Consider the following 288358-nt stretch of genomic DNA (forward strand, 5'->3'; position numbering starts at 1 on the left):
TGTGTTGCTATGAAGTTTGAACTGCATAATGTTTTTGTTTCCCAAGTCTACGTTTTGGTAATAGCGATTCATGTGATAGAGAGAGGGAGTGGATATTTGACTTTTGTTACTGAGTGTTGCTTTTATTTTATACACATAGAAGTACATTTCGAAAAATTTTCTTGCTTGCTTCGCTCGCAAGCACAATATCTGCTATGCTTATAGTCCAAGTTCAGAGCCACAGCCATACCCCTGTGAGCCAAAATGATCTAAATGAAAAAAAAATGTTAAAGAGAATGACATGACGCCCCGTGAAATTATTTGCACCCTATTAAATCAATATTGTTTTCAGTTTGCAAATATTTGGATCTAAAGATTTTCCTGCTCGCTTCGATCCCAATATGATTCTTTTGTGTAATACTTTCTAAATTGCCCGAGAGAGAGGTAAGGCCAGATATGTACTTCAGATTGTTGCTGATGAAATGCATGAACAATTCTTTTGAGGAAAAGGAGCATGCACATTTGAGAGACAATTTGGTAGATGAATTGATCATGTAATGTATTTAAATAATATATATATTAAAGAAACTTTGAATAAGTACACAATATTCTTGATGCAGATGCGACTTACTCATGTAGTATAAATTATCGGTACAATACAAAAAGAAAAATCTTTTATAAAATACCTAAAAGTACTTATGTTGGTGAGTATATGATTTCCGTGAAACGACGTTTCGGGATGTAACTACTCTCTTCATCAGGTTGAAAAGCTATTCCAATTTAATTATGACATTGACTGCGTCGAATAAGACTTGGATTAAGAGATATGGTAAAAATGGATAAAAAAGTTAAAAGGTGATTTAAGGCATCTAAACGTGTGTAGGTGCCTTATTCCTACCATTGCGTTAAAATCCTGGTGTAAGCGTCTATAAAACCACTAAAACAATTGCACTCAAAACACTTTAAAAACCTCTTTTTCAGACGTGGCTTGGTGTACCTTGTACAGCTGTCTAAGGAGGCCTCTCATGGAATGCCGGAAGTTGTGCGGTACATTTCCCTCTTACTCCCCTTCCTTCCCCCCTACATCCGTTGGGTTACATCACATCTAGCTCGAAAGTAAACCCTGGCTTCGTAGTGTGTTATGTAACTATCCCACCATGGAGGTCGGCTATTGAAAGATGTAGGACAGCTTACCGGCTCAAATTATTATCAAACACGATGAAAATGTGACAGTGTTTCACATTTATTATTTCAGTTGGAAAGCGATAACATTTGTAGTTTGATACGGGTTACACTAAGCATCTTATGGTGTAAATATCAATTTCAAATCTTATGAATCATTTCTCTATGCAAACGCATCGAATGTGATAAGCAACATAGGTGTGTGTTATGATTAGACCTCGGACTTTAGGTTTTTAACCCATTTTTTCCTTTACAGGTATGTAAGAAATAGTAAGTTATGTCAGCATTTCGTTAAAAAAATGCAACAACTGTTGGTTTTATAGTGCCTAAAAACCCTATTTTGCTTAATAGAACCTATTTTAGGTTTATGTGCCTAAATGAAGCCTATTTTTAGGTTTTCATATATTTTTAAAGGTTTTACAGGATTTTTATGTCACACAGAGGCATTTGCTTTGTTTTGTAATGAAAACATTTAATGACGAACATGTTTGAAACATACTCTCTGTCGATTTCCCTTCCTCCAAGTCCATGGTGATTTTTCAAAGCTCTAAACAAAGCAAAATGTCTGGTGCCACTGTTACCTGTACAATCCAAAGTGGTCTGATCTGTGTGGTCTTGCTCACTTTTGCATCACTTTGGTGTTTTGTGGCATTCACGCCTTGCAAACTAACATTTCGGAATTAAAGTTTGCACCACTGACTATGTTTTTGTTGAAAGATTATTTTCAGCATTTAAGATGATACTCACAGACAAATTGTGGAGTTTGACTGTGGATAACATGAAAAGAGATTGTTTCCTATAACTATACGGCGAAGAGTGAATGTTAATAGCAAATTTCCAATGGTAAGTTCTGCCATCGCCGTAGGGTTAGGCAACACACAAAAAGTTATGCAAGATAGTGTGTATTTCAGGATATAGGTGTCCCATTTTCATTGCCGGTGACTATACCTAGTCAGCATTTTTCAGGAATTTTGAACTATTTTAAGTTTTTTTGAACTTACTTCAGGATTTTTAGGACCTATTTTAGGATTTTTAGAGCCTATTTTAGGAACTTAAAAGCACACTTTTTAGAACCTAAAAATCCGAGGTCTGGTTATGATATCCATTTTATAAAGGAAAAGTTAAGTTTTAACTCTGACTGTTTGCATGATATTGTTTCCGTAGCATGTTATAAGAACTTATATTGCTCTCAGAATTTTAAACGGCAGTAAATATAAATGACATTTGCAATTGCGAAGCTATCAATGGGATTGCATACATTAAGGACAGAAGATGCCATATTTCGATTGCTTGTAACATCGAAAGAATAATTAGATGAGCAAATAGTGACTGAGAAAAGTTGCTTGCCTTGATGTCCTGTACACACTGTGAAAGTTGTCGGTGTTATCAGGTGGCACCGTATGAATATAGGTTCAAGAAAATGACAACTAGAAAAAAGCTGCAGTGAAATAAATACAATTGGAAATATCTCAAATTATATTCTATTTATTTTCTTATATTTATAATATTACATTGTGTCTGTAGCAGATGTCTGTTAAAGTACCTCAGGCACAACCTAATTTTTTGACAAATAATTATGTCAACTCTTCTGCTATGGAGTGGATTCTCCTAATTTTATTCATATATCTTAAGCCATTCGCTGACTGGTAGAAATCAGTAACAGCATAAAAAACCCTGATATTTGGGGTTTGTACGCTTCTGCTCAAAAAGTGGTGGTGATAAGCGGCCCAGAGACCTCGTGTCGCGGAAATGGGGTAAGGCAAAGGAGGCCCCTTATATCGTTCGGTTTCGTACAATAGTCATTAAGGAAGGTATTTTTCATAATGTAAAGAGGATACAACATTTTCCTCTATAAAACTTGATATGAAAAATTAATGACGACACTGTAATCCAAGAAGTCATTGATCAATCAAGGGATTCCTATTAGTTTGTCGGGTGTCAAGCACATGTATTTCAACAACACAATATTTTGCAAAATGGTTAACGTAACCAGTAGGCAAAAATTGTCTGTTCTATTAACATTATTGACCTGTAAATATAAAGTAGATGCAGTCCCGATTAGCCTATTTCTGTTAAACTTTATCTTTGTATTGTTTGGTAGTCCGAAAGGTCATTATCGAAATATTGTTACTTGATGTTGCTCGTACGTTTTTTGTTTGTTGGAGTTTCAAGATATCATCCCTTTCCTGTTACTTATCACTTTTGGAGAAGGGAGGGAAGGCAAGTGCCCCTCTGCACCCTGCTACATCTATCTGCCAATGCAACACAATATATTAAAAAATTGCCCCCTCTAGGATTGACTTCGCCCCCCCCCCCCTTTACTAAGAATTCTTGGCTAAGGGCCTGTGGAGTAGGTGCTGGCTTTGGTGTATAGCTTCCCAAGGGGAGTGCTTTGAAGGTGACCACAGTGCTATTCAGCAATAAGTTATATAGCACATTTTCCTAGGATAAGTTCGTGAACTTAATTGTCAGACCTTGTATGCACAACATTCATGAGTACACAAATCTGTATTCAGAGTTTGTTAGTTGTAGTGTAGATGGTTAAATTGATTGACTGATTGATTTGCTTTACTTTACTTCGCTTCTTGTGCCACTATTGGCTAATTTGCAAAGATGGGGATGAGTGATGATATGATTAAAGTGATGAATGGACACTCACAAACATCCATGCCCAGGCTAGTATTTGAACCCGGGACCCCTAGGTAGATGGTTAAAGTTGGTTGTATGTCTGTAAAATAAATGATAAATATAGATTTTATATTATTGAACTGCATATGAATGAAAACTGTGTTTTTTTATGTATGTTTATTGCATGCAAGGAAGATAATAAAGAAAAACTTACTAGAAAAATTTTCAATTTTGATGTCATCCAACAAGTTTGTTGGAATTGTTCTGTCTCTGAGTGTGTGTAATATATATTGATTGTTTGAGGGTTTTTTTAAGTCCACTTTACGCGTAGATAGCAATTGGACTGGACCTACAGTTAAAGTGGGATCCAAACCAGCTACCGAACCCAAGACCCTTTGATTACAAGGTGACAAAATTACTACACCATCAAGAAGGCCTATATATTGTAGGTATGGTGACAGATAAGAGGACAATTTTGCAAGGAACGTACCGTTTTCATTATCTCTACATCACTAGCTTCAGGTGGTGGTTCTCCGTAAGAAAATATTTCCCACAGCGTTGTTCCAAAGGCCCAAACATCTGCAGGAATGGACTTTTTCACTAGATTGAAGTCAATGAAGCATTCTACAGGTATCCAATGTATTCTGTGAGAGAGAAAAAAAAGTGTCATTATGTGATGCCCATGTCAATCTGCCTGTATCACCTGTCGCTGAATTAGAAACTGGGACAGCTACAAAGAAAACATTCGATAGATTACAATATGCATCTGATGACTAGAAGCTTTATTGTTATTCCCAAGATTACTGTCAAGCATGCAGATTTTGTAGAATTAACTAATCAAGCCAACGGTTACAACATATACTTTCTTATGGTTATCCACATCAATGCCAATCTGATAACCAAAAGAAGGTTTGTGTTGTACCTTATTTATCTTTGTTAATTTTACAATGTTGATGGCATGTGACATAAAGTATATGACCGAGACGATATTGTTGCTGATGTATAGGTATCGGCTGATGCCAGTGGTATTAGTATCAGAAAGTATTGGCTGGATTTTACTTGTCGATAACAGCCAATACTTTCCTGGCATTTGGATCATTCATGGGATCTGCGAAAATGCAATGAGACACTTTTGTGGAGTCTAATTATCCTGGAAGATATGCAAAATCCAAAGCTTCCCTTTCCTATTTCATATACATTATGCATTTCACTGAGGCTCTTGAAGACATTTTTGCATGTACTTACTCATATGGGGAATAAACATGCAGCCCTGGATCAGACAGCTGAACCCTGAACGTGCTATCATTGTGAGCTGCGACTAGTAGCTTCCTGCATCGTATGTTCCCATGGTTAACACCCTGCTCCTCCTATAATGAGAGTTAATAATAGAAATTAATTCATTAAACTTTTATAGGCTGGCTATTTTATTCTTCTTACAGGTATATAGTGTATATAGCATTATTATAACTAGTTTTACAAGCACAAACATAATAATTTTGGTGTTATGTTTCAAGAGTGATGTCTCAAAAGATAACAAAAAAGAAATCTATTTTTGTTATTGTAAAAGCTATTATATTAGTGTATATAATGGAAACTGTTAGGTGGGGATGTCTGCTTGAGCCTTAGTGATGTCTGGAGGGATGCTTTGCATAAATTTTTCTACCTGGGAAGAGGACATCGCTCCCTATCCCTACATCCCTCCATTTTGAGCACTGCTTATAGTACCACTTTGTTGAGAGCTACAGGGCATGTTGCCACTGTAACTGCTGGACTTTAGTAGTTGCAGTAACAGAATCCAAATATGGTCCATTGTCAATGTTTAATTCATCTGGAAAGTTCACTGTGCTTGTTTGATTTCATGCCAATCAGGACACAAGCTGCTTGGTGGATAATTATTTTTAATTTCTTTTTCTTCTTGCATCTAGTGTATTTAACCACAACTTTCAGGGCTCACTCATCTTTGACACACCCAAATCCTTCTTGCAAATGAAGATATAATAAAACTTAAATGTTTTTTTACTGCTTTGATATTTGTGACTAACTTACCAGGTACCACAATGCAGTGGCGAGATATGTACTAGCTTCAACAAGATCCACTTGCTTAATATCCTGCTTGTGTTCCCGTAAGTAAGCATCCAGAGGCCCATACTTGAGGTATTCCATGACCATTGCTATTGGGCTGGACAAAGTCACCCCGTACAGTCTCACAACAGCATGTGACTGCAGAAACACCCATTTGCTTGCCAAGTTGAGAAATTCCTATGGACAGACAAAAATGTGTGATTATAACACAAACCATGTAACATGTGGTACAGCTTAGAATATTGTACTATAGTTTCATTATTTTGTGTCACTTGTCTACCTCTCTAGATTAATCACAATGATGAGGATGAATGATGATTAAATAGATGAGGGAAAAAACAGCACAAGGATTACTGAGGACTAGGACCTCTGACTTTGTCACATGCTATGCTAACCAAGAGAGCCTGGCTCAAGAAATCCAGGTCAATGATGAAATGCATACTTCTTGGAAAATAATTTTAGGGGTGAGCTGATACTGTGGTTTCAGTTTTTGTTTGAATAAAATCACCGGTATTTCTCTGGAGTAGGGGATCTTGTGGAATCCATAAATATGTCCAGTGCTCGAAAAATTTACTCCAAAGCTAGGCACCAACTTTGAAAATAAGGTGCCAGGGAACCACCTACTAGCAATTGTGCATACTACAGATTGTTTCAAAAGTCACGCAACCCAAACTTTGAAAATGTATATCATGAAAACGTAACTGATCATGTAGGCTATCACTGGGTTAATAAATTTATTTTAGCATTTATCCAAATAAAAGCAATTACATTATTTGAAAAAACATTGTTAATTTGAAGAGAACATCTGAGAATTGATTTTCAACAATAAATACCAACTCTTAACATTTTGTGGGATCATTTGTTGGTGTTTGATTTGTCGTAAAACAGTTGCTTTGTGAGGTACAGCAGAAGCAGGGTATTTTTCTTTGAAAACTTCTTGCACATGAGTGTAAAAATTAGTAGTAAAATAGTCTTCAGCAAAGCACACACGCTGCTCCAATGTATACACCAAGCTGAATCAATTAAAAAAACAGGCACAGTAGCGGCGAAAGTGAGCGAAGAGAATTCAGGATAACTAGGGCCAGTCTAGAATTCTCTAGAGTTCAATTTCGGCACAAAATCTTGATTTATGATTTTTCATGTAAATGTATGGCCAATACTTATGCACATGTTGCATGCGTGTTTTGACAATATTTCGACCTGCTTGTGTTGCCATCTACAGAGATATGTCCCAAAAATGTCACTTTTTCACTCAAACCATAAAATTGTCAGTCAAAAATCCATCAAATATTGCTCATGACCAATACTGGTCGTAAATGATAGATTGACATGGTATCAGTCATCAGACATCTAATTATGACCCTTTGATAATTTTGTAGATATTTTTCTCTCTCAAAATTTTAACCCTGCCTTCTGCCAGTTATTAATTTATCTATTTTTTTGTATGACGTAAACTGATAATTTTATGCAATGAAAAATATCTCAATGGATGAGGCTTCATAATGCAGAAAACCCGGTGTAAATATCTCTTACAGTTTCATGATATACATTTTCAAAGTTTGGGTTGTGCAACTTTTGAAACATTCTGTATAAGAAGCTGAGCATCACGGTATTCAAAACATCACTAAATCATTTGAGAAAGCAGGAAATGTGGGACAAAGAGTAAGAAATTGTTACTGAGTCTATGGAATGTTCACAACGTTGATAAAAAAAAATATTGCTAACTTACGCTGTACTGCAATTTGAACTTAGAATCTTCAAAATTTCGTACATATTACAGCAAAATATCACAGTCGCCAGGCTGAAATTTTTAGTCACCATGGCGACTGGGATTTTTCGAGCCCTGAACATGTCATGACTTTTCTGGAGTCTAAATTTCCTGACAATTATGCAAATTGAATAATTTTCATTACTTTAAATACACATAAGTGAATTACTAACTTTATCCATGTCTTTTATTTCCTAAACATGAATTTCATTATTTTTGTGACAGTTCGTCTTTGTTTAAATGATCTGATAATGAATGCATAACAGTCAAAATATTGCAAAGAAATAACAAAAATGTGCCAGGAGCATAAATAGGACACACCAGAGATCATCAAACTTCCCTAGCGGTAGAGCTACTTCCCAGAGATGCAAATACATGGTGATTTGAAACAAGTGGATTCAGTTTTTCAATTAAAAAAAATATAATGCCATGTTCAACTTTTATTTGCAAGATCATTAACTTTCGTTCTTCATATTTACTAGTCTCATAGATATCAACAATTAACTTTAGATTAATTGGGTACAGCTCAACCAAGATGACAGAAACTCTGACAAACTCCCAAACTAAAGTAGTGTTTTCTCCTGTCACTTCACCTTTCATTTGTGCCAAGTACATCCATGTTGCCACCGTCCTGGCTGAAAATGTTGTATGTCCATCTGCACTCACTTTTCAGAAGAGTCGATTGAAGTTTGATGTATGTGTATTTTAAATACATTACAAGATTTGTGCAAAGATTTTATTATTATTGACATACAGAATGTGATGCATTAACATGTATGGAACACGATAATGTCATCAACTCATTCCCGACAAAAAGTGGAGATACAACAAAGCAGTATTCAGCCGGTGATAACTTCTCTCCCTGGTTTCTTTGTCAAAAACCTCAACAACATTAACAATTCAATTTTTACTTTCACTGTTTATGATTTTCCCCTTCATGATGACACAAACATTTGGCACTGAACAGAGGCGTTGAAGAACATCTCACATCTTGGCAATGCAAGGGAATGATTACATAGTAAACAGCTGATTACATCAACCATGCTCCCTTATGGTAGAAAATTACATGACAGCGCCAGAGGGTTTTTCTCTTCTTGGTCAAGCTGTATGGCATCAGCTAATTTATATGTTTTCCTCACGTCTTAATTAAAGGGAGAGGAAGAAAGAAAGAATAAATAATGCTGTAATTCTATACATACATGCAGGTAGTCTTTACAGTATTCTTGTTTCAGAACTTTCATAGCAACTTCCGTTCTTTTGCCTTTTGCAAGTTTCCACATGCTCTTGTATACCACATACTTTCCAGTCTTCTTCTCCATTTTCTGACCTGAAACAAAAACTCATGATTACACAAACAAATGTTCTACCCCTCTGTATAAAAAATAATGACAAGATACACAAAAAGTATTAGAATTGGCCTTTAATCCCTATTCCAAGAAGTGAAAGATATGGTTTGGAAGATAAGGCCCCACACATAGTTGCAAGGCTGCAGGAAAGAAATCACCTTATGTCTTGTGATGAAAAACATTCAACATTGTTCTTTGCAAGCTGTAATATAACTTACCCATTCCTTAATTTCAGTCATAAACTCTCATGATATGAGATGTTTGTGGAACTTTGCCATATATAGTGTGCTTTGTGTACTGTTTTCAATAATAATAATAATAATAATAATAATAATAATAGTAGTAGTAGTAGTTCCTTTTTATAATTTTTATAATGTTATGCACAGCCCAAAGTGGCCAAAAAACAGCACATCATTTGCATATCAAACTCATTTACAACTGTTGCTACTTCTTGACAATGTTGCCATTGATAAAAACCCAAGTGTGTAAAGTTACTTACTTTTATCTCATTTTACATCGCTTATCTACCTCTTTCCATTAATCACGACAATGAGGATGAACAATGATGAAGATAAATTGATGAAAGGAAAACTCGTGCCCTTACATGCAAAGTAAGATATAATGTAACTTAATTATGTTATGGACCTGAAATAATAATAATAATAATAATAATAATAATAATAAATTGTAACGATAATTAAGACAATAATAATAATAACAATTAATTTTTCTCCGATGTGTTTATTCCAAATAATGACAGAAACGTTCTGTATTAGATCTGCTCTTCGATGACTGTCTTAAAGTTGTGCTTATTAAATTTGTTACCATATGATAAGTCTGAAGTATGACATTAAATGTAGAAATGGCTCGATTTGCTAAAAAAAAATTAAAAACAAAAACTCTCTTTCAAAGAGCAAAAAATGTTTCTCCTAAGTATCCTCTCACAAGGATAGTTGTATAAAATGTTATTGATTTTATGAGTTCTAAAGTACTGTAAAATGAAGTCCTTAAGAGGTTTAATTCTAATACATACCTCGATACACCTGTAATGCACGGCAGTCAATACACTGCGGTGTTCCACCAAAAAATCCAGCCGTGAGACTACCACCTGTTATTTCTTCAATTTCTTCTGACTCAGATCGGCATAGCAACAATGGAGATTTATCTGCAATAAGTTAGTCTCAGAAGCTTGTCCTTGTACAATTTGAAGAGAAATGTTCTTATTTGAGTTATAATAATATAAATAAATAATAATAAACAAACTACAGTATGTAATATAGTGTTTTTCTTTGTATTTCATTGGTTCTAATGATGCAAACAAGAAGTTTGTGTAACAACCAATTATAAAGTAATTAATGTGCTACATTTATTAAAGCATAGCTCGTGCCAACATTATTAAGAATCAGTAATATGTGTAGACATTAGTTTTCACTTATCCAACATTACATTAATCATCCTTGTTTTCACCTGAAGAAGATTGTTGAAACAGTGGAAATACTGAGTTTAAAAAACAATAACATGCGAAAACCAATATTAAAAGTAACTGAACACTTATTTTACTTATTCTTAATTAGTGTGCTGTTTGTAAATATATGGTGAACAAATATGTAAATAATAACAGTATATTTATACAGTGTTCTATGCACAGCCAAAGTAATCAGAATGCAGTACAAACTTGCTTATGTAAATTATCCATTCAGGCTCTTCTTCAAGGATCACTTGCAATTTTATCTTAGATTGGTAGAATGTGGGTTAACAGTAACTAAATTTTTTACTGGTCCATCCCTATGAAAGACATTACAAAACAGATGACCTGGAAAAATCATGTCTACTTCATATTTCCACATCCTGTTTTTAAGATGGATCGTGAAACACTGGAAACATAGTGTTTCAATTTCTGTATTGGGTATATTATGGTTACATTGGTGCAAGTTGTCCCAGGTTTGATTGCTGGTGGGAGCTCCAAAATTTCAGTGTAGATTCAGCATCAAGATAACAATTGGAGAGCGACTTGAAAGCAACAGTAGCAGAATCTGGTCTTGAAAGGCAGGAAACCGCAGTGATGGAGCTTGATGCACTGACTACACATTACCCATTACCCAATAAAATTGCCAGACTTGGCCCTCATGGGGCAATGAGTTTTAATGTTACTTACAGCATACAGTATTACAGTGTATTTGAGAATATGAATTTATCATGTCCTGAAACATTAACAAAGGCTTAATTGTTATGAAAATAAGAACACATCTAGTACCAAAAGTTTAAGTGACACAGTCTTCTTCTCCTTCTGGCAGCACAACTTCATATTGATAATTACGGATATTGTTATTATTATTTTTCTCTGGTGGTGACTAAAAGCATTTTTAGAGAGACAAATTGGGACTTACGTTTCAAATTTCAATTCCTAGCATAAATCTACAACATATTTACTCACTTTTACAGTTATTACATTTTTCTGTTACACCTTGATGGAAGACAGACCCTTACAAAATATATAACAATCCTTTTCTTACCATATTCAGATGGAGGCAGGCACTCAACCAAATTTATGGCCCCCTTTTGTGATCTATAAGTGAAAATAAGCTCAGAAATGGATGGATATTCTTCACAGTCTGCACTGAACAAGAAACTTTGTTCATCTTTTTGGTCAATCTTGTAAGTCTTGGGTTTTGTACTGCAGTAAAAAAAATATAATAATTAAAATATGTCGAAGTTTTCTTGGCAACAATTGGTGAAGAGATATTCTCAGGCCCTCAACCTGGTGTGTTCTGATAAGGCTTCCAAGCATTGGTGAGCTCGGGTGTCGATTCAGAACACACCGTCAACATCTCGAGAAAATATTTCCATCAATATATTAATCATTTGAATGAATATAACAATATTTTATGAAGGGAGGGGGCAAGTGAACACTTAAAACTTAACAGTTGTTCATGTGAAAGTAAGCATGTGTCCACAATTTGATACAAATGAGAAAGTACAAGTGCTTAAGGTTGAAGTTGTTTAAAGTCCACTTTATGCACAGATAGGCTAATCAGGATCAGAGTTTAGGTGGACATATTAAGTCAGGACAAAAGCTTTCCTCCTGTTAATAAGAGACTTTAACCACAACTTTTGAGACTGATAGCATAGGTGTACCCTACAAAATTGGCTATTTGATCCAATTTCTGAACTGAAATCATCTCTAGCTCCTGCTAAATATATTTTTTTATAATCTCGGGTTTAACACACACACACAAAAATGAATAAGTAGCAGAATTTGAAACTTGTGTTCTCAGCATCCACTGCTGGGTGCACACCAAGTAGCATACAGTTCTGGACAAAACTGACACTTTGCTCATGCTATTGCATGAAACATTGTAATATATATGTATATATGCATCTCACTGTACAAGTAAATGAAACAAGTGGTAACAGAATTAATGATGAAATTGTCAATCAGTTCCTGCTTACATTAATATTTCAAATACTCACATTCATGCTGATTGATTGATTGCTTTGCTTTATTTTACTTTGCTTTTTGTGCCACTTTTGACTAAGTTGCGAAGATGGGAATGAGTGATGATATGATGAAATTGATGAATGGACACTCACAAATATCCATGCCCAGGCCAGGATTCGAACCTGGGTCCCCTAGCGTCGAAGCACGATGTGCTAACCACTCTGCCACGGGGCCCAGCTCACATTCATACAATTGACACTTTTACAGACAGAACTCATTTTTCCAAATACTACATAAAGTAAACTAAACTCTGCATGCAAATATGCATACATACACAATAAAAATAAAAATGCTGATAACTCAAATTAATAACTTATAAAACTAATTATGAAAAATTGTAAGGGCCCATGCTTGTCAAACAACAACAAAGTAAATACACAAAAATGCTGCTTCCACAAAAGATACCCTACAATTTTTATGGATAGAAGAAAGTTGCCAATCAAACTACTAGTTTATTTCACATTGCAGATATAATTCTTTTTTACCCACAATAGCAGTGCTCAAATAAATATATTCATTAATTTAATTTTACAGTGAAGCTGCACAGAAGGACTAATTTCTTAAAACGTGGCAGAGAAGTTGGCTGAACTGGTTGAGCCAAAATTTTCACACAACTTTTTCAACAAGTTACTTATACTTTTAAAGTAACTGCAACATACCTTTTTTCAACACACACATCCAGAAAGTAAGTCCCATATTTCATTTCACTTTCCCTTAAAATAAAACAACCAGGCTTGTTACTCCTCTTTTCTTGAAGTTTAGCATACGAGAATTCCCCACTGAAAATATATAAATAAATATTGTAAATACTTGCAGCAGTTACATTTTCATTAAAAAAGGATAGAGACAATTTTAAAATCAGGATCAATAGACAATAAAAGTTGGACATCATATGAAATGTTTATTTTCTTGAGGGAACGTAGTAGCTAACATAATGTGGTACAGTGTGATCCATGAGTATTACCATGCAAATTGTCCATCACCATGTTCGTGCACTTCATTTGACCCCATAAGAGCTTCAAGAATTAAAATAAAACTCAAAACAAGCTGTTGACAACTTCTGCACCAGCATACATAAACATCCAACGCTTAAAAACACATAGGATGTAAGAGAAAAATTAATGAAAATAGTCATGGACAATTTGTAAGGTAATACTCATGGATCCCACTGTACAAAGTCAGGGATCTTTGGTTTCATTTGCACGTAAAACTTGAATGATTCTTTTGGCATACTGCATTACTTCATTCATCTTCACCATAAGTCATCCAGCATCATAACGAGCTACAAAGCCAGGGTAAGGCATTGTCCCTGTTTATCACTTTTCATCATTGTTGTGATTAATCCAAGAGGTAGAAAAGCAAAGAAAAATACAAAATAGGAAGAAAAAGAAATGATCACCATAACAATTAACCTGTAGTGGTACAAAATTAACAAAAGTGTGATCGTAATTAGAATTTATATTTTGGTTACATAGCACCACTTTTCTGCCACTTCTGGTTAGTCTCAGTGATGAAAATGAACAATGCCTAGGCTGGGGCTTGAATCCAGAACCTTTGGTGGTGAGACTGTGAGTCGGCCATGCAACATATTTGGCCAATAGTACTAATTTGGTGCGTAGGGCTTCTCGATGGCATATTGGTAACATTGTCACCTTCTAATCAAGGGGACCCAGGTTTTATAGCTGGTGGAGGCACATAGTGTTTCAGATCCCACTTTAAACTGTACATCCAATCCTAATTAGCCTTTCTGTGCATAAAGTGGACTTAAAATAAAAACTCAAACTAATTTAGTGTGACATTGTATAATGGCTAACACATCCTCGTGGAATTAAAGGCATTAAAACATTAAAAGTGATTAAACTTGAAAAGAAGACTACTTGGAACTTAAGCCAGCACACTGCCAGCAGGACCTCATACTATGGTCAGATAACTTTTATATTCAGCACATTCCTGGTATTGCTTTTTCTCTAACCTTCCTTGTTTAACCACTTGTAATGTAAGTACAGGTCAGCCACTTGCAAGCACAAAAGTTTTATTTACATTATTTAATAAAAGTATTTTTGAAGTTTTAAAATCCCTACTTTTATCTTCATTGCAGCATTTTATTTTCTTTCTTTCCTTTACTTTCATATCTTTGACTTTCCATCACTAGAGGCTTACATTAGTTCCATTTAGAGAATATTGAATAAAGTTTCCTTTCCTTTACTAATGCAAGTGTTGCTTCCTCACACAATCTTCCCAACAAAGGTTTTGCATTTCAGTTCTGGCTCAGGCATTGGTGTTATGTTGTGTACATCTCTTCATCAGTTTCATCTATATCATTCATTCTCATTGTTTATTTAGAAAATTAACAAAATATACAGAACGTGTGAATATGCAAATTTTCATTTATCCACATGATGTAAAGTTGACCTTGAATGAACATCAGGAAACCCAAACTTTTTGGCTCCACTTGTGGGAATTTCAAGGGGGGGGGAGAAGTGGTATTGCTACATGCCTGATTTTCATCCAGTCATTCATCAAACCTTTCGCTGTCAACAAAAAGCCTTCACTCGCATTTCAGGGAGAGGCAGGGAATAGGAGACCCATCTGCTTGCTACACCAGGAAAACTATTAGGCTTCAACGTGCTTGACCTTCTTGAGGGTGCCACCTGATTCGAAAACGACTCAAAATGAAAAATTTGGCAACACAGAATAACATGAGAATTTCCCCTCACCACGGCAACTAGACAAAGTCGATTGGTTCAGCGGTTCATGTGAACCTCCCTGGCTTTTGATGGAAAAGACAAAAATAGAATTTTGAAGTCTGTTCTTTCGCTGAACAGGCTTAGTATTTAGTTACAAATGAAATGTGTTGCAATTAGTGACAAGCATATTCCATTTTTGACAGGAAACACGAAATGTGTAATAACACATTGTAATGTTCGTTTTTCATGTTTTTGAAAGGTGTGTGGTATGTTTCCCTACCACACTTTGTAACAAAATGATGCAAAATGAGAAATAAACTATTAAACATGAAATTTGGTGTTTTCTTACCAACTCAACACTTTTTGAAGTTGAATTATCCTGTGCATTATGCAAATCATGGAAAATTTATTAATTCTGCTGTAAATATTTGATTAGCATTCCTTTACATGGGAATAAATTTAATACTCTGATAACTATATAAACATGCTATCAAAAGGGAAATATTTATTTTGTGTAACAAGTGTAATTTTTATATCAAATTTACAGTTATATTCAGCATTTCAACACCAAAATGCCATTTTATATACCACTTTTGATGTTGAAAAGTGCAGTTTTTGTACTGAAACTTTGATATTTCATTCACCATAAATATACGGCCATAGTATAATGCACAAATTAAAAACACTGTCATATTATCATGATATTCAAATGACCTAGAATGTAGGTACAACTGTCCAGATAAGTAAAAATGCCACTATAATGCAAAATTCATGTTCCCAGTATATCAGCCATTATATTCAATGACTCAATTCTGTACATAGGTGTCAAACTGAAACTAGTAAACACATAGAACTTACCCTACTGGTCCATGACACTTAAATGACATTAACTTCTGCAAGGAGGGAGTGTGAACATCACTACACAGATTAAATGTCCATTTCACCATTAATCTGTAATATCCATCCAACAGACTAACAAAGGAGTACATCTTTGAGAGATTTTCGAACTTAAAATAGATGGGTATACCATTTTTTCTTGAGATTTCCACTGTCCCATCATTTCTAACTGATATATAGCAAAGTTCGTCTATTCCACAGATATGTTGCCACTGGAAAAATTCAAACAGAAATAATTGATTATGCTAGATCCAAAATAATGATGTGACACTCTTTAAAAATTTGCACAGTTCAATATGAAAATAGGTGCAGGCTGTTCCCAAAACTGCCACATTTTCATTTATTATTGCTGGAAAATGTGTGCACTTACGAGTTTTAAAACACATGTGTTCGTTTCCAGGAAGTAGTCAGTTTCAAGCCAGGTAACAGAAGAAATGGCAACCCTAATAGCTGTTGCACTATTTGGTCTTGTACAAGAATAAGTGTACACTATTGAAGTGCAGTGTTGAATTTTTGCAATAACACCTTTAAAATGTCATCCAATCATCATCCCAAATATACTGCTGAGTACCTGATTTGAAACCTGAACAAGTTTTTAAAAAATCAACAAGTGATTGCAAACACTTGTAGGAACTTAAAGTAATTGTTATGCTCAAATTATTTTCCATTGTTTTTAGTTAGTTGGTCAGTTTGAATTCTTTCACTCCTTTGAAATATTTGTAATAAACAGTGGTGGCAATTAGGGTTGGGGGCTAGTAGCTCCCCCCATTTTTTCCACTTCTTGCCCCTGCATTATGACCTCTTATTGCTAAGCCTTATCTACCGAGAAAAGTAAACAAGCTTTGCCCCCCCCCCCACTTTTTGCACCGAAACACCACTACTGGTAATAAATATTTGTAAACTGAGCAAATATGAACAATATATTACAAATTGTATTAGTTGTACTTTATGTGGTCACTGCTCTAACAATTAGGGAGTTTTCAGACCAAAGTAACAAGCTACAAGTGACATGACACAGGAGTTTCACAATGAAGTGACAAGTGACATGGGCCCCTTCAGTCTGTAAAAAATCATTAACTATGGATGTGAGACCACCAGACCAATGCGACACGATGCACACTACTGATAAAATGGCCCAGTCTGAGTGATACAAAAGCAACAAGTGACATTTAAGAAAATTGCATTCTTTTCTGAATGTTTATTTCCAAATGACACTTGCCATTTGTGGTTTGTCTGAAAGCCCTCTTAGGATAACTTGTTGCCAAATGAAGATACCCTAATTCTTATCCCAGTATGATATTCTGCTGTGATCATCCTAGATAAATTTAAAAGTGGAATAAAAACAACAATGCACAATTTCTATAAATGTGACATTTCACTCTCCCTACATATTACATTTAGTATCTACAGTTTTGTTATGGAAGTTGGGCCTACAATGCAGAGGTCCCAGTTTTGAATTCTGGTCACCAGTTTATCACCATCGTCATCGCAATTACGCAAGAGGTAGAAAGTGATGAGAAATAACCAAAACAGAAATAGTTGTGGAAGTTCATGATCAAGCTTTCAAATTTGCAACCAAGTGCAATGCACAATGTGCAGATTACACCTGTGCTTTTAAGATAGTGTACTGACTAATGCTTTTGCCTTGTGATAGTGAAGTTCTGGGCCCCATTTTTGGTGGAGGCACCTTTCACGGTGGTTTGAATCCCATTGAAACTTTTGGCTTAGTCCAGTTTAACCTAACTGAGCATAAAATCAAACTGCATCGAAATGTCAGAGTTCAGTTCATATGTTTTTCTCTTGCTGATATATAGCAGTTTTTCCACAAACTGGAGCATGAAAGCTTTACGCATACAAAGGAGGAATTTCAGAATTTGGCATTATGATGCTGGTGCGATTGGTATGGAGTCTGACTGCTTATGAAGGAGATCTGGGTTAGGTGATTTCATGTGGGAATCAGTGTACGACCGTGTCCACATCAGTTTTAGCATTGCAAAGATTGAGAATGTGTGGATCCCTACTTCCATGCACCTTATTACACTGTCATGGTATGCTACAGTTTAATTTCAAACAGAAAATAAGCATAATGTTGATTAATTACAAAAATGTTAACTTACTTCATTCTCAGATCATACATATTTGCTTGTACAGAGTGGGGTAGAAACAATTTGACGATTTAAATTTGGTGCCATATCGACATCTTTGTAGGTGGCCTGGTGAAACACACATCCCTGAATGGTGTGGTTTAAACCCTTCAGTTGTCATGCAGCGTTGGTCGGAAGAGCATTGAGCGTTTGCTGTGGAAACACTGAGGACTCCACTGAAATGCTTCTGGCACTCGGCACACATTCTCGGTGTTCATATAGTTCCGCGACCAGGAGGCCTCTTGCTGACAATGGATGCAGTAGTCTTGAACTGTGTAACCCAATTCGAGACTGTTTGGCATTTCTGAACCTTTCCATTCCTTCCGATGTCAAAATGTCATCGAAAAACATGATGTGTTACACTGCATGACGACTGGAGGCTTTAAACCACTCTACTCAGGGATGTGTGTTTCACCATGCCACCTGCAAAGACGTCAGTATGCACCAAATTTAAATTGTCTAATTGTTTCTGCCCCACCCAGTATTTATTTTACAATGCAATGCAAGTTTAAACCCCATGTGTGCTACAATAAGCAATGAATTGCAACAGTGTAAGAAAATGAGTATCAAATCATTCTTTTTTTGTTTCAGCAGTTCAATTTGTGCAAGAGTTCTTTTGATTACCAGGATGAAACACACACAGAATGAAATCTATGCACTACTGCTACTCCTATCAAATTGAAACAACAAAAGAGTTTCTACCTCTTTTCTTCCATTAAACTGAATCTTCAACCCAGGTTCAGTTTTGTCAAATGGATTAATATTTATCGACACTGATCGATAATTTTCACCATCATCAGTTAGAGCTTTGTATTCTTCTATTAAATAGTTTGGAGCCATCTGTTCAAACTGATTTAAATACTCCCCTTTCACATAAGCTACATTGTGACTTCCTCCCTTTTTTATCTTTCCTAAGCTGTCCCGAATTGGTTTCTTGATAAAAAACAAATGATGCTTTATCACTTCCTTGGGAATGTATTTCTTGTAATCACTTTCCACTGTATCACTTTGGACACCAGTTTCCAACATAACTCTATACATATCCGCAACACCCAGACCAACTAACTCTGACTTATATTTTTCATAACTTATGTCTGCAATTTTACTCTCTAGAATGTCACATCTTGCTTGGTGAAAGTAATAGTCAAAGGCATTCATGTCCACCGCCTTCAATCGATTCAGAGAAGGTACTTTGAATCGAAGTCTGAAATCATATTCAATATGCTTGCTGGCCTCAATTAATAGTCGATTGGAATTCACCCATGTTGTGTTGTTATGGATACGTAAAGCAAATAAATGTCTCGCAACAGGCCCTATCCCCGCCGACTTTGACAATTCCATACACACATCCTCTGCTGTTGTTTTCTGGTTAATTTCAATCTTACGAGTTTCACTATCTTTGCACAAGTGAACCACAATAGTAGACCATTCTTCCATGGTGTCTCAAATTCAACGACCTTTCAGGAGTATTATGTGAGCCTGAAATTAGAAAAAATATATATTATTAATTACTCATGTCATAAAGAAAATTATTTTTTCACAAACAAGGTGCATCTATTTTCCACAAGGTTCACAACACATCCTCTGGAGGAAAAGAAATACAATTGTGCTCTAAAGGGAATGATTATTATCACAAATTATAATGGCTGCATCAAAACTGAGACTATTTACATGCTTCTTATAATGTTGGGACATAAGTCACTTATGCAAACAGAAGAAATCATTTAACTTTTAGTAGAAGAGGCCTTTTATATGCTGTATGCCCTTCCTCGATAGGAGGTTTTCCACATGCAATGTTAACTAGACACTATCCATTATCAGTGCTTTTACTACTTATAACTATTTTAACACTACGTCTCGAGAGAGTGCCTTGTCTTCAGGTGAAAATTACTTTTTACCAGTGGTGGAGAAGAACCTATGACAGACCTGTGATTTTACTACAATGCAACTACTACACACAAGTCTATATTGCTTTTTGCTCCATTTAAGTTACTATTCCTATTTTCCGAGAAGGGAAGACCATATTTCCTTGAATTCTACACTGGGATGGCTTATAGGATTTTGGGTCATTGTCACAAAGGTGGCTTGTTTGATCTTTCGGTTTCCTATTTGTTTCTTTCTGTAGTACTGTGATGTTGTTCCATTGAATTCTCTGCAATTATGTTTCATGCATGTTTGGCTATTTCTGACCTTTCTAATTTTTCCGTTGCTTGTGTGATGATTGTGTTCATCTATCCTCTTCTCTAAAGGGTGTCTGTGCCTCCCTGATGGCATAGTGGTAACGTTGTCGCCTTGTAATAAAGGTGTCCTGGATTTGATACCTGGTGGTAAGGACCCCACTTTAAACTGTGGGTTGAGACCCAATTAACCTATCTGTTCACAAAGTGAACTTTCAGAAAACACCCAAAAACTGTAGAGGGCATCCAGTTTCTTGTATGTAAGCTTGTCTGCATTCACATGGTATGTTGCATATGCAGTGTTTACTGGTTTGTATGGGATTTTCTGACTTAACATTCAATAGTGTGCTTCTTAGAATTTTCCTACTCTGAATGTTGTCCTAAGGTGGGCTTTTGAACCAATTCTGCTAATCTGTTATGATAACCCAGGCAGGTATGGTAAGCATACTGTCTACTGTAGGTTTTTCTACCTTGCTGTTCATCTCCTTGGCTGTGGATGTCTCCTGGTTGGCAGATACCTATTGAGTTCCATTGTTGTTGTCTGTGTGTGACCACATTTGAACAGATTCTTCTGGCCATTGAGCTTACATGGTGGATTATGGCATTCCTTATATTCTTGGGGTGGTTTGATTGAAGTACACATACCTCCCAGTCTGTTAGTCTTTGATACAAAGCTGTTGATATTTGATTTCCAGAGCTATCCACTAGGATATCTAGGAATGGCAGGCAATTGTTTTGTTCATTCTAGTTTTTTTTTTAACTTTTAACCACTGTTATTTAAAAGAGATTTACTAACGTTTCGGAGGCTGCATCTGCCTCCGTCTTCAGGGTAGCGTGTCTAAATGGTTGCCTTGGAGGATTCTTCTAGGTGGCCTCGGCTCCACCGCGTCCGTCGGTCACAAGGACCTCCAGTATATACAAAGTTGCCAGGTAGGATTATCAGTGGCCAGGCTCCACTTCTTAAAATGACCACGTCAAGGTCACGATCAAGGCTTTGTGTGGCACCGTTAGGTTTCCACCTTGATCCCGGGTACTGGACAACCCCGGATTGCATGTTGTTAAAAGTAAAAAAAAAAAAAAAATAGAATGAATAAATCACCACTGATTAGCTACAAAAAAGAATTGTTTTGTTCCTTTTACATATTGACCATGATTGGTGGATGAATACTACTCAGATGCTGGGGGAAATTTAGCAGTATGTGGTCTCCATGGAGCCATATTATGAATGCGTAATTTACATATCTAACCCATGTTTTACACTTTCCGGTGCTTTTCGTGAGGACTGTCTGCACAAAGTGTACCATGCATGTATTTCTGAGTAGTGGAGATAGTGGTGAACCCATGCCATACACTCTTGTTGTTGGCAAAAGCCAGTGTCTATTTGGAAGTATTAGCCTTGGAAATCATATTTTCTCACACAAAATTCATTGAAACTTACAATAAATGAGTTTTATACTCTAAAGGGGTGTCCACTACTGAATCTTCACCGTTGGAATTAAATAATTCATCACAATCAGAATCCGATTAATTTGTAGTCACTAATTCTTTCATTTCTGCTTCTGTCAGGTAGTATGGTTAATGAAACCTACTGGTAGACACCATCTGTTCCATCCCTGGGATTACTGTAGATATGTGATTGGCGAGGTTCAACGGCAGGGATAGCTTGCACCATTTCACATTTATTCTTCTCTAGATGCCACGCAAGGATAGGAACCAGTGCAAAATTAGTTCAGTTCAGTTTCTGAATGAGTCTACATGCCTGCAAAGTTTGAATATTCTAAGTTAATATTTTCAATAAGAAAAAATCGATTCATTAGGGACGCTAAATGAAATTCATGCATCTATGGATGGCATGGCAGACATACATTTTACCAAAAACTCAATATGCTGACCAAGGCAGTATTTATTTTATTTTCAAACATAAACTTTTACGTTTTTTTGTATTAGGTACAGAGTCTGAAGAAGACCTTGCTAGAAGGTTGAAACGTAATACTTAGTTTATGTCTTAAAATAAAATAAATTCTGCCTTGGTCAGCATATTGAGTTTTCGGTTGTCATGGAAACAAGGCTTAATGGTGTTATACATTTTACAGAACATATTATAATGGTTTCAACAGTGAAAGGGCAAATGCAGGAATAGTAACTCTATCATGCTATTCGGTAAGAAATATATCAATGAAATGATGAATAGTACAATATACGAACCTCTAGGAGATTTAAAGCTTCTGGAGGGTCTTGAAAATTTCACATGCTGACTTATGGAGTGCTACAACAGCCACACAATTTTCGTAATTGCCCATTTCATTATGAAAGCTAAGCATTAACATTATATCACTTCTGTAGCTTAACTAGCAATAACCCATGTGTTTATTCTCGCCAGGGGAAGTTAGTGACTTTGAACATCAGGTGTAGAGCCACCTTCAAAAGGTGGGACATTTATGGTAAGACTGGGTAGCATGTGTATGGCAAGTGCATGTGTTGGGAAGCCTATGGAACTAAGTATCAGACAAAGGGGTGTTACTTAATTGTGTATTTTTGGTCATGCATGTAGACATGGTGGTTTACTGTAGTGTGGTATTAGAGTCTTTCTTGTTGAGTCTGGACTAGCTGATGGGGTACTATTATAGTATAAGGGAAACACCTATAAATCATATTTTTACATTGCTAACGTACTATTTTGGAATGCGGAACATTTCCTAAGGTGAAATAATGCATTTCTAACTAAGATAATGTCTATTTCTTACATTTACAAGTACTTACTGTTACTTGTTATTTCGATTCTGTAACACATTATGGCAGGTGATAGCATACTGGTTCAGGGCACGTTGTGCAATTGTTTTGTCGATTTATGCAGTGTTGCAACCTCGTTCACCGGAAAACACCTACTTTCATGCACGGATTTGAAATTATGCTAATACGTCGCAAACCATTGACGTTAGCCCCACAAACCATTGACGTTAGCCCCAAAAACCATTGACGTTAGCCTCAAAAACCATTTTCCGTAAGGTTAGGTTAGGTTAAGTTAGGTTAGGCAAGCATAAAAAATAAAATTAAAAATACTCGACACGTCATGTTCTAGTGAAAACACGGCGAGGCTGAAACACTGACTATGGGGTTGCGTCATCTTAACACACGGAACATTGTACTCTCATGCAGAAATCAAATGGCGGCAGCACAAACAGCGTGTCGGACAGAGATTTTCGCAGAAAAGGACATGTTTTCGCATTAAAATGGATCAAAACTAGATTCACAAACTTCCACAACGCTACAGAAAATTATTTCCGTAAGTACTTTCTCCTGTAAATTTGAAGAAATCCGTTTCCCTTATACTATAATGTTATCAGCTGATGGTACAAACAACTTTTTCTTCAATGTTGGGTGTGGGATCCTTGCTTGATTGTCAACAGTTATCAGAATCTGCAAGCATTATTAGCTTTTGATTGTATTCAGCCACATCCATTATTACGCTTGCATTTCCTTTATCTGCCAGGGGGATCTTTATAAATCCTCCCTCTGGCTTGCTTAGGTTTGATTTTGGGTGTTTGGTAGCTGCACAAACTCGCCATCTGTACATTTCCCCTTGTGCTTGTATTGTTGAATCAACTGCCACCATGATATCTATGTTGGTTATGTTTGTTGGAGCCATCCCTTAGCTCAGACCTTAACTTAGGACTTTGTGTTTGTGTACAACTTCACAAGTTGATATCAAATGTTATAAAAGTAATGCTATTTAGGGAAAAAGTTAACTAAAAGTGATTCTTAGAATTACTTATTTTCAAGAGAAACTAAGTTGCAGTTGACATTTCTTAAAAAGTAAGTAACTTACTGAAGTAACAATAACTCAGTTACTTTTAATGAGTAAATTTCCAAACACTGCTGACAAGGAATACGGAGGAAGTGTGTGCATGCATATTGAACCATGTTCCCCTGGAGGTATTTTGTGGGACAGAAAGTTACTTATTTTATCTCCCTTAGTTGGCACCCATGCGAGCGATAATGGCCTTCTACATCATCTCTATTTGCATGTTTAAAAATGCCTATGACAAAAAGGGTTCCATTAGTCAGTGCAGGGTCAGAGGGGAAGGACAACAGGCGAATGTTCGCCAGTCAGTCGTTCTGCTCTTTATGACAGAGAATTATAACTTATTAATTAAACTATTTTTGCGTGCAAACATTTCAGTTATATACATATGACAGCCCACTATACCATATTCTGGCTTCTTTGATTTTTACCTCTCCTAGGACGTAAACAAGGACGTCAACATCAAAGCGCGCGTGTGTGTGTGTGTGCGGTTTCTTTTCTTTTCATTTTTTACTATACATAAAGAAAGATTTTTGTGATCATTGTGCGACAGGGAAGATAATAGAATTTGTGAAAAACCTGTATCTTTAATTTCAGGGACATTTACGATAGGGTTTGATGTTTCCAATATGATGGATAACAGTTTCTTGTACAAATTTTACCTAAATAATTTGTAATTCGCTGTCGAACTGTTGTTACATTCAGTAACATGTTAGATATTAAGAACACTTAAGTTTTTAACTCACCTCATTCCAATGTTTACATCCCCAAATGATAATGAACGACAGTGTTATTTTTATTTTTGTGAAACGGGAATTGAGCTTCATTTGTTTTATATATGTATTTAAAAAATGAAGAATAGTATCCGTCGGGCATTTATGGTGAAGAATATTAAATATTTGTTTGGCTTCAACCTACAAAGTTTTGAAAATTAGGTTGTACAAATTATTTGCCGTAAAGTCAGCCTTCTTGGTTGCAATCGTACATACATCGTAAACTTTTCAACATCGGACACTGCGATACGAACAGTTGACTGACCATTTGCGGAAACATGTTCGTACTTCGTTGATGCATTTCGTTTTTGCGTGTGAGTAAAATGAAATTGTTAAATTTTTAACCCCTTCGATTATAACTTTTACATGTCACAGAAATTTTTTTTTTTATATTTATGCTCAGAATTAAAGAAAATATTTATAGGGCCCAGCAAATCTTATCACGTAATATAAATACAATATAGAATGTATATAACCTGTGAAATAAGGGTAAGAATCTACGTCCTTTTCCCAAGGAGTACGTGTCATATATCGTTGGAAAGGTTATTGTATAAGGAATTCAACAACGTAAATCCCAAAGCGAGGAAAAATTACCTGTAGGAGGAAATCGATAAAAACGATGTTGTCCGGATATGCGTAATTGAACGTACTGAGGAAACTCGATGATGAAGCACATATTTAGGGGTGAAATGAGTGCTAATGGAACCTAACCTCGTAGGCATACCTCGTCTCCGTGAATGGTTCGTGGGGCTACACGTGCATGGTTTTTGGAGCTAACGTGAATGGTTTGTGGGGCTACCCTTGCATGGCTTTTGGGGCTAACGTGAATGGTTTGTGGGGCTACCCGTGAATTATTAGTGGGGCTATCGTGAACACAAATTGTAGAAAGAAAAGGGAAAATGGTACTTACCCGAATAGATGCCGGTTGTCTGCAAGCACGGTTTTGAACGATGCACTAAATTATTACGGGGGATAAACGTATATTACACTATCTACAAGTGTTTGGAACCTGTTCTTCATTTTAGGTGTGATTTATTTAATACCTACAAAATGATAGGGTGCTACTTTACTATACCAGAGACACCTATCAATGATTTATTTTGCAATTTTTTACATTGCTAACACACTATTCTGCATTGCGGAACATTTCTTTAGGTGAAATAATTAATTTCTAACGAAAATAATGTTTATTTCTTACATTAACGAGTACTTACTGTTGTTAACGTACTATTCTGCATTGCGGAACATTTCTTTAGGTGAAATAATGAATTTCTAACGGATATAATGTATATTTCTTACATTAACGAGTACGTACTGTTGTTCGTTATTTCCCACAAACCATCCACGGGTAGAACAATAACCATTGACGTTAGCCCAAAAATTCACGATAGCCCCACGAACCATCACGGGGACGAGGTATGCCTACTAGGTTAGGTTAGGCCAGTTAGGTTAGGTTCCATTAGCACTCCTTTCGTTCAGTTTAGCATATACGGACAACATCGGCTGTTAGCAGCAGCAGTAGCGCGTATTGTGCTCTCCTGCAGAAAGCAAATTCCGGCAGCAGCAATAGCATGTCGGAAATAGATTTTCGTAGAAAACCACATGCATTCGGATTAAAATGGATCAAAACTACATTCCCGAACATCAACAACGCTACAGAAAATGATTTGCGTAAGTACTTTCTCTTGTAAATTTGAAGAAATCCGTCTCTGGTATAGTAAAGTGTTACCGAAAGACTAATTATCGTAGAATTTTAGCAATCATTGGGCCCGTTCCGAAAGTCGCACGAGTTTAATGCGTTAAACAAGATGGATATACCTTGACCGTTCTTAGAATGTGATTAAAATGAGTAACAGTGTCCACAGTAGAGTTTATTTTTGCCATAAGGACATTCCTTCCGCTGACGCCATGCGGAAACTTTTCTAAACAAAATGCTGCGCTTTCGCCTAGAGTGTCCCATAACTCTGTAAAATAACTGCCTTCACCAGATTCACGAGCCCAGTTATTTTCGTTGAATGCGTTCGTTTCGTTAAGACTTTCGGAATGCAACCTTTGTCACTCGAAATTTGAACCTTTGGTAACAGTTCGTTATATCGGAGACACATTAAAATCGGATATTTTTTGTTTCTCATGGTTCGTACTTACGAATTGTGTATTGCGGAACATAGTTCAAGGTGCCATTATGCTTTTTACACGAAAACAAACATAATTTTTCACATTGTGAGTGCTTTTTTTTATGCCTTTCTTCGCTTCCAGAACACACAATATTGTGGGCACATCTTGACTCACATTGTGGCTATGCAGTGTTTCAACCTTCTTCACCGAAAAATACCTACTATCGTGTTCGTCACTAGTGGAAATTATACATTATGCACATGTAGCTGACGGATAGCCTGGATAGCTGACGGATAGCCCTACGAACCATTGACGGATAGCCCCACGAACCATTCACAGATAGCCCCATGAACCATTCACGGATAGCACTACGGACCATTCAAGTATAGCTCCACGAACCATTTCCATAAGTTTAGGTTAGGTTGGGTTAGGCAAGCATAGTAAAAAAAAAAAGGAGTTTAAAACACTGACAGTGGGTTACGTCATCGAACATGCGGAGCGGTGCGGAGCATGCAGTTCACGTAGTGAAAGCAATGGCAATTGTGCGTTGGTGAGTTATTTCTCTTGAAAAATACATGATTTCCTGGTCAAACAGATTCCAAATGAAAGAAAATACCTCGACGAACGTTAGAAACCTTAGAGAAACTCATTTCCATAAGTAGTTTCTTGTGTAAAAATGAAGAAATGTGTCTCAGATATAACGAACTGTTACCGAACCTTCTTTAAAGTAATAAGCACTATTTGGATTTCGAAAAAAAGTTATTTATGTTGGAAAAGGGTAAAAGTTTGGTATATCGGAGACCCATTAACATCGGATATTTTGTGTTTCGCATTGTTCATACTTACCAATTGTATATTGCAGAACATAGTTCAAGGTGCCATTATGCTTTTTACACGAAAACAAAGACAATTTTTCATATACAGAGTGATTTTTTTTATTCCTTTCTATAGCCCCATGAACCATTTCCGATAAGGTTAGGTTTGGTTAGGCAAGCATAGTGAAAAAAAGGGGTTGGAAACACTGACAGGGGTTTACGTCATCAAACGAAGGCAACATGCAGTTCACGTAGCGAAAGCAATGGCAATTGTGCATCGGTGAGTTATTTCTCTTGAAAAATAGATGATTTCCCGGTCAAATATATTCCACAATGAAAGAAAATACCTTGACGAATGTTGGAAAGCTTGTAGAAACTCATTTCCATAAGTATTTTCTTGTGTAAAAGTGAAGAAATGTGTCTCCGATATACCGACCTTCTACCTAGAAAAGAAACTTAAAAATTACCTTGCGCAAGCATGCACACTCCCCTTGGACAAGGCATTCTCTGTTGATAGAAGCGTCAGTTAGTATCGTTGACTAGTGGGAATGAATGTAGAAGTAATTTAGAACCTTTTCTTAGAAAACACTTAGGCATATTATTTTAATGGTAAGAGAACTAAACCTGACCTGCCTAACCTAACCTCGAAAGCATTCATTCGTAACCAAGAAAATAGTAAACAAATGGCTGTTGCAAATACATAATGGTAAAATTTTAGTACTCGTGAAACATATTTCAATTTTACAGGAGAAAGTACTTACCAAAATGAGTTTCTGTATACTTTACGAAGGTTTCGGAAGTGTTTTTTCCACCTCGCTGAATTTATTTTCCCGGTAAATCATGTATTTTTCAACTTTAATGTCTCTCCGATGCACGAAAGCTGTTCCCTTGATGTCCTTCTACTACGTGAACCAAATGTTGCATGCATTTGATGATGTAACAACTGGTCAGTGTTTCCAACCACACGGTTTTCCAATGTGTAACAGTTAAATAACAATTTTAACTATGTTTGCCTTACCTAACCTAACCTTACCATGCATGGTTCGTGGGGCTATCCGTGCATGGTTCGTGGGGTTTTCAAACCCGGAAAAAATACAAAATCTGTAACACGAAAGTAGATATTTTTCGGTGAAGAAGGTTGCAACACTGCATAACCACTGATGATTGACAATTCTAGTCAAGATTTCTCTGCCATATTGCGTGTAATGCAAACGAAAACAAACAAATAAGAATTACTCGATATGTCGAAAATTGAGATTATTTGCGTGAGAAAAACGAAATGCCACCTTCAAGAATCCTTAGCAATGCAGAATATGTAAGTACCAATGTGAAAAAGAAGAAAATAAAGGAATTTCAGATGTTTCGCGGATACTAAAATTTTAATTACGTAATTATATAGAAGTGTGTGGAACTGAAAGCCAGTGTCAAGGAAACACGCAGTAAGTAATCGTTAAAGCTCCCCAGTATGTTTCAACAGACCTAAATCGAAATCGAACCATGTAAAAATTGCATACATGATGAAATCACAATAATACTTGTGCCTTAAATTGCTATTTGATTTTGAAATATAGCCTGCTTATTACATTATGCAGCAGTAACTTCAATTAATTTTTGTCTACACAAATCCAACTTTTCAAAACAAATAGCCATGCCCATATAATCAGATATGAGGTTTTAGTGCTACTCAGGGGGAATTCCGTAGTTTATTGTTCCCGAGGATGAGGTGACAGACAGTTGCCTGGATCACTTGGCCCTTAAGGCACCCCTGAGGAAGGTTGTGACTGATTTGCTGAGCAATTATTAGTAGGAAGTATTGACTCACCGGTCATACATTCCTGACATGAATCCATGAGATGTTGAAAGAACAACATTTTCCTCCCTGGAAGAGTTTTCTGCAGCAGCACTCGGGTCAGCTGTGGACTGAACAACAGTGGTACCACAGCAAATCTTCCGAGACGTTGGAATACAGTTATTGAGAAGCAGGGGAACTACACTGAAGGACTGTAAGGAGATATTGCGTATAACGCAATGAACATGTAAGAAAAAATAGTATGCATTATTTATGAAATGACCCTCGGACTCTGGTTGACAAAGTAATTGTCTAAATATGCAGTTTGCTTTTCTGTGGTCGAACCCATTACAACCTCCTTTTGTTTTATTGTGATTTCATCGTGCTACGAATGGGATTTTACCATGATTTGATTTCGATTTACTTCTGTTAACACATACTGTGGAGTTTTAGCGATTACTTGAGATTTTGTTTAATATATTCTTTCGTAGTTAGGTTAGGCAGGTCAGGTTTGGTTCTCTTAGCATTAAAATAGAGTTCCTAAATGCATTCTACTGAGGTTCCGATTTACTTAATTTCCACTGGTCTGCGATACTTACAGTTGCTAGTCAACGGAAAATACATTGTCCATGGGAAGGGTGCATGCTTGCGTTACAAAATGTTTAAGTTTCTTTCAACATAAATAACGTTTTTTTTTTTCAAAATCCAAACAGTGCTCATTACTTTAAAGTAGGTTCAAATTTCAGTGACAATGATTGCCAACATTCTACGATCATCTTCCTGCTAGAAGAATTTGAAAAAAAAAAAATCATAAAACAATCGGAGTTACCGTCTTGTCAGTACGGCATCTGACTGCCACGCTAGAGACCCTGGTTCGATTCCCAGGGTGGTTGATCTAAGGTTGGAATTTTTACGGCCTTGTCCCCACATAAGCAGATCTGGGGCTTGCCGAGCCTCAAATCAATGGGTACCTGGAGGGAGGGGGTTAAAGACAAATGGACAGCATGGTGCTGATCACATCACCTCCAAAATGATTAAATTCGAGAATGTGTGGGATCCTGTTCCTACATCCCCATAATGTGCCTTCATGGTATGGTGCTATATACACGGGAAACTTTACCTTTTTACTATACAACTTTCTTTGAGTACCATGTAGAGTTGGGGAAAGGGGTTGGGAAAGTAAGTTTATTTGTTTTCAGTCCTTTTTATGCTCAGGTAGACTAGTTGGAACTGAACCTACAGTTTATACTATTAAGCCATTGGGGAAGCTTTCTTATTTTCCAAATATTAAAACTTCTAATCAAACAACTCTTTCATTTATAAGAAGCTTTGAACTCTGAAGGATCAGTAAATCTTAATCTCTTGTAGTAGCACACTTATGTAATAGTGTTGTGAGTAGTAAGGATTGTAATTGCTCTGATATATATAATAGTTTGATATTAACATTTGTTTCATATTGTACCTACGACATCAACAGTTTAATTTGACACAGACCACATTAAGACCACATTACCTCTATGCCTTTGGGTAGACATACACAAATACACACACCTAAGACAAAACAAATTAGTGACTAGAAACGATGGTCAATGTCTGTCTCTTGGCTGCTACACCATGTAAAGTTATTTAACTAGTTGTAGAATATTGCATTGCAAACCTCTTAACTTACAACTCAAACATTTAAAAAAGCTTTTTTGAAATCTTTTTGCCATTCATTTGAATATCTGAAATAAATCAAATTGAATATACTAATTAGTAGTCACATTACCTGACAAGTAAAACTTCAAAATTTTCTTTCCAGTTCCATTTTGAAATGGTCGCCAACAGAACATTAGGACAAATTGCTGTTTATGGCGGTGTGTTTGCTGTCAGCAGTGGCTTCTATTTCAAGTGGAAGATTCAGGAAAGGCTTACACAGTGTGAACATTACAAGAAAGCTTTACAAATTTTGAGAGAGTGTAAACCTGCTGCAGAGATACTTGGGATTCCAATCAGGGATGGCAGGGTCAACCTTGCTGATACCAGCAGAAACTTTTGTGATGCAGAGTGTGCTCAGTTTGAAGTGCCAGTAAGAGGACCCAAAGAAAGAGGAACACTGTATTATTGGGCTTCACGAACAGACTTGAAAAATGGGTGGAATGTTGATAGGCTTGAACTTGGTCTTGAAAGTGATACTTCTAGAAGATTACAAATTAAGAAAAAGAAGGAATGAAATTGTTGTCTTCTAATTGTAAATATGCAGTTGTTACATAGTTTATGTGTATATTTGTGAAAATAAATAACAAAAAAGAAATATTATTTCGTTATTTTATTCCCCTCAACTGTGCACTAACAACTGAAAATAGAAGAGAAATCTAAGCTTTCCTGACAATAGAACTGGACCAGATGTTCTAGAATGATCAGCCAAGTTAGATTGAAACTTACACCTAACATTTTGAGAACTGACATTACTATTGATTCGTCAACCAGGGTGAGAATTCCTCCTTATAGCTTTTATCAAATATATTTCCCATTTTATAAAAATAAACTGAATATTAAGAGTTGACTACCTTTTAGTCTAGTTTTGTATTTCTTTTTTTTTATTTTGCCTAATTACTCAGAAAAATATTAAAAAGAGAGGGGTCAATGTTACACAACATTGGGGTAATTTTGATTCCCTCCTCCCGTATTCTTTCTGGCATATAAATCAGTTCATAGTACTACTATGGACTATGTTGATGTTTATTGTGGTAATTATGATCCCTATATTTTTTTTCAAAATGAAGGTGGTGTGGGATTGGGCCCAAATATAATGGTCATTTGCTTCAGCAAATTTGTTTGGATCAACAATTAGGCAACATGTTCAGCCTGGTGAACAGTGATAATTTTCATGTTGCTTATGATATAGCATTTTAACACCATCATGTACATCTGGAAGAAACCACTTTATTTAGCAGATATAACCAGCAGAGTCAGAACAAAAGATCTGAGACTTGTTTAAGGCGAGGAGATACAATTACGCACCAATTGTGCATTTATTTCAGTATCGCCCTATGACAATAAAAATATTACATTGTCATAACAACATTTGAAAATGGCTAAGTTCAAAGTTCCACATTTGTGCAATATTTATAATAAGTTAGTCATAACAGTTATTTTTGACTGGCAATATGAAAAACAAATATCTTCAATCATATGTGTTCTTTCAGACAACAAAGATATGATATATTCAAATTTATAATTAAATTTATTCAAATTGTGTACATTTGCATTGGCTTCAAGGTTTATATACAAAGGTCAACTCTTTAAAATTGTTCAATGTATATTGTGATGTCATACTTGGTATTTTGTATCAACATTCAAAAAATGGTAATTGTGATCAATAGATAAGTATATTGTAATATACATAGTAAAATAGCTGTAACAGAGCAAATATGTACATTTACAACACAAACATTCAAGCTGTTAAGCACTTATGGACAAAAATATAAAACAAAAACAATTGAAGATTGCACATACTAAAAAATGTGGCTTGAACTAGTTGCTCTGAGACTAGTTGTCTGTGACTTGGTGAGAGGCTCAACATGGAACAAAGATAAGTACAGATTTAGCAATATGGAATGGGGATATATTTGTACAATAATTGTTGCTTTTAAAGCATTAAACTTGGCAATGTGATAATAACTTGGATGTTTAAGTTATATAGAAGCCTTTTATGACTTGAATGAACTTTGATCATGATATAATCTTATAAAGATTCGAAAGTTATGGAATGACACTGATATGTATAAAAGATGCCATGTTGATTTTGAAGCAGTGAATGGGTATCTGTTTCCATCTTGCTTAACGAGCATGCTTGTAAATGTTACAGTTCCTCAAATGAGTGCTTGGAGAAAGGTTGCATAGAGTGACACTTATATGTTCTACGTTTGGATGTGGTTTGGTCAGATGATGAATCTGGAAAACTGAAGCTCAGAATTGTGAATACAAAGACTTGCTTTATCCCGGAAGGAGATAACAAAGAGATATTTTCTTCTAAAGTATAGCATTGATATGTTATAAATGCTCTTGTAATTTTTGTTGTTTCTAGTTTTCTTTTATCAATTTTATAATTATAAAGGTATTTATTATTGTTTGAACATAAACACTATTCATCAGTATATGCAAATTTAAATTTCCTTTTCAATATAGCACCATAGCTACCTATTGTGCTGATACTGAGTTTGAATTAAACTGACATAAATAGTTAAACTTAGATTATGAGGACTCAAATGGTACAATTATTGGATAGGAAAGAATAAGTTATTGAGTTGTGAATATTCTTGTTTCTCATATTAGTTTCAATACCTAACATTATGGAGAAGGAGATCACATTGGCTGACATTGTGATGATGCTCAAATCGCAGCAGGCAGAAATGAAAGAAGGTATCTCTGCAGTGCAAGGTGAAATGAAAGAAGGTATCTCTGCGGTGCAAAGTGAAATGAAAGAAGGTATCTGTGCTGTGCAGAGTCAGATGAAAGAAAGTATTGAAGCCAGTAAAGCTCAAAGTAAGGAACTTAGAGAAATTAAGGTAGATATTTCACAGTTCCGTAAGGAATGCTTAGATAGAACAGAAAAGTTAGAAAAGAAAGTTCAATTACTGGATCAAAGGATGAATGATGAGCTAGTTTATCTTGCTGCGGATATGGATAAAAAATTAGACGATACAGTTAGTAATTTATCCAAACAGTTTACTTCTCAACTGGATCAATGTCTTGAGGTTTGTGCTCAGTGTAGTGTATCACTTGGTACATTAAGTAATGATCTAATTAAGTTACGAAGTGAAACCAAGTATGCTCATTCAACTGAACCACAGGTTGATGTCAAATCTATTGGCATACAACATGATGAGGTTGATAAAGAAGTTATGTCTAGCAGTGCAAGGCATATTATTATCACTCGCGTTCCAGAGAATGATGCAATTAGGAGTGATGTTGATAGTGATAAGTCGGTGGATATTAGTACAAGGCATAAGTATTATAGAGATGATGAATTGCATAAGTTGCATGATGTAAATAATAAAGGCAATATCAACTCTTCTTTGGAATTAGGTGTTAAGAATGCACTTCTACAAATAGAAACCAATATCATGAGTGTAGTTAATAATGCATTAACACCATTATCAACTCATGATATAATAGTAGTTAAAAATACAGCTAAAGCACAGAGTGACTTTACACCTCGAATGAGTTCTCACACTGTAAATCAGAGACAACATACAGTTGGGAATAAAGATGAAGTTTGTCATGGTTCACCAAAAAGTAGTCTTGTTAGACATAATATAGGAGTGAATACTGAATCTGAGATGTATAATAGTACAGATTCAGATCATGATAGAGTAAGTATGCTTAGTGGTCCATACCGAAATACAAGATTAGCATCTAAGCGTCGAAAATTGAGGAAGAACAAATCAGTTGCTAATAATAATGTTGATGACAAAATTTCATATGCACAACATGATGGTGGTCATATGACTAATGTTAGTCATTCAGTAGATGTTCCATTGACTAATTGTAATAAGAGTCAAATTAAAGTTCTCATTAAACCACAGGACTTGAGGCATTTCCCTCATTTTGATGGGATATCTTTAGAGTTTGCACCATCGGAATTCTTAGAAAAAGTAGAGGAAAATCTAGATATTTATGACATCAAAGAAAGTCAATTCTTGAAGTACATACCAAAACTTCTAACTGATTGTGCTAGAACTTGGTACTTAGAAGTAAAGAATCAGTTTACCACTTATTCTGAATTTAAAAAGGCTTTTTTGGCACATTATCAGAATGACCGCTGGAAATCAGTAAAGTTGACTCAAACTTTGAATTCTCCTTTTACAAAAGAGAGTAATGTAAGCCTGTTACAATATGCGAATAAGAACTACAAAATTTTGAAGTCTACTCAGCCTCATGCTGAAAAACCTCATTTGATAGCACAATTAGCCTCATTATTACCACACAGGATTAGTGAACACATGGTGATTAATAACGTACGTACATTGCACCAAACGTTGCAAGTAATTGAAAATTTTCAATCTTTAAGAAATAATCCTGCACGGTTCAATGACATGAACAGAAATAATTATAATCCAAAGAATAAGTCTAGAGTAGCAAATGTTTCATGTGCTAATGATCAAAATAGAAATAAGGATAGGTATTCTAGTAAATCCTATAGAAATTCTAGGAGTTTTAATAAAAATAATAACAAACAATCATCTTCTGATGTTGGTAATAGAGTTCAACAGCAGTGTGATAAACAATCATGTGATACAAGGGTGCATAACACAGTACAACAGGAAAACTGTTGATTGCTCATGATGTAGGAGGTACCATGGGCATAAATCAGGTACGAAATCCTCCATCCAGATATGCTGATAATAATAAGTCAAGCCAATATAAGGTTAATAAAAACAACAATAATAAGTCTAGTGTTAATATTCCTAGATTAGATGATGTACAATTGTTGGGAGACAGTATGTTAGTTAGGTTTGCTCTAAACATATTAGGATATAGATGGGAGAAAAATTCCTCTGGTGCTAGATGCATTGGCTTGTGTGTCTCAGGACAAACAATAGATGACCTGAGACAACGCATTGAAAATGTATCTGGAATTTCAGATAAGGTATTTTTAATGATTGGCACTAATGACTTGATGCGGAAAAGGTCCATTGAGCAAATGAAGTCATCCTTTACACAACTAATGAGTCTGTTAAAAAACAAGTGTTTTAAAATTTCAATATTATGCTTACCACCTCTCCCAAGATACATGTCATCTTCTAATGAACCTATTTGGCAGACCTGGAACAGTTTTAATTTATATCTAATGTCCTTACATAATGATTATAATGTAAGAGTATATAATGTTTCACCTTTGTTTTTCTTGGAAAGTGGTCACATTGACGAATCCTTATATCAGAAATATTTTGGTCATCCATCCAGAAATAATATAGATATGGTACAGTGGAATAAAGCTGGCATGGATAAAGTTAGACAGTTTTTGTCTAGTATGGGTGTGTGTAGCTTGCAACAAACCCAAGTTGATAGGACATCTCCTGATTTAAGTGTACAAGCTACAGTGCATAATATCAGTAATATAAGTGCAAGTAAGGATTTAAATCCAGATATTATAGAATATTGTCCTACTGACAATAGTGATTCTTTTTGGAGAAAAAACTAGATAAATGGATAAATTCCCAATGGAAAACTTAGTTGGATCATAGGTAACTTACTCTACATATAGAAAATTATAATTAATATATTTTTGGCTAAATAAAGATTAATACAGAAATTATGCTCTCAGATTAAGAATGAAGTTCTGAATGGTGCTTCATTGGTTGATAATAAATAAAAATGTTATGTAGCTACATTGTTTTATGTAAAAATGGTTCATATAGAACTTCACTAGATAATAATTGTTGGTATGTAGAACTTGATTTTTTTTATTTGTTTTGCAACATTATTATGTACTAAAAACTCATTATGTGTAGTTGCACTGTATTGGTTCATGATGAACAAGTTCTTGTTGTATTGTTGGAAAACAAATATTCAGTTATACTCAGATGGTTATAATGGTAAACATGAAAACAGTTTGTAAATATAGAGGCATTATATTAATTGTTATATGTTAAAATTCTCAGTAGTGTTCAGATCTGTTGTTGTGGGTTCGTCCCTTGTTGAGCGCCAGTATGACAATAAAAATATTACATTGTCATAACAACATTTGAAAATGGCTAAGTTCAAAGTTCCACATTTGTGCAATATTTATAATAAGTTAGTCATAACAGTTATTTTTGACTGGCAATATGAAAAACAAATATCTTCAATCATATGTGTTCTTTCAGACAACAAAGATATGATATATTCAAATTTATAATTAAATTTATTCAAATTGTGTACATTTGCATTGGCTTCAAGGTTTATATACAAAGGTCAACTCTTTAAAATTGTTCAATGTATATTGTGATGTCATACTTGGTATTTTGTATCAACATTCAAAAAATGGTAATTGTGATCAATAGATAAGTATATTGTAATATACATAGTAAAATAGCTGTAACAGAGCAAATATGTACATTTACAACACAAACATTCAAGCTGTTAAGCACTTATGGACAAAAATATAAAACAAAAACAATTGAAGATTGCACATACTAAAAAATGTGGCTTGAACTAGTTGCTCTGAGACTAGTTGTCTGTGACTTGGTGAGAGGCTCAACATGGAACAAAGATAAGTACAGATTTAGCAATATGGAATGGGGATATATTTGTACAATAATTGTTGCTTTTAAAGCATTAAACTTGGCAATGTGATAATAACTTGGATGTTTAAGTTATATAGAAGCCTTTTATGACTTGAATGAACTTTGATCATGATATAATCTTATAAAGATTCGAAAGTTATGGAATGACACTGATATGTATAAAAGATGCCATGTTGATTTTGAAGCAGTGAATAGGTATCTGTTTCCATCTTGCTTAACGAGCATGCTTGTAAATGTTACAGTTCCTCAAATGAGTGCTTGGAGAAAGGTTGCATAGAGTGACACTTATATGTTCTACGTTTGGATGTGGTTTGGTCAGATGATGAATCTGGAAAACTGAAGCTCAGAATTGTGAATACAAAGACTTGCTTTATCCCGGAAGGAGATAACAAAGAGATATTTTCTTCTAAAGTATAGCATTGATATGTTATAAATGCTCTTGTAATTTTTGTTGTTTCTAGTTTTCTTTTATCAATTTTATAATTATAAAGGTATTTATTATTGTTTGAACATAAACACTATTCATCAGTATATGCAAATTTAAATTTCCTTTTCAATATAGCACCATAGCTACCTATTGTGCTGATACTGAGTTTGAATTAAACTGACATAAATAGTTAAAGCCCGAATGGGCACTGCTACTAAAAAAAAACTGAGCGTATCCAAGAGTAGGAATTTCTCTCCATGTTGCAAGTGCAATCATTTTGTTATGTTGATTATTAAGCTGGACACGATGTTTGAAAATATAATGAATAATAATTTTCGGAATCCCATGTATTCCATATGGGGAATCAACTTCAACATCAAGTTACGTCTAATCAAATGGAAGTTTCGGAAGTTCGGTGAAATTCATCTTGAAACTCCCCTCTTCCCATTGACATCTCTTTCTATTCCATCGGAAGTTTTATATTCACAAGAGAATGAATCAAATCATACTCCCATATGATCAATGCTTTTTTCCTTGCCTCCTGGCAGTGTTGTCAAACCTGATGGGCATAAAAGAACTAAATTTCACCTTAAATGGAGTTAAAACTGACTCTCATGGAGCTAGATTTACGATGGCTGGATAAAGTGCCTTCTAGGGTAATGTTAGTTGTCAAAGGGGTGGGGCACTGCTATTATCGTTAACTCTAAATTGATGACAATTTATTCTTAGTTTTCAACATATAGATCCGGCGGCATCGCCCATCTCAATAATCCACGGATGGTGGTATGAAATCGAATGTAAAGAATTCCCTGACGACAATATTATGTCAATTTCACGTCTAGCATTGCACTATAAAGAAGGAGTGGGGCGACGCAGCCAATATAACAATATCACGTCACATGCAAAATGTATAATTATGACGAAAGATGGTCTATGTGGGTCGGAACCAGAGATGGCATGGTCCGGCTAGAGTGCATGAAAGAGCCAGATCTGGCTACAAGAGAGCTAAGTTGGCACACTGCCATGGACGGAAGGGCTTGGGAAGACTTCCGTGGAAATTGTATCGCATGCCCTTAACAATAATGAAGCAAATCTTCAGGTAAAGAAATATCAGCTGGAAGAAATATAAAATCATCATATAATCTAATGCCAGTGCCATTCATTTAGTGGTAACTTTCAACTAGGGATGTGCCGAAGCCGATTACAGATGTATGAAAATCGGCCGAAATTGACACATCGGTATCGGAATCGGCAAAAATCCGATATTTAAACCGCTACAGATTATACTAGAGTTTTTACCTTCTAATAAGTTTTATATTCTAGTTTTGTAAGATTTATTGAAAATTTGGTTATGATTCATCATTATTGTAGAGTTTTTGTAATAAAATTATTGCAAAATCATTCAGAGGATCAACCTAACTATAAATCGGAAATAAAACAGTACATTGCTGAACAAGGATCTGCTGTTGTATTGGAAAATCAAAAATGAATATTCAAACCTGAAGCAAGTCCTGAGAAAATACTTGGGCATACGTGCTGCATCAGTATTCAGTGATTGAGTGTTCAGTGTTGCTGAACAGATTTGCGATAAGAAAAGAAGTAGGTTACTTCCTGAAGTGCTTCCAAATCTCGTATTTCTGAAGTTGGATCTGGCAGAACAGGAATTCATTTTGCATTTCAAAGAACTGCTTGTGTACTAATGTTTAATCTCTTGAGAATCCATGTTCTTCTTAAAGGTTCACATAACATTTTGTAGATGCAAATGTACATTCGCATCTCTTGAGAATATATCTGTATATACGTATGATATGCAATAGAAATGTACATAGCAAATTAATTTTTGTCATGCTGAAAATAACATCCCATTTCTGTTTAACACGTTCACTGCTGAAAGCGCCGATCGGCGTCTGGGTGATTTCTCCCGATATGCGTTGGACGCCGATTGGCGCTTCGCGTTCGCTTCGTGCAGAGTTGATTTTGGCGGGAGATCAGCCCGCCAGTTTTACTGCATCCATTGTCGTACCGAATGTGGCGGTAGATGAAGTTTAGATTTAGTTCATTGTTGCATTCGTTGCGAAGTACTGCACAAAATGAATCGTGAAAGATGCGGGGAAATGAATCGGCCTCTTACTTCATCAAGGGCTAAAAATATTGATATCGAGAGCATGACGATTAGTGAACTGGATAATATATCTGTAGGTTCGAGTGATTTATTTGAACATTCTAGTGATGAAAGTGAAATGACTGAAAATGATGGTGTTTTGTGTGTTGATAGTGAGCATGGCTCATCAGAAAGTGAATCTGCAACTGAAGTTGCCAGTGATGCCTAATCAAACGAAGCAGACACGACCATTTGGACTGATGATCCTTCACGTCTAAGGCTAATTCATTTTACTAAAGGTAATATGCTTCTAGTTCCTCTGCCTGGTAACAATAGCCCGTGTGATTATTTCAAATTATTGCTTGATGATTTGTTTCTTGAGGAAATTGTCAGATATACAAACAACTACGCTGAAGAGATATTTCTTTCAGAAGGTACGAAGGTTAATTCACGTATTTCAATGTGGAGGGACTTGACTGTGGAAGAACTAAAAGTATTTTTAGGTCTTCTTCTACATACTGGGACAGTTGCTATGCCTCGTTTACAGGACTATTGGAAAGTTGATACCTTATTCTTGAGTTGTTTTCCTCAATTTATGAGCAGAGACAGATTTTTGATCATACTGCGCTGTTTACATTTCTGCAGAAATCCTCGTTCTGATGAGCCTAAACCTGATGATCGTTTATACAAAATAAGATCAGTGTTAGACCATTTTAACAATAAGATGCACTCCGTATACTATCCAGGAAAGGAGCTCAGCTTAGATGAAGCAATGCTTCTGTGGCGTGGTAGGCTTTTCTTTAGGCAGTACATAAAAGGTAAAAGACATAAATATGGTATTAAAATATATGTACTAACAGAACCTGATGGCCTTGTACTAAAGACTTTTGTATACAGTGGTGCATATGATGAACTAGGTGGAAAGGGTCACTCCAGTAAAGTAGTCCTGCATCTCATGGAGGGAAAATTATACAATGGACATTCCCTCTACATGGACAACTTCTACAACAGTCATGAACTATCCCAGGTCCTCCTTGAGAAAAAAACTTATTCCACAGGTACCCTTAGGACTAACAGAAAAAACAACCCACAGACAGTCACACGAGCGAAACTCAAAAAGGGGGAAAGCACAGGGAAATACTCTGATGGAGGCATCATGATCGGCAAGTGGCGCGATAAAAGAGAAGTGCTTTATATATCTACAGAATTTCCAAATGAATTAGTTGAGATCATAAATAAAAGAAATGAAAAACACATGAAACCACTTCCGATTGTACAGTACAATTGCTACATGTCGGGAGTAGACAGACAGGACCAAATGATGGCTTACTACCCAAGTGATCGCAAGACAATAAGGTGGTATAAAAAACTGTTTGTCCACTACGTACAGCTTATGGTTCTAAACGCTTTCCACCTCCACAACAAATACACTGTAAACAAAACAATGAACCTATATGATTTCAGATTGGTTATAATTAGACACTTGCTGTCCTTCAAATCAGCCAGACCGGAAGTTCTTCCAACTCCTTCAAGAAAATCAGATCATCTACCAACAAAGTGTCAGCAAGGACCAAAGGGAAGAACACTGCGGAAGAAATGTCGGGAATGCAAGAAAAATGGAAAGAGAACCGACACTATTTACAACTGTGTAATCTGTCCTGGTACTCCTGGACTGTGTTTGCATCCATGTTTTTATAATTATCACAAACAAGTAAAGTAATGATTTGAAAATAATGTCTGTATGTCATGTAAAGAATACGTAGAAGTTTTGATGTACAAATATTTTGTTTGCTGTATGTACAAGTAATAAGTATGTAAAATTTTTATCTCTAAAAACGAAAGCAATTATTTGTATAACATAATAAATAATAATTTTTAACAACTCCCTCAGAATTGAATGTTGTGAATGTAGATAAAAGCAAAAGAATCAGAGGGCGCCTTTCGGCGTCTTCAGCACAGAGCAAGGAAATTTGATGCTGTGTGCTAATGGCGCCGAAAGGCGTCCACCGCCATATTTGTTTATGATAACTTCCATAACAGAAAAAACGTGTTTTATGTTGTCTAGTAACTACAAGGAACCATAAAAGTACATAATGTGGAAAACAAAAAATTCAGCACCTGGGGTGAGTATTCAAATTTAGATCAGCAGTGAACGTGTTAATAATCTTATGTATCGGAATCGGTTAAATATCGGCATCGGTATCGGTTCCAAAAATTATCGGTGAGTACATCGGCATCGGTAAATTTTCAGCTTCGTCACATCCCTACTTTCAACCCTGTCACCAAAGTTCTCATTCAAATCCCATCCTGGGCATATACACCGTGTTCCAAAATGAATATCGGGGTTTTAATTAAGTGTATATTCTATTACATGTACATTACAGAAATGAAACATACCTTAAAAGGAAGGGTAACTCAAACAGTTTTTTGTCACAAGTTACAAGTGTTCAATGTGGGATCCCCTTGTGACACGGCACGCATCTAGTCTGAAGGCAATTTCTTCCCACACTGAAGCTAGCATGTCTGTTGTAACAGACTCCACAGCTGCATCAATCCCGCGTTGCAATTCAGGGAGGTCGGCAGGTAGCGGTGGCACTTATACACTATCCTTTACATACCCCCACAAAAATAAATCGCAGGGGGTGAGGTCGGGAGATCTTGGGGGCCATTGCAGAAGAGCCACGGCATCCTCACAATGACGACAGATCTATCGTTGGGGAAAAACAGCATTCAACCAATTCCGTACTTCACGATGAAAGTGTGGGGGCGGATGCCAGATGATGTTTCTTTTTTGCTGACGATCCAGTTGAGGGTAGAACCATTGCTGCAGCATGTCCAAATACGCAGTACCAGTGATAGTGTTTTCCACATAAAAGAAAGGTCCATACACTTGTTCTTTGGATAGAGCACAAAAGACGTTCACTTTTGGCGAATCCCTCATGTGCTGCACTGTTTGGTGTGGATTTTCGTATTCACTCGTCCACTAAGATGAAATGAGGCTTCATCACTAAAGATCACACTTGTAAGAAAATCATGTTCCATGTCCAGTACATTTTCGCAGAAGTTGGCACGGGTCACATTATCTTCAGGTTTTAGGGCCTGTAACAGATGTAGACGGTACGGCCTCATGTGCAATCTCTTTCGTAACACCCTCCAAACAGTGGTGGATGGCATTGACAGTTCTCGACTCGCCCGCTTTACAGATTTCCTGGGACTCCGACCGAAACTTGCTCTGACCTGTTTCACTTGCTCATCTGGTAGACGTGGTCTTCCGGAGCTCTTCCCTTTGCACAGGCATCCCGTATTCTTAAATTGGTTGTACCATCTTCGGATGTTGTTATCCGGTGGGGGATCACATCCATATTCCCGCCGAAAAGTACGTTGCGCTCCAATTGCTGAGTTACACCTTGCGAATTCCAAGAGACAAAGACTTTACGCTCAGGAGTCATCTCCATCTTTACTACTAGCGCCGTGCTGCGGCGGAGTTACGAAACATCACCTGCGAAGTAGAAACAAAAACTGTTTGAGTTACCTTTCCTTTTAAGGTATGTTTCATTTCTGTAATGTATATGTAATAGAAGATACACTTCCTTGAAACCCCGATATTCATTTTGGAACACCCTGTATATTTTTTGAGAGTCATTTCATAAACTTCATACAATCATCACTGGTTCACAGCGTCACGATTAGCCAAAAGTGGCAGAAAAGAAACGTTAAAAGTAACAAACTAATGTTTCTGACAAATTAGAAAATTAATATCATTATATCAATGCTCACATCATCATCATCATCATCCTTTGCCATTTCCTGCCTCTGGCTGGGTTGGCATATAAGCTAAGCCTCTCCATTTTTTTATAGTCTTCCACCATTCCTCTCTTTCCATCAGTGATGTGCGGTGACGTTGACACTTGGGGTAGCAATCAGTTGCGTGCCAATGGGGGTTGGTGTGGGTCATAACCCCTCCCCCCTTTAGAACCCAGTATTCCTAAAACGAGAACGTCAAAGACAGAAAAAGATTGCAAAATGAGGAATAACTACTAAAAAAAAAGTGCACATAACTCCCACCCCCTTTCGAAAATAAAATAAAAAAAACTTTTTGATTTCACTACTAAGCCTGAGATCCCAGGTTCGAATCTCGGTTTGGTCATGGGTGTTCTTTTGTGTCTGCTCCTTCATCAATTTCATCTTCGCGATTAGCCAAAAGTGGTGGAAAAGCGAAGTAAAATAAACCAAATCAAACAATCAATCAATGATTGGATTTGATTTTTGTTACTTCATTTGGTTAATCGCGAAGATGTACGATAAAATTAATGAAGGGACAACACAAAGAATACCCATGCCCAGGTTGGGGTTTGAATCCAAAACTCCTGGTGTCGTAGTGCACTGTGATAACCACTCCCGCCACGGTTGGTTGCATTGTTGGTTTGTTGGTTTGATTTGGTGTTTTAAGTACACTTTATGCACAGTAAGGCTAAACAGGACTGGACCTACAGTTTAAAATGGGATGTGAACCATTATGTCTCTCCACTGGGTACTGATCCAGGACCACATGCACTACCCCACAGAGGTCAGCCGACGACAAAGACGAGAGGAAAGTGCTAACCATCCGGATATGTGTAACCATCAGTAAAACAAAATGCATTTTTCCTCAGTGGAAATTTTCAATTGGATTTTTGAAACACCATCTTTGTATATGATTAACATTTTTTTTTAAATTTTGATTTCCCTAATTTCTCCATCTCATGATCTCGTTACTGAAAGATCTGGGTTCGAGCCCTGTCCTGTGCATGAGTGTTACTTTGTATCCACCCTTCACCCATTTAATTTAATCAACGTTCATCGTCATGGCAGACGTTAGGTACAGTGATGGAAGAGCAACACTATAAAAAAAATACAAATAATATCCTTGCAGTGCATCTGCAGGTCACTGTGAAATCAGGAAGGAGTCCAGAGTTCTCTGTTGACAGGTACCTCTCTACGAGCGTTACTTTCAAGTCATTTGTTAGGAGGACTCTCCTATAGGAATGCCGCCTTATTATGTTTACATGTTCAGGATGTTCCTATATAACAGCCTCTTTCCCATCTCAACATTTTGTGAAGATCATTATGAACGCATATAAATTATATTTTGATAAGTAATTAACGCTGCAAATATTAATAGAAATTATAAGTTAAAAGGATTGCTAAAAATTAAAGAATAATGGTGATATCTTACTTGTAAATTATAAATAGCCAGAAAGGCAAAAAGCTAAATTATCTCCTTAGCAACCTCAGACAGATGAAAGACACTTCGCAACGAAATCAACAAACTTCTGCTATAAAAGCGAGAAATGTTGATAGAAATAGGGAGACATATAGGGTCTTAACCCTTGTGTACTCTGCTCCCAAAGTCCCGTCAATAGGTTCTTAACCTGTTGGATGACGACTTAGCTGTCTGAGGATCACTTTGGAAACCTGGAAGTTGGAGAGGTCTTAACCTAAGCCCAACCAGGACCTTTCGACTGATAATCACCAGCATAGTCAGTAATAAGGTGACCCAGGGTCTTAACCCAGGTACCTTTTCCTCACCGCTAACAAGATTTTTGGTATTTTCACAGGAATCAGCAGCATCTAAGAAATTTACGCAAAGCTACATTCTTGGAATAGCAGTATCACATAAAAGCTGGTGGTATCAATATACCAAATTGTGATCAGAAAAAGCTGTGACATTATCGTGAAAAATTATCCGATAAAGAATACAATCTGTTGAAGGGAAAAAAAGCACGTACTTCCAAAATAAATAATGGGTTGTGACGGATTGTTCCAAACAACATCGAAATTGAGCAAGACGTCACAATCTATATGGTAGCAGGCACGGCCACGTTTCCCGAGGTGCTTTCGCTCCAGTGTTGGACTTCCGCCTTTGACCAACTGCGTTTAGTTCTGTTAAACAGGTTTGCAGTGAAATTTTTTTGGGGAATTGAATTTATTTGTGATTTGTTGCTAACCTAATGTATTGCCTTGCCGAATTGCAGAATTTTCCTACACCCACTATCTTTGATTATTAATAGAAATTTTTTCAGGGTTTTAAATTGTTTAAATTTCAGTTCAGATTCCCATTATTTACTTAAAGTTTGACCTTCGGTGATTTTCTCATTATGTCACAGCTTCGAGGCAATGTCCAATCGGACCCGTCCACTACACCCAAGCGGGTGGATTATGTCAAGGTGCCTAAGGTCTTGTTTGTTAGCCCCGACGGCGGGGGAGAACCTACAACGGACAGCAAAACGGAGCAATCTGTTTCTCAACCTTCTTCTTCATCAGATAAAGTAACCTTACGTAACCTTGATGCAGAAATTGATGAATTGCCTTTATGTGATGGCGAAAATGTTGATTTTTTGTTTGACTTTGTTTTACGTTTGCAATTACTGTTTAGTTTCAATATATATTCTGACCAACTTGTTCTCCGTAATGTTATTAGGAAAACTACGGGACTTTTGAAGACGCTTTGGCGTGAGGCACTTGCCGCCTCCGCCTCTTGGTTTGCTCTAAAATGTCACATATGGTCAACCCTGGTTCCATCAAACACTGTAGCGTTACTTATTAATTCTCATGTTTGCAGAGTACAACACGCTACAGAATCATTATCTGCTTACGTTTCTTCAGTCATTGATTGCGCCAATGCCTTGAATTTGGTTTGGGAAGAAACACTTTTGATTGATGAAATTTTTTCAAAATTTGCACCCGAATACACGGGGTTTTCTTTTGTTTCAAACCAAGTCGAGGAATTTAGCTGAATTGCTCAAATTGGCACGGGATATTTCTCCCATGGAGCAAAAATTTTATAGCGCTCCGCCATCGGATGAAAGGAATATGAATACAAATACACATAGGTTAATGGCGACGACTTCAAATAATCAATTGGGTTCAGGCACCAATTTTAGAGGTGGTAATTATAATGTAAATGGTACATCTAGGCGTAATGTTCAGTGCCGTCGCTGTTCGAAATGGGGACATGTACAGGCTACTTGTAGAGTTCGCATGCCTAATGAAACCCCCCAAAATGTTCGACGATAAGAGCAGTTTTGTTAACTTGTATGTCTTGCTCTGTAGAATCTTGTTATTTCTACCTGTTCAATATTGTTTTCCAACCTGTATCTCTGGCAATGGACTAGGTGTTACCGTAACCTTAAGAAAAAGTCCGAAACAAAAGGTGACGATACCTGTGGTGTCCAAAGGAGCCAGACACGGGTACATGACACTGTTTATGATAGTCCTTCATGACTTCCATAAGCTCATTAGCTATGTATCGTGATTAAATCTATACAGCTAGAAAAAGTTATGGGAGGTGGCAAAAATTCAATGTATTAAAGGGGATAAACATGTAACAAAACACTTTTTTGTAGTTTCTTAAATAATATTCATTTGGCTTTTTGAGTTCTGGGATAAATTTTTCATTCCAAATTATTTCATTTTTCACTGCAGAATACAACACATAGAAACAAGAATGCGCACTTGTCACCGGTTCGAATCCCAGCCTGAATTGTTCTTTGTGAGGTAGGTCCCTTTATCAATTTCATCATAGCCCTATCATCACTCATCCTAATTTTCGTGATAACCATATTGTGCGTGTAAAAAGAACATAAGTACTGCAGAAAATTTTCCCCTGAGTTCTTTAGAGGATTTTCAAAGGAATTGAAGGGAAACCAATCTCCTACCTGTTTCTATAGGAGATAGACTGGAGGGCCTGAAAGCACGGGCTTTCAACCATTGCAGCGAGGATCAAGGGGACAAGGGAGGTAGAGGCAGAAATCTTCCCTTTCTCTTCTGGCGACCGTTTCTAACTGGAACTGGTGAGGCTGAGGAAAAGCCAGCTAGAGTAGATCCTTCCAGCCTTGCCCACTGTGGAAAGAAAGTGTTGCATATGAACTGTGGCTTCAACAAGACAGTAAATATTGTGATTTGAAAATAATTAGAGATGTAAGATTGATTGATCTATCTCTGCTAGACTAGCTACTCCTCAGTGCACGTCATTGCTTTCCACGATGTTCCAATCTTGTCCTCTTCTCCTAACACTTTCCACTATCTGCTCCTTTCACCAACATCTTGGTCTCCCCCTTGGGCTTATTCCTGCTCCTTGTGCATTATAACCTCTTACTGGTAGTCTTTCTGCATCCATTCTCTTTCATGTGTCCAAACCATCTCATCTGTGCCTGATCTATTCTGTCCTCGAGCCCCACCACCCCCACTGTCTGTCGGATCTCCTCATTCCTTATTCTATCCCTTCTAGTCTTCCCTAATATACTCCTTAAAAATTTCATCTCCACTGCCTGCATCTTTCTTCTGTCTCTCTCTGTTATTAAGTCTCTGCTTCACACATGATTATTGGTACATAGTATGTATTATATATTACCTTCTTGCATTTCATAGGTACATCCTTGTTCCATACTAATCCATGAACGCTTTGATATAGATCTACCACAAGGAAAAAAACCATGGGACTAAAAGTCCCCGCGCAGCTTTCCCTTCTTCCCTACACCTCGGTATATAAGGAAGCGTGGTCAACTCTCCCCCTCCCCTTCTCGCGGGGTACGGTGCACAGGAGTCGCGGGTCTGCGCAGGTTGTTTTGCTCGTGGTTCCGCTATAGAATCCACCTCCCATTTTCCTCTTCTATTTACTTCTTCATTTATTCTTCCACTTCTCTCAATTATGCTTCCTAGATATTTGAAACTCTCCACTACCCTCAACTCTTCAGTGTCCATCTTTATTCTTGGTACATTTCTGGCTCTGTTTCTTGTTGTTATTAGTACCTCACTCTTTTCTGTGTTAAATTTCATTCCTGCTCTTCTGATTTCCTCATTCCAACTATCAAGCTGTCTCTGTACTTCTTCTTCACTGTTTCCCCATATTACTAGGTCATCAGCGAACAACAAGGCCTTCATCTCTTCCTCTCCTATTTTCTTCTTCACCTCTTTGTTAATTACATCCATTGTAATTGTGAAGAGCACTTTCCTGTTTTAGTCCATTACGTATACTGAACCACTCTGTTCTTCCCACTGGCTTCTTCACACAGCTCTGGTTTGCCTTGTATGTGCTTTACACTCTACACACTATCTCTTCCTCTACGCCTTTCTCTCTCAGAGCCTTCCAAATCTTTGTTCTGTTCATGCTATCATGTGCCTTTTCTATATCTAGGAATGTCATAATCAAATCATTTCCATACTCGTAATGCCTTTCCTGTAATTGCCTTAAGGTGAATATCAGATCTACTGTTGATCTGCCTCTTCTAAATCCACTCTGTTCCTCTCATGTTCATCTCTGTTACTTCCCTTATTCTTTTCTGTAACATTTTCTCATATACCTTTGCTGAGTGGCACATTAGTGTTATTCCTCTATAGTTTTTACATTCCTTCCTGTCCCCCTTCTTGAGTACGGGAACTATTTGTCCCTTCGTCCAATATGTTGGCACTTCCCTCTCTTGCCACACTGTTTTCACTACTCTGTACAGCCACTGTACACCAATCACGCCTGCTTTTAGTATCATTTCCACTGACACTTAATCTATTCCAGGTTCTCTACCTCTCTTCATTCTCTTCAGTGCTTCCTTCACTTCTTTCCATGTAAGATTAATTTTCCTTTCCTGTTTTCTTTTCCTGTACTTCTTCATGTTCCTTTCCTTTTTTCACGTTCAGCAATTTCTCGAAATGATTTCTCCACATTCTCCTTATTTCTTCATGTGGAGGAGGAATGGTTGAGGGTTTCTGATCTTTATCAGGCAAAATGTTTCTTTACTGATATCATCATTGACAGTCATCAAATGTCCATCAAATCTACAGAGCAGAGTAAAAAGCAGGAGAGGTTTCTCAGTGTGAAGTTGATATATTTCAAAGTCATATTTCTTTACTTCAGTCTGCAAGTGTAAACAAAGCCGAGTTGAAAGACGATGGGCAAACATAGAGATCCAACCCCAATGGTGTGCATAAACCTGAAAGAAATGACAGATGACATCTTCATTCATCCTGGCACAGGAAGAGGAACACACAATAGAATTCTTTGTTTGGCCGACTTGTTCTCATGTCACAGAGCCATTTGATAAAACTTAGTGCTATCTTTAGTGCAAAACAATTTGTGCCATTTTGGGCAGGCATAGCGTCAATGAAGCACAAGTGGAAGATAAGATATTAAAAGCTCAAAAAGAAAGGGTGGGAGGGTTCTTTAGCCAGTTTACAACTTCAGCTGAATACAGGTCCATCTGTGTATAATATCCTGAAAGTAGTATATTTTAGCTGACATATATTACTATATGTTCCTTAAAGATATATTTAGGGAAGATGCAGCTCTCTATATCCTCCTACTCTTTATAGTCTTTGTGTGCTTTTCAAATGTGAACATTTGTGCAGTGATGTACAAAAAAAGTCATGGAAAAATATCCACTTACCATGGAGAGTTGAAGTTGTTTTGCTTTGCTTTTTTTTTTTCAAGGAGAAATCAGGTTATTGTAGAAAGTAAAATATTTTTTATCTCCCCTTCCAACAATCTTAGAAGAAGGAAAATAATTTGAAATTTTACCCAAATGTAACCATTTGGCAATTCATTATGGTCCAACCAAATCTAATTGTTTTTGTACGAAGGTGGGACTTAAAAAATTTTACTTATGAAAGTTCTTTACTGCTTCACGCAGCAAACATCAACCCTTTATAACAAATAGTTTTTATTAGGTGATGTTTCTTGTATATACCATCATACATCATATTTAAAAAGCCCTTGGCTTTAAATTCAAATCAATTTCTAAAAAAATAAAAGCTTTTGACAACCCTATGATACTTGCATTGCATTGAAATTGAAGTATGCCATGTATACACAAGCAAAAACAGAAAACAGAAATGTAATATAAAGAGTTGTTCCAGAGAAGTGATGTGAAACTTGGAAGTCGCATACCCATGTCCGGCTCCTTGGACAGCACAGGTATTGTTACCTTCTAGACTCTTTCTTAAGGCTGAGGTAACACCTAGTCCGTTGCCAGAGATACAGGTCGGAATTTATCTGTTCTATCCTTGAACAGATTGTGTTTTTATTATCGGATTATTTATTACGATAATTTTGTATTGCATTGCTGTCTCTTTTAATCAATTCTAGACATCATCATCTTATGTAATACCCATGGACGTCCACAGGATTTTTTCCAGGGAGGGGCAAGGAAGGTATTTTTTTCCAGGGGGCCAAACGAAGGTAAATTTTCCCCAAAAATAGTGTTGTTCCCTAAAAAACATTGCTTAAATTTGAATTTATGGTGTTCATGCAATAATTAACACATATTATTGTGGCTAAAATGAAATTATATGTGTGAAATACATATTTTTTGGTTGACTTTCATTTTCATTTTCACTTGCCCCCCCTTCCGGACATCCATGGTAATACGGCTATTCCAAGAACGTGGCTTGCGTAAATCTCCCTGGTGCTGCTTATTCCTGTGGAAAAACTATAAATCTTGTTAGCGGTGAGAACTAGGTACCCCTGGGTTGCCTTATTGCTAACTCTGCTGATGATTATCAAACGAAAGGTCCTGGTTGGGTTTAGTGAAGACCTCTCCCCCTTCCAGATTTCCGAAATGATCCTCAGACAGCTAAGCCTTCATCTAATGGGTAAAGACCCAGTTGATGGGACTGTTGGGTGGAGTACACATGGGGTAAAGACCCTATATGTCTCCAACTAGCTGTCGAATTTTCTCGCTTTTATACCAGAAGCTTGTTAATTTGGTTACTAAGTGGCTTTCAACTGTCTGAGGTTGCTAAGGTGATAATTTAGTTTTCTGCCTTTCTGGCTTTTCATAATTTGTAATCACTATTATTCTTTAATTTTTAGCATTCTTCTGAGATCATAATTTCCTTTAATATTAGCAGTGTTAATTATTTAACAAAATATAATTTATATGCATTTCCAAGGAAGTCGATAAAATGTCTAGATGGGAAGGAGGCTGTTGTATAGGAGCATCCTGGATCCTTGTAAACTATAAAGTGACGTTCCTATAGGTGAGTCCTTGCTTGTCGATGACAGGAAAGTCATGCTTGTAGAGAGGTACCTGTCAAACTCGCCAGTGTGTGAGACTTGCAGGTATTGATCCCAAGTGGGACCAGTTGACATTTCAAAGTTAATATAAACTACTCGTATTAATACTAGATTTCTGCTTTTGTGCAAGAAATTAAAATATAATTTACTTGACACTGCAGAGCTTTCATTCAGTTTCCCAAATTGCTAATTTTAAATCTGCATATTGTGAGAGTTTAGTGGTTTGGTTTGCAACATCCCCCGGTTGTACACCAGTCATCACAAAGTTAGTCCGCTACTCCTTTAGTCGGGAACATGAGAATCTGCAAATCATCAGGGCTTGTTGGGTAGAAAAGAAACACAACACTGTTTTCAAAGTTAAATCGCAGTTTTATAATCGCGTATATTTCATAATCACTTACCAGTAAAACACTAGAACATTCAATACTAACGTTTGGCAATTCCCTCACATATAGCGAAAGTCAAAGTACATAATTAATTGCTTACTTTCAACTTATCGGCAAGAAGAAAACTCGGAAACCCAAAATCTATACTTGAATTCCCTCCGTTTCCAAGTTCTTATTGATTCTTCACCTTCACCTGTTTTTCAATCTCAGTCTGTCGTCAGGTGAGAAACATTCAGGTTGGTTCACTTCCTCTGCTGAGATGAGAAAGTGAAGTCAACACGAACAGATTTTGACGTATTTATAAACATATATAAAAGTTCCAACTACAACTGTATCAATCTAACTATAATTGTCTGTGACAACTTGCACATTATTTGAAGTAACAAACATTTTAAAAATCTTAACTTCTTACAAATATAAAACCTTAAACTCACAGGTTCGTTACAATTGCCCCTCGTCAGGGGAAAAATTTTGAATAAATTGTAATTTACAAGTTCTGAAAAAATTTTGAGTACACAATGAAACTTTAAATACAGAAATTATCTTGACACTAAGTCAACTTCTCCAACCAATGTTTGTCTGTGTTCTTGAGAACAATTAAAGATCCTAAGATTGTCAAAATTTACTTGATCGATCGGGTTCTTGGACTTGGGAAACAGTAGGGTAGTATTGCTTCGAATATCTGTTGCAATGTAGGGACCAATATATACCTCAAACAACTTAGCGATGGTTTTATTTTTCCTAGAACTTAGTTTGTGATTTCTTACGAGCACCAAATCTCCTTCCTTTAGCTGAAGAGCATTGCACTTGACTTTGAATTTTCTCCTATCACTTTTCGAGCGTTCCCTTTTCTTCGCCATAAACATCTTTCTATCCCAGTTAGTTAAATGAGGATCATCGTCGTTATCAGGCCAATAAAAGTGGTCCAATATTTCATTGGGCACAGCGCGATTGAAAAATAGTTCTGAAGGAGCATACCCAGTAGTGTCCGAGACAGAATTGTTCAGTAACCAGGCAATTTCTGATAAATATTTCGACCAACTTTGATGTTCATGGTGGCAAAATAACCGGAGCAGTCGAACAATCTCCTGATTCATACGTTCTATAGTATTACTACTAGGGTGATAGGCCGTAGTGAATAAATACTTAACACCTTTTTTGTCCAGATATTCTTTCCACAGTTCAGAAGTGAATTGTGTACCTCGATCCGATAAGATTGCCTTAACTTTAGGAAAATGGGTGAAGTACCCTTTCTCCATTACAGTGATTATTTCTCTGGCGGTGCCATGCCTCAGTGGGTAAACGGAGACAAACTTTGTTCCTAAATCTACCAAGGATAAAATGTATTGGAATCCTTGGGACATGGGCAATTTACCGATCAGGTCTATTGATAGTAGTTCGTGAGGACTCTTTTGATTAATATGTAACTTGTCTTTGATGATTCCTAACTTGTCCATTTTAGTCTTGGCACATACGAGGCAATCCCTAGTGTGCTTAGCAACATCCTGTTTCATCTTTGGCCAAAAGTATCTACTTTTTATTCTCTTTAGGGTTTTTGCTACCCCGAAATGTCCTAGTTCGTCGTGATTTTCCCGAAGCACTTTTTCTTTGAACTTTATAGGGACACACAATTTCCAAGTAAATTCTTCACCGGAGGTTTTTCGGAATAAGAGACTTCCATAAACCTGATACACGTTTTTCACCTTAGTTTCAGTCGGAGAGTCTTCAGATTCTGGCTGATTCAAAAGCTTTATTATGCTCTGGCAAAAAACATCATCTTCTTGTGCTTCAGCCCAATTTGTTATGTCTTCTATTTCTCCTCTTTCTTGCCATATATAATTTACATGGAAATAGTTAGCTTCTTCCTTCCCTTTGCCTTCATCGATGGGATAGCGACTCAGAATATCCGGTATCACATTATCCTTTCCTTGGATGTATTTAATTTCAAAAGAGTAAAACTGCAATTTTAGAGACCACCTTGTAAGCCTGCAATTCCAATTTTTAGAATTTTGAACCCACATTAATCCACGATGATCTGTGTATATTTTAAAATGCCTTCCTCTCAAATATATTTCAAATTTGTTGATACCAAAAAGAATACCCAAACATTCTAATTCGTGAATCGAATAGTGTCTCTCATTTTCTTTTAATTTTCTGCTAGCGTACTGCACGACAGTTTTCTCGTCGCCTTGTTCTTGAAATAAGATGCAACCTAGACCTTTGGTAGAGGCGTCACATTGGATACAAAATTCTCTGTTTAGATCAGGCTGAGCTAGGGCTGGAGTATTTGTTAACTCAATTTTCAGCTGGTTAAAAACAGTTTCTTGATCCTGGCCCCAGTTCCATTTAGCAGACTTTGAGAGCAATCTTAATAAAGTCTTCGTTTTGATAATAATAATAATAATAATAATAAATTTCTTTAATAATAATAAATTTTCTTTATTCAGCGGGCGAGGATGTCTTTTATAAACTTCCGCCTCCAATTTGCTAAACCTAAAAATTTTCGAACATCCTTCTTACACTTAGGTTGTGGGAATTTTAAAATTGCTTCATTCTTTTTTGGATCAACTCTAACATGGTCTCCAGAAATCAAGTGTCCTAGATACACTAGTTCTCCCTTAACAAAATTACACTTCCTAAGTTTCACTTTAAGACCTACGTCTTTCAGTCTTTGCAGTACTTCTTGTATGTGCTGAATGTGAGTGTTAAAATCCGCATCGAAAATCAACAGGTCGTCGATATAAACTGTTAAGAAATGTTCTGTTTCTGGCCCAAACACTCGATGCATTATGTATACAAAAGTGGACACAGCATTTGACAAACCAAAAGGCATTTTCAAAAATTCATACTGTCTGCCTTTATATGAGAACGCCGTGTATTTGCGGCAGTTTGGTTTTAAAGGAATCTGTAAATAACCAGAGGCCAGATCCAGACTTGTAAAATACCAGGATCTTCTGAAGAGACTCATCAATTGGCGGAACCGAACTTTTAGGTATTATCATGATGGAGTTTAGCAGTCGGAAATCTATGCATGGTCTGACACTCCCATCTGGCTTGTCTACAACCAATAGAGGATTTAAGTAAGGAGATACTGATGGTTGAATGATATTCCAGGCCTTCCATAAGTCTAGTTCCTTTTCCCGGGCAGCCCTTTTTGAAAGTGGCACGGGGGGTATGGTGGGCGATGGACTGGTTCGGTGCTTGTTAAGAGTATTTCACACTCAGCGCTCTCCATTGTTCCGGGCTTTTCAGAGAATACCTTTAAATAACGAGTCAGCACGTTTATTAGCTCCTGCTTCTGGGAATCATTTAAAATATTAATAGTTTCAACCTTCTCTCTGAGGTCCGCGGTTTTATACATCCACTTCTCATCCTCATCCTGGACCTTTTGGATGTACCGCACTATTTCTATATCTACAGGATTCCCCTCTTCTTGATCAGGAGTTCTACCGAACAACAAAGTAACTGAATTCTTCCTGAAACTTATTTCTGCTTCGTGCTGTCTTAGAAAAGGCATACCTAGAAGAAGATCCATACGAAAACCTTTTAAGATGAATACTTTTGTGCTAAAATTCATGCCACCAATTTCCAGTTCTACCCGTCTACTTCCGAACACTCTCTTCTTATGACTTCCGGAAAAATCTACAAGTCTTATTTCAGAAACTTTTTGCATTTGAATGCCTGGTATCAGATTAATTAATTGGTCCAGATCTCGTAACTTAATATTCGACATTCACTTCCAGTATCAATAATGCAAGTCACCGGGATGTCCATTAATTTTGCAGGAACTGCAGGAGATTTGTACTTAGTTTTTGATGTTCGAGCTGATTTTAATTGGCTTTGTAAATTAATTTCTTCTATTTCTGTTAACTGAAAATTTACATGTAATTCTTGTATGGGACGCTCCTCAGAGGCTCCTTGCCTAAACGGAAGCGAAACACCCAGACAAGGTCCTAGTGTGTTTGACATGATTGGGATCGCTGGTTTTGCAGAAACTCTCTGGTAGTCTCCACTGCTTCTTCCTGCTCTGAGGCAACGTCATGTCTTGCTGAGAAGGAACCACAATTGTCACCTCTACGTGGTGGAGAGTACCGTCTTGGCGAAGTAGGATTATGTCGTTCTTGGTAACGCCATCTGTCTGGAGAACTTTGCCTTTGTTCTGGACGAGGCCTGTAGGAGTTTCTCTGTCTTTCGTTCTGATCTCGGTTGAAACCTCTCCTGCCTAATCCTCTGTTGAATCTTCGAGGTCGTGAGAAATTTCCTCCTCGACTCTCTGAATCCGTCTGGATATTCTGGATCTTAAAACTTTTATTGCCTGCAGCATCTTTATTCTTGGAGTCTTCTTTATTCTTCCAGGCATCAGAGTCATCATAAATATCAAAGTCCTTTAAGAAATGTGTCAATTCATCCACACTTCATGGAGCGTGCGCCAGACAAAGATTCCGAATGTGGTACGGCAACTGTCCAATGATCAAATTAAGAACTTCACTCTCATTAAAATTGTCAGCTAGGTTTCTGTATGCTGTGTAGACACTCCAGGCAAAACTCTCTAAGTTGTCGTGGACCAGGCGAGAATACCTTTGGTTCCTCACAGCCGCTAGTTGTCTTTGTTTTGCCTTTTCTGATGCAAATTCATCCTTAAAGCATGCGCAGAAATCAGCATAATTCACAAAGTTGTCCATATTACCAGCTAACCAATGCTCAGCCTTGCCGGTGAAAACCCGAGGTAATAATTCCAATCTATAATGTTCAGGCACTTGCATTAAGAGGGCCTCCCACATGGCGCAGTGGTAGCGTCATTGCCTTGTAATCGAGGGGTTCCGGGTTCGATACCCGGTGGAGGCACAAGTGGTTCGGATCCCACTTTAAACTGTAGGTCCAGTCCCGATTAGCCTTACTGTGCATAAAGTGGACTTAAAACACCAAATCGCAAATCACAATCACACTTGCATTAAGTCGAAACTGACATTTAATTCACACAGATATCTTTCGGCAGATTGAGCTTCGATATCGCCTTTAAACTTCGGAATGTTCGCAATATCAGCCATTCTGGACATCTTAAACTCTGTTCTGCGTCGAGGAGAAAACCCGTCATTACTATCCTTTTCTTTAGGCCTCTTGCATCTATCAGAAGTTGTGGTATTACCGGGGAAGAATGGGTTTGGAAGTACAACAGGAGGTTCATAGGCAGTAGCTTCTGGATTCAGTCCTCGGATTGGATCAGGCAGTATATCGGAAGAGGTTACTGGTCGAATCTGTAAATTATGGATATTTTCCTGCAGTTCACTGACCCTACTTATAATTGTACCTGTCTGTTCCTGAATTTCTTGGCAAAGAGACACTTCCATCTTTTTAGCCTTCTCATGGAGAAAATTAACCTTTTCTCCAGCTGCCTTTATTTCGACTTTCTGTTCATGCACTATATTTTCCATGAGTTCTGTTCGTTCACCAAAGGTTTTTGAGGCTACATTAATAGACTCTACAGAACTCTTTAATTCTTGAACTCCATGTGAAGGGTCACATTCAGATTCTCTTCCAGGCTGGACAATTTCGAGACAGGTTTCCATATTCTTCTTCAATTGCTCCTGTTCCTTCTCTACCCACCCTTGTCGAACTGTTAAGAACTCTAGCTGTTCTTCCACAATTTCCTTTACCCTTTCGTCCACCTTTTCAGTGACTTTAATACTAAGCTTTTCTATCTCTCCTCTGATGCTCTCTACCTGTTCAAGTTTGTGTTGAGAGAATAGAGCCTGTAACTCTGACCTTAGTTTTATATCTTCCTGTATCCTCCTTTCTTCCTGGTTTTCAATCAATGCACAGAAAATATCTTAGTCTTCTTTTCTCTTTCTCTCTTCCTCCTCTTTCTTTCTCTTTTCTTCTTCCTCTTCTTTTTCCTCCTTTCCCCTTTCCTCTTCCTCCTCTTTCTCTTTCCTTCTCTTTTCTTCTTCCTCTTCTTTCTCCTTTCCTCTTCCTCCTCTTTCTCTTTCCTTCTATTTTCTTCTTCTTCCTCTTTTTCCTTCTTTCTCCTTTCCTCTTCCACCTCTTTCTCTTTCCTTCTTCTTCCTCTTTCTCTTTCCTTCTCCTTCCTCTTTTTCCTTCTTTCTCCTTTCCTCTTCCACCTCTTTCTCTTTCCTTCTTCTTCCTCTTTCTCTTTCCTTCTCTTTTCTTCTTCTTCCTCTTTCTCTTTCCGTCTCTTTTCTTCTATAGACTCAACTTAGAGTTTAAACTCCATCATCTCCTGTTTTCGAACTTTCTCTATCTGAGCCATCTCTTTCTTACGCTGTTTCTCCTCCTCTTTTTCTTTCTCGTTTCGTTCTGCTTTATCTTTCATCAACCAATCAAGTAGCCAGTGATCTGATGAGGGTTTGGTAGGAACACTCGTTTCTGGTTCTGTTTCTGGTGCTGACAAGCATGATGTGCATCGCATCTCTTTATTTGATACCGATGTTACTTCCTGCCCATCACAACTACTATGAAACCTCTGCAAACATTGGCAACACTGGAAGAATTCCCTGTCATTGCAAAGATCATCACAGCATCCAAACTTGGTTTCTGCATCCATTGTCATTCTGCCTCTGCTTCGCAGATTCCTTCCTGTCGCGTCTTTCTCCATTCTACAACACCGTCTATGGTTCTTCCCACTTAGTACCTTCACTTCACTATCACACTTTTACCTTCGTGAATTCCAAGGACTATCACCTTCGTGAATTCTATGGACGAACACTTTCAGTATGCACTAAATCAGGCATCATGTTTAAATTGCTAAAATAATTTGCACTCGAGCTCCCACGATTGTACCAAAATAACTGTGCACTCGGGCCCCACGTTGGTGTGCCAAAATAACTATGCAACGTCCCCCGGTTGTACACCAGTCATCACAAAGTTAGTCTGCTACTCCTTTAGTCGGGAACATGAGAATCTGCAAATCATCAGGGCTTGTTGGGTAGAAAAGAAACACAACACTGTTTTCAAAGTTAAAACGCAGTTTTATAATCGCGTATATTTCATAATCACTTACCAGTAAAACACTAGAACATTCAATACTAACGTTTGGCAATTCCCTCACATATAGCGAAAGTCAAAGTACATAATTAATTGCTTACTTTCAACTTATCGGCAAGAAGAAAACTCGGAAACCCAAAATCTATACTTGAATTCCCTCCGTTTCCAAGTTCTTATTGATTCTTCACCTTCACCTGTTTTTCAATCTCAGTCTGTCGTCAGGTGAGAAACATTCAGGTTGGTTCACTTCCTCTGCTGAGATGAGAAAGTGAAGTCAACACGAACAGATTTTGACGTATTTATAAACATATATAAAAGTTCCAACTACAACTGTATCAATCTAACTATAATTGTCTGTGACAACTTGCACATTATTTGAAGTAACAAACATTTTAAAAATCTTAACTTTTTACAAATATAAAACCTTAAACTCTCAGGTTCCTTACAGGTTTAATATGTATCATTACCTTAATTTTAAACTTCATTGTATAAATGTGAAATGCACACAAATATCTGCCTATAACATTTGAAATGAAATTTGGGTCTTAGATAAATTTGACAGTTGCTCTATGGGCTCTTATTACTTTTAAATGACCAATAAAGGCTTATTCCGTGCCTAACTGTAAAAGCAAATTAAATTATGACTAAGAGGTTTGCAGTAGAAAATGATTTATTTTTTTTACGTGCTCATATCTGCCTACCTACATTATTGTGGAGGACAAAGTTATTACATTCCTTCATAATAGTCTCCAGCCAAATGTAGTACATGTCAAATTTCCGCCAATTTTCTCATGTCGACAGCGGAATCATTTTTTTGTATATTACTAAGAGACCACCATATGGCTTACACTATGTTATGGATGATCGTGAAGTGTCGTGCCTCAGGTTTGTGTCCAACCAGTGTGTAAGGGATGACCCTTTCTGAAGAAACCTGCCAACCTCTCTTCCACATAATACACCCTTGACTGCATTTTGCTGACTAACAAGGCTCTGGCGTCTGAATCCACAGCCAGTATAGTCCTCTGTGGTGCTCGTGTTGTGTCCTGTCCATGTATGTTTATGACTGTCCTTTCACCAATTTCATCATATCACCTTTCATTTTCATCTTTGCAATTAACCAAAAGTGGCAGAAAAGCTAACTAAAATAAAGCTATCAATCAGTCAATTATATTGTCAATGTAGATTGATTGATTCATTGATTGAGTTGCTGTTTTAAGTTCACTTTATGCACAGTAAGGCTAATCGGGACTGGACCTACAGTTTAAAGTGCTGAATCACTATGTGCCTCCACTGGGTATCGAACCTGGGATCCTTTGATTACAAGGCGACGACGCTACCACTGCTCCATCGGGGAGGCCCTCGGTCAATGAATGTAGAAACCAACAGCATGAGTGAAATGTAATACTTCCTAATGAAATTATACCCCCCCCCTCAAATATCAAAATGTTTTCCTGCAATCCTGCAGATAAATGAAAATGAAAATATATTCAATTTGCTATCAAATAGAAAGAAGCCATAATATGTATTACATTTACACATAACAAATAATTCTCAGAACTGTGTAGCAATTTTTTATTTGTACTTGGAAGTTTCATTTACAATTTACATAACATTACAATAATCACATATAGTTAAGTCACATACAGTTAGAAAAAATGTGAGAAGGAAAATTTAGATTCAAGTACAACTACACAATGAAAGATAAGAAAGTGATAACTTTTCAAGTGAGTAAAAATATCCTAGTATGTTCAATCTGTACAAGAAAAATGTAACAAACATATGGTAATGTTTGAAGCAAAAAGTTATTAATCTGTGCACTTTGGCATTAATAAATAGGCTATAAAAATTGTTTTAAGTTATTTTATATTTTATTTTGAAAATTCCTATTTTTTTTTTACTTTGTCTTCAGCCTAGAGATGCACGATGAACTGCTCTCCACCCATACACATAGCAAGTAATTGCATCACATATTGTAACTTCAATTCAAAAACCATTGTTTCGGTTACTGGGTACGTACTCTACTGGGAGCAAAATTGCATAAAGTTCTTGACTTCAGGGATATTTACACCTGTAAAGATAATGCAAACAAAGATACATCTTCCTCCATGTAACAAAAAAAAATGGAAACAAATTTCCTGCAAACATTGTGTAAATATTCCTGAATGAAATAAAATTCCCATCAAAATTAATCAGTATCACATTTGAAATTGCTTCTTTTTCAATGATGGACTCCAAGGATATTCATCTGAAGCTTTGATGAGTCATCTTCTCCTTTTCGTTACGTATGATGACACCAAATAGTTTGTTATTCTTTTTTGTGTGTACAATAAACAAATTTCCTCTTTCTCACTGAGTTAACTTCTCAGGGACAGTTTTCACTGGAAATGTTCAAATAACTGTGTCTTTGATAGATACTTCTGGATTCCAGAATCACAAGATTCCTAACATGTCAAGGACATCAACCAACAACTCGAAGAGCGACGAACGTTGATGCAAACACTGCTGGTGTCGCCTTTAATAAAATTCCTCCATTGTCATCGTCATCATCATCATCGTCGTCGTCGTCGTCATCATCATCATCATCGTCATCATCATCGTCGTCATCATCATCATCATCATCATCGTCGTCGTCATCGTCATCATCATCATCTAGTATGAAAAGAAACAATTGTTAAAATATTTCCCTTTATAAGAACTTACTTAATGCCAACTAACATAAGAGTGAGAAATTTGGAATGAAGAGTATATTTTTTACCCAGTGCAATTTTGTCTTAGATTTGCTTTTTTATTATATACAAATGAATGCACAGAGTAGAAGAATTGCCTTGATTCTGTCTAGATTCAGATTTATCCTAATTCCATTTTCTTTTAATATCTCTTTGTAGAACATATTTCATTGTTTTCTTACATGAAATCGAGGTTCCATGTATTCATGACTGAAGCAAAATGGCAGATTTAATGGATTAGCTGCCATACCCTAAGCCATAACCCCTACAATACAGGGCACCCTGAGGTTCTGGAGCCCCAGCATATTGTCTATGTGCTGTGGAAATTATGTATAATCACTCAATAAAATATAGTAGAATTTGTGATGAAGGATGAAATTTCAGCAGGTAACAGATGTCTCCATCTCTTTGATGATACATTTCAGAACAGACCATTATCGAAAGCTTTGAAGTTAGAGTGTAGTTATGTAAATTAAGTTTTTGCTTTTGGGGGAGGGGATGCAATCCATTGGCTGGTTCAGAGTAATCTGGATGCACTAAATCCATCATTTAGAGAACCACAAGGGGATTTGGAAATCTGTGAACTCAACTCTGGTGACACAGGTAAAGTTTAAACAGTAAACATAATAATAATCCAATGTATTTTTTCCTCCGAAAAACTGGGGCAATTGAGTGATATAATCTAAATCTCCCCTCCCCTCCTTCCGAAATATCAATAATATGCAGTATGCGTTGTATTAAAATATTGTTTGCCTTCTTTTGGAGCCATACCTCGCAACTGAATAATTCAATATTTATTGAATGGATAATGATCACAGATGGAACACAAGCACTACTTTGCACATATGTCTATTAGCACGATGTGTTCACTGCTTCCAACATCTATTTCTTTGGCAGTCTGCTTAATTTGTTCACCTCTATGGACTACAATGGTAACATCATAAAGAGGCAGGGGAAGGAAACGATGCCTCTCAGAAAAGTGACCAAGTCCCTCCCGTGCTCCCAGTTTTTTTTTTTTTTTTTGACTCAATATGTAATGGTATTATTCATTGTCATCCATATACAATATTCTGTGTTAAATTTCGAACTTCTGAGAGTTTTGGTGTACTGTCCATATGACCTCTCCCCTCTTCTAGTTTTTGCTGGAGTCGATATTAATGAGAAAGCTGTTAGAATAATGGATATGAATGGGGAAGCAAGTTTAAAACGTGGAGAAACTAATCCACACCTTTTAGAATCAAGCAATTTGTAAGAAATTATGTCGTGAAAGTACATTGCCTTCATTTGGACATTGTGCCGCATTGGACTGTGTAGCAGCCGGAAGCACACACTGCCTGCTGGCGAACCTGGTTGTGTGTAACCGTTCAACACAGAGCACAGCTTTATTTTAATTAAAATATTTCACTATTATAAGTAATCATGTACTGTTGTCACAGAAAATGTTGGCAATGTTCTCCTTATGTGCCCAATCACAAAAGAAATGGTAGGTGAATTGTCCATCACCATTTTCATTCAGTCTGTTTTTCACAATGTGATGATAGTGAATTGAATTAAAAACTCAATGAGTAGAGGACAACGTCTTGCTTGGAATCAACAGAATTCTGTTCCTTAAAATGACACAGGATGTGGAATGTACAAGTATCTTTGCCATTGGCTGTACTGCCACACATTTTTCACATCATTTGAGAAAGTTTACTTAAACATCTCCTCCTCACACTTCTGCATGAGTTTGTTTTCACATAAGAATTGTACATAATAATTATTTGCTATAAAGTTTACTTATGATTGATTAATTTGATGTTTTAAGTCCACTTTATGCACAGCAAGGCTAATCGTGACTGGACCTACAGTTTAAAGTGGGATCCGAACCACTATGTGCCCCCACCGGGTATCAAACCCTAACCCCGTGATTACAAGGTGACGAGGCTACCACTGCGCCATCGGGGAGGCCCTAAAGTTTACATATTTTGTGACATTATAACAACACTTATCACCAGAACTTGAAATGGGAATGTTCACGAAACACGTGACTTTCGTTAACATACTTTGTCTGTTCTTTATCGCCGATTACAACAGTGACGAGACGAAATGGGAAGGTTCCAGATATTTACAAACTGGAATGCCACTCAGGTCCATTTCAACCCCTGCTTATCACAATAGCAAACTACACAGAATCGACACATTCATCCGGTTGAAAGCAAATACTGACGTTCACAGCAGACAGAGGGAGAATTCACATCAAAGCAACAAGCGATACATGTCGCTTGAGTATTTCACCAATCCAGTAGCGTAAGCAGGATTTCATCAGAGGGGGGGAGGGTTATTTCTAAAGCTTTCTCCAAATTCACATTACCATTGTTTTATTATACTTTAATTAAATAACAATAATCATAATTAATTAATAATACTTATAATTTATTAATTAGTTGAATTACTACTAATACTAATGCTAATACCACTACTAATATTAAGTAGTAGAGATCTACATAAATATAGTATTTATGAAAGGAATAGAACGAAATTACTTTCTAGTCATTTGATTTTGACAAATTCTAGGAGCATTTTTTTGTTCCTTTGATACGAAATAATTGTCTAGTCAACGAGGTGAGAAATTTTAAGTGTGAAGAAAATCCATAAAAACAAGAAAATATATTAAAATAAATTGGTTGGAATTTTTCAGCTCTTGTCCCCGATAATTCACATCTGGAATGTCTCGCTGTTCTTACCAACAAAACATTTTACAATAGTTAATGTTATTGGCTTTTGAATTCAGAAATTTAAACCTGCTAGTGTAAACAATGGGAAGGTGGACTGGTGATTGTGTATTCTTGTCTGCCTAGCTATACATTACCCGCTTACAACGAACCAAGAACTTTCTTTAGTTAATGCTCATTGTTCACACACACACATAAAAATACATGTTCATTGAGCATTCATTGATGCAACTGAGATACAAAACAACTTTTTTTCTCTTTTAAATCAAAGTTGCCCTCATATTTTATTTTCAAGGCATTCACTCTGAAAGACACGTGTGTTTGGAATGCTGTGCTTTTCTCCATGCTGCATGGGAGTAACAATTCAAATTATTATTATTATTATTAGTTGTAGTATTGTCGCAGACCTTTGACTGTGATAAATTGGCCATTTTTAATTTTCATCACAGCATTTTTCATAATATTCAAAAGCTCAAGGGGGTTTAAACCTCGTAACCCCCCCCCCCTTGCGTACGTCACTGCACCAATCGAACACAGGCTTCTGCGGCCTAATACCCAAATGAAGGCACATGTTGCTCAAGTGACTGCGCTCGTCAGTCGTTGCTGTCTGAGTCGTTTTTTTTTTCTGACGTGAGAATACTTGTATTTTCCTTATTTTTACTTGACTTTTCGGTTACTTTTAGCTAATTGCGACGATGAGGATAAATGATGATGGGATACTTGCAAAGGAGCACCCATACACCTAGATCTGGAGTCGAACTCGCACCTATCGATGACGAGTTTGTAATTTGACCACTCAATGCGTTCGAGCACCGAGGCCGAGTGGAAATTCTAAGTCAGTCAAACCTATAACAGTATCGCTGTATGAGCGTATTTATGATACTAATAGCATCAAACCTAGCTTGTTTAATCGTAGAAATTTAAGTTAAAAAATGTAGGCTCGACGAGGACACGAACCCGAATGTCTGGCATACCACCATGCCATTTCTCTACCATCTAAGCTTCCGAGCATGAACCGAGGGGGGCGTCGGTCCTTAGATCGATTCCTCCTGGAAATTGGTATTATTAATTTCAATTGCGAAAAAGCAATAACTTATTATGTTGATAGACAATGACAGAAACAAAGTTAAGTTAATTTCCATTCCAGCAGCATATCCAAAATAAGAAAATCATTTAGCTCAAGAATTGAGTGTAAAATGCGGGAGCCAGGTCAAAACTCTCGCATCCTACTATTTAATCCAAAGAATAAATGGTCCTGTGAGTTTTTAAATTTACAGAAAGGAGAATTTTATGTGTGAGGTCACAGTATAAACTTAAAGACTAGAATTTCCCCCTAACTTCCACAGCTTTTACTTGAACGAAGTATGTAAGAGTTAAGCAGCATAAACATGCATTTCAGTATAGTAACGGTGTGAAGTGATAAAAAAACGAATAGAAAGAGTTAGCTCACTGGATATTCACTAATTTGGTGTCGATTATAAGTCTCTCACCGAGGTTATAATAATAATAACATTAATAATAGTTCGGCAAAATATGTATTGTATAGTTATTAGTTCATTATTAATTTTTAGTGATAGTAATATTCAACTAAATATCAACGGTCTGACCTATCCCACAAAAGTTTCTGGCAACGCCCAATTTACCAAGTAAGCTCAGTTTTCATCTAATTTTCAGTGATATTCAATGGATCTTATTGCCCTAGCGGAGCATTAGTTCTACAGTCAAAACTTGAGCTACTCAATACGCACACAAAAAAGAAAATTCTCTGCATCAAAGGGGGTGACGACTAACCTGGAAAATTAATGTCAGTAATTTATGTTAATTATTAGAAGGCGCCGTTGCGGGAATATCATAACTTCAAACTGAAGGAGTGTTTTTTGAGGGGATATAACTATTATAGGGGAAAATGTGTCTCGCTTGCTCCATCTGGAAAAAGATTATGTTGCTCTCCTCTCCCTGGAAAAAATCGTGTGGACATCCATGGTTCTCTGCATTGACAATGAAATGCCTTTCAGTTGATAAAATATTGTTTTTATAGCCCTGGGCAAGTGCACTACTACTACTAATACTAATACTGATTTGTTTCGGTTAAGGTAAATAAAAAAAAATAATTAAAATCAAGTGGTTGAAGAAATAAAAACAGTGGATGTGTGAGCGTGCATATTATGAACGCTAATTAAGTGTACTACGGAACCCTCATTCCACTTGTCAGGCGACAGACCAGTCACAAGGCTATTGTCCAGCGAAGTCTCTTCTTAAATATAGCCGCTTCTTCTGGCTAAAGATAGACCAACTAACGACCTGGTCACCCTGCCAGGTTTCAAACGGCAAGCCCACAAGAAACAGGGGTAGAAAAGAATACATATTTGATTACATAATAGGTGTATTAAAACATTTTTGGCAAAGAACTCCACGCACTAGCGGCGCCTTTTAATATTGTTTTAACTCGTAATGAACCTAGAGGTCCCATGTTCAAACCCTGGTTATGGCATGGTACTATCATTGTGTATGTCCCATCACCCATTCATCATCTTGGGCTTTGCATAAGAGTTTGTCGAGAATTCATTTTCACTCCTTCCGTACATTGAAGGCGGCAGTTTTCGTCGTATGAATGGCCAGATCGGTCAGACAACTATTTAAACATTGGGACGAAAACGAGACTAGATCCTTCCGGATTTGTCGAGATAAGACCGAGAACGAGACAGACGCCTGTTTCATCGAGACACGGCCGAGATTTACTGTTCAAGTGTTTGGTTTTTGATATAAATTTTAGAGGAGGGAGAGGGGAATATGGAAGGCGGAACCCCCTTGACATATATTTTTTTCGCTCCATTCCTATTCATAATTACACTCAAAATGCTTTTTCCGGCAGCTCAGTGAGATATTGCTTTACTATTTGACTAATTCAGTCAAAAGGACATTTATCTGATTATGGACAAGTTCAGTCCTCGGTGTGGAGGAGGAGGGGGGCTATGATAAATTACGGAAGGCATCCCCTAGCTGCCCCATTGTCCCCAAAACATAGGAGCGTCTCTCCAGCTAGCCCCAAAACTCAAGCAAACACCCCCCCCCCCCTCCATATGGAAATTTCCACTTCGAACACTGATCGTAATTGCGAAATGAAACGGAAAACTGATTTGTTTCTAGACTAGAACGAGAGCAGGATTTAGAAATCGAGAGAAGAACGAGACAGACATAAGCTTTGACGAGACTGCATTCTGTACCATTTCCGATTGTGGTCCAACAACCAGCAATTTCTCCAAACACCGCCCAGCATCTCCCAGATTTCTTCAACACCCCCTGCAATTTTCCAAAAAGGTTTATGGTAATTTTAGCTCTAAATTTAGTCTTACTCTCCCTAAATACGAACTCACCTCTCCCCCCACATACACAGATGGAAAATTTTTGGTCAACCCTGCCATGAACCTCATCCCATTTCGAGAAAAACAAGCCCTAGGAAATGCCTCAGTAAGACAGTTAAGTGTGGGGCGTTGCGAGATTTTTCTTCAACTAGCACCACGAAGAAATTTGGGAAAATATACTTATAAGTAGCGGCGAACTCTTCCTTCGAAAGAGGGATGGTGGGAGCTACAAAACACCCACCCACCCCTTCATATTTCAAGTATGTATGTATGTATGTATGCATATGTATGACACTATTTTACACTATGCTGACAAAAATGTTGAATACCAGCTGACCATTCATACCTTAGGCAGGATAACGCGTGCTGCACCCGAGTATTTGAAGTGTTCGCCGCTGCCCATAAGTAAAGGCCTCCGATGTTTGGAAAACGGGGAGGAACTAGATGAAAAACGAAAAAGGACTGTCTGATTAGTCAACAATAACTTCAGCAGTACATTCAGGAGGATCCTAATTACAATTTACATCAGTGCGAAGAGGGGAGTAATGAACGAGGACGTATTTAGATTGGGGTCAGGGAGTCGGGACCCTACCGAAAGACTGAGTTCAATATTAAATAAGCAAAATACTAGTTTACTGTCGTAAAATATTAACTTGATCCATATCCGTAGTACTTACATAACGATAAAGATTAGATTGTGATTATACAGCTTTGCATCGACAGTGCCTGCGAAAATTTATGCGCACTCCACTACTACTAATAATACGCATAAAAAATAAAGATCAGGTGCTTTACCTTTCGTCAGCTGTAGTTAACAACAACATTTTTGTCATTCAATAAATAATTCATATTTAAATTTTTTTAACATTAATATCTTCTGCAGGACAGCTGTTTTAGTGATCTTCACTAGACATAAGATATATTGAATACATGTTGTTTTATATCTATTCTTATATCATCTTTTTTTGCCTTTTCATGTAATAATAATATTTATTTTTATTGTTATTATTATTAATAGACATATTAATATTATTAACCAATTATTTATAAACGTTATTATTATTATTATTATTATTATTACTATCAGTATTTCATATGAGATACTTCGTTCGGACCCCTTCCCTTTATATAAATACAAAAAAAGAACAATTAATTATATAGCTACTTAAGAAACTTGAGGAAGCACGTACGTTTCCAGCAACATTAACAATACATACTGTAGATTGCTATGGATGCTTGTTTCCTGGTGTAAACTACATCCGCTCCGTCTCCTGGAATGCAGAGGAGGATTCCACAGGAAACGGAGCTGACAAAGGTTGGTGATTGGTGTAACTGGCGACTCTATACGCTAATGGTGCCACGAGACATCTCGCCCTTTAAGGATATAGCAAGTCCAGGGCAGTAGGAATTATTAATCAATCTATTAATCTACTCTATTCTATCTTGAATTCACTCTCATGTGGATTTTTTTTTTCAAATCATATACAACGGACTTTCAAGCCAAACCCGGACTTTAGGTTCATAGGCATAGAAAGGAATGTAATTGCACAAAGGTACCCATGGTGGTGACTAGTGTCTTCTATCACCGCTAGACGGCGTGCATGTCTCGAATCAATCGCGAGTCGGTTATTAAAAGTAACGAACAACAGAATCAACTCTTGTATGGGGCAGCGTCTCGTGTTGAAGTTTCTTGTGAAAGAAGACGTAACCCGGTAGGTATTTTAAGAATACATCAAACCCAGTGCGTTGATGAATAAACCATAAATAGGCCGCGGATGACAATCTCAGCTGTTGTGGATGCAAACCCACAAGAGTCTTTCATATGAACATTCAACATGTAAAATGCCTCGCCCTGAATAACCGATGGATAGCATTGATTGATTGATTTGGTTTGTTTTACTTTGCTTTTCTGCTACTTTTGGCTAATCAAGAAGATGAGTATGAATGGTGATACCATTAAATGAAAGCACAAATACACATGGACAGCACACCCAACACAATTCCCACACAGGATTATATTGGCTGTGCATTTAGGCGTCAGAGCCTCGTTGGCTGGCAAGACTGCAGTTACCGGTGTAGAGAGATTGACATTTGGGTGCCTTTGGGTGTCACCCCTTACACCCCGATGGATAGCATGTCGTCATGGCCGTAGGCAGGAAAAATTTTCGGGGGGTTCACTCATAATTTTTCCCATATGCGTCGCAAGAAATTTGAATAATAGAAATAATAACAATAATAATTATTAAATAATAATAATAAAAAATCCCTATTAATAAATTATTTTTTCCAAATGTATTATTATTATTATTATTATTATTATTATTATTGCTGTCCTTATATCCTTGAGGAGACTTTTCTACTATATCCATCACAAGTGCAAATATGCAGCACAACTGTTGTTTTTTTTGTACGTTTCATGGAGTGTGTACTGAAATGCAGTTATTATATTTTGTTATTAAAGTTTAGATACCTTCAGGAAAAAGCTTTACAAGTAAGACAAACTTTAGTCATAAAGTTTATGTTGTTTGACCATTCACAAAACTTAACTTTTGGAATCTTGAAAACTGTGGAACCAGTTATTCTTTGGATTAAATGGTAAAACGTAACCTGGTGACTGTATTGTAACTTCAATTTTTCGATCTAACGCTGTTTTATTTGGTTATTCAGTTCGAACACTAACTAACTGGACTTTATTTCCGTTATTGACAATAAGACGAACAAACTTTCTGCTATTTTGTAACTTGCAATAAACTATGTCAATTCGGGGAGAGGGGGTTCTATGGACCATTTCGATCACACTTTCCGACGCTCATATTGTTCCTATGCTTACCAAACAGCATTATATATAACCACTATGCACTATACAAGTATGTGTTTTATAGGACCGCATATAGGTTAAATATAAGTACTATATCGACCGCAGGGTGAAGAATAGTGAATGTAACGTGCTACGAAGCTGGATATCCTAGGTTTGAACTCCTATCAAGGGGGATTTAAACCCATATCGAACAGCCAATTAAAAAGTTAGAATGAGAATTTTGGTAAAAAATAAAACATTTAAATGCTGACCAAGGCAAATTTATTGTATAAAAAATATACACTAAAAACGTAACGTTGCCACCCATTGACAAGGTGTTCTTTACACAAAAATTCACAATAAATTGAAAAAGATCTTCGTCTGAAGAATACCCTGTTAGAGGGTGGAAACGTTACGTTTTTAGTTTATATTTTTTTATACAATAAATTTGCTTTAGTCAGCATTTGAATGTTTTATCAACATGGAAACAAGGGTTAACAGTGTTACCATTGGGAATTTTGGAACAATCACAAGAGAATTTTCAGTCTGATCCAGGACACAGTACTGGAAAGAGGACAGCAGAAGTGAAAATGAAGGGGTTGCAGGTGAGCTGCAAGAATTAAACCCGTTTCCCTCAAATTTCAGAATTCAAAATGTTTGAAAATTCTAGCTCGATCATTTCAGCATTGTCTCCCTGTTGAATTTTTGTAAAACTGAGAATACATTTTTGAAAATGTGTTACTAATTTTGGTATCTGAACTTCCATTAATCCAACATACCTGAAGTTTCGGGGGGGGGGGGGGGCGGGTTGAACCCTAACCACCCCCCATCTAAATACGGCCATGCATGTCGTTATATTGCAGCTTGCTGCAGAATCGACCCGATTGATCACCAACAGCGTCATTCTTCTACAGGATAATGCACGACCTCCTGGATATTACAGGAACGTGGTTGGAAGATATTACTTTGCTACCCATTAGAAACCGAACCATTATCCAATTGATTTCCATCATTTTTTAATTTTTTTTTTGGACACTTCAAGGTTCAAGAACTAAAATTTTAACAGTTGTGACAAATTGAAGCAGGGTGTCCGATTCATCCTTTGGAGAACTGACAAATCTTCCACTCCAGGCACTATGCACCTCGCCATATACGATATGTGCCTATTTTAAATTCCGAGAGCTTTCCCAAAACTTTTTTCTTAAATTCAAGCAAGGAAAGCAAAAATCTTGTTTCGTAATTCTCTGTGTCTCTTTAATGTAGTGGTTACTGTGTCCGCCAGAGCGGCCTCCTTCTCGCAGCACTGTAACCACTACAAAATGGTAGACGAACGTCCCCTTCCGTTTACAGGAAAGCTTGGTAATTAAAATAAAATATACATGCCCTATGTGATATTCAGGGATGAATGTGTTTGACAATCGCTGACCCCTTCCCCTATTCAAGTTATCGACTACATTACCGAGTGGTTATCGTAACCAGTGATCAGAGGCGGCGATTTGGTTCCAAAGCTGGGAGGGGGGGGGGGCAAGATACCAAAACTGGGGGAGCAAGGACATTTAACTTTCCCTTGGTAGATAAGGTTTAGCATAGTGCAGGGGCAAAAGTGGGGGAGGGGCCGCCACTGCCCCTAATCGCCGTCACTGCCAGTGATTGAAGTGGAAATTCCTATGAGAATTCTTTATGAGAATTTTCTTAACTTCGAGCACTGATCATAACTTAAGATTATGATGGCATGGGCTCGAATCCTGTACAAGGCATGAATGTTGTTACATTATTTTATATTTTATCTATTAATCATTCGTCCACATCATTGCAACTAATCAGATGTAGAAAATATGCATAGAGAGTAAATAAACTACAATGGACATTGTAGCGATCTCGCTGTAGTAGAAATGCGAAACCGATATGAAACAAAATGAGCCGGTGGTAAATTAAAAATACTTGCCATCTTCACCGGTGTCATCGCCGTTCTTGTCATCATGATCATCACTGTCATCGTCGGCGTCATTGTTGTCCTTCTTTCCCTTGGCAGGAGAGCCCATGGTTCCTGTGACCACGAGCAGGCCGAGGAGTAGCACGAACCACAGCCGCATGGTGACTCTGCAAGAGAGAACGACTTTGGAGAATACATATGATTCCGAATGCGAACCAAACTTCTTATTTACGTATAAGCATTAAATACATACACCACACATATTTTGAATTATAACAATTGTCTTTATATCTGATATTTAATAATTTAAATCATATATGATATGTACAGTGTGTCTCATTAGTGATCGTACTCTATTGTGTAAAAGCACATGTCTTTAATGAGTGCAATACAAAGTAAGAACATTCTATTATTAGTAATACCATCATTACACACAACCACGCACCTAAACTAAGTGTGCGAATTAACGGCGGCTGCCGTAGATTCCCCCACAAAGAATGATATCATATCCCCGGCAAAAGAAATGTATTTTTATCCCTACCAGTGATGTCTTTATCCCCCTTAGTTTATTTTACTGGCTGGTCACATAATACAAATTTGCATACACCCAAAAAATCTACCTCCGAAGGCCACTGAGTGGCATCCCCCCCAAAGCAAGATGCTCAATTCGTACAGTGCCTAAACTTAAACTACTGCACAAATAGAACTACCAACTATTTTGTGATGTGGGATGAATGGACTTATGGGACACCCTGTATGTGAAAATTAAAATAATAAATTTGGCAGTCATATTTTACGAATGTGAAATATGTAACACATTAAGAAATGTGAGAATTCGTACACAGTGCAGTGTATTAATTGCTTAAAAGTAGTTTTGTTCCTTTTCTCTTATCTGGGGGTTGTAGATGAAAGGATATTCAAAAGTTACATTAATACAGTACTACTGGAAGAACACAAGTTGCTGTATATCAACAACGTCGCTTTTTTTTCCGATTTTTGCTAATTGCGACGATGAGAATGAGTGATAAATTGATCAACTCGAACCTGTAACCCGTATTAGGATAGCGGAAATTCGCTTTGTAGTTTAAATCTAGTTGAATATGTAGTGCGCAATTTTAGTTTAAGTTATGCTACTCCAAATTCTCTAAATCTCAGCAAAGTTCTTTACGATTACAAAATTAATACAATGGAGACTCTTTGGGGTGATTACGAGAGAACATACGGTGTTACGAGCCATTTGTGAATTTAACTAAGACACAGGAAGAGGGTATCATGCCAGATAAAAAGTAGACACAAGGAAATGTCGCCCAGAATATCAGATGATTTTGACAAATGAAGTCTATGGGGAGGAAACACCGGAACCGACGCTTCTAGGTCAATTAAGTCTCCCACACCAACGATTCTTGCTCGCCGTTCGTCAGCTCAAAGGCGTGGCACTGGGAAATGTATTAACTCAGTAGCATATCTCATGTGACAGTGGCGCCTTTAGCGTTGTAATTACACGTACAAGCTTTCGGTGGTCTATAGTCTGTCGGTCTTCGTGGTAGCGTGGTCAGTGCAGGACGCTAGAGGTCGTGAGTTCGAATCCCGGCTAGGATATGGATGTTTGTTTCTGTCCTAAATGGGAAAATAGAGAATTTAGTAAAAATTGATATTCGTGAAAACTTAGGAAAAAGCGAATAACAGTGGATACTACCGCTTAAGGGTATTCCTTTTATTAAATAATAATAAAATAAAGTCGGTATGTTGGTAGAGCGTCTGAGGTTCCGGGTTGGATTGTCGAAGTGGGTGATCTAAGGCTGAAATTTTTCCGGCATTGTCCCCGCATAAAGCGGCTCTGAGTCTCACCCAGCCTCAAATCAATTGATACCTGGGAGCAACCCGGGGGGCGTAAAGGCGGCCGGAGTGTGGTTCTGATCACATCACCTCTAAAATGGCAGAGATCGAGAATGTGTGGGGCTCTACCCCCACATCACATAAATGTGCCTTCATGGAACGGTGCCATATGCACTGGGAACTTTGCCTTTACCTTACATATTTTAACAGATAGAATTTTACATTGAGAGATCTTGTAAAGTATTTATTATACTATCAAATTCAATCAATTTCAATAGTTTTGTTACTTTTAACATTTGTTTCTTAATCCACTGTTTTGTACCTTTGGTGCTTTGGTGGTACAGTATTGGTTACTGTTCAGATTTAAATAATACAGAAAAAGTAAACTTCGACTTCTCTCTGCATATATGCAACCGTAAAACACAGCGACTTAGCTCATTTGCCTAAGTTCAGTGAGAAGAGGCTCGGTCCAAGAAACTCCACTGGTCCGCTGTAGATATATTCCCGATGGCACTCTTTCAGTCCCAGCAACCTTTCTCAGTGCACGGATATTATAGTGGACCAATACTTTTTGCAATGTTTTACGCCAGAAAATACATAACACTTACATTTAGTAGTGAACTTAACTTACGTATTTTGTCCTTTTTTTGTATTTTGTATTATATTACGCCACTTTTTAATCTCTAGGTTAATCACGACCACGATAATGAATTTGATAAAGTAGATGGAGGAACAAAAGTCCTTGCATTAACGAGGATTCGAACCTACGACTGACTCCTGGCTTCACAGCACGTTACGTTCAGTGGCGTGCCCAGGATTTTCGGAAGGGAGGGGTTACGTACATCTTTTTTAGTAGTCAGCCCTCATTTTGCCATCTTTTCCTGCTTTTGACATTCTTTCTTTAAGAATACTGGGCAAATGGGGGTGGTTATGACCCCCACCAACCTCCCTTGGGCACGCCACTGATTACGTTAACCATTCCACCACGATGGTTGATTGATTGATTGGTTTGCTTTATTTTACTTCGCTTTTTGTGCCACTTTTGACTAATTTGCGAAAACGGGGATGAGTGAGGACATGATGAAATTGATGAATGGACACTCACAAACATCCATGCCCAGGCCGGGATTTATACCCGGGACCCTTGGCGTCGTAGCGAGATGTGCTAACCACTCCGCCACGGGGGGAGGGGCGGCACCCGATGGTTGTCAGAAAAAAAAGCAAAGTGAAATAAACATGCAGACTGAATTCCTGCAATATACATAAAATTGTTCAATTTTAAATTCAATGTTTCTTAATGTCTGGATATTTTGTTCAAGTTAACTATTTGTTACTTCGAAATAAGTTGAATTTAGAGTACGGGCCATACAAAAATTAGTTTCCTTTTCAAGATATGTGTTTATATCATATAAAAGAGAAATAAATTTTGTCATCGCTGGAGGAGAAATCACGATGACGAATGCTTGCGTTGCTAACAGAGACAGTCACGAGCTTTAAGATAAGCAATGGCGTGCCCAAGGGGTTGTTAGTGGTAGTCATAAATACACATGGCCCGTCGATGCTCTCTACTTTTTTCCAGAGAAATATTTCTTCCCATTTCAAATTCAACAAACTAACTGTTGTGTGGGATGGAGCAAGATCAAAGAAAGGTGTTCGAGTGAGTCTCTTAAACAGCTGCTCATTCACTTTTGGCGCACTTCTAAAGAAATTTAATGAATCAGTGCACAAAAGTGCCAACTTTCGAATTGCTTTGTTGCATGTAACACTGACAGAAATTTACGAAGAGGCGAGCGGTGAGAGTTCGACAATTCTTGCCAGTTGACTTTGCACCTTATTCACGTATTTTGAAGTTTTTGTAGTGCCCTCGTATACATCTAATTAGAAGGGGCAGAATGAAGGTGGCCCCCGTCATTCTGCTCCTTCTGACTAAAATTTGGGAGGTGTTAGGCAGGTGTTGAGGATGTGTGAACGAAATACAAGAATAAATCACTATAACATTCTTTTCATTATATTTGTTGGGCAAGAAAAAGCACAGCATTGGCAATTTGACATGTAATACCAAGGGCACCCGTAGGATTTTTTTCAGAGGGGGAAGCAGTGCTTAAAGTGAGGGAAATGTGACTGATGCTTTTCCCCAGTTAAGATAATTCTCATAAAGCATCCTAAGCGATAGGATAATTTGCATAGGCACTTAATGTGCCGTCTTTCACGTCCATGTTTTCAAGCTGCAATTTCAAAATTTGAATTATATTTAGCCTTTTCAGATATCTCAAGAGGGCAAGTGCCCCTCCTTGCCCTTATTTGTGGGCTCCCTTGTGTAATATCAAAAATGATTAGCTCATATGCGGAGAAACATGAGGTGAAATTACATGAGTGAAACAAAATAAATACGCCCGCCATCAGAACAACGAAACGTACTAAATCGAGGGTTGATATAAATTTAGAAATCAACAAATCAAATAAATCCGACCTCATCTCAAGTGCCAAGGAATTTTTATTAACAAATATTTTGTAGTGGAAATATTCTTCGGGTAGTGAAAATGCATTCGAGAGACCAGAGAAGCTTCATTGTATGTACTTGAAATTTAGGCTTACAAACATATTATCACAATATTTAAATTAATTATTCCTTCATATAATATTTGAGATTCATTCTGGTTAATCAGTAAACACAGTATGGGCCACTGTTCTGTACCTGAACTAAACTTTATGTCAGTGACAAATTAGGAAATTATAAGAACTGATTATAAGGACTAAAATAGTAACATTATCTATTAAGCTCCATCTCTATTCTTTCAATCTCTATCTAAAAAATAATAATTTCTTATTTTTATGACACTTAATTGGACAACAAATCATGTAACATTTAGAGCCTTGTCGTCGTGTCGATATGTTCTGTGCAGGTGACCCTACGTAGAGGAATTTCCCCCTCGCCAGCGGTCAGTTTCCTTCCTCGACCCCCACCCCCTCCAAGACATAAGAAAAAGCTGATACTTAATTTGTTTTGTATTTTTTACTTGTTTTTTTAAATTCATACATGGAAGAATGACGAAGAGATTCATTATATAAAACATTTAAAATTTCGGGGTCGATGGTGTGCTAAGGAATGGGGGTTATAATACCTTATTTGGCCAGGCTTTCCAAAACCTGGTATCCAAACCTAAACCCCTTGATTGCAAATCTATGAAAGCGTCAGTCATAGTGTGTTGTTTATAGAAAATTTACGTATGGTGTACTGCGGAAGACACATTCTTCTGGCAGAAATAAACTCAATTGCAGACACACATGCTAATTTTTGTCACATTTTAAGGACAGTTAAGGCACACTCATCTTGTTCATGTTGCATCATACCGTTCTTTGTTCAAATTACATTGTATTTTCCGAACTAGTGCAGCAATAATACACTTAAAAAACCAGCGTTGCAGCTCGTGCGTTTTGTGGGAGGACGAACTCGACGGATCACGCGGAAAGAGACTTAAGAAAGGTCACAACGAACTTCACAGTCTTCACGCCAAGACTTAAGAAACGACCAATGGCCATAACTTGTTCAACGCGTTAAACTCGTGCGACTTCCTGCACACGCCCATTGCAGTTTTATTAGCATACATTCTAGAGGTACAGATTCAGCTTGGCTAGAGTTAGTTGCTACGTATATAAGTCGTATTAGAGAATCTTCCACGACGTCCGAGCGTGTTGGCAATGGTTAGTGACTCACTTTCAAACGAACTGCAGATATTTTAGCATGGTGCGATAACGAACGAGGGCGCATTGTGTAGGCAAACGCAATGGAGGGGAATCGTGAGCTAATTTAGAAGAGACGCCTCTGGGTACATTCTGGCAAATATTCAGGCAGAATTTGGTTTGTTAACAACAAAAACCTGGCCACAAGCTCCTGTCCAGGGCTGTTGGTAAATATAGCACCTGGGTTACTCTGACGTCGCCCTTCGTGACCTTTGCAGGGAGATTTCGCCTCACCTCTCACAAGGTGGAAAAAATTATACTTATTATTGTTCTGGCTGGTTTTGCTTATTATCGTCTATTAATACCTTTCCCATTCAGTCTGTTGTAGTATTTTAGGGCGGAAATCGGTAAAGTGAAGAAAATAATCACTCCTTTCTTTTATATCTAAAGACCTACTACAGCTGAAAATATGACAATTTGCTGGTTTCGAAAAACCGCTGACATTCCAAATTCTGAAAAATTACATCTGCTTGGATTTCCACCTAGAGCATCCACGTGAATCTATGTTCGGTTTGCTTTCGCTGTTTTCTAGATATTCACAATAGATCTAGATAGATCATAGTGGATGTGATGCGATCGGTACCACGCCCCTGTTGTCTAAATTAATGAGTCCCAGAACCGTTAATGAAGGGTCAATAAAGGTAAAAATGAACCACCTGACCTGATATCACCTTCCCCGAGAGCGTTTTCAACGTATCAGTCACGGGTTTACTCCCGTTTCACCGAATGCCCCAGGGACAAATATCTCACCCAAGCAAAGTTTTCGGCATAGGGGAATTCCCGTCTTGTCGAATCCTCTTTCGCCAAATGTTTTGAAGGAAGTAAATTTTCCTTCCTCCGGGAAATTTCAGGAACTGAAGTAAAAGATAATTTCAACGAAGTCAGAAACTCATTGTACTACTACTACTACATGTACCCGTACATGTTCATTGGCTGATGTGAATCTTTCTTAAGTAGTATTTTATTAAGCAGTTTCTTCTTAGTCAATTGCCAAACCAAGGTCTTTACTTCTTCATGAACACTTGCAGCATTGTTCTTCTATCTGCAACTCCATCCAACATCCTTTTATTTCTTACTTCCTCTATCCATTTCACACGCTTTATTCGTTGCCATAGTTACATTTCTAAAGCTTCTAGTAGCTCTTCCTAATTTCTTTACAGTGCTCAGGTTTCTGCACCTTACAACGCTACACTCCACACACCAAAATATATCATTAGTCGTTTTCTTAGTTCTATGTCCAAAGGTCCATACTTCTTTTTTATTATTATTAAGGGCTTATTTTGCCACTGCTTTTCTCAATTTTACTTCCGGACTGCAGCTTATGTTATTGTTTATGATGATACTAAACTTTTTCTTTACTTCGGCCTGGAATTCTCACATTAATTTTCCTTGGTTTCTTTCCTCCCTTTTGTTTACATTTATTTTCATCCAGGATGGTCACAGTGGGCATTCAAGTATTCAACGTCCTCTCGTGTTCTGCTAGTAAATCCATGTCAAAAAATATTATATTAGGCTATATATATATATATATATATATATATATATATATATATATATATATATATATATATATATTGTTCTTTAACTTCCTATTATTACACCCCTCCCCCTCAGCCTCAGAGTATTCTTGGAAAGTTTTTTTTACCATTTCTTCTAAGTAGATGTTGAATACTGTAGTTGATCCGCAGATTCTTTGTTCTCCAATTTCACTTCCCTCCGTCATTACTTCTCCTACTCTCAGTTTAACTATTTGGTTCATGTACAGGTTGAGTTATGAGTCTCGCCTCTTTCCAATCCTTTCATTATCTCGGTAAGTTAATTCCAATTCACTCTATCCAATGCTTTCTCCAGATCAACAAAAACTATAAACACGTCTTCTTATGGATATCTTTCACCATCGCTGTGTGGTTTTAACGCACACAGCTGCAAAATGGAAAAGTTTGGATATTTGTATGTAAATGCTCTTGCCTAGGTTACCTTTTGCCTGGTAACCGGGGAAGCCGATGGTTGCTTTTCCTCAACGGCTTTCCTGTTTGAAAGGTAACAATGGGACCTTGCCCCGGTGACTGGTGGCTCTGAGAGCAGGCGTAGGACATGCTTTCTATCAAAATTGGGAAAGGAGCTTTTGGCAAATGCAGCAATGCATAGAGAACATGACTGAATCTAGTACCAGACTTGCAGGCAGCGAGAACACCAAGATTCCAGGATGGAAGGCAGCAGACGAGTTGTCTCCAACGGACCGACATCCCAAACAACGACTTCCTCCTCCTTTCACGCAGACGTCTTTGGCGGTAAATTTCGATGCGGCTCTTTTCGGCCAGACTTCAAAATTATTTTTTCATAGATTTATCAAACATGGTTGTAAGTCGGAATGCGTAGGTCCTACTAACATACAGATTTGCAGATAGCCTTCGGGCTCTACCTACCTGCCTCAAAATCCCGATTCCATCCTCCCCCGTAAGTATAGGCACCAACAGGGGGTGTATTTTACCCCCCCCTTCATTTTTTTTTTTTTTTTTGCACACCAGAATCTAGCTGAAGCGAATGTATTCAAGACACAGCCGAGGTTTTGTCTGCTTGCAAAATGTTATCCTCGGGAGGTTCCCTTCTTTTTCTCTTTCTTGTTTTCTGTATTTTTTTCCGTCTATCTAATTTTTGACCTTTCCATAAGATTGAAACCAGGTAAATTAAAACCCGATGTCCTACGTAGGTAGAGTTGGCTGCATGGAAAATGGAGGCTTCCCCAAGGAGAATCACGCCTAGGTAAAAGACCAGACATGGGGCTATAATGTATTTGGGAGTGCATTAGTGTCTCAGGTGAAGTCTGCGCCTTTTGGTGTGGGGTGTTCTTTTTTTTCTCCTCCTCCTCCTCCGAGCTCACTCATATCTCAGAATCCGAGGCTATCAGATACGCTGGAAGTTGCCGGCTCTCAGATACTCCGATACAAGGCCCGATGGATTGAGGCGGTTTTTATGGATGCATAGAGAGACACAGAGAGTGAGCGCCGCGTGTTTAGGGACCTCTGCGTGATAAACAGCGGTGTGTGTAGGGGGGGGGGGGGTAGCGCTATACTAAATAGTGCGCTCGTAGCGCAAATAAGATGTACTGCACTGATGAGAGGACGGCGTAGGGGACCCTTGCGTGATAAACTACGAGAGCGGGATAGCGCTATGCTAAATAGCGCGCTCGTAGAGTGAAGTTCTTAGAAGTGTATTTCTCTCTGTGATGGGGCAAGAGGCAACTTAGAGCATTTGCGATTGGATCTGTAATGAAAATATGTATATTCGGCGAAGAAAGAATTTCCCTTTAGCCGAAAATTTTACTTAGATGAGAAATCTGATATAATGCGCCTCTGGGTCGTTCGGCAAGACGGGAAGACACGGCAGTCACGCGCCCTATCGGTTGGACCACCTCGGCTTACAATTGCCAGTGGGACAACCAAAAGTTTAGTGTATACCGTGCAACTGAAGTCAATTGGCGAAGTCATTGAAAAGAAGTAGGGAAGTCTGGTATGCCGGGAAACAGCGGCAATGATTTGTTTTACGTTACTTCTCTTTTCAGCCACTTTTTGGCTAATTGCGAAGTTGAGGATGAGTGATGATATGATGAAATTGATGAAGGTGCACTCGCAAAGAACACCCATGCCCAGACCAGGATTCGAATCCGTGACCCCTGGCGCCGCAGCGCACTGTGCTAACTATTCCGCCACAGAGGTCGGCACAGCGACAATGGAAGTCGATGTGCTGACAACGCGTTTAGTAGGCCATGGCCTTCACGTCATGGAATGTGGTTTTTATTTTACTTTTTGTAGAAATATAGTGGTCTGTTCGGTGGCCGAGTACGTTAAGTGGTCTACTCACAATGTCACCACCGAGGATTCCAGGTTCGAGTCCCAGCGTTCTTTGTGTCTTTTAATCAATTTAATCTAACCATCATTCATCCTCGCCCGAATGTCAACCTTCTTGCAGACTAAGTAGGCTCTGGCGCCTGAATCCACGACCAGTGTAATCAACCATTATTTTTTGTTTGTCATGTGTCCTGTTCATGGTTGTTTGTGATTTTATCTTCATCCATTTCATCATATCACCATTCACCCTCACCTTCGCGATCAGTCAAAAATGGAAGAAAAGCGAAGCGAAATCAAACAAATAAATCATCATTCATCCTCGGAGTGTAAGGGGTAACCTTTTGTAAAGGCAGCCCGCTGTCCCGTAGTATACCCTGGACTGCATATTGCAGACTAGCGAAGCTCTGGCGTGTGGACTCACTGCCAGTATAATCCTCTGTGGCGCTTGTGCTGTGTTGTCCATATATGTTTGAGATTGTCCCTTCATCTCTTCATCATTCATCTTCATCATCGCAATTGACCTAAAGAATCACAAAGCGACATTAAATAAGACAAATCAATGGATATATCATTGTATTTGTCTCATCATTCATTTCGCTAGTTCATCACCGTATCTTGATCGTCGCGATTGGTAGAAAACCGTCGTAAAATAACCGAAGCAGGAAGAAAAAAAAGACAAAAACTCACACGTTTTTACAAAAAAAAGAGAGAAAAACAGGCCATGAAGTCAGCTGAGGAAACCGCCACCCGCGACACGAGATCTCCTCCCCCTCCCTTCCACAAGAGTTATGGAGGTCGTCATTTCCTCCTAATCGCCGCCTCAATTATACGTTTCCTTCGCCCCGGCGATTTCTCTCTCCTCCGCAAGAGCTCCTGATTTATTCCAATTGGGCCGGGAAGCAGCAGCAAATGAAAACGCTCTTTGCAGCGTGAATTGTACGAAGGTCGAAAGGAAGGCGAAATACGTATATCTCGACGCTGGGACAATTGTGCGTCTAATTCATGAAAAAAAAAGAAGCACTGCAGTGCAGAAGTCACTTGCTGACTCTGACTCCCACTCGAGAATGTGCATTCTCAATTCGTAGCCTGCTCAGTCCAGTGGCTTAATTTTTTGATATGTGTGTTTACAGAGCCCATTCTCTCTGTCGGTTCGCAAAGTACTCCGTAACGACGTCTTAATTAATAAGTGAGAATAACTACTACAAACATTTTATTTTAACAAAATAAAGTGTATGCGTGTTTTTGTGTGCGTGTGTGTGTGTGCTACATGGATGCACAATCATTTATGAACATACCACAATATTTAGAGTTGTTCTTATGATGCACGTAATAACAAATAATAATAACAACAAACCAACTTAAGGAGTACCGAAACATTTCTTCCAAGAAAAAAAAAGCACCATATACATACATACATACACACATATACACACACTCTCTCTCTCTCGATTTCTCTCTATTTAAAATACAAATTCTTACCCAAGAGTGAATATTGTGCTATCGGTACACTCAGTCCTCTTGAGGTACTTGGGGATAAAGAATATCTTATCCCCCCCCCTCCACTCTTATGTCTCAATGTGATCTAGTTTTATCCAGACATGGGGAACTTGTGGCAAAAAATATGTATATGCAGAAAACAGGATATAGAGCAGTATAACAAACGCGCTAGCAGGATTTTTTTCTCAAGGGAGGCAGAGTAAGATTTCGTATCTTGCCATCCAGTCATAGAAACTTATATTTTACATTTTATTATTATTGTTGTTGTTATTATTATTATTATTTTACAAATCATAAAATTGAAATTGAATTCAAAATAGCATGGCACTGTTGTCAATTTCAATTTCATCTTGCTTCCTTTCCATAAGCATCAATTGATGATGAACAATTCTTTGTCTTTGTCTTTACTTTTTCACGATACAGAGAAAGCTATCTGCTATCCTTCATTGCACCTCTGATCCACGTTTTTAAGCGCCGAAGGGCACCTACTGCAACTGCACCAAAGAATAATTCAAAATGACTACATGTGAATTGCCAAGATCAGATCCTGGCTTCGGGAAATGATTTCCCAACTTTTCGCGATGTGGCACATTGGAGAACTTCCAAAGAATTATATCAAAAGTGGTTAATACTTGATATTTGCTGCACTATAAGTGTCTGAAATTTCTTAAAATTTAGTTTTTATTCCAGAAGTGCAAAAACAACCACTTGAGAGAGAAACAGTGTGTAGAATTCGAGATTTTCACCACGTTGGGAAATTCCAAAAGTTTCATGTCCCGAAAATTTCCCGACCTGGAAATGGCGATTTTTTCAGTTCCGAGAGTCGGGATTATAAAAATTTTCCTTCCCAAGCCCGTCCCGCACACTCCTAGTTACGGCAGTCAACATGATTCTAATTCCTCTGGTGGAAACGTTCTCTCTTTTATATTTTGGACATGGTAGCAATTGCTATAACTTACAGCAACTTACAGAAAATTTACAATAAAATATTGCTACAATTTCACCATTCGAATTACATGAACTTTTCCCATATATATCTTGGGGGGAGGGGGCAACTGCCACCTGGATCCTTTTCGAGAGCCCTTGATAACATTAACTGCAGCTACTTGTCGTTAATACGTGACCATAGCCGTGCGCAGACCCTTTGATTGGGGGGGGGGGGCAAAAGCCTTGATGAAAGTTCAATCGGGGAAAGAAAAAACCTCATTTAATCTCGCTGTTTTCTTTATTGATTGATGGATATGGAACAGGGGCATATATAGAGTGTGTATTAGAATAATTTCAACTTCCTTAAATTTCCTCTCTGTGGTTCATATAAACAAGGTTTCATACAGCAGATGCAAAACAACTACACATAATTGAAGACTAAAATTGGTAAACTCTGTAAGTGCCACAATAATTCAAACACCGTTTTCCACGTCAAACTGTGAAATGTGCCGTGCTTTATAATGTGGTAAACGTGAAATGTGGCTGGTAGCCCTCTTAAGTAGTTCAAAGGGCGTGTAACCAAGACCATCTTGAGAAGGTGATGGTGTAACGAGATCACTAGTGTGCACGTTCTTACCGGGCGATGTGCGGAACGATGCGATTTACCAACACTTTCGCTTTTGGCACTTACGTTTACCACTTTTAGTCCTCAATTTATTAATTTACAACAGTGATGGCGATTAGGAGGATACATTTTTTCCCACTTCTTGCCCCCGCACTATTGGCTCTTAATACTAAGCCTTGTCTACAAAGAAAAGTAAACTGCTTAACCCACTCCCCACTTTTGTCATCAAATAGTCGATATTGATTTCCAATGTATGGGCAATTTATTTTGTAATAAAGTGTGTGCGCGTCTTAATAACAATAAATTTGCTAGAGAACGAAGTTGGAGAGTTCAATTTCATAGGATATAATGCAACTTCCTCCCCCTCCGTAATTGCTTGGAATTTTTGCCATCTTGAAAATATCTAATTTTTTAAAAAGGATAATATATTTTAATGACGGTGATTATATTTCTATACACTAAATTTCCAAGTGAGAGTATTAGGGGCAGCCAACTACCCCCTCTTGGACTACTGTGCGCACGCCTATGTCCGCGACTATACTTTTTATTATAATACAGTGCAGTCGGTTGTTTAATAACTCGAAACTCCATCTGTAGACAAGAAATGGAGAGCTTTGCTATTTTTAAATATTGATATGAAGAAGTGAAGAAAGATAGCTATTTTTAATACTTCATTTTTAGTAGAACTATTTGTAGATATTTCAAAGGTAACCCCCAAAAAACTAATATCCCTTAACGCACTTCACAAAATGAGAATTTTCAATCCAATAGCTGATGATCGTAATTTTATATTATTCGAGAATACATAAGAGCCTCCCCGATGGCGCAGTGGTAGCGTCCTCGCCTTGTAATCAAGGGGTCCCGGGTTTCATACCCGGTGGAGGCACGTAGTTGTTCGGATTCCACTTTAAACTGTAGGTCCGGTCCCGATAAGCCTTACTGTGCATAAAGTGGACTTAAAACACTAAATCAATCAATCAATCAATCGAGAATACATAAGGTGATAAGAGGCTCAATTTACAATCTTCTATTTGTGTCTGAAATTTGAGATCTATCACTCTCCCCACCCCATCTTTCCAAAATGCTGAAACTTCCTTCACTTTGTAATGTGAAATTTTGTTTTGAGGGGAAATATTTTTTTTGTTGTGTGGGTATTTTCTGTTAAGTCAGTAGTAACCTTCGTGCATTGCACCGTGGCATGAAGTCACAGGGGGATATGGGAACAGGGTTGGCGTAAATTTGTGGTTAGGAGGAGAATCTAAATGATTTCCATTCCATTCAGGACTATTTTGTTAAATAACTGTTACATATGAAAAATATTAAAAAATACTCTTTTTTAATTTGCCCCTCGGGTCCAGGAGGTTAACAAAAATACCCTTAACTTGCAAATTTTAATAAACCTACAAAATTGTGGGAGGTGCCCCTAATTGCCTCCCCAGGCTACGCCTATGACGCTCTCGTCCATACTGGAGATGGCATGATTAATACCACACTCCGGTCCCTTTTACTCCTTGGGGTTATTCCCGGTACCCATCGACTAGAGGCTGAGTTAATCCTAGAGCCGCTTCATGCACGGACATTACTTGAAAAATTCTCACCAGAAATAACGCACCCTGGGAACAGAACCTGGGTCTCTCGCGTGGCAGTCGGACGCTCTACCGACTGGACCACCGCAGTTTCATGTACGTATGTATGTATAAAATCATCTACAAGTCTCATGGAAATGTCTACATCAAATTCAATTCAACTTCAAATTTTCTTAATTGAAGGGCGAGGTTCAGCCTGTGACTGTTCTCCCACCTAACCCTATTTGTAGATTAAGGTACCATGCTCAAGGTCCCGGGTTCGATCCCCGGCCGGTTCAAATCCGGGAAATTTTCTAACGGTGAAAGCGGCCCCGGCGCCTACCCAGCGTCGAATAACATGGGTACCTGGGGGAAACCCTGGGGGGTAAAGGCGGTCAGGGGCGTGATGCTGATCACATCACCCCCACTCACGACCGGATCAAGAAAGTGTGGGGCGTTACCCCCACACCCCCTATACGCCTTCATGGCGTGGTGCTATGCACAGGGGAACACTTCTTTTTTTCTTTTCATTTATCAATTTTTTTCTTGTCTACTTGGGGGGGGGGGGTGTTCTCCAACGACACTGTATTTCGGCTTCATTCTTCACAGGTTGCATTGTTTATTGCCACTCTCTGCGACTGAAACTCAAGGGCGCCGACTTTCCGAAATTTCTGTGGGTGCATATCAATGGCGGTTAGATCTGTAATTATCAAGTATTGTATACTTTAAACAACTTACATGCGCAATGATTCCAAGAGGCAATGATATTATCAACACGTTACTAAAAGAAAATACCACATTCATACAAATTAAAATGAAAAAATCTTCATAAATACAAACAAGTTTAATTGTATTGCAGAAAGAACTATGCAAGGATTTTGTTGTGAACAGAAACTACAAAATGACTAACTTTTTGTACCAAATAATAATAATAATAATCATGACATGTTAACTTTCAATATAAAATACATTCCTTCTTACGTCATTTGCAGTTCTGAATTTGTTTGCAATTTTTGTAATGTCAATATTTTTAGTCATTTCTTTATGAACATGCAAAATTGCCAAATCATTCAATATTTTTTGGGTCATTGTTGACCGCAAAATCGTTTTCAATCGTCTAAGTGCTGAAAATGACCGCTCAGAGGTACAAGAAATAACAGGTATAGTTAAAATCACCCGTACAAACTTCACAAATTCTGTGAGCATTTCACGCATGGGACCACTGTTTTGTCTACTTAAAATATTTGTAATGTCTGACAAGTTGGCCAATTTTTCTTTGTTCGTTTTGCACACATCTAGAAACATGTCCCTGTGCAATGTTAGCTTGTCTTTATCAAAGTCTGTCCCATCTCAATGTTTTAATTGCTTATTATTTTTTGATAATGGCAAGTGAGAAATATTTATTTTATTTTGTTTTTATCAAACTAAAAATCTTGTGGGTGCGGCGCACCCGCAAGATTATTTATGTGGGTGCTCGAGCCCCGGAGCACCCACGTAGTCGGCGCGCATGCTGAAACTGATTCAGCCTCCCTCACAATCATCTTCGTTAGTGAAAGTTGCGGAAGCCTGCTCGTTATTCAATCGTCTACAGAAGGTTCCACTGTTGTCTACTTCCTTATTACTGCTAGGGTGTGCCTGTGAGAAGGAAGACGGGACATCATTGGTTGTTACAGGTTAACCGACTTTTTACGCTGATAGCTTTGTAGTCGACCCAAAACGTTTTGGAGTCTCTATTCAGGGATTTATCAAACTTTTGTATTGTTAGAGTTTCGAAGGGTGTAATTTTGGAGATGAAGTGACATTAAATTGGGCATTTATGAAAAATGTTAGCGGGGTGTTAATAAAATTGATGGGGGTTGTTGGGGATGTGTAGATAAATCAGAGCCTCTGGTACAATACGTTTCTTGCGAGTACCAACCTAGCTTGTCATGTTACACCCATTGACTCATCAAATAAACCAATTTTGGTTGTCATCGTAGAAAAATGAAGAGTCGTATCGGTGGTATCGGTATCGGAAAGTATCGGTTGGAATTCATCTACCGATACCAGCCGATAATTTTCCGCTATATTGGTCTTTCAAAGGGTCTGCAAAAATGGGGCGCGACACTTTCGCGGAGTCTAATTATCCTGGAAATTATGCAAAGTTCAAACATGATTTATATATTGCAACAATTTTGCACTAAAATATATATTTTGTGATTACATAATATCTATTTTAATATTCTGATGCAATTCTTGAACATTCTAAAGCAAATTTCTTGGTAAATTGATGCATATAATTGGAGAAGAATATTTACACACCAATATTGATCAATATTTTGAACAAATTTTAATTATTGCAAATTTCAAGTATCCTTTTTCACTTTTACTGATTAGCACCAAAACAATGGAACTCCTGGATATGTGCTCCCTCAGAAAATTTTGCGGGTAGTAAGATTGTATATGTCTGTGTTGAAGTCTACTTTATGTATAGATAGGTTAACCTATATTGGACCACCAGTTTCAATAGAAGATAATCCGATGCACTGAAAATCCAATAATCCGATCTGATGCATAGCTGCGTTCTAGGGGGTTGGCGAGAAACACTGTAAAATTTTTCTTAATTCCCATTTTAACTTCGTTTTAAAGTTTTTTAAGGACAAATATAGTAATCAGGGGTTATTTTAAGGTGGGGGTTCTTTCAACCACTTGGGTTTTCCCGAGTTCCTAACTGTTCTCATTTGAAAATTTTGATTATCTCAAAATTCCTGGAGAAGCTGTAGTCCAATATACTCCCCCCTGGGTACGTCAGTGCCTGCTGAATATTCATTTTGATATAATTCCAAATGTTGTGTTCAGTTTTAACAGTTGTCGCTACGTGGAGACCGAACAAGATGTTTGTGCTTTTAAACTCTCCCCCACATTCACGTTGTTCTCGGGTATTGCAGGGGGTCACCTCCTGCAAGCTAGACCAACGCTGCTGTCGTGTTCTTATGTGAGGAAGAGAGGGGGCGCTAAAAGAATTTAAGGAAAGTTGAATAAAATGCCACAGCAATTTTTCAGAGTAACTCTTTACTTTAAACTGCGCTAAAGGTAAGGGAGCTTATGCATCGAAGTCCTACATGTTTCATGGAATGCTTCTTCATTCTTCATGTTGTCTTCGGTTCATTGCTTCAAATTTGACGCTATTCAGATGTATTTTTAGGTTCTAATTTCGTATTCTGCATGTATGAATTTATCATAAATATAATTGGAAGTTAGGATCTGACAAAAAAACTGAAATTGAAGTTCGTAATGGTATTGATAATTTGATGTTAATTAAATATTCTCTTTCTTCATCGTATTTTGGACAGTGACGAAATATTAATCAGTGTCTTCTCGTTGTGCTCCACGTAGTCACAAACTCTTCCGCATTAGAACTATTTTTTTGGGATCCCCACCCCTAACTCCTGTATACAGCTACAATTGCCCCGTATATTTCATTAACAATGAAAATTGCGGAATTTGAATTATATTGACTTATTATTCCCACCAAATATTCCGATGAAGACGAGTTCGGCAAACCAGACATCTTCAAGTCGACTGCAAGATCATTGCACAAGAAGATAAAAACTACAGTAAAACCTGCCTATCCCGGAACATGATGGTTCCGAGCAAAATTTTCCGTCTTAACAGGTTTCCTTCTTATACAGGGTTAACTTTAAATACAGTATAGAGCGCTGCAGGAAATAATGGAAAGACAGATTTACATTTCGCATTACTTATAATTTAGAGTACTAATGCATGTACGTACATGATTAAAAATGAGATACAGTCGCAATAAGCATAGCAGAGATTACAATTAAGTAACTACACAACATTTTTTACAGTATTGTAAGAACGTACAGTATGTACTTATGTATCTTTTCGAACCCGGGACCCCTGGCGTCGTAGCGCGATGTGCATAGAGGGAAAGAGAAAGATTGAAAGATGGTATAAGAGAGGTGAAGAAAGATTGAGGTAAAGGTGAAGAAAAAAGAAACAAAGAGAGATAACAAGAAAAATAGAAACGTGACGAAAGAACAGAGGAGAAATAGACAAAGAAAGGTGGAGAAAGAGGGTAAGAGATGAACGAAAGAAACGGAATCGTAACAGCTATAAGTATTGTAGCGCATTATTTCATCTTTCATATCGACAATGTTACCGATAAGCGAGTGGCAACAGAGGCGTGTTCCACTTACAGTACTGCATTGTTTTCTTGCGAGCGAAAAAAATAAAGGAAGAAATTTCCGTCTTACTGAGAATAAAAACATCTCGTTGGTCTTTAAATGGTGTTCCGTTTCCGCGTTAAGGAGGTTTCCGCCTTAAGCAGGTCATTTTCAGGTATAAAATCGGTCCGTTCTGGGGACTTTTTTCCCCCATATTTACAGGTTTCCTTCTTATAGAGGTTCCGGGATATGCAGTTTTTACTGTATTTAGTTCTGTAGCATAAGTAGACAAATACATATAGTTAGGACTAAGAAACATGAACATTTGTAAATTTTTATTCTGTATTGTGTGTATATTTCTACAACGTAAATCAATTGTTTTCTTTAATATTATCAAATTCCATGAACATTTGCTGAAGTCACGACGTACCGCTAAAAATGTGCAAAATTTGTCGCGACATCTTAAATTCATGGCCGAACTATTCAACTATTTTTATTATATGTAAACGAAAATTTGTTCTCAAATGACCTGATATTATTCCTATAACATTTACTGTTGTTTCGCGGAATATTTCAGTCTTTATACCAAATTTTATAATTATTATCTGAATTGTGCACGTTAATAATTTTAAAACACATGAAAACAAATGAAGGTATTTACACTGAAGGAAAAATATTGTTAATAAATACTAGATCAACTTCTAGCGCTGATTGTTCTTAATACTCTGAACCTCTTCTTGAACGTAAAAACAGAAATACCTTAATAAAAATTTGGACATCTCATTCGTTGTTGGGGATTAAAAATACAGTTGCTCGAATGTAGAAAGGGGCTGTTCTGGACGACGCAGTCGTGTATTCCGTATACAATGAAAAGCAACATATATGTAACGGAAATAATTGGTCAATGTAATTCTGTTGTAAGGTGAGAAACTAATTGTAAGGCACATGATTAGTAAATATGGTGAAGTTTGAATTGATAGGGACTGATGGTTCGAGCGGAAATAAACTTTCGTGTTTAGGAATGCCAGAGAGTTAGCGTGGCAATCAAAAAATAACTTTTTTTTGTTTGCGTAATGTATGAAATAAACTGAATCTGTATCTTTCTTCGTCAATTTATTGATGTAATAAATAACACATAACCTTGTTTCCAGTCTCTTCCAAATAATTATTCCGATTTTCGTTAATTTAAATATTAAAGACGGTTTTTCACTTGAAACGATTTATTTTGAAGTGGATATTTAACTTTAACGGGCCCAGCGTCAAGGGAACATTATTTACTCAACATGGTTTCCATTTCTTTTGTGGAGACGAGTCTACTTTACTTTACACAAAGTAATCTTGATTGTTCAAGCTTGAAGACGATTTCTGCCAAGAGTAAAAGAGAAACATTTGATCTCTGTAGTGGACATAGCTGGCAGCCTTCAAAGTGGCTCAAGTGTTTATTTTCCTGTGTTATCTTCGTCAATTACAATGGGGAAGCAAAAAGCTGAAAGCTCAAGGTTCCATCCCGTCATTCGTCTAGTCTGGGGTGACTGAGAAACAACAAACAGGTCTTCTCGGCTCTAAGATTGATTACACATGATCTCTTTCATGTTCCTTTTGCAGTTTGCGAGTGCGTGAATCATATTCCTCTTGTTTTGTAAAACCCACAAGCAGAAGTGGGTTGTACAAAAAGACTGGTTTAAAGAAGATTGTTGTTAAGTTACTGCATGCACAGATTTAGGCCTAGCTTTTAAGGCGTGATCCGAACCATGTAGGTCTGTCCCACTGGGAATTAGGGATTTAACCGAGACGAGACCGAGATAGTCTTTTTAAACATCGAGACGAGAACGAGACAAACTTCTGTAAAATCGAGACAAACCGAGACCTATTGACCAAGAGTCTCGAACTAATTCGAGACTTTGTGTGGTAAATTGCATATATAAACTCTGAGAAAATACAGGAAGTGCGCAAGGGATGGGAAAGAAGAGTTACTTTTACTTGTGGCTGGCAGCCGGTAGGAACATTCCATGTGTCTTTCGGAGAGGGCCGCTAGGAACAGCCGTGCGTTCGGAGGATTTGCATTTGCCTTCCGTTTCCATCTCCAATAAATGCCGAAACGACACGAAAGACGGCATTTGGACGCGCAATAAATTGGAAAATTTATTCTCTCTAAATCTCTGGTCTTCTCGCGTGGAAATACCACATGTCGCTTCTTCAGGTATATTTTAATTTTTGTTGAACTTACTTTCATATTTTTTGCATGTGAATAATGAAGACGAGCGATGGGTTGATGAAATTGATGAAGATACATTCACAAAGGAATGCCCAGGCCATAACTCGAACTTGCAACCTTGAAGGCAAATAGTGGTTCGGATCCCACTTTAAACTGTAGGTTCAGTCCCGATTAGCCTTACTGTGCATAAAGTGGACTTAAAACACCAACTCAATCAATTAACTCAATCAAAATCGAACTTGGAACCGGGGTGTCAGGAGTGACCCTTTCTCTAGACACCAAATTGTCAATCTCACTTCCACGTGAGTGCATCCTGGACTGAATTTTGCAGACTAACGACGCTCTGGCGTCTGGACCCATGGCCAGCTATAATCCTCTATGGTACTTGTGTTGTGTTCTGTTCATGTGTGTTTTTGATTTCCCCTTCATCTATTTCATCTTATCACCATTCATCCTCATCTTCGCAATTTGAGACAAGTGGCAGAAACGCAAAGTAAAATAAATCAATTCATTTATTCATTCATTCATTCGAACGCGGAACCTTCAATAGCGTGATCTTGCGTCGGCCAGTAAACGTGCTCAGTCACGTGGGCCGTTATGATTTGATTTAATTCGATTTTGGTTATTTAGCGTCGCTTTTCTGTCAATTTTAGCTAATCGTGACGATGAGAATGAGTGATAATATGGTGAAATTGGTGAAGTGACACTCACAAAGAACGCCCATGCTCAAGCCTGGATTCGAACCCGGGACCCCTGGCGTCCTAGCGCGTTTTGCTAAAACCCCTCTATGACTACTATTGAATGTTTCATTGCATTCTTTCTTCCACCCCCACACATTTTATCACCGCCTCAAAAACGTTTAATATTATTTCAGTCCACTTAAATACTGAAACGAAACATGGAAGATAAAATTATAATTTTCATCGGCATTAGCAAAATAAACCCCTGACCTTATGCAACGTGTCGATTTTTTGTTGTGTATTGTGGGTTGCATACCTACAAGGTTTGGAAAATCTGTCCAAATTATTCTGTATTGTTTTGCGTCAACAGAGAACAGATCTTGTTCTAATCCCCGCTACATTGCAATGTGTACTATAATAAACTTACTTTCATATTAGTTTCGTCATTATTACTATAGGGGAACCAGCTCTAACTGACGAATTGTGGGCTGCAAGAACAAAATACATTGTTGCAGCATTTCCTGTCGATAGTTTCGGACCAATCAACGACAAACGCACGTAGTACCTCTTCCTTAAACGAATTTGCAGCAGCACCGCACATAGCTAGCACCAATTCTTAACACGATTGTCTTTATCCCGAATGAAGCCCTAGGCGAATAATGAAGGGTTGGAAATAGACATCCGAACACAGCACTTTCAAGCTTCTTCAAGGCTTTTCTCAACTCCTCATTTTTAAGTCTAAACCTTAACCATAATTGCACGGTAGTGTAAACACCGCCTAAGGCAGCGTGTGGTTAGCATCGAATCTCCTTATTGCTAAGATCTACCATAGCGTATCAATCTCCTCTAAATAGAGAATTGTAGCAAGTCAGAATTCATAACCTCTATCAACGGCCGTTGCTCTCTCAGGCATTCAAAGAATGTCATGTCAGTATAACAAATCTTCCCGGTTTATTGAGTCAATGTGCTGATTAACTGGTATTGGAGGGCAATATCCAGGGAGTCGAAAGAAGGAATAAGTTAGAGAGCAACGTTTTTTTTTTGTTTGTTTTTTTAATCCTGGAACGAGAAGCAACTGGGGAGATTGAGCGAGCCAGTACGGATTGATTCTAAGAGCTTTCTGCAGTGAACTTCATCATCGGAGATAGACAGTTATTATCCTATTCCAACCATGTTGATCTAGACTTTAAGGTATAAATCCAAAGGCCAGTGTTTTGCCATTTCTAAGTATGTAAAGTAATCTCTCGCCCATTACCATCAAGTTATCTGCCAGGGGCGAGTGCTCACCAATGAGGATGAATGATTAAGTGAGCTACATCACCTACCAGAATGGTTAAGGTTCTTGGGTTGATCCCACGTTCCTAGTAGAGCATTACGTGGTGGAGATGCTGGGTAACGATCCCAGTACCCTCACAAGCCAAGCGAGCGGAGATTAGAACAATCCCAGTACGCTCTCACAAGCCCTGCAGAAAGCTCTTAAAATCAATCCGTACTGGCTCGCTCAATCTCCCCAGTTGCTTCTCGTTCCAAGACTCAAGACCAAAGACCCCACATTGAATGAGAACAATTCTAGTTCGATTCTATTTTAGTCATGCCTGTTTTCAATATATGTACGTTAATCGCGAATATGAAGATAAATTATGAACTGATAACATAGATGCCTTTCTAGGATTTAAACCTGGAACTCCTGCAGTCATAGCGATGCGATAACCACTCCTACATAGAGGTTGTAATATTGGTTCGATGCAACGTAAATGACCTCAGTGGGGCGAGGGGGGGGTCTTCCTTATTTTCAGAAAACTGCGTAACTTGACCTCATCACCGCACATTATCCTATGAAGCGAGGGAGAAGGTTCAGTTATTCACTGTCGCGATGCCACCCTTCGGGGGTACCCCAAAAATATCAAATGGAAAGTGTATACACTGACACCTCATTCAATGGATCTGTTGATCTGAAGTAACTTCTAAAGAAAACGTTACTTGGTATGGCCAGCGTTTTCAAATTCTCATCCAAAATTAAAAAAATCCTTTTCTGTTTCAACGTGTTTTCAGCACCGAAAAAGGCTGGTGTAGGCATGCCGTGTAAATTATAAAAACTCAACTGCTCAATAATCCGATAAAATCTCTTCATTTTCTTATTTGGCAAATGAATCTCACGTTTTCTTTCTCAATATACCCCGTAGATTAATTCATGATGCCTGATGTATTTGATAAGTGTTCACGAAAGTGCTGCTTGAAAGACATTAGCGTATTCCTCTGTTTATTAACAATGGGTGGGGGTCTCAAAAATCCCCCCTATGGAACTCTCAATTCGCCACTGCCACTATTAGTGTCATCAGAGTTAAAACCATTAAATAGAAATATTAGATTCCATTTTCTGTTTAGGCACAAATGTGTCTCAACTCTTATAAGAAACTGGATTTTTATTCCCTCAAGACCAAGAATATTATGAACAATGTGTGTGTGTATTTATAAACTGCATTCTTATTGTGTATTGACCTGCGCTGCACATACCCGGAGGTTAGCCAACATGAAATAATGAAATAAATAAAGATGATTTTACCTCAATTAGTTAGAATCACAATGATTTCCTCACTTCTTTCCGAATCTCAACAGAAAAACCAGTTGCACATATATTAAGCTCGAGCCCCATGTCATCAGACGGTTCCAGAAGCGAAAAAATCTGCTGGTTCTCGCATTGTCACAGAAAAGTATAAAGTTGTTTATTTGAAGTAGCTGTCGCTATTTTTAGCACCAAGTGGGATCACCTCCTCAGTTTTGTCTCTGCCAAACTGAAGGTCTGGTTTGTGGGGGAACATTTCCAGATCTTTTCATGCAGCATTGCATCTGCTAGCTCAGAACATGAAGATAATCTTCGACCTTCTCTTTCTCAAGATATTGTTATTGGACAGTTGACTGAAATCAATTTAACCCTCTAGTTCAAACGTTTGGAAGATCAACTGGGATCTTCCTTCGCGAAGAATTTTCTTCGAGCATTGTCGGAATCTGGGGCCACCTGGTTGCAGTCCTATCCCGGGAGATCTTCAGATGTTTTCTTCGATTACCTTGTCCTAATGGATCCCAGGACCTCCTGGCAAGGCTCCCGGCGACAGGAATTGGGCTTCCATATTGGATTGGTGCTCGGACTTGATATCTCACGTATCTCGTGAATCTAGGTTAATGTTTTTCTGTTGTTTTTCCCACCTTCTTCACGGGATTGTCAACGAAGAATTCGCACACTTCGAACACTACTGTTCGAATGCCACTTGAACACTTGGAACAGGTAACAACACGAAGGTATCTAGAAACACATTTATGGATAATTCGTTGCAAACTCGCCAGGTTTATAACAGTTATAATAATAATAAATAGCAATTTCATTATGTTGTAATAAAAAAGTTTCTTAAACTTTGAAACACACCCAAATAATTTGAATGCAGTTCGTAAAACACACAGCTTCGATGAAAAGTAAGTGAAAGCTAATTCGATTTAACACATCAAGTGACGGGGAAAATGTCATCACACGTTGCAAGTTTTTATATATCACTACAGGCGTACGGGATCCCGACATTTTGGTGCTGGGATCGGGTACAAATTCTCCACGTCACAATTGGTATTTTTGGAAATCATTTTAATCTTCTCGATTCTAAGACGTCGATTTCCAACAGTTCTGTATTAAAAGTGCTTAAGTGTCCAAATTTTACATGGAAATGTCAGCCTTTCATTCTAGAGATACGAAAACAATACACTTGGGAAGAAAACGAGTGTAGAATTCGAGATTTCTATATGATTATGCATATATGTATGCTGGTAATTGTCAGTGCTAAAATAATAATTATATATATGAAAATTATGACTATGTCAAAATCCTTCTCTATTTTTATGGTCACGCACCTGGATTGAATCAGAACAATTGTTGATAAGAAGGGAAAATGACAGAGCAAGGACACAATTGCTGGGTGCGCCTGTGACAAATGACGCACCTCAATATTTCAACAAATGAATTCTATTATTTTAAGTGAGAGAAAAGATACGACAAATATTTAACATAAAATTACATAAGACGAGCGTTCTCAAAATGAAAGTACCCTATTCATTAGTTGAAGAAACGTGCATCAGTTTTAAGAAACATTTTCGGTCTGTTTTAGGGGTAAGGTAATTTGATGAATGTTTTGTTCGTATTTTGAGGTCACAATTTCATCATCCAATACACATACATATTTCTAATTGTTTTCAGCTTTCTTCGCTCAGTGTAACAACTATCGACTACGTCCCGATTATCTCCTTTGTATAACATTTAAATTGAGTACATATGCAATACACATCTTTGATTTTTTCATCTTTACCATTTTCTCCCTAGTTTCTATAAGCTAACCTTAGACTGATAAAATGCTAAAATGCACAAGAAATAAATGAATAGAATGAACGTAGGAGGAGAAAGAGTTAGTCGAGCATGAAGAGCCACTGTCAGAAAACATGCGGGATTTTTGGATCTTTTATGCTTTCATCGACCCATTCAGTGTGACATTTGTGTAAATGCTCCAAGAATACTCTAAAATGAAGGAAAAGATGCTATATCGCTTTGCTCAGATAACAGTGTTCGACCACCACATACTTAATAATTTCGCCTTTAGTTCAAGAGTTCGATTACTGGTGAGAACCATCTTTTCGCTGCTGACCAGTGTTGAGAGTTCAATTGTGGCGCTCGGATAACAGCAGCGACGGGACTCGTTGGGTTGGTCAAGCACCTAACGAGACTGCTTTACGTTTAGTATGGAGCACGTGAGTTTCAAAGGCCATTTGGCTAGACATGTGACATGTAAGTAGCTGATGTACGCTAGATCAATTAAAAACGGTATCCCTCCTCTCTTAAATGAATACTTAGTGCTGAAGTTATCCCTTCACCTATCTTCCAAACGAACCTCTGTCGATATTTATCACAAAATAAGCAGTTACAGCATAACGATCGATTGATTTGGTTTATATTACTTCGCTTTTCAGCCACTTTTGGCTAATCGCAAAGAGAAGGATGAGTGATGATATGATGAAGAGACACTCACAAAGAACACCCATGCGCAGGTCGATTCGAAACCGGGAGCCATGGTGTTGTGGCGCGATGTGATAACCACTCCGCCACGGAGGCCGGCACAGCATAAATACAATAGCTCTATCTAAAACGATAAAATATCATGCAAATGTTGGGGTAGAGCAGACTAAGTAGCTTCCTACGAGCTACACTGCCTGGATGGACGCGATATGCTACTCGCCGGCCCCCGGAGTGGTTAGTACATCGCGCTACGACGCCAGGGGTCCCGGGTTCGAATCCTGGCCTGAGCATGGGTGTTTGTGAGTGTCCATTCATCAATTTCACCATATCATCACTCATCCCCATCTTCGCAAATTAGCCAAAAGAGGCACAAAAAGCGAAGTAAAATAATGCAAATCAATCAATCAATCGACATGCTACTCAATTTAAAATTTGTCCAAATAGTCACACTGGCCGGGTGAATTCCGTTCTACAAGTATACTTAAAATCTCTCTCATTTTCTTCCGCAGTTTTTAAAATGTAGTGTCCTTACAGGCATCACGTAATTAACAGCATGTTGCATCGGTATTAACTCTGGATAACACTTATCCCTAACGACTTGCCCAATAGCCTAGTGGAAGCAAGCCAATAGGAATCTGAGATACTAGTGCCTAAGGCCCTGCGTGCAAACTAAAAATCTACGAAACAAATAACCGATTGTTATTTCATCCTTAGCACTTTTAAAAGTATCTCCGGTGAACCACTACGGTCAACGCTGGTTAGTGTCCTGCCACGGGCACACTTTTCTGTTTGCGATCCCACTTTATACTGTAGGCCCACTCCCGATTAGTTTCGCTGAGCATCAAGCGATTTTAATACAAACTTTTCCAATTTTTTTTTACAAGATCCGAGAGGAAAAATGTATCGGTGTTCTTCAATCATGCAATAACATGTCTCACATGCAAGTTTCTAAGGGGGGTAAAAAATACTAAAATTGCTTTCAGTTCAAATAGATAAAAGTGCCGAATGGCTTTCCCCTTACCTAGTGTAGCTAAAATAAACTTGCGAATAAACAGGCGAACCTTCACACTAGGACGTAGACGAGCTACTGAAATGACACTGCGGGATCCCAAACAACGCGACGGGTGACGGAGAGGAGGGAGTGGGGAATCCTCACACGCAGAGACACCCCCCCCCCCCGCCCCTCAGAAAGACACCAGCATGCATTTTTCGTCTGCTAGGGATTGCGTACACGTACGCATGCGCTCGAAAGCATTAAGAACCAAGGCAAGCAAAACGCAACGAAGATGAGACGAAGGCAGGGTTCGCAAAAAGAAAAACAAAAAAAGTTTCTTCTATTTCTCGTTTCATCTCTCTGGCGTTTTTGTCAGCAGAAATATTCCTCGTCAACGTACAGGTTCGCTTTATTTATAATGGTCGTCCCCCTGCTTGAATGCTGAGACCAACGCGTACCGAATTAACACGCAAAGGAAAAAAAAGAGCTTGTGGAAGTGCCAGCCAAAAAACAACGTGGCGCATTCAGCCTCTTGGATTGTCTGGGGTGCAGCCGAATATAAGCGGAGCAAGTGCGCGTTGCCAAACGCGGGAGCGGCCAAAACAAGCTCCTGCGAAAGGTGTTAACTCTGGAGTAGGCCAACCTCAACACGGCCGCGTATTTCTGTTTGTATCCCTGAATTCCCCGCTATTAGGTGTCCACAGTGGACACGAAACATTTCGGCGGGGTAAACGACAATCGCTGAGAAACTAGGACGCTTTTTATCTCTTGTTTTGTGAGCAAGTGAAGATTGATGTTCAGAACTAAAATTTATAATTTTATTGTCTAATACCTGTGCTCGAATAAAAAATAATTTCCCTCTCTTTTCTAGATATTTCTTTTTCAAGGTCTTCATTTCTAAATTGATTCCGGTGACGATGTTAGGCGAAGCAGGGAGCGAATGCCATTGGTCGACCAGTACACCTCCCTCATTGCACCCAGAAACAAGTAAAACTACGTAAATGTATGTTCTTTTATCCCAAAATACTAATTTTGGTAATTAGTAAATTTAATGTAAGGGCCCTCAGAAAATATCTCCCCTCCCCTGCTTCTCCACTCATTTTCTCGCATTTCCTTAATATATATGCAACCACGCAACACTGGCCTTACAGCACTTTTATGTAACATAATTGAAACATTGCAACATTCCCAGAAATATAAATGGGACATTGTGTGCTGAATGGATGATTTGCAATTGCCCCAAATCTACTGACTTTGCAATTACTATAGACACTAAACAACTATAAAACATACCTGTAAATAATCATATCCTCTTGGTATCCATGATTAGTAAAAAATATTGCACCAAACGTCGAGGCTCACTACAGCACACAGTCTTCTTTCAGATGCGGAATACTGTTTATGGCACAGATTGTAATATTTCAGAGAGAATTAATACTCGATAGTACGGTTATTAACACGAAATAATATATTTTTATCGTGAGGTACTGTACTTTAATTTCTTTGTGCTTTGCCAAAATCGACCATGGAAATAAATTTGTGTGTAAGGGAAGATATGTGTGGACGAATATACATAATAAGCCGCCTGGGTGGCCATGCACGTTGAGCGGTCGACTCACAGTCTCACCACGGAAGGTCCCAGGTTTTACTCTCGGCTTGACCATGGACGTTACTTTTGTGAGTGCCCATTTATCAGTTTCATCTAATCATCCTCATCGTCGCGAATAACCCGAAGTGGCAGAAAGGCGACGCTAAATAAGTAGAACACACAAGCACATACAGAGTAATCTTCATTTTCTGCTGTGATTTTTATGAATTTATTGGCCTTCAAACAAGGCTCTCCTCCTTCCTCTGGGAGGTCAGTTCTAGTAATGGACCTTTACACGATTCGAACCTGGGAATCCTGGCTTTGTAGCGGAAACATTTACAGTGTGAGAGGAAGGAAACAACACAGTGCAAAAGAAAGAAGACAATAGCATTTATTAATTAAGACTTATGTAGAAACATATTGAACTGAAAAACTCAATATGCTGACCAAGGCAGAAATTTATTTTATTATAAAACATAAACTAAAACGTAACGTTTCAACCTTCTAGCAAGGTTCAGACTCTGTACCATGTACAAATGAAACAAGGTACAAAACTGGACTATATATATAAACAAAAATTACTACCCTCCAGACACAAGACTATTAGAAATTTGTTGTCCTGGAACATTCCAGCGGGTGGCCTTCCCTTGTCAAACTGTACTTTCACCTGACAGACGATTTAGCTAAACATTTCCTTTTATTTGGAAGGTGGTTGGACTCTTTATATCACGCTCTTTTTCCTTTCTTCATTCTTCTTCCTTCTTCTCTCCTCTTCCTCTCTTGTCCTTTCCACTCTTTCTAACACCTTCTTCCATTCTTTGTTTATCTTCAGTCCCCCATTCCAGTTCATTGTGTCTTCTTCACCTTTCTTATCTATTTCATTGACCTCCTTCCATTTTCTCACTAGTATTATCTTCTCTCTTCCTATCTGCTTAGCCTCATCCCACTCTATGTCATGTCCTGTTTCTCTCGTGTGTTTAAATATCGCATTTCTATCTCTCTTATGTCGTACACCATCCCTATGTTGTTTCAACCTGTCTTTCAGCCTATTTTTCGTTTCTCCTATGTACACACTCTGACATTCTGTGTTACTAACACTTAATGAAGTGATGTGGTGATAGAGCAGGCAGATAAAGGAGGAGCCATTATGGTGATGGAAAGAGAATGGTACGAGGGGAAGTGTGAAGACCTAAAAGAGAACGGATATGAGGAGATTTGTGGAACAGAAGAAGAACAAACTATAAGAGAAAGGGTCATACAGGACTGTAGGAGGAGAGGATTCAAGAAATGCATAAAGGAGACAGGAAGACTTCCAAGATTGAAAGGCTTTCCAAAGATACACGAAGAGGAGATAAAGTTGGGAACAGTAATGGACTGCAGAGACAATATTTTGGAACCCTTGGAAAAGAAATTAAAGCAAGTTATTGAAGTGTTAGTAACACAGTAAGAAAGCAGAGTAGTGAAGAACAGTGAACAAGTGGTGGACCTCATAAAAGGATTTAAGTTGAATTAGATGAAGACGACAATGTTTAGCTTAGACCAGTGTTCCGCAACCTTTTTTTACTCACGGCACACCCCAGACGGGCCTAGACTCAACACGGCACACCAAAATGTCTTTCCCCTCAAAATCATATGAATCTTAATATAATTACGAAATATTACGTCGTTATGTAATCAATTATTATTATCATCATCATTGTTGTTGTTCTTATTATTATTATAAAACATGAATAGACATGCATTTATTAAAAATTTATTAACTTTAATTCAGTGTAGAAAATACACATTTCTAATACGAATTTTAAAGTAAATAATTCTACTCATACCTTCAATGTGATACTTGAGCCTGCTTAGCTGCACACAGACCGCTGATTCGTGGCGGAATCATTGACAAAGCAAGCCTCATTTCTTCATCGATGGATTTGAGTCTCTCTTTGATGTTTTAATTGCAGTCAACGTCGAGAAGCTCAGTTCACAAAAATAAGTAATTGAAAATGGTAATAACACATTAACTACCATCTCGGAGATAGCGGGGTATTCACTGCTTATTGACAACCAAAATGTATCCAAAGGCACTTCGAAAAATTTGAATTTCAATGTTCTGTCTGCTTTCAAATCTGCCAGTTCCTCTTGTAAGCGTAAATTTTCCGGAAGATATTTCAAATCCATACTGAATGGATCACGAACCCAGTCAAAATCTTCAACGCTCTCTCCAAAATATTTTTTGAAAGTCTGCTGCAAGAGTACTAAATGTTCTTTAATTAAGTCCATCAACACCTTGTTATCGTCAGCAAGGGGCCATACAGTTTGGAACATCTCACACGATCCATTTTCAATTGTCTGTATCCACAAGTTCAACTTATTAATAAATCCTTGAATCTTATCCATACTAGTCAGAATATTTTCGTTTCTACCTTGCATTTTTCTGTTTAGTTTAAGAAGCGCCGACAAACAGGCACAAAACAGCCTGCCGTATACAAAAGATGCAGTGTTACAAACAAAGAACTCGCTTGAACAGCTCTATTGTATGATTGATGCGGCCCGCTAAAAGGCTTGCTAAAAGTCTTACCTGGCTTTCTTTGCGGTGAATACAAAGCTTGCCGCCTGCAACCCATCAAACCGGCCCAATATTACAGGCGAGAATACATATAAGATGAGCAAACTATAACAATATTGAGTAAATAAATTACATTTAATTTCTATGAAAATATAACAGTTATCAGCAAGAATAAACAAGCACCTCCTTACTTAAAATCGACAATTAATTTATTGCAATATTGTAATACTAGGTAAAAGTTCGCGTCACACCTTTCACCTTGTGACGGCACACTAGTGTGCCGCGGCACACCGGTTGCGGAACACTGGCTTAGACGTTAAAAGTATGTTCCAAAGTATGTTAAAAAGAGAGTGGGACAAGAAATTATGGAGAATGGGATAGTGAAAGGGTAGTGAAGACGCTGGAAACCATTTGGAATAACTGTTACAGTAAAATGGGGGATAAAATAATGTTAATGAGTGAAGGACTGAATACAGGTTCTAGCCTAAGCCCAGGATTGGCTGAATTGGTTATGAATGAATGGGAAAAGAAAGTGGTAGAAAATGGCGGTGATAAAATAATTCTGTTTTGTAGATATGTGGACGATTATTTTGACATATGGAAGGGAACGAAGAGGCAGCTCGATATATTTGCCAAAGAAATCCAAGATGAAGAAAGAGGGATATTGTTGGAACTCGAAATAGAAGAAGAAGACAAGATAAGCTACCTAGATATATTGATGAAAAGGAAGAGAGGACAAGAAATTGAAACCGCTTGGCATCAGAAGAAGTGTGCAGCAGCGGTATTCTGCCACAAAAGAAGTGATGTAGGTGAGGTGACAATATGGAGGACAGAATCAAGAAAATATGCACGAAAGAATGTGAAAAAGAAGGCAAAATAAATAGCCTACGGAAACAGCTGGAAATGAATGGCTACGAGACGGAGGATAGACTGGACATAAACAGAAGAAGGAAGTAAAGTGGCAGGGAAGAAGAGGAAGAGGAAGAGAAAAAAAGAGAGGTGGTTTGGAATAAGGAGTATGGGCAAGACCACAGAAAAGATATGAAAAGTGCTTAGGAAAGCGGGCATTAAAACTTACAGGAAGGGAGGGCAGAGCATCTTAAGAATAGCGAAGAATGCAAACAAGAAAAAATAAAACAGAAAAGAGGAAGAGGAAGGGATTATCTACGAAGTGAAATGTAAAGAATGTCAGAGTGTGTACATAGGAGAAACAAAAAAGAGGCTGAAAGACAGGTTGAAACATCATAGGGATGGTGTACGACTTAAGAGAGATAGAAATGCGATATTTAAACACACGAGAGAAACAGGACGTAGAGTGGGATGAGGTTAAACAGATAGGAAGGGAGAAGAGAATACTAGTGGGAAAATGGAAGGAGGCCAAGGAAATAGATAAGAAAGGTGAAGAAGACACAATGAACTGGAATGGGGGACTAAACAAAGAATGGAAGAAGGTGTTAGAAGGAGTGGAAAGGACAAGAGAGAAAGAGGAGAGAAGAAGGAAGAAGAATGAAGGAAATAGAGCGTGAGATATAGAGTCCAACCACATTCTCTTTCAGGTGAAAGTACAGTTGACAAGGGAGAGCCACCTGCTAGATTGTTCCAGAACTACTTTCTAATAGTCTGGAGGGGAGTATTTTTGTGTATATATATCGTCCTGTTGTGTACCTTGTTACATTTGTACATGGTACAGAGTCTGAAGAAGACCATGCTAGAAGGTTGAAACGTTACGTTTTAGTTTATGTTTTATAATAAAATAAATTTCTGCCTTGTTCAGCATATTGAGTTTTTCATATCATGGAAACAAGGCTTAATGGTGTTATAATATTGAATTGATATGTCAAATGTTCTCCCAAGATACGAATCGGACTGGGACACTAGCGTACGTGGATTTTTTTTTCGGGGAGGGCTGGAATTGTAAAGGTGGATGTTGTAGCTGCGTTCTACGAGGGAAAGGGGACAGGATACACTATGAAATATTTTGTAACCACAATTTTAACCTTCGTTGTAAAAGTTGTTCAGGGAACAAAAATGATAATTTTAATGGGAGTTTGCATTTATAACTTTCTTTTTTTTTAAGAAAAAAAGTTATTTGCTGCTTTCTTTTGAAAATTTTGATTTTTTTCACAATTTCGAGAGGGGCTGTAGGCCCATCAGCTCCTCCCCTGCGCACGCCAGTGGACTGGGGCATTCCTCGGAACAACAAAACAAGATCCGTTTCAGTCGTCCTCTCAGGCAGCGGGCCAAGGAAGGATCTAGCGTCCCTTGAGGTCACGTGGAAATTGGTTCGCAAATTTCTATGTATAACAGTTCGACGATCAGTGGCGTGTCCAGGTTAAAAGGGGGCTGGTGAGGGTTTGATTCACCTTTCCTTAATAAAATCAGATTCATGAAAAGACGGTGAAATATTACACTGGCCAACAGGCTCGTACACAGGATTTTTGACGGAGGGAGGGCAGATCCGAAAATGTGGAAAAAAGAAAAGAACCTAAATGCTGTTAGATTCGTTGAGTAGGTTATTTTATTGCTTTTCTGCTACTTTAGGCTAATCGCGACGATAGGGATGAGTGATAACATGATGAAATTTATGAATGAACACTCACGAACACCCTGATTAGAACCCGGGACTCATTGTGGCTGGAGTATTACATGTGACCACCAATGTTATGGTAGTACTGCAGCTAGAGCTAAGCTTACGTACATTGTAGATTTGCAATGTTATGATCCAAAGTAAAGGAAAAATTAAACTCTCCTACAGACCTCCCCCTTGAAACCCCTAACAAGCAGCAACACAGTCGCTTATAGACAAGGGTTGTCACACGGCGCACATCTTGGTGCTTATTGTTTTCTCAGAAGCATTCGAATAGTACTGTGTTCCCTAAATTTAAAATGTTTTCAAATTTCCATTGAACAGTCATTATAATTATATATTTAGAAAATAATATATTTATAAATAAAATAATACGTATTAGTAATGATCATTAAAATTAAGAACATGTGAGTTAACAAAAAAAACGAGACATTTTCACAACAAGACTGAAGTTCGAAAAAAGTCGCAAACAGGGATAAAAAAGAATGGCAGCCGGAGCGTGGTGCTGATTACATCACCTCCAAAATGGCCGAGATCGAGAATATATGGGGCCCTACCCCCACGTCCCCTAAATGTGTCTTCGTGGCACGGTGCTATTTGCACGGGTAACTTTACCTTTACCTAATTCTCTGAAAACACAAACCGACAATAACATTAATTGAGTAGGTTGCAAATATTTTCACTGGAAGCCTCCGAGCTTTAATATTTTGTTGTGTTTCATTTTCCTCGTTGCACCCCACCCCCGGTTCACTTGAAGAACAGGTTCTCTCTCAAAACGTAGTGTTAGGATAAGAAGTATAGCAGTAGACAATTGATAATGTCCAATTAACATTGCATGCTAATCTTCATCTCGTATCTCTCTTTGACATCAATAAACCTACATACATGAATACGATTACATGGTATACAAACAGCAGAACTGCGATGTTAGTTGGGTTGTCTATGCACAAGGCGCTTGGTGATCGGACATCGAGGGCTTACTTCAGTAGGGTCGTTACAACCCAGAAGTGTCAGAGACTGTACCCAATTAGAAATCTTACAAATGTAGCTTAAGCAAAATCTATTTCGCTCCACATATCGTTATCTTTGAAACCATGGTCCGTGGAAGCGTGTTTTTATCTGTTTGAGAAGGTCCCTTCTAAATGGTCATTCTGCCAACCCTCGCCGGCGGTAAATTGTGACGTCGCACAGTGGGCCACAATTCTGAAAATTGGGACAAAAATCTGATTTGGTAAATAGAGATACTTTACGATGTCAGTATTTCTAATAACAGAATATAATACATGAAAAGCATAGTATTATTGGAATTCTGTCCTTCTTCACATTATTATAATTGCAAAATAATAAAAGTAATGCTGCTCATGTTCTGAGAGAAACTACAGTTTACAATGTTACACAAAATCAGTTTATACCAGTGCTTGTTGACATGGAAACCCTACCAAATGGAGCCGCAGTGGTCCAGTCGGTAGAGCGTCTGACTGCCAAGCGTAGTCTAGGGTTCGATTCTCGAGGTGGATGATTTAAGGTCGGATTTTTTCCCCGGCTTTGTTCCTGCATAAAAGCAGCTGTGGCGTTTGAGCAACATGTAATAAATGGGAAGCAACAGGGGGGGGGGGGGGGGCAGCGAGATGGTGCTGATCGCATTGTCTCCACAAATGGCCGAGATTGTGAATGTGTGGAGCATCCACACTCCATCAAATTCTTTCCTTCATGCCACGATGCAGTGTTCACAGTGCCTTACACTACGAAATAAATTTTAAAGTACACTGTACACTGTGTTCACATACTGGCCGAGATTAACCTTAACCTTCAATTTCACTGTTAATAGTGAATTGATTTCTATTGGTTAGGCAGATTGTTGGGGTTTATCTGACACCCCATGCTGTCGAACAAGTGAGTAACGTCTTTTGATAGCGTACATGATTTCGTAGCAGGCAAAAGGCGAAGACTTCATATTATGGGATTAGTCAGACGAGATAAGCAGTTGATACATACGATCTTCGTTGATAGAAATTCGGGAGCTCTCTTGGGGAAGTCACTCTGTTAATGTTCTTGACTCTTGCTTCTTGAGCCTCCTCAGAGAGCTGTCGGCTTGAAGAACAGCTGCTGTTCTGGCATCTGAACCGCGCATTTTCTAACGCATAATGATGAACCTTTGAACGTTAATACGGTGATTTGACGATAGAGTTTACAAAATAGCCTGCATGGTTTGATTATCACCTCGCAGATTACCTTGACGATATGTTGAATATGCGCAAGAGAATTCCATACAGATCACGTTTTGATAATCCAACACCAGTCTTATTGGGTGAAGCTGTGCGCGAGACGTATGTGAAATGGCATTTGGCAAATGTATGCGCTTTGACCAACTTAAATCCTCATTTATGTTAACACCTGGATGGAACTATTTGCTTTTTGAGGCAGCCCCATCATTGTTCTGCTTTCAAGTAGGAATTTCGATTTGTGTCCTCATCATCAGAATTCTGTTCCACTGTGCGTCGTTGTGGAAGCGCCTTCTGTGATAGTAGTGTTTACACGAAAGTGCATAGAAGACTCTCGTCAATAAATATAGAGACCTACATGCAAACTCGTATTTACACGTTATGTACTTGCACATGTAGGCTCGTTCCGTGTTCCACAGATAAAATTAATGTTATAATGAGTCAAATGTTGAGATCCGTTTTAACTATTCGCAAGTAGAATGCTCACATCGCTACAGCTATGATTGATTTCGTTTTTCTTAAAACATTAAAATGCTGGCCAATGCAAAATTTATTGTATAAAATTATACACCAAAAACGTAACGTTTCCAATCTCTAACAGGGTCTTCTTCAGAAAGGTTACGTTTTTAGTGTATATTTTGCATTGGTCAGCACTTTAAGGTCTTATTAACATGGAAACAAGGCTTAAGTGTTACCATTCGCTTTTCTGCAAATTTTGGCTAACGCGAAGATGAGGATGAATAGTAATAGGATGAAAGAGATAAAGGAACAATCACAAACACCCATGGACAACATCAGGGCCGTATGAATGTTTGTGGAGGCCCCTGGGCAAAATGTTTTGTGCCCCCCCCCCATTTTTTTTTTACTAGGAGCTTTATTAGCTCAATATGTTAACCACCAATTTTCAGCAGTTTAAATGGTAGACCTGATTTTAGAATCAGTAGTCATTCACAATCGAACATATCGCAGATAGGTTAGCAGGGAGAATAGCGCAGTAAAATTCTACGTCTAAATGTCTACAGTATATTATGAAGAGTGAACACCGTAACTACAATATACAGGGTGTCCATAAAGTCTCCCCCCACCCTGGGTATTGTGAGAACGGCTGTAAATAAGAACAAATGGCGAAACACGTATTCCATGATGTTCAGGGGGAAACGTTTTGAGGCCAACCATTCCCTACCCGGGCCCCCCACAAGGGGGTAGGCTGCGGTCGACTCAATTTTTTTCAAATAGCAAGGGGGGGGGGGGGTCGAAGAATATGTGGTTTGAAAGGTCTTATCATAACAACAATAATACAGCAAATCCGGGGTCTCTACGTAGCTCCAATTGAGAATGGCGTGAAATCAAATGTGGAACATGACCAGCATTGGACAGGACTCCAACTCCTACAGTAGTAATCCTAGACAACAGTGGGAGCTGGAAAAATGTTTCTACACTGTAGCATGATTCGGAGATATCGTAGCAGTGTCTACAAATACGTACCCCCCCCCCCCCCAAGATATGGCAAACGTCCGTACACAAAACCGCATATCATCGCGCCCCCTGAGATTGCTACCAGGAGGACAATTTTGTGTACGGACGCTTGCCATCTTTTGCGGGGGGGGGGGGGTACGTATTTATAAACACACTGCTACGATATCTCCGAATCATGCTAAAACTGACAACCAATGTACTAATTAATATTTGTTCACTTAAGCGAGGAAATTTAACATTTTCAAATCTAAAAGGCCTAAAACTAAGTGTTTCTAGGTTGTTTTTTTTTTTTTAATTTCTGAATGGGCCTCCGAACCCATTATAAAGTAGGGGATATTCAACAACACTCGGGTACATCATATGCTTCTCCCAGAGTCTGGCCCCCACAAAGCAAAAGCTCAAACTCCACCAATGATTGTATACTATTGTCCTATATGGTATATGTATCTCCGTTTTAAAGTTTTTGGTTGCTTAGCACTCAAATACAGTGGAATCCCGACATTTTCCTGCATTATAATTCAATCTTCAGAGCAAAATGCTATAAAATTTTCTTCAATTTTACATTTTCTCGCATTTTAAGCTTGTTTCCCTGAAAAATGTAAAATCGAGGTTCCACTGTATTTATCATGTGTTTTCAGTAGCTTATACAGCAGGGTAGTAGAAAACAGATAATTCACTGCACGAGATTAGCAAGTCTACAAGATCAGTGGGTTTGCTAGTCCAAAATATATAACATCAAGCAGTTTCAAATTCCGTCACTTGCTTAGGTTGTCATTGTCAAATGTATAAAGGTTGTGAGTGGAAGGCAGAGAGCTCAGTTGGCTCTCAAAAGTTAAATGGCAAACATTTAAGGTAACCAGACCTAGAAATCAGAAGCAGCAGCCATGCAGTAACTATCCTACCTGGTTCACCTGCTTCAGCCAGACAAGTACAAGCAGGCCATTACATGAATCTGGCTAATGCCAGGGTACACCCATACCTTCTCTAACCCACCGTCCCTGCGCAGGATAGCACTGATTCTCTGTTATCAGTTCTTGGCTAATGCAGGGGCATGGTGAGCTCCTCAACCCTTGCCACAGGCCTGCGATTAATTACCAGTCAATAATTGATCCTACATTAGATTAAGTCTCCTTACTCCAAAGATACCTCACTGCAAGGGAAAATGAATGGTCTCTGCTCTCCCTTGCTGTTGAGACCGACATGGTGATACTCATGAGATAGCTACAGCACTTGTGTGTAAGTGTGCGGAACGTATGGTGTACAAACTTACATAAGCAAATCTTTACATACAGGGGATGGACAAAAATATGGAAACACCTGGTATAAAACAGGTAGCCATTTCAAACACGATTTGCGTCTGAATGGTAGGTGGCGCTCTGGTCACTTCCTCCGAGGTATACACCCTGGCCAACCTGACAGATGAGCCAGTTACAGTTCAGTGACCGGTCCATGCAGGTTATCGTGAATCATGTCTGAGCTGACAGAGTTTCAAAGAGGGCAAATTGTGGGTGCGCGTATGGTGGGAGCTTCCGTGACGAAAGTAGCGGAAATGTTTGGTGTATCAAGAGGCACAGTCTTGAAGATCATGACTTCCGGAAAAACCGCATCAGCGAAGCACCAGCGTGGACGCAATTGTGTGTTGTGTGACAGAGACAGATGCACATTGGGTAGGATTGTGACCAAGCAGATCACCACGGCTCCAAAAGTCACTGCTGAGCTGAATACAGTGCTTACAAACCCTGTTAGCGTCAATACAGTCAGAAGAGAACTCCACAAGCAGGGTATTCATAGCAGATCTGCAATTCCCAAACCACTCATGACTGTTGACCATGCTGCTAGACGGAGACAGTGGTGCAATGCCCATGAAAACTGGACAATGGAGCAGTGGAAGACTGTAATCTGGTCGGATAAGTCATCCTTTACATTGTTTCCAACTGCTGACTGAGTGTACATGTGGAGAACGCCAGCACAAGCGTACAATACAGACTGTCTGTTACCGAGAGTGAAGCATGGCGGTGGTTCAGTGATGATTTGGGCAGCCATCTCCTGGTATTCTGCCGGACCCATCATCACCCTGCATGGACATGTCACTGCAAGGGACTACATAACCAATTTGAGTGACCAGCTGCATCCCATGGTGCAAACTTTGTTCCCAGATGGTGATGCCGTGTTTCAAGATGACAGAGCCCCTGTTCATACAGCTCACATCGTCCAGGACTGGTTTGATGAGCACGAAGATGAAGTGTCACATCTGCCATGGCCTCCACAATCGCCATACCTCAATATTATTGAGCCCCTGTGGTCGGTTTTGGAGACAAAGGTGTGAGCCCGCTACCCACTACCATCGTCTCTACAACTTGCAGCTGCTTTGGAGGAAGAATGGTACAACATCCCTTTGACAACCATACACGACCTGTATTTGTCCATTCCACGTCGACTACAGGCCGTTCTGCATGCCAAAGGTGGTCCTACTCGATATCAATAAAGGTAATGTGCATTTCTGCAGGTGTTTCCATATTTTTGTTCATCCCCTGTATAACCTCATCATTACCCAGCAAGCTCTGAAGCAAAAGTTCCTCATGGATATAGCAGTGCCATGAAGGCACATCTTTTAGGGGATGTGGGGATAGAGCCCAACACATTCTCCATCTTGATCATTTTGGAGGTGAAGTGATCAGCACCATTCTCTGGCCTCCTTTACCCCCCAGCTACCCATTTATTTGAGGCTGGGTGAGTCCCAGAGCCACTTTATGTGGGGACAAGGCTGGAAAAATTCCATTAGATCATCCACCCTGGGAATCGAACCTGGGTCTCTCATGTGGCAGTCAGATGCCCTGCCGACTAGATCACCATGGTTCATAAGCCTCTGAAGTAGTAAATAGTTTCGTGCCTACCACTGGTTAGGTTGACATACGGGTTAATTTTTGGTATGTACCTTTTTTGTAGTGTCTGTCTGATGTGAAAAATTTGATCTGTTCTACATTAGTTCCACCAGCATATATAAAATATTACATGATCATTTAGCTGTGAGAAAGGTAGGTTCTCGTTGGATCTCACACAATTTGACAAAAACTAAAAAAGACGCTCGCGTCAATTGGTGCAAACAAATGCTCAATAAATACAATTGTGGTGCTTCAAAAGACGTATATAAGATTGTAACAGGTGACGAATCATGGATATATGCATATGAGCCGGAACGTAAACAGCAGTCGACTGTATGGGTGTTTCATGATGAACCCAATCCAACAAAAGTTGTTCGTGCTCGAAGCACATCGAAACAAATGGTCGCCTGTTTTTTCGGGAAAACTGGTCATGTGGCAACTGTGCCTTTAGAGGAACGTAGAACGGTCAACTCTGAATGGTACACAACAATTTGTTTGCCAGAGGTCTTCGGTCAAATACGGAAAACAAACAAACGCCGTCGGATCATTCTTCATCAAGACAATGCCAGCTGTCACACATCTCATCTAACAACCGACTTTATGAACAGTCAAAAAATCGAATTGATGGGTCATCCGCTGTACAGTCCTGATTTGGCACACAATGACTTCTTCTTGTTCCCGAATGTCAAGAATAAATTGCGTGGACAACGATTTTCGTCGGCGGAAGATGCCGTTGATGCGTTCAAAAACTATATTATGGAGGTGTCTCAAGAAGATTGGAAAAACTGCTTTGACAAATGGTTCGAACGAATGCAAAAGTGTATTGACCATAAAGGAGAATACTTCGAAAAACAATAAAGCAGTTTTCAATGCCAAATTCCTGTTTTTTCATTGTTAGGCTCAAAATATAAATAGTGACCCTCGTATGTAATTAATTACATAAAAATCTGGACTTAGATATAACAGTTTCACTAGTATAATTAACAAAGATGCAATGTTTGAGTGGTGCAGTTCTTCTAAGGGGAATGTGTGTATTGTAGGGAGAAAGATGGAAATAAATATATTCAATTTTTTTTTCTATTCATGACAAGTCTCAGGATTTTTCCCATGGAGGGCAAACAAGGCATTTCATTCCAAAACTGCCCTGCCCAGTATTTGTGCAATGCAATGCTTTGCCATTGAAATGAAATTACATGCACGAAACATGTAATTTTTGCCTTTTAGGGGTATGTACCTCCCCTGCCCCCAGATTCTCATGCTTATATTGTGCCTACTTTCCATGTTCTTTATTTCTTTCATGTTACTCTTCTCATGCAGAGTACTACAGTTATTTATCAGCCTTATGAAGAATTAGAGAAATGAATACCTTTTTAGCTTTCTACTAGTTCATGACATTGTCTTCTGTGCCTACTTTCAATATACCAAAGCTTAATGTAAATTAACATACCACTTCTTTGTTTACTGAACAATATAAAGAAAAATATATGTGTAAGAAAAAGTATTTTTAATAAAAAATATTTATGCAATTATCCATGTTAAATAACAATTCAGTCCTAGGACATCTCTCTGTCTTGTGTATTTTTAGTGGGGGGAACAGATGTACCTATTTTCCACATTTTGCACCCTTTGTGTAACTAACGAGTGATGCTGGAAAAGTTTCGGCAAACTACCACCAACAGTGGCACTAGTGTTCCGCTATTATAAAAATCGGAAGAGACCTTTTTATGTTTAAAGTGGAACTAATGTAGAACAGATCAAATTTTTCACATCAGACAGACACTTGAAAAAAAGTGGGAATATAATCAAAATGTCCATCAGCTATTCATTGATTTCAAAAAAGCATATGATTCGGTCAAAAGAGATAAATTATATAATATATTAGTAGATTTTGGAATACCTAAGAAGCTTGTTAGTATGATAAAAATATGCACCAGTGAAACAGAAAGTAAAATTTGTGTGGGTATTAATATGTCTGACAAATTTACAATTCATGATGGGTTAAAACAAGGAGATGTATTATCTCCATTGCTCTTTAATTTTGCCTTAGAATATGCTGTAAGGAAGGTAAAAGAAACTAAAGGAGGACTAAAATTAAATGGTGTGACTCAGTTGTTAGCATATGCAGATGATGTAAGACTTATTGGGGGATGATGTGAATACAATTAAGAATAATGCTAAAATATTTTTTAAAACTGCTAAAGAGATAGGTTTGGAAGTTAACAAAGAGAAAACTAAATATATGCTTACAGGCCGAAACCAGGTGTTAGGTAATAATCAAAATCTAATTATTGATAACAACTCGTTTGAACCAGTTTCCAAATTCAAATACTTAGGAGTAATATTAACAAATGAAAATTATATTAAAGAGGAAATAAAAAGTAGGCTTAATTCAGGAAATGCATGTTACTTCTCTCTTCATAAACTTTTGTCTTCTCGTTTAATATCTAAGAAACTAAAAGTTAAAATATACAAAACAGTAATTTTGCCTGTAGTATTATATGGATGTGAAACTTGGGACCTTACATTGAAAGAGGAACATAAATTGAGAGTATTTGAAAATAAGATCCTTCGGAAAATCTTTGGACCTAAAAGGGATGAGGAGACAGGTGAGTGGAGAAGGTTACATAATTTAGAACTACATAATTTGTATTCATGTCCAGATATTATTAGAATAATTAAATCAAGAAGACTTAGGTGGGCAGGCCATGTGGCACGAATGGGAGAGGAAAGAGGAGTTTACAGGATTCTTGTTGGGAAACCTGATGGTAAGAGACCTGTAGGAAGGCCAAGACGAAGATGGAGGGACAACGTTGAGATGGACCTAAGGGAAATCGGTAGGGATGGAAAAGAGTATATAGAACTTGCTCAAGATAGGGAAAGATGGAAGGCCTGTGTTGCTGCAGCCATGAACCTTCGGATTTAAGAAGGCTAGGGAGTTAGTTAGTTTTGGTGGAACTAATGCCTATGGTTGCCTCAATCTCACAGTATGTCACATGACGATCTTGCAGTATTAGGTTTTGCACAGCATCAATGTATTCTTGAACAACAACTGATTTTGGACGACCTTCGTGAATCTCGTCGGTGAGCGAATGGCGACCACGATTAAATTTGTTATACCAGCGTTTCACAGTGGCAAAGGATGGGGCTTCATCGCCAAATGTGGAAGTAAGTTGATCGATGCACTCTTGTCTTGATAATCCACGTCGAAAATCGTAAAAAATCATCGCACAAAAATGTTCACGAGTTAATTCCATTTTATTGTTGTTGCGCAATCTCCAAGGCAACATAAACAACACAAATGAAGCTATTGACAAAACATTTGAAGTACGTTATGGTCAATAATGCCAGACGATTCCGTGCAAACGTCAAATCGCGCCTAACTTCAATCACTGTTGCCAAGGCTCAAAATGTAAATAGTGACCCTCGTATTCTATTCAAGCATATTTAGCCATATAACAACCTAATGACAAATTGCACAAATAGGACATTTATTTTATATTTTTTATTTGACATTTTTTACATGCTTCATCCTTAATACATATTTTTATGTATTTCAATCATTTGTAGTGGTTTTACATCAAAATACATATATTGGAGTTTTCAAAGTTAAGTTTAGTATTTCTGCTATTACATAAATTAGATAAGTCAAAGTATTATATAGTGTAGAAATTATTAGTATAGTGCCAGCAAAGTGTGTCAAAACATTAAAAAATGCAAAAATGTGAGAAACAGAATGAAACTTTCATGCCATATGAGCAATGAATAGATATTTGTAAATATAAAATAATTTAATGTTTTCAATTTCAAAGTCCCATTTAAATTAATAGCAACCTCAGTGGCCGAGTACATTGAGTGGTAAACACACAATTTTCGTTACCATGGGTTGCAGGCATGGGTGCTTCTATGTGAGTGTCTCATCATCAATTTAATCCTCTGCATCATTAGTAGCAGAAAGAGACATAAAATAAGACAAATATCAAATATTAAATAATTTATATTATAAGTGGCAATGTTCAGTGAACATACTTTTATAATATTACATAATTCTGGCATGTTACATGAGTAACTACTTATTTCACAATATTTTGCCTCATATTTTATAAGTTAACGCTAGGGCTGAGCTGATGCCAATGCCGATGTATTGGTATCGGAAAGTATCGGTTGAAATGTATTTATCGATACTGGCCGATACTTTTCCGGCAGTTTGGTCTTTCAATTTTGAATAATCTTTAATTATTACAATTTTCAAGCATCGGTATCAGCTCAGCCCTAGTTAATACTATATAAAAGTACAGGCTCCAGTTATATCCACTGCATTTGTGCAATCATTAAACAACCAACACATTAAAAACCTTTGCCACAACTGACTACATACCATCATATTTAAGCCATACAAAGTTGATGTTGATACAGTTATATTTTCTTCCATAATCGATTTGATTAACATAAAAAGGAAAATTACCGTATCATTTGGCACACACAGGAGATGCACTACATAGAAATTCAACAGGAAAATGCAGGCTTTACCAGGACTCGAATGCCATATCATTGCTCTACCGACGAGCTACAAATCAGCCCTGGTTCCATCTGATCTTTCTGTGAATTTTTTTTTTTTTGCATCTCCTCTATGTGGGTGCCCAATCATAATGTAATATACAGCCCCATGCTGTGGGAGACTAGGCACTGTCAACATCAGCGATTCAAAGACAAGAGATCCAATTGTGGTAACACTGACAAACTCGCAACAACGGAAGCAAATAATCGGACAAAACCAGGGCTGGTATCCCATTTGGTAGAGAAATGGCATGGTATACCAGAGATCCAGGTTTAAGTCTCAGTTCAGCCTGCACTTTTCGCTTGAATTTCAATGACAACTATCCATACAGTTCTTCTCTTCAAGGAAAATGTTTGATACAGCAATCCCATAGCTTTCAATTAACAATTGGTATATGCCCAGTTATACATACAATGCTTTCTTTCCTGGGAAGGAATGTGTTGGTTTGTTATTGTGTTCATCACAAGTAGGGATTGCTAAGATAAAATTTTATCTGGATATCGGATAATTTTCTATCTGGATTTTAGGTATTGGATATCTAAATGTGTGCATTATTCAGACAGTTTTATTGTTTATCTGTTTTAGGAATATTCACATATTCCATATTTCACTGTACGTATTTTCCACAAATCCTGCATCAAATCTGTATTATCCAGATTATCAGAATGTCCAAATTTTCTGGCTATTTGGATTACCTGGATATCCAGATTACCCGTTGCATCTAAAACAGATATTGGATAATTTGAAATCCGGATTTTGTGAACATCCCTAGAACTGCTCAAAATGTTGTCGCATGTTTATAAATGATCAAGTATCCATGTAGTCACATCCACACATTTGGCCTCCCCGATGGTGCAGTGGAAGTGTTGGTGCCTTGTAATCAAGGGATCTCGGGTTCAATACCTGATGGAGGCACATAGTGGTTTGGATCCCACTTTAAACTGTAGGTCCAGTCCTGATTGGCCTTACTGTGCATAAAGTGGACTTAAAACAAATGGAAACAAACAAACCAAAATCAATCAATCAATCATGAGCAATAAGCATCTTGCCATAAGATTCATATTCCTATTCCAAGTTCACATTCTCAAGCAAAGGTTCCTGTTATAGTATTTCAACTATGAAAATCAATACTAAAAGTAAAACAAGGGCACCATCACTCCAATATATAAATATTTTCTCGCAAATTTCAGATAATGTGTCACAAAGTTCATCACTTTGAAACTGATACTAATGTATATAAACATTCATAATTTTTAAGTTATCGTGTGAAGTAAAAACAAAACTATGGAGTTTTCATGGAAAAATAAATCACAAACTTAAAAATTTGTATATACAAATATCTAATATTGACAGTTTATCAAAATAATAGAAGAAAGTGAAATGAAAAGCTTTGAAGAATCATTAAAAAAATCAGCAGCATATGGAAAAATAATATACATAATTCAACTATATATATAAAATTCATATTCAATATCTAAAATCCTATGTCATTTTTAGTTACAATATTCACAATTTAAAAAAAAGAAAACAAAATATACATATATACTATGGAAAAGTAACAATTATAGGATATATTATGAAGGAAATTGTATTATGCTTTACTTCCTCAAAGTAATATGCACTTCAAATGGATAATCACTATCACTGGCATTCGTTTTGCATCTAAATAACTGAGCATGCTGCCATGCTACATCCCCAACACCACCACTTAATTCTGCACTTAGGATAACCTCTTTTGATCCACCAAATTCCTTGCTTTCAAATGGAGTGCTCCCTGAAAACAATAAAATGCAAGTTAAAACTTTTGTGATTAAGAAATTTCTTAAAAATCAATGCTGTAAATGTCAGTATCACTTGACGGACATATTGAAAATATAGCAAATTTGAATGTGGAGAGAGGGAAGGGTTAGAATAAGAAAAATTCTATCAAAATAAAATTGAGCTAAAAATTAGGAATGGTAGAATGAATATGGCCCCTGTTTATTGATAAAAGTAAAAATTTACACATTTCCAATCCTTTAAAGTACATGTCTGGCTCCGAAGATTTACTATGTATAACATTTTATGCTGATGCTGTTTAAAAGACATACAGCTCTGTTACTTTATGGTTGCGCAATATTGATTTGTTGATAATGAATTATGATATTTTTTGAATATGAAGTCAATATATTGAGTACCAAAAATATCGGCATCATTATTGATATAACTGAATATATTTCAGTCCAATGCTTGAATTGAAATTTAACTAGGAAAAAGAGAGAAAATAATTTTCTTTGGATAATCAAAAACAGAAGCCCCAAAACACTTGGGAGTCATTTGCTCTGTAGTCAGTAATTCTCACCCTGATCTCCCCATTTATCAATGAACTAAAAGTGAGTGAGAATGAATGGTGCTGTTGCAGTCTGGATGTACAAGTAAAGCATAGGGTCAAAGGAGTCTCATCGTTAAACTCAATAACATTGGTACTGTTGGTATTGATAATATCAGTGTCTTGATGTTGATAATATTGACACTGATGTTGATATTATCAAGGTCAATATTTTTATGATATAAATGCAATGATATTTTATTATATTGATGTAACAATATTTTTTAAATTTTGACTTGTTATTGATAGTAGTAGTCAAAATATGCCTTTGACTGCAATTCTGATTTCTTGACCAAACGATCGCCAAAAGCTCAAAAACTCACTTTCTCTCCCTGTTTCGCGCCTCATTTATTACGCTGACGATGTTTTACGGCGCAGAAAAGCCGTGATGAGCGAAAGATGAGCTCTCATCCTCTCATCCTTCGAGGATGAATGCACCTTATCGTAATTTTCCAAGTCCCTGGGGGGGACCAAATGTTTATATATCGTGAGCTTTGTAAACCTCTCTCGGGGGAACACGATGTGCCACACACGCGCGCGCGCTGGTGCTTTTTATTATTTTCGTATTGTGACGCAAGCAAAACAAATATTTATTTTTTATTTTTTTAAGATTCCTGGCCCCTAACCTCGCCAGGGTGCGTGGGTGCTCAACACCAGTTCTAACGGTCATAGCTATCAAAAGCCCAATGCCTCTGTAGAGTTTTGTGAGTTATTATTTTTTTTAATTTGCGCATCGAACTAACTTATATTGGATTTTGATCGTAGTGTGCAGTGTTAATTTGATCAGAGGTGCCTTATCGGCTGGATTGTTGTTATTCTGCAGCACCGTCGAGGTGAAATCCAAATCGTACATGTGCTTGTCGAAATGCTTTTGTATGCGTGGAAGAGTGTGCTTGGACCAGTAGGGAAATTTATTTTTCGCACCGAGGTCTGTCGCGAAAGTCTTCGTGCTTGAATTGTGCGAGGGGGTTGTCGTTGAAGATTCGTCCAATAGGAGTTGGCAACACTGACTAGTTGCTTCACAAATTTTTTGTTTTTTAAATATATGATATTTCACAGGCGAGGCTAAACTACAAGTTACAAGTTGACGGCGTAATCTTCTATAAGATGATAAGTATGCAATAAGATGAAGAAGATGCTAACTGGCAATAGCGGTGTTAATGTTTCCAGCTTTCTACCCCCTCTCACCGGGCTTCCTCCCTCTTATGGCGCAGTGGTATTTAAGGATTCGATACTCGCACAAGTGGTTTTTGAAACTGTAGGTCCACCCCTGATTAGTCTTACTTACAGGGGACTCTTGTAAACACTACGGGAGCGAAAAAACATGCATACTTCTGTTTTTCCACATGTATGTATGTATGTAATGCGATTTGTGTGGGGGCCAAAATTTTGAATTTACGGCTTAATTAATCTGCATGAATGCTTAATGTTTGATTTTTTTTTTATTTCTAGTTTGATATGAGATACATACAATTTTATTTTTTGAAGTACAGTTAATATTACCTAGTTCGGGTTAAGCTGTAACATACAACTAGCGATCGACACGACCACCTGACACACAGACAGAGAGAGTGTGAGTAAATTCAAAGTGTGATCTATCGTGAACTAAACTAACCTCACTCACCCACCCACATATAGTCTTACAGGTAACTCAAAAAGCAGAAAGTAGTATATAGCATGACAGGTCGATCTATTGTAAACTAAACTAACCTCACTCGCCCACCCACATATAGCCTTACAGGTGACTCAAAGGCAGAAAGGCAGCTATATCACTTGTAAGGGCCAACACACAAGATCTATTGCAAACTAAATTAACCTACGACATAAGCCATGGACACATCTTCCAGATAGGGTATAAGCAACTTACCTCTTGCAATTGTATAACGGGGAAAATTAACCTACAGCTGGCAACACTGTTTGAGTTGCTTTCGACGAGCCAAACTTACATTTTGCAAATAGGCTCTACAGCTAGAAGCTTGAAACATATATCTTCGCAGAGTATGCCAACTTACCTTATGTAAAAATATTACCTAGTACAGTTAAGCTGTGACATACAACTAACGATCGACACGACTACCTGACACACATACGGAGAGAGTGAGACAGCTTATACGCAATATATTCCTACACATGTACTGGGTTTAAAAAGTAACTTGCAACAACTATTTCACTCACTCCCTATCAAAATCTTCTAACCACATGTTTTTGATACTTGCTGCCAGAACATGGTGGTTTTAGACTGTAAATTCAACCCGATTATTCTATTTGTGCATGATGCCTGCATTTGGAATATTTAATTTTTGGCATACGGTATTTTGCGTGCTCCAGTAACCTTGCGCTCGATTCACGGAAGCTATGACGTGTATTTCCTGTTTCGCGAACATGCGAGAATCTTTCACAATAGATAATATATTGCAAGAGCGAGTTGTTTGTGTATATAAATCTAGCTTTGGAAATGGACATGAATATAATGTCAAAAATTATTGCATAACTTAAAAATATTGATATTTATTGCACTAGCAAAGGTAAATGTGGAATGCCCCGGCCCCTCAGCTGTTAGGTTAAACAGCATAAATATTTTATTACTGATAGCAAGCATTGTCATATGGACAAAACAGATCTAGTAATGAGCTGTCTTGCAAGTCTCTCGAGTGAAGGAATATGATGCCACTATAAACTGTAAACAAGATATACAACCTCTGGCATGAGATGCACGAGACTTATGAACCTCGACCTATAGAGTTGTACAATGGATGTTTTTTTTTTGTTAAGCATAGCGGTGTGTTTTTGTTTATTTCAATGTCATCAAGCGTGCATGTAAAGAAGGGGAGAGAAAAAAAAAGAGGGGGGGGGTTATAACGGATAATTCATGTTTTGATTTCAATATTTTAGCTAGTCACGATTCACCTGCTATCTAGAAGGACACTGGACGATGGCTAAAAGCGAGGGAAGGAGAGAAATATTATTTTTTATTTTTTTGATGGTGTGTGATGAAATAGTTTTAGATAATAATAGTAGGCTAATAGAATTGTAGAAAACGGCTGTATCGTGATGCGAGGCTGAAAGCAATTTCGAAAGCAGTCTCGGGCATCTTCGCGTTCAGCCAACAAGAAAAAATGCACATGGAGGGCGCAACGGTATTGTCCATGGATGGTTTTTCTGAATAAACATACATATCAGTTTTTGCAGTCTCCAGATGGGACCGGAGCTTTTTGTTTTGGTTGGACAAGAGGGTTCAGATAAATACATGGACATCAAAATAAAAGAAAAAAAATTTACTCCACTGCTCACATGTATTGAGTCTTCCAATAACACACCTTGCGGGGCGTACCTACATGTATGCAAAATATAGTTAATGTCTTATTTCTCGAACCTGTGGTCTGTAGATTTGCTTTTGTTGGCAACAGAAACAGAAAAATGGCACCATGTTATTGTATACTGATAAGGGTGTACTGTAATCATAACAATTTTCTAGTTAAAAATCTATGTCGAAAAGCAATGTTGGGTGACTTGTCTGTGTTGGGTATTATTAACAACTTCACAGCTGTACCTGCACAACTCATCGACTACAAGTCAACAATGTTAGGAAATGTGTGCGTGGCTCCGAGAATACAATTTAAAATCACTAATGTGGCATGAACCCCCTCCACTTGTGTGTATTTGAATATGCGAAAATTAGACATTTTGAATAATCGATGAGAACAATCACAAAAAAACAGGTTGCACCTGTATGACGTGTTCAAACTTCAGACGATTTTTGTTAATCTACAAAAGCCAAGTGTGAACGGAGATTACTACGAAAATTGGGAAAAGAAAAGAAGCGAGGCTATTTTGGCTAATGGCAACGATGAGGATGAATAATGGTTGTTTTGATAAAATTGACGAAGTCAATATGCCTAGCCTAAAATAAAATTCAACAATTAATGTTAAACATTTGCCACTCTGAAATGGCGACGGCTATCATCATAATATCACTTGTTTCTAACCTGTTCATATTGGCCCTCTCTCTACCCCTCCATAAATTCGATTCGAAAGGCACAATCATTCCAGTTCTTGAATAAGACTCGCATATGCCCTCAGAAAAAACAAGAGAAGAAATAAATAAATCAAGTCATGTATATTCTTCATCCCCGAATTTTCTTCCACAACATCGCACGAAGCCTCGAGTTTCGGATATTGTTGTTGTGCGACCGTTGAAACGTTTCGGTAAACGTTCTTATACGTTCTTAAACGTTTCAACGTTTATATAAGAACGATAAAAAACGTACTGTGATACTCATCTTCACGATTAGTCAAACGTAGTATTCATTCGCTGTACATATTTTCCGTCCTTAAATTCTAATAGTAACAAAAACCTTCCATCTCTCATTTTATATTTAATTCTGTGCAAATCACATGCCTGGAAGCTTGCGTGTATCACCCTCACTGTTTATTCAGATTTTGACCTTAACTATTGATCATGCATTTTTTTATTGCATATTTCCCATGTCAAAACAAAATATATATTTTCTCTTGGATTAATTTTAACAATAATGATGAAAATTAGAGAAAAAGTAGAGAGAGAGAGTTCTCCTCCGTAGCTGAGCGAGTTACGGCGTTCGCTCGTCTTGAGATTGTTCGCTGCGAGACAGCATAGGTTCGAATCCGGCTCTGGTCGGAATTTATTCGGCCTACGTATAGGGCCGGTAGCAACCCACTATCGTGAGAAAATTGGGGGGGGAGCTATGAGTGACTAGTGTAAGCTGGTTTCAGATATCTTCTATAACAGCTGAGGGTTCGTCGTGCTGACCAAGATCACCTCGTTGCCAGTTAAAAATAACTCTAGGTAGGATTCCCCATCCAAATTTTTGTTTCGTGTTCATGGCGATAGTGGTGCCCAATGCTACAACTTTTTCTCCCAAAAAAGCGTCTCTGCTCATGACCCTCCTGAAAGCGGCATGCTCCAATTTCTTGTCTGCTTCGTGACGTGCATCCAAATTCGTGTGCGTGTTGTAAGCAATATCGTGATCTTTGCATGTCGCGTCCAACAGATTCACACCCTTGTCTCCTCTCTCCAATCTTTTCTCGAGTTTGGTACCTGGTCCGCAGTACTGGTAGCCAGGTAAATGCATCTCGAAAAATAACTTGTTGATAATGTCGTTCACGAGTCCCTTTCCTTCGGCAACGTTCCAGAATCTCGGAGGCAGCGTGTTGATAATTTTGATGAGGTAACCTATGCCCTTGTCGTCGTTCACGATGAAGTTGGAAAGTTTGCCAACATTGTAATTGGAGAGTGATGTTACCCCTACAGATTTTACTTCACAATAGAGGTTGTTGACACTCATCGAGACACACGCCCCAGAAGACAACTGGTGGATGGATAGTTGTGTATGCCAGCCACCAGTTGGGCCTGCGATCAGTTTAGTTGTTTTAAATTGTGTGTGTGTGTGTGTGAATTGAAACACTACAATTTCATACCAAGTGGTAATATATCGACGTCTTGTAATCAGTGTGTCCTATTCCGAGTTCCAGTCAGATCGCATAATCAATATTTCAAATTCTATTTTAAACGTATCCCGAGTCGTGATTAGCCTATGTGTGCAAAAAGTGATGTTAAAACAAACTCTTGACCACAATAATACAAGTTGTGTATTTTCTTTCAGCTGTGGTTCCCTCTTTTTTTTTCGCGAGAAAATAACAAATTAACCTAATCATTAACTCAACAAATAAAAAATGCATCTCTAAATTAATTAATAAAAACTGTTATTACACCCAAACCTCTATTTTATCGTAAATATAAATAAAATATCATCTCACATAGTGAAAACAATGTGAAAATTGTTCTAGTAAGTGATATATGATTGTCAAACACATACATAAATACATTATGTTACAGATTCCACCGATGTAGTTTCCGGTGAAATAATTATGATGAAATTACTTTCCGGTTCTCGTCGGTAAAACCTTTGATCGCACACCGGACACGTTTCAATGTTATTGTGAGATTGAAGTTCATCGCTGGATAATAGGAGCATTTGGTTTCGATTCGCGTAAGAGGCTGCCAATAGTCTCAACCTCTTCAACTATCTTTTCAAAAAAAATATTTGATTACGTCTGGTCCTCGGTAAACATACGGTTCATCTATCCTATCCTGTCGCACAACAACAATATCCGAAACTCGAGGCTTCGTGCGGTGTTGTGGAAGAAAATTCGGGGATGAAGAATATACATGACTTGATTTATTTATTTCTTCTCTTGTTTTTTCTGAGGGCATATGCGAGTCTTATTCAAGAACTGGAATGATTGTGCCTTTCGAATCGAATTTATGGAGGGGTAGAGAGAGGGCCAATATGAACAGGTTAGAAACAAGTGATATTATGATGATAGCCGTCGCCATTTCAGAGTGGCAAATGTTTAACATTAATTGTTGAATTTTATTTTAGGCTAGGCATATTGACTTCGTCAATTTTATCAAAACAACCATTATTCATCCTCATCGTTGCCATTAGCCAAAATAGCCTCGCTTCTTTTCTTTTCCCAATTTTCGTAGTAATCTCCGTTCACACTTGGCTTTTGTAGATTAACAAAAATCGTCTGAAGTTTGAACACGTCATACAGGTGCAACCTGTTTTTTTGTGATTGTTCTCATCGATTATTCAAAATGTCTAATTTTCGCATATTCAAATACACACACGTGGAGGGGGTTCATGCCACATTAGTGATTTTAAATTGTATTCTCGGAGCCACGCACACATTTCCTAACATTGTTGACTTGTAGTCGATGAGTTGTGCAGGTACAGCTGTGAAGTTGTTAATAAGACCCAACACAGACAAGTCACCCAACATTGCTTTTCGACATAGATTTTTAACTAGAAAAATTGTTATGATTACAGTACACCCATATCAGTATTCAATAACATGGTGCCATTTTTTCTGTTTCTGTTGCCAACAAAAACAAATCTACAGACCACAGGTTCGAGAAATAAGACATTAACTATATTTTGCATACATGTAGGTACGCCCCGCGAGGTGTGTTATTGGAAGACTCAATACATGTGAGCAGTGGAGTAAATTTTTTTTCTTTTATTTTGATGTCCATGCATTTATCTGAACCCCCTTGTCCAACCAAAACAAAAGCTCCGGTCCCATCTGGAGACTGCAAAAACTGATATGTATGTTTATTTAGAAAAACCATCCATAGACAATACCGTTGCACCCTCCATGTGCATTTTCCTTGTTGGCTGAACGCGAAGATGCCCGAGACTGCTTTTGAAATTGCTTTCAGCCTCGCATCACGATACAGCCGTTTTCTACAATTCTATTAGCCTACTATTATTATCTAAAACTATTTCATCACACACAATCAAAAAAATAAAAAAATAACATTTCTCTCCTTCACTCGCTTTTAGCCATCGTCCAGTGTCCTTCTAGATAGCAGGTGAATCGTGACTAGCAAAAATATTGAAATCGAAATATGAATTATCCGTTATAACCCCTCCTCCTTTTTTTTCTCTCCCCTTCTTTACATGCCCGCTCGATGACATTGAAATAAGCGAAAACACACCGCTATGCTTAAAAAAAAAAAACATCCATTGTACAACTCTATAGGTCGAGGTTCATAAGCCTCGTACATCTCATGCCAGAGGTTGTATATCTTGTTTACAGTTTATAGTGGCATCATATTCCTTCACTCGAGAGACTTGCAAGACAGCTCATTACTAGATCTGTTTTGTCCATATGACAATGCTTGCTATCAGTAATAAAATATTTATGCTGTTTAACCTAACAGCTGAGGGGCCGGGGCATTCCACATTTACCTTTGCTAGTGCAATAAATATCAATATTTTTAAGTTATGCAATAATTTTTGACATTATATTCATGTCCATTTCCAAAGCTAGATTTATATACACAAACAACTCGCTCTTGCAATATATTATCTATTGTGAAAGATTCTCGCATGTTCGCGAAACAGGAAATACACGTCATAGCTTCCGTGAATCGAGCGCAAGGTTACTGGAGCACGCAAAATACCGTATACCAAAAATTAAATATTCCAAATGCAGGCATCATGCACAAATAGAATAATCGGGTTGAATTTACAGTCTAAAACCACCATGTTCTAGCAGCAAGTATCAAAAACATGTGGTTAGAAGATTTTGATAGGGAGTGAGTGAAATAGTTGTTGCAAGTTACTTTTTAAACCCAGTACATGTGTAGGAATATATTGCGTATAAGCTGTCTCACTCTCTCCGTATGTGTGTCAGGTAGTCGTGTCGATCGTTAGTTGTATGTCACAGCTTAACTGTACTAGGTAATATTTTTACATAAGGTAAGTTGGCATACTCTGCGAAGATATATGTTTCAAGCTTCTAGCTGTAGAGCCTATTTGCAAAATGTAAGTTTGGCTCGTCGAAAGCGACTCAAACAGTGTTGCCAGCTGTAGGTTAATTTTCCCCGTTATACAATTGCAAGAGGTAAGTTGCTTATACCCTATCTGGAAGATGTGTCCATGGCTTATGTCGTAGGTTAATTTAGTTTGCAATAGATCTTGTGTGTTGGCCCTTACAAGTGATATAGCTGCCTTTCTGCCTTTGAGTCACCTGTAAGGCTATATGTGGGTGGGCGAGTGAGGTTAGTTTAGTTTACAATAGATCGACCTGTCATGCTATATACTACTTTCTGCTTTTTGAGTTACCTGTAAGACTATATGTGGGTGGGTGAGTGAGGTTAGTTTAGTTCACGATAGATCACACTTTGAATTTGCTCACACTCTCTCTGTCTGTGTGTCAGGTGGTCGTGTCGATCGCTAGTTGTATGTTACAGCTTAACCCAAACTAGGTAATATTAACTGTACTTCAAAAAATAAAATTGTATGTATCTCATATCAAACTAGAAATAAAAAAATCAAACATTAAGCATTCATGCAGATTAATTAAGCCGTAAATTCAAAATTTTGACCCCCACACAAATCGCATTACATACATACATACATGTGGAAAAACAAAAGTATGCTTTTTTTCGTCCCCGTAGTGTTTACAAGAGTCCCCTGTAAGTAAGACTAATCAGGGGTGGACCTACAGTTTCAAAAACCACTTGTGCGAGTATCGAATCCTTAAATACCACTGCGCCATAAGAGGGAGGAAGCCCGGTGAGAGGGGGTAGAAAGCTGGAAACATTAACACCGCTATTGCCAGTTAGCATCTTCTTCATCTTATTGCATACTTATCATCTTATAGAAGATTACGCCGTCAACTTGTAACTTGTAGGTTAGCCTCGCCTGTGAAATATCATATATTTAAAAAACAAAAAATTTGTGAAGCAACTAGTCAGTGTTGCCAACTCCTATTGGACGAATCTTCAACGACAACCCCCTCGCACAATTCAAGCACGAAGACTTTCGCGACAGACCTCGGTGCGAAAAATAAATTTCCCTACTGGTCCAAGCACACTCTTCCACGCATACAAAAGCATTTCGACAAGCACATGTACGATTTGGATTTCACCTCGACGGTGCTGCAGAATAACAACAATCCAGCCGATAAGGCACCTCTGATCAAATTAACACTGCACACTACGATCAAAATCCAATATAAGTTAGTTCGATGCGCAAATTAAAGAAAATAATAACTCACAAAACTCTACAGAGGCATTGGGCTTTTGATAGCTATGACCGTTAGAACTGGTGTTGAGCACCCACGCACCCTGGCGAGGTTATAGGGGCCAGGAATCTTAAAAAAATAAAAAATAAATATTTGTTTTGCTTGCGTCACAATACGAAAATAATAAAAAGCACCAGCGCGCGTGCGTGTGTGGCACATCGTGTTCCCCCGAGAGAGGTTTACAAAGCTCACGATATATAAACATTTGGTCCCCCCCCAGGGACTTGGAAAATTACGATAAGGTGCATTCATCCTCGAAGGATGAGAGGATGAGAGCTCATCTTTCGCTCATCACGGCTTTTCTGCGCCGTAAAACATCGTCAGCGTAATAAATGAGGCGCGGAACAGGGAGAGAAAGTGAGTTTTTGAGCTTTTGGCGATCGTTTGGTCAAGAAATCAGAATTGCAGTCAAAGGCATATTTTGACTACTACTATTGATATACTAAAATTTTGAATACTTTCTTCTAAAACTGACATGGAATGGTGAAAATTATTCGGATTAAAATCAAACTTGATACATTTAAAATAACATTTTATATGACAATAGAATTATAAACTGTATTACCCTCACCTGTTGGCACTCTTACACAACAGTCATCACAGCAGAGCAGCCATGTCACTTTCCCTGTCTCAAATACTGATGAGTGACAGACAAGTTTTATGTGATCAATCACCAGTCCGGATGAACGGAAATCAAACCTCCACTTAATGATGCCCTTTTCACCGTTTTCTGCAAAATTAACAACAATTGAATAGATTGTATTTGCATGTTTCTTACTTTACATCATTTTTCTACAACTTTTAGCTAATCGTAACAGTGAGAATGGATGATCAATAGAGAAAACTGATGAAGGGAAACTCACAAACAAATACTGATACCTAGACCAGGACTCGAACTTACGATCTTCAGAGGCGAGACCAAAAGTCTGCCACTTAATGCACTTACATACACACTAGGCTTACAATGTTATATTAATAACAATAATAAAGAAGCCCAATAAATAAATCTTTGCAGACTGCTTGTGTGGTCATATTCATTGCACTTGTAAGGAGAATTTTTTCAATTCTCTCAATGTTTTGATACACTTCACATGTTTTCCTCGAAAGCCAGAAACAAAATTAATAATAATTCCAGTTATAAATAATAACAAGTGAATAAACAATGAAGTAGGTTACTAAACAGTTATTTTTCTTAGTTATGTAATTACAATTATTGGAAACTCTTGGAACACAATTCTGGCTGCATTTTGGACCCAAAAGGGATGAGGAGACAGGTGAGTGGAGAAGGTTACATAATTTGTATTCATATCAAGATATTATTAAAAAAATTAAATCAAGACGACTTAGGTGGCAAAGGCCATGTGGCACGAATGGGAGAGGAAAGAAGAGTTTACAGGACTCTTGTTTGGAAACCTGATGGAAAGAGTACAGTAGGAAAGACAAGACAAAGATGGAGGGATAACGTTGAGATGGACCTAAAGGAAATCGGTAAGGATGGAAAAGATTGGATTGATCTTGCCCAGGATAGGGGATAGATGTAAGGCTTGTGTTGCTGCAGACATAAACCTTCGGATTTAAGAAGGCTAGAGTTAAGTTAGTTAGGCAATTAAAAACAACCATGACTGCACAGACCCAGAAATATGAAGAGTACAGTTGAAATTATCTGGAAGAAAATTGATTTGTAGGTGCTTTTTGTAATCATAATTCAATAGAACAAAGGAACAAAATTATTATTTAACCTGATTAACATTGTCACTATGGTGATGTTTTAATGGAAAGTACACTAACAGTTGCTTCCCTACTGCTGATTCTTAGTTCTGTACAAAAGCCAACCTTGTCTGAACTGGAACCAAAACCTTATAGTACGTCTTTGAAGAAGAGTGGTACAGTTCAAAATTGTGAACATCACTTCAATGTTAATCATAATGTATTGACACACTGCATCTCAAGCATGGATTGAATGTGAGTTTTTAAAATTTCTGTCAATGCTCTGAGCTACAAATTCAACTTTCTCAACTTAAATATAGCATACTCATAAGGATGATATTTTTTAAGCCATTTTCAAAAATAACCTCCCTCAAACTTCAAATAATTTAGTGATGTCCACTCAAGTTCCTTCTTTCTCTCTCAAAGGTGCACTGCAAGGATATGGTTCACATGAATTTCAGCTTTGACATTGCAAGGGTCTGTGTGTCTGTATTCAGACTAATAAGTCATAAATTTGTAAAGAAATCATCTGTTCTTTTGTGCTTACCTGTTCTCGCCAAGTATACCATTTTCCAGTCCTTCTCCTCTTTTCTAAACACCGATTCTCCATGGTACACACCACTTGTCCAATTGGAGATCTCAACATTTTCATCCGACACTCGAACGTATTTATCCGAAACTGGTGTGTATACGATGTGCAGTTCCCTCCTCTGTCTCTCTCGCTCCGTGGGGGTCCAGGTATAAGGAACGATGCTGGCAGAGGATCCGATTTCTCCCCTTGCCATCCTCCAAGCCAACGAGCCTGAGTGCCTCCCCTGGTGCTCATTTTCTCGAGGATTCCTTGGCGTCAAAAATTCCACCAGTTCGACAATGAGGCGCTTGTTTAGATAATCCTTCTTTGCCTTTGAGAAATCTACCTGCCTTTCTTGCCTTAACTTCAAAATCGTGAAAAGCAACCATTCCTCAGAGCATTTTCTTCTACGTCGTAAAACTTCTTTGTGCTTGGAGGAATATCTCCATGTCACATCTTGAATTTCATCCTTGGAATATGCAATCACGTAAGACAGCTTTTTGCCCCACCCAGATTCATACATTAGGGGACTGTCGCAGACATTTTCACAAGGATCACAATGCAGCCATCTCTTTTGAGATATTGAGTACACTTCAGTCCAAACATGGTCTGTAACATCTACTACGTATCGTGCATCATACTTCATTGCACGACATATAAGCGTAAAGCAATTGGCCCATTCCCCACAACGCCCTTGTCGGGTATCCAGTAACCGTCCTGGATCACTAATCCGAGGGAAAAGTTCTTTGCCATTGCAACTGTCACAAAGGAACACCTCCACACGATCTGTACCTGCGGTTTCTTCAGGATCTGAACTGGCACCAACGAACCTTGTTGATCCCTTACATTGCTTGCACTGAGGAGAGTCAACCCACTGGAAAAATGAATTCTTGAACCAATACAGCAACTCCACTAAGAGTATATCTCTTATATCAGCTTCACCCTCTGCTTCTGCGGCTGAATCAGACTTCTGAATCTTCCTCATCTTCCTCTCTGCTGCCTTCTCCAAGTCACTAACAGGAATGCAATCTAATGCTTTAATTTGCAATGCTGGATTCTCATACAGCAATACATGTTTGAAGTTTCTTCTCAAGGTAAGTTCTAAGGAATGCATATCTTGTTCCACCTGAAAGAAAGTAGAAGCTGTGAAATATCCATGAATAGCAAAAAAGCTTTTGTTAGGTAGTGTGGATGTAGTATTGTTCCTTGCTGTGCATGCAAGAAATGAAGGATACAATATTCACTTTGAATTGGGACTTCACATCTTGCGTTTTACTTACAAAAATATGGCAATAGCTTTCTAAAAGTATAAATACAAAGAATATTGTGGCAAGAGCCATCTACAGAGTATTTTTAAAGTCACGTAACCATATATTTGATTGCTTACAACATGACAACTGAAAGGTATACCAGGTGTATAAGCTTAAATCTGCTGTTTTGTAGTCAGAAAAGCACATGGTTTGTTCATAGAAAGCAACAAGAAATTTATTCAAAGTACTTGCCCTCGCGATGTACACATTTTGCCCACCTCTCGGACAATTTGTGGATACCATGCCAAAAAAAAGTCCTTCTCTTTCGAGGCAAACCACTCATCAAGCCATTTTCGGACATCTGCATACGAATCGAAGTGCTGCTCAGCGAGAGTGTGGCCCATCGATGAAAACAGATGGTAGTTGGAAGGGGCCAGGTCTGGTGAATAGGCAGGATGGGATAGCACCTCCTAGCGTGTCTGCAAGTAGTTTTGGGCCAGTCTTGATGTGTGCGATGGGGCGTTGTCATGTAGGAAAATCAGCTTGTCAGGTCTTTGTTGATAATCCGGCTTTTTGTCACACAGAGCACGGTGCAATTTGATCAGTTGTTGGTGGTAGTGGTGGGCAGTGACAGTTTCACCAGGTTTCAACAGCTCAAAGTAGACAATACCGTGTTGATCCCACCAAACACACAGCATCGTCTTCCGGTCAAAGCGATTTGGTCTCGAGGAAGATGTTGATGGTTGGCCGGGATCAACCCACGATTTCTTGCGTTTAGGATTCTCGAAATATATCCACTTTTCATCGCCAGCCACAATCCGATGCAGGAAAGACTTTCTTTTTTGTCTGGCAAGCAAGATTTCACATGTGTTTTGGCGTCTCTCCAGCTGCCGATCGGTCAATTCATGCAGCACCTATTTTCCGATATTTTGAACCTATCCCATGGCACGTAGACGCATGGAAATGGCTGCTTGAGTAACACCCAATTGCTCGGCAAGCATCTTTTGCATTTGGGTATCGTCCTCGTACAAAAGAGCCTGCAATTGATGGTCCTCAACCTTCCTGGGCCGATTTTCACGCTTCTTGTCGCTCAGGTCAAAATTGCCATCTTTGAACAGACAAAACCAATCCCTGCACGTTGTTTCCGATACAGCACTGTCACCATAGGCCTCCACAAGCATTCGATGTGATTCGGCAGCCGATTTCTTCAAATGGAAGCAGAAAATCAGAGCTTCTCACATATGCTCTTTTTCTGGCACAAAACTAGACATGCTTACCACAGGAACACTGTCTGTTGTTGTGTGCACATGCTGACAATGTGCACTGATTCGTATTTGCAGATGTCGAACTCATACAAACACCAGGTATGACGTGCCCATGGTAGCTTCATACGCTCACTAATGCCATCTATGAGCAAACAGCAGATTTAAGCTTATACACCCGGTATACACTGAGTTTTCTGCATTATCAAGCCTTGTCTACTGACATGTTTTCACATTATTACATGCATAAAATTCTAGAAAATAATCCATGGCTCATGCCAGAGTATTTCCCCCCCTACAATGGCAATTTGGGGGGGGGGGAGAAAAGGAGAACAAGACATTATTGTAGGGGCATTACTCCCAACTTTGTGACTGGTTCCATGTTATTCTGTTATTTGCAACCAAAAGGGGTTTAGAAATATAGATATTATGGGAAAATTGTAAAAGTGACATTTTAATGATCCTATAATCTTGGTTAGCAATACTAACAGTACAAAATGTTGACAGATGCATGGACGTGTGAATATCTCTTCCAGTTTTCATATTATAAAGAATCAAAGTTAGAGTTTTGCAACATCTGAAATACTCTACACTGACTACCACCTGGCAGTTACTGACAGACAGGTTAATTATGGACTCAAGGTCTTCAGCTTGCAATGATTGGATTGATCATTACTGGTTTTGTGGTATTGTATTAATTAATTAATTGCTGGCCAGTTACAAGGTAAAGAGTTAATTAATATGCTTCCATGTGTGTACTTTTATATGTTATTGCATGTAAGTATATGTGCTTGTTTGATTATGCTTTTGCTGGACATTAGACTCCCTTTTTTTAGCTTCCCAGTTGGGGGAGTTGTCCTTCAAAAAGACAGTTGCTGTGGGAATTTCCAGTGCTACGGGGCGAACGTCCACAGACTCCCACCCCATATATAAAAAGGGCCAGTTGGGCTCAACAAAAAAACAGTCTTTTACAACTTTCACAACGATGAGGAACTTTTCCTCTAGAGTTTAGTCCACTTATGGTGGCTAGACTGAATGATTGAGAACTAAATGTACTTTGCAATGGAACTTCTTAAAGAGTTTAGTCAACTTACGGTGGCTAGACTTATGACAAGAGAAATTAATGCAACATTTAACTAAAGAACCTTCTTCGAAAGTTTAGTCCACTTAGGGTGGCTAGACTGATAATGGAAAATATATGTAGCAATTAGTACAGCCAACCCCTGTTTGAAATCCCAAGTTTCCCAATTAGTAAAGATTTGCATTGTAAGATATTGTCGAGTCGCATCATAATGCCTAGCGGGCTGAAGAAGGATGCTGCGTAAGGAAACACAAAACTGGTCGGAATATCAATTAAGTCAAGGGTAGGCCACAGAGATAGTTAGGCTAACTCTGTGTTGGTAAAAGTACCAATTTTGTTGAATTAAGGAAATTAGTTGATATGTTCAATGCACATATGGAAACGCTATGTAAGTGTGTATATAAAAACAGTATATAATAAACCCATGTAATCCTACAAGATAATGTTCTGATTTGACGAATTAACTCCAATAACTATAGTACTGATATTTTACCAGATGTTTATTCACTTCCTGTACTTGTTAAAGAACCTAGGCACTAAAAATATAAATGTTATGTGCAACTCCCCTTTAGTAATTCCGGCGTTACTATAATTTGCTCACGAGACACCTAGGGAAAGGTGTCGAAGGAGAGAGATTGGAAAGGATTAAAGAAGGAAGTAATCTAGAGGACTGAATCTAAAGAAGGGAACGGGGGCCGCTTACACAAGCTATATCATAACTCATTCGTACTTTTATGGCTTTACACAAATAATTTCAGTACTGGGTAAGTCATAAAAAGAGTTTAAAACTATATGCTCATCAAAATACTTGTACTTCTAGGTGTGCACAAACTTTTACAAAATTTGCAAAAGTATAAGTATTCAAGCGATGGAAATATAACTAGTTCAACCATTCCTCTGAACCACCAAGCCATACCAAAGTAATGAGAAGATGCAGAATAACTAGAATGGACATAGACACGTAGATACAAAACTAAGTTCTGAAAATTCTTGGTAGGTTAGTGGTGGAGAACTGCCATGATATATCAAAAACCCAGGTTCTTGGTTGAATCACAATTTTCCATATGTAACTCTTCTTTACATGGTATATCTTGTACATTGGATGGGTATTACCTAGTAAGGAAAATTAATGGATTTATTTCCATCGACAGGCTTCATGTGAACTTAACACATCTAAACAAAGCTTCTTAACTTTGTAGAACTACAGATTGGTCACACTGATAAAATTCCTGAACAGAACATGTGAAGCTCTCAGTTAATACCTTCTCATGCGTTCTATTTGCTCAGAATGTGCCAAATTTATTATGTTAGCTCTATAGCAGTGGCATAGCATGACTTTTTCAAAAGTGTTACTGGCCATCAGTAAGGCAATTATGCCTGCTAGCCATTATCATCTCCAATAAACACAAAAAACATGCCTTCAATCTACATTTTTCTTCTTCTTTTCTCCAAATTTGATCAGTGATTTAGCCACAAACACTTGTAGGAAGAACTACCACTCATGAGAGAGTTACCACGAAAATCCAATGAACATTGGTCGAGCCTTGTCAATTCTTCATCTCTGTTTCTTTGCAATTGAGGTGGAAAGGGGAAGAACAAGAACCACACAATTCTCGGGTCAGTTTGTGGAAGAGAAGTCCAGCTGTACGTACTACTGTTGCCACCTTAGTTCTTTGGTGTAAGGTTTGTCCAAATCACGAACCGCACCAAGGAAATATCTTGTCGTCTATTACCTAACCGGTTTCAGTTGTAGTTAAATTCAGCCTTGGCTTTACAGTCTAGCTCTAGTTGCTTCATTGAAATAGTATCCCCATTTTAGGTGGGATTTAACTATTTTCTGCCAATCTAATGTGACAACACTAGCCTGTACTGGCAGGCCTGACTGCTAAATTGGCCCCTTAACAGGCATATGAATAACCCTGTAGCACACTGTCCCAAAGTCTTCCCCCACTCTTCCCTTGCATTGGCAACTCCTCCTCTGAACCGGCCTCCCTTTTCGCTTCTGTCGGCTGCAGAAAAAATGTCCTCTGCAATATATACTCAAGACGGCAACGCTGTTGGTTAACATGTTTAACAATGTTGTTACTTCATTTAAATAACTTTTTAATTCTTCAAACTTTGCTGTTAACTGCAGTAACGCTGGTTACATGCACGCCATGCCTCTGCTCTATAGAATTCTGTACTTGAGGTGACAACATAGAACAGAAAAACATTCATATTAAACTCAATTTTCATAAAAAAAATGAAAGAAAATTCACTTTCTTGTGGGTGTATAGAGGGCTAACCAATAACTACTTATCATTAGCAGGTAGACTACTTACAAAACTAACAAGAAAAAGCACTACCTTAATCTCTTGCTGCTTGGGCTCCATTCTCCTGCCAACTGTGGATTCTCTGCTATTTGCAACTATCATTCCTGGATTTGCAACTGTCGTTCCTAGATTTGCAACTGTCGTTCCTGGATCTCTGCTGCAAGCCTCCTGTCTTTCCTTTGAGGTACTTAGAGCTTTGAGGTACTGTTCCCTTCTAGACAATATCTCATCTCTTACAGAAATTAACTTTTCAAGAGCAATGTGTTCTGGTAATACTAAGCTATCATCACCCTGCATGGGAAAGAAAAATTCAATTACATGACTGAAATCCAGGATAAAATTGAATGTAGAGGTCACTATTAAAATACAGAGTATTAAATGTATTGCGTCACTACTTACGTAGAGACTTGTTTTCGTTTGCCTGCTCCAGAGATAGATGGGACAGTGTATAGGTCCACTGGAAGAGGAGCTCATTTTATCTCCCTTGTTTTGATGCTCTGCTTCCTCAAACAAAGGTATTTTCTACCCTGCATGCATGAAACAATGCAGAGCTGAATCATAGTTGCCACTGACATTTATTTTGCCAGAATACTTACTAAAAATGATAGTACAGTATAGATACAATATTATGCCAAAAGGGCGAAGTTGCAGAATTTTACTCCTCCTCCTGAAATCAGAAATATATCAGCAGATATGCTTATGTTACATTTCCAACAACTGTTCCCTCTTTCCATTTTCCCTGTGTGAATTAATAACAGAGTTGCCTATGAGATTGTACTTTTGGCAGAAAATATTTCAGCTCTGATACTGGTTCTCTTTTTTAGTTATAGCTCTTTGAAAATGTTAGTTTTCATATTTTTTTTTCAAAATTAGAGCTACAAAATAATTTCATATTTATACCATAAAGAATAAGTACTCTGTGAGGGGTACCTGCAAAAATATTGGGAACAACTTAAGATGACTGGACCCCTCTCAGATTTTCTTCATATTTGGCATACTCACTAATTGAAGCCTCCTAATCACGAATCTGAAGTTAAAAGTTGTTGGAAACGTATAGAAATTGCAAAATAAGCAAAAATTAGGCGTTAGTTTTCGGAATGGAAACAGTCGATTTTCGCAAATTTTTTTTGTTTCACAAGCAAATATATATATTCCTGTTACTACCATGACACCAAATTTTAACTATGTTTGCCTAACCTAACCACACGTCAATGGTTCGCAATTATTTTGCAATTTCTAGATCCTGATACTACCACAACACGAAATTTTTTAACTGTATGACTAACCTAACCGAAACTAACCTAACCACACGTCAATGGTTCGTGGGGCTAGCGTCAATGGTTCGCAATTATTTTGCAATTTCTAGACGTTTCTGACAAATTTTAGCTTCAGATTCATCATTAGCAGGACTCAATTAGTAAGTATGCCAAATATGAAGAAAATTGAAGAGGGGTCCAGTCATACCAAAAATTGATATTCTATGGATAACAAAGTTAGTCAAAAACAGGCAAAATTACATTTTAAGTTACAAATAATTATGGTCATGACTACTTTCACCAGATGGTGAAAATAGCAGAAAGTGCTGAATACCAGAAATAACTGATCAGTTGTAGGAAGTATTTACAGAAGAAATTTTTAAAGGTAATAGCCCAAAATTTGACTTGCCTAATCTAACAACAAAAGCATTTCAGAATGTAATACCCTTCATACCTAATAACATGGCACGTTAGCAGTAGCAGCAGTCCATATTGAAACAGCTTGGAGTATTTTTTCAATTCTGTGTTGTGCAGAAAAAGAAAGTATTTGTAGGCATGAAAATAAATGCACAACAATGAACACTTGATACATGCCAACAACTAAAGAATGCACACATCCATGTACGAGGCCAGGCAAGGTTGTAGATCATGTGGATGTGCAGGTTAAACAATAGCTCAAAAGTTACTTTTTAAATGAACCAACATGTAATTAGAATTATTGTCTGTATTAATTCCATCATGGGAGTGGCATAGTGTGTATGAAAGCTGCTCAAAACTAAAAAGTATACACCAGCTTCACTATATATATGTACTAAAAGTATAAAACCTGATCGGCACAACCTAGGGCCATAAGCATAGCAGGAACAAGATGGAAAAATCGTTCTGCAGAAAAGATGCAGTAACTATAGAAAAATTATGCAGTATATGCTTACAGGTATGCAAAGAATTCGATTCGTGTAGAAAATGTGAATGTAAAATTAAAAATCGCACTTCATCAAGAATGACAGAAAACAGCATGATGGGATCTATGTGCAATGAAATACCCACTCGGTAGGCCCTGGCCATCAAGATCAATTACACTACAGTGCTTAATAGTAATGTGGTTATATTTGTATAAAATTATTTACAGTATTGAAAACCTGGAGATTAGTACTTTTATGAGTTAGTGGCCTATGAGATCATAAATATACACGTATTATTGATGAACACTACAAAAATAACAACACGTATGTGAAATATGCAAAGAAAAATTAATATGCGCACATTAATTAGTTCCGTGTAGAAGATAGATTATTTCAGTTTCAATGCCACAAGCATTAATGGATAATTATGATTACCTCTTGAAATCCCATTTCAAATAGGCACTCCATCGCTCCTATAGCTGGAATTAATTTGGCAGCAACTGTGGGATTTCCAAGACGAATACATCTATACTTTGGATTTGAAGGATTCTTTAGCACGTTATCTACTAGCTTCAACAAAACTGTTGTTGTTTCAAGGTACACTTCAGCAGAGTTTTCTTCCAGCGTCTGTACGCACTCTTTATGTGCCATGATGAAATGCAAAACATGAAAGTTGGATAGATCTCTCTGTAATCAGCTGACGAGCATCACACGTATGTAGCACAGTGAAGTTGTCATACTTTTTGATACATACTAATGTAGGACACAACTTTTCCCTTGCAGTTAGTCTGTGTTCATTTAGATTAATCTGAGAAGACGGAGGTCAATGTTTTACTATCACCTCCAGGTAGTTACTTCGGTGTTTTCTCTTTCTTTTTAAACATGTTGTGCTTTGTAGAAAATGTTATATTTAATTGTTCTTGGCAGATTAAATGTAGTTTAATCATGGTATCTTAATAATTAATTACAAAGTAAGATAAAAGTAAAACCAACATTTTCGCTTCTGCTGCTACAGGATAGCCGCCTGGAAAACACGGGGGGTATCACTTATTGCACAAAACTCTAGCAACATTGTGTTCTGACGTCACGGGATAAATCTTTTTAATTTTAGGCTAGATGCATACGTTGTTAGGTTAGGCTAGCTAGATTTAGTTCTCTTAGCCTAAATAATAACCTAACTTCGTAGATATTTCTCGTCTGACGTCAGAACACGAGGTAGCAAACTGTTGTGTGACAAGGAAGACCCCTGGCAACACTTCGCAAGTTCAATATTCTGTGGTGTGTTGTAGTTGTATCCGGTAAAGCACTTGGAAGTTTTGTATTTTCAGAAATTATTTGTTAGTGTATTTCAGGAATCATTTTTGAGCAAAATGGTATGTAAATATTTATTGAATATCAATTAAAACGTCTAGAGTACAGACTTGAATGTAGCTGTAAATAAGATAATGACGTCTTGTGGATAAGAAAATAAGCATGCAATTCGCTTGTCATTCTGTCTCCTAACTTTGTGATGGAAATACACTACATCGAATTATTTCAAACTACATTTGTTTATTAAGCCATGTGATTGTAGTACCAATGTTAATGTTTTTTTTTACATACAGACGGAGACTTTTTTTAAAAAAAGTTGAAGTTTCATGGCTTGTATGGTTAACTTTTATTTATGTGTCAAATTCTGAAGCAACATGACAAGTTTTATATAATTGTAATATACTGACACAGGATTAATTGTGATCTGCCCACTGGATATTGAAAATTAATTTTATGTTTCAGAATTTACAATAATATCGAAAACCTTGACCCTCTGTACCCCCTAGAGAAAGTGCAATATTTGAAGCAAATACAGAATACCGGAAGTATCTTCAATTGCTTTCAAATTCGGTATACTCACTAATTTTGACCTCGTATAATCAGGAATCTGCGGTCACGTATAGAAATTGCGGTCACGTATAGAAATTGTGAAATACGTCGAAAAACGTTGGTCCGTGAACGGACTGAACACCATTGATTTATGAAGAAATCAACTATTTTTTGCAATGATTAGCATTTCAAAACTATGTTTATGATCACCCTTAATTTGGTACCAGTTCCATATGGGCACAACACGTCTCACTCATTTATTTCGTCATTTTTAACATTCGTACCTATGTATTATGCATTGCGAAAGGTTCTTCAAGGTGGAATTATGCTTTTTTCACATTACGAGTAATTATTGTTCTTTTCTTTTTTGCTAGTGTAACACACAATATGTCGGGCACAGCTTGATTAATAGCGTTGTGGATCATAAGTGGATATTCAGTGTGGTAACAGTTTCATAGATCGGAGACACATTAAAACGCATATTTTTTGTTTCGCATGGTTTGTACTTACCAATTGTATACTGTGGAACATAGTTCGAGGTGCCCTTATGCTTTTTACACGAAAACAAACTCAATTTTTCACGTTCTGTGTGCTTTTTTTTTTTTTTTTTTTTTTATACCTTGACGAACGTTGTAAACCTTGGAAAAACTCATTTCCGTAAGTACTTTCTTGTGTAAAATTGAAGAAATGTGTCTCCAATGTATGAAACCTTCAGTGTTTTGAACCTTCTTACCTGAAACATGCCCCACAAGCCATTCATGGTAAGGTTAGGTTAGGCAAACATAGTTAACATTTGAGGTCGTATTAAAATCAGGAATGTATATTTTGTGTTTTCATGTTCTTGCAAAACAACGGCGTGGTTGGAAACACTTGACAGGGAGTTGCGTCATCAAATGTATACAACATCTGGTTCACGTAGAGGATGCATATAGAAGCAGCGACAATTGTGCATCAGAGATATATTTCTCTCCAGAAATACATTAATTCCCGGTCAAATACATCAAACGATGAAATAAAATACCTTCACAAACTTTGAAAATGCCACAGAAACTCATTTCCGTAAGTAGTTTCGGTAACAGTTCGTTATATCGGAGAGACATTTCTTCATTTTACAGAAGAAACTACTTACGGAAATGAGTTTCTCCAAGCTTTCCAACGTTCGTTGAGATATTTTCTTTCATCGTAGAATATATTTGACTGGGAAATCATGTATTTTTCAAGATAAATATCTCACCGACGCACAATTGCCATTTCTTTCGCTACGTGAACTGCATGCTGCATAAGTTTGATGACATAAGCCCCTGTCAGCGTTTCCAACCCCTATGCTTGCCTATCCCAACTAAACCTAACCTTATCGGAAATGTTTCGTGGGGCTGTCCGTCAGCTACCTGTGCATAATGTAAAATTTTCACATGTGACTAACATGATAGTAGGTATTTTTCGGTGAAGAAGGTTGAAACGTGAGTCAAAATGTGCCTGCCATATTGTGTTACAGAAGCGAAGAAAGGAATTAAAAAAATCACTCTGTATGTGAAAAATTGTGTTTGTTTTCGTGTAAAAAGCATAATGGCAACTTGAACTATGCTCCGCAATACACAATTGGTAAGTACGAACCATGCGAAACACAAAATATCCGATTTTAATGTGTCTCCGATATAACAAACTTTTACCGTAGTTTCTACTGTAAAATTGAAGAAATGCGTTGTGCCCATATGGATCTGTTACCCGCAAGATGCCATTTTCTCACATATCAGAAACATAGTTTCCATGTTATTGCATAGCGGTAATTGACAAGCTTATTTTGCAATTTTTAACTGCAGATTCGTGATTACAAGGCCAAAATTAGTGAGTGCCGAATTTGAAAGTAATCGGAGATACTTCCGGTTTTCCTAATATATACCCAATATTTTGCATGTTATGTGATAATTTTGTTGTTTGGGAACATTTTCAGTTGATTTTAGTTTGCGGAAATGTGTTATTGTGAAGTAAAGTATATCTGTTACCTTAGCGTGTTACTTTACCGTGAAGAACAGCCAGGAGATTTCGCGCAAGTGAATCTAGTACCCAAAATGACATTCCACAACAACAAGTATAATTTTACATAGCTAGTTAGGTTAGGATTAGATTGCAAGAAGTTACATTTCATGATTCTGCTTGACCTCTTCTCAGTTGTATTATGGGAAGATATTTAATTGATTGCACAGAAAACATACATTCATATTCACATGATAGATTTTTTCACCTAGGTTCTGTATTATGTGTATGAGCTAATTTCAATATTGAAGTATTGAAGTGTATGAGGGCCACTATTTATATTTTGAGCCTTGGCAACACTGATTGAAGTTAGGCGCGATTTGACGTTTGCACGGAATCGTCTGGCATTATTGACCATAACGTACTTCAAATGTTTTCTCAATAGCTTGATTTGTGTTGTTTATGTTGCCTTGACGATGGCGCGACTACAATAAAATGGAATTAAGTCGTGAATATTTTCGTGCGATGATTTTTTACGATTTTCGACGTGGATTATCAAATCAAGAGTGCATCGATGAACTTACTTCCACATTTGGCGATGAAGCCCCATCCTTTGCTACTGTGAAACGCTGGTATAACGAATTTAATCGTGGCCGCCATTCGCTCACCAACGAGATTCGCGAAGGTCGTCCAAAATCAGTTGTTGTTCAAGAAAACATTGATGCTGTGCAAAACCTAATACTGCAAGATCGTCATGTGACATACTGTGAGATTGAGGCAACCATAGGCATTAGTTCCACCAGCATATATAAAATATTACATGATCATTTAGCTGTGAGAAAGGTATGTTCTTGTTGGATCCCACACAATTTGACAAAAACTCAAATAGACACTCGCGTCAATTGGTGCAAACAAATGCTCAATAAATAGAATCGTGGTGCTTCAAAAGATGTATATAAGATTGTAACAGGTGATGAATCATGGATATATGCATATGAGCCGGAACGTAAACAGCAGTCGACTGTATGGGTGTTTCAAGATGAACCCAATCCAACAAAAGTTGTTTGCGCTCGAAGCACATCGAAACAAATGGTCGCCTGTTTTTTCGGGAAAACTGGTCATGTGCCTTTAGAGGAATGTAGAACGGTCAACTCTGAATCGTACACAACAATTTGTTTGCCAGAGGTCTTCGGTCAAATACGGAAAAAAAACAAATGCCGTCGGATCATTCTTCATCAAGACTATGCCAGCTGTCACACATCTCATCTAACAACCGACTTTATGACATTGCCAACATTTGGCACCCAATGACTTCTTCTTGTTCCCGAATGTCAAGAATAAATTGCGTGGACAACGATTTTCGTTGGCGGAAGATGCCGTTGATGCGTTCAAAAGCCATATCATGGAGGTGTCTCAAGAAGATTGGAAAAACTGCTTTGACAAATGGTTCGAACAAATGCAAAAGTGTATTGACCATGAAGGAGAATACTTCGAAAAACAATAAAGCAGTTTTCAATGCCAAATTCCTGTTTTTTTCATTGTTAGGCTCAAAATATAAATAGTGACCCTCGTATTATATGTCAAGAGGTTGCTGTGGCTAACCTTCAGATAGAACATTTGGCTCCGTGGTCACGTAACCCACCCTCTGTTTCACAAGGATTTTTTTTTTATGAAGATTATGTGTTGCTAAGTGTGAAGAAAGAAATTCTGGAGCGTGGAAAGTAATTTTTGGAGATCTACGTGCTACGAAACTTACATTTTTGTTAATATTTAAATACCTTACCTACGTAATGTTCATACGGTTTTCCAGGGCTTCCATCATTACAGGCGCACATCTACACATTCTCTTTTTCTTCTTATGATTGACTTGTGGAATGGGATAATTTGCGATAAGTTATTGTGATGTATTGGTCGGTTGGACATTTCAGACATTAGAATTGATTTGTGTGACTTCAGACATTGGAATAAATTTGTGAGACATCGAATTAAGAAAGAAGGACTAAAGATGAGATTGACAGACATTGAACGGATGAAGGACATAGAGGACTTTGTTAGACAAGACGTACGAGACATTGTAAGGGACTTACAGGGAGATTGTCTGCTGGCTGCTTCGATAAAATGTGCACTGTGTTCCAGAAGGTATCGTAGGAATGTGTTCATGGGATTAAGGTATGGCACAGGGGATTCTGAGTTGGCTTGTTGGCATTGTGGAAAGTGTAGGAAGGATTGTTCCATAACACCAGGAACATTCTTCGAGAATATGAAGTTGTCTTGGCACGACATATTCTCGTTGATGTTTCTTTGGTGTTGTGGGATTTCTGTTGGTTCAGCATGTGATATTTGTGGTATCTGCGAGATATTAGTTCCTGGAAGATACTTCAGTCAAGACGACATCTTAGGTGGTGTGGGCTCTGTTGTGCAGATAGATGAGAGTGTGTTTTGCAGAAGGAAGTACAACAGAAGAAGGGTAGTTCCAGAATGGTGTTTTTTTTTTAGCATGTACGATTGCCATGCAGGAAGGGAATTGCTTCTGCTTGTTGACAATCGTACATCCGAAACCCTCGTTCCATTAATCGAGAAGCATGTTCTTCCGGGAACGGAAATCTGGTCGGATTTTGATTTGATTTGATTTAGTTTATTTTACTTCGCGTTTTGTGCCTCTTGGCTAATTTGCGAAGATGGGGATGAGTGATGAAATTGATGAAAGGACATTCACAAACAACCAAGCCCGACCGGGATTCGAACCCGGGACCCTTGGCGTCGCAGCGCGATGTGCTAACCACTCGTCCACAGGGTCGGGCAAATCTGGTCGGATGAATGGGCATCTTATAAATGTGTTTCACTTCTTGGTGGTGTTTCCCCTTACACCCACAGGACTGTTGATCCGGTAACAGGAGTTTGCACGAACAGGATTGAGGGATGTTGGTCTGTTGCAAAGAGGCGTTTGAGGAAAAGGAGTGTAATGTGGTCACATTTTTTGGAGGAGTATCTGGATGAGTTTATTTGGTTTGACAGGTATGGAAAACATCTGCGAGACGCGATGCGGAATATCATTCAACATATTGTTGAATGGTATCCTCAGCTCATGTAAATACGTTATCTTCTGGAACATCGTGCACACTTTTTTTTGGCAACTGCAGGCCGTAAAGGGGAGGGTTGTATTTTCTGAATGACTTGTGGGATGGGATAATTTGCGACTTCTTATATGGTGGAACATAACGGGAGGGTAGTATTCTGTGGAAAAGGACAACAAAGAGTTTGAACATATGACTTACAACTTTCAACTTTAACTTCGACCTGCAAGTGCCTGGCCTTGGGATAAAGAGGTAAGTTACCTTATGAGGTTTAATTTTTTGGTACCTTTCTAATGTTTCAGTGCGGAAAATAGTGTTGCGCAGGTTGCTCCGGGCAGTTTCTAATATGCCTTCCAAAGGGACTCTATAGAAAAAGGCGGGTAACGGAGTGAAGCGTCAGTGAGGCCGCGAAAGCAGTAGCAGGTGGTAGGTTAATTACCCCAGGGACAGAGGCCGGAATCAGCGGAAATTTTGGCAGCAATTTTCATGACATTTGTTGGGGTACAGCCCTGAAAAACCGACTTTCACATACATCGATTGGTATGGGTGTTACGAAACTAACATGGCCACAAGTAGACTTCCACCTCGCATTTTCAAACGGCTACATCTCAACTATGAACGGTTGTACAGTACTAAATACTTATTTCTTCATACTTAGAAACACATAATCTTCATAAAAAAAAAAAAATCCTTGCAAGATCGAGAGTGGGTTATGTGACTATGGACCCAATAAGTGTTCTCTTTATCTGTTCATAAAGTGACATATGTTTTTGTAGAAGTGAATAGTGATTAATTTCAGTAGTGTGATGTAAATGAAACCTTTCAATTTTAATTTCAGGCAAGACGCTATGATACGAGAACTACCATATTTTCACCAGAAGGTATGTTACATGGAAACAATGTTGAAATAAATGTAATGTTTTGTATTAACCTGTTAATGTAATTTCACCAGAAGGTATGTTACATGGAAACAATGTTGAAATAAATGTAATGTTTTGTATTAACCTGTTAATGTAATTTAAAATAAACAACTCAATACCAGTTATAATAGTAAGATATACATTTAAAAAAAAGAAAGAAAATGCATGCAATGAATGGCATACTTACAAATGGTTGATTACTAGTTCTTTTGAATGTTTCAGAACCACTTCTGGTTCTTTCTTAGAGGGTAGCCAGGAAGTAAGACTTTAAATCTGGTTAAATGGTAATAAATGGCAGGAAGGTTTGATTTACATATTGCACAGAAATATCTTCCTGAAATCTAGGTTGTTCTTGTAAATTTTAACTGTTGGACGTGTGTTGTTGGCTCATTTGATAATGTTGTACAGAGGTTGTTTCCGATCTGTGGTGACGAAATTGCACACCTTTTGCAGCACCACCAAGCGTGAAGAGAACGAAGCTGCCAGTCGTGTGGGCATGTTAGACCATTGGCTGTGCGTGGCAGGTGTGGTCATTGCGTATCAGGAAGAATGCCACCGAAAGTCAGTGCATATTGGGAGGGTTACATAACTGCACTTTCCGACTTAAACTACAGTTATAGTGCCATTATAAAACTATGCAAGGAGCGTGGATTCACTCTGTCCAGAAATGGCATATCACAGGTGTTGAAAGGGGCAAGTAAGATGAGGCGTGGGATGATTCCTGTGGGGCAGAAACAGGCCAACTCCCGGCCTGCCACTAGCCGCACACCAGCTACAATTCGGGATGTCAGGGTGCTGGTCAACAGGGAGAATCCAGCCACACAGAGAAGTATCGCAAACCGGCTACAAACATCACTGAAGAGTGCACACCATCACATTGACCACGATTTGGGTTTGGAAAAGCGACGCAAGGGGCAGGTTCATAAGCTCTTGCCAAACCACATCCAGGAACGTCGCACCAACTGTCGAAAGCTTTATGAGCGGCACCTGTCAGGTGAAAAATGGAAGTTCCTTGTTACATTGGACGAGGCATATGTTTATCTTGATGACTGTCACAAGCCACGTGCAATTTTTTATCAATTGACAGGTTCAAGGGACTTTCAAAGATGGTTCACTGAATGTAAGGAAACGTTTGGCACAGGTTTCGTGATCATTGCTGGATTCTCGTACAATGGCAAGCTGACAATACATTGTGTTGCCAAAAATACGAAGGTTAATTTTGATTATTATCAGGCTAACGTCCTAACACCAGTTTATCGCCATGACATTCCCCATATCTACGGGAGGGATCAGAATCGTGTGTGGGTGCATCAAGACAAGGCGTCAAGTCACACATCTCGCTCAATCCGCCTCTTCCTCCAACAAATGGCAGAAGAAACTGGAATTCGTATCATTCCTTTCACAGACATTCCAGTGAATTCACCTGATTCCTCACCGATGGACTTTTGCACCTTCGGCCTACTGAAACGAGCCTTGTCTCAGAGAAGACCCCGTACCATTGAAGGGCTATGGAAAGCCTGTCAGGAGGAGTGGTTGAGGCTGGACATGACTACACTTCGTGCCAGTTTCCTACAGTGGAAACTTCACTGTCGGGCAATTGCCACGATGCAGGGCCACCAAATACAGCACTCTCGATGGTGGTGACATGGTTTCTCTTAAGGTAGGAGCAGTTTGAAATCGTCACCATAGATCGGAAACAACCTCTGTATGTGTCTGTGTAAAGAAGCTGGAACTCTATGTAAGTACTAAGGTAATATAACCTAACCTGTCATGTAAGCAGCATCTTTTGAAGGGTAATTTATACTTTTTGGCTTTCAAAAAATGTGTATATATTAATCCTTCAATTCCCCATGTCATATGTAGGATACACAATTTTTGGAAAGCCTGTGTTCACAGTGTAGTTATTGACAAACAAGAAATATATCACTGTATTGCCTTCTTAGGTCCTGCATTATTTTCTGATGCACTGACGATGATCTGCATATTTTATCTTGTTAGTATGAGTTACTTTTGCCTTTACCAGTATTGTCAACTGTAGATTTTTATCTCAAACTTTAGGAAAAAAGTTTTGACGCTATGGGGGTATGTGAGGAATATAAAGTTTTACATGGAAATATACATCAAGTTTATAATGCATTAGATGTTATCACAAACTTCATTTTTTTTCTTAAAGAGTACTTATTTTTCATGCCACATTTTGCATCAGGTACTTCTCACCGTTTGAAATTAGGTGAAACTGAAAGTCAACAGCACAGTGTGCAAACCTCCTACTTTGTGTTTCCATATAGAATATTGAGGGCCCACTCCATATTTTATTATAAGTAGATTTTAATTGGATTTGGTATGTTTTGTATTCTTTGTTGAAACATGTGCGCTGATGATCATTCCAGGCCGCCTGTATCAGGTTGAGTATGCGATGGAAGCTATTAGCCACGCTGGTACATGTTTAGGAATCCTGGCAAATGATGGCATCTTGCTAGCAGCCGAAAGGAGGAACACCAACAAGCTGCTAGACGAAGTATTCTTTTCTGAGAAGATCTACAAACTGAATAAGTAAGAAGTTTCAAAAGTAATTTTATTTTATTTAGAGATTTTAGCTAAAAAAAAACCTGACTTGCAGAGTATGATTCTTAAACTTAACTGAGCATCTTGGTCCGAAATACATGGACCACTCTCACCCCACACCCCCACCTTACAGGTGCAAGCCCTGCCCCATATTCATTACCCCCACCCTGAGTTCACGCTTCACCGGAAGTTCACCTGCCACCCCTCCAACCTCATATACACCCTCATTTGTCAAATCTGTGGTAAGTTCTACCTTGGTGAAACCTCTACCCTATTGAACTTCAGAATCAATAACCACCGAACTTCAAACCTTAACTCTGATCCACTCACACCAACAGCCACAACACCACCTTTAACAACTGTTTCTGTGTGGCTATCATCCACTTATTACCCACGGCAACAGACACCTCCTCCCGCAGCCGGTGGCTGATAAGGATGTATGTAAGGTTGGAGGAGATGCAGGTGTCCTTCTGGTGAAGGGTGAACTTGCTAGCAGTAGTGGGGATCTGGATGCTGTGGGTGGTGAAGAATATGAGACATGTCTTGCACCTGTGGGACGAGGGGGTTGGTGTATTTTGGACCAAGATGTCCTTCAGTAAGTTGATCTGAAGGTGACCTAGTGCTGAAACCATCAACAGTCGTAGATTTATTTATTTATTTATTTAAAAGTGTTTTTAAACTGCCGAGAACAGCTTTCCAGCCTTAATACAGCAGTATTGCATGTTACATGGTTACAAGGTTACAAAGTTACATATTTCAAGGTATCCAAAATCAAAGTATTGGACTACAGAGCATTTGAAAATATTTAGCAAAACATAACCTAAAACTACTAGAATTTTAAAAACGCATAAACAAAAGTACAATTGTTGTATTTCATCTATAGAACTATAAAAGAGTTCTGAAATAGTTATCCTTATATATGTCATTGAAATGGTTTTAACAACGTTATCACTATCTATTTCACAGTATTCGAATTATAGCTGTTTATGAGATACAGAACATAATTGTTATTTTTGTAGTTCTTATCCAGACATAATAATTCGCTATTTCCTCTCAAATTATATGATGTCACCTTAAGGCATATCATTCGAAGGAGTTTTGGTACTATATATTTTCCCTCCAAGATTCCTTCCATATAAGATAAAATTCGTTTTTCAGCTCTGACATCAAGTCTGTCTATTTCTAGGTGATTCAGTAGGTTATCATACTCATAATAGTATTTGATTCAAGTCCTATCATGGGCATGCATGTTCCTTTACGAGTATCCCTTCCTTCATCAATTTTATCTAAACATTGCGATTAGCCTAAAGTAGCAGAAAAGCAAGATGAACTGATGGGACCCCACAAAACCATTCAAATTAATTTATAACGAGCATATTTGAACATATGCATTTTGTGTGGTAATATGTTGCAACAATTGTAAATAAAAATAAAAGTTTCTAATATATCAGACCACTTGTGATTTTGTGGTGATAGTGATAGATTTTAAGGCCTCAGAATATTCACGGAAAGATATACAATGACCATGTGAATCTTTCCCTTGTAACGTTCAAATTCGCAAGGTGCTTTTTATTTTAAAGTCGTGGCTGGGCTTGATCGTTATTCTACTACCTCAAAGGCCGTGGTATGATTCAAGCACCTTGGTGGAAGTTACAAAATCAATTGGGTGGAGGTTATTTGTCACGTTGTTCGCGACACCTCAAAGTTACCTACGAACTTCATGATTCACAACTTCAATTTGGGGGGCAAACACAATAATACTGCAATAATACAAACCGATCCAGAAAATAAAGAACGCAGTACTGCCACAAGTTTCCAAAATGCGTTATACGCTACAGTAAAGCTTATGATAATCTAGGTTTATCTACCTTCACCAAAAATTACAATTGTTTCTAGCTACAAATGCCTCTTTTACTCTTTGTTTTATATCATCGAAGCACGTAGTGATTAAGGAAAAAATCAGCGTAAATGAAGTCAAACACAGATGTCAAATTTTTAACAATTTAATGGCGTAATTTATTCAACATTAAAGATTAACAACAAAGTGAATATAATCTTTTCCTAATTACCGCAACAAGATTACGTCAAGTAAACCATTAACAACGTTCTTCATAACATTTGGGATAATATTGGCGAATATAAATCGATCAACAAATTACGTCCTTTTTGACGTTGACTATGTACAATTTGTTTAAACAATTTTATCACATTTATCACTATGCTTACGTTTGTAGTTTAAATAATCTTAAGCATCTATTCAATAAAAGGGTTCAAAAATTTGGAAATAAGAAAAATTGAAGAATCTACAATTTTTGTTAACTTGTTTTTCTATCTACTCTTCAACCATTTTTTTGTGATATGGATTAAATCAAAAATGATTTTACTCTTTCAAAAGCCCGTCGTCATTATTATTATACATTTATAAACTGCAAAAAGCCATACTAAGAAATTGGCAACAAATTTTACATCAACCCTTTTCAGGGGGAGGTCTTACTTTTTTTTTGTCGAAAGTGCCCTAGATGCTCATTCTAAACTAAGTAATTGAATTACATCGCACAATTTATCAGTAAATTGACGGAATCCAAAAATGGGGGGAATTGTGTTGTTGAAGACTTCGTCACGATTAGTTCAATAACATGTTTGCGACGTGTTTCACAAAACCCAACAAGTCTTTCCAAAAGAAAAAAGAAGAACACACTAAACAACTGCAAATATCAAACAGTTTTGCACACGCGTGTTAAGATCGCCATTTTAACTTTCATCTATATGTTCCAACTGGACGAGGTTCATCGCAAGCACGTGACCTGCCATTAATTTTACGACGTGCTGCATTCAAATTAAGGCTTCGTGATATTTTACAAGTTTCAATACTATCGTTTATCTAGCAAACACATATATATTTATGTATGACGTAAGATAGAACTTCCTCGTTGACAAAATAATTATTTATATCACTTGATGCAAATCTTACGTAATTCGCATAGTTTTTTGTCAAGTAAAAATCGGCATTTTTCACTCACACTATATATTTCACCAAAAACGACAATATCCATTGCCTACCTTCGTTTTATGTGTGGTAAAGTTCCAGGTTTTGAAAGGGGACGACTTCCTTCCTTTTGGTAGACAAATCCGCATGGGTGCGTGTACCTCGCAGTTAGAATCTGAAGTAGCTTATTTGCCCATTTCCAATATCATTCCTGCTGCAAACTGTTAAATGGTGCATTCCTTTCCATGCGTCAATTCGGCAACTGTTACCATATTTGAAATGTTGCTACGTATATTTTACATCGAAGCCTCGTGATTTACATTCAACAAACCTCGGCAATTCATCACGAGTAGTGAAGAATAAGTCCAGACGATAAAGTTCGAACTGCGTGCCCGGTCTGAATTGCAATAAATCGCTACACCCTTAGGTTCTGCACATTTTAAAACAACCAACATGCATCATGCTTCCAGTACACTAGTTATACATTATGCAGTAGAACTTCGATTTTGCATTTTTCAGTATACTGAGACAATAAAACATAAAATGCAGGAAAATGTGAAATCTGGAAACAGAAAATCAGGGTTCCACTGTAATTATGAATTAATTAAATAAATTTAAAACTGATTATTCTTCCTTCAATTCTAGCGATATGGTGTGCAGTGTTGCTGGAATCACCTCAGATGCTAATGTGCTGACAAACGAGTTGCGACTTCTGGCACAGAGGTATCTGTTGCAGTACGGTGAATCTATTCCTTGTGAACAATTGGTCTCTTGGTTGTGTGATGTGAAACAAGCGTACACGCAGTATGGAGGTTAGTGTTACCTGTTCATTATTGAAATGTTATACTTGTGTATCTGACAGGATATCTGATTTTGATGAGATTTTTTATTTTCTATTACATATTTTCTTGTCATGAGCCCCTTTACCTCTGATGTAGTATACCTAATTTTTTTTTTATTAAATTATAGGGAAGTTTTAATTGATGCTATCTGTCCTGTATATAACAGGAGGACATTTAGCTTCTTTGCCTTGTGTGTCACCTAAAGCCTCATTAGAATATATTCCTGTGTCAATTTGCGAATGAAACTAAGGGAATGTTCAGACCTAAATGACAAGCGACATTTTTTTTATTGAGTTTGAGTTTTTAAGTCTACTTTATGCACAGTAAGGCTAATTGGGACTGGACATACAGTTTAAAGTGGGATCCAAACCACTGTGTGCTTCCACCGTGTATCGAACCCGAGACCCCTTGATTACAAGGCAACAAAGATTCACAAATGACATGGAAACCAACTTTCAGATATAAATGCAACCTTTCATACTGAAGCTGCATGTGTTGCTCATCACTGGACTGAACTGGGTCATTTTCTCAATATCGTGCCAGCCCAGACTGATTGGAACCCATGTTGCATCGATCTAAAAGCTTTCTATTATAATTACATGCTTGGATACCGCCGACCTGTATCAATATGGCATTAGTTGCAGCTGGAGTGAGTACTTCTTAAGTTCTCAACCCTAGTTTTTCTTGTATGTACGCATTGCTTGCATTATAGAATTATTTTCCTGTAGTTTACGGTTATTACAAGCATAAGAAAACAGTTTTTCTTTGTGACGTTTCAGGAGAACACACGCTCCTTTCATCAGACATTTATTTTCATTTTGACTAAAGATACAGTTATAACAATGGTTAGTAATTTTTAAACAAAAAGAATCTGTTATATAATGGATGTTATCCAAAATATCATCAGGCAATTCAAATTCATCATTGTTTTCACAAAGTCTCTTGATGTTTTCTGTTACATTAAATTTTAAAGATGGTGGCTTACTCCATTTGTGAAAAAGAAAACTCCATACTGGATCTATGTTACCATTTTCATTATTTAATTTATTCCAGTGTTCTTCTGCAATGAACGAAGCTTCCCAGACATTCAACTCTGTGTTTCCCGTTAATCTTTTTAAAACCCTTCTCTTTTTAATCAAATGCTTCTCTTCGATGATATGAGTTGACAAACCTGTTCTTGGGTTTAGATTTATAATGTCCAAATCGTGTTCGTGCCATCTTATTGCCATTTTCCTTGCTGTTTGTCCCACATAATCTTTTGAACATGAACAACTTATATTATATATTCCTGTGGTTTCCACATCTGGTAGAGAGTTTCTCATTTTGAATTCATTAAATGTACATTCCAAACTTCTTGGTGATTTAAAAACAATTTTGAAATTAAAACTTCTAAAAATTTTTGCAATTTTATGTGAGAATCCCTTGTGGAATGGAATGCACACAAATTTCTTTTCAACAGATTTTTCATCTTTGTCTGTATTTCTCTTTTCCTTTAGTTTTCTTGCAACTTGTTTTTTGATTTGGTTTATTCTGTTAGTGTGAAAACCATTTTCTTTTGCTATATTAAAGAGCCTTTCTTCTTCATTTTTGATATCCTCATCATTAGAACATAGTCTTTGTGCTCTCAGGAAAAAATTTAAAAATATGTTATCCATTGTTATACACGAATGTTCTGATTTGGCATGGATATATTTTTCCCCCGCTAATTTTTTCCTATGGACTGATGTTTGAATTGTTGAGTCAGTTGTCTTAATTTGCAGATCAAGGAAAGAAATTACATTGTTATTCATGAGTTCGCAAGTGAATTTTATGCGACGATGTGATTCATTTAATAATTTAAATACGTCCATGATGGTGTTCTCATTTTTAGCGATAATTAGCACATCATCTACATATCTGATGTAGAGTTTGATATCCGCACCTATCGCATTAACAATTGGAGATTCTATGTAATGAAGGAAAATGCTGGAGATGATTCCGGATACTGGGTTTCCCATTGATAGACCATTACTTTGCGGATATATTTTGCCATCAAATAGAAAGTAATTGTAATTTGCACATACAGTAAACCATCGAACCATTTCCCATGATTCTACTGGGTTAACCTTCATCTCAATAAGCCATCTGTGTAATGCATCTGTGGCACCTTCTATTGGGACACTAGGATATAAATTTTCAACATCAAAACTTGCAATACGATACTCATTATTCCAAACAATATTTTTTAGTTTCTGTTTCACTTCAAATGCATTTTTAGCAGTATCACGATACCAAGAGAAATGAAGAAAAAACTCATTGTCAAGAATTCAACCCTGCCGATTGCCTTTGGACTACCAAAAACTCACAAACCGGGAACTCCAATACGACCCATCATTGCAACTTTCACACATCCTGCATACAAACTATCCAAATATTTAGTTGAAAGACTTGCTATAATTAAACAACAAACACCATTCAGTGTTAAAAATGCATTTGAAGTGAAACAGAAACTAAAAAAATATTGTTTGGAATAATGAGTATCGTATTGCAAGTTTTGATGTTGAAAATTTATATCCTAGTGTCCCAATAGAAGGTGCCACAGATGCATTACACAGATGGCTTATTGAGATGAAGGTTAACCCAGTAGAATCATGGGAAATGGTTCGATGGTTTACTGTATGTGCAAATTACAATTACTTTCTATTTGATGGCAAAATATATCAGCAAAGTAATGGTCTATCAATGGGAAACCCAGTATCCAGAATCATCTCCAGCATTTTCCTTCATTACATAGAATCTCCAATTGTTAATGCGATAGGTGCGGATATCAAACTCTACATCAGATATGTAGATGATGTGCTAATTATCGCTAAAAATGAGAACACCATCATGGACGTATTTAAATTATTAAATGAATCTCATCGTCGCAAAAAAATTAACTTGCGAACCCATGAATAACATTGTAATTTCTTTCCTTGATCTGCAAATTAAGACAACTGACTCAACAATTCAAACATCAGTCCATAGGAAAAAATTAGCGGGGGAAAAATATATCCATGCCAAATCAGAACATTCGCGTATAACAATGGATAACATATTTTTAAATTTTTTCCTGAGAGCACAAAGACTATGTTCTAATGATGAGGATATCAAAAATGAAGAAGAAAGGCTCTTTAATATAGCAAAAGAAAATGGTTTTCACACTAACAGAATAAACCAAATCAAAAAACAAGTTGCAAGAAAACTAAAGGAAAAGAGAAATACAGACAAAGATGAAAAATCTGTTGAAAAGAAATTTGTGTGCATTCCATTCCACAAGGGATTCTCACATAAAATTGCAAAAATTTTTAGAAGTTTTAATTTCAAAATTGTTTTTAAATCACCAAGAAGTTTGGAATGTACATTTAATGAATTCAAAATGAGAAACTCTCTACCAGATGTGGAAACCACAGGAATATATAATATAAGTTGTTCATGTTCAAAAGATTATGTGGGACAAACAGCAAGGAAAATGGCAATAAGATGGCACGAACACGATTTGGACATTATAAATCTAAACCCAAGAACAGGTTTGTCAACTCATATCATCGAAGAGAAGCATTTGATTAAAAAGAGAAGGGTTTTAAAAAGATTAACGGGAAACACAGAGTTGAATGTCTGGGAAGCTTCGTTCATTGCAGAAGAACACTGGAATAAATTAAATAATGAAAATGGTAACATAGATCCAGTATGGAGTTTTCTTTTTCACAAATGGAGTAAGCCACCATCTTTAAAATTTAATGTAACAGAAAACATCAAGAGACTTTGTGAAAACAATGATGAATTTGAATTGCCTGATGATATTTTGGATTCATAAAAAAAAAAAAAAAAAAAAAAAAACGACTGTTTTTTTTCACAGTTAAGTTGCTATATTACAACAATGTAACATTGACAACATCCATTATATAACAGATTCTTTTTGTTTAAAAATTACTAACCATTGTTATAACTGTATCTTTAGTCAAAATGAAAATAAATGTCTGATGAAAGGAGCGTGTGTTCTCCTGAAACGTCACAAAGAAAAACTGTTTTCTTATGCTTGTAATAACCGTAAACTACAGGAAAATAGTTCTCAACCCTGAGTTTGATTTCCTTCAACTCTTTGTTCATTAATTTGTACTCTCTTTCTCTATTATTTACCTGTTCAATCCACATTTCCCTTCTCTTTCCTTTCTTCATATGCACTGTAAATTGAGATAAAGGAAGTTAAAATACCACATAATGGTTGGAAATTTAACTGAAACCCCTGGAAACAGAAACCTGGAAATTATGTGAAGAAGCTGATTTCCAATGTATGTAAAAAGAAAAAAAATGATATTTAATCCAATTCTAATATTCAGTTTCTTAGTTTTGAAATGTTGGCCACAGACAGGGTGCAGGCACCAGGGTTAAAATCAATGGTGAATGAAAATGGAAACACATCATATACACATTTTTTTAGCAATAAATTGGAGTTAAAAAAGTACAAAGTTCTTTTGGCGTTGAGAGGCAGATGTATTAACTGTAGTTTGTTGAAATATGCCCAATTCGTCAGAATTTTTTGTTGGGCGTACATGGAGTCTTGCTGATGTATTCATAGCACATAGTGTAACAAAATATTGATCCCAACTGTATATACAAGTAATTTACAATTTCACTATTTACAAAAAGTCACAGGTCGTGTGGTTGTCAAGTGGATTCACCAATCTCACAATTGTGAACGACTTTCTACACAATGGCAATGTGCCCTTTGTGACCATGCACATGCCTTGTGGTTTTCGCACTAAAATACCATTCATCTACTGATTTTGTGGAATCAAAATCCTGCAAGGGTGGACCATTCAAAAGTAAAAGTCAAATTATTGAGGCTGTCTGACCCAGGGGTGGCACCAGAAAATTTTGACCAGGTGGGCAGGATCCATATATTGATAAATTGGTGTGGGCAGATACGAAGTATAGATGAATTTTTCTTTCCCATTTCTCTCTCCCCCTTCTCCCCTGACTTCATTTGTATTTGAGGGGGGCTCATCCTTTATCAGAAGCCGCCATCTAAAATTGGAAAAGTTGGGAGGGTAGAAGCCCTGAAGATAAATTTCTCACTATATTACAACTTATTACACAAGATGTTTAATCCTGCCAAGGAAGTAAAATTAATTTCCACTATGTACTATTTAATTGAGATATATCTAGGATTTCAGGAGGAGGCTTCAGCCCCCTTAGCCCTCCCCCTGGCTATATGCCTATCTTGACCTGCTCAGGGTTTTCTCCTCTCTATAATTTCTTCTGTCTTTCCTGTGTCAGTCTTGCTTGATATCTCCCTACTTCTCTCTTATTTTGGTCCCCCTTCGTTTCATTGCATCTGCCAGACCATGCTTTCAACTGCCCGCTGTCTACTTTGCTTTGTGTAGTGGATATATTGTCTTATCCCTTCAAGTTAAGAAGGAATCTATTACATAGCATACTACTTTATTAGGTGAACGTAAGTACAAATAAGAGCAGGTTGTACTGTTTAAATCATGCGGAAGTTATGAAACTTATGGAAGAAATTATTTACAAATGCAAAAGGCAGCGAAAGTTATTAGGTTACAAGATGTATTTATATTTGTGAAGCCAGCGCTGCCCCTAGGAGAGGGTCAAGGCTTCACACTACATGGAGGGAAGCCCCCTAGCAGCAAAGATATTTGAAACATAATTTTAGCGTACCCAGTGATCCAGATTCCACTTTAAACTGTAGGCCCAGTCCCCTTTATTTTTAAGTAGTGTGTGGGGCTATTCTGAATGCATTACAGTAAATGTCGTTGAATTGTAGTGGTACCTGATGCAGTATAAAGTTAAAAAAAGAAATAGTTCTGTAGCTCATGATGCCACCTGCGACGTACCATAAGTTCTTAGACTCATGTTTTTTTTTTTTATTCCAGAAAAAATTCTCAAACCTGTGTTAAGAATTACACTCATTTGGGGGCTATTCTGAACACAAGCACATTTTGTATGTATGCTCTGTTGTACTTCACCTAGGGACTATTCGGAAGATTCCCTCTTGCTGATGGTGCTTTTCTGAACATGCTGATATGTCTGTCAGTTGTGCATGTTTGCCTTCACATTTGGCAGTTGGAGAAGGCTAAAGAGGGAACAAGTCTGAACAACTATGTAGTGAAAAAAAAAATATGAAAAGTTACAAGTAAATTGGTTTATTGAGGCTGAAAACCCTGAAATAAAGTACATGTGTACATAGATAGACTTACCTAAAAAAAAACTGGTTAAAATTGATATCCTGTGGTTCGAGTATTTTTTCTGCCCACCTGAGATGGTTCCAGTGTAGACTTTTGGAGTTCTTAGGATGCTGACTACAGGAGCTGTGGGTAATTAACTTTGTTTCTGCAACTGTGTCTATTTGCAGATACAGTGTCGAGTCACTCACACCCCGTAGTCGTGGGAACGTAACAAGTTCACTTGTGCTGAATAACCCCCACTGTTCTCAATAGGCCCATTTTGAGTGGCAAAATTATATATTTTTTAAAACACCTCTGTTTTAGAGGAAACTTATGAAAAACTTTGTTTCTTGACAATTGGATTTGTTGCACACCATGTCTAAAATGTCTACCGTGAACCATGATGCATTATGTTCCTCCATTGTTGCTCACCAGGGCAAAGTTTCCATGTTTCTGGAAATTGTAAAAGCAACTGTTCCTAGGTTTCTATTTTTTTTATTTGTTCCGTTTTGCGACCACGTGGGAATTATTGCACTCAGTGTGAACCATTATGATCCCAAAATAACATAGCAATTTTTTTCCAGGTGGTTTTCAAGATTAGTTCAGTAAGTATAAAACAGGAAAACATTTGAGAACACACTGTTCAGAATAACTCCACTTGTTCAGAATAGCCCCACATTACGGTACACAAGGAATGCATAATTTTGTTTGTTCTACATTAAACTTTCCCAGCATATAAACAAGAATTTTCACACAAGGTATTACTGAAAAATAAAAATAAAAGAATTAGCGCAAATTGAATATTGAAAAATCGATGTGATTACTTACTGAGGTAGATCTTCATCTGGCCAATGCTGGAAAGGAGATGCTCGAAAGGGTTCAATAGAAAAATGAATAGCGCTTGGGAAAACAAATACTTTTACATACTATTGTTTCACCTACATCATAAACTGTTGCATTCCGGGATTGAAGAGCCATGATTGAGGCCAGTTCTTGAAAACATACGGAATTCAAGCAGGCGGGCAGAGAGATTTCAACCTTGTTTACGATGATACTGCAGTTTTCAGTTGTTTAACAGAAACTCATGTTTATTCTCGAATTTTCCAAGAAAGAATAGGAGGTGCGCTTCACGCCATGGGACTTGATAATTGTTGATAAGAAGATACTGCGTCGTCTGGTAAATCGTGCCAAAATTAATGAACAAAGCGAACATTACAGAGTATGCAAGTACGTTCATATGTCACCTTTCTCTGTGACTTTTAGTACAAGTGGATCGAACTGGTGTGTTTAATCATACTTGCAATAGCGTTTCCTTGTTTGTTTGTTTTTGGTTGAAAGTTGCTGATACTTCCGATAAGTTTGACGATAAAAATGACAATTTTCAAAGTTTAATTCTTCTTGATAATTTTACGTTTGTACTTGATTATTTATTATATTTTGTTCGTTAACACAAGCTGTTATTAATTATTATTCGATACATGAGAAAAGGTGCTGGTAGTAAGCTTTGCGTACTGGCAGAAAAGAAAAACACAGCTGTCAAAGTATCCCAAATTTATTGATTGATTTGGTTTACTTTGCTTTTATGCCAATTTTGGCTAATCGTGAAGATGAGGCTGAGTGATGATATGTTGAAACTGACAACGAAGCTCACAAGGAACACCCATGCTCAGGCTGGGATTCAAACCTGGGACCCCCTGGCATCATAGCGCACTGTATTAACCACTCTGCCACGGAGGGCAGTATATCCAAAATTGTTCGAGCACCTCAACATTTTAAATTACAGAACTTCAACAAACCTTAAAAGGAAACAGAGACGATAATGGCGGAGCATTGGAATTTACAGTTAATCTTTACTGGATGTAAATATTTCAAACAGAATCCTAAACAAAAACAAATTGATTCCAGGTAGCTGGGTCAAGTAAATAAATACACATGAACTGCAGTTGGCCAAAGGTTTAGGCCCCTTTTCATTTGTTTTCATCCAGTTCATATGAATCTACACAGCAAAACTTCGCCTTTTCTCCATATCACTTTCTGTTGACTGCGCAAAGGGTTTGAAAATATGAAAAATTACCACTATTTCCAGATGGCACGACATTGTCATTAATTTTATGCAATGTTACGAACATTTTACGCAGTACTAACAAACGTACAGTTGGCGCAGGTTTAATGAATGCTACGTGGTGGCTATTTCCTTGCAGACAACAAACAATTTGGCCACGAACATGGCGGCAGTGCGAATCCTGACATCACATGAAACCCACCTAAAGTGGAAATTACTTTAGACCAAAAAATTCATCACATTCTTATCATGTTCATAGTGCTTTAAAACTATTGGAAAATGTTTAATTTATTTACAATTATCACATCATCATAAGCGTCGACTTTAGGGGGGGGGAAAAGCACTTTCTGCCCTCCAAATTCTTCAAGAAGTAGGCTATGTACATTTTATATTTTAAAATATATTGTTCTCAATCTTGCCCCTTCCCCCATATATTTACATGAAGTTCCTACTCTCTGATTGTTATCATACTATCAAAATAAATCATCCATTACCCAAAATGCTAGGATAAGGAAGCCTCGAAGTTCTTTATCATACCATATGGAAGTAACGTGTTTTTATTTACGTGTTTGGTTGTTTAAAGATATTTTTTCCATTCTGTATGATTTTTTACTCTCCACCTCGGAATACGCACACTTTGGCTATAGCCAGATATTGCACTTCTTCTAGCCAGAGAAGTATTAACTAGATCATGTTTCAAGTTTTATAAGAGATAACTTTGACAGGTATGATTCATCAACATATTTTGTACCGATTTTTCTTTTCTTACTCAGTAAAGTAACGTAAATCGAAAACAGTGAATGAGCGAAACTTCTAAGATAATTTGTGACACTTTATACTGTGGACAATATTCATAAGAAAATTTTCACGGAGCCAAGACAATAAATTACATTTTGTTATTGAAGCATTCATATTTTCCTAAACAATTACGTCTTGAATTTGTTAGGGTGGGCAGAGCCCCTCGCCCACCTGTTGCACTGTCCCTGGTCTGACCTCATTGATGATCTCAAATTGTTCTTGATTAAGTTCATTATGTAAAACCCCTCTCACATGAAACACTAGACACACAAAGCACTGACACCACACAAAACAGTTTGCCCAAAATTGGGAATGTCTCATTGTTTGACACAACCTTACTCAAAAGATCACTCAGCTTTGTTTCTTTGGCAAGCACTTTGAATTCATACCATTCATTCAAAATGTTAAGGTTTATTGTATCAAAGTCCACGTTAGGAAGTTGGTTTTTGAAATGCTGAGTCAGTGTTTCTATTTCCTCCACCTCAAAATTCACAAGGTCCTCCCCTGCTGGCCAGGTAAAAGTATCAAACACTCTGGTTCACATTTTAATGCTGCTCTTACTCTTTAGAAACCTTTCCTCTAGATACCTTTGTCAGCTTGAATAAAAGAACTAGTGCTTTTTGTCAAACCCTACAGCTGCACACCATCAAAGTTCCCTTGCAGAGATGTGTTGTTAGGTAACTGCTGCTAATAAATACGTGGAACTTCTTTTAACTATGCTAGACCTGTTACTGTACATTTTACGTGAATCAGTGCTTATCAACAGATCTTGCCTTTGGAACAAAAGAGAAAGATTTTTGATAAGGATCAGGTAATCCAATAGGAAATGTATCAAATGAACATATCTAAAATCTTTTGAATTTTCTCAGAAGTCCTTTTGCAACTTCAGAACCATTGCCCTTCTCTGAATTACAAATATCTTCCAGATGAATGACGACACATTTCCAATCTTTTACCAAAGTGTAATCCACCAGCTTTGCTAGCAGCCCATCTCACAGCATGAAGATACTGAATTTTCAGAATCTGCCTTTCTAGTACATCAAAGACAATCCCCGTAACTGACACAATCTCTTTGGAGAGTACTGGTAAAACTTGTATTAACTTTCAAGTACACCACTTATATCATCAATGCATTTTACATTTTTTACTGCACTCAATTGTAGCCTGTGAGCAGTGCAGTGAATATTACTAACGTGATTCAACTTTTTTTGCAAATTTTCTCTACAAATTCATTTTCTATACCAATCATAGTGGCTGCACCATCAGTTCCAATACCAATTTGGTGGTTCAAATTCAGCCAATGTGACAACCCATACCTCTTCAATTCACTTTCAGTTGTTTGCAAGTGCCCTCAGCAGAAACATTTTCCTGGATTTTGATCCAAAATCACTGTCTTACCTTGGCAAACATGTTTTAGGGCAGTGAACAGAATGGTGTTCATTTCAACCTCGTAGATACACAACAGCACTCGCTGCACCTACCATTTTTGATACTCCACATATAGACATGGGCCCCAACTGACAATGCTTACCGTCTGTTAGCACATGCATGGTGTTATCACCTAATGCTGACAGTGTTACCACGTTTAAATTTACAACCGACGTATTTATAATTCATAAATAAATAAAACTTTCACTATGCTGAAAATTACATTGTATTTCTGTTAAAATGTCGTGTATACCAGGATCAGCTAAATATCGATGTTCGAAAATTGTTCAAAAAAATGATTCAACAAGTATACGGAAATCAGTAACATTTCCTGATTCGTTACATCACTGCTGAAATAATTTTTTTAAAATAATGTTTTGGCAGGATGGGTGACAACCCTGTATATATACTAAAACTTCTGAACTAATCCCTCTGAATGCCAAGTGGCTTTTTGTTGGCAGATGCTTAGGCAGCACAAGTCCCATCACTTCTGCTATCTAGACCAGAATCTACTACAGTTTGTTTCAAGTAGCTTCCCAGTTTTCCTCACAATGCTGGGTCAACACATTTTGAAACTCCAACCCAGAGCTGCTCGGGAACATAATGTTTCCTTTTAAGAATTCTAATTATAAATCAAATCAGTGTCTTGAGTAGGGACTACATATAATTGAATACTACCTTATTCTTGTGTTATCACTGTTGGCCGAAAATCACCGGAATATGTTGATAGAATGCTTTTATATATAATTTTGTGTGTGTCTGCAATTAATGTGATGTACTATTGTATATATATATATATATTTTCTTTTTCAGGCAAGCGGCCGTTTGGTGTGTCCATTTTGTATATGGGTTGGGACAAGCACTATGGTTATCAGCTGTATCAGTCAGACCCCAGCGGGAATTATGGAGGCTGGAAGGCAACTTGCATTGGAAATAACAGTGCTGTAAGTAGAACCTGGAGTCTGAAATGTTATTAAATCATATTATATGTATTGAGAGAATACGCTTAACTCTTTCACTGGCAGAAAGGGCATTTAAATGGAATTAACCTAAAATGCAGGCAAGTACATTTCCTTCGATAACAGCAACAAATTTCAACCAATTTATGGCATGCACGCTGTAAATATTAATTGAGAATAAATGCACCATTTTATGAACCTTTACTCCACCCTGTAGTTGGTTAGCTGGATTCATCACTGGCAGTCTTCTGAGCTGCTGCAGCAAATGCAAAGTTGAAGCTGATATCTTCACATCACTGTTTGTTTCGATCTGTCTGTCTCTTCATCTACTCCGCTCATGTATTTGTTGTAGTCATCAATTATTTCTGGCTTCATTACCTATCCTTACACTGTGGCGAGCGCACAAAGTATATTAGCACAAGAACATCTAGAAAAATACAGGACTGTTCTCTCTCAACCGGATGACTCACTGGTCCCAAAGTCAATGAGAGGTCCCCTCTCACAATACAGGCATGATTTCATGATCACATGTTCAGTTACTACGTAGGAGGAGTATTGAAAACAAGCACATGTATCAGGGTGTCATCATATATGTCCATGCCAGGGAAAGTATGAGATTTTTGTGTGTTAATGATGGAATAACATGAAATTTGTTCTGATAAAACTAATTAAACTGATATAAAATGGCAAATAATTCATTAATTACCTCTTTAATGTATGTAACTATGAATCTGAAAACATTTGTATAAGAAAAAGTAGCTACACATTAAAGATATAATTTGCCAAACTATGATTAATCAAAAATTAAACTTTTATCGTCATAAAAATAACAAATTGACAGTGTTGCAATCAGGTACAGTTATTTATAAAAATAGTGCTACAAAAATATTATTAGCAAGTTTAAGTTTACTGATAATCCAATATTTTTTCCATGTGAGGCACACAGAAACTTCAGTTTTCTATGGCCTTTACAATGTTGGAACCATGTATTGATATTGTAATGAAAGTTTTGTAAATATCAAAACAGTACCATGGTTTATAGAACTGGTTTCTTTCTTTTTAGGCTGCAGTCTCAAATTTGAAACAGGAGTACAAAGAAGGGGAGACGACACTAAAGATTGCTCAAGGTCTTGCTATCAAAGTCCTCAGCAAAACTTTGGATATGACTAAGCTGACTGCTGAAAAATGTAAGTTTTTTTTTTGTGTAAGGATCGTGCTTGGCAAAGTGGAATATGTAATGGTGTAATTGCATTAGTGAATTATCCTGCATCTTTATAAAATTGCCCACTCAGGGCAGGCCAGTATACAGGGTATGACTAATGAATATTGCCGAGATTGTGAAGCAAACATTACATGTTACTGCCTGCTAGCATTTGTAAAATTCCTTAAATATTTGAGTCAGTAACAGATTCTTTGGAACATTATTAGGGAGCCTAACCTGATAGCATAACTTGTTCAGTTCAAGCAAAATAAGACAGATACGTGGATACTTAAGCACGTTTCATGTGTATATCTTACTGCATCTAAAGTCCTGTAACATGATTCAATCAATTGTGTTGATAATACAGTGTAATGAGTAGACCTAGGATTTTTAGGTTGTAAAAAATATGCTTTTAGATTCCTAAAATAGGCCCGATAAGTCCTAAAGTAGGCTTCAAAAAACTTCAAATGGTTCAAACTCCCTGAAGAATACTGATAAATATATACATATACATACACACACACACAGGGTGCTTGGAAATTCTACTTACAAACTCCTAGGGCTAGTAGAGGGGGCTGAGTAGACAATATTTGGAATAGGAACCCATGTCCGGATGTCCCCATGACAATGTGTCGGATGTGCCTGTGTTGGTATGCAACCGGATAAGCAGTACATGACATCAGAAGATCACCTGATGGCACGTGTCGTCTACCCTGCCGCAGTATCCTGCCTGGAGCCCCATTCACATGCCTGTGCATCTCTGATGAACATGGTTGAGTACACGTTTGCAGAATACACGGACATGATCCTTGTGTATGGCACAGCGGAAGGGAATGGAAGAGCAGCTCGTCGGCTGTATCAAGAGCGTAATCCACAACGTGCGACTCCATCGCATACCCTTTTTGCCAGCATTATGGAACGGCTCCAACAACGAGGTACCTTCACCACCGACAGGAAGGACTGTGGTGCTCCAGAGATGCCACAGGCCCGAATTGGAAGAGGCTGTACTGCACCACGTTGAACAGAACCCGTCAACAAGTACGTGAACAATTGCACATGCAATGGGTGTTTCTCGCAGCATCGTGTGGGAGGTTCTGCATGAGCAACAACTACATCCTTACCACCACCAAAGGGTACAGGCTTTGAGACCAGCCGATTTTGTACCACGTGTTATCTTCTGCATGTGGTTTCTGCACCAATGCATCGACGAGCCCCAGTTTCCACATCAAGTTCTGTGCACAGATGAGTGTAAATTCACTAGAGAGGGTGTTCTCAATTCTCGAAACAGCCATGTCTGGGCAGACGAAAACCCTTATGCGATGCATGTCCAGGGATTCCAGCACAGATTTGCTATCAATTTGTGGGCAGGTATTCTGGACCGTCATGTGATTGGGCCTTACCTTCTTTCAGCTAGGTTAATGGGTGCCGCATACTTGATTGTCCTACAGGTAGTATTGGCCTTGTTCTTGGATGCTGTGCCATTGAACATCCATCAGGAAATGTGGTTTCAGCACGATGGTGCACCACCTCACTTTACACGTGATATTTGGAGACATCTTAACCAAAGATTCGGGCAAAGATGGATAGGCCAAGGTGGTCCAACTGCGTGGCCACCACAATTGCTGGATTTAGCGCCATTGGACTATTTCTTGTGGGGTCATATGAAGAGTATGGTGTAAGAGACTCCTGTAGAGACAGAGGACGAACTGCTGGCACATGTTATGGTCGCTGCACAACAGATTGACGGGACACCAGGTGTGATGGAGCGAGTGTACTAGAACTTGATTCATCGGTACAATTTGTGCAACAACGTTGGTGGTCGTCACATCGAGCTACTGTTGTAGTTGAGCAGTGCTGTATGCGACACATCCAGTGCAGAAGACAGAAACAAATTGTTGCGTTCCACTGTCAACACAGGTGTTGATCAATGAATAGTACATTTCTTTTTTGTTCCCTTGACATTGTTACCAAATAAATTAGTTTGTATTATGGACCGAGTCATACATCATTCACTTCTGTACCTTATGTAACACCTCATTTGACATGGTTATAATAAATGATTACACATTAGGTCATCAGGTGATCTGACATCATGTACTGCCTACCCGGTTGCATACCAACACAGGCACATCCGACACATTGTCATGGTTGTAGCATGGAAATGGTACGGTTTCGGACATGAGTTCCTATTCCAAATATTGTCTACTCAGTCCCGTCTACTAGCCCTAGGAGTTTCAGGGTGGCTACAAACTAGCAGAAATGAACTTCTCTGACTTTTCCAGGACAAAATTTGCATTTTTCTCAGACAATTATAATCTAAATTACTACTGATATTCTTGTTTTATTTATGCCTAATTGGTAGGGATCTTGATTTTTCATCTTTTTTTTCTAAATTGGTGCCATTCTCCCCCCCCCCCCCATTCGCATTTTTATTTTAGTGCATTTTCTGGGGATTATACCTAAAATTATACTTGCATGGTGTTCTTAAACTACAGTTTTAAATTGTAATTCACATTGCTTATGCCTCTTTGTGAGAGTTTGATACCTTGGAAATTTATTTTGGGAAAGTTATTTTCCCTACCCCTTTTTTAATTTTAAGGTAAGGGTTTTAGATAAGCGGATTTTTCCCCATATATACTGAAGGGTGCAAAATGGTCATATGTGGTGATGCAGCCACAAATTCTAAAATCAATCTCATGTGACAGATAACTATACATAGGGCCCAGGACTTTATGTCCTATAAAACTGTAAAATATGTATGTAATTATGTCATAAATTGGAAAATATGTCATGAAAAATGCAGAAATATTCCCAGTAAAGCCAAAAATATGCACAACAGTACTCTCGAATTTCTCCCATACCCGATAGAGTAGAGTAGGGGCTGTAATGTACCTAATGTTATTTTTACTTTTGACTGATTTTTGTGAAAAGCGAAAAAGGCAAAGAAATGAGAACGAAACTTCTTTACTTCCCATGCAACAATGCGAGATAACATTTTGCCTTAATAATGTTTGCATGGCTATCAATTGTCGGCGGAATAAAAAAGTGGGGTATTATATTGTTCTGTACTAAGAAAAGACGGCACCTTTCTTCCTCCGTAATTTCCATATCCTGCCATCGACAATATGAACTATCCATTGTGCTCAAGCTACGAAGAAAACAATTATGAAATAACCGATTATGTGCGAGAGAAATACGAAATTATACAGAAATATGTCTTATTACAACAAAATTGAAGAAATATGTTGTAAAAATGCGAGATTGGTGAAATATGTCAAAATATGCTTTGTCTATTTCGGCTGATTTTCATCAGATATTGTAAAGATCTCACCCCAATAGATCCGAAGCCAATTGAAAAATATGTTATAACATAAAGTCCCGGGCCCTACCGATATATTATGGCAACAAAAAATGACATGTTAGTGTTATATTTCCCAAAATTCGTGTTATTTTAGAAGATTTTCCTGCCAAATATACCAAAACTTACACTTCCATTATGCTTTTAAACTATTATTTTAAATTGTAGGTCACATTGTCTGTATTTTCGTGACAGTTTGATATGTTGGAACAGAATTTTGAGGAAGTTATTTTCCATTATTTCTTGCTCTACAAATGCCGATTTTACAACTACCCTGTGGCGGTAGGTGAGTACTCAATCCCCGCAAAAATTGCACCACTTAGCTCGGTAATTCAAAATACTTCTTGCACGACAAATACTGATGATGCAGCTCTGGTGTGACAGTAGATACACACTCGATCTCCTGTCAGAACCCCGCCACTTTGCTCTGTGGTGCAAATTGTTCTGATAGAAGTTAAAAAATCGTGGGAAATATGTATGTGATTTAATATGGATTTCGGAATTTTTCCATGTATATTATGCATTATAGTTTTCTCTTGGATAAAATGTTGGAAAACTTGCATGTTCTATACACACAGATATGGCACATTTAGTTTCTATAAGCCTAAAAAAAATACAATACAAGAATGTTAGATTTCATGGTATTTTTCGTTAAGTAAATTTTTTAAAATTGGCGAAAAATACCAAAAATTTGCAGTTTATGCCATATTTTGCTATTTTGAACGGGTGAAAAATGTGTCCAAACATCTCTGCACATTCATAAACACTACTTTGCAGCAATTAACATTGTACACTCTTATCACGTTTTCGAAAAATCAAGATCCCTGCTAATTGGAACTTACTTTCTGGATACCCCTCATATAAATCAGTAGATGAAATGTGAAAATTTAGGGTTGGCAGAGAAACATCAATAAGTGAAGAAAGTTATATGCTTTTAGGATTGAATGGTTCGTGTAATTATAATATTAAAATATTTACGTATTTATTATTAGTATTTTATTTCATAACATTGCACATTAACTTTGTAGCAACAGATTAATATCCATTTCTCACGAGCATGCGCTTGTCAAATTTTTATAACGTTTACCAACGCAGATTTCTGTTTCTCTTTTTTGTGATACTCCCTCTGTCCCATAATTATTGTCCAGTACACTTTTGTTTGTTGTCCCATAATAATTGTCCGATATGCAAACTGTGACATTGGTGTGTACAGAAGAAGAAAATGAAACACTGGAATGAATCATACAACGTTATTACTGAAGGATCAGTACAAATTGGCCGATCAAATATCCAAAAGAACATAAATAAAAAGTCACCATTTTGGCATACCGGACTATAATTATGGGACAGAGAGAGTACTATTCAACATACGTATATCGTGATTTGTTGGATTCATCTTGATATCGAAGAATACTTCAATGTCATTGTATACGCATGGCAACTTGTGCAAAACCAGTATTTCGCCAAGGGGAAGAAATAAAACCTTCGTACGTATTGCTACATTAAATAAGGTTAAGTGAACCAAGAAGAGTAATAAAATTCCAGCAGCATATTTGCAGTGGTGCAGCAGACTAAGGCTCCAAGTTTGTTCAATGAAATGCGGTACCACAGCAGACAAACTCGGATATACGAGGGTCACTATTTATATTTTGAGCCTAACAATGAAAAAACAGAAATTTGGCATTGAAAACTGCTTTATTGTTTTTCGAAGTATTCTCCTTTATGGTCAATACACTTTTGCATTCGTTCGAACCATTTGTCAAAGCAGTTTTTCCAATCTTTTTGAGACACCTCCATAATATGGTTTTTGAACGCATCAACGGCATCTTCTGACATTCGGGAACAAGAAGAAGTCATTGGGTGCCAAATCAGGACTGTGCGGCGGATGACCCATCAATTCGATTTTTTGACTGTTCATAAAGTCGGTTGTTAGACAAGATGTGTGACAGCTGGCATTGTCTTGATGAAGAATGATCTGACGGCGTTTGTTTGTTTTCCGTATTTGACTGAAGACCTCTGGCAAACAAATTGTTGTGTACCATTCAGAGTTGACCGTTCTACGTTCCTCTAAAGGCACAGTTGCCACATGACCAGTTTTCCCGAAAAAACGGCGACCATTTGTTTCGATGTGCTTCGAGCGCGAACAACTTTTGTTGGATTGGGTTCATCTTGAAACACCCATACAGTCGACTGCTGTTTACGTTCCGGCTCATATGCATATATCCATGATTCGTCACCTGTTACAATCTTATATACGTCTTTTGAAGCACCACGATTGTATTTATTGAGCATTTGTTTGCACCAATTGACGCGAGCGTCTTTTTGAGTTTTTGTCAAATTGTGTGCGATCCAACGAGAACATACCTTTCTCACAGCTAAATGATCATGTAATATTTTATATATGCTGGTGGAACTAATGCCTATGGTTGCCTCAATCTCACAGTATGTCACATGACGATCTTGCAGTATTAGGTTTTGCACAGCATCAATGTTTTCTTGAACAACAACTGATTTTGGACGACCTTCTCGTCGGTGAGCGAATGGCGGCCACGATTAAATTCATTATACCAGCATTTCACAGTGGCAAAGGATGGGGCTTCATCGCCAAATGTGGAAGCAAGTTGATCGATGCACTCGTCTTGATAATCCACGTCGACAATCGTAAAAAAAATCATCGCACGAAAATGTTCACGAGTTAATTCCATTTTATTGTTGTTGCGCAATCTCCAAGGCAACATAAACAACACAAATGAAGCTATTGACAAAACATTTGAAGTATGTTATGGTCAATAATGCCAGACGATTCCGTGCAAACGTCAAATCACGCCTAACTTCAATCAGTGTTGCCAAGGCTCAAAATATAAATAGTGACCCTCGTATAAGGCTCTGTTTATGTATGCCATTTTCGTCAGATGTTGCAGTCTGAAGACATCCAAAAAAAAAAAAAGGTAATGTGCTCCCCTGTGCATAGCACCACGCCATGAAGGCATATAGGGGGTGTGGGGGTAACGCCCCACACTTTCTTGATCCGGTCGTGAGTGGGGGTGATGTGATCAGCATCACGCCCCTGACTGCCTTTACCCCCCAGGGTTTCCCCCAGGTACCCATGTTATTCGACGCTGGGTGGGTGCCGGGGCCACTTCCATCGTTAGAAAATTTCCCGGATTTGAACCAGCCGGGGATCGAACCCAGGACCTTTAGCATGGTAGTCAGACACATTACCGACTGAGCCACCTCGGCCTTCTGAAGACATCCAAAAACAATCAATTTCATAAAAGTGCCATGCATGTGATTTTTGTCGCATATTGTAGTGAGACATTTTGTCGAAGTTCAACGTTAGTCAGACGGCGATATCCGACAAAAACCATATGCATCAATTGAGCCTAAAATGTTCATCAGACAAATGCTGTACCACGACATTCGAAAATTACAGGCTTGCATAGTGCCCTTATTTATTTCCCTGTTCCTTCAGAATCTCAGACAAAATGCCGTACTATGACATCCGACAACTATCAGACGATGCCACAGTGGTCTGACCCCACCCCTCTATTTGTTGACAGTTCTGTCAACTTACTGCTCCCGTACAGACAAGAAGAAATGATAATTCCATGCATTTTCCACATAATATTTAGAGGCTTATCAATTTTTTCTGCCCCTCCGGAAATTTATCCTTCCCCCCACCTCTCATCACTAGTTTCTGGCACTGTAATTTTGTTGTGCATAAAAGGGGCCTAAAAGTTGATGCTCAGACTTAGCAAGAAGATTTCCTGTTCGCATGTAGTGCTTCATAACGAATATGGCATATTCCTTCCATCGCATAGAAAAAGTCAACCAAGACAAAATTCCCTGACTTTTTTTGACCTCTCAGATTCCCTGACTTTTCCTGGTTTTCCAAGTCTGTCGCCACCCTGAGTTTGTAAGGGGAATTTCCGAGCACCCTGTATACACACATATACATAACCAAATATTAAATATTTAACCAAATTTTTCTTTGTATACATCATTTTCAAAATTATCCGGAAATTATTGTAATATTATTCTTGTGCTGTTAGCAAAAGATACTTGTTGACATGGGAAATGAATTACATGTGTATAATTTCCTGCACACTACATAACATTCTTTTTCATGTTATTCACAATCAAAGTCTGCCTTTTGTCCATCTTTATATGCTGAAAATGATCTTTAACAGAAACATAGTCAGTGGTGCAAATTTGAATGTTGAAACGTTATTTCGCAAAGAGTGAATGTTACAAAGCACCGAACTGATGCAAAAGTGAGCAAGACCACACGGATCAGAAGTTTGCATTTTGGACTGTGCAGGTAATAGTGGCACCAGACATTTTGCTTTGTTTAGAGCAGTGATATAAAAATACTGTAAAAACCTTAAAAAATATATAAAGACCTAAAAAAAAGGTCTGATTTAGACCTAGCAAAGAAAAAGTTCGTTAAAAACCTAAAATTTGATATCCAATAATGAGACAAGTCATCAACTTTAGAACATATTATCACTCAAAAGGATATTTTGTTCTATGCAGATCAGTAACACACATAGTTCATTGTTCACTGTATCTTGGAATTATCACATAGCTGTGTGCATACATAGCAGATTAATCGCCTTCTCTTAAGGGTAGATTTTTTGTTACTTGCTTGGTTTACTACAGGGATATTGTTTTCTCTTGACATTGTATCCCTGAGTGACTTCTAATTTTGAAACATCAAAAGAGGAAGGAAAATGCAGCCTATCATTTTACTCTTACGTTCAATTACAATTTATTCCTAGCTTAGACATCCTGCTGTGGAGCCCCTTCCTGTATCTGTTCATGAGTGTGAACATTTTGCATGCAGATCATTGTATTATTAGCAAGGGTGCCTGGTGCTCCTTATGTACTGCTGTTCCATTTTTAAAATCGCTTCAAACTAGGGTACCACTTTGACCTGATACCATTCGTGATATTTGGAAATTGAAACAAATTAAAGTTCTTAGTAAATTTTAAAATATATTTTATTTCATTCATTACAATTCAATTTATTCATATTAATATAAATGTATGAAAAATATAACCCAAAAATCTTCTGGAACTCTGCCATTTTGAAATAAACAGGATAACTATGAAAGAACAATGTAACTTGCAGTTTTTGGAAGAAAGGCCAAACCAACAAAGTTGTGCTCAAATTTTTGATGTGGAAAATTTCAGTTGGGCAGAAACAAGCAGAAAATGGAAAATGAATCAATCAGCATAAATTTAGTAAACTAACAAGCAGACTTCAACAAAAAAAAAGTGCACAGCAGTAATACAAAAATCGCATGCTAAGTATGTATGTGTAGTGTGTTCTTCATTAAAAGTATAGTTTTCTTGATAATCTGAGGAAATTAATTCACCATTGGTGTTGTCATTTTTGTACTCATCTTACTGAATTCATTAAGCAATGACTACTTTCATTTCACATCACAATATGTTCATTTCTGAGCCTAACGAAAGGTAAAATTTTGTAGACTAGTCTAATTATTCAACTATATATTTATTGATAAAAAGATTATTTCTGTTTTGACCAGGTGAGTTGTGGAAAAGATTCCTAGCTAAAGTCATTCTCATCTTCAGGGTAGAAGACTTAACTTCTATTAGTGAGTGACAATTCACCTGGTCAATAGCCCGAGAATCTTTTCATCATTCGTCACCAGGAAATCTTCGAGACTATCTATTTATTTCAATAATAATAATAATAATAATAATAATAATGTAAATTCAATAACAACGTTAACAATGCATTGCATTAATTTTTAAGAGCCACTAAGTGACATAACATTCAAATTATCACTGTTCAAATTGACTCCACATGTATGTATTTGTAACCATCATTTTATTTTTTTGACAATGTTTGTAAATTTCAGTTAAAATCAGTGTGCATTAACTATTTGAAAGTATGAGGAGAACTGCCATACTCAGTGAAGTATCATTAATGTTCTTGAACATTGGTAGCCTCTAAACCTTTGGACTATTCACAACTACGTACTTACGTACTTACTTGGCCTAAAATTTTCTTAAATAATAATAGACTGCATCATTATATTCATATCACATCTGTAAGTGCTTGCCATAATTATTACTTCTATTTTCAGAAAAAGGGTGTAATTGGTTTTGTGATTACCTTGAACAGCCTGATGGTCTTTCTGTTGTTTTTGTTTATTTATATACATATGAAGGTGCGACATACTTAAATTACAATACAGTATGAGTATTGCAGAGTATCTTTTCCATGTACATAACCTCGCAGGCTTTCTTATTCCAAAGCTCCTTCTTCTGTTGCATGAAAAGCCTGCAAATCTATTATTTAATTTTAATTTTGCTCCGACTTGGACAGTTAAACATTTTATGTAGAAAAACATGAAAAATTAGAATGCATCGGTGGTATTCCACTATAAATACAGACAAGTTTTAAAATGTTGCAACTGTCAAAATGTTGAGAACAAATTATATTGTATTGAAGAGTGATAGCAGCAGGTTACAAATGAAGGAAGCATGTGAATATTGAAGTTATACTTTCTTTTTAGGAGTATTAATTTTGAAGGCCAATTTATATATTTACTTGGATATTTTTATTTATTTATAGTGGAGATGGCAACTTTACAAAGGATTGAAGGGAAAACAGTGATAAAGATATTGCCTGCAGAGGAGGTAGATAAGTTGATAGCTGCATATGAGAAGGCTGAAGCAGAAGCAGAGGCAGCAAAGAAAGAAAAACAGAAAAGTTGAACATCGATTTTTTTTTTAAGGTTTGTTTACAGTTTTCGATATTTTGTCTGTTACTTTTAGCTGTAAGTTGAAATACACGTTTCAGATTTCTCTATTTATTGCATTTTCATTTTGTTCCAATGTGGCAAAATTGTCCTTTACCATTAGAATTATTTTGCCTTAATGGGTCCGTTTAAAAATTTGGCATTTTTCCTGCACATGTTGTAATTATGATATCTATACAGTTTTTGAAAGAAAGAAATAAACCTTTGTAAAAGTTAATATTGTAAATTTTCTTTTTTAGTAAGTATGACAACTTGATAAGAATGAAGCTGGAAAACAGTATACTTTTATGAACTGTTGAATTAATAGCAAGTATGCGAAATAAGTAGAGCCAAAAAAAGTACTTGTAGACCTATGAATAGGAATTTTTTTTCTTGATTGCTCCATGTGCCTTTGAGAATGTAGTTTCCATGTCAGGGCAGTTGGCAGTCAAATCCTAGGTAAGGCATGGATGTTTCTTGATATTTTTCGTTCATCTATTAACCCACACCCTCACCTTTGTTCTAACTTAGAGAGACTGAAAAGCAACATAGAATAACAATATTCACAAAATGCATATGGTCAATATTTAGTGGGCTGATATGAAATTTTGGCCGATACTGATAAAGTTCCATTATAAAATTTAGCGATCCAATATAAAATTCCAAATGATCCTTCAAGAACCTGAAAGGTTAACTGACTTCCTTAATAAATGTGTGTTTCCAGATGACTACAATGCAAAAGAAGTTCCACATTTAAACACTTACTTTTTTAAAAAGTAGGACATGGAGATTATCCATAAAAATTATAACAAAATGGCAGAATTTTACACTAAATTATAAGATATTTATAGATTTATTGGGTCGGTAAAATAATCGGTAATTTTACCAATAAACCAATACTCTGATATGCCTATATTGGCAGATACAGATAGAGTACTGATTAATCTGTCCCATCCCTACTTTTAGTATCTTGGATAACTGAAATTTGGTGGAATGGGAAACACGATGTAAATGTATACCAATATTTAGGCACATGGTGCTTGACTGTTGGCAAAATTTTGGCCTTCCCCGATACAGCACTTTTTCACTTAATTCATGTAATCACCAGCCCATGACCCATGTTGGTTGGAAATTACATTTAACATGGCAGCAGTCATCTAATTATGGCACTTCGAAAATTGTTTTTCACTGGAAAAAATTAACATTGTCTTCCACCAGTTATTAATTTATAAATTTTCTGCATGGAGCAAACTGATAATGTTAAGCATTGAAAACTATCTCAATGGATATGAAAAATGCAGAAAACCTGGTATAAATATCTTGACGGCTCTCATGTTAGAAGTGATCAGAGTTTGGGTTGTGCAACTTTAGACACAGTAATAGCTCAGAGGATCTAGAAGTGTGTATAAATCAGTCTCATTCACGTTACACTTTAATTTAATTTCAAAAGCAATATGTTACCTTGCTTGAAAGTTAATGTTCATTACTAGATAAAGCACACAACCATCATCCACTTCCTACCAAAGGACCGGCCTTGGCCTCCAAGAGCCTTGTGAGGCTGGGGCCAGAGGTCGACCATGAGCTCGGAGGCTGAGGCTGAGATGGGAGTTTGGAGTGGAGGCTGAGGTCGTGTGAGGCTGGAAGCCAGTGTGGAGCTGGGAGGCTGAGGGCATGTGAGGCCGGGCCTCATGAGCAAAGTCAAATAGACATCTCTCCTACACGAAAGCAGAATTTGATCACACAGAGCTCAATACCACCACGAAAGCTACATCTCGTTTCCAATAGATTGTACTATGAGAAATTCATATTATATGAAACTGGCTTTGTCTTTCAGAAACGAAGCCTGGCTTCTACTATTTGTTGTTAGGAGACATGTCAGGTGATTTGGGCCTCGGGGCTTAGGAGCTTTTCTCCTTTATTTGGCATCTCCTTTGGCTCCCTGTTGCTTGGGGTGCGGTCTTTTTCCTGCAACTTCTAGAATTTGTAGCAACCACATCCACTGTCGTACACAGAATTTTTGTTGAAGAGACAGAGGGGGAAGGGGCTGGACTTGTAAAAGTGCATAGTACTATGAATGTCGCTGAAATGGGGGTCAGGACATTTATAAAACTTGAACAGTACAAATAGTAACAATTATTATTCTTATCATCATGCTAATGATTAGGGTGCAGATTTATAGGTACTAAAAACCTCTCAATAGGCAATAGGCAAATGATTAAAAATTATGAAAATAGGCACTATATCAGTAAAATCAAGAAGGCACTAAATAGGCACTTTAATAATTCACCTTAAAATAAAAAAGAACAAAATAAGCATCAATTTTTTTCTTCCAATGCACAATTACAGTGCATTAGCATTGCAATTTATAATTTATTATTAGTTTATTCATAAAAGTGCATTGAAGCTACACAAACTATTAATACTATTTTGAACGAAATTCACCTTTGCGGGAAATCTTCAGTTTAAGTAATTCTGGCATAAAGAATTAAGTTATCGATTGCACCAATTTGAACAAATGCCTCAATTGCATGCACCATTGTTCACAATGAAAAAAAAAAAAACAATTACAGACTTTTAACAAAAAAAATGTTTTAAAGGATGTTCTTATTAAAATTTGTCTGAAAAAATGAACTTTTGTTACTTATTGTGCTAATTGCGCACAAATGATTCCCAAAAGTTTGAATTAAATCCTTATTTGCAAGAAAAGGAGGATAACATAACCTGGTTAACTTAAAGCAGCATTATTTTATATTTGCATGAGTATATGACATGTTTATTTGTGTATGCGCATGAAATTTTAGAATAAATAAAATCGTTTGAATTAGTGTAATTCTCTGTATGCAATATGAGACCACTAAAGTAAGTTTTTCATATATCTTAATCTCAGCATTGCTGTATTCGGAACTGAGGTAATATGAAATCATATTTGTTCACTATTTACCCTTCTTTTCGAAAAACTCAAAAACAAACTGTGTCTTGGAAACAGAGATGTCCAGCATCAGCCTCCAAGAGACTTGCGAGGCTGAGACCATGCGTGTGGAGTTCGGAGTCCGAGATGAAGTTTGGATGCTGAGGCCGGAGGCTTACCTTGAGCTCGGTCGCCGAAGTCAAATGGACATCTCTGCTTCCAAATAAAGAAAGATGAGCTTTGCTCTAATCAAAGAAATAGGATAGTATTTTTTCCACCTTAATTCCTGAGTATTGTATTGTTTTCCAAATGCAATTTTCCCACCAAAGTTTTCATTATTTCAACTTTGACATTGGACATGTTTACAGTGCATAACTCCCTGTATGAGGTGAAAAAGTTTGGTAGTAAGCAACATTGCAGGGCTGTTTTTACAAATATTTACTTTTTGCGTAGAGCCACATGCAACAGCTGCTGTTTACCTCAAATGGGAATAAGTGAGTGTCCTCACCTATTTTGACATGTGAAAGTAAAGTGCTCCCCTGTGCTTGGCACCACACCATGAAGGTGTATAGGGGGTGGAGTTAGGGCCCCACACTTTCTTGATCATGGCCGAATGTGGGGGTGATGTGATCAGCACCATGCCCCTAACTGTTTTCTCTAGGTACCCACTTTATACGATGCTGGGTGGGCATCGGAGCTGCTTGAACAGGTGGAAAAAATTCTGGTTCTCCCCCACCAGGGATCGAACCCGGGTGTCTTGCATGGTAGTCAGATGCCCTATTGACTGAGCTACTTTGCATTGGTATACAGGAATGAAATAGTGATGTGTGAATGAGTTAATATCTTCAAATGGTAATAACTAACGTTAATAAGGTATTACAAACCTGTATGTACAGTGTCTCTCAAAAGTTTTAGGACAACGACATTTTAAACTAGGCAACCCAATTTACACAAGGCGTTGGTGGGTTGCGTGTAGAGTTAGGCTCAATTTCAGGGTTGCCACATGCACATTAGATGTTTATAAAATACGCGAAAGAAAGATATCCAAATATTATTGCATAAAACTAGAAAAAAATCAGTATTACATTTGTTGCAATACTCTCAGAAAGAAACAACGTCGATTTTCTAGTATTTCATTGTTGATGAGTCTACACAAAGGAAAAGTGGAGAGAGGAAACGAAAGGGAACAAAGGAGAGGAAAAAAGAGAAAGCAAAAGGAGAAGAGGAAAAGTAAAGAAGGGAAGAAAATAGAGGAAAGAGGAATTGGATAGGAGAAGTAATGAGTGGAAAGGAAAAAGATGCGAGGAGAGATGAGGAAAATGGAGCAAAGAGGAGAGAAGAGAGGAAGGAAAGCGAGGTGATAGAAGAGGAGGAAAGGAGTTTGGAGAGGAGAAGAGGGAAGTGGAGAGTAGAGTAAAAGAGAGAAGAACGATAAGATGAGGAGAACAGTGCCGTGGAGTCGGAAATATAAGACAGGAGAGGAGATAAGAGGAGTGGAGAAGAGTGGGATGAAGACAAGTGGCGAGAAAAGTAGGGAAGGCGGTATGAGATAAAAATAGAGGAGAAGGACGGGAGAGAAGAAGGAGAAGGAGAAGTTATGAACAGAAGGGACTGGAGACGAGAGGAGAGAAGGGGTAGTTGCAGAAAATACGTCTCGGCGTCAAGAACTGATGCATTGATAAAATTATCGACATGAAACATTCATTAACATTTTATAATGTATTGGAGAATGTATTAGATCGGTGCGAAATTCCTTTTGGCCGAGTTCAGAGCAAGATAAAATCTTCAACGTAAGATCTTTGATTTTACCTGCGATTATACCGCTAAAATCATGAATGTAAGTTTCATATTTATAAGAATTATCCAATTTTTCTCCTCTTCTCGGTTCGTTGAAATTGAGATTGTTATTTAACATTTCCCCTCCTCCCATTGTTAATTCCAAACTGAATCTTTCCGTTTCATACGGCGTGGACAATGAACGCAATGGGATATGTCTAAAACGTACGAAAAGTTTCTGCCACCAGAGGGGTTTGAACCTACGACCATCAGATTATCAATCCTTAACAGTAACCACTACCCCAGAAGCTTTCGCTCATGAACACAGGTAGAAGGAGCTGACGAATGTGAAATGCAGATCCAACCCCCCCCCCCCCCCCCCCCTACATGTCATGTGTAAAGAATACTTGTTTGTTACAAAGAAAACGAAGGTAATACGACTCGGCGAAAACATTTAATGGAGAATTGCACATGATGGAAACTTTTCAGTCGATATTTGTGAAGGTATCTTTGCATTGAACTCGAGTGGAAAAAGGGGTAATATTAGTGTGTCCTGAATTGCCACAAATATAAATGGTTATTTCGTTAATATTTGTCAATGTCTTTGAAGCAGAACACAATTATCGTTAGAGTATCATAATTCAAGATCTGATACGTGAAAATATCCCTTTGAACGTGTGTCAATTCATTTATTTGTTTATTTTTGTTCAGCAAATTCCAGTTTTTGGACAATGTAGCCACTATACACTATTATTACAAATAATGTAATGTTTAATAGAAGGAGAAATATTTTTAAAAAGAAAAAGAAAGAACACTTCGTAAGGAGGATCGAACCTAGGACCGCTTACAATGCTCTCAAGAACTCTAACCAATACACTACGTCCTTAATTATCCTGTCGCCTCAATATTTTAAACGTTATCCTGAAAAAAAAATCAATACCCTCATATTGCTCTGTACTTCTATAATTACTTTATACACATGCATTTGAAATCTTACTCTGAATTTCTTTCTTCGTATTAGTATATCTAAGGTTGTGAATATATTTTATTTGTAATTTTATAACGGTTACATGATCATCTACGAAATAGTTCCTTATAACTTGGTATCTGTAAAGAGATACATTCATGTTTTCAAATGATTTTAGACCACTAGATTTTCGCAAGGGATTATGTGTGATCCATGCCCAGTCGTCATTGCTGAAACAAACGTTTGAAAACTCAGTGGAATTTTCATTCTGAGATAAGTTGCCTTACTTGTTACATGTATGCGAACTACACTCTGTCCCACTTATCTCTGGAGCAGGTGAACAAAACAAGTATCTGAGCAGCGATGAACACATGAGAGGAACGGGATTGCGTGGAGGGAGGAGATCCACTGCAGTTACCAGCCTTTCCAGCAGCGTGTACTGCCTCGCTCTGTCCACTCGATCCCCCTTCCCCTCTTTCCCCTTCTCTTCCACTATGCGCGGCTTTGCTCCAGACATGCTGGGACAGGGCACAGTTAATTGTGTGCCACACATTTAATTCTTACTCAATGTTGTCAATTTGCATTCAGGGGGTAGTTTCACAGTTACAAACTATTTTGGCCTTGCTAAGAAGTTTAGTGTAAATAGTCATTTAGTTTATATATTATTTTAAAATTGAGGTCTATGGTTAAAATCCTCATATTTAGGGCTGACCTCGTCACCTAAGAGGTTGAAGACCCGTCCTGTTCTTTGTGCGTGACCATCTTTTTATTTTTCTATTCATTATTCATCCTCATCCTCGCGATTAGCCAAAAGTAAAATAAGAAAAGTCCTCCTCCGTGATCGTGCGGTCTAAGGCGCTGTGCTTTGGACTCCGACTGCGGGACGGCATGTGTTCGTGTCCGCCTGGGTTCAGTCTCTGGGTTCTCGGCCTGTATATAGGACCGGTGGCAACCCACCATCGTGAGGAAATTGGGGAGCTACGAGTGAGTAGCGTAACCCGGTCTCGTAAATCTCCTATGGGGGATGTTCCTGGGTAAACAAAAAATAGTCGATCAGACAATTCGATTATCGGAGGCGATAAAATAACTTCTGGTTTGACCAAGTTTCCAATATAAGCTAGTGGAATACAGATTGTCTTCGAGCTTACATTGTTAAAAAGGAGCGGATACAAAATGGATCACTTGAAATTTTTAAGTGACAGAGAATTAAAGATACCTCGAAGAAATTGACCAGTTCCCGGAGCCATTGGATGAAGATTTATGGAACAATAGAAATCTTTACTGAGACAATGTTGATCCTCTACCAATGGTTTCGTTTTTTCTTTTTTCTTTTGAGTTGGTGTTTTAGTCCACTTTGTGCACAGTAAGGCTAATCGGGACTGGACCTACAGTTTAAGTGGAATCCGAACCACTATGTGCCTTGATCGGGTATCGAACCCAATGGTTTCGTTGGTATATACATTAAACAAGAAAGTTGATTCGCTTATAAATTAAGTAACAGACTTTTTATATTAAAAAAGAAGTAAATAATAATAAATTCTTAAAGGTAAAAGGAAGATTAAATACACCCATGAAAAAAAAGATATTCTGCTTAGCCTAATAGTTATAAAGTGCACATTTTATTTCTCATTAATAAAACCACAGATCAATTTTTACATTCGATATCTGGAGGAGGCACAATGTGGCTTAAACTCTAGGTTGAGTCCCGAATAGTCTTACTGTGCATAAAGTGTACTTAAAACAAAAAAAACTGAAATGTACTCTGATTATATAAAAAAAAAAAGGTAAAGTGTTCCCCTGTGCATAGCACCACGCCATGAAGGCGTATAGGGGGTGTGGGAGTAACGCCCCACACTTTCTTGATTCGGTCGTGAGTGTGGGTGATGTGATCAGCATCACGCCCCTGACCGCCTTTACCCCCCAGGGTTTCCCCCAGGTACCCATGTTATTCGACGCTGGGTAGGCGCCGGGGCCGCTTCCACCGTTAGAAAAGTTCCCGGATTTGAACCGGCCGGGGATCGAACCCGGGACCTTTAGCATGGTAGTCAGACGCGTTACCGACTGAGCCACCGCGGCCACACACTGATTATATCAGAATGGATAATTTTTCGACATTGTGTATCACTAGAACACAGCTCTCTTAATTGTTCTTTTTTCCACAGATAAAAACATGCAGGGTTGTAAAAATTTACATCTTTTAAATTTGTTACCAACATATGTGCGTTAGAAAATTATAATTTAAAAACACTTAAATATTTCATTGGGTTATTTAACGGCGATGAAGTGACGTGTCTAGGGCCTACTTTCTCATGTCGTGGTTCACAGTTTTTTGCATTACTACCTGAATCCACTGAGTTTTCGTATCTGGTCTATCGAAAAAAGATTCACAGATACTTGAGAAAAAATATTCGTTCTGGACCTCATATTGCAACCAACAGCCACGCAATGATTGTCGTCTTTTCTGCAAGATATTACCCTTACATCTTTACAATCCATGTTACTCTTTCAAAAGCAGAAGTAGGGTCCCGCCCGTGCCGAACAGGAACGAAATTGTAAACATCAGGTGAATAACCCATAATGGTTGAGGGTTCGACGTGCTGACCCCACGTCACTCCATCTGCTTGAATATCACTAGGAAGGATTGTGGGAGGAAGACTGGCAGTTGGGAGATGGGCCAAGGCCCTTCGAGAGCTGTTGAGCCATGCGTTATTGTTATTATTAAAATTAAAAAAAAACAAGGGAATGAGGAAATATTAATAAAAAAAATATTTATCTATATTAAACCAACCATTCAATTTTATTTTGTTTTTCATGGATCGGTTGTCCTACTACGCGGTAATCCCAATAAGTATCTTACATGTTACACGATAAAGCACGTATTACTATCCGAATACTCATTCAATAAGCATTTTTGTTTGCCAGGAATCATTACTTCTTGCATGTTGAGCTAGTGCCCACCTAGCCGCCTCTGATAAAATCTATTATTCTTCAGATTGTCTTTAGAATTCGACTCTGGTCACTTGTAATTTGCTGGGTGTAGACGCTGTGCATCGACGCACAATGTTTTGCGATAACAAGCGACCTTGTCAAGCGTGAGTCATGAACGCGAACAAGCTAGGCTACCAAGCTTATCTGCCTTTGAATACCAAGTCAATTTTTTAACCTTTCCCGAACGCGATTCCTACTGTAGAAGTACGTATATACGTATATATTATCTCAAAAGAGCAAGAAAGGAAATTCAACCAATGTTCTCCCGTCGTATAAAACCAAATATTATCTATTAAACGAAAAGTTCACGATTGTCAATAAACAGTTTAACTAATCTGAGCTTTCAGGAACTTTTCACGCATAATTCCACTGTCTAGGCCAATGACAGAAAAGCAAGCAATACTTTTATTTATTCTTTAAATCAATTAAAGGAATGTGTAAGAATTTATAAGAAATAAAGAGCGGAACGGAACGACTGTGGTTCTACCTTAAAATCTGTTGTTCTTCAAAATAGTAAAATAAGAAGGATTTAATCCAACACCTTAACACACTGTTCCACGACTCTCTATTGACTAACACTGTCAAATGTGATGTGATTTTATGAATACAATTTTCCGCCTGTTTACGTATAGTCTCGCACATTTGGCAGTTCGCAAACGTTTTTGCAAACGCTGTAATTATTTCCTGTTACCATACGTAACAGCAAATAAATTTCATAAGACTGTTCTGGACAAGAGACTTTCGTCAGAAAACAAGCATTTCGTATGTTGCAGTATCACAAGAAGAGAACATCGCCCTGCAATGTTCAAGACTCAAGATATTTTTCATTAATAATGTCCAATCAACATAATAAGTTAGAAGAAGTAACTAGCATTTTCACAACAACTACCAATATTCTTGTTTTTCTTCATCACTTCCAAAATATATTCTCGAAGATAGCTGCTATACTACAAAAAAAAAAATCAAAATTAAAGTAAAATTCAACTACATGTATATCCAAGGACATTTACAATATTGGAGGAACAGAATACTTAAGGCCGTACTAAAGGCAATTTTGTGGCAATTTTTCGATAACAGATGGCAGCACCGTTTGCCATGGCAACCGAAGGCCATGTTGCCAGATCTCCGCGTAATCAAGGTAGATACATACAGGTTGGTCGATTAGGGTACTCCTTGATGGGATATGACGTCACGTTGGTTAGCAGATTTTATTGAAAAATCTAAGAAGATGTGGAGCAACGTAATTGTTTATCATGAGATTTTAGTTGTATGTTCTTATTGAAAACAAATACAACAATTTATCAGCAATGCAAGATAGTAATAGTCGTAATAGTAATATAAAATCCCTTGTATTGTATTATATATTTCTTTTTAAAATTTCGAAAGCAGAAGAGGACATACAAAGCTAGCTGTAGTTAATTCAAACACGAAATGCATAAAGTAAGAAGAGTAATTGAAATAATTGAAAAATGTTGCAATTACGTTTGAAGCGAATGCTGCATTGACTGTAGAATTCACTTTATATGAAAGTACTTGAACATATTTATATCTTTAATCGGTGACGTTAGCAGATTTTCTTCATAAATTTGCAAAATTTCAGTGAACATCTTGTAAATATTTATAAATATTAGCGCTCTCTAACGATCCTCAATATTTTATCCTTCAAGTGAATAAACATGTAATTCTGCACCCTTATTTTTACTGAGTTTTAATATCGCGATTTTGAAGGGAAAATGTCAGAAGAATCCTGGATACACAATAGAAGATATCTGTTATTTTTATAATAGTTCAATATTAAATACAGTTTTGTAGCGCATCTAATTTATTTGCATGTCATGTCACCACACACACTAAACTACTTACGTTATGAAATTTGTAATTGTAACTCAGTTATTTTCCCACCTAACTAGTAAGTTGTACAATTACTTTACTGCATGGAAAGAAATATTAACTTGAACCAAATGTTCTCCTCAAAGAATCGGTAAATTGACGATTATTAAAGCCGGCCCCCGTGGCGGAGTGGTTATCACATCGTGCTACGACGCCAGGGGTCCCGGGTTCGAATCCTGGCCTGGGCATGGATGTTCGTGAGTGTCCATTCATCAATTTCATCTTATCCACTCATGTCCATCATCGTATACTAGGCAAAAGTTGCACAAAAAGTGAAGTAAAATAAAGCAAATCAATCAATTGATGATTATTAAAATCTCGAGACCATGAGGACAATTTTGTATTTTTTTCGTCAAAAGCCAGGATGTATCCCAAGTTTATTTGTATTAGAACACTTACCATATAAGATTACATACATAATCTCCAACAATTCTCATGGACACACAATAATTTTATAGTTCAACAAAAATTCTAAACAATATTTGGTTTGCTCAACAAAATGAAATGAAATGTTAATCGTCATTGCTTTGTAACAGAAGTTTACTGTGAATTTTATTGCCTCAATGTTTGTACATGAAATATAAGAAATAAGTTATAATTTCATGAAACTTAATGCTTAGCATTTAGTGGTCATCGGTGGTGAAAAGGACATTGCGCTTGCAACTCATGATCCGAACAACGTCTTACGAGATGATACAAAACTAGAGTAAAGTAACTGTAATAAACACTATGTCAAGTACTTTCTAAAGAACAGTAATAACAGTAACTACATGCGAATTACTTTCTCAAGTGATTAACTCGGAGTTACTTTTAAAGAGTAACTATTCAAACACTGCTGATATATCATCGAGTTCAGCAACATATTGGTATGAATTGCGAGGGAAGTTGAGCCTCCCCCTTGGCAAAGTGGTAACGTAATCGCCTTGTAATACAGGAATCCCAGGTTCGATAGACGGTCAGTGTACAGTGATCGTCAAACAAAAATGGGACTACTAGATCCTGAAAGTCTCCCTTCTCTGCAATGCATCTTGTGTGTTGTCTAAATCTACGGCGATGAGTGAATTGTAATAGCAAATTTTCAATGGTATGTTCTGTCACTGCTGTTGAGTTAGGCAACACACATAACGCATTGCAGGGATGCAGGTATTTCAGAATATATATGTCCCATTTTTATTGCCGGTGACTGTATATAGTGGTTTGGATCCCACTTTAAACTGTAGGTCCAGTCCCAATTAGCCTTTCTGTGTATAAAGAAGATTTAAAAAACGTATTTCGAGGGAAGATACAATGCAGTAATAAATACCATTAGAATAGAAGTTCAATAGCTTACAAAATAATTGTTTATAGGGACTACTAAAACTAGATTTTCGGGATATATAAAATCATATTTACGTTGTTGATCCAATGCATATTTATTATTTTTCTTTATCGTACCCTGCAAAACATTATTGCGTTCTCTGAGAGCAGTGTTGGCGATTGGGTTCCAAAACTGGGAGAGGGCAAGGACACTTTAATTTCCATCGGTAGATGAGGTTTTGTATAGTATTGGGGTAAAAGTGGGGGCCATCTGCCCCTCCCCCTAATTGCCGCCACTGTCTGAGAGATATGCTTTTTGCAAATCATCATCGTATTCAGGAAGAAATTTATTTTCTTAAGATTTTTGAAAATACCTCTAAAAATTTAAACTTGCAAGAATATCAATGAATGCGTACCAATGCTTGACAGACAAGACAAGTAAGTCACACCCCTGGCACTGTTTTTGTTTTTTCTCCTGTTTTCCCTAATATACAATTTACAATTGATGACCACTTGCTATCAGATATTATTAAGGCTTGAAACATAATTTCTTGAGCATATTTTGGACTCTTGATTTCTAGTAAATCATCACCATTCAATCGAGTGTGTACGCTAGCAAGCACAAATGTATGTACTCTTCCATGTAAAGTTCAAACAGGCCACATTGTTGATTTACAGTATATTCCGTAGAAGATTATACACCAACAGCCATGGTACGCAACTGCCATTGTCGGTCAAACCTATTGTCCTTTTGTACAAATTTCAATAGTGCTCTTTACTATTGGTAGAAGACACTTCGATTAGTTTCTCAAATGCTCATCTGCAAAAGGAACAAATAAAAATAGTTTTAACATCGTATATGAGACTATGAACTTACAAAACATGTTTAAAAAATATTGATATTACGTTGTTACAACCTTAGCCAAGTTGAGTTAATAATGGAACTTACAGATGTTGAGTAAATGGATTTGAAAATAATGGATCCAATTGGCACTATAATGCTTAACGATATCGATATCAGCAGTTTGGTTCACGATATGAGCTCACTTCAATGATCTAACTTTATAATGAATGTTAAATATGATGAGCCTAAAACAGAAATTGGCAAAATAATTGTTTGAAATATTTTCATAGTAGAGTGATGATTGCAACGCTATATGGAGTGAGGTTCCTCCAGGTTCGAATCCTGGTTTCATGTATGTATTTAATCATTATCTTTGTTCCAATCATCCATTTTATCAAATCATTATTCATCATCATTGTTCCAAGGAGCAGAAGTTGGAGGTAAAATAACAGAAATACATTATGAAATGGAAATTCAGTTCCTACTATATTTTTATTTGAATTATTATAGTAGACCAGCCAAGATGGAAAAAAGCTTTAAAAAAACTTTTATCTGCATGGAATGTTAATAATAGGCATCCATGCAAAATCAATCAGTCATAGGTCTGAGAGAAAAACTAGTCAAGCTTCAAACTCACTGGTATTCGAAGTAAACCAGTATTTAGTACAAACGGCTACTGAAATCTAATCTGATATTGAACCAAATATACGTAGCATAATCAGGACAAATTATGATTTCTATGAAGCTCTGTGTCATCCACAATTAAATTATTGCCCTTGTACTTGCAAGTATGGGAACATTTATCTATACCGGTACTCATTTTGAAATTCTCAGCAGACTCCTGTTCGATAGACGGTAAGATTTTAGTTTCATAACTGTTAGGGTGTACTTTTACACTTTAAATATATACAGCATCAAGTTATTGGACGAAATGTACTCTCATTATGAGCCGTCCTAAATTATAAAAGGACAAGAAAACAGAAGATCTTCATACAGTTTACAAAACCGGTTTTCTCACATGTTTCTGTAAAGGAAGATAACAGAACTGTGTCCGAAACTTGCAAACATTCAGGGATCTCACATTACATCTATTCGAATCAAACCTAACTTAGCCTGACCTACTTAATACATATGAATATTTGCGAGCTGCTTCAAAAATAAAAAGAGAAAAACTCTTGTAGAAAATAGGTCAGCAAGTACTCGTTTCAACCATGAACAAGGGCAAAGTAAAAAACATTTAAACAAACTACTGATTTGTAATAAACATTCCGATGTTGTACATGTGAATAGCACGAGTTCAGTAGGTTTGAAAATTAACTTACAGGAATGAAAATAGAGCATTTTATGCAATATTGATTTAATTATATCAGATATAATCTATATTAAGCTACGTATATTTTATGCTATAATAACATTCTATTCTGATTTTACATTTACAAAGAATTATCAACTTCGTTTGGAAGTTAAAAAAGTCATGCAGTGTGAAGCGATAATCTCAACGAAATTACATCAGAAGATATTTCTTCAACATATAAATAAATTATAAATTTTGCCTATATTTCAAACATTTTGCCTTTGATGGATAATATTAAGCAACAAGCAATTAAATATTAAGACTTACTTTCGAGCTTGTTCAGATTTTTAACATCCTCCGTGGAATATTTGTTCCCTTGTTCTCGTATCTGTATGGAATTCGATATCCTCTGGTAGCTTGGTTTGATTTTCACTCTTTCAAGAACTTGCATTGATCATATCGTTAGAAAGCTACAACAGTGTAGGCTAAAATCTGCACTACGGAGTACATTGCGACGAAACGCCACTTCAAAAGTTTTAATGATAAGCACTACTCTCTGAAGGTACGAAATGTTTTCATTTTTTCACATAGTATTTCACATGCTTGCGCGAAGAACATGTGATCTTTGTTTCACCACGAAATCTTCCATATTAGTCATAAAAGAAAGAAAATGCACCGGTATTAACAAAACTACCACTTCAGCGCCATCTGTAAGCAGAAGTTTCAACATGAAGGAGACTTTATATTTTCTGTTATTTACTTAAATCCCTTCAATCGTAACAAAATTATAAGGTTCACATGTTCTAGTGAATAAAACAATCTTTTATATCGGAAAATTTCTTCATTACCGAATCTATATTAGTTGTACGGTTACCCTTAGAAATTTGGGTCTATGCTTTAGCATGGCTTTAGAACCCCCTTAAACATTGTTGATTCAACGGAAGGTAAGGGTGTGGTGTAGTGGTGTCGGCCTCCGTGGTGGAGTGATTAGCACATCGCGCTATGATGCCGGGGGTCTCGGGTTCGAATCCCGACTCGGGCATGGATGTTTGTGATTGTCTGTCCTCAAATTGAGAATTGAATGAAATGATATGGGCTGCTAGCGGTCCCACGTTCGATCCTCCATACGAAGTGTTCTCTTTTATTTAATTCTCCTTCTATTAAACAAGAGCAAGGTGACATTATTTGTAGTAGTAGTGTAAGTGGTTACATTGTTCTACATCTGGAATTTGCTAAACAAAAATAAACAAATAAATGAATTGACACACGTTCAAAGGGATATTTTCACGTATCAGATCTTGAATTATGATACTCTAACGATAATTGTGTTCTGCTTCAAAGACATTGACAAATATTAACGAAATAACCATTTATATTTGTGGCAATTCAGGACACACTAATATTACCCCTTTTTCCACTCGAGTTCAATGCAAAGATACCTTCACAAATATCGACTGAAAAGTTTCCATCATGTGCAATTCTCCATTAAATGTTTTCGCCGAGTCGTATTACCTTCGTTTTCTTTGTAACAAACAAGTATTCTTTACACATGACATGTAGGAGGGGGGGGGGGGCGGGTTGGATCTGCATTTCACATTGGTCAGCTCCTTCTACCTGTGTTCATGAGCGAAAGCTTCTGGGGTAGTGGTTACTGTTAAGGATTACATATCCCATTGCCTTCATTGTCCACGCCGTATGAAACGGAATGATTCAGTTTGGAATTAACGATGGGAGGAGGGGAAATGTTAAATAACAAAATCTCAATTTCAACGAACCGAGAAGAGGAGAAAAATTGGATAATTCTTATAAATATGAAACTTACATTCATGATTTTAGTGGTATAATCGCAGGTAAAATCAAAGATCTTACATTGAAGATTTTATCTTGCTCTGAACTCGGCCAAAAGGAATTTCGCACCGATCTAATACATTCTCCAATACATTATAAAATGTTAATGAATGTTTCATGTCGATAATTTTATCAATGCATCAGTTCTTGACACCGAGACGTATTTTCTGCAACTACCCCTTCTCTCCTCTCGTCTCCAGTCCCTTCTGTTCTTAACTTCTCCTTCTCCTTCTTCTCTCCCGTCCTTCTCCTCTATTTTTATCTCATACCGCCTTCCCTACTTTTCTCGCCACTTGTCTTCATCCCACTCTTCTCCACTCCTCTCCTGTCTTATATTTTCGACTCCACGGCACTGTTCTCCTCATCTTTTCGTTCTTCTCTCTTTTACTCTACTCTCCACTTCCCTCTTCTCGTCTCCTCCTCTCCTCTCCAAACTCCTTTCCTCCTCTTCTATCACCTCGCTTTCCTTCCTCTCTTCTCTCCTCTTTGCTCCGTTTTCCTCATCTCTCCTGGCATCTTTTTCCTTTCCACTCATTACTTCTCCTCTTCTCCTTTTGCTTTCTTTTTTTCCTCTCCTTTGTTCCCTTTCGTTTCCTCTCTCCACTTTTCCTTTGTGTAGACTCATCAACAATGAAATACTAGAAAATCGACGTTGTTTCTTTCTGAGAGTATTGCAACAAATGTAATACTGATTTTTTTCTAGTTTTATGCAATAATATTTGGATATCTTTCTTTCGCGTATTTTATAAACATCTAATGTGCATGTGGCAACCCTGAAATTGAGCCTAACTCTACACGCAACCCACCAACGCCTTGTGTAAATTTGGTTGCCTAGTTTAAAATGTCGTTGTCCTAAAACTTTTGAGAGACACTTTACATAAAAAACAGCAATTAAAGGGAATTCACTCTGTAGTTTATTTTATTACAGATGTTGTATGCTTTACATATTGTTACAGGTTGACCAAAACAAGTGCCTCATACTCTTTGGCATTGTTGCTGTCCCCTGTGGCAGAGTGGTTACCACATCACACTACGATGCCAGGGGTCCCAGGTTCGAACCCTGGCCTAGATGTTTGTGAGTGTCCATTCATCAATTTCATAATATCGTCACTCATTCCCATCTTCACAAATTAGTCAAAAGTGGCACAAGAAAGGAAGTAAAATAAAGCAAATCAATCAATCAATCTTTTGCATTGTTGTAATCAAACTAGTTGTAACAGCTCACCATAATGTCATACTTAGTTTTTAAACTACAGTTATTTAATAATTCCCTTTCTCTAGATGGATTCTATTGATTTGCAATTATTAAAAGTTGCATGGAAATTCGATAAATTGCTAACGTCTTGTAATTGCTTCCATGGTGTTTAGTATGTACTATATTGGAAAATTTAGTTATGTCCCGTGTAAGTAATTGCATCGAGAGAGTGTTGCATATAATACGAGGGTCACTATTTATATTTTGAGCCTAACAATGAAAAAACAGGATTTGGCATTGAAAACTGCTTTATTGTATTTCGAAGTATTCTCCTTTATGGTCAATACACTTTTGCATTCGTATGAACCATTTGTCAAAGCAGTTTTTCCAATCTCCATAATATGGTTTTTGAACGCATCAACGGCATCTTCCGCCGATGAAAATCGTTGTCCACGCAATTTATTCTTGACATTCTGGAACAAGAAGAAGTCATTGGGTGCCAAATCAGAACTGTACGGCGGATGACCCATCAATTCGATTTTTTGACTGTTCATAAAGTCGGTTGTTAGACGAGATGTGTGACAGCTGGCATTGTCTTGATGAAGAATGATCCTACGGCATTTGTTTGTTTTTTGTATTTGACATAAGACCTCTGGCAAACAAATTGTTGTGTACCATTCAGAGTTGACCGTTCTATGTTCCTCTAAAGGCACAGTTGCCACATGACCAGTTTTCCCAAAAAAACAGGCGACTATTTGTTTCGATGTGCTTTGAGTGCGAACAACTTTTGTTGGATGGGGTTCATCTTGAAACACCCATACAGTCGACTGCTGTTTACGTTCTGGCTCATATGCATATATCCATGATTCGTCACCTGTTACAATCTTATATACATCTTGTGAAGCACCACAATTGTATTTATTGAGCATTTGTTTGCACCAATTGACGCGAGCGTCTTTTTGAGTTTTTGTCAAATTGTGTGGGATCCAACGAGAACATACCTTTCTCACAGCTAAATGATCATGTAATATTTTATATATGCTGGTGGAACTAATGCCTATGGTTGCCTCAATCTCACAGTATGTCACATGACGATCTTGCAATATTAGGTTTTGCACAGCATCAATGTTTTCTTGAACAACAACTGATTTTGGACGACCTTCGCAAATCTCGTCGGTGAGCGAATGGCGGCCACGATTAAATTCGTTATACCAGCGTTTCACAGTGGCAAAGGATGGGGCTTCATCGCCAAATGTGGAAGTAAGTTGATCGATGCACTCTTGTCTTGATAATCCACATCGAAAATCGTAAAAAATGTTCACGAGTTAATTCCATGTTATTGTTGTCGCGCAATCTCCAAGGCAACATAAACAACACACATCAAGCTATTGACAAAACATTTGAAGTACGTTATGGTCAATAATGCCAGACGATTCCGTGCATACGTCAAATCGCGCCTAACTTCAATCAGTGTTGCCAAGGCTCAAAATATAAATAGTGACCCTCGTAACTCTGAATGTTGATGTAAAGAATGATTGTTGAATTAGCTTAACTTAACAGTGTTATTACATAAATAACGCACAAGATGTTACTTCAAGATTTCAAGCCTTTTATTTTTTGCTTCCATGACAAAAGTATGATCCATACTCAACAAGTGTTACATTGCAATTTACCTGCAATTGCTAAAAAATCTAACAATCTAGAATTTATTGTTGTGTTTTGACTGTTGAGGATATGGAGGTGATATACCCCCTACCAATAGACCCACTTCCACAAAGGCAAAACTGTGAGAGAGTAACATGAAGCAAAACCAGGCTGGTTCGGCAGAGCAATGGCATGGTATGCCAGAGATCTGATTTGAGTCCTGATAGAGCCCTGTCTTTTCACTGGGATTTCAACATTAAAGGTCATAGATATTCAGTGGGCTGTATATTACATATATTAGACACTTAAACTCCATGCAAGCTTATGCAGAATTAAATCATACAACTTTGTCATGTCAAAGAACCTTGTAAAAGGTCTAGTGAAAGATACAATGGAACTCTTATAAATATATAAAAAGTCTCACAATTATGAGGATACTGTAAATTTGTACTCAAAATATATTTTCACATCTTCATACAGCTTAACTCCCTGAGGAAATAAATTACACACATGCTATGAGGATTAATATAAAAATATAAACATATCTGGGAAGGCTCCAGATAATAAACTTTTCTTCAGTCTTTTACATAATTACTACACCTTACAATGAGTGTTAAAAATCCTACATCCTGTCACAAGTTATCAAGTGGCTTACAATTCCTGTTTGAAGGCAAATGAGTGTTTTCCACTAAGCCATTATCATTTAGTTATAAAATGTAAAGCTACATTATGCAATACTTTGACAATTACACTTTCACATGTGTTATTCAGTTCTTGCTGTTACATACAGTTTACAATCTTAGATCATATAAGCTACATTTTCTCTACTACAATCACTTGAGCATAATTATGCATTTTTCTAAATACATAGCAAATACTATACCAGTTATGAAAATAGTCCGTCAGACTTAAATATATAATAATAACTAAATAAAGGGTGTCCCAAAAGTAACGCAGGATTTAAATTGCATGCCATTTTTTTTTTTCATTGGGTTGGCATTGTTGTCTGAAGCACATATTGTAGTAAGAACATTCCGGTTAGTAGTGATGGAGAACTACATGATGCAGGAGTGCTTAACTCTCGTAAAAACATATTGCAAATATGAAGAGTGTTGTGCTGAAACGGTGCGCAAATTACATGGTATGTTTGGGTGAGCAAACGCGCCAAAGACAGTGAAAAAAGTGGTTCAAAATTTTGAACAAACAGGTTCGGTGATGGACGACAAAAGAAGTGGCCGTCCTCATACCGGACACTTGGCTGATAACATTGCCGCTGTGTGCACTAGTGTCGCTGAGTGTTCGAGAACGTCAATTTGCTGCAGGTCTCTTGAGTTAGACATTTCGAGGAGCACCATGCAGCAGATTATGACTAAAGGTCTGCGTATGCACCCATACAAGATCCAGATGACTCAACAATCTGCAAGTGGATGGTTATTTTGCTAAGAATCAGTGACGAGGTGCATTTTCATCTGGATGGGTATGTAAACAAGCAGAACTGTCGCATTTGGGGCATGGAAAACCTTCATGTTATTGAAGAAAAGCCGATTTATTCCCAACGAGTGTCTGTGTGGTGGAATTATTGGGCCGCACTTCTTCGAAAAAGAGTCCAGAAGTGCAGTAACTGTCAATTAAATTTAAATCCTGCGTTACTTTTCGGACACCACTTAGTTACTGAAATACTGCAAACTGGGATATAATGACTACATAACATTATAAATATTGTCATTTAACATGTACAAAAGGAATATAGGAAATTTTTAATTGTTACATTTTCATTTTGATAAATAACAATGGAAGCTCACTTATGTTTTACAATTCTTTAACAAATATCATATACTAAAGATATGAATATAAAAAACTTTATCATCAGTGCCCAACTCAAAAAGCCAATTTTTCAAATATCTATTATTATCAAATACTGCCAAGATCAGAAAATAGGTTTTCAAATAACAATATGCATAAATTCATTACAAAAGTCTTAAAGCATACCCAAGTTTTAAAAAAAATATGCACTGAGGCCACTGAAATCCATTCCTTTCCTTTAAAACCAAAAAATGAAAATTCACACAGATGCACACAATAAATATATATGATACTACAGCCTTCACAAAATAAGTAGGCAATAGTTGTATTACTATGTAGTACTATTGCTGCAATTATAATTTCACCTTGCCAGCTTCTTTAAATGGTACTCAAGCTTCATGAGTGTTAATCATAGCAGATAAAAGTTAATTGTAAAACTACTACTTTTTTTTTTCCAAATACATATTGTGGCATCTAAATTCAGGTTTACTCATGATAAGTGGAGTGAGTGATATGTTTGTGACCAGCTATAGGAGGTTTTAGTGAATGACCATGCAGGTCAGCTTACTAGGTGAAAGCAGGCACAAGTGTGAACACAGATCAGCATATCAATGGGAAATATGTAAATTTTATGTTTAATATTAAGATATACTTTTTTAAGCGTTTCATCACCATCAATGAAACCTGCGTCCATCACTTTGAACAACAACAAAGGAATAAAATAACAGTGTAAGCCTCCCCCCTGAAAAAATCATCTGATTCGTACGCAAGATGGCCAGATCCATTTTCTGGGACACTGGCTGGAGTGCTCCTGATGGACAACTTGAGTTTAATTGTAATATTAAAAAAACTTTCCATGCTAACCTACTGAAAAGCTGTAGGAAAAAATCAAGCTGAAGACATTATCTAATGCAATGTTGAGTATCTTGTGGATGCTTTGCAGTCTACAATGACACCTACAGAGGACCATATCTTCAATCAGAGCAAGATAAGAAGTTTTAATGAAGGAAGAAATAGAACTAAACCCTATTCCTTCTACCATAGGCCACAAAGTGTTCAGCAAGATTATCACAGGAAATTAGTATTTTTTCCTCATGAGAACTTCAACTCTAATAATGATGGTATAAGTTTTTTCAAAATGTCATTTTTTTGCATTTCATATAAATGCACATTTAAATTTGCAATTGGTTAAAAATTAACTATATGCATTACACAGGGTAGCTACGATCTTTTGATTATGAAATTCCCTGACTTTTCCAGGTTTTCCAGACCAGAAATAAATTTTTTCCAGACATGTTTGTCGTCATGATTTTTGCTTTTGAACCTCATGTTTTTCAATTAAATATGCAGGCACGTTAATTATTATGAATATGAATATACACAGTTATTAGCTGAACATTTACCAAGTGATTAATATAATGCTATTCAATGAAAAAATAAATAACTATTGTACTTCCGCATTTTCACTAAGTCATTACAATTAAGGTGGTATAAAAAAATCAATAAAAAATGTGGAATATATCAAAGCTTTACAATGTAACCTGTATACAACCTCAATTAGCCTATATCAATACAAATGAGAAACAACAGAAAATTAGGTCATGTACCTTTAGAAAATATGCAATAAGTTTAATGATTATATTTTTTAATTTATTGAAAATAGTACATATTATGGAAATTCAGAACTTGAATGGGGCCGGTGACCAACCATACACCTAAAAAAAAATATGCGGACCATACTTTGGAATCAAATATCTCCATTATTTGAGTTTTCCACATGCTGAAACCAATTTTATATTACAAAAAACATCGAAATCTGTCTTTTAAAAGGTAACAGTTCCGAATGTTTTATGATTTTTTTTCAAATTTTCCTAGCAGGAAGACTAATTATCATAGAATTTTGGCAATCATTGTGACACGAAATTTGAACTTTCCTTAACATAATGAGCACTATTTGGATTCGAAAAAAGCTATTTATGTTGAAAAAAAAACTTCAAAATGACCTTACTCAATCATACACGCTTCCCACGGACAAGGTACTCTCCGGTTGACAAGCGATAGTAAGTATCGTAAACTAATGGGAATGAATGTAGAAATAAATCGGAACCTTAGTAGAGTGCATTCACGGTCTTTATTTTAATTCTAAGACAACCAAACCTGACATTCCTAACCTAACCACAAAAGCATATATTCACAAAATCTTAAGTAATCGCTCAAAAACTGCAGTATGTGTTAACAGACATAAATCGAAATCGAACCATGTAAAAGTTGCATTTGTAGCATGATGAAATCGTAATAAAACAAAAGGAACTTGGGCTCATTTTCACCACTTTTCAGCATAATTTCATTCTACACGCAAACAATACGTAAAATTACTATCGGCATGAAACCAACGTTCCTAACCTAACAACAATGTGTGACCAGCATACGTATAATTCCTCTATTTCCCACCAGTTTTTAAAAATAAATTCGTTCTACATGCACAAAACACATGCATATTCGAATAATGACGTCACTGATACTGCATAAAATCTTCTCGGGTGTAACACATCTCTACAATGTAAAAAACTACGACAACGAGCAAATGAACTAGTTGATCAAGTTGCTTCTGAACGGGTCGCAAACGAAGGACTCAAATTCACAGAAAGGGTTCATGGGGGGAACGAAGTAGTGAGTCCCTTTGTTTTTACTCGGCGTCTGCACCCGTCCAGTGTGACGTCAACCACAGACAGTTACGTTAAATTTTGCTCTTCAAGCTTTATTGCAGATCCAAAACCAATAAACTGTCCAAACACCAACCTGCTCCGCTTCACGTATCAAAAGAGAACGGGTTCCGAATGGGTGTGTTCTTGAAGGAAGACAATTTCCTCACACACAAAGCTAAAGCAACATTTTTTCCCCAAGAAATTCTGAGGATGGCTGGTGCGTAGGTTTCGTCTTGAGTAGCTTGTTCTCTAAGAAAAAAATCTCACGCCTCTCCAAATTCCGGTCTTGAACAGGTTCACAAGAACGAGTGGCAAAATGAACGGATCCAAGAACCTAGATCCGAGAGTGAATAAATATAGAATTGAAATGCGAAGGAACCATAATTTTGTATGTAAAGTAACAGACTAGAAGTCATAATGACGAGAGGAACAAGTTTCTGAACTGAATCTTTTGGGGGGACTGTAATCACAAGAACCGAATTCGAAAATGCAAATGAACCGTTCGTTCATTTTCTAACTGGTTCTCCTGCAACTCCAAAATGCGCGTAAATTCCAGGAAATATGCAAAATTCCCTGACTATTCCCTGACCAACCAAATTCCCTGACTTTTCCCTGTTTTCCAGGTTTTCCAGTCGCGTAGCAACCCTGATTACAATAATCATGCCCTTTATAATGTACTATACTTTTTGGCACAGGAATAATAAAGTTTGTTTAGGGTATTAAAGCACTCATTCTAAAGTTACTACCCATTCATCCACTAATTAGCTCTGTAGATTTGTCACTTTTTTTTACCTTCCACTTGTTGTTTGTCAGAAGGAAATATTTTTGCATGTTTAATCTTACTTTACATACCACTAAAGTCCAGAAGTATCTAGTCAAGATAGAACTTGGTAGCCAGACAGAGTGGAACCTTATGTGTATGTGCGAAGTTCTCCCAGAGAGTTATTTAGTTGGCAGCAAGATACTGCTGAGCAAGCTATGTATTGTGCGACCATCACATTTTGCCAGAGGAAACAGATTGGTAAATCCCTAGTTTTGCTTCAGACTCTTGGGCGATTGTCTGGTGAAACTACTCAGTTGATTAAGGAAATTTTCATGGATAATTCAATGTGAAGTCGAGATAAAATTGTACAGATGCTTCAAAGATGGTTGAGAATCCATTAAAATGTTGTACAAAGCGATGAACAAGCAGAACACCCAAAAATGTTGACATTTGCAGGCTGCAATAAACCACTTGCAAGATGATCTGTTTTGGAGAATTGTATTGACATGAGATATGTGGTAGTCAAATTTTCTTCTGCACCTCCTGTCAAAAGTGAAGGAATATTGTGCTGAAGTTGCACATGACAAGAGAGATTTAAAAAAAAAAAAAAATGACAGGAATTGAGTCATAGGTTGATCAATAGTCTGGCTTTGACACAGAAACAAAAGCCCAATGTTTCCAATAGAAGTCTCTTGAGTCTCCTGGTGCAAGAAGGCAATTCAGTCATCTCAACATGAAGGCAATGTTGGCATTTTTCAATCATAAAGGATAACAACTCCATGATATTCTTTCGAGGCCAGATAATAAATAAGGAATACCATATCAAATGTATTTGCTTTGAGGGATGTGGCAAGAAAATGGCCACAGCTGTAGGCAAGTGTTGACGCACTTCATAATGTTAATGAAAATCTCCCTTTTTTTGTATTATCTTTTGTATAGATGTTATCAAAGTCATAAAAAAAGAAGAAAAGAAATAACACAAGAAAAGGTCTTCCCGACTAGAAAACTGATTACTTTGCTATGATTTTGTTTTTAACTTTGGCATAAAACTTCTCAGCAAACAATCTTGAAAAACCTCTACACAAACAAAAAATACTTTCATAACTTATTTATAAAGGAACATTTTTTATAATTATGAAGTTAAAGCACAACAGTTTCCTGTATAAAACAAAATAGTCAGATATCAAAATACAGAACTACCTAATGGAAGAATGAGTTACTGTCCAATTGTGAGTTTCTCTAATGCTCAGAGTTTGTTGTGCGTTCTCGAGTGGATATTTAGTTTTTGCTTTTCATAGAAGGCCTTGTTGCATACTGGGCAAACATAAGGCCTATCGCCAGTGTGAATTCTGGAGTGAATCTTAAGAACGTCTTTGCGAGAAAAGGCTTTGTTGCATTCGGAGCACTTGAAAGGTTTTTCGCCTGTGTGAGAGCGTAAATGTGTCTTGAGTCGCCCAGGGTGGGAGAACATGATGCTGCACACGGAGCATACGTAAGGCTTCTCCTTGCTGTGTACTCTGGTGTGAACTGCCAGTTCGTGGTACCTTGCAAAGGACTTACTGCATGCCGTACAGAGGTACGGTTTATTCTCCGTGTGGCGTCGTGCATGAACTGAGAGTTCATACTTGGTGTAAAAAGTTTTCTCACACAGTGAACATACATAAGGCTTTTCTCCACTGTGGAACTTCATGTGTGTCTTCAGATGCTCTCTTCGCGAGAAAGTGGAGTTGCAGGTTAAGCATGAGAAAGGCTTGTCTCCGGTATGCACCACCAAGTGCCTTTTGAGATGCTCGCTTCGTGCAAAGGTTCTGTTGCAAGACTGGCAGGCAAAGGGCTTCTCGCCGGTGTGTATCCTCTCGTGCATTGTCAGACTGTACTTCTCATAAAATCCTTTATTGCAAAACGAACATATGTGGGACTTCCCTGTGGTATGAACTTTCACGTGCTTATCTAAATTCCCTTGCACTGAAAACACTTTGTCACACTCAAGGCAGGGAAATACACCCTTTCTTTTATGATTTTGGTAGTGTGTGTCATGCTTTAACTTAGATAAGAATTCCTTACCACAAAAGCAGCATGAATAAACACGGTCAACAGCAGTTGCACCTTTCCTAGGCACATTGCCATTTGATAAACTATGAACAGTTTTATTTGGCACCACACTGGATGTACTTGAGTTGAATTGGTTCCTTTCACTGCTTGAATCCAGGGATGGGATTCCAAGTTCTTGGCTTATATCATTTTCCAATGTACGTGACCTGAAAATAAATGTAATTTTAGATTCATGGTGACTTCGAAGATAGACATTCTTAAGAGAACAAAAAAAATAATTCAAATTAATTTATTAGCAAATAAATGCCAGGCATGGTAAAAGTTGATGAATAAGACACTATAATTTCTTAAATCCAGCAATCATTACAAATGCTTTTTTCTTTGTAAACATGTGCCCATTAGGTGGCACATTTTCACATTTCAAAATAATAATTTAGCATTTTGAGATGGTTTGGATGAAGAACTGTATGGTAATAAAAATAAGCATGGCAACTGGTGAATTTCCTACATTTTCCAGTTTGAATTCTTAAAAATAAGGAGCTTATTTCATATTTTTGAACACAATTTCATATTTTATTGCAGATTTTATAAATCTGCCAATACACTTAATTGTTTGTTAAACAATTTTACAGCATTTGGTCATATTTACAATTACTGCAATTGCAGCCATCTCCACTTATAACACTTCACGGAATATTGACAACATGTACAAACACTGCCACATGTTCTTTAACGAAATTGCCCATCACTTGTACAGAAATATTAGAAAACAATGTATGGCTATTTTGAACTGCCATTATATAAAGGTAAAAATATGCCCATTAGAATTTTTCAAAATAGCCAACTAAACGGTGAAGAACCCTGCATGAAATGGTCCACTTATAAGATCAATTTTCAGATGACACTCAGGGTCATATTAAATATACAATAAAAAGCTGTTCAGTGTCTATTTTTTATGTTCTTAAATCTTGTCTAACTATGAACAACATAGTGCAAGTTGTATATAAATTTCAGAAAAGTGTTTCTTGTGCATTAGAACATGCACCTAAATATTGACACTGATAAATCATTCACGTACTACTAAAAATAAATTTTAGCATGCTAATCAGCAGAGCTGAAAAAAAAAGTACCTTTTATGCAATGGTCAAGTTCATCCATCCATATAAAACAATAGTATCTAAGTAACTATCAGAGTTATAAAGATAAGTTTTGATGGATTTACATGTAAAAAGTTCAATGCTACATACATTTATTCAATCCATCTGTTTGGCCATCTGTGAGAGGCAGGATATTACTAATTCAATGAAGCAATATTCTAACCATTCTTTATAATTTTGAAAGCACAATAATATCCGAACTGAACTATATTGCTCTCATATCAACAAATACAATTGAACAATGAATGATGTGGATATGAATGTACACTAAAGCCTTGCTAATCCAGTCCCTACCAGCAGGGTTAATCATATTAGTATTGTTTGGGATTTCAAAATCACATTGAAATACATAAAAGTTATTATTAATACATGTTGTCTCTTGTTTTTTAATACACTATATACTACAGCAAACTTTTAAACATTAAATGTAATAATCAGACTAGCGTTTATGCACTGTCAGTAACCAAACACACTTATTAATCTCGCAACCCTCTGTGCAAGGTTGGATTGGCATGAGACTATTCTGTTTTCTGAAATAAATTATCCAAATAATTTTACCGATAATTACACATTTGAAGGAAACAATGGAGACTCACCTTATGTCCCAGTAATCTGTCTGATGGCAATTTCGAGAAATTTGGGAAGGATCTTTACTTTGATTTTCAGGTTCACCATTCAATACACTTTCAGGTTGAATGAGTCCATAGTTTGGTAAAACATCTTCATCAGATTCATCTGCCTCCAATTTGATTTCTTCTTTCACCAAAACCCCACCTTCATTATCTTCAGATTTCAAAGCTCCATTACAATTTTTGAAATTTGTTTCATCTGCAACTTCAACATGGGAACCAACTGTATATTCTGTGATCACTTCATCTTCAGTGTGCTCAACTTTGATATCTCTTTCACATTTTATATTAGGTTCATTTACAGACACAAATTCAAATGGAAACTGTGGCGTCACTGGCCCATCATGTATGGGCATATCTTCAGCATCACCCTTCTTCACATTAGCCATCTGACTGAAATTGCATTCCTATTTTATTACAAAAGAGAGAAAGTTATGATCTGTCCTATTAAGTATTTACAACTCATTTTACATTTTTAAAATTCTAACACTTTAATCAACTGATTAATAAATTGTCTCAGGCTATCAACAGAGAGAATTTATTCATCATTTAACTTTTAGGCGAATGACAGTACACCATATGTACCAACACAATATGAGTATTCTGATTCTTCGTTGCAGAGCATAGTGCATTAACAAAAAATATATATATATTCTCAGCATGTAACTTTATAGCATTAATGATTTTTTTATCTGTAAGCAAATTAAAGTGTGCCAATTCAAATAAAAAATGACTTCCATTTTTTCTCACTGTTACAAGACAATGGGGTGATTCCTCATTTTTGGCCCAAGACTCGAATACGTTGAGAATGATTAAAGTTATGACAAAACTGAGCACACTGTCATGTTTCTCATCAGATTTTAGCCCGTTTTCCCTCCAAGACGACCATTTGGTAGTAAGGCCTGTGTCCTTACTTCAAGATCATGAAAGATCTTTCTCATCTTCAGTTCCCAGCAGCAGGTGTACCCCCCCCCCCCCCCAAATCATTTCATTCGCACCCTCACACCATATCATAATCACCACAAAGTATTTAATTACGACAGGGTGTCTACCGAAAGTAACTTTTTCTTAGCTTTACTGAACAATACTTGATCTGCCCCTCCTCCCTATACAGGGGTGCCCATTACTTACTCAAGACCGCCCCTAAAATCATTCATCATAATCCCCCAAAAATAGTTTGGATGAATATGTAATAATTTATGTCTATTTGAATGAATTACCATGTTAAACTGTTCATATTTTTTAATTGTTCGATTTCGAAAAAACTTAAAGCTAGCATATTGATTGGTTAAATGTAGTAAATTATTATGTAAATATGCATATAAATAGTGTTTTTGAGTGGGTTTATAAAACTCACAATTTGAGTATTTAACACAAATTGTTACAAAACTTAAGATAAAGACAGAAAATTCAAGCTTGGCAAACCAAGTAACATGTCCAGCCGTATGACCGATTCAATTATTGTTCCACGAGACATTACAGAACCCTAGCTACAAATTCTTAAGTTCAGGGCGATAATATAATAGGGTTCCCCTTTCAAAGAACTCACACCCCCCTTGTTTTCTTGGGGTAAATATAATTAATTTAGTAACCCATAACAATATTTACGTGAATTTTATCTTCAGTGCAAATTCAACTTGTTAAAAGTATAATTTTCATGCGACAAGAAGTTGGAAATGCAGATTCGATATATTTGTTCCAAATGTTGCAGCTGCTTTAAATTAAGCAGTATACCAACACTAAGCATTATATTTTAAGAAGCGATGTTATTAATGAAATTCGAGAATACCGCTCGTGTCTTGTACTGCAGCTATAGTATAAAATTTCACATTCATCTCAGTAAAGTGCGAAACATGCAACCTCGCAACACATGATTGCAAGCAAAACGAGCAAGAAAATTTTACATCCATTTCTTTGCAGGTTTTCTAGAATATTAATCTAATGGAGTGTCAAAACTTTCTTAGGATCCCGAAATATAGTCTTTTCCAGCTTCTCTTTTGGCAAAAACGTCCAAAACGTATACAATATTGCTAAATACAGTCTCCAAAATTTAATAATGTTCAAATGCTCTCTCCACTACAAAAATCCCTTGACAATCTAAGATTTAACACTTTATCAAGATCTTTCCTAAATCCCACTTTAAATTTAATACTCAATCCTACGACCAAAATTTCCATGCCAATTTTAGACTTAATGTTTGTTTAGGATTTGATTCAAGAAGACAAATTAAAATATCACCAAGACTTTGGCTGCTACACGTGCTGCCTGCAGTTCAAGTGTTCATTTTATTAACAAATCACAAGCCAGGTTTTGTTTCCTGTTCAAAATGTCAAATATCCATTTCAAGTATTTCATTATAAATTGCTTTTAAACTATGCACACTTCTGTTCACAGAAAGTGGCACATTCGTTTGAGTTAAAGATCAACTTCGGAGCCGATCGAGTGTGGCAGTACAGCCGAAGTAAAGGTTCGGGGAAAACAGCACTCTGCAGTGTTGTTTACCACTAAAGTTTTGTCACCGAATGCAGAGAATTTTCTGACTGGGCGAGTGAAAAAAAAACTGTTCCACGAAAGCCATGCATTGTAATTATTAATGCAATACAGTGTCCAATTTTACAAGAGAATGGCGGGAAAAAAATCTGGAAAAATGTTCGAGATACTCAGTATCCCATAACTAAAAAAAAAAAAACCTGCCGCAATCCCTTTGCTTGGGGAAAACCTCAAATTCATTTGAGAGCAGAAGGGAGTTGATGGTGGTTCCATTGCCTCTTTCCCTAGCTTAACATAACAGCAACATTGACGTTCACCAAGAGGACCAGGGTTCCAATTCCGACCTGAGCATGGGTGTTCTTTGCGAGTGTCCCTTCACCAATTTTCCCATATCATCATTTATCTTCTTCGTCGCGATTAACTAAAAGTGGAAGAAAAGCGATGCTAACAAAAAATAAATCAAATTGACATTCAAGATGCAGATGGGATAAAATAAAGAATCCAATCTATCTCTCTTTCTGTAACGGCCCGAATGACGTGACTTTAGGATCACATTAGTTTCTTTCTCTTATGTATGCAAACTGCTTTTCTAGCTTATAATTTGAACAGAAAAGTAGGATAAACTCGCAAAATCAGTACAGGCTGGATGAATGTCTTCATAGATTCCTGAAAAATCACTCTTCTTCGTCAAATAGTTAGTTTAAAAATATAATAGTGTATGTACCATTGACTTATAATATTCGTCGCCACATATCAGAATCTGCTATGTTGACAGAAGCTAGAGCACAATGATCATTAGGGGTTGGAAACACTAACCTTGCACAAAAGCACGCCTTCAATAGTCTTCATTAATACACACACACAACATTAACTTATAGTCTGTGAGCAATGTGTGCACATGGACGTCCACAGGATTTTTTCCAGGGAGGGGCAAGGAAGGTGTTTTTTTCCAGGGGGGCAAACAAGGCACATTTTCCTCAATAATAGTGTTTTTCACTCAAAAAACATTGCTTAAATTTGAAATTATCATATTCATGCAATAATTAACACATATTATTGTGGCTGTAATGAAATTATATATCAAAAATATATAATTTTTGGTTGACTTTCATTTTCCAGGAGGGGGGGGCAATGGCCCCCCTTCCAGATGCCCATGTGTGTGCACAGAATAGACACACCATGAAACGCAGAGCTTTCAAATGAATGTAATTAGAGAGAAGAGACATTGAAAGTTTGGAACCGAACAGGTAAAGGTGCAATCTTCAAGAGAAATCACCCGAATAGAATGGTTTTCACACCGCAGCTTATGTCCATGTCGGTAAAACGTCAGTTTCGTAAGCTGAAATAAATCCTAGGTTCGATTCCCCGTGTAGTCAAAGTTTTTATTTCCTTCTTCTGCCAAAAGGGTGCCATGAAAAGTATTTCACCAATTCTCAGCTAAATACTTGTTTTTTTGTTTTTTTGTGTGTGGCAAGAAGAAAACAATTATTGAACAGACTACACGTGTGGTTTTTGAGTTTGGAACGCATTTTTCTTTATTGTGTTGTTACTGAAACTCTTATTTTAGTTGTTTTATATGATTTCTGCATTGCAATTAAAGTTGTATAGATAACAATTTTTCATCAGCGGTAAAATTTTGATCTCCGCAAAATGTATTTCTTCAATTTTACAGGAGAAATTACTTACCAAACTGAGTTTCTGTAGACTTTTAAAAGGTCGAGGAAGTGTCTTTTCCCATCGCTTAATTTATTTCGCCGGTAAATCATGTACTTTTGAAGATTAACCTTTTGGTGCCCAAGGCCATTTTCACATGTAACCCCCTTGATGCCCTACCAATTTTGAGCAAAATGCAGAGTTTCAATTAAATGAGTGTAGATCGGAGGCTAATTGTCCCAGAGAGATGAGTGATATACCGTTGTACACGGAATGAACCAGAGATTCAGACTATATAAAATTTAAGCAAATTTGGCATATATGTGGCGGGGGGGGGGGGGGGGGAGGGGGCTAACTCTCAAAATTCCAAATATTTGCCAGCCATGTTACAACAGCTGAACTAAGGTCAATGTCTGCTGATCGGAGAAAAATCGCAGATCAACTTTGATCGCAGATTGCAGGGACTGAATCTCAGTTCAACTTTTATAGAACACAAAATCAGAGTTCAGCATGACTGCAGATCAATTTTACTGGCTAATCGAGGATCAACTGTTTTATACAATCGGGCCTACGTGAACCAATGTTGCGTGCGTTCGATGATGTAACCCCTGGTCAGTGTTTCCAACCACGCCGTTGTTTTGCAAGAACGTGACAATTTTCAAGATGACAATTTTAACTATGTTTGCCTAACCTAACCAAACCTTACCTTGCCGTGCATGGTTCGTGGGGCTATTTATGAATGGTTTGTGGGATTTTCGAACCTGGAAAAAAATACGGTAATAATCTGATAGTCCCCGGACAGATTTCTTAATTTTTATAGAAGAAACTACTTACGGTAGTAAGTTCCTATAGCATTGTCGAACATCTGGAAGGTGTTTTGTGTGATGTAACGGATTTCTTCAAATTTAAAAGTTTGAGGCTCATTTAGGGGCAGGTGACTCTGGCCAATTTCTAACATGCCTTTAACAGGGACTCTATAGAGAAAGCCGGGGAGCCGGAGCGGAGCGGAGGTGGGGCCGTGGTAGCGGTAGGTCAATTACCCCAGGGGCGGAGCCTGGAATCGGTGGGAAATTTGGACTCAAAAATTTCAAACGAAAATATTTTATTTAGTTTAAATTTCCCACCGATTCCGGGACGAAAAACGTGAAATCACCTTAAAGAATGTTCCGCGAAGCAGATAGGATTAAAATTTCGGTAACCACCAAACGTCTCTAATTCCCTTATTTTCGTATTTTTCACATTGATACTTACATATTCTGCATTGGTAAGGATTCTTCTATTTCGCGTTTCGTTTTTTGCACGCAAATAATCTCAATTTTCGAAATATGGAGTATTTTTATTTTCTTCGCTTTTGCTTGCGTTACACGCGATATGGCGGAGAAATCTTGACTAGCGTAGTCCATGATCAGTGGTTATGCAGTGTTGCGACCTTCTTCATAGCAAAATATCTAGGTACTAGTATGGAGAATACGTAGCAAGAGTGTTGTGCGATAAGTGATTGAAATAAAACAAAGCAACTGAAACCATTGGCGCGTGGATAGGTTAGTAGGGCCACGCAAAGGTTGCAATAGTGAAAAAGAAAGCCCCACGAACCATTGGCGCGTGGATAGGTTAGTAGGGCCACGCAAAGGTTTCAATAGTGAAAAAGATAGCCCCACGAACCATTGGCGCGTGGATAGGTTAGTAGGGCCACGCAAAGGTTTCAATAGTTAAAAATATAGCCCCACGAACCATTGGCGCTAGCCCCACGAACCATTGGCGCTAGCCCCACAAACCACTGGCGCGTGGATAGGTTAGTAGGGCCACGCAAAGGTTTCAATAGTTAAAAATTGGTTTCGAAAAAAATATTCGTAGCCCCACACACCATTCTCGGATAGCCCCACGAACCATTGGCGCTAGCCCCACAAACCACTGGCGCGTGGATAGGTTAGTAGGGCCACGCAAAGGTTTCAATAGTGAAAAAGATAGCCCCACGAACCATTGGCACTAGCCCCACGAACCATTGGCGCTAGCCCCACAAACCATTGGCGCTAGCCCCACGAACCATTGGCACGTGGATAGGTTAGTAGGGCCACGCAAAGGTTTCAATAGTTAAAAATTGGTTTCGAAAAAAATATTCGTAGCCCCACACACCATTCTCGGATAGCCCCACGAACCATTGGCGCTAGCCCCACGAACGATTCACGGATAGCCCCACGAACCATTCACGGATAGCCCCACGAACCATTCACGGATAGCCCCACGAACCATTCATAAATAGCCCCACAAACCATTCACGGATAGCCCCACGAACCATTCATGGATAGCCCCACGAACCATTCACGGATAGCCCCATGAACCATTCACGGATAGCCCCACGAACCATTCACGGATAGCCCCACGAACCATTCATAAATAGCCCCACAAACCATTCACGGATAGCCCCACGAACCATTCATGGATAGCCCCACGAACCATTCACGGATAGCCCCATGAACCATTCACAGATAGCCCCACGAACCATTCACGGATAGCCCCACGAACCATACATAAATAGCCCACGAACCATTCATAAATAGCCTTAGAGATACTGGGCGAAAGGGGGGGGGGGGTTGTCACCCCCATCAACCTCACATTGAGCACGCCACTGATCCTGTGCACGTCATGTTGTCGCAAGTTCGTAATCAGAAATGATGAACAGTAACTCACGTTTATTTACGTTCTAGAACTGTTACACAGTTACAAAACCACGCATTTGGAAACACTGACCGGTTGTTACGTCATGAAACGCTCGCAAATATTTGGTTCACGTAGTAGACGGACATCAAGGGAACAGCTTTCATGCATCCGAGCGACATTAATGTCGAAAATTACATGATTTATCGGCAAAAAAATTTCAACGAGTTGAAAGCAAACTTCCAAGACCTTCCTAAAGTATAAATAAACCCATTTCGGTAAGTACTTTCTCCTGTAAAATTGAAGAAATACGTTTTGGGGATACGAAAATTTTACCCAGATAGGTAAGTACGAATGTCAAAAATTGACAAAACGAAAAAGTTATAGGTGTCCGGGGACTATCAGATTTTTACCAAAAATACAAAATCAGTAACACGAAAGTAGGTATTTTTCAGTGAAGAAGGTTGGAAACTTCACCCACTCATCATAGACAATGCTAGTCAAGATTTGCCCGCTATATTGTGTGTAACGCAACCGAAAAACGAACGAACAATAATTACTCGATATGTTGAAAATTGAAATTATTTTCGTGAAATAAAACGAAATCCCACCTTCAAGAATCCTTAGCAATGCAGAATACGTAAATGTTCTTAGATTAGGTACCAACGTTACTTTCCTCTCATAAAATTAAGGTGACACTTTACTATACCGGAGACGGATTTCTTCAAATTTACAGGAGAAAATACTTACGCAAATCATTTTCTGTAGCGTTGTTGATGTTCGGGAATGTAGTTTTGATCCATTTTAATGCGAATGTATGTGGTTTTCTACGAAAATCTATTTCCGACGTGCTATTGCTGCTGCCGCCATTTGCTTTCTGCACGAGAGCACAATACGCTCTCGTATTCTCCGTATATGCTAAATTGAACGAAAGGAGTGCTAATGGAACCTAACTAACCTAACAGGCCTAACCTAACCTAGTAGGCATACCTCGTCCCCATGATGGTTTGTGGGGCTATCGTGAATTTTTGGGCCAATGTCATGGTTTTTGGGGCTACACGTGGATGGTTTGTGGGAAATAAGGAACACCAATAAGTACTCGTTAATGTACGAAATAGACATTATTTTCGTTAGAAATTCATTATTTCGGTAACAGTAGTATAAGCCGGAGACGGATTTCTTAGAATTTACAGGAGAAAAGACGAGAAAGTACTTACGAAATTGCATTCTTGGGGACTTTCTGAAGCCGGGGAAATTGTTTTTTAGAATCGTGCAACGTATTTTGCCTGTAAATAAGGAATTTTTCGTCAATCATGCATCCACGTTGTAAGATAGCTCGTGCCGCCATTACCGTCGACTTCGTGAATCAAATGTTCCGTGCGTTCGGTTATGTAACCCCTCACAGTGTAGCAACCACGCGGAAGTTTGACAAGATGACATGTGAGCGGGGTTTTTTTTTTTCCAAGGTAAGGTAAGACTCTAGTTTACGTCCTTTTCCTAAGGAATACGTGTCATATATCGTTGGAAAGCTTATTTTATAAGGAATTCAACAACGTAAATCCCAAAGCGAGCAAACATTTCCTGAAGGAGTAAATCGAGAAAAACGGATGTTGTCCGGATATGCGCAATTGAACGTACTGAGGATTTTTTTAGATGATGAAGCACATATTTAGGGATGAAATGAGTGCTAATGGAACCTAACCTAACCTCGTAGGCATACCTCGACCCCGTGAATGGATAGTGGGGCTATCGTGAACAGAAAGTGCAAAAAGAAAAAGGTACTTACCCGAAGAGATGCCGGGTGCCGCACCACGATCGCGCACCGTGAACGCAAAGAAGCAATCACCATGCAGATAAGGACGTAAAGTAGAGTCTAGCCTCAATTTTCGCTTCAAAACCTTTCGTGAATAGTTTGTGCGGCATTTATCGGTTCATAAGTTTGGAAACACTGCACATCAGCTGACGATACTGCATATCAGCTGACGATAGACAACGTGAGTCAAAATTTGCGCGCCGAATTAGAAACGACCAATAAATGATTATAATGTTAAAAATAACGCTTTTTTCATGGAAAAACAAGTGATCCCCAGCTTGAAAAATCTTCCGCTATGCATATGAGGTAAGTAGCAATGATTTTTATTTGAAAACAAACGAGTTTAATGTGTCTCCGGCTTATACTACTGTTACCATTGATAGGTGTCTCCGGTATAGTAAAGTAGTACCAAAATGAATACTTAGTTGCTTTTTTCTTTTTGCCAAACTACAACTTTGGTTGCCCGGTGTGGGGTAAGTACTACGAACAGAAGTAAGGAGGCTATCGACAATATCATGCAAATGTTTCATTGATGAGGACTTTATGACGTCTCCTACAATAAAAAATATACACATTACGGATCTATTTACCTTGGTGGGAATTGACGTTCTTTGTATATTTCACAATCCTGGCGGTTTCCAAACGGAGAGAAAATTTCTAACACGTACCACAGAGAATATATAATAAATTTCCACAAATTCACGCTTGCCTTGTCTTCTCACTGGGAAATCAAGGAAAATCTCACTGATTCATATCAAGCTGCGTGAAGATATCTCAACTACATATAAATAGGTGGATCCACATTGTTTGGTTGTAGAAATTTTATATTTATAAACGTCAGGAAGCTTGCAGGTCTTTCGGGCCAAGGGTGTTTGTACAATTAGTCCCATTCCGGACAGCAATCTTACATGTCACAAAAAAACGATTGTATAATTTTGGTGAATCAGGTTGATTCATGTGTAGTGTTCTTCAGATTAGGAACCAACGTTACTTTCCTCTCATAAAATTAATACTTAGTTGTTTTTTCTTTTTGCCAAACTACAACTTTGGTTGCCCGATGTGGGGTAAGTACTACGAACAGAATTAAGGAGGCTATCGACAAGTAAGCAGGTAAGCTGGTTTCACTTATCGCACAACACTTTAGCAACCTTTTCACGGAAGAAAGCCCTTCCTTCCTTCCTTCTTCTTTGAGTGGCACACACCGCCTATAAGCGATTTCTTGCCAGGGTTCCTACTTGTTTTGTTATGTGAAAGTTTGTTTACATGTCAATTGTCTGTTTGTTTATGTTATGATGTTGTGTTTTCGTGCAAAGTTGTACAGTATCCACATGACATCAGACCGTGGTTCGTGGAGTAAAGTCGAAAGGGACATCGGAAATGGGATACCGACACGTTGTAACTGTTTGTATAGAGTATTTCGATGTTGTTGTCGAATTGGACATTGTAAAAACAAATGAGTGATTGATTGAATAGGTTCTCCACACGGACAGGAAGTTGCAGGCACGGTATATGAGCTGGGATGTATAACTACGTGACCTGTACGCATTCGCATGGTAAACACTAAAACTGCACGGGGTAGGTTAATTTGTTGAAACCAAGGACGTTTATTGCCGACTTGTGCATACCATCTATATGTATTGGTGTTGAGAAGTTGCTGAGTGCACCAATAGTAGTGGTATTGATGATATAACCAGGACCGGAAAGGAAGAGCCCCCCTCCAGCAGATTTGCTTATACTTAAAACTTGCTCAACATGCCCATATGAGCTTTTTGCTCAAGTGTGGAACCCCCTCTAATCCAAGATTTTTGTAAAAATGCCCTCAGGAATTTCTCAGAAAGGAAGAGCCTCTCAGATTGATTTGCTCATACTTAAAACTAAGCCAAGTTTTTTTTATTATTTTATTGCTTATCTGTCAAAATCCCAGGAATCTTGAATTGATATTTATTGGGTTCTGAGAGCCAGTAGAGTGTGGTGCATTGCCTTGTAATCAAAAAACTCGGGTTTGAATCCTGGTAAAATGTGAAGCCTCCCCTGATGGCAAAATGTCTTGTAAACAAGGGGTTCTGGGTTCGAGTCCTGATAGATTGAAATATGTGTGGCAAAATAATATCTCCATATGTGAGATTTTGAGAATAATTACTGCTAGTTGATATACAACTCCCAGATCTGAAAACCTGGTAAAAAGTGTTATACAACAGAGCAAAATTATTTTATATTTGGGGATCACCAGCTCAGCCACTAACTGCTGTTATAATTGTTTTGGCATATTGTCCATAGTTCTAATCAATTCCATTGCTTGGGGTAAGTAATTATAGCTCGGAAATGCATGAATTGATATTAATCTATCAAAAGACTAATGTTTTGCTCTTGCCGGCACGCAAAAGATAAAATCTACACGCTAGAACGGAACATTAATGGATTTTTCTGTGCGATTCACTGAAGGGGCCATTAATCTTTCCGTGCAACAGGGGAAAATGTAACAAGGAAAATGTAACAAAGATTGAGACAAAGATACATATTTTCTGACCCAGTGGCAATGAACTGCCCCTCTTCATGTTGAAAGCAATTCTGTTCTGATAATATGTGCCTAGGCAAGACTTGGAGAATATTATGACAGAAACAAAATCCAATTTTGTCTGTATCAAGGTCTTCAGAACCTAGTAAAATGTGGGCATATTCTATTTGGAGACGTGTTAATATTGTGGCCTTGTAATCAGGGGCTTTGGGTTCGAGTCCTGTATAAGATTGAAATACATACAACTGCCTACACATAAGATATTCACTGCTAGCTGATATACAGTTGAGGTTTGTGTGTTGTACAACAGGATAATAGAGCAAATATCTTCTAGAATTGCTCCGTGACTCTCTCATTTCTTACATCATAAACATATGATTTTTCTCCTATGAGAATAACACTACATATGGTGTCATTAGGTAATGCTTCATGGAATTCACAGATAATTTTAATATTTGTTCTGTCATTCACCACAACCTGTTTCCTTTTTGAAGCATTGATTACAAACATGGGTCTCTGTGCTTTGAATTCATCTGGTGTGTAGTACATGTCAGTATTGCCAGTAGTGACCCTCTTGAAAGCCGAAAAAGCTTCATATAATTTGAGGAAGTCATCCTTGGACATGTCTAAATTGTAATTTTCTCTAGGAAAGACCTCATTTCTGCCATTTTTAAGATATATGTTCTTGATGTTGCAGTTATCAAATTTACTTGAATTTTTTTCCTGATTATTGTGTCTCCCAGTCTGAAACAGTACTACCACAAAATCAGGCATGTCATATTGAATACTGGAGAATGAATTTGTAGCATCAAATTCATAATATGTACCAGATGCGGGCTTCTGTACACATTGATATGTATAAAATTGTAGAGGAATTTGTGGATTTTTTATTATATCAGCTTTGTATTTAAGACCATAACTGGCTTCATACTCAACAACAGGGATTCTTAGCTCCATGGTCTGAATAATGCATTTGCCTGCATCTGGTAGGGTATTAGGCAGAGCTTCTCCTGTGGGGTTTATTGTACTGTACCTCATCAAAGCATTGTTATCATTTGCAGCTCTTCTAAATGTGATTCTTAACCCACCCTTCCACATAATTTCTTTGTAATCTGAGAAGAATCCTGGCAACAGGCGCATGGGGAACAGCACAGTGTGGTTCTTAGATAATATCTTATCACCAGCTTCAAATCCGCCTATTTTGTAGTATGAAGCCTCGGTTTTGGATAATTTCAGTGTGGCCAAAGCTGTGGAGGTAATGCCGGGATAATCCACTCTGTTTATAACAACGCCATGCTTTCTGATCTCAATTTCAGAGAACAGATGCGGCACAAAATTGTCTACAAGTCTTATATTTGAATTTGCCGGATAATCTGTTCCATCGAGCTTTACAACATCAAATTTGATGTATAGATCTGCTCTGTGGGGGTGTATAAATCCATCCCCTACATCAAGATCAACCTCAATTTCTGTGTTGGGTTGATTTAAATTTGCAAATGTCCTCCTGTTTGGGGGGAAAGATTGTAGCTCATAACTCTCAATATTTTCCATTTTCTTCTTGTATGTATTTTTATTTAAATATTAATCTCTATGATTGCAGTTGTTGTGGCTCCAGCAAAATCAACTAATTCTTCTTTTTCATTAGTGACCATCAATTCAATATAATCTATTCTATTATGACACACAGGAAAATATAATGTTGGGGATGGATTGTAGATGATGGGCTCCATAAATTCAGAATTAGGTTTGAATGTTGCAATGATGCCAGTTTGTTTGTGAGTGCCTATGCCATTTGATTTGGTGATCATACCCTCAGCCACATTACAGTGAATATTCAGAGTCTCTATGGCTAAGAATTTAGGTATATTCATAGCAGTGTGTTTGATGCCTGCTTCAAGTTTTGTGTTGTTCTCAAATCCTAACAGCTCTCCTATAGTACCCAGATTCACTGTTTCTGTAGCAGATACAATTTCTACTCTGTGAGTGACAGAATTTTGACTTAACACTACACCTCTGGGTAATTGAGCATTTAGAGTGGACAGATTATATTGCCCTGGAGTAATGACAATTTTTTCATCCCCAACTGCAATTGTGTTGTTGTGGTGTGTAATATTAGGGATTAAGTACATGCCATAAAATGCTCTGAGAGCTATTGTTTTGGGATACACTATGTCAGCATGCAATTTGAGTTTCAATATTGAATTTTGGCTGGTAAGATGGAATACCCCCATGATGTTTTAAATACCACAAGGCTTTTTGAAAATCTTCAATTGATGGTTTATTTATTTGAGACATATATCTAAGAACTGATAAACACAAATGTCCACAATTAACATCTTTGAAGTTTTGAACACGGGCATTATTGTAATAAAGATTAGTTGATTTTAGATATTTTATTAAATTTTCAGGTGGAACACCTCCAAATGAATCAAACACAAATGCCTTATTTTTTACATATTTAAGATAACAAATCCAGTGAGTGCCCTGATTTTTGAACTCATCCAAATTAACAATGCCACACTCTTTGTTGAGTGGTTGTTCTGGTAAAGAATCAGACATGTACACACCTCTAAAATGTTTGATGCCCAATGGCTTGATTAAAGCTTCAATATCTTGGTTTGTAAGCGGCTCTTGTTTTTTTTAAACTTATTCATGGTTCTTTTAATACCTTTCCCTTGTTTCTCCATTGCCAGGTTATGGCGCTTCTGCTCATCTAATTCTGCCCTATTCTTCTTGGCATCTATTACTGTTTTTGCTATGGCGGCTGAACCCCCAGCCAAGCTCCCCACAGCCCCGAGAGCAGCTAAGATGGCAGGGATGGTAAATATAAATCCCCCCACATGTGATTTTTTTCTTGATTGCTGTAATTTTTTTAATTGGGGGGTACTAAGCAACAATTTCATACCATGCCCTTTTGCAATACAAGAATTTTTTTTCTTGCGCTGTTTTTTGGTTAAGAGACTGTCAATAGTTTTAAGAGATTTGAGACCTGCATAAGGTACTTGATACATAACACCCTTGGCCTTCATTGTAGGTTTATTATATACATATTCACAACCCCCACCCCAATTTTTGTTTGGTGTTCATAGCTATGGTGGTTCCCAATGCGGCTATTTTTTCACTTAAAGAAGCATCTTTGCTTACAAATCTGCCAAATGCAGCCTCTTCTAATTTCTTGTCTGCAACATGTCTCTTGTCAAGATCAGAATGTGTGTTGTATGCTATGTCATGGTCTCTACAAGCAGCATCTAGGGGATTAACACCAGGATCACCTCTGTTTAATCTATGGTCCAATTTTGTGCCTGGACCACAATACTGATAGCCTGGAATGTGTAGTTCAAATGGCAGCTTGTTTATAATGTCATTAACCAACCCCCGACCCTCAGAAATATTCCAAAATTTAGGTGGTAGAGTATTAATTATTTTTATGAGATATCCAATCCCCTTAGTGTCATTCACTATAAAATTAGACAATTTGGTGCTTATCATGTCCATAATTCCAACTTTTTCATTGTAAAAATTGTGGTTCCCAGCATTTTCCTCCCCAGCTATTACCAATAGCCTATCTACAAGTTTCCTGACATCATCAACCCACACAAATTCTTTGGGCAGGGTGTTGTATTGTTTGATTCCACTGCCAGTCTTGATCTGTGACCATATGGGCTTGATTAAATTGTTGTATTTTGCTCCACTGCTCGACTTGACTCTTTTTTGTGTGGGATCATTGTTCTGGTATAGAGCATCTGATTTTATTAATATTTCTTTGTAATCCTCATAATCTTGATCTGTATAGCTGCCAGGCCTTTTCCTAGTCATCAATTCCCACAATCCAGGCGTGCCGGTGTATTTAACAAAAGCACCTTTTTCTCCAAGTCGAGATTCTGAATATACAATTATATCATCTCCCATAAATGTTACTCTGAAATTGCCAATTCTATGAATAATGCTGCCATCAAGCTCTGTGTCAGCATATAAGCCAAAAACCTCATCTTTATTGTCTTTAGGTGTGGTTAAATATTTTTGAGCAAGAAGACCCAATTCAATAGGATCCTGACTAGCCTCAATTCTTCGAGGAGGACTAGGTGTATGAATACTGGAAAGTGGGGTGAATGGATAATCTAATATGTTCCTTGCAGCTACAGGTACAAGCTCTGTGAGCAAATTTTGATTTTGCTCTGTAACAGTTTTGATATTTTTACCTAAATTATTAATAGCATCAATTACAGGCTGTTCTGTTTGTTTGTGTTTTTCATAAATTCCACGGTTCTCTGATTTCCATCCCTTAAATCTTTTTACAAGATAATCTCTTAACTTAAGATCATCAATGATTGGCCTTTTCATGGTTATTTATTTATGTTTCAATGTCTAGAAAATTGTTGATTTTATTTCTGTATTTGCCACTATTGGGTGTTCTTGTCATATCAATTGTGACAAACCCATAACTGTCCTGGTTCCAGCACTTGCTGCAAAACTTGGAAAAATCATTGTAGCTCAAGTCCCCACCTACATATTCATCATGTATGTGTTTGAGGTTGGTATGGTCTTGATGAAATATACATATAAAATTGCTATTGTCTCGGATCAGTTGCTTGGGTATTTTTGAAAAGTCTGTGCCAGGTAGAAGCAATCAATGTTTTTGTGCCGGCCCTGTGTAAAAAAGTTTCTAACCTTGTTTTGATTATCCAATATAATGTCATCAAACACAACAACAGAATTATCGAGACACTCATCAAGTGGCTTAACATCTGGTTCAAAAGTGGCAATATCCAATCCATCATATAGCTTCATCAGCTGCTGATATTTTAATTGTTCCAAGCTCTTAGAGAAGATATACAAGTGCCTGTTTTTCCAGTCTAACCAGTTGGGTGCCAATAAAAAATTATCAACCATTAGTGTAGTTTTACCACAAGCAGATGGCCCAACAATAAGACACCTAATATTATCAGGTAACAAGTTGCCATTTCTCTTATTCTGTTGTTCAGGTTCTGGGAGCCTTTTTATAACATCCCAGGTGCTCATATTATTATTTTGTTTGCATCGATCCAGCTGTTTTCCGGATGACCCAGCCATTTGACAAGTAACTTTTTGCCTTTTCTGCGGATGATTTTTTCTATGAGATATGTGTCAGGCTGTTTAGTTTTGCTGAGCTCTTCTTCATAGAATCGGCCTTTGAGAATTTCTCCTCGGTGATCCTTTATTATATATGTGTTAAGGGTCCCGGGTTTAACTTGAACCACTGTAAATAATTCAGTGCTCCAGTTTCTTGTAAAGCCTCTCTTGAATAAGTGCTTATATTTGCTTATTCTTACTTGATCCCCTACCCTGTATCTGGCCTTTCTTGTTGTTGGCTGGTATCTAGGATAATATACAGTGCTGATCAATTTTTGCTCATCAGATGAAGTTACTTCAGAGGGTTTCATGTTGATTGTGGAATGGACAGAATTGTTATATTTATGTAGAAGTTCTGGAAGAATATTAATCCATTTATAATTACCTTGAAGTGTGAATTGTTTATACATAAGATTTTTTAAGGTTCTGTTGAATCTCTCTACAATTGAGGCTTTGAGATCACTGTAACTCGAATAATGTTTTATTGCCTGGCTTTTAATAAATTGTTGAAACACTGAATTATAAAATTCTTTGCCATTATCTGTTTGCAAATAGCGCGGGGATCTTCCACTCTGATTGATGATTGTCCTGAGGGCTTCTGTAACACATTTTCCAGTCTTAGATTTGAGTGGCACAGCCCAGGCAAATTTTGAAAATGTGTCTATTACAGTGAGTAGATACTTGTAGCCCTTGTTGATTTTGTCTAAGTTTTTCAACTGCCCACTTGCCATTTCAATCAAGTCGCTTTGCCATAAATCATCTATGCCCTTTGTGACTACTGGCAGTCTCTTAAAATTATGTCTGGCTTGTCTGTGTAATTCATCAACAATAATTTGTCTAGACATAATATGTAAACAAGAATATTGCAACTATAGGGTGTTCAGCAGCTGAAACTGCAGGATTTTCTAAATATAATTTGTCCCCTATCTGTATTTTAAATTCCAAAGTGCCATCATCTTCAGTATAGGCTGTTTCCAATGTATTGGGATCTGTAAAATCCTCCAATTCTACACTGGTGATTTTCACTTTGTTGTTAGCATTTGTTATTGATAAGGTGGGGTAGTGGTGTGCCTGTGGCTGAAGCCAATATTTGATCTTGATTGGTCTCAATGTGCCCCCAACAAAAAACTGGTAATAAAATTGTGCAGGGGACAGCATATATATTTTGCCTCCTGGTGTAAATGGAGAATCATATTCTTTGTTGGGGATGCTGTACAATTCAAGAATTACTGAATGTTTTGGATTCTCGATTATGCCTGTTATTTCTTTTTCTGCTGTGAGCAATCTGCTTGTTACAGATTCAAGGTGCTCATTGATAATCCTAACAATCTCATCGTGCCCCGGCTTGATTCTTATGTCAACAGCAAGTTTTTTGTATTGTTGCACAATATCTTGAAGCTGGGTGGCAAAAACAGACAGAGCATTTGCTTGATTGGATTCCATGGTCCCTAGCTGTTGCTTGATATTAGCTACAATTTGTTGCAAATTTTCAACAACTGCCAATTTTGAATTTTGAGCTGTAAGATCATGGACCTGTCTTCTGATATCCTCAAACAGGGCATGCAGTTCATTAATATGTTGATTGGTTGGAAGAGTGGCCACTGTCTGAGTGAGATGTTTGATCTCTGCCTGGATATTCTTGATATCTTCTGATTTCAATATCCTATTCACTGCCCTCTTAATATTTTTAAGTTCCTGTGATGTAGGCAGATTTGACACTGTATTTTGTAAAAATTCAAGTGCCAATTTCACATTGTGTAATTCAGAAGCATCGGCCACATTTTGCATAGCATTTTGGAGCAGGGTTATATCTGCCTGAGAGGGTGTGGATTGTTGTAAAATTTCAAGTTTTGTTTGGATATCATCTATCAAGTGATGAAAATGAGATAGTTCAGATTCAGTGTTGAGGTTTTCAAGCTTTGTGATTTGTTGCTGGACACTGATGAGGGTATCTACAATCCCGGGCAATCTGGATTCTAGTACATTTGCCAAATCACTTTGCACTGCTGCTATTGTACCTTCAAGATGGGTTATGGAACTTTGAATTTTTCCAAAATCTTCATATGTTTCAAGTTGCAGCTTAATATTTGCAACACTCCGAGTTATTGCATTTAAAGCATTAGAAGATGGCAAATTGTTCATAAAATTTTCAAGTGTCTCAATTTTTTCTTTAACCTCAGCTATGGCATTGTTCAGAGGGTCCAGATTAGGTATTTGGAGTGACTGAATCTGTTCTTTTAGAGTGGAAATCACTAGATCAAAATCTTCTTGTGATTTTATGCTTTTGACAATTGTTTGGAGCTGTGCCTGGACATTATTTATCTGTTCTTCCAATTGTTGTTTCAATTGCTCAGAGTTGTTAGCCTGGGTCTTAAATTTGGCTTGAAGAGCTGCTACAGCTTCTTCCAAACTTTGAAAATTATCCAATGTAGCCAGATCAGTATATTTCTGAAGCAGCAATTTGAGTTCAGAATCAATTTTAAGAAGAGGGTTCATGCATTGTGATTGTAAATTTGTAATTTCTAATTGAAGACTGGCATTGAGTGTGGTTTGTAAAGCTTGTAAATCACTTCTTAATTTCTTGACTCTGACATCAAGCATCAGAATCTCATCACTGTGATCTTCATGTCTTGTATGGCCAAATATATCATTAGGCATTTTGTTTAGTAGTTATTTATTATAGAGTATCTGATTCTTAATTCTATAAAAAAGGGTATAAGCTTGTCATAAGATCCAGGGACCTCGATATATAAGCAGTCACCAGCAGAAACAGTATAAACAGTGCCAGAAACCATGTTTGAGTGCTTAATTCTATAAATATTTCTCCCTACTGAAATTTTAACATCACCCTCAGGGGTTGTAATAAATTGCAATTGCCCACCCACAGGTAATTGGTAATGATTTAAATTATTGTTAAATATGTACAATATTTTGCCTGTTTCATCATCAATATCTGTAAGTATGCTGTTCAGGTGAATAATTAAGAAGCCATTTAGTTTAGACAGCATATCAGAAGAGGGTTGTGGTGTTGGCAGGTCCATAATACCCTGTTTTTTGAACCCAAATAAGTTCATAGGCATGTTTATTTATTTCAAATCATGCACTGTACTTGGGCATTGATTGCCATTTTTCAAATCACAATGACCCCATGGTAAAGTATGTATGCCGCATGATAAAATGCATCTCTTATCATCATGTGGGTCCAGAGCCACTTTTTTTACAACATTTGAAGTCAATAAGTGATCTTCACTCTGAATTCTGGATTCTGATGTTCTGATTAAACTCTGGGATTTGAGGCAATTTTTATAATCTTCAAATTGGAGCTCTTTTTCCACAGCTACTTTGCCAATACCCTTAGCTTTTTTGACAACAGCATTACATGTTTTAAAACTATACACCTTGGCACTTAACCCAGCAAATTCCACAATAACATCACCAAGTGTCTCATCTTTTAACTTGCCAGGCACCTTTTTGTTGTGGGGTTGAATATTCAAATGGCCTGGCAATTCACTGGTATCAAAATATTGAAACAATTCAGGCTGTGCCATATCTTGATAAACATCTTCTGTTTGAATATCAAGAATAAAACTATCCGTGTCCATGTATATCAGTTTTACTCTATCACCATAAAAAGGTTTGAACACATCATAATACAATATTAACATATGTAATTTGGCCAAATCCAATATTGCAGCCCCTACATAAATAGGTTTATCAAACTTAATTTTTGTTTTTTTCATGTTGAAAAGTGCCATATCTTCATCATAAATTCTTCTGTAATTGAAATTAGGCTTTGCAACCAATTTTTTGCTCAGACTGGGGTCAGTAATTATTTTAACATCGGTATGTTTTCTGACATTTTCAATTGTTTTGCCATATACAGAATTAACCATCAATTTAAACAAGCTCTTATCAAATTGGCTCTTTGCAGATGTTCGAAGCTCCGTGTTTGTATCAATGTATGGTTTCAACCATTCTGAGTGCCTGAACCTCAAAACTTTTCCAACTTTGGTCACTTGGACACCATGTTTCATCAGGAACTGGAGGTACTTGTAATGTATGACATAGCCCTGTTTTGACTCCAGTGTCATCATGAGCTTCTTCTGTTTAGAGCCAGGTGAGCACTGAACCTCGGGAATTGGGGGCAGATCAGAAAATTTTTTGTGGAATTTTTTTGGAATTGTCATATCAACCTCTAAGTAGAGGCCATGTTCACGGTCATCTAAACCCTGAAGATCCTCAATATTAAAATTTTTAACCCACTCAAGCCCTGCATATGGCAGTTTTTGCATCATGGCATGACCATAGAGGCTGTTGGCATCTACATACGCTATATAATTTGATGGCAATTCTGGATTATAATTGGGAATATGCTTGTTATTTGCTCTGGCATATCTCTGAGAACATTGCACCATCCCCCCTCTTATACCTTGCTCCATAAACAGGTACATATCTTGATCTTGGATAAGATCCAATTGCTTTTTGGTGTTTAAAAACATTGCAGCCCATGCTAGGCCCGGGGCACTGTAAAAATACACTGGGTCCAGTCCATAATTTTGCATAGAAGATTTTCTGAATGTCTGCATTATATCTGCTAAGATGGTCACATCAAGTTTCAAATATGCCATGTGATAATCACCAAATGTCCGGCATTTTAAATTGTTCCACACCAATTGGGCATGGTGATAATCTTCATCTGTGATTCCAGAACCTCTGATTTCGCTGTAAAACTCATGTTGTGGAGGCAGGGAGCACTCATCAAATTTAGAAAAATTTGTAACATAATCATATGGATATACACCCTTTCGCCTAATTAATTTCAGGTCCTGATTTGGAAACAATGCACGTGTGATTTTGAATTGATCATCAGATAATTGAGTGGCCAGTGTGGCCAGGCTAGCAGATAAAAATCTGTAAGAATCAAGAAATCTTATGCGAATAGGAACACCATTAACTTTAATTGTTTTGCTAATAGATATATATTTCTCATCATTTTCAGCTAAAATATTTAAATTCTGCTTCTCAAACCCCTCGTACCTGATTAGATGATGGAAATCATAATTGGATGCTCCATGACAAAATATGGGGACAAATCTTGGTCTCTTGATCTGAATATTACAGCTATTACACAGGGCCATTTTGAATTTACCATCTGTATGAGAATGGTGTTTCACCTTGATATTTGTATCTGAAAATTCAGAATCACATACCGGGCATTTTTCTGCATTGTTGAAATCTTCAATCTGTTTCTCTGTTAAAGGCAGCATAGGCTTTGATTTTAATAAAATATTAGATGCTATGTCACGGCACTCATTTTCTATTTTAAGTGCAAATATTTTGATGGCATCTGGCCCCATGTATGAATATTCTTTGGTAACAACACCATCCTGTACAACCACATAATAAAAACTAGAAGGTTCATGTAGCTGGTATGGTGTAATAGAAGATTCTTCAGGATCTGGGCTACAAAATGCAAGAGATTTGAGGTTTGATTCAGAATCCCAGACAATATATGCTGGGTGTTCCGACAAGGCTTCAAACTTTTTGAATTTGCAATTCTCACTTGGATTAGGCATCACCATATGAACAGGTTTATGGTTCCCACAGTATTTCAGATGCTCAATTAACTTGTTTTTAGCAATTTCTGCATTCACTTCCCGAACCCCATTCACCATTTTTTGACCATCAAATACAGTTAAACATCTTCTGCACAACTTGAATATTCTATTGGATTTGTCTAGTTGTGTTCTCACTAAAGCTTCAAGATTATGTATCAGAGTGTAATGATGTGTATCATCCTCTTCAATTAAGAGCAAATCAATCGGAATAGCAGATTCATCATCAATTGTACTGATTCTGAGAGGTTCTATCGAGCAATTGCCACGGCCAGTAGAACAAATATATACATTAATAGATAATTGTTTGCCATTGATATTCCTGGCCCTTTTTTCAAATTTATCAATATTCTGAACTGACATTGGATATTCCAAACCCTCCATTGCATCGTCAAAATCATGTTCATGTTGTTTATAATAAGTTATTCTCTCAGGATGCCTTGAAACTGGAAACAAAGCAGCTAATATACACCACAAAAAGCATTTCTCATCATTATTTTTAATATTAACCACAGCTGTTTTGTTTTTAATATTATCAGGTAATGGCAAATATGTAGAACCTTGTAATGGGCTGAATTCTGAAATATTAACATATAACTTGTGTGGAGAGCCGCATAGGCTCCATCCAGACTCTTTTGCCGCAAATTCAGAGTGTTTAATATTCAATTGATCCATCAACCTGCTTATTATTGTGTCCAAATTTGCATTTGAATATACCGGTACAGTTTCTGTTATGTGGGGCTGTGTAAATTTTGTGCCATTTGGCTTCTTATATTGTGTATATAATTTGAGGGAGAGCTTATAAGAGCTATTTTGTGCATTTAGAATTGCCTGCAGATCAGGATTTACACTGTTCAAAAAATTCTGAATACCACATCTTGGCTCTGATTCAAACCGGTAATCTCTTAATTGGCTATTAAAACTGCTATGGATGGGTGCATAGCGTGGCTGCTTTGCTGCTCTGGCATTAAGAGGTGCTTCATGCTTTCTTTTCAGACCAGATGTGGATGCTTGTAGGGACTGTGCAGAACAAGTATCTTTATGTGTATATGTGAAATATTGCATGCTGTATTTTCTATTGCATTTGGGGCAAATTTTTGTGGGAGTTCTATATTTGTCTGGGTTACAAATCTTTTGGTGTCTGGCCCAATTAGAGCTAAATATATTTTTATTGCACTGATTACAATGTTTTTGATTTGGCATTTTTGTTGTTGTTTATTATATATATTTCCTGGGTTTCAATTCAAAACTTTATACTGGATAAAAATATCAGTTGGGTTCAGCACTGTGCTGTGTGTGTGTGTATGTATGTATGTGTATATGTGTGTTAATATTTCTCGCTTTGGTATTTATATAAAATTTCCTGGGTTTTAAATCTAATCTCTATGCTTATCTTATGACAGGTTGTAAGGCCAATAGCCCACAAGTAGAAAATTCATTCACACTGACCTTCCGCAAATACCTGCACGAACATGCTTATCTTGAATGGCAATAACCTTGTTATGTATTAATTTTTGTATAACAAGCTGGGGCAAATATAAGCCTGACCCTAAATAAGAGTGGATTACAACAAATATCAGATTTTATATTGTTCAATATGAATATTTAAACCAAACAGGTCTGTAAGTATGAGGAGCACTGTTAACAACACATCTGTTCTCCCCTACCACTCTCATAATACTGGCTGATGTAATATTTGCACGCAGAGCTTCAATGCTCGGGAATTTCTGTAAGTATTGGCGCTAGGGAGAACATACAAAATCAATACTACTGTCTCGGGAATTGCACATACTGACACAAAGGGGAATATGCAAGTTGAAGCTGAGATCCAATTGAACTTAAATTGGAAGTAAATATGTGTGTATATGGGTGTGTATGTGCGTGTGTATTGGCTTAATTTCTGGTGTGGTCAATTTTGACAAGTTTATGGACAAAAATTTGGCTGATGCAACTTTTGTAAGTATAAGCAAAACAATCTGAGAGGCTCTTCCTTTCTGAGAGGGTATTTTTACAAAAATCTTGGATTAGAGGGGGGTTCCACACTTGAGCAAAAAGCTCATATGCTCATGTTGAGCTAATTTTAAGTATAAACAAATCTGCTTGGGAGAGGCTCTTCCTTTCTGAGAAATTCCTGAGGGCATTTTTACAAAAATCTTGGATTAGAGGGGGTTCCACACTTGAGCAAAAAGCTCATATGGGCATGTTGAGCAAGTTTTAAGTATAAGCAAATCTGCTGGAGGGGGGCTCTTCCTTTCCGGTCCTGGTTATATCATCAATACCACTACTACCAATCTTCCCATTGTTGTTCGATTTTGATTTTTACCCGTGGGAGGAGGTCAGTGTACGGCAGGCGCATCGGGGTAACAGTTTCTTTCGTTCTTGCTTGTTTAGCCATGACGTCAACGCGATCTTGATATTTATTGAGGTCGCTGTGGGCACGAATGTATGTGAAGGTCGCTGATAGACCCTGCTGTTGAAGTTCTAACATGATGCGGAGAATTAGATAAGGAAAGACCGTTAATTTATATGCTGCCCGACCTGTTCGTGCTAACGTTTGTAGTACGCTCAATGCGTCCGTAAGAATTAATGAATGATCGATTCGGAACTGCAGGGCGAATTGTAATGCTTTATATATAGCATAGCATTCCGCCGAGAATATCGACATATCGGATGGGAGGGAAAATTGTCGGGTGATATTATGAGATGGTACGTAAAATGCACATCCCACACCGTCTGCAGACTTCGATCCGTCCGTATAAATAAAGGTTGATGTGGGCCACAAATCTCTATAATTTTCATGTCGGCCATGATCTGCATATTGTATCTCTACTCGGGGTTCTGTGGGAATATGCAATTGATATATAAGCGGGTCCGGATGGGTAAAAGTTTGTTGGTAAGCGTCTGGGTCAATATTATAACATTGTAAGAAAAAAAAACGTTTAGTGGGGGGAGGGGGGTCGGGAGGCCAAGCCATTGTCGTTGTATCGCAAATGTTGTATTAAACGGATGATCGTGTCGCGCCCACGATTTAAACAAATATTGCACAGTGAGTTTGATGCGTCTGTGTGACAGAGAAGATTCATTACTTTCTAAATATACGCTAACATTGGGACTAGACGGCATGAGTCCTAGACATGTACGTAATGCTCGTCGTTGTAAGACGTCGATAGACGTAAGAAGTTTTGGATTTGCACCACCATAAGCTGGTGCTGCATAATCAAATAATGCACGAAAACAATTTTTATAGAATAATAGCATTGCATGGGGGTGTCCTCCCCACTTGGTCGTGGAGATGCAGCGGAGTAAATTAACAATTTTTAGACCCTTTTCCTTGAGATATTGTATATGCCTTGTCCAATTCAGTTTCCTATCAAAGTATACGCCCAGGTATTTGACATTGTCGACTACTGGAACGTGCTGGATTTCTGTGATATTGTTAGGGTAACTGCTCTTTTTTCTTGAGTTAAAAATTATGATTTTGGATTTCGGAATGGAAATATTGAGTCCTAAAGTATCTAAGTGATCTGTAAGTATTGGAACTGTTTTCTTTAGAGCGAGTAAGCCTTGCGTGGCGTCTGGGGTGCATTTATAGCAGCACAAATCGTCGGCATATTGTAGCAATTTAAAGCCGTGCATATTTAGGTGATGTATATGGTGGGTATAAATATTAAATAGTAGGGGGCTAAGGGGCGAACCCTGGGGGATCCCCGTGCGAGCTATACGGGGGCCTTCCAATCTATCTTCAAACCAGAATTGTAAATTTCTTTCGTGATATAAATTCCAGATGATGTTCCCTACTATGGGGTGTATATTTAGTTGGACCATCATGTTATATAAGATCGGGATGTGAACTGCATCATAAGCATGTTCTATGTCAGTGAAGAAGCCAAAGCAATAATCATGAGTAATTTGGCTATTTTGGATTTCAACTGTTAGGGTAGCTATGGCATCTTGGCTTCCATGTTGCATGCGGAAACCCATTTGTGTTGGCGAAAAGAATTTATTCTTTTCCAACGCCCAATTAATGCGATGTTGAAATGTTCTTTCGAAAAGTTTGGCAACCACTGGGATTAATACTATTGGTCGGTATGACTTTGCCTCCGCAGGAGGTTTGTTAGGTTTTAATATGGGGAGAACTATGTGGTGACGCCACTCGATCGGGATTCGTCCTGTGCGATAGACGGTATTGAATATATGAGCAAGTAATTGTATACCTTGCTGTGGCAGATGTTTGAGCATGTCATAGGTGAGACCGTCATATCCCGGGGAAGTGTTCGGCACGATTTCTAAGATTTGTTGTATTTCGGTATCAGTAACTGCCGGGAAATCGGCAGTGAAATCGAAATTTTGTTCAAAGGATTTTTCCTCTCGTGCGCATACAGAGGGTGGCGTGAGTATGTTCATGAATTCTGCTTCCCACTGTCTATCGAGATTTTTCCGTTTTGGGTGGGCCGGGTTCCTAATAGACTGAAATTTATTCCAGATAGAGCTGAGGCTATCTGTGCAATCGAGGGAATTACAAAATGAATGCCACGCTTCTCTTTTCGCGTTGAAATATATTTTCTTCGCCTTAGCTTGCAGTCGCCTAAGTTCGATTTTCTTCCCCGGCGAGGGGTTTCGTTCGTATCGTTTTAATTGATTTTTTTTTTGACATTTTATTAATTCACAGTCTCGGGTCCACTAACTGAGGGAAGGAAATTTAATTGGGCTACGATATTGGCTTCGATGGGCACTATGGTCTATTGCAATGGTAGTCATACTGAGGAAATGTTGATATGTTATGTTTCCATCAGTGTGGGGAGTTGTTTGATCATAAATGTTTTTAAATTGTGTTGTAAATTCATCCCATTTAATGGAAGCTTTGGTCCAACGTTTCACTGGGACCGACTCCCTATTTTCACGCAACAAATATGTAGAGAACGATCTACGGGCTATAAGTAAAATGGGGGAATGATCACTGCCACGGAGATCTTGTTCCTTTACCCAGTGAAAACTATTGTACAATCGGGAGGAAGTAATTGTGAGGTCAATACAGGAGGGGCGATTATTATTTAATGGATAGTGAGTAGGGCTGCCATCGTTTAAAAGTATAAACCGGTTGTGTGTGATCCATGCATCTAGATTTTTCCCCAAACGGTCCGCGTACGGATGTCCCCAAGAGGGGTGATGTCCATTAAAATCTCCGAGGATGAGGTAGGGGCCCGGAGCAAGGGTTATAATCTCTTGTAACTCGTGAAAACGGATTCTTTGTGAGTTGTTTGAGGAGGGAATGTATAAGGAAATGATAACTATATATTGGTCATTAATGTTGACTCTGAGAGCCACTAACTCTATTTGGAAGGTCTGAACGAGGGAAAGGGTATGTGGAATTGTTATTTCGGTATGGGAAAGGGTTTCATGCACATAGATGACCGTACCACGCTGATGCGTAGGGTTGCCGTACAAGTGATAATGAGCAAGTCTATACTTCTCGTGCTTCGTACCTTTAACCTCCTGCAAGCAAAGAATAAGCGGGTGGTGTTCTGCAATTAGATCTAATAGTTCGAGTTTCCGTGCGGAGAAGCTATTTACATTCCATTGTAAGATGGTACCCATTTCCGATATTACCTTAAGCGTTGTCTTCTAGTAACGTCAAAAGTTTGTCTGTCAAAAATTGAATGTGTTGGATGAGTCGAATTCGATGAGCGTTGTCCCGTATGTGTCTAACAGTTTCCCACATGCTGGGAATCATGTCTAAAAGAGCCTGGTACACCTCACTGTGTTCGGTAGGGCGGTCAGTAATGTGCGATTGTGGATTATTTTGCCTCTTGTTCGGGTGCACATATGATTGGCGATGGAGATTCTTAGAATGGGAAGGAGTGTTATTTATCGGGTAGGCGTTGTTTCCTATGGGTTGTGATGTCGCTTCCTCTGGGTCAGTAAGGGTCGATGAACTAGCCGCGGACTCTAGTACGACGTCATCGTCTGCCCATCGCGGACGGCGATGTGTTTCTTTCCTCGGAGAAGTTTGGATTTTAGATTTCTTAGTGTTTCGTGGGTGAGAAGTAGTCTTAGAGGATGGCACCTTAAAGCGATACGAATCCAATGATGTTTGAGAATCCTTATTTTCAGGAAAGTCTCTGTCAGATTGATGACGTAGCGGGGAAAACATATTGGCATATGTCCTGTTTGAGGAGTGCCATGTGTGATTAGTAAAGAAAGGTTTTGTGCGGGAGGTCTGCAAGTCAGGGAATGCCGCTTTTGTCACTCGGGGTCGATAAACATCATCGCGAGAGGGAGTGGGGAGGAATATGCCTTGCAGCTTGAGTTTCGCCTCCCGATATGATAAATTATTTTCAGCCATGCTGGTTTGGACAGCTGATTCCAACCGCCAGCTCGCACAATTGCGGTCTAAGGCTGAATGTGGTAGCTTGCAATTGATGCAACTCCAAGTACTGTCACAGTCCTCTGGGTGGGAGTCCAATCCACACTTAGCACACTTGGATTTTGATTTACAAACTAAATGTAAATGGCCGTAGCGGAAACATTTGGAGCATTGTTGGACTGATCGTATACGTGGTCGAACCTCGAATATTTCACTGTTAATGAGAATTTTCTCCGGCAAACTATTACCGCGAAATGTGATGCAAAAGAGTTTAGTGGGAACTAACTGGAAAGATCCATCCTCTTTCCACAGTTTTTTGTTCATGCGTTTGGCCGAAAGGGCCGGGATAGGACTCTCGAAACCATCGAGTACGTCCTGTTCTGACACGTCATGAGCGATTCCGAATATGAGTCCTTCCCGTTGAATTAACGATAAGGGAATTCTCGTTTTGACTCCCATATCATGATGCATTGCACTACGCGTGAGAAACTCATTAGCAGCTTTACCGGTGGGGAAAGTCACCCGGACGCGATTACGACCGCATTGTTCCACTAATTGTACTCGGACTGCTTTCTTACGGAGATAGTTACCAACACTTCCAGCGGCAAGAAATTTCTCGTTAGTGTCTATACCGTCAAATAGGACTATCTAGGGACCCGGCATATCCGTGCCATACCAATATGTAGGTGGAATCTGGGGGGACACATTAATTGTATCACTTCTGGAGATTTTATCGGGGGGAACATCGTCCACTTCTTCGCGAGAACGTTTATTAGAACCTTTCTCAGCGTCCATGTCGGATTGGGAGTCCGGAGTATGATCCCCGGCCATGGTATAACGGGCCTATTGCACGGTCCCGTAAATTTAATTCGAGACGCAAGCACAAGATCACTTCACAACACTATCACTAGTTCACAAATATTTCCCGTACAGGAAAAGGATACAGAAACAGCTCGAACAGGTATACGGTGGTAGTTACTCAGGACTGCTTTAACTACAGGTCTTGATCCTATCACTTCCTATCGCGAACTTCCCACGGAAGAAAGCAGAAAGCTTTTTAATGGAGCTGTTCATTGCCAAACTTCTCCGGTAGCGGCGCCACCCCTGTTGTGTCCCTAAATAATTACGTTCGTCAATTTGTTGACCTAAGCTTTACATTGATGCGCAATAGGATGGTTTCCAGTGGCGGTCCCTCCATGGAACAGAGGGAACAGGCTGTTCCCTTCTACTTATCGCCCTTTTTAGCTATTTAAATTATCTATAATTACATAATAAGAACAATTCTTTCTTCCGAAATCAACACGCCCAAGAAAACTTTCACCGTGGCTGCACGTTTGTTTACTTCACCATAGAAAAGTTAGGGAATAGAAGTGGAAGCTACATTTAAACCTCGCTGCGCTTTGAAATTGCATTTCCATCGGTGGCCAGTAGATGGCGCGGCCGTCTTCTTTTGCTGTTTCCAGCACAAATTGGGGGGAGAGCTCTTTCGGTCACAGTCACGTGGGTTTCAAACGTCCTTATTGGTCAGATCTCTTGTATCCCAGCAAGGCTGTTACCAATGGCAAGGGCTTTCTTTTTCGCTGGTTCCCTTCCAAGCACCGCTGTTAGGGGTGGAGTGAAGAGATGGGATGGGTGATGCGTTTCCGCCACCGCAAAGTTCTTCGGAATCTTTTACTCGAAAGTAAGGTTGCCTTTCCTATGCAATTAACAGATTCTTTGAGTGTTTATTTGAAGGCGAAATTGGGAATGTAAAATGTAGGCATTTTCAACTGGCGCCTGAATTTTCAAATTCAGTTCTCAAAAAACTTTTTTTAAAAAAATATTTCAACTTTGCTTGTGGAAATTTCCATCACCACTTTTGAAATAAAGAGTACAGTGTGTGGGCCTCCCCGATGGCGCAGTGGTAGCGTCGTCGCCTTGTAATCAAGGGGTTCCGGGTTCGATACCCGGTGGAGCTACAAGTGGTTCGGATCCCACTTTAAACTGTAGGTCTAGTCCCGATTGGCCTGAGCAAAAAGAAAAAAATAATAACTCATAACTGAAGTACAAACTGGGGGCGGCGAATTCCATGCACCGGCGCAACAATCATTTCTTGACTGCAACAATCTTTACTCGACCTCGCTGCACAAGAAATGAAAATGAACTGAATAACGTGAAATTCAAATAATTTTTGTTTCACTTTGCTCGAAATAAAATCGTTTCTTTAAGATAGGGTGACCATTCGTCTCGTTTTGACCGGGAGAGTCCCGTTTCATAGGCGTGTCCCAGTTGTCCCGTCGATATTATACAAGAAACACTATTTGTCCCGTTTTTTAAAAGTCTAGGAATTAGCTTGAAAACCAAGTCTAAATTTGAGAGATTCTTAAAAAGAATGACTTTCTGTGTCTTGGCGGAAATTCAAATGTCAAATCCCTCGTTTTGTGTTAGATATTAATATGTGATGCAACTTTTTCGGGGAGCTTTATTAACGGTTAGTAAAGAATAAAGTTGTTCTCAAGAAGATTGGTCCTTCTGCAAAATACTTCTGGCATAGTAGTCATACCGAGATTATAAAAATTAATAGCTCTTGACAACGAGAGATCATATTTTACATAGATATTGTTCATGATGTATCATTTATGTGATCCATACTATAATAAATAATAAAAAAGGTAAAGTGCTCCCCTGTGCTTTCCACCACGCCATGAAGGCGTATCTCGGCCGAAGCTTGAAGTGATGTGATCAGCACCACGCCCCTGGCCGCATTTACCTCCCAGAGTTTCCTCCAGGTATCCACTTTATACAACACTGGGCGAGCGCCGGAGCCGCATAAACAGGTGGAAAAAGTCCCGGTTCTCTCAGCCGGGATCGAACCCGGACCTCTCGCATGGTAGTCAGACGCCATACCGACTTTTTTACACTGCTCCACAAAACTTAAGCAACTCGAACGAAGTAGAACTAAATGAAAAGAAAATGTCAATTCACCAAGTTTAATGAACGTAAGGAAGGTACAGATGCACAATGCAACACAAATGAACACCAACAATGCAGATATGGTGTACAGGGTGGCCAGAAAGATCAACACCACTATAACCCTACATGAAAAGCTGGAATCTGAGAGGGCATAGGCTGTCAATACGGTGTGTAACCACCTCGAACAGACACACAGGCATGACATCTGGCCTCCATTCTGTGGATCAGAGTGGTTATCAAGTCTTGAGGAAGACGGGGCCATTCCTCTAAGCGCAGTTCAGGAATTGTTCTGGTGGTGGATTGCACTGCACTATTCTTCGCCCAAGAGCATCCCAAACATACTCGATTGGATTAAGGTCCAGCGAGTATGCAGGACATTCAATACGGGCAATGTCTTCTGTCTCCAGATAATCGGACACAATATATGCACGGTGTGGGCGTGCATTGTCATCCATAAAAAGTAAGTTCGGACCAAATGCTCCACGGAAATTGCGAACACGTGAATGGAGAATTTCATCCCGATAACGTTGTGCCGTCGAAGTTCCATGTTCCACAATATGGAGGTCGGTTTTCCTATCCAGCATGATACCACCCCACACCATGATGGAACCACCTCCAAAGGACAGGCTTCAACAATGAACTTAGGGTGATATCGTGTTCCTGGCTCTCTCCACACGAATATCGGACCAGAATCAGACGATAGGCTGTATCGAGACTCATCAGAGAACATTAGTAGTGCCCACTGGTCTTCTTCCCATTTGACATGTTCCTGACAGCGTGTATATTGCACACGTTTGTGCTCCCGTTTCAATGGCACACACAGGACAGGCCTCCTGGCATACAGTCCTGCTTTATTCAGCCGCCTACGAACAGTTTCACGACTAACACGTCGTCCCGTAGCTTGAAACAAATCATTTGCCAGTTGAGAGCAGGACTCTTGGAGGTTACGTCTGGCAGTGATTGTGAGGAATCGGTCATCAGCTGCTGATGTCGTCCTCGGATGGCCTCCTTCATGACGTCTACTGAGAGTAGGACCATTTTGGAACCAAAGCCACAACCTGACACGACACTTTTATTCACATTGAATTCACGTGCCACTTCCACTTGGGACCGACCCATTTCCAGTCGTCCAATTATTCGACCTCGGTCAACGTCACTCAAATGATGTCTACGATTCATTTCAAGGTGTCTACACTTGATATCCCACTCACGAATCACCACTTCACTGCTTGAGGACTGGGACAATACTAGGCTGTGGTTTGCGCTGGCAGGCACAAGCTGTTAATCTTGGTTTATAAGGTGCTGCTCACGCGTTATAAAGGGCACTCGCACTGCCTGTGCTTGTTTATGTTTGTACCTGTCTCATACAAGTGTTGAATGGGCACCACATCTCACCTATCCCACATTGTACAGAGTTGCTTAAGTTTTGTGGAGCAGTGTATATATAAAATAAAGAAATACCCCTATTCGGTGGTATCCCCCGTCATTCACACACATTTTCTCATCATTCGTACATATCAGTTTTTCTCTATATTCTCGGTTTTCTAAATTTACGGACAACACAAACATCCAAGTCCTAGCCGGGATTCGAACCCGGGACCACTATGCTAACCACTCCTCCACGGAGGCCGACCACCGACTGAGCTACAGCGGTTACTATAAATAATAATAATAATACGTTAATGACAATAATTTTATAGCTAATTAGGCCTAACCAATTTTTCAGGAGGGAGTAAAGTGACCTTTGAGTCAAAATATTATGATCACCCTACTTTAAGAGCAACATCAAATCGTACTTGACCATGTTTTTATGTTTACATTTTTGCAGCTTTTAAAAATTAAGATATACTATTGATGAAATCCTACGAGCAATATTTGTATTTTCCTCAACCACTACAAATTTTTAATTCACCATGCTCCAAAAAAATTGTAAAATTATTGCTTTTTTATTTTATGTTATTTTTTTTATTTTTTTTGAAGAGTGACAATTATCAATTCAACTTGTATGTGGAGTGAGTTGACGATATGTTCGGGGTCAGTTGACAATACTTGTAATTCTACCTTTGAAATGGTTTGGAATATTTTATTTCAAAGAATATACTGCCTTAAAATTACAGATTACAAAAATGTGATTTAATGAACAGCATAATATGTAACATAAATGTTCCAAACCAGGGTGCGGAATCCCGGGGGGACGGGGGAATTCCTCCCACCAACGATCTTGTCTTGAAATTCCCCCCTCCCCCCACAAAATTCTTCCAACGGGGGAAGAGTTTTTGTTTTAATAACAAATAAAACAATTAGTTTGAGATTCGAATATACATGACTGGAATAATTTCGAGAACATACAAAAAGAACGAACAACAAAGAGCCTCACCTCTAAGGACACTAAACCCAGCAATCCCCAGAACACAGAAATTAGACCGACTTGTTACTTCTTCTCCATTTCTCATCGTCTTTCGTTAGCAACCACGAAGTACATAGATATATTAATAAAACACGTAATAGCATTTATATGTGAATTTTATACATGAAACTATTATCATCTTAATATATCTTATTTTTTATCCCTCCTCCCTTATGCACATCATTGTTCATCTATTTGCAATTATACATTTTGAATGAAAGACAATCGATATAATATAGTGTATATTTTATAAAATAATTTGAGACATTTAATGACATTATATATATAAATATGGGTCGGGTCATTCATTCCATGTCAAATCAGGCAGGAGTTGACCCTCATAGTCACGATGTTGATGATATTTCGGACACAGCTTTGCTTTGCTCCAAAACCTGTGAAAGGATTTTGCTGAAATATGATTATTACGAATTATATGAGGGTTGTTCAAAATGTCATTTTTGAACAACATGCTCTTTTCAATTAAGTATATCTCGGGAACGAACGAAGATACAGAAGCGTTCTTGAGCTCGTTGTAAAGGGGAAAAACGGTTGCATATTATGAGATGATAAAATTTTGAAACTTTGTAAAATTTGAACACACTGTTCAAATTTCAAGTTTGAACAGCTCAAAACATCCCCCCATCGATTTTTCTCATTTTTGAATATTTTTAACTACCATCCTTCCTCTTCATACTAATAAAGTTTTATCGAGGGGTTTTTTTATATAAGAGAGAAAAATGAATTTGAAATTTGTCCTGCATAGCAATGAACTGAGCTATAATGAAACTTTTCATTTGTGTCGCGCTAGAGGATATACATACGTACTGTTCAGAGACAGATGATATTCCTCTTGATAATTGCCTTTATTTTGTGCTGTTATTGCTAATTTATACGTTACTGTTTTCATATTTTTAGCCGCGTTCATGGGGACGAGATGCGGGAGTGTTGTGAAAACTTCTGTGTTAGCCAAAAAAAAAAAAAAATTAAGTTGAAAACGACGAATGTTGGGAATGATTTCGTAAAATATGGATTTTGGTCAGTTGTTAGACCTCTACTAGAAGAAAAAAATCTCAAAAGTTCACGTCCTTCTCCCCTGTGCTTCCCCTCAAGCATCGGATTCACAGACTCTTAGTTACTGGATTATATCTAAGCAGTTATTTTTCTATTAAACTTTTGATCCTCATTAGATAGACTGAAGAAAAGATAGTGTTTCGTTGTTCAATAATGCGTAACGATCTGTAGGATTTTATGTTTTGGTAATGAACGATACCCCTATAAGATTGGATCACATATAAAGACGAATTCAAAGGAATTATTTTCCGGAGAGGGGCATCGTAACGATCTGTAGAATCTTTTAAATGTAACGTACAACGAACTCTAAAATCCCAGACATTTAGCCATCACAGTTTCAAATCAGGAAATTGCTAGAACCATCTAAGGAATGAATGTCTTGTCAGACATTGCCGAACTTCCTTGATCGTCATCCTTGCAAACAGGTGTAAACGATCGCAATCAAGGAAGAGTCTACAGATAACTGAGTCGGCATTACTGAGTAAATTCCATTGGAATAAATGTCTGGAAGGAGAGAGGTCAGTGGTCAGTTCTAAGTCAGTCAATCGAGGAGCGAGTACGAGGATTACGAAGAGAGATAAGAGGACGCCTTGGGGGGACCGTGTCGAGACGAGTCGCAAGTCAGACTCTTTGTATAGTCTCGAGCGTAACCTCTCATCGCATATCTTCAGCTGTAGTGCAGAGACAAGTATACCCTTTCCAATAAGCCATGTTCATCCAGTCTTTGGGGGTTTAAAACTCAAGTGGTGTGTCTTGCCACACGTAGGGTTACCAGACGTCCGGTTTTTCCCGGACATGTCCTACATTTTAGCCTTATGTCCGGCGTCCGGGAGGAATTTGAAAAATATCATAAAAGTCCTACATTTTGAGCGTCACAAAATATTAATTAGGAAAATAGGTAACAGAAAGAAATCATGCAAGTTACAAGTCTATGGACTACGCTTCCAAACTCAATAGTGAAATTTATTTTGCTTCAGTCATTGATGTCCGTGTGCACCAACGAAGATCAAATTTTAAACTCTGATCGGGAAAGGATCACTGGAAAATTCCATTGCACGAAGACGGTTCAACACTTGTTTATCTTCTGATCGGCCATTCGCGACCGTTTTGGTGTGTGATCCTGGTTCACGATACTGACGCTTCGACTGCAGGCAGTTGTTTTTTAATATAAAAAGAGCGGAAAGTGATATCGAGGGCGTGCAAACGCTAGAGATGTTGGATGTACAATGCTGATAATTCGAGAACTATGTAAACTAAAAACTGCCAAAATAATAATAATAATTTGTGGTTCTGTGGTGCAAAGTTGTAATGTTTATAAATACTGTACTTTCTATCCCAGAACACAAAACATTTATAAATGTCATATATTACGTGCAAGGTAAATTAGAACACAGCAATGTTTACGATATTGCTACATGGTGTTGGAAATATGATTGTATAAATTTACGAAAATACATGTTACTGGCTATTTACACGACACGACAATATAAATATATAAGAATTAAGAAATGAAAAATTCAAATAGTTACCACAGTAGAGTAATAATAGAAATAATAATAATAATATATATTTATTGCGGGCGAGGTTCAGCGTACACTGTTCTCTCAAAATCGAATGTATTTCGTAAGGCATTTAAGTCCCGTAGAAGAAGGTTCCATGCTTTCTCCTCCTTTTGTGTTGTACCGTCAGTTCTTTTTTAATATCATTATTTCTTTACACTCCACTACATCCTTGTACATATTGACAAGGTTGATTAGTACATCTCTCAAATTCAGAGAAGTTTGCAGCCCGAATTATCTTCTTCTCCTACATGTTGATACTTTACCACATCACATGACTCTATGGGGTTCTTGGTTGTAATTTGTGTTAGCCAACCAATCAGGTATAGCCTTACAAATTAATCTCGGATCAGTTGAACGGAATCTCCTGAACGTCGTTTTTCGTTGGTGCAATGCAAATCCTTAAACCAAGTTCATTTATTGTGGATTAAAATTGATCTCGTTCATCTGAACTTCGAAATAATCGGCGTTGGTGAACGCGGCCATGAGTCATTGCCCCCCCCCCCCAAAGTTTGTCCTGCTATTAAACAAACAGGAAAACGGAAGCACTTAATGAACAAAGTTTTGGGACCACTTTCTGATAACGTCACTGTTCAATGCCTGAGCAGAATTTCTTGCCTTAGGGTTTATACTGATGGAACAAGGTCTTGCCTATTCTGATTCAATATTCAATACAATTTGATTGTAAAGCAGGGGTATAGATAACAAAATTATTCATGGTGTCTGCCAGTCAAGAAAGTCATGGTACTCAAGAAAAAGTAAAGAAATTAACAAGTAGGTCAAGAAGTCAATAAAAAGGCAATAAATTATTCTTGTGGTCAAGAATTTTTGCTATCATAATGACTGATTGGTTGATTTAGTTTATTTTACTTCACTTTTTTCTGTCCCTTTGGCTAATCGCGAAGATGAGGATGAATGGTGGTAAGATAAGATGGATGAAGGGACAGTCACAAACATATAGGGACAACCGACACAAGCCCGACATAAGTTTATACTGGCTGTGAGTAGACGCCAAAGCCTCGCTTATCTGCCAAACACAGTTCAGGCTCTTTAGTAGGGTTTTTCATTAAATAAATATTTATTTTCTTAATTACTAATTTTCAACTTTACCTAAGTAGGGGTCGAATAAATAGACATTAAGAAAAACGGAAAAAGGTATAGAAAAGTCCAGAAAAAGTCAAGAATTTTGGATGTGTTATCTTGGTAGACACCCTGGACACTACTCAAGATGAAACTTCTCGAACCATTTTCAATTATGGTAACTGCTGAATATTTGTTTGCCATTACAGGTCATAATTCAAATGTTGAGAGAGTACTTTCATTACCATCAGCACAACAGACTCACGAGAGAAATTATTTTTCATGAAGTCTGTAAAATGTTTGTTTGGTACTGGTCCCTATAATTTCAAAGAGTTTGACTGTCCACTCTAACATAAATATAGTTTGACTAAACCTGAAATTTTGATAAAGATTGTCTCCTCTGAGAAGTACCGCTTAAATCATGTAGTGAGAGGTGCATTGATTAGTATGATTGCAAGTTTTGAAATTTTGCATTTAAAAATTCATTAAGAATTCATTTTTTTAAAACTGAAAAGTGTCACTTTTCAACTACTTTCTAAAGTGTTCTATAGAAATATCTATTATTTATTGAGAATGTTTTGTGTCCTACCTACATTTTGGGACAGCATGTCCTACATTTCCCTTACAGCGATCTGCTAACCCTAGCCACACGTATGTGTTTAGTCAGTACCACTTGCACCTTACCATCAGGTTTGCCATGAACAGCGAGTATGCCAATAGTTGGGGTGATGAATGATGAATGAGCTACATTACCCGTAGTACGATCCCACGTGGTGATAGATGCGGGATATTCATTTATTTCAATTCGAAATAAATGAAAATTGGAAGGATAGGCAATGATACGAATGTAAGTGGTTTTCGCGTTATGTAAGAAATCATCTTTTAAAATAAAGACAAGTCTTGTCTTCCCCTGTAAAATGGACACAAGTCTTCCTGCACTTTTAGAATTTTCTCGATTGTAACTATCAAATAAATTATGCGACAGAAAATTATTTGGAATAAAAATTATAGCCTAATTTATAAGCGTTAAACTGATATAAGTTTTAATGTATTTAATCAAAGAATCGCCATAAGATGTGTCTCCAAATAGAGGACTCGTACCCACCATCTTGATCACTGTCCAGCGGCTAAGTCCCTAATGATTGACGAATTGTTACACTTTTTGATAAAAGCAAGAGACTTGGTAGTATAATTGTTATGCCATTTAAGGAATTTTCAGTCGAGGAGCCAATCGCTATGTGCGTGCCGATGCCTCCCATGTTCAAAATAGTCCACCGTATTAGATTTATTTTGGTTTGATATTTCTCGGGAACGGTGACGCCTATGAATGTCTGGTTTTCTCAGAAGTGCTCCAAATAGTATAAACTTTCACACTAAATCAATAAATCTATTTTTAAAAAATAAACGATTATTTTGTGAAATACTCATTTTTAAAGTATTTTGTGAGAATAACTGCATATTGAAAATTGTGTTGATGGTTATGTTCTTACATTTTCAGTCATATAAATTAGAGCTCATTCCAACATCTCGAATTGAGGTCTCAAGCAATAAAATTTTGTATAACTGTCATTTGTCCAGCAACTTTATAAATATAAAAATAGTATTTTAAGAGGAAATCATGCCCCTCGCCCGAGCGCGACCGTCTCCCCCTCCCTTTCCTAGAAAGACGAGTTTTCCCCGTTTATTTGTAAAAGAAGTAATCAATTCCAGTCCTCCGTAACTATTGGACTTACGACCTTCATATTTTTATGGGGCACTTTTTAAAGGTTTATTTCATAATCTATTCACTCAAATTCTCTGTAGCAATAACGATTTCATACTTGATTTTAATTATATTGAGTTTGGTAACAGCGTACAATTGCCTCACTAAATGGTCGGCTTCTCACTTTCCGATTCCGTTTTCTTCCTCATTTTCAGCGAGGGTAAACAAAACAGGTTTCGAGAATCGACGGGACCTAGAGGGCAGGTTTCTAGTGTTTCGCCCGATGGGAGGGATTGGGAGAGAGGGGAGGGGGGAGTGAACTGCCTCATCCAGAATAAATAGCCTCGGCCTTTTACCATAGCCATGGGCAGGGGCAGCGTGACAAAATTTGCAGCAGCTTCTATTCTCCACTTGCTTGTGTCCATAGGAACACAGAGGAGATGGTAGGTTGGTTACTCTATCCCAGTAGTTCTCAACCTTTTCGAGACCTCGGCCTAGTATTTTTTTAGGCAGTGTCTGCTGCCACGTTCTTTTTCTGCTGGAACCTCAAAAAAGATGCGCGTGGCAGTAGACTCGGTCTTTGTTTTATCGTGATTTCATCATGCTATGTATGCAATTACGTCTGTAACACATACTGTAAAGTTGTAGCGATTACTTTCACAAAAATGTTTTAAGATTACGTCCCTCAGCATTCTTCTAATAATAAACCTAAATGCTCTCCTAGTTAGGTTAAGTTCTATTAGCATTAAAATAATATCGTTAAATGCTTTCTAAAGAAAAAGGTTCTAAATTACATGTACATTCATTCCCACTAACCATAAACTTGAATTTCTCTCGTCTTAATCTGTTCTTAAGATTTGTAACATCCTCTTAGCAGACGAATTACGTGGCAGCAGCAAATTTGATGCTTATTCTTACTGCTGACACGTGAGTGGCAGCAGACTCGGCCATTTTTTTTATTTTATAGTACGATGCCCAATCCCAACAAATTTATTCGTAAATACTTTTCAATTTTTTTTATAGTTTATACTAACAATTGGAAAGTGTGGTATAATCATAAAGACTGACAAATATAAATTTAAATTAGTTACCAATCACTGGACCAATGCAATATTATAGCATATAAGTTCCTCAAGCCATCATCATTAAATTAATTTCTGTTCATTATTATTGACAAACCCCTTTCTGATAAAAAATATATAATATTATTCCGTATAAAATTAATTATTGTATTATTAAATTGATTGATTTTAATTGTGTAATTAAAACTGCCGGCCCCCGTGGCGGAGTGCTTAGCACATCGCGCTACGACGACAGGGGTCCTGGGCTCGAATTCCGGCCTGGGCATGGATGTTTGTGAGTGTCCATTTATCAATTTCATCATATCATTCCTCATCACCATCCTCGCAAATTAGACAAAAATGGCACAAAAAGCGAAGTAAAAGATAGCAAATCAAATCAATAATTTTAATTAAAACTGTACTCACTATAGAAGTCAATTAAGCAGGAAGCCAGCAGAAGAATGACAGCTTATCGGCGAAACCCTGTCCTATCATATACACACAACAAATATGTACATGCGTAAAATATATAATTTAGTCAATAAACACTAGTTCAACACTAATACCAGGCTGTCCCAGAAGTCCTGCACCATCAGCACACTGAGCCCCAAGAGATGAAGTTTGCGAGGGTAGGTGGCGCCATCGGTGAAAGGCTGTTGGCAGGCATAGAGGACAGGTTCGTGGGATCAAGTGAAGGCACGCGCAGCATGTGTAGCGAGTGTTCCTTTGAAATTAAAGTGGGCACGATGAGTGAGGACCAAATTGCACTTCGTGCTTTTTTATGGAAAAAATGTCCAACAGCAAAAGCGGCAGCGAAGGAAATTTGTCTTGTGGAGAACGAAGAAGTGGTGAATCGATGGACAGCTTCCCGTTGGTTTAAAAAATTCGCTTCGGGTGATCTACGCCTCGCGGACAAGGCCCGCACTAGGTGACCTCCGATGGACATTAACGAGTCTCTGCAGGATGCTGTGCATGCACACGTGTTAGCCAGAGTGGTTGGGGCATCCAAATCGACAGTAAAACTTCGCTTGCATGACATGGATTACACCAATAAACAGTATCGACGAAGTCCACACGAGCTGACAGAGGTGCAGGCCCAGCGTAGAGTTACAATTTGCCAGACATTGCTACAAAACCCGCATGATCTTCGTTTTTGGAGGAGAATTGTGACAGGAGACGAGAAGTGGGTGTTTCTGAAAACCCCGATACACGTAAACAGTGGGTGAAAAGAAGACAGGAGGCCATCGCCCATGTGAAACAGGACAGATTTGGGAAAAAGCTCATGCTGAGTGTGTGGTGGAATATTGACGGGATTGTCCATTATGAGTTTGTTCCAGAAGGTCATGCTGTAACAGGTGAAATGTATTCTGAACGATTACGCCGAGTGTATGCCATTCTGGACGGGAAATACCCGGCATTAACGAGGAAGAAGATGCTACTGCTGCAAAATGACAATGCTCCCAGTCACCGGTCTCGAAGAGTGACCAACACACTAGCTGAGCTTGACGGATTTGAGTTGTTACCTCATCCCGCCTATAGTCTGGAAGTTGCACCATCGGATTACGGTTTGTTTCGCTCTCTCTCATTTCCTGTGCGGTCGGCACTTCAGTTCATATGATGAGGAAAATTCTGCCTGTCGTGAGGTTTTCAATTCTAAACCTGCCACCTGGTATCGCCATCAGATTGAACTGTTGTCGCAGAGGTGGGTGAAGGTAATTGAACATGGAGGCCTGTACTTTGCTGAATAAAGTCTCTCTTTGTTTCTGATATTCTGTGTTTCGTTTTCGTTCTTATGGTGCAGGTCTTCTGGGACAGCCTGGTATTTTATTTTGAATCTGCAAACTCGCTGAAAAAATTATTGGGTTATTTTATTACTAATGAGCTACTTTTTTTGTAAGTTATTCTAGTGAAACTTTTGCTGCCGTTTTCTGTCCGTAAGTTTGTTAATTCAGGAATTAATTAAAGTGATATCCAAACGAAGACAGTCACAAAATTGCAGGTTTTTACCTTGGAACACTAAAACACTTCTATCTTCATTTAACTTCTTGGATTCCATTTTCTAATATTCCTGTGAAGAGCATGTTCCAATGTCACTTCGGGTTCGGGCCTATTATAATAATTAATGCACTGTTAGAGAAATTGAATTACATGTTTAAGAGATGATAATTAACCTATCGTTAATGTCCAGGTTGAAGAGGTCCTCCATTTCTTCTCTTGCGATCTCGTCAAAGAAGGCGTCATTAGAAATATTACGCTTATTTCTGTGCTTATGTCAGAAATTAGTTTTTAGATTATATTTAGTCCCGTCTTCACAGAATTGCTTCCACATAAAAAAAACATCCACTGTGAAATGAGATTTGAAAAGCCTCAATTGCGTACAATTTAACGAATCCATGTTTGAAAGACAAATTGAACGACACCCAGACAGCGCAAATTTGTAATTTATATTTTCAACAGATAGTTTCTAATTTATATGATCAGCGATCAATATATGTCGTGGGATATACACTAATGAAATCTGTCCGAAAATCTTACTAATTCAAACATTAATAGAATTTTCAAGAAAACGTGTACATTACCCAGGGCGATGTTCGAACCTGGAATCTTCGGCCGTGAGATTTTGAGTCGATAACTCAAATCATTTGGCCACTCAGGCTGTCCATTAAATGTAGAAAATATAGGTACGTGTATCAGTTTGTACTTAATCACTCCGGATAAATTCAAAGATGGTACCATAATGGAGGCTCTTCCTCCCAGTTTCATATTTTTATTCCCCCATCTCGTCTTTCTTAATCTAATGATATAAAGAGCAATATATTTAAGTTTATTACACTTATATTCACCTCACCGTTAGATCAAATTTGATGGGAAAAAGTTTCAAGATAAAGTAAATTGAAAAAAAGCATACGAGGTCTTTATGGAAAACAAGTCCTATAATTCACATAAACTGACTGTATTTATTATTTTCGTTGCTTTTATAACTCTTAGTTTAATCGCGACGATGAGGATGATGAAGCATATACAATACAATTTCTCTCTCCGTGTAAACAATAATTATAATTATAACCCATGGCGCAAAGGTCCCAGCAGGTCAAGATACTGCCGGCATCACTCCCACATGCCTCAGCAGAGGGAGATCATGCAACAGTGGCGCAACTACGGGGGGGCATTGCCCCCCACCCCAGCCTTGGACGGAAATGAGTTCTGGGGGGGGGTTGACATTGACGGCCAAGTGCATCTGCAAGGGGCAATTACCGCCCACAACTTCAAATTTTATGTAAATAAAAATGCTTTTCGTAAAATTTTCTTCCTCGCTTCGCTTGCAGTACCTGCTTTTCTTAGTATTATCAAGTCCCGAAACATAGCTGGGGATGGCGAAATTCGGCCTTGGGCGCCGAACGATCTAAATGAAAAGAGATGAATTGTGGTTTTAAGTCCACTTTACGCACAGAAAGGCTAATAGGGACTGGACATACAGTTTAAAGTGGGATCCGAAGCACTGTCATGTGCCTCCGCCGGGTATCGAGCCCGGGACTCCATCAAAAGGTGACGACGTTACCACTACGCCATCGGGGAGGCTAAAAAGTTGTAAAAGAGAGAATGCGTTGGCGTCCCGTGAAATTATTTGCGCCCTATTAAATTAAAAAAAAATGGATCTAAAAATATTCTTGCTCGCAGGTTGTTTTCTGTAATGCATTGTAAATTACCAGAGAGAGAGTAACACTTTTATTAATTGATTTTGTTTTAAATGTATGAGCAATTGTTGAGGAAAAGGAGCGTGCACATTTTATGTAATTTTTGCTGTTGGTTTATTGTGAGGTGGATGAATTTAATGTGTAATGTATTTAAATAATATATTATATTGTATATAATATGCATTAAAGAAACTTTTTATACGTACACAATTTAGTGTCCACGTCGCTCCATGTTGCATATGTGCGAAACATATATCGTGCATGTGTTATACATGTTAATGTAAAAGGGAATTATATTTGGAATGCATTTATCAAGCATTACTATCTTTCAAAAATAGTTTGAGTACTTGTTTTCCATTATTAATGTGAAATAGAACGTGTTGAAAAAATAATTTAGATCGTTTGTTCGAAAACAAATACTTTAGCACCAACTTCTACCCCTTTTTGCATAATTTACGAGGGTAATAACGTCTTGGATACTACTACTACTACCGCTACTACTGCTACTACCAATAATAATAATAATAATGTTGGTCCCGGGTTCGAATCCCGGCTTGAGTGTCATTTCATCAATTTCATCATATCATTCATCCCCATCTTCGCAAATAAGTCAAAAGTAGCACAAGAAGCAAAGTAAAATAAAGAAAATCAATAATAATAACATTATTATTATTGGTACGTTTATTATGGTACTCCAGACAAAAATTTTAAAAAAATAGTGGTTCCGCCTCTGTCATGCTACCAGTTACGGGATGACGTGTGATTAGCACGACGAACCCTCAGTTGTTGTTATAGGTTTCCACGACCTGATTACGCTAATCGTTCGTAGCTCCCCAATTTGCTCACGATGGTGAGTGGCCTCCGGCCTCATACCCTGGCCAAAATTTTCGGGAGAAAAGTTGTTACTAAGTAGAAATATTTTCCAAGTATAATAAGTAAGAATTTGATATGGTTCTACTAGGAAGCTAGCAAAAAGTCTATCACTGTTTTGCAATTGCAAGCCGAACGATACTGATTTTATATGACCAGGGGTCAACCTAGAATTTTACAGAAGTGTAAGGGTAAATTTAGAGCCGAAATAATCATAAATTTGACTTCAGTGAAAAATTTTAGGTGAGAGTTGGGAAATTTTGTAGTCGTTAGGGGTGCGTGGATAAATTTCTGTATAGGACGTCATTACTTTCACAGGTAAGGTAAAGCAAAGTTCCCCGTGCATATAGCACCGTGCCATAACACACATTTAGGGGATGTGAGGTAGGGCCCCACACATTCTCGGTCTCGGTCATGTGATCAGCACCACGATCCGGCCGCCTTTATCCCAAGGGTTGCCCCCAGATACACATTGATTAGAGGCTAGGTGAGCCTCAGAGCCGCTTTATGAGGGGACAAGGCCCACCTCCAGAATCGAAACTGTGTCTCCCACGTGGCAGTCAGACGCCCTACCGAGTAGACTACCGAAGCCGTATTCTTTATTTTTATTTCATTTTGTCTTTATTTTTTTTTATTTTTGGTGATCTGGTGTCCCTTGCTATCACTTCGCTTAAGAATGATTTAATACACAAGGATTCTCTGTTTATTTTTAATACACCAAATCGCCGACCTACATGACGCTGTGGTTAGCACTGTGCGCAACAATGCCAGGGATTCAAGGTTCGAAGCCAGGGCTTTGCATGGTTGTTCTTTGTGAGTGTCGGTTCATCAGAACATCAATCATCCTCATCTTCACGATTAGCTAAAAGTGGCAGAAAAGCAAATAAAATAAACCAATTCAATCAAACCACAAAATCGAAATTAAATATTTGTTTTTACCCGGACATGCAAACAATTTTCATTGTGAACTCAGCCGGCTCCCGTGGCGGAGTGGTTAGCACATTGCGTTCCAACGCCAGGGGTCTCGGGTTCCCGGCCTGGGCATGGATGTTTGTGAGTGTCCATTCATCAATTTCGTCATATAATCACTCATCTTCGCAAATTAGCCAAAAAGTGAACAAAAGTTGAAGTAAAAATAAAGCTAATAAAAAATATTGTGAAATTTTATGTAAATAAAAATACTTTTCGTAAAATTTTCTTCCTCGCTTCGCTAGCAGTACCTGATTTTCTTAGTATTATCAAGTTCCGAACCGTAGCTGGGGGTGGCGAGAGTCGGCCTTGGGCGCCGAACGATCTAAATGAAAAGAGATTAATTGTGATTTTTCCATTAATTCCGAAGAAGAGCACCCTGCCGAGATTTCTTCTTTGGAACCTTTGAATGTGGTATTCTGCGCCTTTTCTCTCTTCGATCTTCTATTTCTTGAAGGTTTACTCTTCCAACGAAGGTTTGGCACTTGTTACAAATAACACAAACTCCTGTTGCTTCGTAAACACACTGAAAGGAGGTTCAAGCATTCCGTGGTCAAAAGCAGGCGGGCCATTAGCAGCACCCCTCCCTTCCTTCGCGGTCCTGCCGAAATGAGGGGGAAAAAACTCCAACCGCCGGGAAAGACCCCGTTCCGTGTAAAGGGTCGATTTTGACTTCGCCTGTTTATGGCATTTGGAATGAACATTGCCAAATTTAATGTAAATAAAACCAAATATCAAACCATTTGTGAGAATGAAAATTTGAATGAATGGATTATGAAATAAACCTTTGAAAAGTGTCCCATAAAAATTTGAAGGTCATAAGTCCAATAGTTACGGAGAAGTGGAATTGATTACTTCTTTCAGAAGTAAACGGGGAAAACTCGGGAGACGAACGCGCTCGAGCGAGAGCAGGGTTGGCATGTTTAAAACAAAAGTGTTTAAAACACTTTGTTTTAAACGTTTAAAACACACGGCTTTGTTTTTTACAAATGTTTTAAACGTTTAAAACAATGTGTTTTAAACATGTTTTTTTTAGAAGTGTTTAAAACACATTTTGGTACTTGATATTTTATAGTCTGTGATAATTTTTTTGTTTGGCAACCCTGTCTTTTCATTGAATCAGTGTCAATTAATCCGTGCTTTACGGGTCTCACTTATCGCACAACACTTGACCAACCTTATGTTCTGACATCACGGGCTACGTTGGTTAGGCAGGCTAGCTATGTATGCACAAGGTAGAAAAACTGTTTTGCGACAAGAAGGGCCCGTACTTTACTGTAGAAATGGAAACTTCTCAGTTCTTTGTTTCGTACCGTCCTGTAAGTTTGAGACTGGTGGAAGTATCTGAATACACAATGCGTGATTTTGATGATGATGTGACTTTTTTCTCTTGCGATAGGATTCATTCGTTTGTATAACTGAATAAAGCGCAGACGCTTACTTTTGGTAACACAATTTTGTACTTTGGATAGATAAATTGATCTGGAGAATCTATTATGACACTGCAGGTTGTTTTCTCCTATATAAACTGTTCAGGCAGCAGGAACTATTTCACACTGATTTTTCCACGACGAAGATAGTAATTCTATAATATTTAGTTTCTTGAGATTTAGATGAATATGAATCCTAATCTACTTCAGCAGTGGCGGAAAATGGGGGTATTACTCCCTACTTTTGTCCCTCAGTAGAGGTGTGCGGGATCCCGAAGAGTCGGCACCGGGATCGGGAAAAGAAATTCCCGTCCGAATCCCCACTTTTTGAGGTCCCAAGCAGTAGGGAAATACAGAATGGTCATTTTAAAAAGTCGCCAATTCTGAACATTTTCTTCAATGTAAATGTATGTCTGGAACGTATCGGAAATTGTTAGTTTTTGTTCCAGAAGTGCAAAAACAAACACTTAAGATGAAAATTACGTGTAGAATTCGCGATTACAAGAGCTTCGGGAAATTTCGAACATATCCCGTCCCGAATGTCGGGATTTAAAGAATTTCCCGTCCCGACCTAAAAATTCTGTCCCGCACACCCCTATCCAACAGTATGGTAAACCTTATCTGCAAAGGGATATAAACTGTCCTTGCAGCCACTGTACTTCAGTAATATAGATACATAAAAATGAGTATTTTTTCTATAGGTGTGCGAGACAGAATGTTTTTGGTCGGGACGGGATCGGGACAGGAAATTTTTTTTAAATCCCGACATTCGGGACGGGAAATATTTGCCATTTCCCGACAAAGTCAGGAAATTTTCGGGACGGGAAATGATCGAAATTTCCCGAAGCTCTAAAAATCTCGAATTCTACACGTAATTTTCATCTTAAGTACTTGTTTTGCACTTCTGGTACAAAAACTAACTGCTCGGGAACCCGAAAAGTCGGGAAATTTTTTTCCAGATCCCGGTCCCGACTCTTCGGGATTCCGCACACCCCTATTTTTTTCTTTAACGACTTTAACTATAATTTACTGGGAAAAGTTGACTTTCTTTTGTTTAAAACACATGTTTAAAACTTGTTTTTTAAAACTCATGTTTAAAACTATGTTTAAAACAAAAAAAAACATGTTTTAAACAAAAAAAACAGTTTGTTTTGTTCTTTTTTAAAAAAAACAAATTTTGCCAACCCTGAGCGAGAGGCATCATTTCTTCTTAAGTATTCAGTTAATCTAAAATTTAAATTAAAACTTCTAACAAACATTGCCCAATATTACAATATATATAATACTATCGTTTGATTCGGGAATATTTTTAAGACTGCTAACTAGTAGTGGTGATCGGCACAAGAAGAGAAGTAAAATAAAGTAAATCAATAATAATAATAATAATAATAATAATGTTACAATAACATTATTAGCAACATTATTATTAACATTATTTTATTAACATTATTATTATTATTATTGGTACGATTATCCTGGTACTTGCCTCCCCCCAGACAAAAATTCGTGTTTGCGCCTCTGGTCCCAACCAAGACAAAGCCTACATCACGCAGGAAGTCACAGCACGGAGTTTGCGGGTTGTTTTTAAAGAAATCGTTGACGCACGACATCAAACTATGGTCAATGGATCCGTCTCTCCCCCAACCTTCCCTCGTTCAAGGACGACTGGTCCTCTATGCCTCGCAAGAAGGCATCCCTTCTGTCCCGCAGTCAAGTTACGTTGTGTTCTCTGCCCACTGCCTGAAGGTCTCCTTTTGCAGGGATATAAAACCTTTTTCGAGCAAGGCCTCATCCCCTTTTGCAAAGAGAATGAATGGGATTTTGTCAACCCTCGCGGTCTGAAAATTCTGTGACGTCATCGTCACATCGGCTTGAAGAACTTGCCTTCCTGTGATGTGTTCACGTGGAAGCGTATAGAAATAAAAACATCAGTGGAGTGTACTGAGTGTACCGAGTTTAAACTAGGGATGGCCAGATCCGGATCCTGGCGGATCCGAAATCCGGACCCGGTTGGTTCCGGATCCTTAGGATCCGGATCTTAAAATTTTTCGGATCCGGATCCGGTACTTTTGGATCCGGATCCGGATCCGTTTTGCCATCCCACATGCGCTTCTTTGGAAAGTAAGAATGTGCTTATAACATATTGTTACCTGCTAATATACATATATATATAATATACATACATACACATATATAGTGTGTGTGTGCGCGCGTGCGCGATTTGTAATTAATTAATACACTTACAAGGGAGGTCTAAGTATCTCCCTCCGATTTCCATGAAACTTGGCAGGTGTATAGAGGCACCCCCCCTCAAATGTCAAGATGAGGAGAAATTGAAGTGGGGATCTGACCCTGAAACCACGTAAATATGACATAGGAAGAAACAGGGTGCATAGGGCCTCTCTATACACCTGCCAAATTTCATGGAAATCGGAGGGGAACACACGGGTCAGATGATCCCCACGTCAATTTGTCCTCATCTTGACATTTGAGGGCCGGACCCTGTGGCTGAGTGGTTAGCAAATCGCGCTGCAACCTCAGGCGCTCCGGGTTCGAATCCCGCTCGGGCACGGTTGTTTGTGAATGTCCATTCATCACTTTCATCATATCATCACTCATCCCCATCTTCGCAAAAAAGCCAAGAGGCACAAAACTTGAAGTAAAATAAAAAAATAAATCAATCAATTGACATTTGAGGGGATTTTGCCCCCTAAAACAGTTTTTAGCTGAAACAAAAAAACACGTATTTCTTCCTTTGGGAACCTCTATACACCTACCACGTTTCATGGAAATCGGAGGGGAACACAGGGGTCATATCCCCACTTCAATTTGTCCTCATCTTGACATTTGAGGTGAGGTTGCCCCCTAGAACAGATTTTTAGCCGATACAAAAAAACACGTATTTCTTCATTTGGGCCCCTCTATACGCCTGCCTAGTTTCATGGAAATCGGAGGGGGACACTTAGATAACCTCCCTTGTTAGTCTTACACTTCGTAATTATATAACACTGCAGATATTATAATGTTTTATTTTAATTTGTAAAACTGTAACTGTAGAACAATTGTATAATTTTTGTATAACATTTCTATCTTGTTATATGTGTTAAAGGTTTCATCCTGGAATGGAATGTCTCACATTTATGTGTGTTTTCATTTCCAATACATTCGAATGAATACATATTCGTTTCAATGGCATTTACAAAATCACCTCTGACATTTTATGTTAAACAAGTAAGATTATTTTTCTGCACGAGTGTGTTAGCCGATGCGTAGCAAAGTATTTTAGGAACAACACTTGAAAAAAATTCTTGTAGGACTAATGAAAAATTTCTTTGTAATCGAAGATCATAATACCTTTTAAGGTGTGGTAATATTATAATGGGATTGAGATACGAAACCCTCGGATCCGGATCCAGATCCGGAACTTTCGGATCCGGATCCAGATCCGAAACTTTCAGACCCGGATCCGGAATTTTCGGATCCGGATTCAGATCCGTAACTTTTGGATCCGGATCCGAATGGATCCGGATTTTTCGGATCCGGATCCGTTTGGCCATCCCTAGTTTAAACCCATTCTTGAGCTTTGATTATATAATGGAAAATTTGGAGAGCGGTATTGGAGGTTTATCACAAATCTTTACAGTGTCGTTTGAGAACTTTTGATATGTCTAAACCATGTAAGCTACCGCCACCGCAAAATTCAATTTTGCATTCCCGCTCCCCGCCCCCCCCAAAAAAGTCACGCGGTGACTCTTGCCAGAATTGTGAAAATTCCTTGCCTCGTCGCATTGGGTCGTCGTTATTGCGAACGTTCTTCCCGGTATTGATTACGTATCCCCTTGTGAACTCTCAAGTGGTACTGAATCTACATCTACATCAGTAAATAATGTTGATGAAGTGCTTTCTGAATAGCCTAGAAGTGATTAATGCGTTGCAATTTTTTAAAATTTACTTTTGAACGCAAAAATAGACTCAGTGGAATTTAGCAACATGTATTCTGGTGAGTTCCATAGGTAGAGGTAATGTAAATTTTCCCGTGCATATAACACCGTGCCCTGGGTGCCCAGGGGCGCCGACTTGTCAAAATTATTGAGGTGGCTCTGATCACTGAAATAAATGAATGAATGACTCACTCCCTCCCTTTTTTAAAAATAAAAATTACGTCTTCGTATAGCAGATTTAAGCAGCTATTATATTCCTCATGCAAATGAAATGTAACATGAAAAACGTGTGTCTGCTCATTTGTTTTTTAGATAACAGTTAACATTTTTATTTAAAAGTAGGCTATGTATTTAAATTAAGAGGCCAACATAACAGTTTTATGCCGGCCTCGGTAGCCGAGCGTGTTGGGTGGTCGGCTCAACTCGCTTTGATCCGGAGGTGTCGGATTCGAGTCCCGGCGAGGGCATGGGTGTGTTTTAATGTCCGCAACAGACTTGTAAAGAAAGGACATGTGACGGGTGCAAAGAACCTTAGTGTTGACGTACCCATAAAAATAGCGAATATTTACAATATTTAACAGTTTTATTTAATTATTTACATAAATGCTAACACAAATCGGAGGCAAATAGTTTTACTTTTTTGTTCTTGCTACAATATTTTACTTTTTAAATTTAATTTTGCAATAATAAATAAACACATAGCACGCCGTGCTTTAGCAATAATGCCCTTGATCATAGCCGTTCCCGCTTTCGCAATACAGACTTTTCATAAGCTTTCTCATATGAATTTCATCATATCATCACTCATCCTCATCGCCGTGATTAGCCAAAGTGGCAGAAAACGACGTAAATAACCTAATTCAATCAATTGAGCATTCAACACTTTCGAATCTGCCCCCCCCCCCACAAATGCTTTGTGTGAGCCTGACATAATTCTTCTTCAAATCAACATGTTTTCGTTGCTGAAATGGCGACCCTCCGAAGAAGTTTCACCTACGTAGGTGACGTCACAGCAGGCCTGTAGCTATACGGAGCAGAGGGGCAACTGCCCCCCCTGTAAAAAATACAGAATACATATCTACCTGGAATTCTCACTAATCTTTACAATTTGATCCTGTATTACTCTAGCAACATAACAAAGACATTTATTGATTTTGTGATTTATGAAGGTGTGTGGGATTCCGTATAATGTCTGATCAGGATTTGGGGAATAAAATCTCTTCCAGATTCAAACTTCGGGAAATGATTTATCAATTTTCTGTATGTAGAACAGTTGTGATATTTTGAGTAGTCTTGTATTAAAAGTGCCTAATGTATTTGGACGTTTTTCTTGGATGTGTTGCTAAGAAGTTTGAACAGCATCATTTTTTGTTTCCCAAGTCTACCTTTTGGTAATAGCGATTCATGTGATAGAGAGAGGGAGTGACGTGAAATTGATGAAGAGACACTCACAAACAGTGCTGCAACCACAGGGGGTAGGGGCATTGTCCCCCCCCCCCAATCTTGAACGGAAGTCCAATCTGGGAGGGGGCAAACATTGAAGTAAAGAAACATGACTAGCAGAATCTAAGTATAGTAGAACAAAATGGATACTCAAGTTGGAATTAGTTTTCAAGTGTTTCTTGCTATTTTCCTCCAGACGGCCAAGGGCACTTGCAGGGGACAAAGAGGGGCATTTGCTCCCTCGATTTCAATTTTTGTTTACAAATAAAAGTACATTTCGTAAAATTTTCGATATCTACTATTCTTATAGTCCCACGTTCAGAGCTATAGCTAGGGGACGGCGGGAGTCAGCCCTGGGAGCCAAAACGATCTAAATAAAAAAAAATGTTAAAGAGAATGCCATGTTCGCCGTGAAATTTGTTGCGCCCTATTAAATAAATATTGTTTTCAGTTTGCAAATATTTGATACTAAAGATTTTCCTGCTCGCTTCGATCCCAATATGATTATTTTCTGTAATGCATTCTAAATTACCCGAGAGAGAGGTAAGGCCAGATATATATACTTCAGACTGTTGCTGCTTAAATGCATGAACAATTCTTTTGAGGAAATGGAGCGTTCACATTTGAGAGACAATTTGGCGGATGAATTGACCATGTAATGTATTTAAATTTTATATATATATATATATATATATATTAAGGAAACTTTGAATACGTACACAATTTAGCGTTAACATGTTGCATATGTGTTTTCTTATTTTATGTCGCTCTATGTTACATATGTTTAAAATATATGTTGTATACATGAAAGTTATACTTGTCATATGTACAAAATAATAATGTTCGTAATTATTCTGTCCTTGAAAAATACGGTTTGTGTGCTTGTTTTCCATTATTAGCTAATATGAAATTGAACGTGTTGGAAAAATATTTCAAATAATTTGTTCAAACACAAATGCTTTAACACCGACTTCTATCCCCTTTTGCATGATTTACGACGATAATAACGTCTTGTAATGCTACTATTATTACTACCATTACCACCACTATATTACTATTATTATTATTAGCACGTTTGTCCTGGTACTTGACCCCCCCCTCTCCAGATAAAAAATTGTGGTTTCGCCTCTGCTCACAAAGAAGACTCATGCCCAGGCTCGAACCTGGAACCCCTGGCTTCGCAGCGCGTTATGTAACCATCCTACCATGTAGGTCGGCTAGTGAAAGATGTAGGACAGCTTACTGGCTCAAATTATTATCAAACACGATGAAAATGTGATAGTGTTTCACAATTATTATTTCGGTTAGAAAGCGATAAAATTTGTAGTTCGATAGGGTTACACTAAGCATCTTATGGAGTGTAAATATCAATTTCAAATCTTATGAATCATTTCTCTATGCAAACGCATCAAATATGGTAAGCAACATAGGTGTGTGTTATGATATCCATTTTATAAAGGAAAAGTTAAGTTTTAACCCTGACTGTTTGCATGATATCGTTTCAATAGCATGTTATATATTGCTCTCAGAATTTTAAACGGCAGTAAAAATAAATGACATTTGCAACTACGAAGCTTACAATGGGATTGCATTCATTAAGGACAGAAGATGCCTATTTTGATTCCTTGTAACATCGAAAGTTGAATTAGAGGCGCAAATAGTGACTGAGAAAAGTTGCTTGCATTGATGTCCTGCACACACTGTGAAAGTTGTCGATGTTATCAGGCGGCACCTTATGAATATAGGTTCAAGAAAATGACAAGTAGAAAAAAGCTGCAGTGAAATAAATACGATTGAAAATCTCTCAAATTACATTCTATTTATTTTCTTATATTTATAATAATAAATTGTGTCTGTAGCAGAAGTTGTCTGTTAAACCTACCTCAGGCACAACCTAATTTTTTGACAAATAATTATGTCAACTCTTCTGCTATGTAGTGGATTCTCCTAATTTTATTCATATATCTTAAGCCATTGTGTGACTGGTAAAAATTAGTATCAGAATAAAAATCCCTGATATTTGGGGTTTGTACTCTTCTGCTCAAAAAGTGGTGACGATAAGCTGCTCAGAGACTTCGTGCCGCGGAAATGGGGTAAAGCGAAGGAGGCCCCTTATATCTTTCGGTTTCGTACCATAGTCATTAAGGAAGGTATTTTTCAAAATGTAAAGATGATACAGCATTTCCCTCGATAAAACTTGATAAAAATATGAAATATTAATGATGACAGTGTAATCCAAGAAGTCGCTGATCAATCAAGGGATTCCTATTTGTTTGTCAGGTGTCAACACAAAATTTTGCAAAATGGTTAACGTAGGCAAAGATTGTCTGAAGTGATGCAAGAGTCTTTCATTTGAAGCAAATAGAATCCATGGTGGACTAAGGGACCCATTTTAATGTTTTAGCAAGTAGGCCTAAAAAAAATGTAAATGTTTAAACAATTCATCAAAGTGTAGATAATATGTAACCATTATTATTTAATTAATTCTATTTTTCTTGCCGAACACAACACAATGGTGTTCTTGGATTCTCGTTAGATTCCTATGAGCGTAAAAATCTTGCATACTGGAAACTAGAGGAAAACATTATGAAGCACGATTTATAAACGTCTTCCTTAATCAGTTCTGCAGAGAAGCCCAAAGCTGTTGGTACATATTAATCGTGTATTAACATTATTGACCTGTAAATGTAACGTAGATACAGTCCCGATTAGCCTATTTATGTTAAACTTTATCTTTGTATTCTTTGGTAGTCCGAAAATGTCATTATCGAAATATTGTTATTTGATGTTGCTCGAACTTTTTTTGTTCGTTGGAGTTTCAAGATATCATCCCTTTCCTGTTACTTATCACTTTTGGAGGAGGGGGAGGGGGGCATCTTCCAATGCAACACAATATATTAAAAATTTGCTCCCTCTAGGATTGACTTCGCCCCCCTACTAAAAATTCCTGGCTACGGGCCTGCGTCACAGAGAAACTGGCTCTGGCGGGATTGTAAACACGAGAGTTGGGGGAAGAAAATGCCTATAAGACCTTCAAAAGCGGGCCAAACCTGAATCAGATCCGCGAGCAGTTTGGGCATCGGGGGGGTAATGGTTGCGGTCGTAAACTTGGGAACATTACGACAGTGAGTGAGTCCTAACTCAAGGTTACCCCCCCCCCCTCTCCTCCTCGAAGCCAATGCGTCGCTATTTTTCCACAGAAGATTTGAATCTGAAACCTGCGAAGATTGACATAACAGCTACTGAAGGCAGCCACGAAAGCTCAATTGATCATGATAATTAGAGACAGTGGCGTAGTGGCCGCCCGGCAATGCAGGATGTGGCGAGGTGTAGAACCAGCCCCGCAATATTCTTTCTCTCTCTCTGCTTCTGAAATTTTATATAGCTTAGAAATTCAACAGGAAGTGTCGCTTATGAAATAATTTAATTTACAAGACAGAAATCTGGTTTCCAGTAACATATGATACGACATCTTCGATAATAAGCAGGGGCGTTCTGGTTCGGCCAAAGGGGCCCGGCTAACTTAACATATGTCCCCCTCCGAAATGCAGAATTAACTTCCTTGCTCGCAGGTGGACATCTATAGGAAAAATCCCATATCTCATAACTAGACCTCGGATTTTTAGATTCTAAAAATCCTGAAATAGGTCCTAAAAATCTTAAGTTAGGCTCGAAAAATCCTAAAATAGGTTCGAAAAACCCTAAAATAGGTTCTAAAAACCAGTGACGTGCAGTGACGTCGACACTTGGGGTAGCAATGAGTGGCGTGCCCAACGGGTCATAATCCCCCCCCCCTTTTATAGGGCCCGGTATTCCTAAAAGAAGAACGTCAAATACTGGAAAAATTGCAAAGTTAGGAATGACTACAAAAAATTGTACACATAACTTCCACCCACTTTCGAAAATCAAAAACGATTTGATTTGACTACTGAGCCAGAGATGCCGGGTTTGAATCTTGGCTTGGCAATGGGTGATCTTTGTGTGTCCCTTGCCCTTCATCAATTTTATCATATCGTCTTCGCGATTAGCCAAATATGGCGGAAAGCGAAGTAAAATAAACTAAATCAAACAATCAATCAATCAATGATTTGATTTGATTCGCTTTTTTATACATTTGTTTAATCGCGAAGATGATGCGACAAAATTAATGACACCCATGTCCAGGTAGGGGTTCGAACCAGGAACTCCTGGTGTTGTAGCGCGCTGTGGTAACCACTCCCCCACGGTTGGTTGATTTGATGGTTGATTTGACGTTTTAAGTCCACTTTACACACAGAAAGGCTAATCGGGACTAGACCTATAGTTTAATGTGGGATACGAACCACTATAGGCCTCCATCGGGTACAGATCCGGTCGGCCGACAACAAACATGTGAGGAAGGCGCTAACCATTCGGATACGTGGGTATCGGTAAAGCAAACTGCATTTTTCCTGAGTAGTAATTTTCAGTTGAATTTTTGAAATACCATCTTTCGTTTTTTAAAAAAAATTGCATTGCTTGATTTCCATAATTTCTCACGATCTCGTTACTGAAGGATCCGGGCTCGAGCCCTGGCCTGTGCATGAGTGTTTATTTGCAACCACTCTTCACTCGTTTAATTTAATCAACGTTCATCGTCATGGCAGAAATTAGGAAAAGCAATGGAAGAGAGAAGAAAATACAAATAATTTTCTCCCAGTGCATCTGCAGGGCACTGTGAAATCAGGAGCCTAGAATTCTCTGTTTATGATTGTCCCTCACGACTTTCCAAGCTCTTAGCTACTTATTCCGATTAAATCTATACAGCTAGAAAAAGCGATGGGTAACAAAACACAACTTTAAACAAACCATTTTTCTACTTTCTTCAATGATATTCATTTGGCTTTTTGAGTTCTGGGATACATTTTTCATTTCTAATTTTCTCATTATCCACTGCAGGCAGAGTACAACACATAAGAACAAGAATGCACGCTCGTCACGAATCCCGGCCTGAATTGTTCTTTGCGAGGTCCCTTCATCAATTTCATTATATCATCACTCATCCTCATTTTCGCTATAACCAAATGTGACAGAAAAGCGAAGTAAAATAAACCAACAACAAGAATTAGAACGAGCGTTCACTTTCCCAAATAAATAAATCCGTATTTATGATTGTTTAGCTTATCCATTTTTTTATTGGAGGCCAGGAGATTTGTATATTTTAATAAAACACTACTAAAACGAGATCAAGAGAGAGTGTGAGCACATATTTGTTATTTAACCATTATATATTCCATATTTTAGAAAAAAAGCATAAAATTTTGTCTGCACAGAAGACGTTCCAATTGCATAAATGATAAAAGCACATCCCATAGTATACATACATATTGTACAACGTGTAAAAAGTAGTGTAAATACAGAAGACAGAAGTACTGCAGGAAAAATTCCCCTTAGTTCTTTAGAGGATTTCAAAGAAATCGAAGGGAAACCAATCCCCTATCTGTCCTATAGGAGATAGACTGGAGGACCTGAAAGCACAGGCTTTCAACCATTGCAGCGGGGGCGAGGGGGCAAGGGAGGTAGAGGCAGAAATCTTCCCTTTCGAAAACCCGTTTCTACCTGGAACTGTGAGGCGGAAAAAGAGCGAGCTAGGCCGCTGAACGCACCGAGGGACGAGAAGCGCGTGAAAAAAGTGTTGCATATAAACTGTGGCTTCAACAAAACAATAAATATTGTGATTTGAAAATAATTAGAGATTTGAGATTGATTGATCTATCTCTGCTAGACTAGCTACTCCTCAGTGCACGTCACTGCTAAAAATCCTGAAATAGGTCCTAAAAATCTTAAGTTAGACTCGAAAAATCCTGAAGTAGGTTAAAAAAAACAACTTAAAATAGTTCAAAATTTCTGAATACTGCTGATTAGGTATAGTCACCGGCAATGAAAATGGGACACATATATCCTGAAATATGCACTATCTTGCATAACGTTATGTGTGTTGCCTAACCCTACGGCGATGGCAGAACTCAACATTGGAAATTTGCTATTAAAATCCACTCATCGCCGTATAGTTAGGCACCAATCTGTTTTCATGTTATCCACAGTAATACTCCGCAATTTTGTCTGTGAAGATCATCTTATATTCTGAAAATCTTACAACAAAAATATAGTGAGTGGTACAAACTTCAATGCTGAAATGTTAGTTTGCAAGGCGTGAATGCCACAAAGCATGGAAGTGACGCCAAAGTGAGCAAGACCACACAGATCAGACCACTTTGTATTGCACAGGTCACAGTGTAACCTAAAATAGGTTCTAACAAGCAAAATAGGTTTTTAGGCACTAAAAAACTTTTGTTGCGTTTTTTAACGAAACGCTGACATAACTTATTATTTCTTGCATGAATCCAGTATAGAAAGAGCCAGTTACTCAACCAGTCGTTGCTTTGTTGCTGCACAATATAAAGAATTAAATTTGATAAATCATGAAGTTTTATCACTAATTTTAATTTTACGTGTGGTATTTGAATGTAACTTCACATCAAATATTTTCAAGATGGCTCTAAGCCTTTTTATATTCAAATAAGAGCTGAAAAAAACTCTAAAATAGTTTACACCTGTTCCATGTTACTTCAAAGTGGTCCCAAAACTCAGTTTGATGTGGAGTCGAATTATCCCTTTGCCCTAAGGGTTCACAGCGTATGGGTTAAATGTTACCATTATTTGGGGGCATTTTGTGAAGTTCATTTTTCTTCCATATTGAAATTCTGTGGACATTTCCTTCTTTCCAGTGTGTTTTTATTTTATGATCTACAGTGCTCGAAGTGGATACTCCTATAGCTGGTATGCTTGGTCGAGGAGGATTGGATTGATTTGGTGTTTTAAGTCCACTTTATGCAAAGTAAGGCTAATCGGGACTGGACCTACAGTTTAAAGTGGGATCCGAACCACTTGTGCCTCCACCGGGTATCGAACCCGGGACCCCTTGATTACAAGGCGACGACGCTACCACTGCGCCATCAGGGAGGCCTCTTGGTCGAGGAGGGTCTTTGTGTAGATCAGCATGGAGACAATGAAGAAGTGGGGGATGCTTATGCAAATTATCCTAGCAGGAGGCGATGGTTAATGGAAATGTACATAACTGGGGGAAAAGCACCCCTCTGCACTCCTTCTCCACACTGATGATCTATTATTAATATAAAAAGGTCTTGTTTCATGAAATATATCGAAGAGAAATGCTATTGTTGAAATTATTATTAATAATGTCCACTATTATTAAAATTGAAATCCTTTTCGGAATTCAGTCTTTCCGATCGACTTTCATTGAGTGACGAATTTTCAGTGAATGAAGTCCCATCACCGCCCTATTACCCGTCTTTCAAGGCTGGAGTTCCGCCATATTTCCTTCTACTAGATTTCAATTGAACTTGTGATGCTGGGTTAACACTAGAAATCTAGAGGTCCAGTTCAACCCCCAAAACAGAAATGAGCACATTGTTGAATACATTAGTTACTATTAGTATTAGAAGGCTAATGTGAGGGGATTACTTTATATCATACATTTTAGTCCGATGAGAAGGTCCGTAAAAATGCAGATAGATACCTCAAAAATTTTTAGATCCAATTTGTGCAATTGAAAACAATATTGATTTATTAGTGCGCAATTAATTTCCCTGGACGCCATGGCATTCTCTCTTTTACAACTTTTTTTAGATCATTCGTGCCCAATGGCTGGCTCCCGCCGCCCCTCTGAACTTGATGAAAACAAGAATAGCAGATAATGCGAGCGAAACAAGGAAGAAAATTTTACAAAATGAATTTTTATTTGCATAAAATTTGAAATCGAAGGGGTAATTGCTCGCATTAGCCCCTGTCCCCCCTGTAGTTGAGTCACTGTATAATGCAGACATATTTAAGCAATATATGTTTACTTTGGATACTTTAGGCTCACTGCCATTGTTAGTCAACCTTATTCTGCACAGTTGCTCGACTAACCTTGTGTTAATGCGAATACCACGCACCCTTCCCCGTTCCATCCAAACCGATTCTAAAGGCATAAGAGATAATGTTTTATTTCAACCCTATCGCCGCGATCACCCACAGGTAGGTAGAAAACCTATACATAATAACCAAAACTAAAAATCAATAACAAGTCAATCAAACGATAGTTTAAAGTGGGATCCGAATCACTATGTGCCTCCACCAGCAGGCACGTATCCAGGAATTCCTTTCGGGGGGGGGGGGGGGGGCTGAATATCATCTCTTTAAGATATATAGATAGAACCTCACAATTGTAAGAAAATGGGGAGCAACTATCCAGTAAATGGTTGCCACTGTTTAAGGCTGCCATTTTAATCAACGTGAAATCGGAACGTTTTTTACCACTCGACTCCCCTCTTTCCATGCATTAACATTGTGTACCAGTACCATCTGAGTGTGTGTGTTTGTCCAGTTCTTCTCATCAGGCATCAACACATCTATGGTGCCTGAGTGTTTTTAAGAAGCCGTTACACATGCACGGGATGGACAATCCACTCGACAATGCAAGATTGAAACTGTGGGCTGCGAGTTGGACGCAGACAGTTCTCGAATATTTCTCTCTGATTCGAGCCTGAACACCACTACTGTGTCTTGTCCTCCCATGTTTGCAGCTCTTATAAAAGCCGAACCCCACTAAATTGTTCATATTCAGGCCTCTAAAAAACCCTCCGTTCCCAACACATCTAATGTTTCGTCTCCCAATATGATCAAATGCTTACTTATTTATTTCTATTGACGTGCCGAAGGGAGCATTGGTGGGGTCATAACCCCATTTGATCCAGTATTCCTTAAAACAAAACAAAACAACTTCAAAGACAGGAAAGGATGGCAAAATGAGGACTGACTACCAAAAATAGTATTCGTAACCCTTCTCCCTACCGATAATCCTGGGAACGCCATTCTTTATCTCGGACACATTTCTTTAAAAATCAACTCACCAGAAGTTTTTATCATTTCGTATTCGAGACTTAAGTAAAGTCTTCCTGCAGGTTTGGATTTTATCCTTTAGAGTGCTTTCGCCTGCCTTCGTACCTAACCTTAACAAAGCCCTAATTTTCCATCCTTGTGACTTGGATCTTCACGACTTGAGTAGATTTCAGACCGAAGTGATACGCGATACATGACGTATGGAATGAGCCAATGAACAAAACGTTTCACACCGTAGCGACACAAAAGGCCTCACAAACCAACGTTCGACTTGTGAAATCCTCGGGCAACACAGTGTGAAAACTCCATCAATAGGCCACGAGCAGCAGCTCGTGTTGACCACCGAAGAAAAATGTCTCCTCAACCGGTGGGAATGCCCATCAGTTTTCTTCTTTCTCCTTTATTTTCTGTGCTTGTTAATAAAACAGGTAACATCTTACAATTTGACATACACAGAACATGTACTATGTAGCCTATACATTTTAGCGCAAGCTCAGTCGAAGTCAAGGGTGGCTCGTGGATCAGTTGGTAGAGCAATGGCATGGTGTGCCAGAGCCCTGATTCAGGTCCTGGTAGAGCCTGCAATTTCCGTTAAAATAACTACATATGCAACATCTTCTTGTTTCTCTTCTCGACATTCATGAAATTTTCGGCTGTCCCTTCATGGTAGTTAAGTATTTGTGTGTGTGTGAACCCAGTAGGCTTAAACAAATTTATTTCTTTTATGCCATGAAATTCTCGGACTGCATACATGAAATTTTGTTCGGGCACAACTAAATCATCACTCAAAACTTTGATTTTCAGTTGATCTGTGAAGCATATTTCTGTTTTAATAAACCTCTGAAATATTCGCTTTAGAGAGAGAGACACCTTCGATCTCTTCGGCCCTCGACCTGAACTAGCTGCACTACACTGAGGCTCCGAAAGTTCCGCTGTCGTCAATGTCTTCAGCTTTGGACCCGAACTAGTAGACTTCGTTACTTTACGATATTCAGTCTTTTTTATTTTCGAATCACTAGATCTTACAAAGCAAGCAATGGACACTCACAGATCACTAATCGACTGTATGAATTGCCATACTCTGGAAATTCTGAAGTCTCATTAACCGATTCTGTTGTACAAATCAACTGGTAAATTGAAGCCGCATATTTATATCCTCATTATATTCTAGAACGTTCCGCAGATAAAACGATTCGTTAATATGGCCAGTAGTTCGACTCCTCTTATTCAAGAACGTTCCCTCTCGTGCTTTCCAGAGATTAAAAATTACAACGAATCGTCCTACTAGTTGCGCTACCTTTGTTGTGCAGCTTCCAAAAAGTTTGCTGCGACAACACCAAAAGCACAAGAATGGTTTACGTGCAATATTATCAACAAAAGGGTTATATAGAACATTCTCCGTCTTTATAATTAAGAATCTCCTTCAATTATCGTCACAGTATTCAAGAATACAAAAACATAATTTTATGTAGTGTAAACTGAACATTTCCTGTTTGTGTGTATGTGTGTGGGAGGGGGGCTCAAGTACCCTGATCCCCACCTTGGATACATGCAATTGACAATAACAGGGTTATAGAACATTCTCCGTCTTGTCTTTATAATTATGTATCTCCTTGAATCGTCACATTATTCAAGAAGACAAAAACATAATTTTATGCAGTGTAAACTGAAAAATTTCCTTAAGGGCCGGCTCGAGCCCTCTGATCCCCACCTTGGATACATGATATTAACAATAATAAGGTTATAGAACATTCTCCGTCTTGCCTCTATAATTATTACTCTTAAATTATCATCATATTATTAAATCTCCAATAACCTAACGAAATGTGAAAAATTTTACTGACGGGGGCTCGAGCCCGCTGATCCCCATCTTGGATACGTGCTATTAACAATAACAATGTTATAGAACGTTCTCAGTCTTGCCTCGATAATTATTTTTCTCCTCAAATTATCGTCACATTATCCAAGAAGCCAATAGCCTAATTTTATCTAGTGTAAACTAAAAAAATTCCTGGGAAGGGGGCTCGAGCCCATGATCCCCACCTTGGATACGCGCTATTAACAGGGTTATAGAACATTCCCCGTCTTGCCTCGATAATTATTTCTCTCCTTAAATAATTGTCACATTATTCAAGAAGCCAAAAACCTAATTTTATCTAGTGTAAACTGAAAATTTCCTGGGGAAGGAGGCTCGATCCCCCTGATTCCCAACTTGGATACGAGCTATTATCAATAATATAGTTACAGAACATTCTCCGTCTTTCTTCCATAATTAATTATCTTCTTAAATTATCCTTATTTTATTTTATTTCACACCACAAGGAACCAAAAACCTCATTTTATCTAGGGTAAACTGAAAACTTTCGGGGGGGGGGGGGGCTCGAGCCCCCTAAGCCCCCTCCTTGGATACGTGCCTGTCCACCAGGTATCGAACCCGGGACTCCTTGATTGCAAGGCGAAAACGTATTCACGGCGCAATCGAGAAGGCAGTTATAAATATCTGATACATAAAAAATATCAAATAAATTCCCTTATATGTATTAAATACTAATGTATTTTTACATGTTTAGTAATTTAAATTTATATTTAATAACATTATAAATATTAATCATATAGGCTCTTTCTTCTCAGATGCTTGGTAGAAAATTTGAAAAGTTTCATGCACATACATAATATATATGTATAGTTTGTGTATGTCTGTGTAGACCACAATCTTCTTGCGCCCCACCCTGAAAAAAAAATCAATCTTCAATGATTTCGCGCCATGGTAGGGTATGTAGCTGCCTGGCAAAGTCCTCATTCCGTAAATTCACGAACTGCATGAAATCAGAAAAAGACATATATTCCCCCTCGTTTTCAGAAAACCTGTTTCACAACCCACCCCTGTCCTTTCTGTGGTGAAGGACACTCCAGTGGGACAATGAATCTCCCCCCCTATTTACTGCGAGCAGCAAAAGAAGACGGCCGCGCCATCTACTGGCCACCGATGGAAATGCAATTTCAAAGCGCAGCGAGGTTTAAATGTAGCTTCCACTTCTATTACCTAACTTTTCTATGACTTCACCTACCCTCATCGTCCCACCCTCTGCTGTCTGTTGCCGAGTATTTCCGACCACGCGCGAAGGTAAACTATCCTCATGGTGCCGCGGAAGCTGAACTCTCTAGCTGTTCCATACGAGAGACATAGCGAATTCGTTTTCCTTCGAGTTTTTGCTATGTGCTAAAGTTTAATTGCGTCGTAGTGATGGTTTTGAGTGTAGTAAAGCCCCTATCACACGGAACTGGATTTCTAGTTGGAATGCTCTAGTTGACGCTGGACTGGCTACCCATTTGCTAGTTTTCGCCTCACACGGTACTTGTTATACCGTACTTGTCGCTAGTCTTTCGTTCCCATAATGGCGGTCGCGCGAGATGTAAACAACGTATCACTTCACATTTTTAAAATACGATAACTATCCAACCGAGAGGAATATCGCTTCTTATTAAATGGTTCTAGGTAGAGAAGAACGGCGCTGATAAAATACATACTTTACAACGTTTACTATACACGTATGGAAGAATATTTTAGCTTTTTCAATTGTAAACATGCCTTTCGTGTTGTATGCACTCGGAAGCCACAGACAAAAAAAGGCTACTTTACAAACTCACAGAATATCTTCACATGGCCAAACTTTGCTCTGATTGGCTGTTCCACAGAATCTAGTCGAAGAAGTTAGTAGCATTTAGAACATGTCCTATTCCTCAAAACCAGTCAAGCAGTCAGCCAGGCGGCCATGATTACTACCCAGAAAGTCAGTTCATCGCCAACTAGGGCATTCCAACTAGAAATCCAGTTCCGTGTGATAGGGGCTTAAGTCTATAGTTTCCTAATCTCATTGCAAAATGGACCTTTCCACTTTGACATGAAAAACGTTTTAAATCCATTCATTTTACAGATAATGACACAAACATGAGATGTGCAAAATATCTCGGCGATATTTGTTTCGGTTCTCGAGAAACACGCCTTCAAACACCGCTGAAATTCACCTACTACGTCACGGACTTGAAAACGTCATCTTCACAGACAGGAGGTCCTCTGACGTCATCACTTAGAAATGCGTGCAGGCGGGGCTTCTGCTCGTCCCGTCAACTTAGCACGAGCCGCGGAAGCGACAGAAAACAGGGAGTCGTAACGTACCCAATTTGCGTTACACGGTACGTTCCCTTTTGTAGGAGGAAGAGTATGGTTCTGCTGCTGGTACCCATGTAACTTAACGAAATGCAATATGTTATAGACTGACGTTACAGAGAACGTAACAAAATGTATTATGGTAGATATTAACGTTATAAAGGAACGGAACAAAATGAGCACATTGGAACATAACGTAATATGCAATATGGTATATACTACCGTTACAAGGAACGTAGTAACGAAATGCAATATGATATATACTAGCGTTACAAAAACGTAACGAAATGCAACATGGTAGTAAATAACGGTACATAGGAACGTAATGAATGCAATCCTCCGTAACGGAATGAAGTGAAAGACAAAATGTTAATTAACGTTACATAGGAATGTAGCAACATGTAAACCACTGTAGCGGAACGGAACAAAATGCAGTTGGGTACATACAATCTGCATAAGGAACGTAAATAAATTCAGTATGGTAGATGTTAACGTTACAAGGAAAGAACAATTCACAAATGTTAGCTAGTAACGTTATAGGCGCGTGACGAATATGATCTATTTAACATCAAGGAAGAAAAAGGAATAGCCAAAATCTCTTACCTTTCATTGGAACATTGCGAAAATTAACTCAGTATATCGTATGGGATTAATGTGAAATAGCCGTTAAAAACATGGTTGTTTGTAAAAAAAATGAATTTCAACCAGGGTTGTTAAAGGGTCAGGAATTTTAAATAGTGTTGCCCACGAGACGAGACTTTGGCCTGTCTCGTCTCGTGGAAATGCTGTCTCGTCTCGAAAATATTCGTTTGTCTTATGACACATGGTCAATCTCGTCTCGTCTCAAATTTTTAAAAGCCTGTCCCGTCTCGTCCCGTGGGCAACACTAATTTTAAATCAATTCAATTCCGGTTCAGCAGGGAATATTAGCAAGCATAAATGGATCTGGACTGTAAAGAGCCTTTTTATGTATTTCAATTCGTTCCAGGGACCTTTTCTCCTGATCAATTGAAATACGGCACAGGGACCTTCTTTCCGGATCAATTTAAAGACGGTATAAGTTCCATTGAAATGAAAGAATACGCAACTTGGACCGAATTTAAACTGTGCGATAAAAAAGGTTCCGGTCTTGTTGCGGAACCCAATAGAACCCATTAGAATTTATGGGTTCGTGGACGTTTAACAACCCTGATTTGATATTAAATTACATTTTTGGCTCGAAATTGAATAAAGCTTCCAACTAGTGTAGAAATGAGTAGCAATAGGCGTGCGCACGGGGTGCAAGGACATCATGGACATCTGTCGATATTTTAGACGCAGGGAAATATGCCATATGCATATTAACCCGATAATAGTGTTGCCCCCTCAAGAAACACCACTTGAATTCGAAATTATCGCATTCCTGCATCCCCATTATAATAATTAATGTAAATTACTATGACAAATCAAATTATACGTGTGAAATATATACTTTTAGCTGACATTCGTTTTCTAAAGGGGAGAGGTGGCCATCCTCGCCCCCTTCCAGATTTCCATGCCCCTATATTATTATACTTTAATCCAGAAATTTAGGGTAGAGGCATCATATCGCCGGTTATTAAACGATATTATGCTCTTGAAGAAAATGAAGTATTTTGAAGCCGATGAATGTTCACAAAGGAACAACGGCGGAAGAAGGTGCAGTGGCACAACCACAGGGGGCAGGGGAGATTAGCCCTCAAACATGTACAGAAATCAATTCTAGGAGGTAAGGAAGGCAAACATTGGACTATAGAAAGAAAGGTTGCAGAATCTAAGAGTAGCAAGACAAAAGGATACTCAAGATAGATATAGTTTTCACGTCTTTCGTGCACTATTTCTTCCAGACGGCCAAGAGGACCTGCAAGGGGGCACAGAGGGGTAATTGCCCCCTCTCGATTTCTATCTTTATACCAATTTAAATAAAGTTATATAAACTTGGACAGTTGCTGCTGATTACGGTGTAGGTTTTGCCCGTGTAAGGTAATAAATAGATTTATTATTAATTTTTGAAGCCGCACCGTTCATTTATAAACACACTGTATATGAGTCATTGTGAATTCGAGTCAATTTAAACATTTTGCGTTGTTGCGAGATTATCTATTAGGATAAAATTTGGACATAAATAATCTAAGTAGAAAAATGCAACTTGTATATCAAAATTGCCATGTCCATCTGATCTCCGAAAGTAGTGTTTAGCACGTCACATTTCAAGTATATGATTGATTGATTTGGTGTTTTGAGTCCACTTTATGCACAGTAAGGCTAATCTGGACTGGACCTACAGTTTGAAGTGGAATCCGAACCACTTGTGCCTCCACCGGGTATCGAACCCGGGACCCCTTGATTACTAGGCGACGACGCAACCACTGCGCCATCGGGGAGGCCATTTCAAGTATAGTCCATGATTGTATCTAGCATATGAACGAGATGTGTCCCTCCTCTCAAACAATACGTGGCTTGTCCCCAACGAACGAAGTGTGTCACTTATAAATTAAGTTTCCGAAAGCAGGCATTATGCATGAACAGAACAAAAAATACTCCTGAGAGATTACAAAAATTATAAGCCAGTTCGTGGCCGGGAGTTATTGACGTTCTTCCCCCCCCCCCCCAACCTATCCGCTTTAGGTTCCGGGTTCGAGTCCTGGTCTGTAAATATCTTTTTTAGGTGTATCTTCATCAATTTCATCTATTTATCATCCATCTTCATAGTTTCGATTAATTATAAAAGTGACATAAAAGCAAAGCAAAATAAGAACAAATAAAAATAATTGCAAAATGACTACAATGTCAGAACTACATTTGAAAAATAAAATGCGAGGAGAATATTCATTTTGAAACAGGTATTTGGGTAGAATTGTGTAGACAGACAGCATGCTCCCGAAAGTTGCCAATCCACGTGTAGCATGACCTTCGATACTGGGTTGCGCTTTTTCAGGAAAGTTTTCTCGACCCTCCTCAAGCGTCTTATCAAGAATGCCTCGGTGTTCGCAGCATTGCCAACTTATTTTCCGTCGGAAAAAATCTTTTTCCTCCTATTTAATCTGCGGTTGGCTCTACAATACATCATATTAAACAAGATACAACAACTGAATTACGGCGAAGTAGGTTAGAAAGCATGCGTGCTCAAGAGCAGCTTCGATAAGGCACCTGAATTGTTTCGAGCTGAACCAGGAAATGGGCGATCTTTATTCCCGAAGGCCATTTCGTAAAACTAATGCCACAAGAAGTTTTCTGTGTGGATTTGAGAGCATGAAATTGTAGGTTGATGATAGTACTACAAGACGTCAAGTGGATTTTTTTTTTCTGTTTCGTTATTTTATATAGCTTTCCTACCTATATAGTTTGAATAACTAATCAATCATTTGATGAGTAGACAAACACGAAGAAGCCGATCCCGTGGCAAATTAGTTAGCGTAATACACTAGTCTAATGTCGGATTAGAAAATATGGATGGGTCATTTGTCTTTATACCACTTCCATCACCTATCACATCCTTTATCATCGCGATTAACCGAAAGTGGTAGACGCGAAATAAAAATAGAACCTTTGCATGAATGTCCGAAAGAGAGGTAAGGGCACGACCCACCTGGAAAGGAAAGTCAACCAAAAATTATATATATCGCGCAATTGCATTTTATCTATAATAATATATGTTAATTATTGCATGAACATGATAACTTCAAATTAATGGTTTTTGAGGAGACAACACTGTTATGGGGGAACATGCACCTTGTTTGCCCCCCTGGAAAAAAAACTACCTTGCTTGCCCCTCCCTGGAAAAAAAAATCCTGCAGACGTCCATGAACCTTTGGTATCGACTTCGGAGTATAAAGCTGCAACGTGCCACCACTCGTAACTCCAGGGTATGGAGATCCGAATTGGCAACACACCGCTCCTTGCTCCGGCTGGTCAGTTGGGAGCACCAATTCTCACCCAGGGATAGGGATTAAGACGATCCACCCTTCCTCCAGGAAGGAAACCACCGAATTGCGACACGTGACAGTAAATAAAATTCCAAATACTTTATAATTAAAATGTCCAAAATCTTTAATCACGAATCGCGCGCGTACGTACTGATTCGCACAAGTTAAAAGTTATAATTTATTGTGTCATGCACGCTCGCAGGCAGTCATAAGCAATTTATTTAACACGAGAGTCCGCGCACCGCCTTCACACTTAATAGCAAGACCTCAACTGCTACCTCAAGCGCGAGGCGCAGCATACCAGATTGTTCTAACTTACAATACAAACTCATAACATAAAATAACACAAGAAAAACTGATAATTTATGTAACACATCAATGTTAATTAGCGATAGTAAGCTAAAGTTAAGGTTGACAACAATTAAAAATGCCAACGTGGAAGTTTTTACATCGCCAAGAACACGAAGCGTGGTTCCCCCACTCCTAACATAAACAGCCAATAGGAATACGATATTTTATTGAAAACGAGGGAGAAATACTTTGCTATAATATTACAATATTAAACTATATAGAAATAACTAAACTGATTTTATCAAATAAATCATATTTGCCCTTGTACATAAAAAAATGATTAAATAAAGATTTAGTTTATAACAAAGACAAATTACTTCAATCTTGTACATTGTTGAACAAAAATCGATATTAAGAAGAAATGTATTTAACTGGTGCTTCAAAAACAATGAAAACGTTGCATATATTATTTGGGATAATCATTAGCCTATAAATTCTGAATAAATGTTGCAAAAATACGCGAATAATATTATAAAATATAAAAAAACGTAATATATACATGAATTATAAAAACAATTAACTATAAATAATTTAATCCAAGTTCTTAACTTGAAAATATACGAATAAGATAAATGCCAATATACAACTGAAATCTGCCTAACATGGCGGTCGTTAGAAAGCATTGTTTCTTCAATGTATAGCGCGGCAATAGACCGCGACAGCCTCTTATTTGCCAGGATATATCAACACGAGAACAGGGATAGGAATTCCTCTTATTTTAGATTTTCTCAAACTAAATTCAAGTATTTGGTGAAAATGCCTTCTATTTAGTATGAAAATCGTGGTTTTTAGTTTGAATGGTTTTTCCTAGAGACGATATGAGGCATTGCGGATACGAAGGGCAAAGTCAACAAACTTACATTGTGAGGGAAATGGGTTTCAAGTTGTCAGGCAGTGGCGGCTCGTGGTGAACCAAAGTGGAGGGGCGACAGCTCACAAATTTGCTCTACTTGTAATGTGAGTTTAATTGATTAATTTCGTATATAACAGCCAACATGATAAGAAATTGATATATTCGTCTTTACCGAATATCATGCTTTGCACGTTTGCACATATTATGATAAATTAATAATTATTTAACAGTAATGCGAAGATTACGAAAGATGGAAGAAGAAATAGAGTTCTAACAGATTTAGTTGTTTGTTTTTTAACTTAACAGAGGGGAAAATTGATAAGCACAACGACGAATATTTACGTGCATTGAACGTGAAAATTTCTAGTAAAAATGTTACACAAAAAACGTTTCTTGTCCAACATGACTAATTGATATATGAAATAGGGCAGCAAAGTAAATATCTCACTGGAAAGGTGATATCTGCGTTACCAGAAGCTCAAGCTCTACAGTAAAAACTTCAAACTTACCAGAAATCTTCTTCAGACATGCTTGTTCTAGATTCAAATTTGGTCTAGGCCTAGGTTTTTTATGTTTATTTTATTCATCTAGACTTCTGGGAAAAAAACTTCGCACCAACAAGTTCTCCACATAGCTCATCGCAACAAACGCACAACTACAGCACACTACCGAAAAAGCTTCACTTTTCCATGGAAAACGAAGAAACAACAAGCAAAGAGAATCGAGTATTCTCTTTGCAACAAGTGTCAATGCTATCGTCTTCCCATGCAGTCATTTTATTGCCTCGGGGTTGCCAGACAATTTTGCCAAATTTTCAGAAATTCGTAGTACACAGGTTTCTGTAGCGGCTTTTGGTGAGTTTAGATGACTAGTTTCTAATTTATTTAACAGCCGGATCGAAAAGAAATTGTGAAACTTTGTCACACTATCAGGGGTTTTTCAAAACGTGCTAATCAAAACATGTAATTAAATCTAATTTTGTGAGTAACACGAAGCTGTAGCCGACTTCCGTGGCTAGCATACAGCATTGCAAAGCCATGGTTCCTGGGTTCGAATCCCGGCCTGGACATGGGTGTTCTTTGTGAGTGCCCTTCCATCATTTAATTATCGTCGTGATTACCGAAAAGTAGCAGAAAGCGACGGTATATAACAAATATCAAGCACCTGTCTGTACTTTTTTCAGTTACCGATATTTTCTTTCCTCATTGGAAATTGCATTATTTATTGCTCTATGGAATACAGAATGATTTCTTTCGACGGTTGGTAATTTTCCTTCTTGTGTTAACTTCATTGCTTCTGGCAACTCTTCATTGTTTACCGTTCTCCGGAGAGAGGGCCAGTTTCGCCTAGGGGGTTGGTTTCGGACGACAAACCCTCCGTCCTCCCAGCCCATTCCCAGCCACAGATCCCGCGCTTGTTATTCCGCCAGTTCCCTCGCCTCTTACCCCTCGCGGCAGCGCCTGAAAATGCTCTACGTCTCGTAAGGTGGGAGGACGCCGCCCCGCCACATTTCTCTCGAAGTTCCGTATTCCCCCGCACGGTGGCCTGCAAACTTCGCAATTGTCGCGGAAGAATGAATACAGAACCGACTAACCAACGATCTATAAGCAACGGAATATTTGTAATTCAGACAATGTAAAAGATATAAATGTTAAAGTAATGTTTGTTCACTTGTGATTACACACGGCAGTGCGGCGTCCGTATCGTCCTTATGAGCGGCCGCCCCTGTTGTCAGGCACAGTTCTAGCTCCATAAAAACTTGGTAACAGTATATCGAAATGTTTCATGCGTGATTTTCAAAGTTTTTTATGGAGTTCGCATTGTGTCTGGCAACTTGAAACGCATTTCCCTCACAATGAACTTTTTTGAGTTCGCCCTTCGTATCCGCAACACCTCATATTTTAAATTACTTTGAAGCACTTTGGACCATTCTTATTTCTATAAGCAACTGCATTAATTATACATATGATAGAATGATCTTAAACATGAAACTCATTGTTTCTTCCAATGATTAACTGTTTTCTTTGCCTTTCATTACGCATGGTCACTCAGCCGCTATCTTTGTTGTGAGCCTAGCCGGGGTTAGGTGGTAGAACAGCCACAGGCTGAACCTCGCCCTTTAATAAAGGAAATAAAGGAAAGGAAAGGAAAGTGTGATTGGAGCTTATCCTCTATGCTTTCTTCATACAGCATGGCTGTGGGCTACATGTTTGACATCTTAACACAACTTCTTTCAAACATCACACATGAAATGTATTTCACCTATCGTCCTACGGGAATCAGAGGAACGTAACTACAATAATGCTGTTTTCAGTTTTGTTAGAAAAAATCCTCTGAAGAGTATTTGGAGTAAATCGACACTTTTCCACTTCTAATTCTTATCTGTAGGGCGGAGTCACGTTTAAGAGTCATATTCCTAAGAATGCATTATTTCCTCTCCTATAAATTTGATAAATTGGAGTTAAGTCCCTCTGGTTCTCACACACGCTATCAGCTCCTATTTTTCAAAATTTGGCACGTTAGGTATTACGCCAGATGTGCCATTTGGGTATGATACATTCTTATTATATGCCTGTGGAGATTCGAACAGTGTTCTCGGCTTGCGAGCCAGGTTTTATCGGCGTTAGCGTCCAACGTTTGGAGCGCATACATTGCTCTAAGCAGGATGCTCTCTACCTTATGATGGGAGCAATGTACATTGTAACATTGGACGCTAACGCCGATTTAAGCTGGTTCGCAGCCGAGAACACTTCGCCAGGAAAGCTACACTTTTTTACAAATGAAGATTATTGTCCGTGGCCTGCAAGCAAGGTTCTTGTATGTGTGACTTTTCTGTTTCTCAGACTACGTGTGACTACCTACAAATTATGTGAAACAATAACAAACAACTTCCCGACCGATTTCCGAGGCTCGTTCCACCCTAGCTACAAACTACCACTTCGATCACTGCATGCACGAGTGAGTAGTGGTATTCGCGTGTCTTCCCTTTAATGCAAAACCACAATTTGCTCCACAGCATGCTAAGATTTTCGAAAGCAATACTTGTGTGTTAATTTAAATTTTGCCCTGTTCATTCATCTATACAGTATTTACTACTTCCAAATTTGTGTGCCTGTCTTGAGTTTACATTCTCGTGGCTGCTGCCATATTGCGTAGATGAACGAAAACACACACTCAATATACCAAAATTGCTTGTATGTAGACATCAGACGATAAGAGATGAAACAATTCCAGCCTACAATTTCCCTCAATCAACTACAATTGCCATTTGAGTATGAGAAACCACTTACATTCTAGCCGGGTTCGATTCCTGGTGGAGGCATAGTGGTTCATTTCCCACTTTAAACTGTAGGTTCACTCCCAATTAGCCTATCTGTGCATACAAGTGAACTTAAAACAAGACAAGCTTTCATTCTAACCTCAGTCACTTGTGGGAGCTGCTTAGAAGTAGTAGCGTTGCTTGCATGGTGAACTTCGGTTCTTACTTTTGCTTTTAACAGATAGATACATTTTGAATAATAGAGGGTGGCTCAATAAGTCACTTAACACCCTCATTACAAAGTCACTGCGGCATGGAATTTGAAATTGGCGATGACCAATCATTGCCTGGCCAAGGGGGAACCACATTGACGCCACCCACACGGTCGGCGGCCATCTTGATGTCCGCCATCTTGAATTCAACTTCAGAATTTTAAATGGGAAGGGGGTCGTGCGACATATCAAAATGGGCTAGAATTTCACGAGAAATGCAATGGTGAAGGTTTTTTCGACGTATCTTTAACCAGTAAAAAGTTATGACTGAATTCTTGTACCAATTAGCTCCTTTTCGAGGTGTTAAAAAAATGCCTTAAAATTTGTTTAGCCCATCGGTAATGCATCGAGGTCAAAGTGACGTCTAGGGAGAGACGTTCGCATGCCATTGCACATTATTTTAATCGGATACATCCATGAAGAGCTGTGCATTATGAATGGTTGTCGCGAACAATTTACAGTGTGACGCTTCCATTGAATTAAAAGTCCTTCACAGTGACAAGGCTAATGTTTATGTTCAGAAGGAAGTTCATAAACAGAATATTAAATGCTTTTTATCTGATAACCCATTTTTGACAGATCAAAGCTGAATGGTTAGTGTTGGTAATTTAATGGTGTGACGTGCTGTGTGGAACACGATTGGTTAGTCAATTTTCCATCAACGGAACCTTAAATGCTTAGGGCTAAATGGATTTGTTAAATAAAAAGTTTTTTTAATCCTTGCTTATGGAAGAAGGTACTTTTTACAGAGTTTTTTCAATAGGGAAGAACACCAGAACACTTATGGGAACGTTATGAACCAGTTTCTGTCCAAAGTTAGTTATCAGATGACAAGGGTCACATATTCTGTTTATGAACTTCCTTCTGAACAAAAACATTAGCCTTGTCACTGTGAAGTACTTTTAATTCAATGGAAGCGTCACACTGTAAATTGTTCGCGACAACCATTCATAATGCACAGCTCTTCATGGATGTATCCGATTAAAATAATGTGCAATGGCATGCGAACGTCTCTCCCTAGACGTCACTTTGATCTCGATGCATTACCGATGCGCTAAACAAATTTTAAGGCATTTTTCTAACACCTCGAAAAGGAGCTAATTGGTACAAGAATTCAGTCATAACTTTTTACTGGTTAAAGATACGTCGAAAAAACCTTCACCATTGCATTTCTCGTGAAATTCTAGCCCATTTTGATATGTCGCACGACCCCCTTCCCATTTAAAATTCTGAAGTTGAATTCAAGATGGCGGACATCAAGATGGCCGCCGACCCTGCGGGTGTCGTCAATGTGGTTCCCCCTTGGCCTGATAACGATTGGTCATCACCATTTCCATGTTGCGCGCTGCAGTGGCCTTGTACCGGGGGTGTTAAGTGACTTATTGAGCCAGCCTGTAGAAATCAAAGTAATCGATTAAAGTTATAATGGAATTGTGTTATCTCCATTACAGAACAACTACCTAATCTCACTCAATTCCAGTGTTCTATCTGGTAGATAGATATATCAACCTTTGCAATGATGTAAACTTTCAGTGCAATGGCGACAAAGGTCCAATAACTATAATGTCAAACTTTAAAGGTTTCCTGACAAAATGAAAAATGGACAGATCATTTACATTCTCAATGGACATGTTGAAAAAAAGACTAATATTCATTTTTTAATTTCTTTTTTTAGCGTAGGTAAAAGGCAGTCACTTGAAAAAAGTGGGAATATAATCAAAATGTCCATCAGCTATTCATTGATTTAAAAAAAGCATATGATTCGGTCAAAAGAGATAAATTATATAATATATTAGTCGAGTTTGGAATACCTAAGAAGCTTGTTAATATGATAAAAGTATGCACCAGTGAAACAGAAAGTAAAATTCGTGTGGGTATTAATGTGTCTGACAAATTTACAATTCATGATGGGTTAAAACAAGGAGATGCATTATATCCATTGCTCTTTAATTTTGCCTTGGAATATGCTGTTAGGAAGGTAAAAGAAACTAAAGAAGGACTAAAATTAAATGGTGTGACTCAGTTGTTAGCATATGCAGATGATGTAGACTTATTAGGGGATGATATAAATACAATTAAGAATAATGCTAAAATACTTTTCGAAACTGCTAAAGACATAGGTTTGGAAGTTAACAAAGAGAAAACTAAATATATGCTTACATGCCGAAACCAAGTGTTAGGTAATAATCAAAATCTAATTATTGATAACAACTCGTTTGAATCAGTTTCCAAATTCAAATACTTAGGAGTAATATTAACAAATGAAAATTATATTAAAGAGGAAATAAAAAGTAGGCTTAATTCATGAAATGCACGTTACTTCTCTCTTCATAAACTTTTGTCTTCTACACGTAGTTTAATAACTAAGAAACTAAAAGTTAAAATATACAAAACAGTAATTTTGTATGTAGTACTCGTATTATATGGGTGTGAAACTTGGTGCCTTACATTAAAAGAGGAACATAAATTGAGAGTATTTGAAAATAAGGTTCTTAGGAAAATATTTGGACCTAAAAGGGATGAGGAGACAGGTAAGTGGAGAAGGTTACATAATTTAGAACTACATAATTTGTATTCATGTCCAGATGTTATTCGACTAATTAAATCAAGAAGACTTAGATGGGCAGGCCATATGGCACGAATGGGAGAGGAAAGAGGAGTTTATAAGATTTTTGTTGGGAAACCAGATGGTAAGAGACCTGTAGGAAGGCCAAGACCAAGATGGAGGGACAACGTTGAGATGGACCTAAAGGAAATCGGTAGGGATGGAAAAGAGTATATAGATCTTGCTCAAGATAGGGACAGATGGAAGGCCTGTGTTGCTGCAGCCATGAACCTTCGGGTTTAAGAAAGCTTGATATGATCCATATTTTTATGTGACGTCACAACTTTAAAATATGTCACTGATATATTATACTTTTATGAAAGGACGCGTAAATGTTGTGTTATTATATGTAATATTGCACCCTGTTTGTAATATATTTCTTTTGTTTAATGTTTATTGTATTTTATGCTCTGTTATGAGTAGTTTAATGTATCTTCATGTTTGCAAGAGTGCACTGTACGAATTTGTATTTCTAAAGATGTATAGATGTCAGTTTTGTTGATAGTATCCTTTTGTAGATAGTGAGTGATTCATCTGTACTTTAATCTGTGTTCTCGAAAATAGTATAAAAGCGAGGATATCGCGTAAGAAATCATCATAATTTTTCGCCACGGATCGACGAAGCTTTTAAAATTAAAAAGAACTCCTCGGTGTTGTGCATACGTCTTGGTATGGTAGTTCGGGGCGCAAGCTAGGCCTATGTGATCATAGATACGCCGATAGCCATGCACTGATGATATGCACAATACTGCAACCATTCTACGTTAAATAGTAAAGCTAGCCTAAGGATTAATTTGGAAATAAAAGGCTAAAGAGCAAATATTGGCTCAGTTATCATTGCATATCTCTTGGTGTGGTAGTTCGGGGCGCAAGCTAGGTCTATGTGATCATAGGCTTGCCGATAGCCACGCATTGAGTTTATGCGTTTTAGTTGAGCCAATTCATCGACAAAGCGAAGTCCTCGCCTTCGTCTCGAGTACATTTGCATTATAATTGCAATAAATAAAGAATAAACCCTTTCAGTTTATACATACTGCAGTAATGTGGTTTTATTTCTCTGTGCTGTGAATATTGTCTTTGTCTAACACTATCCCTGTACCTGAGAGGAGTCTGTGTACTTCACTGAGTCTCATCGTTCACCGCTGAGTATTATTAAGTTAATATTAATTATAAAATAATACGACGCGTGAAGTAATTGCAAGAACGTGTCAAGCTAGAGAGTTAGTTAGTTAGTTAGTTTAAAAGGAAGTAGCTAAAAATGAGTAAATAAAAAAATATTACGTGGCAGAGTGGTTAGCACAGCGCGATACGACGCCAGGGGTCCCTGTTTCGAATCCCGACCTGCGCATGAGTGTTCTCTGTGAGTGTCCCTTCATCAGTTTCAGCATTCGTTGCTCATGCTCATCTTCGCTTTCTGAACCGCCAGGTGTATAGCACGTGGCGTAGCGTTTCGCGTCCGAATTCCAGGAACAGGCAACTTACGGTTACCTGATCAAGTAGCGTTTCGTCCGAGGGCTACCATCCTAATAGTGTTTAATGAAGCAAACTCTTGCTAACACTCTTAAATGCTCCATCCAAGAAAATATTTTTTTGTTGTTTTAATATTTTTTTCCCTCTGGAAATTGCAAATCTCACCTTCATAGTTGTCAGATAGTAAGAAAGTGTTGCCATCTGCCATGACTAAAATTTCTAGATCCAAGTTCACTTCCTCTCGACGATTTGTTTTGATTTGATTTGTTGTTTTAAGTTCACTTTATGCACATTAAGGCTAATCGGGATTGGACCTACAGTTTAAAGTGGTATCCGAACCACTTGTGCCTCCACCGGGTATCGAACCCGGGACCTCTCTCTCGACAATTTGTCTGAGTCTGCACTCCCTGTGCTGCACTCCGCTGTCTATGCAATGTAGTTTCAAAAGTTGTAAACCGAGGTATCCTAGTCACCAATCCCATCGCTGCCAGTGGTTAGTCAAGGTGTGACTCATCATCAGCCAGGCTCGGACGAAACGCAACTCATTAAACCGTCGCAGACGAACTGTAGCATTTTTCTAGAAATATCGCTTTCGGACGAAACGCTACTGAACCGTACAGCAGTCCCAATGCCTGCTCCAAGTTGCACAGCTGCTTTCGGAGCCCTTGGTTTGGAAAGGGGATGGGGATGAGGAAAGGGTCTTGATTTTTTATACTGAAGCTCGTTCATTTCGTTCTCCTATTTCTCTTGGTTGAATTTTCTGAGATACGGAATCTATCTCATTTTGCTTTTCATTACGTTTTATTGAGTCACCCACGGTACGCTTACATGTACTTAACATTTTCAATTTCCCTGTACCCTTTGGTTAGGTACGGTAAAAATAAATAGCTGCCGTTCGTCAAATGTTGTATTTTTGTTTTTGTTACCCATTTTTCTCGTACTTCAGTCAGGGAGCAATGCAGCTACTGGTAACAAATGTAGTCAGGAAGAAGCATCAATTGTTCCTTCCCCGCACTGTAGTTGACCAGTAAAAAAAAACTATGTAAAGCCTCGTTTATGTTACCACAAATTTGCCGCGCAACATGACGCGTGGCATTCGACGCTGCATGTGCCAAGCATTTGTTGAAATGGAAACTGTCTGCAACATGCCGCGGCGCAAGTGCCGGGGACAAAATTGTCCCAAACGATTAAGACGCACAACATGCGCCGCGGACAATGGAAACAGCTTGCAGCAAGTTCCTGGGGCATACGCACTAGAGTAGAAACAGACGACGCGACTACAATCTGTGGTCCAACAAGATATAATAACAATGCAAAATCACTTACAGTCATTCTTACAAAGTTTTCGTATCCACTTTGAAGACGTAAGTCTCTCATCAACGAGTTATACGCTCCTTCCGAATTTCTTTTCGCTAGAAAACTTCTAATCCACCATCTAGGTCGTTTTCGCCTCTTTTTTTTACAAGTTCATGGTACGCGCCTGCCATAACCACAAAACCCGCCATAGTTGTATTGTTCATCTTTACACAAGTTAAATCACTACCAAATTATTACAATACAAGAAAAGAAACACTGACTACTCTAAAGCACAATGGAACAAGGCTACACTCAAGTCCTGCACTCCGGTGTTGTTGCGGGCGTATTTTGCAGAAGTAGTTTTGAATTGGAAACAATGCACTAATTGACGCGCAACATGCGCCGGCACATGTTGCGCGTCCTGGGTCTGGAACTTGTCAGAATGGAAACGTAGCTTAACAGAAACAGAAGGCTTTCACAATTTGTCTGAATATTAAAGTGATCTCTTTTTTCACACCCAAACATAAATAACTATTTTCAGATTTGAAAACGTAACAGGGGTGTAAGGGGTGACCTTCCACGTATTACATCCAATCCTCAACTTCATTCCACGTAGTACACCCTGGACTGCTCTTTGCAGACTAACGAGACTGTGTGTCTGTGTGTTCTCCTGCTTTCTGTCATGTGTGCTGAGTGCCTCTTTACAGCCTCAGCTTTTAACCTAAGTCAGAATATTTTAATATTTCAGTTATGCGACATTACAGTTATGTTATTTGTTATGGTAAAGGGCTGCACCCCGTATAACGTGGTGGGTTCAAAATAGCCTAACTGCTGACGCACCCAAAATTTTAAAAAAAGATACATATAACTTTAAGAAATGCGTATAAATATTTCACCATCGTTTATATTTAAGTACATGTTGTTAATTTTCAAATATTGTGAAGAAATGCAGCAAAATGCTACGTATTTGATTACTAATGTGAGCCACTGTATATGTTATGTTTTTATTTCATGAACGATGTATGGTCAAACATTACTTTGCAGAGCTCCGTGGCGGAGTGGTTAGCACAGTGCAATACGACGCCACAGGTCCCGAGTTCGGATCCCAGCCTGTGCATTATTTTCTTTGTGATGTCCTTTCATCAATTTTGTCATTTCATCACCCATCCTCGTCTTAGCGATTAGCCAAAAGTGGCATAAAACCAAAGTTAAATATAACAAATAAAAATCAAACATTACTTGGCATGACAAGAATGGATAGGTTATTTTGAAGCTGCTGTTATTAAAAGCAAATTGTATGTAGCTTTCCTAGACAGAAGTTTCACACACAGAAACTGATTGATTGGATAACGGCTGCGGATTCCTACTCGAGCAGAAAATATATATATTTCCATTTATTACTTACAACAATAGCAGACTGATTTCCTGCTAAATGAAAGAAAACGTGCATTCACAGTTACAAATTGACGTGTTGAATGAACTTAACTACAGATTTCTCTCACTCCAATTCTGATTAATCGAACAGCACACCACAACGTGGGTCATTATATATTTCCAACTTACTCTCGAGTTCCTCAACTAAAAATAAATTGACTGCGAGACAAAAACTCCTCTCCGATAACACATTATATGCAGAGTATACGTAAGTTGAAATTCCATCATAATAATAATTTGAATTCTTCAAGTAGTAGCTACAAATATAATTTTTCATACATATTTTCTTAACAAAATATGACGTTCCTCACTTCACAAGGATAGCAAATACACAGTAGCCTATTTCACAAGAGTTTTTAGTTCGAGCTAGTCGTAGGCCTAATATGAATATAAACGTCACTTCATTACTTAGTTAAAAAAAAAAGTGCCAGGCAATCAGAATTCGAGGGTATGCCTAAAATTATTTGTAGTATCTCATTTATCAAGGGGGCTTTTTAAGTAAAATGAAGGATGCTTTGGTCAGTTCAGAGTAGTAGAAACGTAATTATACTGCATGTTGCAACTGAAACCGTAGCCTCGAAGGCCGAAGTCGTTTAGTGATCCACTCATACACTCGGTACCAAACATTTCAAGTTCGAGTAGACATCTGGGCATGGCTGTTTTTTTTTGTAAGCATCCCTTCATAGATTTAATATGATCATCATTCATTTTCATCGTCGCGATTATCTACAAGTGGCAGAAAAGCGATATAAAACATGAATAATAAAAAAGTATAACAAACAAAAGAGGATAAAAGGATGAACTGAGTAAATGATAGGAAGTTTTATAAAATTACTGTTTCTTGAATAATCTTGTCCTTTGTTCCGATTGTATTTCTCAGTCACACGTTGCTCAATGTCCATGTCGACTGCCGTTCTTGCGTTCTTGAAAATTACTTTCTTGTCTGTCTATGCCCTTCTTTCAAACGTGGGAGGTAGGCGGGCGTTCTGTCTGTTTCTACACCAAAAAGTTTAATGCACCTCCTGTCAAAGAAGACAAGAATTACTGAAAGTAATTTTCAAAATTGTAAGCGGATGAGGGCCCTTGTAAATGATAAAATATACTGTCGCTTAGTTTTGAGAATCACTTTCCATACAATTCTTGCCTTCTTGAGAGTCCAATGGCCCTGTCTAGCTACAGACCAGTTGCACAAACGCGGTTTCGTTTGTTTCATACAACAATTCCATCTAACATTTCGTTTCTACGTATTTTCTACTTGCCAAAAGTGCCTTTCATATCGCCCCAAGGCGTTGTCTACTCGGATGCTTCGTGATCGAAAGTCACGCGTACAAAGTTTCAGGATTCAGATTTTCCAATTTTGCGTGGCGCTGCTGCTATCAGTTCGGTTCGCCTTCTCAAGGTCGCGCAACAAGCAATTATTTTTCGTCTTCCGATAGGAGAAAGCTTGCCTCTCGCTTAGGTGGACGAACGCGTGGCACGGATTATTTTTTGGCTCGACCATGGTTGGTCCTTTATGTTTCGTCCTTCAGCAACTTAATCTAAGCACGAATCATTCCCATCGCCAAACAACTGTATTTTTTTTAAAAAAAAATGATATAACACATGTAAACAGAGAGAGAGAGAGAGAGAGATAGAGAGAGAGAGAGAGAGAGAGATATAAACGTTTTCCCTCAACAATCGTATAAAGTGAACGTACATGTTAAAATTCATCTTGCATAAATAATCAAATTAGAACAAATTCACATAAAGCGATTAAGTATGCAGAAAAGAAATATATTTGTGATAAATACATAGTTAATAAGTAAATTCCAATAAC

At 37.9% G+C, this 288358-nt stretch overlaps 6 protein-coding genes across 10 annotated transcripts in view; 2 read left to right on the top strand and 4 right to left on the bottom strand.

Annotated features, from left to right (window-relative positions):
* The window catches only part of hop (tyrosine-protein kinase hopscotch), a 59905-nt gene extending 34713 nt beyond the window's left edge, over positions 1–25192 (bottom strand). Inside the window, exons 1-10 of the mRNA XM_083131004.1 lie at positions 24938–25192; positions 18915–19691; positions 16030–16280; positions 13144–13263; positions 11499–11659; positions 10019–10150; positions 8839–8966; positions 5836–6048; positions 5035–5156; positions 4280–4433 (exon numbers count right to left, since the gene is read on the bottom strand). Coding sequence (XP_082987130.1) covers positions 4280–4433; positions 5035–5156; positions 5836–6048; positions 8839–8966; positions 10019–10150; positions 11499–11659; positions 13144–13263; positions 16030–16280; positions 18915–19649 — 2016 coding nt within the window. The 5' untranslated portion in view covers positions 19650–19691; positions 24938–25192. The remainder of the gene's footprint in view (positions 1–4279; positions 4434–5034; positions 5157–5835; positions 6049–8838; positions 8967–10018; positions 10151–11498; positions 11660–13143; positions 13264–16029; positions 16281–18914; positions 19692–24937) is intronic.
* LOC145994763 (cytochrome c oxidase assembly factor 1 homolog) overlaps positions 1–31958 on the top strand; it is a 329972-nt gene extending 298014 nt beyond the window's left edge. The window contains exons 1-2 of one of the 4 annotated variants that reach the window (XM_083131008.1): positions 25018–25278; positions 31485–31958. In XM_083131008.1, coding sequence (XP_082987134.1) covers positions 31497–31895 — 399 coding nt within the window. In that variant the 5' untranslated portion in view covers positions 25018–25278; positions 31485–31496 and the 3' untranslated portion in view covers positions 31896–31958. Of the gene's footprint in view, positions 1–25017; positions 25279–25394; positions 25454–26582; positions 26636–31484 lie in introns of those variants that run through there. The other 3 variants (XM_083131006.1, XM_083131007.1, XM_083131010.1) reach the window with 3 other exon arrangements.
* Positions 31959–61474: 29516 nt separating this feature from the next.
* Positions 61475–100768, bottom strand: LOC145995224 (uncharacterized). 2 transcript variants are annotated; one of them, XM_083131790.1, is made up of 3 exons: positions 100619–100768; positions 73463–73617; positions 61475–62531 (listed from the first exon to the last, which is right to left on the bottom strand). In XM_083131790.1, the coding sequence occupies exons 2-3, from the start codon at positions 73608–73610 to the stop codon at positions 62377–62379; spliced, it is 303 nt and encodes a 100-aa protein (XP_082987916.1). In that variant the 5' UTR covers positions 73611–73617; positions 100619–100768; the 3' UTR covers positions 61475–62376. The 2 variants fall into 2 exon arrangements, with proteins under 2 accessions (XP_082987916.1, XP_082987915.1); XM_083131789.1 differs by having other exon boundaries at positions 61475–62567.
* A 17736-nt stretch (positions 100769–118504) lies between these two features.
* On the bottom strand, positions 118505–141546 carry Pngl (N-glycanase Pngl). The gene is made up of 5 exons (XM_083131011.1): positions 141242–141546; positions 138682–138939; positions 132720–133869; positions 131037–131195; positions 118505–120232 (listed from the first exon to the last, which is right to left on the bottom strand). Exons 1-5 carry the CDS (start codon positions 141455–141457, stop codon positions 120057–120059), a joined length of 1959 nt encoding a protein of 652 aa, XP_082987137.1. The 5' UTR covers positions 141458–141546; the 3' UTR covers positions 118505–120056.
* A 529-nt stretch (positions 141547–142075) lies between these two features.
* Positions 142076–177886, top strand: LOC145995225 (proteasome subunit alpha type-4-like). Its single transcript, XM_083131791.1, has 7 exons — positions 142076–142179; positions 148553–148595; positions 151025–151187; positions 154831–154997; positions 166335–166465; positions 167544–167667; positions 177650–177886. The coding sequence occupies exons 1-7, from the start codon at positions 142177–142179 to the stop codon at positions 177790–177792; spliced, it is 774 nt and encodes a 257-aa protein (XP_082987917.1). The 5' UTR covers positions 142076–142176; the 3' UTR covers positions 177793–177886.
* Positions 177887–201297: 23411 nt separating this feature from the next.
* LOC145994765 (uncharacterized) lies at positions 201298–215032 on the bottom strand. The gene is made up of 3 exons (XM_083131012.1): positions 214776–215032; positions 205542–205981; positions 201298–203994 (listed from the first exon to the last, which is right to left on the bottom strand). The coding sequence occupies exons 2-3, from the start codon at positions 205961–205963 to the stop codon at positions 202983–202985; spliced, it is 1434 nt and encodes a 477-aa protein (XP_082987138.1). The 5' UTR covers positions 205964–205981; positions 214776–215032; the 3' UTR covers positions 201298–202982.
* Positions 215033–288358: the final 73326 nt, after the last annotated feature.

This window comes from Lepisma saccharinum, chromosome 11, assembly GCF_977018435.1.
Source record: "Lepisma saccharinum chromosome 11, izLepSacc3.1, whole genome shotgun sequence".
In the NCBI taxonomy this organism is placed as follows: Eukaryota; Metazoa; Arthropoda; class Insecta; order Zygentoma; family Lepismatidae; genus Lepisma; species Lepisma saccharinum.

Bases quoted from the DNA above. Each gene is read 5' to 3' on its own strand.
- LOC145995224 (XM_083131789.1), bottom strand. From the start codon at position 73,610: ATGCGGCTGTGGTTCGTGCTACTCCTCGGCCTGCTCGTGGTCACAGGA. The intron at 62,568-73,462 runs GCAAGTATTTTT...TTTTCATACTAG, and splicing joins CGATGACACCGGTGAAGATG to ATGATGATGATGACGATGAC.
- Pngl (XM_083131011.1), bottom strand. From the start codon at position 141,457: ATGGCACATAAAGAGTGCGTACAGACGCTGGAAGAAAACTCTGCTGAA. The intron at 138,940-141,241 runs GTAATCATAATT...TTTCCCATGCAG, and splicing joins TTGAAATGGGATTTCAAGAG to GGTGATGATAGCTTAGTATT. The intron at 131,196-132,719 runs GTAAGCACAAAA...TTAATTTTGCAG, and splicing joins GGTATACTTGGCGAGAACAG to AAAACGGTGAAAAGGGCATC.
- LOC145995225 (XM_083131791.1), top strand. The intron at 148,596-151,024 runs GTATGTTACATG...TGATCATTCCAG, and splicing joins TACCATATTTTCACCAGAAG to GCCGCCTGTATCAGGTTGAG. The intron at 167,668-177,649 runs GTAAGTTTTTTT...ATTTATTTATAG, and splicing joins TAAGCTGACTGCTGAAAAAT to TGGAGATGGCAACTTTACAA.
- LOC145994765 (XM_083131012.1), bottom strand. From the start codon at position 205,963: ATGGCTAATGTGAAGAAGGGTGATGCTGAAGATATGCCCATACATGAT. The intron at 203,995-205,541 runs GTGAGTCTCCAT...ATTTATTTTCAG, and splicing joins ACAGATTACTGGGACATAAG to GTCACGTACATTGGAAAATG.